We start from the raw sequence: 288358 nt of genomic DNA, 5'->3' as shown, positions 1-288358 counted from the left end.
AATGAGGTGAAGCATCGGAATCTATAACTAGCGTCACAGGAATGGTTCAAAACATAGACAGTAAGATGAGTCAGTTTTCTTGTACTTAAGTCTGCATTGTGATTTTTGTATTTAATTACGGTGCAATTTCTGTGATTCATTGTCAATAAGAAGGTCAGAGGGATACAATAAACCTGAAGTGAAGCATCGGAATCTATAACTAGTGTCAGAGGAATGGTTCAAAACATAGACAGTACGGAGAGCCAGATTTCATGTACCTAAGTCGGCATTGTGCCTTTTGTATAGAATTCCGATTCAATTTCTGTGTTTCATCGTCAATACGAAGATCAGAGGAATACAGTAAACCTGAAGTGAAGCATCGGAATCTATAACTAGTGTCACAGGAAAGGTTCGAAACATAGACAGTAAGAAGAGTCAGTTTTCTTGTACTTAAGTCGGCATTGTACCTTTTGTATAGAATTCCGATGCAATTTCTGTGTTTCATCGTCAATAAGAAGGTCAGAGGGATACAGTAAACCTGAAGTGAAGCATCGGAATCTATAACTAGTGTCACAGGAATGGTTCAAACATAGACAGTAAGAAGAGTCGGTTATCTTGTACTTAGGTCGGCATTGTGCCCTTTGTATTTAATTCCGATGCAATTTCTGTGTTTCATCGTCAATAAGAAGGTCGGAGGGATACAGTAAACCTGAAGTGAAGCATCGGAATCTATAACTAGTGTCACAGGAATGGTTCAAAACATAGACAGTAGGAAGAATCAGTTTTCTTGTACTTAAGTAGGCATTGTGCTTTTTCTATTGAATTCCGATGCAATTTCTGTGTTTCGTCGTCAATAAGAAGGTCAGAGGGATACAGTAAACCTGAAGTGAAGCATCGGAATCTATAACTAGTGCCACAGGAATGGTTCAAATCATAGACAGTAAGAAGTGTCAGTTTTCTTGTACTTAAGTCAGCATTGTGCGTTTTCTATTTAATTTCGATGCAATTTCTTTGTTTCATCGTCAATAAGAAGGTCAGAGGGATGCAGTAAACCTGTAGCGAAGCATCGGAATCAATAACTAGTGTCACAGGAATGGTTCAAAACATAGACAGTAAGAAGAGTCAGTTTACTTGTACTTAAGTCGGCATTGTGCCTTTTGTATTTAATTCCGATGCAATTTCTGTGTTTCATCGTCAATATGAAAGTCAGAGGGATACAGTAAAAATGAGGTGAAGCATCGGAATCTATAACTAGCGTCACAGGAATGGTTCAAAACATAGACAGTAAGATGAGTCAGTTTTCTTGTACTTAAGTCTGCATTGTGATTTTTGTATTTAATTACGGTGCAATTTCTGTGATTCATTGTCAATAAGAAGGTCAGAGGGATACAATAAACCTGAAGTGAAGCATCGGAATCTATAACTAGTGTCAGAGGAATGGTTCAAAACATAGACAGTACGGAGAGCCAGATTTCATGTACCTAAGTCGGCATTGTGCCTTTTGTATAGAATTCCGATTCAATTTCTGTGTTTCATCGTCAATACGAAGATCAGAGGGATACAGTAAACCTGAAGTGAAGCATCGGAATCTATAACTAGTGTCACAGGAAAGGTTCGAAACATAGACAGTAAGAAGAGTCAGTTTTCTTGTACTTAAGTCGGCATTGTACCTTTTGTATAGAATTCCGATGCAATTTCTGTGTTTCATCGTCAATAAGAAGGTCAGAGGGATACAGTAAACCTGAAGTGAAGCATCGAAATCTATAACTAGTGTCACAGGAATGGTTCAAAACATAGAAAGTAAGAAGAGTCAGTTTTCTTGTACCTAAGTCGGCGTTGTGCCTTTTGTATTTAATTGCGATGGAATTTCTGTGTTTCATCGTCAATAAGAAGGTCAGGGGGATACAGTAAACCTGAAGTGAAGCATCGGAATCTATAACTAGTGTCACAGGAATGGTTCAAACATAGACAGTAAGAAGAGTCGGTTTTCTTGTACTTAGGTCGGCATTGTGCCATTTGTATTTAATTCCGATGCAATTTCTGTGTTTCATCGTCAATATGAAAGTCAGAGGGATACAGTAAAAATGAGGTGAAGCATCGGAATCTATAACTAGTGTCACAGGAATGGTTCAAAACATAGCCAGTAAGATGAGGCAGTTTTCTTGTACTTAAGTCGGCATTGTGATTTTTGTATTTAATTACGATGCAATTTCTGTGATTCATTGTCAATAAGTAGGTCAGAGGGATACAATAAACCTGAAGTGAAGCATCGGAATCTATAACTAGTGTCAGAGGAATGGTTCAAAACATAAACAGTAAGAAGTGCCAGATTTCTCGTACCTAAGTCGGCATTGTGCCTTTTGTATAGAATTCCGATGCAATCTCTGTGTTTCATCGTCAATAAGAAGATCAGAGGGATACAGTAAACCTGAAGTGAAGCATCGGAATCTATAACTAGTGACACAGGAATGGTTCAAAACATAGACAGTAAGAAGAGTCGGTTTTCTTGTACTTAGGTCGGCATTGTGCCATTTGTATTTAATTCCGATGCAATTTCTGTGTTTCATCGTCAATATGAAGGTCAGAGGGATACAGTAAACCTGAGGTGAAGCATCGGAATCTATAACTAGTGTCACAGGAATGGTTCAATACGTAGACAGTAAGATGGGTCAGTTTTCTTGTACTTAAGTCGGCATTGTGATTTTTGTATTTAATTCCGATGCAATTTCTGTGTTTCATTATCAATAAGAAGGTCAGAGCGATACAATAAACCTGAAATGAAGCATCGGAATCTTTAACTAGTGTCAGAGGAATGGTTCAAAACATAGACAGTAAGAAGAGCCAGTTTTCTTGTACCTAAGTCGGCATTGTGCCTTTTGTATAGAATTCCGATGCAATTTCTCTGTTTCATCGTCAATAAGAAGATCCGAGGGATACAGTAAACCTGAAGTGAAGTATCGGAATCTATAACTAGTGTCACAGGAATGGTTCAAAACATAGACAGTAAGAAGAGTCAGTTTTCTTGTACTTAAGTCGGCATTGTGCCTTTTGTATAGAATTCCGATGCAATTTCTGTGTTTCATCGTCAATAAGAAGGTCAGAAGGATACAGTAAACCTGAAGTGAAGCATCGAAATCTATAACTAGTGTCACAGGAATGGTTCAAAACATAGAAAGTAAGAAGAGTCAGTTTTCTTGTACCTAAGTCGGCATTGTGCGTTTTCTATTGAATTCCGATGCAATTTCTGTGTTTCGTCGTCAATAAGAAGGTCAGAGGGATACAGTAAACCTGAAGTGAAGCATCGGAATCTATAATTAGTGTCACAGGAATGGTTCAAACATAGACAGTAAGAAGAGTCGGTTTTCTTGTACTTAGGTCGGCATTGTGCCCTTTGTATTTAATTCCGATGCAATTTCTGTGTTTCATCGTCAATAAGAAGGTCGGAGGGATACAGTAAACCTGAAGTGAAGCATCGGAATCTATAACTAGTGTCACAGGAATGGTTCAAAACATAGACAGTAGGAAGAATCAGTTTTCTTGTACTTAAGTAGGCATTGTGCTTTTTCTATTGAATTCCGATGCAATTTCTGTGTTTCGTCGTCAATAAGAAGGTCAGAGGGATACAGTAAACCTGAAGTGAAGCATCGGAATCTGTAACTAGTGCCACAGGAATGGTTCAAATCATAGACAGTAAGAAGAGTCAGTTTTCTTGTACTTAAGTCAGCATTGTGCGTTTTCTATTTAATTTCGATGCAATTTCTTTGTTTCATCGTCAATAAGAAGGTCAGAGGGATACAGTAAACCTGTAGCGAAGCATCGGAATCTATAACTAGTGTCACAGGAATGGTTCAAAACATAGACAGTAAGAAGAGTCAGTTTACTTGTACTTAAGTCGGCATTGTGCCTTTTGTATTTAATTCCGATGCAATTTCTGTGTTTCATCGTCAATATGAAAGTCAGAGGGATACAGTAAAAATGAGGTGAAGCACCGGAATCTATAACTAGCGTCACAGGAATGGTTCAAAACATAGACAGTAAGATGAGTCAGTTTTCTTGTACTTAAGTCTGCATTGTGATTTTTGTATTTAATTACGGTGCAATTTCTGTGATTCATTGTCAATAAGAAGGTCAGAGGGATACAATAAACCTGAAGTGAATCATCGGAATCTATAACTAGTGTCAGAGGAATGGTTCAAAACATAGACAGTACGAAGAGCCAGATTTCTTGTACCTAAGTCGGCATTGTGCCTTTTGTATAGAATTCCGATTCAATTTCTGTGTGTCATCGTCAATACGAAGATCAGAGGGATACAGTAAACCTGAAGTGAAGCATCGGAATCTATAACTAGTGTCACAGGAATGGTTCGAAACATAGACAGTAAGAAGAGTCAGTTTTCTTGTACTTAAGTCGGCATTGTACCTTTTGTATAGAATTCCGATGCAATTTCTGTGTTTCATCGTCAATAAGAAGGTCAGAGGGATACAGTAAACCTGAAGTGAAGCATCGAAATCTATAACTAGTGTCACAGGAATGGTTCAAAACATAGAAAGTAAGAAGAGTCAGTTTTCTTGTACCTAAGTCGGCATTGTGCCTTTTGTATTTAATTCCGATGGAATTTCTGTGTTTCATCGTCAATAAGAAGGTCAGGGGGATACAGTAAACCTGAAGTGAAGCATCGGAATCTATAACTAGTGTCACAGGAATGGTTCAAACATAGACAGTAAGAAGAGTCGGTTTTCTTGTACTTAGGTCGGCATTGTGCCATTTGTATTTAATTCCGATGCAATTTCTGTGTTTCATCGTCAATATGAAAGTCAGAGGGATACAGTAAAAATGAGGTGAAGCATCGGAATCTATAACTAGTGTCACAGGAATGGTTCAAAACATAGACAGTAAGATGAGTCAGTTTTCTTGTACTTAAGTCGGCATTGTGATTTTTGTATTTAATTACGATGCAATTTCTGTGATTCATTGTCAATAAGAAGGTCAGAGGGATACAATAAACCTGAAGTGAAGCATCGGAATCTATAACTAGTGTCAGAGGAATGGTTCAAAACATAAACAGTAAGAAGTGCCAGATTTCTCGTACCTAAGTCGGCATTGTGCCTTTTGTATAGAATTCCGATGCAATCTCTGTGTTTCATCGTCAATAAGAAGATCAGAGGGATACAGTAAACCTGAAGTGAAGCATCGGAATCTATAACTAGTGACACAGGAATGGTTCACAACATAGACAGTAAGAAGAGTCGGTTTTCTTGTACTTAGGTCGGCATTGTGCCATTTGTATTTAATTCCGATGCAATTTCTGTGTTTCATCGTCAATATGAAGGTCAGAGGGATACAGTAAACCTGAGGTGAAGCATCGGAATCTATAACTAGTGTCACAGGAATGGTTCAATACGTAGACAGTAAGATGGGTCAGTTTTCTTGTACTTAAGTCGGCATTGTGATTTTTGTATTTAATTCCGATGCAATTTCTGTGTTTCATTATCAATAAGAAGGTCAGAGGGATACAATAAACCTGAAATGAAGCATCGGAATCTTTAACTAGTGTCAGAGGAATGGTTCAAAACATAGACAGTAAGAAGAGCCAGTTTTCTTGTACCTAAGTCAGCATTGTGACTTTTGTATAGAATTCCGATGCAATTTCTGTGTTTCATCGTCAATAAGAAGATCCGAGGGATACAGTAAACCTGAAGTGAAGCATCGGAAGCTATAACTAGTGTCACAGGAATGGTTCAAAACATAGACAGTAAGAAGAGTCAGTTTTCTTGTACTTAAGTCGGCATTGTGCCTTTTGTATAGAATTCCGATGCAATTTCTGTGTTTCATCGTCAATAAGAAGGTCAGAAGGATACATTAAACCTGAAGTGAAGCATCGAAATCTATAACTAGTGTCACAGGAATGGTTCAAAACATAGAAAGTAAGAAGAGTCAGTTTTCTTGTACCTAAGTCGGCATTGTGCCTTTTCTATTGAATTCCGATGCAATTTCTGTGTTTCGTCGTCAATAAGAAGGTCAGAGGGATACAGTAAACCCGAAGTGAAGCATCGGAATCTATAACTAGTGTCACAGGAATGGTTCAAACATAGACAGTAAGAAGAGTCGGTTTTCTTGTACTTAGGTCGGCATTGTGCCCTTTGTATTTAATTCCGATGCAATTTCTGTGTTTCATCGTCAATAAGAAGGTCGGAGGGATACAGTAAACCTGAAGTGAAGCATCGGAATCTATAACTAGTGTCACAGGAATGGTTCAAAACATAGACAGTAAGAAGAATAAGTTTTCTTGTACTTAAGTAGGCATTGTGCCTTTTCTATTGAATTCCGATGCAATTTCTGTGTTTCGTCGTCAATAAGAAGGTCAGAGGGATACAGTAAAGCTGAAGTGAAGCATCGGAATCTATAACTAGTGCCATAGGAATGGTTCAAATCATAGACAGTAAGAAGAGTCAGTTTTCATGTACTTAAGTCGGCATTGTGCCTTTTCTATTTAATTCCGATGCAATTTCTGTGTTTCATCGTCAATAAGAAGGTCAGAGGGATACAGTAAACCTGTAGTGAAGCATCGGAATCTATAACTAGTGTCACAGGAATGGTTCAAAACATAGACAGTAAGAAGAGTCAGTTTACTTGTACTTAAGTCGGCATTGTGCCTTTTGTATTGAATTCCGATGCAATTTCTGTGTTTCGTCGTCAATAAGAAGGTCAGAGGGATACAGTAAAGCTGAAGTGAAGCATCGAAATTTATAACTAGTGTCACAGGAATGGTTCAAAACATAGAAAGTAAGAAGACTCAGTTTTCTTGTACCTAAGTCGGCATTGTGCCTTTTGTATTTAATTCCGATGGAATTTCTTTGTTGCATCGTCAATAAGAAGGTCAGAGGGATACAGTAAACCTGAAGTGAAGCATCGGAATCTATAACTAGTGTCACAGGAATGGTACAAACATAGACAGTAAGAAAAGTCGGTTTTCTTGTACTTAGGTCGGCATTGTGCCATTTGTATTTAATTCCGATGCAATTTCTGTGTTTCATCGTCAATAAGAAGGTCGGAGGGATACAGAAAACTTGAAGTGAAGCATCGGAATCTGTAACTAGTGTCACAGGAATGGTTCTAAACATAGACAGTAAGAAGAATCAGTTTTCTTGTACTTAAATAGGCATTGTGCCTTTTCTATTGAATTCCGATGCATATTCTGTGTTTCGTCGTCAATAAGAAGGTCATTGGGGTACAGTAAACCTGAAGTGAAGCATCGGAATCTATAACTAGTGTCACAGGAATGGTTCAAATCATAGACAGTAAGAAGAGTCAGTTTTGTTGTACTTAAGTCGGCATTGTGCCTTTTCTATTTAATTCCGATGCAATTTCTGTGTTTCATCGTCAATAAGAAGGTCAATGGGATACAGTAAACCTGAAATGAAGCATCGGAATCTATACCTTGTGTCACAGGAGTGGTTCAAAACATAGACAGTAAGAAGAGTCAGTTTTCCTGTTCTTAAGTCGGCATTGTGCGTTTTGTATTTAATTCCGATGCAATTTCTGTGTTTCATCGTCAATAAGAAACTCAGAGGGATACAGTAAACCTGAAGTGAAGCATCGGAATCTATAACTAGTGTCACAGGAATGGTTCAAAAGATAGACAGTAAGAAGAGTCAGTTTTCTTGTACTTAAGTCGGCATTGTGCCTTTTGTATAGAATTCCGATGCAATTTCTGTGTTTCATCGTCAATAAGAAGGTCAGAGGGATACAGTAAACCTGAAGCGAAGCATCGAAATCTATAAGTAGTGTCACAGGAATGGTTCATAACATAGAAAGTAAGAAGAGTCAGTTTTCTTGTACCTAAGTCGGCATTGTGCCTTTTGTATTTAATTCCGATGGAATTTCTGTGTTTCATCGTCAATAAGAAGGTCAGAGGGATACAGTAAACCTGAAGTGAAGCATCGGAATCTATTACTAGTGTCACAGGAATGGTTCAAAACAAAGACAGTAAGAAGAGTCAGTTTTCATGTACTTATGTCGGCATTGTGCCTTTTGTATTTAATTCCGATGCAATTTCTGTGTTTCATCGTCAATAAGAAGGTCAGAGGGATACAGTAAACCTGAAGTGAAGCATCGAAATCTATAACTAGTGTCACAGGAATGGTTCAAAACATAGAAAGTAAGAAGAGTCAGTTTTCTTGTACCTAAGTCGGCATTGTGCCTTTTGTATTTAATTTCGATGGAATTTCTGTGTTTCATCGTCAATAAGAATGTCAGAGGGATACAGTAAACCTGATGTGAAGCATCGGAATCTATAACTAGTGTCACAGGAATGGTTCAAACATAGACAGTAAGAAGAGTCGGTTTTCTTGTACTTAGGTCGGCATTGTGCCCGTTGTATTTAATTCCGATGCAATTTCTGTGTTTCATCGTCAATAAGAAGGTCGGAGGGATACAGTAAACCTGAAGTGAAGCATCGGAATCTATAACTAGTGTCACAGGAATGGTTCAAAACATAGACAGTAAGAAAAAGCACTTTTCTTGTAATTAAGTAGGCATTGTGCCTTTTCAATTGAATTCCGATGCAATTTCTGTGTTACGTCGTCAATAAGAATGTCAGAGGGATACAGTAAACCTGAAGTGAAGCATCGGAATCTATAACTAGTGTCAGAGGAATGGTTCAAAACATAGACAGTAAGAAGAATCAGTTTTCTTGTACTTAAGTAGGCATTGTGAATTTTCAATTGAATTCCGATGCAATTTCTGTGTTTCGTCGTCAATAAGAAGGTCAGAGGGATACAGGAAACCTGAAGTGAAGCATCGGAATCTATAACTGGTGTCACAGGAATGGTTCAATACATAGACAGTAAGATGAGTCAGTTTTCTTGTACTTAAGTCAGCATTGTGATTTTTGTATTTAATTCCAATGCAATTTCTTTGTTTCATTGTCAATAAGAACGTCAGAGGGATACAATAAACCTGAAGTGAAGCATCGGAATCTATAACTAGTGTCAGAGGAATGGTTCAAAACATAGACAGTAAGAAGAGCCAGGTTTCTTGTACCTAAGTCGGCATTGTGCCTTTTGTATAGAATTCCGATGCAATTTCTGTGTTTCATCGTCAATAAGAAGATCAGAAAGATACAGTAAACCTGAAGTGAAGCATCGGAATCTATAACTAGTGTCACAGGAATGGTTCAAAGCATAGACAGTAAGAAGAGTCAGTTTTCTTGTACTTAAGTCGGCATTGTGCCTTTTGTATAGAATTCCGATGCAATTTCTGTGTTTCATCGTCAATAAGAAGGTCAGAGGGATACAGTAAACCTGAAGTGAAGCATGGAAATCTATATCTAGTGTCACAGAAATGGTTCAAAACATAGAAAGTAAGGAGAGTCAGTTTTCTTGTACCTAAGTCGGCACTGTGCCTTTCGTATTTAATACCGATGGAATTTCTGTGTTTCATCGTCAATAAGAAGGTCAGAGGGATACAGTAAACCTGAAGTGAAGCATCGGAATCTATAACTAGTGTCACAGGAATGGTTCAAACATAGACAGTGAGAAGAGACGGTTTTCTTGTACTTAGGTCGGCATTGTGCCCTTTGTATTTAATTCCGATGCAATTTCTGTGTTTCATCGCCAATAAGAAGGTCGGAGGGATACAGTAAACTTGAAGTGAAGCATCGGAATCTATAACTAGTGACACAGGAATGGTTCAAAACATAGACAGAAAGAAGAATCAGTTTTCTTGTACTTAAGTAGGCATTGTGCCTTTTCTATTGAATTCCGATGCAATTTCTGTGTTTCGTCGTCAATAAGAAGGTCAGAGGGATACAGTAAACCTGAAGTGAAGCATCGGAATCTATAACTAGTGTCACAGGAATGGTTCAAATCATAGAGAGTAAGAATAGTCAGTTTTCTTGTACTTAAGTCGGCATTGTGCCTTTTTTATTTAATTCCGATGCAATTTCTGTGTTTCATCGTCAATAAGAAGGTCAATGGGATACAGTAAACCTGAAGTGAAGCATCGGAATCTACAACTTGTGTCACAGGAGTGGTTCAAAACATAGACAGTAAGGAGAGTCAGTTTTCCTGTTCTTAAGTCGGCATTGTGCGTTTTGTTTTTAATTCCGATGCAATTTCTGTTTTTCATCGTCAATAAGGAGGTCAGAGGGATACAGTGAACCTGAAGTGCAGCATCGGAATCTATAACTAGTGTCACAGGAATGGTTCAAAACATAGACAGTAAGATGAGCCAGCCTTCTTGTACTTGAGTCGGCATTGTGCTTTTTGTATTTAATTCCGATGCAATTTCTGTGTTTCATTGTCAATAAAAAGGTCAGAGGGATACAGTGAACCTGAAGTGAAGCATCGGAATCTATAACTAGTGTCACAGGAATGGTTCAAAGCATAGACAGTAAGAAGAGCCAGTTATCTTGTACTTAAGTCGGCATTGTGCCTTTTGTATAGAATTCCGATGCAATTTCTGTGTTTCATCGTCAATAAGAAGGTCTGAGGGATACAGTAAACCTGAAGTGAAGCATGGAAATCTATAACTAGTGTCACAGGAATGGTTCAAAACATAGAAAGTAAGGAGAGTCAGTTTTCTTGTACCTAAGTCGGCATTGTGCCTTTTGTATTTAATACCGATGGAATTTCTGTGTTTCATCGTCAATAAGAAGGTCAGAGGGTTACAGTAAACCTGAAGTGAAGCATCGGAATCTATAACTAGTGTCACAGGAATGGTTCAAACATAGACAGTAAGAAGAGTCGGTTTTCTTGTACTTAGGTCGGCATTGTGCCCTTTGTATTTAATTCCGATGCAATTTCTGTGATTCATCGCCAATAAGGAGGTCAGAGGGATACAGTGAACCTGAAGTGCAGCATCGGAATCTATAACTAGTGTCACAGGAATGGTTCAAAGCATAGACAGTAAGATGAGCCAGCCTTCTTGTACTTGAGTCGGCATTGTGCCTTTTGTATTCAATTCCGATGCAATTTCTGTGTTTCATTGTCAATAAAAAGGTCAGAGGGATACAGTGAACCGGAAGTGAAGCATCGGAATCTATAACTAGAGTCACAGGAATGGTTCAAAACATAGACTGTAAGAAGAGCCAGTCTTCTTGTACTTGAGTCGGCATTGAGCCTTTTGTATTTAATTCCGATGCAATTCTGTGTTTCATCGTCAATAAGAAGGTCAGAGGGATACAGTAAACCTGAAGTGAAGCTTCGGAATCTATAACTAGTGTCACAGGAATGGTTCAAAACATAGACAGTAAGAAGAGTCAGTTTGCTTGAACTCAAGTCGGCATTGTGCCTTTTGTATTTAATTCCGAAGCAATTTCTGTGTTTCATCGTCAATATGAAGGTCAGAGGAATACTGTAAATCTGAAGTGAAGCAACGGAATCTATAACTAGTGCCACAGGAATGGTTCAAAACATAGACAGTAAGAAGAGTCAGTTTACTTGTACTTAAGTCGGCATTGTGCCTTTCGTATTTAATTCCGATGCAATTTCTGTGTTTCATCGTCAATAAGAAGGTCACAGGGATACAGTAAACCTGAAGTGAAGCATCGGAATCTATTACTAGTGTCACAAGAATGGTTCAAAACAAAGACAGTAAGAAGAGTCAGTTTTCATGTACTTATGTCGGCATTGTGCCTTTTGTATTAAATTCCGATGAAATTTCTGTGTTTCATCGCGAATAAGAAGGTCATAGGAATAGAGTAAACCTGATGTGAAGCATCGGAATCTATAACTAGTGTCACAGGAATGGTTCAAAACATAGACAGTAAGAAGGGTCAGTTTTCTTGTACTTCAGTTGGCATTGTGCCTTTTCTATTTAATTCCGATGAAATTTATGCGTTTCATCGTCAATAAGAAAGTCAGAGGGATACAGTAAACCTGAAGTGAAGCATCGGAATCTATAACTAGTGTCACAGGAATGGTTCAAAACATAGACAGTAAGAAGAGTCAGTTTTCTTGTACTTAAGTCGGCATTGTGATTTTTGTATTTAATTCCGTTGCAATTTCTGTGTTTCATTATCAATAAGAAGGTCAGAGGGACACAATAAACCTGAAATGAAGCATCGGAATCTGTAACTAGTGTCAGAGGAATGTTTCAAACATAGACAGGAAGAAGAGTCGGTTTTCTTGTACTTAGGTCGGCATTGTGCCCGTTGTATTTAATTCCGATGCAATTTCTGTGTTTCATCGTCAATAAGAAGGTCGGAGGGATACAGTAAACCTGAAGTGAAGCATCGGAATCTATAACTAGTGTCACAGGAATGGTTCAAAACATAGACAGTAAGAAGAAGCACTTTTCTTGTAATTAAGTAGGCATTGTGCCTTTTCAATTGAATTCCGATGCAATTATTGTGTTACGTCGTCAATAAGAAGGTCAGAGGGATACAGTAAACCTGAAGTGAAGCATCGGAATCTATAACTAGTGTCAGAGGAATGGTTCAAAACATAGACAGTAAGAAGAATCAGTTTTCTTGTACATAAGTAGGCATTGTGAATTTTCAATTGAATTCCGATGCAATTCCTGTGTTTCGTCGTCAATAAGAAGGTCAGAGGGATACAGTAAACCTGAAGTGAAGCATCGGAATCTATAACTAGTGTCACAGGAATGGTTCAATACATAGACAGTAAGAAGAGCCAGGTTTCTTGTACCTAAGTCGGCATTGTGCCTTTTGTATAGAATTCCGATGCAATTTCTGTGTTTCATCGTCAATAAGAAGATCACAGGGATACAGTAAACCTGAAGTGAAGCATCGGAATCTATAACTAGTGTCACAGGAATGGTTCAAAGCATAGACAGTAAGAAGAGTCAGTTTTCTTGTACTTAAGTCGGCATTGTGCCTTTTGTATAGAATTCCGATGCAATTTCTGTGTTTCATCGTCAATAAGAAGGTCAGAGGGATACAGTAAACCTGAAGTGAAGCATGGAAATCTATAACTAGTGTCACAGAAATGGTTCAAAACATAGAAAGTAAGGAGAGTCAGTTTTCTTGTACCTAAGTCGGCACTGTGCCTTTTGTATTTAATACCGATGGAATTTCTGTGTTTCATCGTCAATAAGAAGGTCAGAGGGATACAGTAAACCTGAAGTGAAGCATCGGAATCTATAACTAGTGTCACAGGCATGGTTCAAACATAGACAGTAAGAAGAGACGGTTTTCTTGTACTTAGGTCGGCATTGTGCCCTTTGTATTTAATTCCGATGCAATTTCTGTGTTTCATCGCCAATAAGAAGGTCGGAGGGGTACAGTAAACTTGAAGTGAAGCATCGGAATCTATAACTAGTGTCACAGGAATGGTTCAAAGCATAGACAGAAAGAAGAATCAGTTTTCTTGTACTTAAGTAGGCATTGTGCCTTTTCTATTGAATTCCGATGCAATTTCTGTGTTTCGTTGTCAATAAGAAGGTCAGAGGGATACAGTAAACCTGAAGAGAAGCATCCGAATCTATAACTAGTGTCACAGGAATGGTTCAAATCATAGAGAGTAAGAAGAGTCAGTTTTCTTGTACTTAAGTCGGCATTGTGCCTTTTTTATTTAATTCCGATGCAATTTCTGTGTTTCATCGTCAATAAGAAGGTCAATGGGATACAGTAAACCTGAAGTGAAGCATCGGAATCTATAACCTTTGTCACAGGAGTGGTTCAAAACATAGACAGTAAGAAGAGTCAGTTTGCTTGAACTCAAGTCGCCATTGTGCCTTTTGTATTTAATTCCGAAGCAATTTCTGTGTTTCATCGTCAATATGAAGGTCAGAGGAATACTGTAAATCTGAAGTGAAGCAACGGAATCTATAACTAGTGCCACAGGAATGGTTCAAAACATAGACAGTAAGAAGAGTCAGATTACTTGTACTTAAGTCGGCATTGTGCCTTTCGTATTTAATTCCGATGCAATTTCTGTGTTTCATCGTCAATAAGAAGGTCACAGGGATACAGTAAACCTGAAGTGAAGCATCGGAATCTATTACTAGTGTCACAAGAATGGTTCAAAACAAAGACAGTAAGAAGAGTCTGTTTTCATGTACTTATGTCGGCATCGTGCCTTTTGTATTAAATTCCGATGAAATTTCTGTGTTTCATCGCGAATAAGAAGGTCATAGGAATACAGTAAACCTGATGTGAAGCATCGGAATCTATAACTAGTGTCACAGGAATGGTTCAAAACATAGACAGTAAGAAGGGTCAGTTTTCTTGTACTTCAGTTGGCATTGTGCCTTTACTATTTAATTCCGATGAAATTTATGCGTTTCATCGTCAATAAGAAAGTCAGAGGGATACAGTAAACCTGAAGTGAAGCATCGGAATCTATAACTAGTGTCACAGGAATGGTTCAAAACATAGACAGTAAGAAGAGTCAGTTTTCTTGTACTTAAGTCGGCATTGTGATTTTTGTATTTAATTCCGATGCAATTTCTGTGTTTCATTATCAATAAGAAGGTCAGAGGGACACAATAAACCTGAAATGAAGCATCGGAATCTTTAACTAGTGTCAGAGGAATGGTTCAAACATAGACAGTAAGAAGAGTCGGTTTTCTTGTACTTAGGTCGGCATTGTGCCCGTTGTATTTAATTCCGATGCAATTTCTGTGTTTCATCGTCAATAAGAAGGTCGGAGGGATACAGTAAACCTGAAGTGAAGCATCGGAATCTATAACTAGTGTCACAGGAATGGTTCAAAACATAGACAGTAAGAAGAAGCACTTTTCTTGTAATTAAGTAGGCATTGTGCCTTTTCAATTGAATTCCGATGCAATTTCTGTGTTACGTCGTCAATAAGAAGGTCAGAGGGATACAGTAAACCTGAAGTGAAGCATCGGAATCTATAACTAGTGTCAGAGGAATGGTTCAAAACATAGACAGTAAGAAGAATCAGTTTTCTTGTACATAAGTAGGCATTGTGAATTTTCAATTGAATTCCGATGCAATTTCTGTGTTTCGTCGTCAATAAGAAGGTCAGAGGGATACAGTAAACCTGAAGTGAAGCATCGGAATCTATAACTAGTGTCACAGGAATGGTTCAATACATAGACAGTAAGATGAGTCAGTTTTCTTGTACTTAAGTCGGCATTGTGATTTTTGTATTTAATTCCGATGCAATTTCTGTGTTTCATTGTCAATAAGAAGGTCAGAGGGATACAATAAACCTGAAGTGAAGCATCGGAATCTATAACTAGTGTCAGAGGAATGGTTCAAAACATAGACAGTAAGAAGAGCCAGGTTTCTTGTACCTAAGTCGGCATTGTGCCTTTTGTATAGAATTCCGATGCAATTTCTGTGTTTCATCGTCAATAAGAAGATCAGAGGGATACAGTAAACCTGAAGTGAAGCATCGGAATCTATAACTAGTGTCACAGGAATGGTTCAAAGCATAGACAGTAAGAAGAGTCAGTTTTCTTGTACTTAAGTCGGCATTGTGCTTTTTGTATAGAATTCCGATGCAATTTCTGTGTTTCATCGTCAATAAGAAGGTCAGAGGGATACAGTAAACCTGAAGTGAAGCATGGAAATCTATAACTAGTGTCACAGAAATGGTTCAAAACATAGAAAGTAAGGAGAGTCAGTTTTCTTGTACCTAAGTCGGCACTGTGCCTTTTGTATTTAATACCGATGGAATTTCTGTGTTTCATCGTCAATAAGAAGGTCAGAGGGATACAGTAAACCTGAAGTGAAGCATCGGAATCTATAACTAGTGTCACAGGCATGGTTCAAACATAGACAGTAAGAAGAGACGGTTTTCTTGTACTTAGGTCGGCATTGTGCCCTTTGTATTTAATTCCGATGCAATTTCTGTGTTACATCGCCAATAAGAAGGTCGGAGGGATACAGTAAACTTGAAGCGAAGCATCGGAATCTATAACTAGTGTCACAGGAATGGTTCAAAACATAGACAGAAAGAAGAATCAGTTTTCTTGTACTTAAGTAGGCATTGTGCCTTTTCTATTGAATTCCGATGCAATTTCTGTGTTTCGTTGTCAATAAGAAGGTCAGAGGGATACAGTAACCCTGAAGTGAAGCATCGGAATCTATAACTAGTGTCACAGGAATGGTTCAAATCATAGAGAGTAAGAAGAGTCAGTTTTCTTGTACTTAAGTCGGCATTGTGCCTTTTTTATTTAATTCCGATGCAATTTCTGTGTTTCATCGTCAATAAGAAGGTCAATGGGATACAGTAAACCTGAAGTGAAGCATCGGAATCTATAACTTGTGTCACAGGAGTGGTTCAAAACATAGACAGTAAGAAGAGTCAGTTTGCTTGAACTCAAGTCGGCATTGTGCCTTTTGTATTTAATTCCGAAGCAATTTCTGTGTTTCATCGTCAATATGAAGGTCAGAGGAATACTGTAAATCTGAAGTGAAGCAACGGAATCTATAACTAGTGCCACAGGAATGGTTCAAAACATAGACAGTAAGAAGAGTCAGTTTACTTGTACTTAAGTCGGCATTGTGCCTTTCGTATTTAATTCCGATGCAATTTCTGTGTTTCATCGTCAATAAGAAGGTCACAGGGATACAGTAAACCTGAAGTGAAGCATCGGAATCTATTACTAGTGTCACAAGAATGGTTCAAAACAAAGACAGTAAGAAGAGTCAGTTTTCATGTACTTATGTCGGCATTGTGCCTTTTGTATTTAATTCCGATGAAATTTCTGTGTTTCATCGCGAATAAGAAGGTCATAGGAATACAGTAAACCTGATGTGAAGCATCGGAATCTATAACTAGTGTCACAGGAATGGTTCAAAACATAGACAGTAAGAAGGGTCAGTTTTCTTGTACTTCAGTTGGCATTGTGCCTTTTCTATTTAATTCCGATGAAATTTATGCGTTTCATCGTCAATAAGAAAGTCAGAGGGATACAGTAAACCTGAAGTGAAGCATCGGAATCTATAACTAGTGTCACAGGAATGGTTCAAAACATAGACAGTAAGAAGAGTCAGTTTTCTTGTACTTAAGTCGGCATTGTGATTTTTGTATTTAATTCCGATGCAATTTCTGTGTTTCATTATCAATAAGAAGGTCAGAGGGACACAATAAACCTGAAATGAAGCATCGGAATCTTTAACTAGTGTCAGAGGAATGGTTCAAACATAGACAGTAAGAAGGGTCGGTTTTCTTGTACTTAGGTCGGCATTGTGCCCGTTGTATTTAATTCCGATGCAATTTCTGTGTTTCATCGTCAATAAGAAGGTCGGAGGGATACAGTAAACCTGAAGTGAAGCATCGGAATCTATAACTAGTGTCACAGGAATGGTTCAAAACATAGACAGTAAGAAGAAGCACTTTTCTTGTAATTAAGTAGGCATTGTGCCTTTTCAATTGAATTCCGATGCAATTTCTGTGTTACGTCGTCAATAAGAAGGTCAGAGGGATACAGTAAACCTGAAGTGAAGCATCGGAATCTATAACTAGTGTCAGAGGAATGGTTCAAAACATAGACAGTAAGAAGAATCAGTTTTCTTGTACATAAGTAGGCATTGTGAATTTTCAATTGAATTCCGATGCAATTTCTGTGTTTCGTCGTCAATAAGAAGGTCAGAGGGATACAGTAAACCTGAAGTGAAGCATCGGAATCTATAACTAGTGTCACAGGAATGGTTCAATACATAGACAGTAAGATGAGTCAGTTTTCTTGTACTTAAGTCGGCATTGTGATTTTTTTATTTAATTCCAATGCAATTTCTGTGTTTCATTGTCAATAAGAAGGTCAGAGGGATACAATAAACCTGAAGTGAAGCATCGGAATCTATAACTAGTGTCAGAGGAATGGTTCAAAACATAGACAGTAAGAAGAGCCAGGTTTCTTGTACCTAAGTCGGCATTGTGCCTTTTGTATAGAATTCCGATGCAATTTCTGTGTTTCATCGTCAATAAGAAGATCAGAGGGATACAGTAAACCTGAAGTGAAGCATCGGAATCTATAACTAGTGTCACAGGAATGGTTCAAAGCATAGACAGTACGAAGAGTCAGTTTTCTTGTACTTAAGTCGGCATTGTGCCTTTTGTATAGAATTCCGATGCAATTTCTGTGTTTCATCGTCAATAAGAAGGTCAGAGGGATACAGTAAACCTGAAGTGAAGCATGGAAATCTATAACTAGTGTCACAGAAATGGTACAAAACATAGAAAGTAAGGAGAGTCAGTTTTCTTGTACCTAAGTCGGCACTGTGCCTTTTGTATTTAATACCGATGGAATTTCTGTGTTTCATCGTCAATAAGAAGGTCAGAGGGATACAGTAAACCTGAAGTGAAGCATCGGAATCTATAACTAGTGTCACAGGCATGGTTCAAACATAGACAGTAAGAAGAGACGGTTTTCTTGTACTTAGATCGGCATTGTGCCCTTTGTATTTAATTCCGATGCAATTTCTGTGTTTCATCGCCAATAAGATGGTCGGAGGGATACAGTAAACTTGAAGTGAAGCATCGGAATCTATAACTAGTGTCACAGGAATGGTTCAAAACATAGACAGAAAGAAGAATCAGTTTTCTTGTACTTAAGTATCCATTGTGCCTTTTCTATTGAATTCCGATGCAATTTCTGTGTTTCGTTGTCAATAAGAAGGTCAGAGGGATACAGTAAACCTGAAGTGAAGCATCGGAATCTATAACTAGTGTCACAGGAATGGTTCAAATCATAGATCGTAAGAAGAGTTAGTTTTCTTGTACTTAAGTCGGCATTGTGCCTTTTTTATTTAATTCCGATGCAATTTCTGTGTTTCATCGTCAATAAGAAGGTCAATGGGATACAGTAAACCTGAAGTGAAGCATCGGAATCTATAACTTGTGTCACAGGAGTGGTTCAAAACGTAGACAGTAAGAAGAGTCAGTTTTCCTGTTCTTAAGTCGGCATTGTGCGTTTTGTATTAATTCCGATGCAATTTCTGTTTTTCATCGTCAATAAGGAGGTCAGAGGGATACAGTGAACCTGAAGTGCAGCATCGGAATCTATAACTAGTGTCACAGGAATGGTTCAAAACATAGACAGTAAGATGAGCCAGCCTTCTTGTACTTGAGTCGGCATTGTGCCTTTTGTATTTAATTCCGATGCAATTTCTGTGTATCATTGTCAATAAAAAGGTCAGAGGGATACAGTGAACCTGAAGTGAACCATCTGAATCTATAACTAGTGTCACAGGAATGGTTCAAAGCATAGACAGTAAGAAGAGTCAGTTTTCCTGTACTTAAGCCGGCATTGTGCCTTTTGTATAGAATCCCGATGCAATTTCTGTGTTTCATCGTCAATAAGAAGGTGAGAGGGATACAGTAAACCTGAAGTGAAGCATGGAAATCTATAACTAGTGTCACAGGAATGGTTCAAAACATAGAAAGTAAGGAGAGTCAGTTTTCTTGTACCTAAGTCGGCATTGTGCCTTTTGTATTTAATACCGATGGAATTTCTGTGTTTCATCGTCAATAACAAGGTCAGAGGGATACAGTAAACCTGAAGTGAAGCATCGGAATCTATAACTAGTGTCACAGGAATGGTTCAAACATAGACAGTAAGAAGAGTCGGTTTTCTTGTACTTAGGTCGGCATTGTGCCCTTTGTATTTAATTCCGATGCAATTTCTGTGATTCATCGCCAATAAGAAGGTCGGAGGGATACAGTAAACTTGAAGTGAAGCATCGGAATATATAACTAGTGTCACAGGAATGGTTCAAAACATAGACAGAAAGAAGAATCAGTTTTCTTGTACTTAAGTAGGCATTGTGCTTTTTGTATTTAATTCCGATGGAATTTCTGTGTTTCGTCGTCAATAAGAAGGTCAGAGGGATACAGTAAACTTGAAGTGAAGCATCGGAATCTATAACTAGTGTCACAGGAATGGTTCAAATCATAGAGAGTAAGAAGAGTCAGTTTTCTTGTACTTAAGTCGGCATTGTGCCTTTTCTATTTAATTCCGATGCAATTTCTGTGTTTCTTCGTCAATAAGAAGGACAATGGGATACAGTAAACCTTAAGTGAAGCATCGGAATCTATAACTTGTGTCACAAGAGTGGTTCAAAACATAGACAGTAAGAAGAGTCAGTTTTCCTGTTCTTAATTCGGCATTGTGCGTTTTGTATTTAATTCCGATGCAATTTCTGTGTTTCATCGTCAATAAGGAGGTCAGAGGGATACAGTGAACCTGAAGTGCAGCATCGGAATCTATAACTAGTGTCACAGGAATGGTTCAAAACATAGACAGTAAGATGAGCCAGCCTTCTTGTACTTGAGTCGGCATTGTGCCTTTTGTATTTAATTCCGATGCAATTTCTGTGTTTCATTGTCAATAAAAAGGTCAGAGGGATACGGTGAACCGGAAGTGAAGCATCGGAATCTATAACTAGAGTCACAGGAATGGTTCAAAACATAGACTGTAAGAAGAGCGAGTCTTCTTGTACTTGAGTCGGCATTGTACCTTTTGTATTTAATTCCGATGCAATTTCTGTGTTTCATCGTCAATAAGAAGGTCAGAGGGATACAGTAAACCTGAAGTGAAGCTTCGGAATCTATAACTAGTGTCACAGGAATGGTTCAAAACATAGACAGTAAGAAGAGTCAGTTTGCTTGAACTTAGGTCGGCATTGTGCCTTTTGTATTTAATTCCGAAGCAATTTCTGTGTTTCATCGTCAATATGAAGGTCAGAGGAATACAGTAAACCTGAAGTGAAGCAACGGAATCTATAACTAGTGCCACAGGAATGGTTCAAAACATAGGCAGTAAGAAGAGTCAGTTTACTTGTACTTAAGTCGGCATTGTGCCTTTCGTATTTAATTCCGATGCAATTTCTGTGTTTCATCGTCAATAAGAAGGTCACAGGGATACAGTAAACCTGTAGTGAAGCATCAGAATCTGTAACTAATGTCACAGGACTGGTTCAAAACATAGACAGTAAGAAGAGCCAGTTTTCTTGAACTTAATTCGGCATTGTGCCTTTTGTATTTAATTCCGATGCAATTTCTGTGTTTCATCGTCAATAAGAAGGTCAGAGGGATACAGTAAACCTGAAGTGAAGCATCGGAATCTATAACTAGTGTCACAGGAATGGTTCAAAACATAGACAGTAAGAAGAGACAGTTTACTTGTACTTATGTCGGCATTGTGCCTTTTGTATTTAATTCCTATGCAATTTCTGTGTTTCATCGTCAATATGAAGGTCAGAGTGATACAGTAAACCTGAAGTGAAGCATCGGAATCTATAACTAATGTCCCAGGAATAGTTCAAAACAGTCACTAAGAAGAGTCAGACTTCTTGTACTTCAGTCGGAATTGTGCCTTTTGTATTTAATTCCGATGCAATTTCTGTGTTTCATCCTCAATGAGAAGGTCCAAGGGGTACAGTAAATCTGAAGTGAGGCACCGGAATCTATGACTAGTGTCACAGGAATGGTTCAAGACATAGACAGTGAGAAGAGTCAGTCTTCTTGTACTTAAGTCGGCATTGTGCATTTTCTATTTATTCCCGATGCTATTTCTGTGTTTCATCGTCAAAAAGAAGGTCAGAGGGATACAGTAAACCTGAAGTGAAGCATCGGAATCTATAACTAGTGTCACAGGAATGGTTCAAAACATAGACAGTAGGAAGAGTCAGTCTTCTTGTTTTTAGGTCGGTTTTGTGCCTATTGTATTTAACTCCGATGCACTATCTGTGATTAATCGTCAATAAGAAAATCCAAGGGATACAGTAAACCTAAAATGAAGCATCGGAATCTATAACTAGTGTCACAGGAATCTTCTAAACATAGACAGTAGGAAGAGTCAGTCTACATATACATAAGTCGGCATTGTGCCTTTTGTATTTAATTCCGAAGCGATTTCTATGTTTCATCGTCAATAAGAAGGTCAGAGGGATACAGTAAACCTGAAGTGAAGCATCGGAATCTGTCACTAGCGTCACAGGAGTGGTTCAAATCATAGTCAGTAAGAAGAGTCAGTCTGCTTGTACTTAAGTCGGCATTGTGCCTTTTCTATTTAATTCCGATGCAATTTCTGTGTTTCATAGTCAATAAGAACGTCCACGGGATACAGTAAATCTGAAGTGAAGCATCGGAATCTATAACTAGTGTCACAGGAATGGTTCAAAACATAGACAGTAGGAAGAGTCAGTCTTCTTGTACTTAAGTCGGCATTGTGCCTATTGCATTTAACTCCGATGCACTATCTGTGATTCATCGTCAATATGAAGATCCAAGGGATACAGTAAACCTGATATGAAGCATCGGAATCTATAACTAGTGTCACAGGAATCTTCTAAACATAGACAGTAGGAAGAGTCATTCTACAAGTACATAGGTCGGCATTGTGCATTTTGTATTTCATTCCGATGCGATTTCTGTGTTTCATCGTCAATAAGAAGGTCAGAGGGATACAGTAAACCTGAAGTGAAGCATCGGAATCTATAACTAGTGTCACACGAATGGTTCAAAACATAGTCAGTAAGAAGAGTCAGTCTTCTTGTCCTTAAGTCGGTATTGTGCCTTTTGTATTTATTTCCGATGCAAATTCTGTATTTCAACTTCAATAAGAAGGTCCAAGGGATACAGTAAACCTGAGGTGATTCATCGGAATCTATAACTAGTGTCACAGGAATGGTTCAAAACATAGTCAGTAATAAGAGTCAGTCTTCTTGTACTTAAGTCGGCATTGTGCGTTTTGTAATTAATTCCGATGCAATATCTGTGTTTCATCGTCAATAAGAAGGTCCAAGGGATACAGTAAACCTGAAGTGAAGCATCGGAATCCATAACTAGTGTCACAGGAAAGGTTCAAAACAGTCAGTAGGAAGAGCCAGTCGTCTTGTACTTAAGTCGGCGTTGTGCCTTTTGTATTTAATTCCGATGCAATTTCTGTGTTTCATCGTCAATAAGAAAGTCAGAGGGATACAGTATACCTGAAGTGTAGCATCGGAATCTATAACTAGTGTCACAGGAATGGTTCAAAACATAGACAGTAGGAAGAGTCAGTCTTCTTGTACTTAGGTCGGCATTGTGCCTTTTGTATTTAATTCCGATGCAATTTCTGTGTTTCATCGTCAATAAGAAGGTCCAAGGGATACAGTAACCCTAAAGTGATTCATCTGAATCTACAACTACTGACACAGGAATGGTTCAAAACTTAGTCAGAAAGGAGAGTCAGTCTTCTTGTATTTAAGTCGGCATTGTGCCTTTTCTATCTAATTCCGATGCAATATCTGTGTTTCATCGCCAATACGAAGGTCAGAGGGATACAGTAAACCTGAAGTGAAGCATCGGAATCTGTAACTTGCATCATAGGATTGGTTCAAAACATAGACAGTGCGAAGAGTCAGTCTACTTGTACTTAAGTTGGCATTGTGCCTTTTGTATTTAATTCCAAAGCAATTTCTGTGTTTCAACGTCAATAAGAGGGTCAGAGGGATACAGCAAACATGAAGTGATGCATCGGAATCTATAACTAGTGTCACAGGAATGGTTCAAAACACAGACAGTGGGAAGAGTCAGTCTTCTTGTACTTAAGTTGGCATTGTGCCTTTTGTATTTAATTCCGAAGCAATTTCTTTGTTTCATCGTCAATAACAAGGTCCAAGGGATACAGTCAACCTGGAGTGAAGCATCGGAATCTATGACTAGTGTCACAGGAATGGTTCAAACATAGACAGTAAGAAGAGTCAGTCTTCTTGTACTTAAGTCAGCATTGTGCCTTTTCTATTTAATTCCGATGCAATTTCTGTGTTTCATCGTCAAGAAGAAGGTCCAAGGGATACAGTAAACCTGAAGTGAAGCATTGGAATCTATAACTAGTGTCACAGGAATGGTTCAAAACATAAACAAAATAAGAGTCAGCCTTCTTGTTCTTAAGTCGGCAATGTGCCTATTGTATTTAATTCCGATGCAATTTCTGTGATTCATCGTCAATAAGAATGTCAGATGGTTACAGTAAACCTGAAGTGAAGCATCGGAATCTATAACTAATGGCCCAGGAATAGTTCAAAACAGTCAGAAGAGTCAGACTTCTTGTACTTAAGTCGGAATTGTGCCTTTTGTATTTAATTCCGATGCAATTTCTGTGTTTCATCGTCAATGAGAAGGTCCAAGGGGTACAGTAAATCTGAAGTGAGGCATCGGAATCTATGACTAGTGTCACAGGAATGGTTCAAGACATAGACAGTGAGAAGAGTCAGTCTTCTTGTACTTAAGTCGGCATTGTGCCTTTTCTATTTATTTCCGATGCTATTTCTGTGTTTCATCGTCAAAAAGAAGGTCAGAGGGATACAGTAAACCTGAAGTGAAGCATCGGAATCTATACCTAGTGTCACAGGAATGGTTAAAACATAGACAGTAGGAAGAGTCAGTCTTCTTGTACTTAGGTCGGTTTTGTGCCTATTGTATTTAACTCCGATGCACTATCTGTGATTAATCGTCAATAAGAAAATCCAAGGGATACAGTAAACCTAAAATGAAGCATCGGAATCTATAACTAGTGTCACAGGAATCTTCTAAACATAGACAGTAGGAAGAGTCAGTCTACATGTACATAAGTCGGCATTGTGCCTTTTGTATTTAATTCCGATGCGATTTCTATGTTTCATCGTCAATAAGAAGGTCAGAGGGATACAGTAAACCTGAAGTGAAGCATCGGAATCTGTCACTAGCGTCACAGGAGTGGTTCAAATCATAGTCAGTAAGAAGAGTCAGTCTGCTTGTACTTAAGTCGGCATTGTGCCTTTTCTATTTAATTCCGATGCAATTTCTGTGTTTCATAGTCAATAAGAACGTCCACGGGATACAGTAAATCTGAAGTGAAGCATCGGAATCTATAACTAGTGTCACAGGAATGGTTCAAAACATAGACAGTAGGAAGAGTCAGTCTTCTTGTACTTAAGTCGGCATTGTGCCTATTGCATTTAACTCCGATGCACTATCTGTGATTCATCGTCAATATGAAGATCCAAGGGATACAGTAAACCTGATATGAAGCATCGGAATCTATAACTAGTGTCACAGGAATCTTCTAAACATAGACAGTAGGAAGAGTCAGTCTACAAGTACATAGGTCGGCATTGTGCCTTTTGTATTTCATTCCGATGCGATTTCTGTGTTTCATCGTCAATAAGAAGGTCAGAGGGATACAGTAAACCTGAAGTGAAGCATCGGAATCTATAGCTAGTGTCACACGAATGGTTCAAAACATAGTCAGTAAGAAGAGTCAGTCTTCTTGTCCTTAAGTCGGTATTGTGCCTTTTGTATTTATTTCCGATGCAAATTCTGTATTTCAACTTCAATAAGAAGGTCCAAGGGATACAGTAAACCTGAGGTGATTCATCGGAATCTATAACTAGTGTCACAGGAATGGTTCAAAACATTGTCAGTAATAAGAGTCAGTCTTCTTGTACTTAAGTCGGCATTGTGCGTTTTGTAATTAATTCCGATGCAATATCTGCGTTTCATCGTCAATAAGAAGGTCCAAGGGATACAGTAAACCTGAAGTGAAGCATCGGAATCCATAACTAGTGTCACAGGAAAGGTTCAAAACAGTCAGTAGGAAGAGCCAGTCGTCTTGTACTTAAGTCGGCGTTGTGCCTTTTGTATTTAATTCCGATGCAATTTCTGTGTTTCATCGTCAATAAGAAAGTCAGAGGGATACAGTAAACCTGAAGTGTAGCATCGGAATCTATAACTAGTGTCACAGGAATGGTTCAAAACATAGACAGTAGGAAGAGTCAGTCTTCTTGTACTTAGGTCGGCATTGTGCCTTTTGTATTTAATTCCGATGCAATTTCTGTGTTTCATCGTCAATAAGAAGGTCCAAGGGATACAGTAACCCTAAAGTGATTCATCTGAATCTACAACTACTGACACAGGAATGGTTCAAAACTTAGTCAGAAAGGAGAGTCAGTCTTCTTGTATTTAAGTCGGCATTGTGCCTTTTCTATTTAATTCCGATGCAATATCTGTGTTTCATCGCCAATACGAAGGTCAGAGGGAGACAGTAAACCTGAAGTGAAGCATCGGAATCTGTAACTTGCATCACAGGATTGGTTCAAAACATAGACAGTGCGAAGAGTCAGTCTACTTGTACTTAAGTTGGCATTGTGATTTTTGTATTTAATTCCAAAGCAATTTCTGTGTTTCAACGTCAAAAAGAGTGTCAGAGGGATACAGCAAACATGAAGTGATGCATCGGAATCTATGACTAGTGTCACAGGAATGGTTCAAGACATAGACAGTGAGAAGAGTCAGTCTTCTTGTACTTAGGTCGGTTTTGTGCCTATTGTATTTAACTTCGATGCACTATCTGTGATTAATCGTCAATAAGAAAATCCAAGGGATACAGTAAACCTAAAATGAAGCATCGGAATCTATAACTAGTGTCACAGGAATCTTCTAAACATAGACAGTAGGAAGAGTCAGTGTACATGTACATAAGTCGGCATTGTGCCTTTTGTATTTAATTCCGATGCGATTTCTATGTTTCATCGTCAATAAGAAGGTCAGAGGGATACAGTAAACCTGAAGTGAAGCATCGGAATCTATAACTAGTCTCACACGAATGGTTCAAAACATAGTCAGTAAGAAGAGTCAGTGTTCTTGTACTTAAGTCGGTATTGTGCCTTTTCTATTTAATTCCGATGCAAATTCTGTGTTTCATCGTCAATAAGAAGGTCCAAGGGATACAGTAAACCAGAAGTGAAGCATCGGAATCTATATCTAGTGTCACAGGAATGGCTCAAAACATAGACAGTAAGGAGAGTCAGTCTTCTTGTGCTTAAGTCAGCATTGTGCCATTTGTATTTAATTCCGATACAATTTCTGTGTTTCATCGTCAATAAGAAGGTCAGAGGGATACAGTAAACCTGAAGTGAAGCATCGGAATCTATAACTAGTGTCACAGAAATGGTTCAAAACAGTCAGTAAGAAGAGCCAGTCTTCTTGTACTTAAGTCGGCGTTGTGCCTTTTGTATTTAATTCCGATGCAATTTCTGTGTTTCATCGTCAATAAGAACGTCAGAGGGGTACAGTAAACCTGAAGTGAAGCATCGGAATCTGTAACTAGCGTCACAGGAATGGTTCAAATCATAGGCAGTAGGAAGAGACAGTCTTCTTGTACTTAGGTCGGAATTGTGCCTTTTCTATTTAATTCCGATGCAATTTCTGTGTTTCATCGTCAATACGAAGGTCCAAGGGATACTGTAAACCTGAAGTGAATCATCGGAATCAATAACTAGTGTCACAGAAGTTGTTCAAAACATAGACAGTAGGAAGATTCAGTCTACATGTACTTAAGTCGGCATCGTGCCTTTTGTATTTTTTTCCGATGCAATTTCTGTGTTTCATCGTCAATAAGAAGGTCCAAGGGATACAGTAAACCTGAAGTGAAGCATCGGAATCTGAAACTAGCGTCACAGGAATGGTTCAAAGCATAGACACTATGAAGAGTCAGTCTGCTTGTACCTAAGACGGCATTGTGCATTTTCTATTTAATTCCGATGCAATTTCTGTGTTTCATGGTCAATGAGAAGGTCCAAGGGATACAGTAAACCTGAAGTGAAGCATCGGAATCAATAACTAGTGTCACAGGAATGGTTCAAAACATAGACAGTAAGAAGAGTCAGTCTTCTTGTACTTAAGTCGGTATTGTGCCTATTGTATTTAACTCCTATGCACTATCTGTGTTTCATCGTCAATAAGTAGATCAAAGGGATACAGTAAACCTGAAATGAAGCATCGGAATCTATAACTAGTGTCACGGGAATGGTTCAAAACATAGACAGTAGGAAGATTCAGTCTACATGTACTTAAGTCGGCATCGTGCCTTTTGTATTTATTTTACGATGCAATTTCTGTGTTTCATCGTCAATAAGATGGTCAGAGGGATTCAGTAAACCTCAAGTGAACTATCGGAATCTGTAACTAGTGTCACAGGAATGGCTCAAAACATAGTCAGTGAGAAGAGCCAGTCGTCTTGTACTTAAGTCGGCATTTTTCCTTTTGTATTTAATTCCGATGCAAATTCTGTGTTTCATCGTCAATAAGAAGTTCCAAGGGATACTGCAAACCTGAAGTGAAGCATCGGAATCTCTAACTAGCGTCACAGGAATGGTTAAAACATAGTCAGTAAGAAGAGTCATTCTTATTGTACTTAAGTCGGCATTGTGCCTTTTCTATTTATTCCGTTGCAATTTCTGTGTTTCATCGTCAATAAGAAGGTCAGAGGGATACAGTAAACCTGAAGTGAAGCATCGGAATCTGTAACTAGCGTCACAGGAATGGTTCAAAACATAGGCAGTAGGAAGAGACAGTCTTCTTGTACTTAGGTCGGATTTGTGCCTTTTCTATTTAATTCCGATGCAATTTCTGTGGTTCATCGTCAATAAGAAGGTCAAAGGGATACAATAAACCTGAAGTGAAGCATCGGAATCAATAACTAGTGTCACAGAAATGGTTCAAAACATAGACAGTAAGAAGAGTCAGTCTTCATGTACTTAAGTCGGCATTGTGATTTTTCTATTTAATTCCGATGCAATGTCTGTGTTTCATCGTCAATAAGAGGGTCAGAGGGATACAGTAAACCTGAAGTGAAGCATCGGAATCTATAACTAGTGACACAGGAATGGTTTAAAACATAGTCAGTAAGAAGAGTCAGTCTTCTTGTACTTAAGTCGGCATTGTGCCTTTTCTATTTAATTCCGATGCAATATCTGTGTTTCATCGTCAATAAGAAGGTCAGAGGGATACAGTAAACCTGAAGTGAAGCATCGGAATCTATAACTAGTGACACAGGCATGGTTGCAAACATAGTCAGGAAGAAGAGTCAGTCTTCTTGTACTGAAGTTGGCATTGAGCCTTTTCTTTTTAATTCCGATGCAATTTCTGTGTTTCATCGTCAATAAGAAGGTCCAAGGGATACAGTAAACCTGAAGTGAATCATCGTAATCTATTAGTGGTGTCACAGGAATGGTTCAAAACATAGTCAGTACAAAGAGTCAGTCTTCTTGTACTTATGTCGGCATTGTGCATTTTTTTTAATTCCGACGCAATTTCTGTGATTCATCGTCAATAAGAAGGTCAGAGGGATATAGTAAACCTTAAGTGAAGCATCGGAATCTATAACTAGTGTCACAGGAATGGTTGAAAGCATTGACAGTAAGAAGCGTCAGTCTTCTAGTAATTAAGTCGGCATTGTGCCTTTTGTATTTATTTCCGATGCAATTTCTGTGTTTCATGGTCAATGAGAAGGTCCAAGGGATACAGTAAACCTAAAGTGAAGCATCGGAATCTATAACTAGTTACACAGGCATGGTTACAAACATAGTCAGGAAGAAGAGTCAGTCTTCTTGTATTGAAGTTGGCATTGAGCCTTTTCTTTTTAATTCCGATGCAATTTCTGTGTTTCATCGTCAATAAGAAGGTCCAAGGGATACAGTAAACCTGAAGTGAATCATCGGAATCTATTAGTGGTGTCACAGGAATGGTTCAAAACATAGTCAGTACAAAGAGTCAGTCTTCTTGTACTTATGTCGGGGCATTGTGCCTTTTGTATTTAATTCCTATGCAATTTCTGTGATTCATCATCAAAAAGAAGGTCAGAGGGATACATTAAGCCTCAAGTGAAGCATCGGAATCTATAACTAGTGTCACAGGAATGGTTCAAAACATAGACAGTAGGAAGAGTCAGTCTTCTTGTACGTAAGTCGGTATTGTGCCTATTGTATTTAATTCCGATGCAATTTCTGTTTTTCATCGTGAATAAGAACGTCCAAGGGATACAGTAAACCTGAAGTGAAGCATCGGAATCTATAACTATTGTCACAGGAATGGTTCAAACATAGACAGTAGGAAAAGTCAGTCTTTTTGTACTCAAGTCGGCACTGAGCCTTTTCTATTTATTCCGTTGCAATTTCTGTGTTTCATCGTCAATAAGAAGGTCAGAGGGATACAGTAAACCTGAAGTAAAGCATCGGAATCTGTAACTAGCGTCACAGGAATGGTTCAAAACATAGGCAGTAGGAAGAGTCAGTCTTCTTGTACTTAGGTCGGATTTGTGCCTTTTCTATTTAATTCCGATGCAATATCTGTGTTTCATCGTCAATAAGAAGGTCCAAGGGATACAGTAAACCTGAAGTGAAGCATCGGAATCAATAATTAGTGTCACAGAAATGGTTCAAAGCATAGACAGTAAGAAGAGTCAGTCTTCATGTACTTAAGTCGGCATTGTGCCTTTTCTATTTAATTCCGATGCAATGTCTGTGTTTCATCGTCAATAAGAAGGTCAGAGGGATACAGTAAACCTGAAGGGAAGCATCAGAATCTCTAACTAGTGTCACAGGAATGGTTCAAAACATAGTCCGTACGAAGAGTCAGTCTTCTTGTACTTAAGTCGCCATTATGGCCTTTTCAATTTAATTCCGATGCAATTACTGTGTTTCATCGTCAATAATAAGGTCAGAGGGATACAGTAAACCTGAAGTGAAGCATCGGTATCTCTAACTAGTGTCACAGGAACGTTTCAAAACACAGTCAGTAAGAAGAGTCTGTCTTCTTGACATAAGTCGGCATTGTGCTTTTTGTATTTAATTCCGATGCAATATCTGTGTTTCATCGTCAATAAGAAGTTCCAAGGGATACTGTATACCTGAAGTGAAGCATCGGAATCTCTAACTAGCGTCACAGGAATGGTTAAAACATAGTCAGTAAGAAGAGTCATTCTTATTGTACTTAAGTCGGCATTGTGCCTTTTCTATTTATTCCGTTGCAATTTCTGTGTTTCATCGTCAATAAGAAGGTCAGAGGGATACAGTAAACCTGAAGTGAAGCATCGGAATCTGTAACTAGCGTCACTGGAATGGTTCAAAACATAGGCAGTAGGAAGAGACAGTCTTCTTGTACTTAGGTCGGATTTGTGCCTTTTCTATTTAATTCCGATGCAATTTCTGTGGTTCATCGTCAATAAGACGGTCCAAGGGATACAGTAAACCTGAATTGAAGCATCGGAATCAATAACTAGTGTCACAGAAATGGTTCAAAACATAGACAGTAAGAAGAGTCAGTCTTCATGTACTTAAGTCGGCATTGTGCCTTTTCTATTTAATTCCGATGCAATGTCTGTGTTTCATCGTCAATAAGAAGGTCAGAGGGATACAGTAAACCTGAAGTGAAGCATCGGAATCTATAACTAGTGTCACAGGAATGGTTTAAAACATAGTCAGTAAGAAGAGTCAGTCTTCTTGTACTTAAGTCGGCATTGTGCATTTTCTATTTAATTCCGATGCAATATCTGTGTTTCATCTTCAATAAGAAGGTCAGAGGGATACAGTAAACCTGAAGTGAAGCATCGGAATCTATAACTAGTGACACAGGCATGGTTACAAACATAGTCAGGAAGAAGAGTCAGTCTTCTTGTACTGAAGTTGGCATTGAGCCTTTTCTTTTTAATTCCGATGCAATTTCTGTGTTTCATCGTCAATAAGAAGGTCCAAGCGATACAGTAAACCTGAAGTGAATCATCGGAATCTATTAGTGGTGTCACAGGAATGATTCAAAACATAGTCAGTACAAAGAGTCAGTCTTCTTGTACTTATGTCGGCATTGTGCATTTTGTATTTAATTCCGATGCAATTTCTGTGATTCATCGCCAATAAGAAGGTCAGAGGGATACAGTAAACCTTAAGTGAAGCATCGGAATCTATAACTAGTGTCACAGGAATGGTTCAAAGCATTGACAGTAAGAAGCGTCAGTCTTCTTGTACTTAAGTCGGCATTGTGCCTTTTGTGTTTATCTCCGATGCAATTTCTGTGTTTCATGGTCAATGAGAAGGTCCAAGGGATACAGTAAACCTGAAGTGAAGCATCGGAAATAATAACTAGTGTCACAGGAATGGTTCAAAACATGGACAAAAAGAAGAGTCAGTCTTCTTGTACCTAAGTCGGCATTGTGCCTTTTGTATTTAATTCCTATACAATTTCTGTGATTCATCATCAAAAAGAAGGTCAGAGGGATACATTAAACCTCAAGTGAAGCATCGGAATCTATAACTAGTGTCACAGGAATGGTTCAAAACATAGACAGTAGGAAGAGTCAGTCTTCTTGTACTTAAGTCGGTATTGTGCCTATTGTATTTAATTCCGATGCAATTTCTGTTTTGCATCGTCAATAAGAAGGTCCAAGGGATACAGTAAACCTGAAGTGAAGCATCGGAATCAATAACTAGTGTCTCAGAAATGGTTCAAAACATAGACAGTAAGAAGAGTCAGTCTTCATGTACTTAAGTCGGCATTGTGCCTTTTCTATTTAATTCCGATGCAATGTCTGTGTTTCATCGTCAATAAGAAGGTCAGAGGGATACAGTAAACCTGAAGTGAAGCATCGGAATCTATAACTAGTGTCACAGGAATGGTTCAAAGCATTGACAGTAAGAAGCGTCAGTCTTCTTGTACTTAAGTCGGCATTGTGCCTTTTGTATTTAATTCCGATGCAATTTCTGTGTTTCATGGTCAATGAGAAGGTCCAAGGGATACAGTAAACCTGAAGTGAAGCATCGGAAATAATAACTAGTGTCACAGGAATGGTTCAAAACATAGACAAAAAGAAGTGTCAGTCTTCTTGTGCCTAAGTCGGCATTGTGCCTTTTGTATTTAATTCCTATGCAATTTCTGTGTTTCATCGTCAATAAGATGGTCAGAGGGATACAGTAAACCTGAAGTGAAGCATCGGAATCTATAACTAGTGTCACAGGAATGGTTCAAAACATAGTCAGTAGGAAGAGTCAGTCTTCATGTACTTATGTCGGCATTGTGCCTTTTGTATTTAATTCCGATGCAATTTCTGTGTTTCATCGTCAATACGAAGGTCCAAGGGATACAGTAAACCTGAAGTGAAGCATCGGAATCTGAAACTAGCGTCACAGGAATGGTTCAAAGCATAGACACTATGAAGAGTCAGTCTGCTTGTACCTAAGACGGCATTGTGCATTTTCTATTTAATTCCGATGCAATTTCTGTGTTTCATGGTCAATAAGAAGGTCAGAGGGATACAGTGAACCTGAGGTGAAGCATCGGAATCTATAACTAGTGTCACAGGAATGGTTCAAAACATAGACAGTAGGAAGATTCAGTCTACATGTACTTAAGTCGGCATCGTGCCTTTTGTATTTATATCCGATGCAATTTCTGTGTCTCATCGTCAATAAGATGATCAGAGGGATACAGTAAACCTCAAGTGAAGTATAGGAATCTAGAACTAGTGTCACAGGAATGGTTCAAAACATAGTCAGTAAGAAGAGCCAGTCGTCTTGTACTTAAGTCGGCATTGTTCCTTTTGTATTTAATTCCGATGCAAATTCTGTGTTTCATCGTCAATAAGAAGGTCAGAAGGATACAGTAAACCTGAAGGAAAGCATCGGAATCTCTAACTAGTGTCACAGGAATGGTTCAAAACATAGTCCGTACGAAGATTCAGTCTTCTTGTACATAAGTCGGCATTATGGCCTTTTCAATTTAATTCCGATGCAATTAGTGTGTTTCATCGTCAATAATAAGGTCAGAGGGATACAGTAAACCTTAAGTGAAGCATCGGTATCTCTAACTAGTGTAACAGGAATGTTTCAAATCATAGTCAGTAAGAAGAGTCTGTCTTCTTGTACTTAAGTCGGCATTGTGCTTTTTGTATTTAATTCCGATGCAATATCTGTGTTTCATCGTCAATAAGAAGTTCCAAGGGATACTGTAAACCTGAAGTGAAGCATCGGAATCTCTAACTAGCGTCACAGGAATGGTTAAAACATAGTCAGTAAGAAGAGTCATTCTTATTGTACTTAAGTCGGCATTGTGCCTTTTCTATTTAATTTCGATGCAATTTCTGTTTTTCATCGTGAATAAGAACGTCCAAGGGATACAGTAAACCTGAAGTGAAGCATCGGAATCTATAACTAGTGTCACAGGAATGGTTCAAAACATAAACAGTAGGTAAAGTCAGTCTTTTTGTACTTAAGTCGGCATTGTGCATTTTCTATTTAATTCCGATGCAATGTCTGTGTTTCATCGTCAATAAGAAGGTCAGAGGGATACAGTGAACCTGAAGTGAAGCATCGGAATCTATAACTAGTGTCACAGAAATGGTTCAAAACATAGTCAGTAAGAAGGGTCAGTCTTCTTGTACTTAAGTCGGCATTGTGCCTTTTCTATTTAATTCCGATGCAATATCTGTAATTCATCGTCAATAAGAAGGTCAGAGGGATACAGTAAACCTGAAGTGAAGCATCGGAATCTATAACTAGTGACACAGGCATGGTTCCAAACATAGTCAGGAAGAAGAGTCAGTCTTCTTGTACTGAAGTTGGCATTGAGCCTTTTCTATTTAATTCCGATGCAATTTCTGTGTTTCATCGTCAATGAGAAGGTCCAAGGGATACAGTAAACCTGAAGTGATTCATCGGAATCTATGAGTGGTGTCACAGGAATGGTTCAAAGCATAGTCGGTACAAAGAGTCAGTCTTCTTGTACTTATGTCGGCATTGTGCGTTTTGTATTTAATTCCGATGCAATTTCTGTGATTAATCGTCAGTAAGAAGGTCAGAGGGATACAGTAAACCTTAAGTGAAGCATCGGAATCTATAACTAGTGTCACAGGAATGGTTCAAAGCATAGACAGTAAGAAGCGTCAGTCTTCTTGTACTTAAGTCGGCATTGTGCCTTTTGTATTTAATTCCGATGCCATTTCTGTGCTTCATGGTCAATGAGAAGGTCCAAGGGATACAGTAAACCTGAAGTGAAGCATCGGAATCAATAACTAGTGTCACAGGAATGGTTCAAAACATAGACAAAAAGAAGAGTCAGTATTCTTGTACCTAAGTCGGCATTGTGCCTTTTGTATTTAATTCCTACGCAATTTCTGTGATTCATCCTCAAAAAGAATGTCAGAGGGATACATTAAACCTCAAGTGAAGCATCGGAATCTATAACTAGTGTCACAGGAATGGTTCAAAACATAGACAGTAAGAAGAGTCAGTCTTCTTGTACTTAAGTCGGTATTGTGCCTATTGTATTTAACTCCTATGCACTATCTGTGTTTCATCGTCAATAAGTAAATCAAAGGGATACAGTAAACCTGAAATGAAGCATCGGAATCTATAACTAGTGTCACAGGAATGGTTCAAAACATAGACAGTACGAAGATTCAGTCTACATGTACTTAAGTCGGCATCGTGCCTTTTGTATTTATTTTACGATGCAATTTCTGTGTTTCATCGTCAATGAGATGGTCAGAGGGATTCAGTAAACCTCAAGTGAAGTATCGGAATCTATAACTAGTGTCACAGGAATGGTTCAAAACATAGTCAGTAAGAAGAGCCAGTCGTCTTGAACTTAAGTCGGCATTGTTCCTTTTGTATTTAATTCCGATGCAAATTCTGTGTTTCATCGTCAATAAGAAGTTCCAAGGGATTCTGTAAACCTGAAGTGAAGCATCGGAATCTCTAACTAGCGTCACAGGAATGGTTAAAACATAGTCAGTAAGAAGAGTCATTCTTATTGTACTTAAGTCGGCATTGTGCCTTTTCTATTTATTCCGTTGCAATTTTTGTGTCTCTTCGTCAATAAGAAGGTCAGAGGGATACAGTAAACCTGAAGTAAAGCATCGGAATCTGTAACTAGCGTCTCAGGAATGGTTCAAAACATAGGCAGTAGGAAGAGACAGTCATCTTGTACTTAGGTCGGTTTTGTGCCTTTTCTATTTCATTCCGATGCAATTTCTGTGGTTCATCGTCAATAAGAAGGTCCAGGGGATACAGTAAACCTGAAGTGAAGCATCGGAATCAATAACTAGTGTCACAGAAATGGTTCAAAACATAGACAGTAAGAAGAGTTAGTCTTCATGTACTTAAGTCGGCATTGTGCCTTTTCTATTTAATTCCGATGCAATGTCTGTGTTTCATCGTCAATAAGAAGGTCAGAGGGATACAGTAAACCTGAAGTGAAGCATCGGAATCCATAACTAGTGTCACAGGAATGGTTTAAAACATAGTCAGTAAGAAGAGTCAGTCTTCTTGTACTTAAGTCGGCATTGTGCCTTTTCTATTTAATTCCGATGCAATATCTGTGTTTCATCGTCAATAAGAAGGTCAGTGGGATACGGTAAACCTGAAGTGAAGCATCGGAATCTATAACTAGTGACACAGGCATGTTTACAAACATAGTCAGGAAGAAGAGTCAGTCTTCTTGTACTGAAGTTGGCATTGAGCCTTTTCAATTTAATTCCGATGCAATTTCTGTGTTTCATCGTCAATAAGAAGGGCCAAGGGATACAGTAAACCTGAAGTGTATCATCGGAATCTATTAGTGGTGTCACAGGAATGGTTCAAAACATAGTCAGTACAAAGAGTCAGTCTTCTTGTACTTATGTCGGCATTGTGCATTTTGTATTTAATTCCGATGCAATTTCTGTGATTCATCGTCAATACGAAGGTCAGAGGGATACAGTAAAACTTAAGTGAAGCATCGGAATCTATAACTAGTGTCACAGGAATGGTTCAAAGCATTGACAGTAAGAAGCGTCAGTCTTCTTGTACTTATGTCGGCATTCTGCATTTTGTATTTAATTCCGATGCAATTTCTGTGTTTCATGGTCAATGAGAAGGTCCAAGGGATACAGTAAACCTGAAGTGAAGCATCGGAAATAATAACTAGTGTCACAGGAATGGTTCAAAACATAGACAAAAAGAAGAGTCAGTCTTCTTGTACCTAAGTCGGCATTGTGCATTTTGTATTTAATTCCTATGCAATTTCTGTGATTCATCATCAAAAAGAAGGTCAGAGGGATACATTAAACCTCAAGTGAAGCATCGGAATCTATAACTAGTGTCACAGGAATGGTTCAAAACATAGACAGTAGGAAGAGTCAGTCTTCTTGTACTTAAGTCGGTATTGTGCCTATTGTATTTAATTCCGATGCAATTTCTGTTTTTCATCGTGAATAAGAACGTCCAAGGGATACAGTAAACCTGAAGTGAAGCATCGGAATCTATAACTAGTGTCACAGGAATGGTTCAAAGCATTGACAGTAAGAAGCGTCAGTCTTTTTATACTTAAGTCGGCATTGTGCCTTTTCTATTTATTCCGTTGCAATCTCTGTGTTTCATCGTCAATAAGAAAGTCAGAGGGATACAGTAAACCTGAAGTGAAGCATTGGAATCTGTAACTAGCGTCACAGGAATGGTTCAAAACATAGGCAGTAGGAAGAGACAGTCTTCTTGTACTTAGGTCGGATTTGTGCCTTTTCTATTTAATTCCGATGCAATTTCTGTGTTTCATCGTCAATAAGACGGTCCAAGGGATACAGTAAACCTGAAGTGAAGCATCGGAACCAAAAACTAGTGTCACAGAAATGGTTCAAAACATAGACTGTAAGAAGAGTCAGTCTTAGTGTACTTAAGTCGGCATTGTGCCTTTTCTATTAATTTCCGATGCAATGTCTGTGTTTCATCGTCAATAAGAAGGTCAGAGGGATACAGTAAACCTGAAGTGAAGCATTGGAATCTATAACTAGTGTCACAGGAATGGTTCAAAACATAGTCAGTAAGAAGAGTCAGTCTTCTTGTACTTAAGTCGGCATTGTGCCTTTTCTATTTAATTCCGATGCAATATCTGTGTTTCATCGTCAATGAGAAGGTCAGAGGGATACTGTAAACCTGAAGTGCAGCATCGGAATATATAACTAGTGACACAGGCATGGTTACAAACGTAGTCAGGAAGAAGAGTCACTCTTCTTGTGTTGAAGATGGCATTGAGCCTTTTCTATTTAATTCCGATGCAATTTCTGTGTTTCATCGTCAATAAGAAGGTCCAAGGGATACAGTAAACCTGAAATGAAGCATCGGAATCTATAACTAGTGTCACAGGAATGGTTCAAATCATAGACAGTAGGAAGATTCGGTCTACATGTACTTAAGTCAGCATCGTGCCTTTTGTATTTTTCTACGATGCAATTTCTGTGTTTCATCGTCAATAAGATGGTCAGAGGGATACAGTAAACCTGAAGGGAAGCATCGGAATCTCTAACTAGGGGCACAGGAATGGTTCAAAACATAGTCAGTAGGAAGAGTCAGTCTTCTTGTACTTATGTCGGCATTGTGCCTTTTGTATTTAATTCCGATGCAATCTCTGTGTTTCATCGTCAATAAGAAGGTGCAAGGGATACAGTAAACCTGAAGTGAAGCATCGGAATCTGAAACTATCGTCACAGGAATGGTTCAGTGCATAGACACTATGAAGAGTCAGTCTGCTTGTATCTAAGACGGCATTGTGCCTTTTCTATTTAATTCCGATGCAATTTCTGTGTTTCATAGTCAATAAGAAGGTCAAAGGGATACAGTGAACCTGAGGTGAAGCATCGGAATCTATAACTAGTGTCACAGGAATGGTTCAAAACATAGACAGTAGGAAGATTCAGTCTACATGTACTTAAGTCGGCATCGTCCCTTTTGTATTTATTTCCGATGCATTTTCTGTGTTTCATCGTCAATAAGATGGTCAGAGGGATATAGTAAACCTGAAGTGAAGTATCGGAATCTATAACTAGTGTCACAGGAATGGTTCAAAACATAGTCAGTAAGAAGAGCCAGTCTTCTTGTACTTAAGTCGGCATTGTTCCTTTTGTATTTAATTCCGATGCAAATTCTTGTTTCATCGTCAATAAGAATTTCAGAGGGATACAGTAAACCTGAAGGGAAGCATCGGAATCTATAACTAGTGTCACAGGAATGGTTCAAAACATAGTCAGTACGAAGAGTCAGTCTTCTTGTACTTAAGTCGGAATTATGCCTTTTCTATTTAATTCCGATGCAATTTCTGTGTTTCGTCGTCAATAAGAAGGTCCAAGTTATACAGTAAACCTGAAGTGAAGCATCGGAATCTATAACTAGTGTCACAGAAATGGTTCAAAACATAGACAGTAAGAAGAGTCAGTCTTCTTATACTTAAGTCGGCATTGTGCCTTTTCTATTTAATTCCGATGCAAAGTCTGAGTTTCATCGTCAATAAGAAGGTCAGAGGGATACAGTAAACCTGAAGTGAAGCATCGGAATCTATAACTAGTGTCATAGGAATGGTTCAAAACATAGTCAGTAAGAAGAGTCAGTCTCCTTGTACATAAGTCGGCATTGTGCCTTTTCTATTTAATTCCGATGCAATATCTGTGTTTCATCGTCAATAAGAAGGTCAGAGGGAAACAGTAAACCTGAAGTGAAGCATCGGAAACTACAACTAGTGACACAGGAATGATTCCAAACATAGTCAGTAAGAAGTGTCAGTCTTCCTGTACTTATGTTGGCATTGTGCCTTTTCTATTTAATTCCGATGCAATATCTGTGTTTCATCGTAAATATGAAGGTCCAAGGGATACAGTAAACCTGAAGTGAATCATCGGAATCTATAACTAGTGTCACAGGAATGGTTCAAAACATAGTCGGTACGAAGAGTCAGTCTTCTTGTACTTAAGTCGGCATTGTGCATTTTGTATTTAATTCCGATTCAATTTCTGTGTTTCATCGTCAATAAGAAGGTCAGAGGGATACAGTAAAACTTAAGTGAAGCATCGGAATCTATAACTAGTGTCACAGGAATGGTTCATAGCACAGACTGTAAGAAGGGTCAGTGTTCTTGTACTTAAGTCGGCATTGTGCTTTTTGTATTTAATTCCGATGCAATTTCTGTGTTTCATCGACAATAAGAAGGTCCATGGGATACAGTAAACCTGAAGTGAAGCATCGGAATCAATAACTAGTGTCACAGGAATGGTTCAAAACATAGACAAAAAGAAGAGTCAGTCTTCTTGTACCTAAGTCGGCATTGTGCCTTTTGTATTTAATTCCGATGCAATTTCTGTGGTTCATCGTCAAAAAGAAGGTGAGAGGGATTCATTAAACCTGATGAGAAGCACCGGAATATATAACTAGTGTCACAGGAATGGTTCACAACTTAGACAGTAGGAAGAGTCAGTCTTCTTGTACTTAAGTCGGTATTGTGCCTATTGTATTTAACTCCTATGCACTATCTGTATTTCATCGTCAATACGAAGATCCAAGGGATACAGTAAACCTGAAATTAGGCATCGGAATCTATAACTAGTGTCACAGGAATGGTTCAAATCATAGACAGTAGGAGGATTCAGACTACATGTACTTAAGTCGGCATCGTGCCTTTTGTATTTATTTCCGATGCAATTTCTGTGTTTCATCGTCAAAAAGAAGGTCGGAAGGATACTGTAAACCTGAAGTGAGGCATCGGAATCTATAACTAGTGTCACAGGAATGGTTCAAAACATAGACAGTAAGAAGAGTCAGTCTTCTTGCACTTAAGTCGTCATTGTGCCTTATGTATTTAATTCAGATGCAATTTCTGTGTGTCATTGTCAATAAGAAGGTCCGAAAGATACAGTAATCCTGAAGTGAAGCATCGGAATCTGTAACTAGCGTCACATGAATGGTTCATAACATAGATAATAAGAAGAGTCAGTTTTCTTGTACTTAAGTCGGCATTGTGCTTTTTCTATTTAATTCCAATTCAATTTCTGTGTTATATCGTCAATACGAAGGTCCAAGGGATATAGTAAACCTGAAGTGAAGCATCGGAATCTATAACTAGTGTCACAGGAATGGTTCAAAACATAGACAGTAGGAGGAGTCTGTGCTCTTGTACATAAGTCGGCATTGTGCCTTTTCTATTTAATTCCGATGCAATTTCTGTGTTTCATCGTCAATAAGAAGGTCCAAGGGATACAGTAAACCTGAAGTGAATCATCGAAATCTATAATTAGTGTCACAGGAATGGTTCAAAACATAGTCAGTACGAAGAGTCAGTCTTCTTGTACTTAAGTCGGCATTGTGCCCTTTCTATTTAATTCCGATTTAATGTCTGTGTTTCATCGTCAATAAGAAGGTCAGAGGGATACAGTAAACCTGAAGTGAAGCATCGGAATCTATAACTAGTGTCACAGGAATGGTTTAAAGCATAGTCAGTAAGAAGAGTCAGTCTTCTTGTACTTAAGTCGGCATTGTGCCTTTTCTATTTAATTCCGATACAATATCTGTATTTCATCGTCAATAAGAAGGTTAGAGGGACACAGTAAACCTGAAGTGAAGCATCGGAATCTATAACTAGTGACACAGGCATGGTTCCAAACATAGTCAGTAAGAAGAGTCAGTCTTCTTGTACTTAAGTTGGCATTGAGCCTTTTCTATTTAATTCCGATGCAATTTCCGTGTTTCATCGTCGATAAGAAGGTCCAAGGGATACAGTAAACCTGAAGTGAATCATCGGAATCTATAACTAGTGTCACAGGAGTGGTTCAAAACATAGTCAGTACGAAGAGTCAGTCTTCTTGTACTTAAGTCGGCATTGTGCATTTTGAATTTAATTCCGATGCAATTTCTGTGTTTCATCGTCAATAAGAAGGTCAGAGGGATACAGTAAACCTTAAGTGAAGCATCGGAATCTATAACTAGTGTCACAGGAATGGTTTAAAGCATAGACAGTAAGAAGCGTCAGTCTTCTTGTACTTAAGTCGGCATTGTGCCTTTTGTATTTAATTCCGATGCAATTTCTGTGTTTCATGGCTATCAGAAGGTCCAAGGGATACAGTAAACCTGAAGTGAATAATCGGAATCAATAACTAGTGTCACAGGAATGGTTCAAAACGTAGACAAAAAGAAGAGTCAGTCTTCTTGTACCTAAGTCGGCATTGTGCCTTTTGTATTTAATTCCGATGCAATTTCTGTGATTCATCCACAAAAAGAAGGTCAGAGGGATACATTAAACCTGAAGTGAAGCATCGGAATCTATAACTAGTGTCACAGGAATGGTTAAAAGCATAGACAATAGGAAGAGTCAGTCTTCTTGTACTTAAGTCGGTATTGTGCCTATTGTATTTAGCTCCTATGCACTATCTTTGTTTCGTCGTCAATAAGTAGATCCAAGGGATACAGTAAACCTGAAATGAAGCATCGGAATCTATAACTAGTGTCACAGGAATGGTTCAAAACATAGACAGTAGGAAGATTCAGTCTACATGTACTTAAGTCGGCATCGTTCCCTTTGTATTTATTTCCGATGGTATTTCTGTGTTTCATCGTCAATAAGATGGTCAGAGGGATACAGTAAACCTGAAGTGAAGCATCGGAATCTATTACTAGTGTCACAGGAATGGTTAAAAACATAGTCAGTAAGAAGAGTCAGTCTTCTTGTACTTAAGTCGGCATTGTGCCTTTTGCATTTAATTCCGATGCAATTTCTGTGTTTCATCGTCAATAAGAAAGTCAGAGGGATACAGTAAACCTTAAGGGAAGCACCGGAACCTCTAACTAGTGTCACAGGAATGGTTAAAACATAGTCAGTAAGAAGAGTCAGTCTTCTTGTACTTAAGTCGGCATTGTGCCATTTGTATTTAATTCCGATGCAATTTCTGTTTTTCATCGTCAATAAGAAGGTCCAAGGGATACAGTAAACCTGAAGTGAAGCATCGGAATCTGAAACTAGCGTCACAGGAATGGTTCAAAACATAGACACTATGAAGAGTCAGTCTGCTTGTACCTAAGACGGCATAGTGCCTTTTCTATCTAATTCCGATGCAATTTCTGTGTTTCATCGTCAATAAGAAGGTCAGAGGGACACAGTAAACCTGAAGGGAAGCATCGGAATCTCTGACTAGTGTCACTGGAATGGTTCAAAACATAGTCAGTACGAAGAGTCAGTCTTCTTGTACTTAAGTCGGCTTCATGCGCTTTTCAATTTAATTCCGATGCAATTACTGTGTTTCATCGTCAATAATAAGGTCAGAGGGATACAGTAAACCTGAAGTGAAGTATCGGTATCTCTAACTAGTGTCACTGGAATGTTTCAAAACATAGTCAGTAAGAAGAGTCAGTCTTCTTGTACTTAAGTCGGCATTGTGCCTTTTGAATTTAATTCCGATGCAATATCTGTGTTTCATCGTCAATAAGAAGTTCCAAGGGATACAGTAAACCTGATGTGAAGCATCGGAAACTGTAACTAGCGTCACAGGAGTGGTTAAAAACATAGTCAGTAAGATGAGTCAGTCTTATTGTACTTAGGTCGGCATTGTGCCTTTTCTATTTAATTCCGATGCAATTTCTGTGTTTATCCGCCAATACGAATGTCCAAGGGATATAGTAAACCTGAAATGAACCATCGGAATCTATAACTAGTGACACAGAAGTGGTTCAAAACATAGACAGTAAGAAGCGTCAGTATTCTTGTACTTAAGTCGGTATTGTGCCTTTTCTATTTAATTCCGATGCAATGTCTGAGTTTCATCGTCAATAAGAAGGTCAGAGGGATACAGTAAACCTGAAGTGAAGCATCGGAATCTATAACTAGTGTCACAGGAATGGGTCAAAACATAGTCAGTAAGAAGAGTCAGTCTCCTTGTACATAAGTCGGCATTGTGCCTTTTCTATTTAATTCCGATGCAATATCTGTGTTTCATCGTCAATAAGAAGGTCAGAGGGAAACAGCAAACCTGAAGTGAAGCATCGGAATCTATAACTAGTGACACAGGAATGGTTCCAAACATAGTCAGTAAGAAGAGTCAGTCTTCTTGTACCTAAGTTGGCATTGTGCTTTTCTATTTAATTCCGATGCAAAATCTGTGTTTCATCGTCAATAAGAAGGTCCAAGGGATACAGTAAACCTGAAGTAAATCATCGGAATCTATAACTAGTGTCACAGGAATGGTTCAAAACATAGTCGGTACGAAGGGTCAGTCTTCTTGTACTTAAGTCGGCATTGTGCCTTTTCTATTTAATTCCGATGCAATATCTGTGTTTCATCGTCAATAAGAAGGTCAGAGGGATACAGTAAACCTGAATTGAAGCATCGGAATCAATAACTAGTGCCACAGGAATGGTTCAAAACAAAGACAAAAAGAAGAGTCAGTCTTCTTGTACCTAAGTCGGCATTGTGCCTTTTCTATTTAATTCCGATGCAATTTCTGTGGTTCATCGTCAAAAAGAAGGTCAGAGGGATTCATTAAAACTGAAGAGAAGCATCGGAATGTATAACTAGTGTCACAGAAATGGTTCAAAACATAGACAGTAGGAAGAGTCAGTCTTCTTGTACTTAAGTCGGGATTGTGCCTATTGTATTTAACTCCTATGCACTATCTGTGTTTCATCGTCAATAAGAAGATCCAAGGGATACAGTAAACCTGAAACGAAGCATCGGAATCTATAACTAGTGTCACAGGAATGGTTCAAATAATAGACAGTAGGAAGATTCAGTCTACATGTACTTATGTCAGCATCATGCCTTTTGTATTTTTTTCCGATGAAATTTCTGTGTATCGTCGTCAATAAGATGGTCAGAGGGATACAGTAAACCTGAAGTGAAGCATCGCAAGCGGAAACTAGCGTCACAGGAATGGTTCAAAGCATAGACACTAGGAAGAGCCAGTCTGCTTGTACCTAAGACGGCATTGTGCCTTTTATATTTAATTCCGATGCAATTTCTGTGTTACATCGTCAATAAGAAGGTCAGAGCGATACAGTGAACCTGAGGTGAGGCATCGGAATCTATAGCTAGTGTCACAGGAATGGTTCAAAAGATAGACAGTAGGAAGAGTCAGTCTTCTTGTACCTAAGTCGGCATTGTGCCTTTTCCATTTAATTCCGATGCAATGACTGTATTTCGTCACCAATTTGAAGGTCCAAAGGATACAGTAAACCTGAAGTGAAGCATCGGAATCTATAACTAATGTTACAGGAATCGTTCAAAAACATAGACAGTAGGAAGAGTCTCTCCTCTTGCACATAGGTCGGCATTGTGCCTTTTCTATTTAATTCGGATGCAATTTCTGTGTTTCATCGTCAATAAGAAGGTCCAAGGGATACAGTAAACCTAAAGTGAATCATCGTAATCTATAACTAGTGTCACAGGAATGGTTCAGAACATAGACAGTAAGAAGGGTCGGTCTTCTTGTACTTAAGTCGGCATTGTGCCTTTTGTATTTAATTCCGATGCAATTTCAGTATTCATCGTCAATAAGAAGGTTTAAGGGATACAGTAAACCTGAAATGAAGCATCGGAATCTATAATTAGTGTCACAGGAGTGGTTCAAAGCATAGACAGTAAGAAGAGTCAGTATTCTTGTACTTAAGTCTACATTGTGCCTTTTGATTTTAAGTCCGACGAAATTTCTGTGTTTCATCGTCAATAAGAAGGTCAGAGGGATACAGTAAACCTGAAGTGAAGCATCGGAATTTATAACTAGTGTCACAGGAATGGTTCAAAACCGTCAGTAAGAAGAGTCACTCTTCTTGTACTTAAGTCGGCATTGTGCCTTTTGTATTTAATTCCGATGCAATTTCTGTGTTTCATCGTTAATAAGAAGGTCCAAGGGATACAGTAAACCTGAAGTGAAGCTTCGGAATCTATAACTAGTGTCACAGGAATGGTTCAAATCATAGACAGTAGGAAGATTCAGTCTACATGTACTTATGTCGGCATGGTGCCTTTTGTATTTATTTCCGATGCAATTTCTATGTTTCATCGTCAATAAGATGGTCAGAGGGATACAGTAAACCTGAAGTGAAGCATCGGAATCTATAACTAGTGTCACAGAAATGGTTCAAATTATAGTCAGTAAGAAGAGTCAGTCTTCTTGTACTTAAGTCGGCATTGTGCCTTTTGTATTTAATTCCGATGCAATTTCTGTGTTTCATCGCCAATAAGAAGGTCAGAGGGATACAGTAAACGTGAAGGGAAGCATCGGAATCTCTAACTACTGTCACAGGAATGGTTCAAAACATAGTCAGTAAGATGAGTCAGTCTTCTTGTGCTTAAGTCGGCATTGTGCCTTTTGTATTTAATTCCGATGCAATTTCTGTGTTTCATCGTCAATAAGAAGGTCCAAGGGATACAGTAAACCTGAAGTGAAGCATCGGAATCTGAAACTAGCGTCACAGGAATGGTTCAAAGCATAGACACTAGGAAGAGCCAGTCTGCTTGTACCTAAGACGGCATTGTGCCTTTTCTATTTAATTCCGTTGCAATTTCTGTGTTTCATCGTCAATAAGAAGGTCAGAAGGATAAAGTGAACCTGAGGTGAGGCATCGGAATCTATAACTAGTGTCACAGGAATAGTTCAAAAGATAGTCAGTAGGAAGAGTCAGTCCTCTTGTACTTAAGTCGGCATTGTGCCTTTTCCATTTAATTCCGTTGCAATTACTGTATTTCGTCGCCAATATGAAGTTCCAAAGGATACAGTAAACCTGAAGTGAAGCATCGGTATCTATAACTCATGTTACAGGAATCGTTCAAAAACATAGACAGTCGGAAGAGTCAGTCATTTGTACTTAAGTCGGCATTGTGCCTTTTGTATTTAATTCCGATGCAATTTCTGTGTTTCATCGTCAAAAAGAAGGTCGGAGGGATACTGTAAACCTGAAGCGAGCCATCGGAATCTATAACTAGTGTCACAGGAATGGTTCAAAACATAGACAGTAGAAAGAGTTAGTCTTCTTGTACGTAAGTCTCCATTGTGCCTTTTGTATTTATTTCCGATGCAATTTCTGTGTTTCATCGTCAATTAGAAGGTCAGAGGAATGCAGTAAACCAGAAGTGAAGCATCCGAATCTATAAATGGTGTCACAGGAATGGTTCAAAACATAGACAGTAAGAAGAGTCAGTGTTCTTGTACTTAAGTCGACATTGTGCCTTTTGTATTTAAGTCCGATGCAATTTCTATGTTACATCGTCAATAAGATGGTCAGAGGTATACAGTAAACCTAAAGTGGAGCATCGGAATCTATAACTAGTGTCACAGGAATGGTTCAAAACAGTCAGCAAGAAGAGTCGGTCTTCTTGTACTTAAGTCGGCATTGTGCCTTTTGTATTTAATTCCGATGCAATTTCTGTGTTTCATCGTCAATAAGAATGTCCAAGGGATACAGTAAACCTGAAGTGAAGCATTGGAATCTATAACTAGTGTCAAAGGAATGGTTCAAAACATAGACAGTAAGAAGAGTCAGTCATCTTGTACTTAAGTCTGCATTGTGCCTTTTCTATTTAATTCCGATGCAATTTCTGTATTTCATCGCCAATATGAAGGTCCTAAGGATACAGTGAACCTGAAGTGAAACATCGGAATCTATAACTAATGTCACAGAAATCGTTCAAAGCATAGACAGTAGCATGAGTCAGTCTTCTTGTACTTAAGACGGCATTGTGCCATTTGTATTTAATTCCGATGCAATTTCTGTGTTTCATCGTCAAAAAGGAGGTCGGAGGGATACAGTAAAACTGAAGTGAGGCATCGGAATCTATAACTAGTGTCACAGGAATGGTTCAAAACATAGACAGTAGGAAGAGTCAGTCTTCTTGTACTTAAGTCGGCATTGTGCCTTTTGTATTTAATTCCGATGCAATTTCTGTGTTTCATCGTCAATAAGAAGGTCCAAGGGATTTAGTAAACCTGAAGTGAAGCATCGGAATCTGTAACTAGCGTCACAGGAGTGGTTCAAAACATAGTCAGTGAGAAGAGTCAGTCTTCTTGTACTAAAGTCGGCATTGTGCCTTTTCTATTTAATTCCCATGCAATTTCTGTGTTTCATCGTCAATAAGAACGTCCAAGGGATACAGTAAACCTGAAGTGAAGCATCGGAATCTATAACTAGTGTCACAGGATTGGCTCAAAACATAGACAGTAGGAAGAGTCTGTCTTCTTGTACTTAAGTCGGCATTGTGCCTTTTCTATTTAATTCCGATGCAATTTCTGTGTTTCATCGTTTATAAGAAGGTCGGAGGGATACAGCAACCCTGAAGTGAAGCATCGGAATCTGTAACTAGCGTCACAGGAATGGTTCATAACATAGACAGTAAGAAGAGTCAGTCCTCTTGTATTTAAGTCGGCATTGTGCCTTTTCTATTTAATTCCGATGCAATTTCTGTGTTTCATCGTCAATAAGAAGGTGCAAGGGATATAGTAAACCTGAAGTGAAGCATCGGAATCTATAACTAGTGTCACAGGAATGGTTCAAAACATAGACAGTGGGAGGAGTCAGTCTTCTTGTACTTAATTCGGCATTGTGCCTTTTGTATTTAATTCCGATGCAATTTCTGTGTTTCATCATCAATAAGAAAGTCAGAGGGATACAGTAAAACCTGAAGTGAAGCATCCGAATCTATAACTAGTGTCACAGGAATGGTTCAAAAGATAGACAGTAAGAAGAGACAGTATTCTTGTACTTCAGTCGACATTGTGCCTTTTGTATTTAAGTCCGATGCAATTTCTGTGTTTCATCGTCAATAAGAAGGTCCAAGGGATACAGTAAACCTGAAGTGAAGCATCGGAATCTGAAACTAGCCTCACAGGAATGGTTCAAAGCATAGACACTAAGAAGAGCCAGTCTGCTTGTACCTAAGAGGGCATTGTGCCTTTTCTTTTTTATTCCGATGCAATTTCTGTGTTTCATCGTCAATAAGAAGGTCAGAAGGATACAGTGAACCTGAGGTGAGGCATCGGAATCTATAACTAGTGTCACAGGAATAGTTCAAAAGATAGTTAGTAGGAAGAGTCAGTCCTCTTGTACTTAAGTCGGCATTGTGCCTTTTTCATTTAAATCCGATGCAATTACTGTATTTCGTCGCCAATATGAAGGTCCAAAGGATACAGTAAACCTGAAGTGAAGCGTCGGAATCTATAACTCATGTTACAGGAATCGTTCAAAAACATAGACAGTCGGAAGAGTCAGTCATTGGTACTTAAGTCGGCATTGTGCCTTTTGTATTTAATTCCGATGCAATTTCTGTGTTTCATCGTCAAAAAGAAGGTCGGAGGGATACTGTAAACCTGAAGTGAGGCATCGGAATCTATAACTAGAGTCACAGGAATGGTTCAAAACATAGACAGTAGCAAAAGTCCGTCTACGTGTACGTAAGTCGGCATTGTGCCTTTTGTATTTAATTCCGATGCAATTTCTGTGTTTCATCGTCAATAAGAAGGTCAGAGGAATACAGTAAACCTGAAGTGAAGCATCCGAATCTATAACTGGTGTCACAGGAATGGTTCAAAACATAGACAGTAAGAAGGGTCAGTCTTCTTGTACTTAAGCCGGCATTGTGCCTTTTGCATTTAATTCCGATGCAATTTCTGTGTTTCATCGTCAAAAACTAGGTCCAAGGGATACAGTAAACCTGAAGTGAAGCGTCGTAATCTAAACCTAGTGTCACAGGAATGGTTCAAAACATAGTCAATAAGAAGAGTCAGTCTTCTTGTACTTATGTTGGCATTGTGCCTTTTGTATTTAATTCTGATGCAATTTCTGTGTTTCATCGTCAATAAGATGGTCAGAGGGATACAGTAAACCTGAAGTGAAGCATCGGAATCTATAACTAGTGTCACAGGAATGGTTCAAAACAGTCAGTAAGAAGAGTCAGTCTCCTTGTACTTAAGTGGCATTGTGCATTTTGTATTTAATATCGATGCAATTTCTGGTTTTCATCGTCAATAAGGAGGTCCAAGGGACACAGTAAACCTAAAGTGAAGCATCGGAATCTATAACTAGTATCACAGGAATGGTTCAAAAGATAGTCAGTAGGAAGAGTCAGTCCTCTTGTACTTAAGTCGGCATTGTGCCTTTTCCATTTAATTCCGATGCAATTACTGTATTTCGTCGCCAATAAGAAGGTCCAAAGGATACAGTGAACCTGAAGTGAAACATCGGAATCTATAACTAATGTCACAGGAATCGTTCAAAGCATAGACAGTAGGATGAGTCAGTGTTCTTGTACTTAAGACGGCATTGTGCCATTTGTATTTAATTCCGATGCAATTTCTGTGTTTCATCGTCAAAAAGGAGGTCGGAGGGATACAGTAAACCTGAAGTGAGGCATCGGAATCTATAACTAGTGTCACAGGAATGGTTCAAAGCATAGACAGTAGGAAGAGTCAGTCTTCTTGTACTTAAGTCGGCATTGTGCCTTTTGTATTTAATTCCGATACAATTTCTGTGTTTCATCGTCAATAAGAAGGTCCAAGGGATTTAGTAAACCTGAAGTGAAGCATCGGAATCTGTAACTAGCGTCACAGGAGTGGTTCAAAACATAGTCAGTAAGAAGTGTCAGTCTTCTTGTACTAAAGTCGGCATTGTGCCTTTTCTATTTAATTCCCATGCAATTTCTGTGTTTCATCGTCAATAAGAACGTCCAAGGGATACAGTAAACCTGAAGTGAAGCATCGGAATCTATAACTAGTGTCACAGAATTGGCTCAAAACATAGACAGTAGGAAGAGTCAGTCTTCTTGTACTTAAGTCGGCATTGTGCCTTTTCTATTTAATTCCGATGCAATTTCTGTGTTTCATCGTCAATAAGAAGGTCGGAGGGATACAGTAACCCTGAAGTGAAGCGTCGGAATCTGTAACTAGCGTCACAGGAATGGTTCATAACATAGACAGTAAGAAGAGTCAGTCCTCTTGTACTTAAGTCGGCATTGTGCCTTTTCTATTTATTTCCGATGCAATTTCTGTGTTTCATCGTCAATAAGAAGGTCCAAGGGATGTAGTAAACCTGAAGTGAAGCATTCGAATCTATAACTAGTGTCACAGGAATGGTTCAAAACATAGACAATGGGAGGAGTCAGTCTTCTTGTACTTAAGTCGGTATTGTGCCTTTTGTATTTAAATCCGATGCAGTTTCTGTGTTTCATCGTCAATAAGAGGGTCAGAGGGATACAGTAAACCTGAAGTGAAGCATCCGAATCTATAACTAGTGTCACAGGAAAGGTTCAATACATAGACAGTAAGTAGAGTCAGTATTACTGTTCTTAAGTCGACATTGTGCCTTTTGTATTTAAGTCCGATGCAATTTCTGTGTTTCATCGTCAATTAGAAGGCCAAAGGGATACAGTAAACCTGAAGTGAAGCATCGGAATCTATAACTAGTGTCACAGGAATGGTTCAAAACAGTCAGTAAGAAGAGTCAGTCTTCATGTACTTAAGTCGGCATTGTGCTTTTGTATTTAATTCCGATGCAATTTCTGTGTTTTATCGTCAATAAGACGGTCCAAGGGATACAGTAAACCTGAAGTGAAGCATCAGAATCTACAACTAGTGTCACAGGAATGGTTCAAAACATAGACAGTAAGAAGAGTCAGTTTTCTTGTACTTAAGTCGGCGTTGTGCCTTTTCTATTTAATTCCGATGCAATTTCTGTATTTCATCGCCAACAAGAAGCTCCTAGGGATAGAGTAAACCTGAAGTGAAGCATCGGAAACTATAACTAGTGTCACAGGAATGGTTCGAAACTTAGTCAGTAAGAAGAGTCAGTCTTCTTGTACTTAAGTCGGCATTGTGCCGTTTGTATTTAATTCCGTTGCAATTTCTGTGTTTCATCGTCAATACGAAGGTCCAAGGGATACAGTAAACCTGCAGTGAAGCATCGTAATCTATAACTAGTGTCACAGGAATGGTTCAAAACATAGTCAATAAGAAGAGTCAGTCTTCTTGTACTTATGTTGGCATTGTGCCTTTTGTATTTAATTCTGATGCAATTTCTGTGTTTCATCGTCAATAAGATGGTCAGAGGGATACAGTAAACCTGAAGTGAAGCATCGGAATCTATAACTAGTGTCACAGGAATGGTTCAAAACAGTCAGTAAGATGAGTCAGTCTTCTTGTACTTAAGTCGGCATTGTGCATTTTGTATATAATCCCGATGCAATTTCTGGTTTTCATCGTCAATAAGGAGGTCCAAGGGACACAGTAAACCTAAAGCGAAGCATCGGAATCTATAACTAGTTTCACAGGAATGGTTCAAAACATAGACAATAAGAAGAGTAAGTCTTCTTGTACTTAAGTCGGCATTGTGCTTTTTGTATTTAATTCCGATGCAATTTCTGTGTTTCATCAACAATAAGAAGGTCAGAGGGATACAGTAAACCTGAAGTGAAGCATTGGAATCTATAACTAGTGTCACGGGAATTTTTCAAAACATAGACAGTAGGAAGAATCAATCTTCTTGTACTTAAGTCGGCATTGTGCCTTTTCTATTTAATTCCGATGCAATTTCTGTGTTTCATCGACATAAAGAAGGTCAGAGGGATACAGTAAACCGGATGTGAAGCATCGGAATCTATAACTAGTGTCACTGGAATGGTTCAAAACATAGACAGTGGGAAGAGTCAGTCGTCTTGTACTTAAGACGGCATTGTGGCTTTTCTATTTAATTCCGATGCAATTTCTGTGTTTCATCGTCAGTAAGAGGGTCCAAGGGATACAGTAAACCGGAAGTGAAGCATCGGAATCTATAACTAGTGTCACAGGAATGGTTCAAAACTTAGACAGTAGGAAGAGTCAGTCTACTTGTACTTAAGTCGACATAGTGCCTTTTCTATTAAATTCCGATGCAATTTCTGTGTTTCATCGTCAATAAGTAGGTCAGAGGGATACAGTAAACCTGACGTGAAGCATCGGAATCTATAACTAGTGTCACAGGAATGGTTCTAAACAGTCAGTAAGAAGAGTCAGTCTTCTTGTACTTAAATCGGCATTGTGCCTTTTGTATTTCATTCCCATGCACATTCTGTGTTTCATCGTCAATAAGAAGGTCCAAGGGATACAGTATACGTCAATTGAAGCATCGGAATCTATTACTAGTGTCACTGGAATGGTTCAAAACATAGATAGTAAGAAGAGTCAGTCTTCTTGTACTTTAGTCGGCATTGTGGCTTTTCTATTTAATTCCGATGCAATTTCTGTGTTTCATCGTCAATAAGAAGGTCCAAGGGATACAGTAAACCTGAAGTGAAGCAACGGCATCTATAAGTAGTGTCACAGGAATGGTTTAAAACATAGACAGTAGGAAGAGTCAGTCTTCTTGTACTTAAGTCGGCATTGTGCCTTTTCTATTTAATTCCGATGCAATTTCGGTGTTTCATCGTCAATAAGAAGGTCCAATGGATACAGTAAACCTGGAGTGAAGCATCGGAATCTATAACTAGTGTCACAGTAATGGTTCAAAACGTAGACAGTAAGAAGAGTCAGTCATCTTGTACGTAAGTCGGCATTGTGCCTTTTCTATTTAATTCCGATGCAATTTCTGTGTTTCATCGTCAATAAGAAGGTCCAAGGGATATAGTAAACCTGAAGTGAAGCATCGGTATTTATAACTAGTGTCACAGGAATGGTTCAAAACATAGACTGTAAGAGGAGTCAGTCTTCTTGTACTTAAGTCGGCATTGTACCTTTTCTATTTAATTCTGATGCAATTTCTGTGTTTCATCGTCAATAAGAAGGTCCAAGGGATACAGTAAACCTGAAGTGAATCATCGTAATCTATAACTAGTGTCACAGGAATGGTTCAAGACATAGTCAGTACGAAGAGTCAGTCTTCTTGTACTCAAGTCGGCATTGTGCCTTTTGTATTTAATTCCGATGCAATTTCTCTGTTTCATCGTCAATGAGAAGGTCAGAGGGATACAGTAAACCTTAAGTGAAGCATCCGAATCCATAACTTGTGTCACAGGAATGGTTCAAAACATAGACAGTAAGATGTGTCAGTCTTCTTGTACTTAAGTCAATATTGTGCATTTTGTATTTAATTCCGATGCAATTTCAGTGTTTCATCGTCAATAAGAAGATGTAAGGGATACAGTAAACCTGAAGTGAAGCATCGGAATCTATAACTAGTGTCACGGGAATGGTTCAAAACATAGACAGTAGGAAGAGTCAGTCTTCTTGTACTTAAGTCGGCATTGTGCCTTTTCTATTTAATTCCGATGCAATTTCTGTTTTTCATCGTCAATAAGAGGGTCAGAGGGATACAGTGAACCTGAGGTGAAGCATCGGAATCTATAACTAGTGTCACAGGAATGGTTCAAAACATAGACAGCAGAAAGAGTCAGTCTTTTTTTCCTTAAGTCGGCTTTGTGCATTTTGTATTTAATTCCGATGCAATTTCTGTGTTTCATCGTCAATACGAAGGTGTAAGGGATACAGTAAACCTGGAGTGAAGCATCGGAATCTTTAACTAGTGTCACAGGAATGGTTCAAAACATTGACAGTAAGAAGAGTCAGTCTTCTTGTTCTTAAGTCGACGTTGTGCCTTTTGTATTTAATTCCGATGCAATTTCTGTGTTTCATCGTCAATAAGAACGTCAGAGGGATACAGTAAACCTGAAGTGAAGCATTGTAATCTATAACTAGTGTCACAGGAATGGTTCAAAACAGTTATTAAGAAGAGACAGTTTTCTTGTACTTAAGTCGGCATTATGAATTTTGTATTTAATTCCCATGCAATTTCTGTGTTTCATCGTCAATAAGAAGGTCCAAAGGATACAGTAAACCTGAAGTGAAGCGTCGGAATCTATAACTAGTGTCACAGGAATGGTTCAAAACATAGACTGCAAGAAGAGTCAGTCTTCTTGTACTTAAGTTGGGATTGTGCCTTTTGTATTTAATTCCGATGCAATTTCTGTGTTTCATCGTCAATAAGAAGGTTAGAGGGATACAGTAAACCTGAAGTGAAGCATCGGAATCTATTACTAGTGTCACGGGAATGGTTCAAAACATAGACAGTAGGTAGGGTCAGTCTTCTTGTACTTAAGTCGGCATTGTGCCTTTTCTATTTAATTCCGATGCAATTTCTGTGTTTCATCGTCATAAAGAATGTCAAAGGGATACAGTAAACCGGATATGAAGCATCGGAATCTGTAACTAGTGTCACAGGAATGGTTCAAAACATAGACAGTAGGAAGAGTCAGTCTTCTTGTACTTAAGACGGCATTGTGGCTTTTCTATTTACTTCCGATGCAATTTCTGTGTTTCATCGTCAACAAGAAGGTCCAAGGGATACAGTAAACCTGAAGTGAAGCATCGGAATCTATAACTAGTGTCACAGGAATGGTTCAAAACGTAGACAGTAGGAAGAGTCAGTCTACTTGTACTTAAGTCGGCATAGTGCCTTTTCTATTTAATTCCGATGCAATTTCTGTGTTTCATCGTCAATACGAAGGTCCACGTGATACAGTAAGCCTGAAGTGAAGCATCAGAATCGATAACTAGTGTTACAGGACTGGTTCAAAACATAGACTGTAAGAAGAGTCAGTCTTCTTGTACTTAAGTCGGCATTGTGCCTTTTGTATTTAATTCCCATGCAATTTCTGTGTTTCATCGTCAATAAGAACGTCCAAGGGATACAGTAAACCTGAAGTGAAGCATCGGAATCTATAACTAGTGTCACAGAATTGGCTCAAAACATAGACAGTAGGAAGAGTCAGTCTTCTTGTACTTAAGTCGGCATTGTGCCTTTTCTATTTAATTCCGATGCAATTTCTGTGTTTCATCGTCAATAAGAAGGTCGGAGGGATACAGTAACCCTGAAGTGAAGCGTCGGAATCTGTAACTAGCGTAACAGGAATGGTTCATAACATAGACAGTAAGAAGAGTCAGTCCTCTTGTACTTAAGTCGGCATTGTGCCTTTTCTATTTAATTCCGATGCAATTTCGGTGTTTCATCGTCAATAAGAAGGTCCAATGGATACAGTCAACCTGGAGTGAAGCATCGGAATCTATAACTAGTGTCACAGTAATGGTTCAAAACGTAGACAGTAAGAAGAGTCAGTCATCTTGTACTTAAGTCGGCATTGTGCTTTTTCTATTTAATTCCGATGCAATTTCTGTGTTTCATCGTCAATAAGAAGGTCCAAGTTATATAGTAAACCTGAAGTAAAGCATCGGTATTTATAACTAGTGTCACAGGAATGGTTCAAAGCATAGACTGTAAGAGGAGTCAGTCTTCTTGTACTTAAGTCGGCATTGTACCTTTTCTATTTAATTCTGATGCAATTTCTGTGTTTCATCGTCAATAAGAAGGTCCAAGGGATACAGTAAACCTGAAGTGAATCATCGTAATCTATAACTAGTGTCACAGGAATGGTTCAAGACATAGTCAGTACGAAGAGTCAGTCTTCTTGTACTCAAGTCGGCATTGTGCCTTTTGTATTTAATTCCGATGCAATTTCTCTGTTTCATCGTCAATGAGAAGGTCAGAGAGATACAGTAAACCTTAAGTGAAGCATCCGAATCCATAACTTGTGTCACAGGAATGGGTCAAAACATAGACAGTAGGATGTGTCAGTCTTCTTGTACTTAAGTCAATATTATGCATTTTGTATTTAATTCCGATGCAATTTCAGTGTTTCATCGTCAATAAGAAGGTGTAAGGGATACAGTAAACCTGAAGTGAAGCATCGGAATCTATAACTAGTGTCACGGGAATGGTTCAAAACATAGACAGTAGGAAGTGTCAGTCTTCTTGTACTTAAGTCGGCATTGTGCCTTTTCTATTTAATTCCGAAGCAATTTCTGTGTTTCATCGTCAAAAAGAAGGTCAGAGGGATACAGTAAACCAGATGTGAAGCATCGGAATATATAACTAGTGTCACAGGAATGGTTCAAAACATAGACAGTAGGAAGAGTCAGTCTTCTTGTACTTAAGTCGGCATTGTAGCTTTTCTTTCTGATTCCGATGCAATTTCTGTGTTTCATCGTCAATAAGAAGTCCAAGGGATACAGTAAACCTGAAGTGAAGCATCGGAATCTATAACTAGTGTCACAGGAATGGTTCAAGACATAGACAGTGGGAAGAGTCAGTCTTCTTGTACTTAAGTCGGCATTGTGCCTTTTCTATTTAATTCCGATGCAACCTCTGTGTTTCATCGTCAATAAGAGGGTCAGAGGGATACAGTGAACCTGAGGTGAAGCATCGGAATCTATAACTAGTGTCACAGGAATGGTTCAAAACATAGACAGCAGAAAGAGTCAGTCTTTTTTTCCTTAAGTCGGCTTTGTGCATTTTGTATTTAATTCCGATGCAATTTCTGTGTTTCATCGTCAATAAGAAGGTGTAAGGGATACAGTAAACCTGAAGTGAAGCATCGGAATCTATAACTAGTGTCACAGGAATGGTTCAAAACATTGGCAGTAAGAAGAGTCTGTCTTCTTGTACTTAAGTCGACGTTGTGCTTTTTGTATTTAATTCCGATGCAATTTCTGTGTTTCATCGTCAATAAGAACGTCAGAGGGATACAGTAAACCTGAAGTGAAGCATTGGAATCTATAACTAGTGTCACAGGAATGGTTCAAAACAGTTATTAAGAAGAGTCAGTTTTCTTGTACTTAAGTCGGCATTATGCCTTTTGTATTTAATTCCGATGCAATTTCTGTGTTTCATCGTCAATAAGAAGGTCAGAGGGATACAGTAAACCGGATATGAAGCATCGGAATCTATAACTAGTGTCACAGGAATGGTTCAAAACATAGACAGTAGGAAGCGTCAGTCTTCTTGTACTTAAGACGGCATTGTGGCTTTTCTATATACTTCCGATGCAATTTCTGTGTTTCATCGTCAACAAGAAGGTCCAAGGGATACAGTAAACCTGAAGTGAAGCATCGGAATCTGTAACTAGTGTCACAGGAATGGTTCAAAACGTAGACAATAGGAAGAGTCAGTCTACTTGTACTTAAGTCGGCATAGTGCATTTTCTATTTAATTCCGATACAATTTCTGTGTTTCATCGTCAATACGAAGGTCCACGTGATACAGTAAACCTGAAGTGAAGCATCAGAATCTATAACTAGTGTTACAGGACTGGTTCAAAACATAGACTGTAAGAAGAGTCAGTCTTCTTGTACTTAAGTCGGCATTGTGCCTTTTGTATTTAATTCCGATCCAATTTCTGTGTTTCATCGTCAATAAGAAGGTCAGAGGGATACAGTAAACCTGCCGTGAAGCATCGGAATCTATAACTAGTGTCACAGGAATGGTTCTATACAGTCAGTAAGAAGAGTCAGTCTTCTTGTACTTAAGTCGGCATTGTGCCTTTTGTATTTAATTCCGATGCAATTTCTGTGTTTCATCGGCAATAAGAAGGTCCAAGGGATACAGTAAACGTGAATTGAAGCATCGGAATCTATAACTAGTTTCACTGGAATTGTTCAAAACATAGATAGTAAGAAGAGTCAGTCTTCTTGTATTTTAGTCGGCATTGTGGCTTTTCTATTTGATTCCGTTGCAAAAATCTGTGTTTCATCGTCAATAAGAAGGTCCAAGGGATACAGTAAACCTGAAGTGAAGCATCGGAATCTATAACTAGTGTCACAGGAATGTTTCAAAATATAGACAGTAGGAAGAGTCAGTCTTCTTGTACTTAAGTCGGCATTGTGCCTTTTCTATTTAATTCCGATGCAATTTCTGTGTTTCATCGTCATTAAGAAGGTCCAAGGGATACAGTAAACCTGAAGTGAAGCATCGGAATCTATAACTAGTGTCACAGGAATGGTTCAAAACATAGACAGTAAGAAGAGTCAGTCTTCTTGTACCTAAGTCGGCAGTGTGCCTTTTGTATTTAATTCCGATCCATTTTTTGTGTTTCATCGTCGATAAGAAGGTCCAATGGATACAGTAAACCTGGAGTGAAGCATCGGAATCTATAACTCATGTTACAGGAATCGTTCAAAAACATAGACAGTCGGAAGAGTCAGTCATTTGTACTTAAGTCGGCATTGTTCCTTTTGTATTTAATTCCGATGCAATTTCTGTGTTTCATCGTCAAAAAGAAGGTCTGAGGGATACTGTAAACCTGATGTGAGGCATCGGAATCTATAATTAGTGTCACAGGAATGGTTCAAAACATAGACAGTAGCAGGAGTCAGTCTTCTTGTACGTAAGTCGGCATTGTGCCTTTTGTATTTAATTCCGATGCAATTTCTCTGTTTCATCGTCAATAAGAAGGTCAGAGGAATACAGTAAACCTGAAGTGAAGCATCCGAAACTATAACTGGTGTCACAGGAATGGATCAAATCATAGACAGTAAGAAGGGTCAGTCTTCTTGTACTTAAGTCGGCATTGTGCCTCTTGTATTTAATTCCGATGCAATTTCAGTGATTCATCGTCAATAAGAAGGTGTAAGGCATACAGTAAACCTGAAGTGAAGCATCGGATTCTATAACTAGTGTCACTGGAATGGTTCAAAACATAGATATTAAGAAGAGTCAGTCTTCTTGTACTTTAGTCGGCATTGTGGCTTTTCTATTTAATTCCGATGCAATTTCTGTGTTTCATCGTCAATAAGAAGGTCCAAGGGATACAGTAAACCTGAAGTGAAGCATCGGTATTTATAACTAGTGTCACAGGAATGGTTCAAAACACAGACTGTAAGAGGAGTCAGTATTCTTGTACTTAAGTCGGCATTGTACCTTTTCTATTTAATTCTGATGCAATTTCTGTGTTTCATCGTCAATAAGAAGCTCCAAGGGATACAGTAAATCTGAAGTGAATCATCGTAATCTATAACTAGTGTCACAGGAATGGTTCAAGACATAGTCAGTACGAAGAGTCAGTCTTCTTGTACTCAAGTCGGCATTGTGCCTTTTGTATTTAATTCCGATGCAATTTCTCTGTTTCATCGTCAATGAGAAGGTCAGAGGGATACAGTAAACCTAAAGTGAAGCATCCGAATCCATAACTTGTGTCACAGGAATGGTTCAAAACATAGACAGTAAGATGTGTCAGTCTTCTTGTACTTAAGTCAATATTATGCATTTTGTATTTAATTCCGATGCAATTTCAGTGTTTCATCGTCAATAAGAAGGTGTAAGGGATACAGTAAACCTGAAGTGAAGCATCGGAATCTATAACTAGTGTCACGAGAATGGTTCAAAACATAGACAGTAGGAAGAGTCAGTCTTCTTGTACTTAAGTCGGCATTGTGCCTTTTCTATTTAATTCCGAAGCAATTTCTGTGTTTCATCGTCAAAAAGAAGGTCAGAGGGATACAGTAAACCAGATGTGAAGCATCGGAATCTATAACTAGTGTCACAGGAATGGTTCAAAACATTGACAGTAAGAAGAGCCAGTCTTCTTGTTCTTAAGTCGACGTTGTGCCTTTTGTATTTAATTCCGATGCAATTTCTGTGTTTCATCGTCAATAAGAACGTCAGAGGGATACAGTAAACCTGAAGTGAAGCATTGTAATCTATAACTAGTGTCACAGAAATGGTTCAAAACAGTTATTAAGAAGAGTCAGTTTTCTTGTACTTAAGTCGGCATTATGCCTTTTGTATTTAATTCCGATGCAATTTCTGTGTTTCATCGTCAATAAGAAGGTCCAAGGGATACAGTAAACCTGAAGTGAAGCATCGGAATCTATAACTAGTGTCACAGGAATGGTTCAAAACATAGACTGCAAGAAGAGTCAGTCTTCTTGTACTTAAGTCGGCATTGTGCCTTTTGTATTTAATTCCGATGCAATTTCTGTGTTTCATCGTCAATAAGAAGGTCAGAGGGATACAGTAAACCTTCCGTGAAGCATCGGAATCTATAACTAGTGTCACAGCAATGGTTCTATACAGTCAGTAAGAAGAGTCAGTCTTCTTGTACTTAAGTCGGCATTGTGCCTTTTGTATTTAATTCCGATGAAATTTCTGTGTTTCATCGGCAATAAGAAGGTCCAAGGGATACAGTAAACGTGAATTGAAGCATCGGAATCTATAACTAGTTTCACTGGAATTGTTCAAAACATAGATAGTAAGAAGAGTCAGTCTTCTTGTATTTTAGTCGGCATTGTGCCTTTTCTATTTAATTCCGATGCAATTTCTGTGTTTCATCGTCAATAAGAAGGTCGGAGGGATACAGTAACCCTGAAGTGAAGCGTCGGAATCTGTAACTAGCGTCACAGGAATGGTTCATAACATAGACAGTAAGAAGAGTCAGTCCTCTTGTACTTAAGTCGGCATTGTGCCTTTTCTATTTATTTCCGATGCAATTTCTGTATTTCATCGTCAATAAGAAGGTCCAAGGGATATAGTAAACCTGAAGTGAAGCATTCGAATCTATAACTAGTGTCACAGGAATGGTTCAAAACATAGACAATGGGAGGAGTCAGTCTTCTTGTACTTAAGTCGGCATTGTGCCTTTTCTATTTAATTCCGATGCAATTTCTGTGTTTCATCGTCAATAAGAAGGTCCAAGGGATACAAAAAACGTGAAATGAAGCATCGGAATCTATAACTAGTGTCACTGGAATGGTTCTAAATATAGATAGTAAGAAGAGTCAGTCTTCTTGTACTTAAGTCGGCATTGTGCCTTTTCTATTTAATTCCGATGCAATTTCTGTGTTTCATCGTCAATAAGAGGGTCAGAGGGATACAGTGAACCTGAGGTGAAGCATCGGAATCTGTAACTAGTGTCACAGGAATGGTTCAAAACATAGACAGCAGAAAGAGTCAGTCTTTTTTTCCTTAAGTCGGCTTTGTGCATTTTGTATTTAATTCCGATGCAATTTCTGTGTTTCATCGTCAATAAGAAGGTGTAAGGGATACAGTAAACCTGAAGTGAAGCATCGGAATCTATAACTAGTGTCACAGGAATGGTTCAAAACATTGACAGTAAGAAGAGTCAGTCTTCTTGTTCTTAAGTCGACGTTGTGCCTTTTGTATTTAATTCCGACGCAATTTCTGTGTTTCATCGTCAATAAGAACGTCAGAGGGATACAGTATACCTGAAGTGAAGCATTGTAAACTATAACTAGTGTCACAGGAATGGTTGAAAACAGTTATTAAGAAGTGTCAGTTTTCTTGTACTTAAGTCGGCATTATGCCTTTTGTATTTAATTCCGATGCAATTTCTGTGTTTCATCGTCAATAAGAAGGTCCAAGGGATACAGTAAACCTGAAGTGAAGCATCGGAATCTATAACTAGTGTCACAGAAATGGTTCAAAACATAGACTGTAAGAAGAGTCAGTCTTCTTGTACTTAAGTCGGCATTGTGCCTTTTGTATTTAATTCCGATGCAATTTCTGTGTTTCATCGTCAATAAGAAGGTCAGAGGGATACAGTAAACCTGATGTGAAGCATCGGAATCTATTACTAGTGTCACGGGAATGGTTCAAAACATAGACAGTAGGTAGGGTCAGTCTTCTTGTACTTAAGTCGGCATTGTGCCTTTTCTATTTAATTCCGATGCAATTTCTGTGTTTCATCGTCATAAAGAATGTCAGAGGGATACAGTAAACCGGATATGAAGCATCGGAATCTATAACTAGTGTCACAGGAATGGTTCAAAACATAGACAGTAGGAAGAGTCAGTCTTCTTGTACTTAAGACGGCATTGTGGCTTTTCTATTTACTTCCGATGCAATTTCTGTGTTTCATCGTCAACAAGAAGGTCCAAGGGATACAGTAAACCTGAAGTGAAGCATCGGAATCTATAACTAGTGTCACAGGAATGGTTCAAAACGTAGACAGTTGGAAGAGTCAGTCTACTTGTACTTAAGTCGGCATAAAGCCTTTTCTATTTAATTCCGATGCAATTTCTGTGTTACATCGTCAATACGAATGTCCACGTGATACAGTAAGCCTGAAGTGAAGCATCAGAATCGATAACTAGTGTTACAGGACTGGTTCAAAACATAGACTGTAAGAAGAGTCAGTCTTCTTGTACTTAAGTCGGCGTTGTGCCTTTTGTATTTAATTCCGATCCAATTTCTGTGTTTCATCGTAAATAAGAAGGTCAGAGGGATACAGTAAACCTGCCGTGAAGCATCGGAATCTATAACTAGTGTCACAGGAATGGTTCAAAACATAGACAATGGGAGGAGTCAGTCTTCTTGTACTTAAGTCGGTATTGTGCCTTTTGTATTTAAATCCGATGCAGTTTCTGTGTTTCATCGTCAATAAGAAGTCCAAGGGATACAGTAAACCTGAAGTGAAGCATCGGAATCTATAACTAGTGTCACAGGAATGGTTCAAGACATAGACAGTGGGAAGAGTCAGTCTTCTTGTACTTAAGTCGGCATTGTGCCTTTTCTATTTAATTCCGATGCAATTTCTGTGTTTCATCGTCAATAAGAAGGTCCAAGGGATACAAAAAACGTGAAATGAAGCATCGGAATCTATAACTAGTGTCACTGGAATGGTTCTAAATATAGATAGTAAGAAGAGTCAGTCTTCTTGTACTTAAGTCGGCATTGTGCCTTTTCTATTTAATTCCGATGCAATTTCTGTGTTTCATCGTCAATAAGAGGGTCAGAGGGATACAGTGAACCTGAGGTGAAGCATCGGAATCTATAACTAGTGTCACAGGAATGGTTCAAAACATAGACAGCAGAAAGAGTCAGTCTTTTTTTCCTTAAGTCGGCTTTGTGCATTTTGTATTTAATTCCGATGCAATTTCTGTGTTTCATCGTCAATAAGAAGGTGTAAGGGATACAGTAAACCTGAAGTGAAGCATCGGAATCTATAACTAGTGTCACAGGAATGGTTCAAAACATTGACAGTAAGAAGAGTCAGTCTTCTTGTTCTTAAGTCGACGTTGTGCCTTTTGTATTTAATTCCGATGCAATTTCTGTGTTTCATCGTCAATAAGAACGTCAGAGGGATACAGTAAACCTGAAGTGAAGCATTGTAAACTATAACTAGTGTCACAGGAATGGTTCAAAACAGTTATTAAGAAGTGTCAGTTTTCATGTACTTAAGTCGGCATTATGCCTTTTGTATTTAATTCCGATGCAATTTCTGTGTTTCATCGTCAATAAGAAGGTCCAAGGGATACAGTAAACCTGAAGTGAAGCATCGGAATCTATAACTAGTGTCACAGGAATGGTTCAAAACATAGACTGTAAGAAGAGTCAGTCTTCTTGTACTTAAGTCGGCATTGTGCCTTTTGTATTTAATTCCGATGCAATTTCTGTGTTTCATCGTCAATAAGAAGGTCAGAGGGATACAGTAAACCTGAAGTGAAGCATCGGAATCTATTACTAGTGTCACGGGAATGGTTCAAAGCATAGACAGTAGGTAGGGTCAGTCTTCTTGTACTTAAGTCGGCATTGTGCCTTTTCTATTTAATTCCGATGCAATTTCTGTGCTTCATCGTCATAAAGAATGTCAGAGGGATACAGTAAACCGGATATGAAGCATCGGAATCTATAACTAGTGTCACAGGAATGGTTCAAAACATAGACAGTAGGAAGAGTCAGTCTTCTTGTACTTAAGACGGCATTGTGGCTTTTCTATTTACTTCCGATGCAATTTCTGTGTTTCATCGTCAACAAGAAGGTCCAAGGGATACAGTAAACCTGAAGTGAAGCATCGGAATCTATAACTAGTGTCACAGGAATGGTTCAAAACGTAGACAGTTGGAAGAGTCAGTCTACTTGTACTTAAGTCGGCATAGTGCCTTTTCTATTTAATTCCGATGCAATTTCTGTGTTACATCGTCAATACGAAGGTCCACGTGATACAGTAAGCCTGAAGTGAAGCATCAGAATCGATAACTAGTGTTACAGGACTGGTTCAAATCATAGACTGTAAGAAGAGTCAGTCTTCTTGTACTTAAGTCGGCATTGTGCCTTTTGTATTTAATTCCGATCCAATTTCTGTGTTTCATCGTAAATAAGAAGGTCAGAGGGATACAGTAAACCTGCCGTGAAGCATCGGAATCTATAACTAGTGTCACAGGAATGGTTCTAAACAGTCAGTAAGAAGAGTCAGTCTTCTTGTACTTAAGTCGGCATTGTGCCTTTTGTATTTAATTCCGATGCAATTTCTGTGTTTCATCGGCAATAAGAAGGTCCAAGGGATACAGTAAACGTGAATTGAAGCATCGGAATCTATAACTAGTTTCACTGGAATTGTTCAAAACATAGATAGTAAGAGGAGTCAGTCTTCTTGTATTTTAGTCGGCCTTGTGGCTTTACTATTTAATTCCGATGCAATTTCTGTGTTTCATCGTCAATAAGAAGGTCCAAGGGATACAGTAAACCTGAAGTGAAGCATCGGAATCTATAACTAGTGTCACAGGAATGTTTCAAAACATAGACAGTAGGAAGAGTCAGTCTTCTTGTACTTACGTCGGCATTGTGCCTTTTCTATTTAATTCCGATGCAATTTCTGTGTTTCATCGTCATTAAGAAGGTCCAAGGGATACAGTAAACCTGAAGTGAAGCATCGGAATCTATAACTAGTGTCACAGGAATGGTTCAAAACATAGACAGTAAGAGGAGTCAGTCTTCTTGTACCTAAGTCGGCTGTGTGCCTTTTGTATTTAATTCCGATCCATTTTTTGTGTTTCATCGTCGATAAGAAGGTCCAATGGATACAGTAAACCTGGAGTGAAGCATCGGAATCTATAACTCATGTTACAGGAATCGTTCAAAAACATAGACAGTCGGAAGAGTCAGTCATTTGTACTTAAGTCGGCATTGTTCCTTTTGTATTTAATTCCGATGCAATTTCTGTGTTTCATCGTCAAAAAGAAGGTCGGAGGGATACTGTAAACCTGATGTGTGGCATCGGAATCTATAACTAGTGTCACAGGAATGGTTCAAAACATAGACAGTAGCAAGAGTCAGTCTTCTTGTACGTAAGTCGGCATTGTGCCTTTTGTATTTCATTCCGATGCAATTTCTGTGTTTCATTGTCAATAAGAAGGTCAGAGGAATACAGTAAACCTGAAGTGAAGCATCCGAAACTATAACTGGTGTCACAGGAATGGATCGAATCATAGACAGTAAGAAGGGTCAGTCTTCTTGTACTTAAGTCGGCATTGTGTCTCTTGTATTTAATTCCGATGCAATTTCAGTGATTCATCGTCAATAAGAAGGTGTAAGGCATACAGTAAACCTGAAGTGAAGCATCGGATTCTATAACTAGTGCCACTGGAATGGTTCAAAACATAGATAGTAAGAAGAGTCAGTCTTCTTGTACTTAAGTCGGCATTGTACCTTTTCTATTTAATTCTGATGCAATTTCTGTGTTTCATCGTCAATAAGAAGGTCCAAGGGATACAGTAAACCTGAAGTGAATCATCGTAATCTATAACTAGTGTCACAGGAATGGTTCAAGACATAGTCAGTACGAAGAGTCAGTCTTCTTGTACTCAAGTCGGCATTGTGCCTTTTGTATTTAATTCCGATGCAATTTCTCTGTTTCATCGTCAATGAGAAGGTCAGAGGGATACAGTAAACTTTAAGTGAAGCATCCGAATCCATAACTTGTGTCACAGGAATGGTTCAAAACATAGACAGTAAGATGTGTCAGTCTTCTTGTACTTAAGTCAATATTATGCATTTTGTATTTAATTCCGATGCAATTTCAGTGTTTCATCGTCAATAAGAAGGTGTAAGGGATACAGTAAACCTGAAGTGAAGCATCGGAATCTATAACTAGTGTCACGGGAATGGTTCAAAACATAGACAGTAGGAAGTGTCAGTCTTCTTGTACTTAAGTCGGCATTGTGCCTTTTCTATTTAATTCCGAAGCAATTTCTGTGTTTCATCGTCAAAAAGAAGGTCAGAGGGATACAGTAAACCAGATGTGAAGCATCGGAATATATAACTAGTGTCACAGGAATGGTTCAAAACATAGACAGTAGGGAGAGTCAGTCTTCTTGTACTTAAGTCGGCATTGTAGCTTTTCTTTCTAATTCCGATGCAATTTCTGTGTTTCAACGTCAATAAGAAGTCCAAGGGATACAGTAAACCTGAAGTGAAGCATCGGAATCTATAACTAGTGTCACTGGAATGGTTCTAAATATAGATAGTAAGAAGAGTCAGTCTTCTTGTACTTAAGTCGGCATTGTGCCTTTTCTATTTAATTCCGATGCAACCTCTGTGTTTCATCGTCAATAAGAGGGTCAGAGGGATACAGTGAACCTGAGGTGAAGCATCGGAATCTATAACTAGTGTCACAGGAATGGTTCAAAACATAGACAGCAGAAAGAGTCAGTCTTTTTTTCCTTAAGTCGGCTTTGTGCATTTTGTATTTAATTCCGATGCAATTTCTGTGTTTCATCGTCAATAAGAAGGTGTAAGGGATACAGTAAACCTGAAGTGAAGCATTGGAATCTATAACTAGTGTCACAGGAATGGTTCAAAACAGGTATTAAGAAGAGTCAGTTTTCTTGTACTTAAGTCGGCATTATGCCTTTTGTATTTAATTCCGATGCAATTTCTGTGTTTCATCGTCAATAAGAAGGTCCAAGGGATACAGTAAACCTGAAGTGAAGCATCGGAATCTATAACTAGTGTCACAGGAATGGTTCAAAACATAGACTGTAAGAAGAGTCAATCTTCTTGTACTTAAGTCGGCATTGTGCCTTTTGTATTTAATTCCGATGCAATTTCTGTGTTTCATCGTCAATAAGAAGGTCAGAGGGATACAGTAAACCTGAAGTGAAGCATCGGAATCTATTACTAGTGTCACGGGAATGGTTCAAAGCATAGACAGTAGGTAGGGTCGGTCTTCTTGTACTTAAGTCGGCATTGTGCCTTTTCTATTTAATTCCGATGCAATTTCTGTGTTTCATCGTCATAAAGAATGTCAGAGGGATACAGTAAACCGGATATGAAGCATCGGAATCTATAACTAGTGTCACAGGAATGGTTCAAAACATAGACAGTAGGAAGCGTCAGTCTTCTTGTACTTAAGACGGCATTGTGGCTTTTATATATACTTCCGATGCAATTTCTGTGTTTCAACGTCAACAAGAAGGTCCAAGGGATACAGTAAACGTGAATTGAAGCATCGGAATCTATAACTAGTTTCACTGGAATTGTTCAAAACATAGATAGTAAGAAGAGTCAGTCTTCTTGTATTTTAGTCGGCATTGTGGCTTTTCTATTTGATTCCGTTGCAAAAATCTGTGTTTCATCGTCAATAAGAAGGTCCAAGGGATACAGTAAACCTGAAGTGAAGCATCGGAATCTATAACTAGTGTCACAGGAATGTTTCAAAACATAGACAGTAGGAAGAGTCAGTCTTCTTGTACTTAAGTCGGCATTGTGCCTTTTCTATTTAATTCCGATGCAATTTCTGTGTTTCATCGTCATTAAGAAGGTCCAAGAGATACAGTAAACCTGAAGTGAAGCATCGGAATCTATAACTAGTGTCACGGGAATGGTTCAAAACATAGACAGTAAGAAGAGTCAGTCTTCTTGTACCTAAGTCGGCAGTGTGCCTTTTGTATTTAATTCCGATCCATTTTTTGTGTTTCATCGTCGATAAGAAGGTCCAATGGATACAGTAAACCTGGAGTGAAGCATCGGAATCTATAACTCATGTTACAGGAATCGTTCAAAAACATAGACAGTCGGAAGAGTCAGTCATTTGTACTTAAGTCGGCATTGTTCCTTTTGTATTTAATTCCGATGCAATTTCTGTGTTTCATCGTCAAAAAGAAGGTCTGAGGGATACTGTAAACCTGATGTGAGGCATCGGAATCTATAATTAGTGCCACAGGAATGGTTCAAAACATAGACAGTAGCAAGAGTCAGTCTTCTTGTACGTAAGTCGGCATTGTGCCTTTTGTATTTAATTCCGATGCAATTTCTCTGTTTCATCGTCAATAAGAAGGTCAGAGGAATACAGTAAACCTGAAGTGAAGCATCCGAAACTATAACTGGTGTCACAGGAATGGATCAAATCATAGACAGTAAGAAGGGTCAGTCTTCTTGTACTTAAGTCGGCATTGTGCCTCTTGTATTTAATTCCGATGCAATTTCAGTGATTCATCGTCAATAAGAAGGTGTAAGGCATACAGTAAACCTGAAGTGAAGCATCGGATTCTATAACTAGTGTCACTGGAATGGTTCAAAACATAGATATTAAGAAGAGTCAGTCTTCTTGTACTTTGGTCGGCATTGTGGCTTTTCTATTTAATTCCGATGCAATTTCTGTGTTTCATCGTCAATAAGAAGGTCCAAGGGATACAGTAAACCTGAAGTGAAGCATCGGTATTTATAACTAGTGTCACAGGAATGGTTCAAAACATAGACTGTAAGAGGAGTCAGTCTTCTTGTACTTAAGTCGGCATTGTACCTTTTCTATTTTATTCTGATGCAATTTCTGTGTTTCATCGTCAATAAGAAGGTCCAAGAGATACAGTAAATCTGAAGCGAATCATCGTAATCTATAACTAGTGTCACAGGAATGGTTCAAGACATAGTCAGTAAGAAGAGTCAGTCTTCTTGTACATAAGTCGGCATTGTGCCTTTTCTATTTAATTCCGATGCAATTTCTGCGTTTCATCGTCATAAAGAATGTCAAAGGGATACAGTAAACCGGATATGAAGCATCGGAATCTGTAACTAGTGTCACAGGAATGGTTCAAAACATAGACAGTAGGAAGAGTCAGTCTTCTTGTACTTAAGACGGCATTGTGGCTTTTCTATTTACTTCCGATGCAATTTCTGTGTTTCATCGTCAACAAGAAGGTCCAAGGAATACAGTAAACCTGAAGTGAAGCATCGGAATCTATAACTAGTGTCACAGGAATGGTTCAAAACGTAGACAGTAGGAAGAGTCAGTCTACTTGTACTTAAGTCGGCATAGTGCCTTTTCTATTTAATTCCGATGCAATTTCTGTGTTTCATCGTCAATACGAAGGTCCACGTGATACAGTAAGCCTGAAGTGAAGCATCAGAATCGATAACTAGTGTTACAGGACTGGTTCAAAACATAGACTGTAAGAAGAGTCAGTCTTCTTGTACTTAAGTCGGCATTGTGCTTTTTGTATTTAATTCCCATGCAATTTCTGTGTTTCATCGTCAATAAGAACGTCCAAGGGATACAGTAAACCTGAAGTGAAGCATCGGAATCTATAACTAGTGTCACAGAATTGGCTCAAAACATAGACAGTAGGAAGAGTCAGTCTTCTTGTACTTAAGTCGGCATTGTGCCTTTTCTATTTAATTCCGATGCAATTTCTGTGTTTCATCGTCAATAAGAAGGTCGGAGGGATACAGTAACCCTGAAGTGAAGCGTCGGAATCTGTAACTAGCGTCACAGGAATGGTTCATAACATAGACAGTAAGAAGAGTCAGTCCTCTTGTACTTAAGTCGGCATTGTGCCTTTTCTATTTATTTCCGATGCAATTTCTGTGTTTCATCGTCAATAAGAAGGTCCAAGGGATATAGTAAACCTGAAGTGAAGCATTCGAATCTATAACTAGTGTCACAGGAATGGTTCAAAACATAGACAATGGGAGGAGTCAGTCTTCTTGTACTTAAGTCGGTATTGTGCCTTTTGTATTTAAATCCGATGCAGTTTCTGTGTTTCATCGTCAATAAGAAGGTCAGAGGGATACAGTAAACCTGAAGTGAAGCATCCGAATCTATAACTAGTGTCACAGGAAAGGTTCAAAACATTGACAGTAAGTAGAGTCAGTATTACTGTTCTTAAGTCGACATTGTGCCTTTTGTATTTAAGTCCGATGCAATTTCTGTGTTTCATCGTCAATTAGAAGGCCAAAGGGATACAGTAAACCTGAAGTGAAGCATCGGAATCTATAACTAGTGTCACAGGAATGGTTCAAAACAGTCAGTAAGAAGAGTCAGTCTTCATGTACTTAAGTCGGCATTGTGCCTCTTGTATTTAATTCCGATGCAATTTCTGTGTTTCATCGTCAATAAGAAGGTGTAAGGGATACAGTAAACCTGAAGTGAAGCATTGGAATCTATAACTAGTGTCACAGGAATGGTTCAAAACAGGTATTAAGAAGAGTCAGTTTTCTTGTACTTAAGTCGGCATTATGCCTTTTGTATTTAATTCCGATGCAATTTCTGTGTTTCATCGTCAATAAGAAGGTCCAAGGGATACAGTAAACCTGAAGCGAAGCATCGGAATCTATAACTAGTGTCACAGGAATGGTTCAAAACATAGACTGTAAGAAGAGTCAATCTTCTTGTACTTAAGTCGGCATTGTGCCTTTTGTATTTAATTCCGATGCAATTTCTGTGTTTCATCGTCAATAAGAAGGTCAGAGGGATACAGTAAACCTGAAGTGAAGCATCGGAATCTATTACTAGTGTCACGGGAATGGTTCAAAGCATAGACAGTAGGTAGGGTCGGTCTTCTTGTACTTAAGTCGGCATTGTGCCTTTTCTATTTAATTCCGATGCAATTTCTGTGTTTCATCGTCATAAAGAATGTCAGAGGGATACAGTAAACCGGATATGAAGCATCGGAATCTATAACTAGTGTCACAGGAATGGTTCAAAACATAGACAGTAGGAAGCGTCAGTCTTCTTGTACTTAAGACGGCATTGTGGCTTTTATATATACTTCCGATGCAATTTCTGTGTTTCAACGTCAACAAGAAGGTCCAAGGGATACAGTAAACCTGAAGTGAAGCATCGGAATCTATAACTAGTGTCACAGGAATGGTTCAAAACGTAGACAGTAGGAAGAGTCAGTCTACTTGTACTTAAGTCGGCATAGTGCATTTTCTATTTAATTCCGATACAATTTCTGTGTTTCATCGTCAATACGAAGGTCCACGTGATACAGTAAACCTGAAGTGAAGCATCAGAATCTATAACTAGTGTTACAGGACTGGTTCAAAACATAGACTGTAAGAAGAGTCAGTCTTCTTGTACTTAAGTCGGCATTGTGCCTTTTGTATTTAATTCCGATCCAATTTCTGTGTTTCATCGTCAATAAGAAGGTCAGAGGGATACAGTAAACCTGCCGTGAAGCATCGGAATCTTTATCTAGTGTCACAGGAATGGTTCTATACAGTCAGTAAGAAGAGTCAGTCTTCTTGTACTTAAGTCGGCATTGTGCCTTTTGTATTTAATTCCGATGCAATTTCTGTGTTTCATCGGCTATAAGAAGGTCCAAGGGATACAGTAAACGTGAATTGAAGCATCGGAATCTATAACTAGTTTCACTGGAATTGTTCAAAACATAGATAGTAAGAAGAGTCAGTCTTCTTGTATTTTAGTCGGCATTGTGGCTTTTCTATTTGATTCCGTTGCAAAAATCTGTGTTTCATCGTCAATAAGAAGGTCCAAGGGATACAGTAAACCTGAAGTGAAGCATCGGAATCTATAACTAGTGTCACAGGAATGTTTCAAAACATAGACAGTAGCAAGAGTCAGTCTTCTTGTACGTAAGTCGGCATTGTGCCTTTTGTATTTAATTCCGATCCATTTTTTGTGTTTCATCGTCGATAAGAAGGTCCAATGGATACAGTAAACCTGGAGTGAAGCATCGGAATCTATAACTCATGTTACAGGAATCGTTCAAAAACATAGACAGTCGGAAGAGTCAGTCATTTGTACTTAAGTCGGCATTGTTCCTTTTGTATTTAATTCCGATGCAATTTCTGTGTTTCATCGTCAAAAAGAAGGTCTGAGGGATACTGTAAACCTGATGTGAGGCATCGGAATCTATAATTAGTGTCACAGGAATGGTTCAAAACATAGACAGTAGCAAGAGTCAGTCTTCTTGTACGTAAGTCGGCATTGTGCCTTTTGTATTTAATTCCGATGCAATTTCTCTGTTTCATCGTCAATAAGAAGGTCAGAGGAATACAGTAAACCTGAAGTGAAGCATCCGAAACTATAACTGGTGTCACAGGAATGGATCAAATCATAGACAGTAAGAAGGGTCAGTCTTCTTGTACTTAAGTCGGCATTGTGCCTCTTGTATTTAATTCCGATGCAATTTCAGTGATTCATCGTCAATAGGAAGGTGTAAGGCATACAGTAAACCTGAAGTGAAGCATCGGATTCTATAACTAGTGTCACTGGAATGGTTCAAAACATAGATATTAAGAAGAGTCAGTCTTCTTGTACTTTGGTCGGCATTATGGCTTTTCTATTTAATTCCGATGCAATTTCTGTGTTTCATCGTCAATAAGAAGGTCCAAGGGAAACAGTAAACCTGAAGTGAAGCATCGGTATTTATAACTAGTGTCACAGGAATGGTTCAAAACATAGACTGTAAGAGGAGTCAGTCTTCCTGTACTTAAGTCGGCATTGTACCTTTTCTATTTTATTCTGATGCAATTTCTGTGTTTCATCGTCAATAAGAAGGTCCAAGAGATACAGTAAATCTGAAGCGAATCATCGTAATCTATAACTAGTGTCACAGGAATGGTTCAAGACATAGTCAGTACGAAGAGTCAGTCTTCTTGTACATAAGTCGGCATTGTGCCTTTTCTATTTAATTCCGATGCAATTTCTGTGTTTCATCGTCATAAAGAATGTCAAAGGGATACAGTAAACCGGATATGAAGCATCGGAATCTGTAACTAGTGTCACAGGAATGGTTCAAAACATAGACAGTTGGAAGAGTCAGTCTTCTTGTACTTAAGACGGCATTGTGGCTTTTCTATTTACTTCCGATGCAATTTCTGTGTTTCATCGTCAACAAGAAGGTCCAAGGGATACAGTAAACCTGAAGTGAAGCATCGGAATCTATAACTAGTGTCACAGGAATGGTTCAAAACGTAGACAGTAGGAAGAGTCAGTCTACTTGTACTTAAGTCGGCATAGTGCCTTTTCTATTTAATTCCGATGCAATTTCTGTGTTTCATCGTCAATACGAAGGTCCACGTGATACAGTAAGCCTGAAGTGAAGCATCAGAATCGATAACTAGTGTTACAGGACTGGTTCAAAACATAGACTGTAAGAAGAGTCAGTCTTCTTGTACTTAAGTCGGCATTGTGCTTTTTGTATTTAATTCCCATGCAATTTCTGTGTTTCATCGTCAATAAGAACGTCCAAGGGATACAGTAAACCTGAAGTGAAGCATCGGAATCTATAACTAGTGTCACAGAATTGGCTCAAAACATAGACAGTAGGAAGAGTCAGTCTTCTTGTACTTAAGTCGGCATTGTGCCTTTTCTATTTAATTCCGATGCAATTTCTGTGTTTCATCGTCAATAAGAAGGTCGGAGGGATACAGTAACCCTGAAGTGAAGCGTCGGAATCTGTAACTAGCGTCACAGGAATGGTTCATAACATAGACAGTAAGAAGAGTCAGTCCTCTTGTACTTAAGTCGGCATTGTGCCTTTTCTATTTATTTCCGATGCAATTTCTGTGTTTCATCGTCAATAAGAAGGTCCAAGGGATATAGTAAACCTGAAGTGAAGCATTCGAATCTATAACTAGTGTCACAGGAATGGGTCAAAACATAGACAATGGGAGGAGTCAGTCTTCTTGTACTTAAGTCGGTATTGTGCCTTTTGTATTTAAATCCGATGCAGTTTCTGTGTTTCATCGTCAATAAGAAGGTCAGAGGGATACAGTAAACCTGAAGTGAAGCATCCGAATCTATAACTAGTGTCACAGGAAAGGTTCAAAACATTGACAGTAAGTAGAGTCAGTATTACTGTTCTTAAGTCGACATTGTGCCTTTTGTATTTAAGTCCGATGCAATTTCTGTGTTTCATCGTCAATTAGAAGGCCAAAGGGATACAGTAAACCTGAAGTGAAGCATCGGAATCTATAACTAGTGTCACAGGAATGGTTCAAAACAGTCAGTAAGAAGAGTCAGTCTTCATGTACTTAAGTCGGCATTGTGCTTTTGTATTTAATTCCGATGCAATTTCTGTGTTTTATCGTCAATAAGACGGTCCAAGGGATACAGTAAACCTGAAGTGAAGCATCAGAATCTACAACTAGTGTCACAGGAATGGTTCAAAACATAGACAGTAAGAAGAGTCAGTTTTCTTGTACTTAAGTCGGCATTGTGCCTTTTCTATTTAATTCCGATGCAATTTCTGTATTTCATCGCCAACAAGAAGGTCCTAGGGATAGAGTAAACCTGAAGTGAAGCATCGGAAACTATAACTAGTGTCACAGGAATGGTTCGAAACTTAGTCAGTAAGAAGAGTCAGTCTTCTTGTACTTAAGTCGGCATTCTGTCGTTTGTATTTAATTCCGTTGCAATTTCTGTGTTTCATCGTCAATACGAAGGTCCAAGGGATACAGTTAACCTGCAGTGAAGCATCGTAATCTATAACTAGTGTCACAGGAATGGTTCAAAACATAGTCAATAAGAAGAGTCAGTCTTCTTGTACTTATGTTTGCATTGTGCCTTTTGTATTTAATTCTGATGCAATTTCTGTGTTTCATCGTCAATAAGATGGTCAGAGGGATACAGTAAACCTGAAGTGAAGCATCGGAATCTATAACTAGTGTCACAGGAATGGTTCAAAACAGTCAGTAAGAAGAGTCAGTCTTCTTGTACTTAAGTCGGCATTGTGCATTTTGTATATAATCCCGATGCAATATCTGGTTTTCATCGTCAATAAGGAGGTCCAAGGAACACAGTAAACCTAAAGTGAAGCATCGGAATCTATAACTAGTTTCACAGGAATGGTTCAAAACATAGACAGTAAGAAGAGTAAGTCTTCTTGTACTTAAGTCTGCATTGTGCTTTTTGTATTTAATTCCGATGCAATTTCTGTGTTTCATCATCAATAAGAAGGTCAGAGGGATACAGTAAACCTGAAGTGAAGCATTGGAATCTATAACTAGTGTCACGGGAATTTTTCAAAACATAGACAGTAGGAAGAATCAATCTTCTTGTACTTAAGTCGGCATTGTGCCTTTTCTATTTAATTCCGATGCAATTTCTGTGTTTCATCGGCATAAAGAAGGTCAGAGGGATACAGTAAACCGGATGTGAAGCATCGGAATCTATAACTAGTGTCACTGGAATGGTTCAAAACATAGACAGTGGGAAGAGTCAGTCGTCTTGTACTTAAGACGGCATTGTGGCTTTTCTATTTAATTCCGATGCAATTTCTGTGTTTCATCGTCAATAAGAGGGTCCAAGGGATACAGTAAACCGGAAGTGAAGCATCGGAATCTATAACTAGTGTCACAGGAATGGTTCAAAACTTAGACGGTAGGAAGAGTCAGTCTACTTGTACTTAAGTCGACATAGTGCCTTTTCTATTAAATTCCGATGCAATTTCTGTGTTTCATCGTCAATAAGTAGGTCAGAGGGATACAGTAAACCTGACGTGAAGCATCAGAATCTATAACTAGTGTCACAGGAATGGTTCTAAACAGTCAGTAAGAAGAGTCAGTCTTCTTGTACTTAAATCGGCATTGTGCCTTTTGTATTTCATTCCCATGCACATTCTGTGTTTCATCGTCAATAAGAAGGTCCAAGGGATACAGTATACGTCAATTGAAGCATCGGAATCTATTACTAGTGTCACTGGAATGGTTCAAAACATAGATAGTAAGAAGAGTCAGTCTTCTTGTACTTTAGTCGGCATTGTGGCTTTTCTATTTGATTCCGTTGCAAAAATCTGTGTTTCATCGTCAATAAGAAGGTCCAAGGGATACAGTAAACCTGAAGTGAAGCATCGGAATCTATAACTAGTGTCACAGGAATGTTTCAAAACATAGACAGTAGGAAGAGTCAGTCTTCTTGTACTTAAGTCGGCATTGTGCCTTTTCTATTTAATTCCGATGCAATTTCTGTGTTTCATCGTCAATAAGAAGGTCAGAGGGATACAGTAAACCTGAAGTGAAGCATAGGAATCTGTAACTAGTGTCACAGGAATGGTTCAAAACATGGACAGTAAGAAGAGTCAGTTTTCTTGTACTTAAGTCAGCTTTGTGCCTTTTCTATTTAATTCCGATGCAATTTCTGTGTTTCATCGTCAATAAGAAGGTCCAAGGGATACAGTAAACCTGAAGTGAAGCAACGGCATCTATAAGTAGTGTCACAGGAATGGTTTAAAACATAGACAGTAGGAAGAGTCAGTCTTCTTGTACTTAAGTCGGCATTGTGCCTTTTCTATTTAATTCCGATGCAATTTCGGTGTTTCATCGTCAATAAGAAGGTCCAATGGATACAGTAAACCTGGAGTGAAGCATCGGAATCTATAACTAGTGTCACAGTAATGGTTCAAAACGTAGACAGTAAGAAGAGTCAGTCATCTTGTACGTAAGTCGGCATTGTGCCTTTTCTATTTAATTCCGATGCAATTTCTGTGTTTCATCGTCAATAAGAAGGTCCAAGGGATATAGTAAACCTGAAGTGAAGCATCGGTATTTATAACTAGTGTCACAGGAATGGTTCAAAACATAGACTGTAAGAGGAGTCAGTCTTCTTGTACTTAAGTCGGCATTGTACCTTTTCTATTTAATTCTGATGCAATTTCTGTGTTTCATCGTCAATAAGAAGGTCCAAGGGATACAGTAAACCTGAAGTGAATCATCGTAATCTATAACTAGTGTCACGGGAATGGTTCAAAACATAGACAGTAGGAAGAGTCAGTCTTCTTGTACTTAAGTCGGCATTGTGCCTTTTCTATTTAATTCCGAAGCAATTTCTGTGTTTCATCGTCAAAAAGAAGGTCAGAGGGATACAGTAAACCAGATGTGAAGCATCGGAATCTATAACTAGTGTCACAGGAATGGTTCAAAGCATAGACAGTAGGAAGAGTCAGTCTTCTTGTACTTAAGTCGGCATTGTAGCTTTTCTTTCTAATTCCGATGCAATTTCTGTGTTTCATCGTCAATAAGTAGTCCAAGGGATACAGTAAACCTGAAGTGAAGCATCGGAATCTATAACTAATGTCACAGGAATGGTTCAAGACATAGACAGTGGGAAGAGTCAGTCTTCTTGTACTTAAGTCGGCATTGTGCCTTTTCTATTTAATTCCGATGCAATTTCTGTGTTTCATCGTCAATAAGAAGGTCCAAGGGATACAAAAAACGTGAAATGAAGCATCGGAATCTATAACTAGTGTCACTGGAATGGTTCTAAATATAGATAGTAAGAAGAGTCAGTCTTCTTGTACTTAAGTCGGCATTGTGCCTTTTCTATTTAATTCCGATGCAATTTCTGTGTTTCATCGTCAATAAGAGGGTCAGAGGGATACAGTGAACCTGAGGTGAAGCATCGGAATCTATAACTAGTGTCACAGGAATGGTTCAAAACATATACAGCAGCAAGAGTCAGTCTTTTTTTCCTTAAGTCGGCTTTGTGCATTTTGTATTTAATTCCGATGCAATTTCTGTGTTTCATCGTCAATAAGAAGGTGTAAGGGATACAGTAAACCTGAAGTGAAGCATCGGAATCTATAACTAGTGTCACAGGAATGGTTCAAAACATTGACAGTAAGAAGAGTCAGTCTTCGTGTTCTTAAGTCGACGTTGTGCCTTTTGTATTTAATTCCGATGCAATTTCTGTGTTTCATCGTCAATAAGAACGTCAGAGGGATACAGTAAACCTGAAGTGAAGCATTGTAATCTATAACTAGTGTCACAGGAATGGTTCAAACAGTTATTAAGAAGAGTCAGTTTTCTTGTACTTAAGTCGGCATTATGCCTTTTGTATTTAATTCCGATGCAATTTCTGTGTTTCATCGTCAATAAGAAGGTCCAAGGGATACAGTAAACCTGAAGTGAAGCATCGGAATCTATAACTAGTGTCACAGGAATGGTTCAAAACATAGACTGTAAGAGGAGTCAGTCTTCTTGTACTTAAGTCGGCATTGTGCCTTTTGTATTTAATTCCGATGCAATTTCTGTGTTTCATCGGCTATAAGAAGGTGTAAGGGATACAGTAAACCTGAAGTGAAGCATCGGAATCTATAACTAGTGTCACAGGAATGGTTCAAAACATTGACAGTAAGAAGAGTCAGTCTTCTTGTTCTTAAGTCGACGTTGTGCCTTTTGTATTTAATTCCGATGCAATTTCTGTGTTTCATCGTCAATAAGAACGTCAGAGGGATACAGTAAACCTGAAGTGAAGCATTGTAATCTATAACTAGTGTCACAGGAATGGTTCAAACAGTTATTAAGAAGAGTCAGTTTTCTTGTACTTAAGTCGGCATTATGCCTTTTGTATTTAATTCCGATGCAATTTCTGTGTTTCATCGTCAAAAAGAAGGTCAGAGGGATACAGTAAACCAGATGTGAAGCATCGGAATCTATAACTAGTGTCACAGGAATGGTTCAAAGCATAGACAGTAGGAAGAGTCAGTCTTCTTGTACTTAAGTCGGCATTGTAGCTTTTCTTTCTAATTCCGATGCAATTTCTGTGTTTCATCGTCAATAAGTAGTCCAAGGGATACAGTAAACCTGAAGTGAAGCATCGGAATCTATAACTAATGTCACAGGAATGGTTCAAGACATAGACAGTGGGAAGAGTCAGTCTTCTTGTACTTAAGTCGGCATTGTGCCTTTTCTATTTAATTCCGATGCAATTTCTGTGTTTCATCGTCAATAAGAAGGTCCAAGGGATACAAAAAACGTGAAATGAAGCATCGGAATCTATAACTAGTGTCACTGGAATGGTTCTAAATATAGATAGTAAGAAGAGTCAGTCTTCTTGTACTTAAGTCGGCATTGTGCCTTTTCTATTTAATTCCGATGCAATTTCTGTGTTTCATCGTCAATAAGAGGGTCAGAGGGATACAGTGAACCTGAGGTGAAGCATCGGAATCTATAACTAGTGTCACAGGAATGGTTCAAAACATATACAGCAGCAAGAGTCAGTCTTTTTTTCCTTAAGTCGGCTTTGTGCATTTTGTATTTAATTCCGATGCAATTTCTGTGTTTCATCGTCAATAAGAAGGTGTAAGGGATACAGTAAACCTGAAGTGAAGCATCGGAATCTATAACTAGTGTCACAGGAATGGTTCAAAACATTGACAGTAAGAAGAGTCAGTCTTCTTGTTCTTAAGTCGACGTTGTGATTTTGTATTTAATTCCGATGCAATTTCTGTGTTTCATCGTCAATAAGAACGTCAGAGGGATACAGTAAACCTGAAGTGAAGCATTGTAATCTATAACTAGTGTCACAGGAATGGTTCAAACAGTTATTAAGAAGAGTCAGTCTTCTTGTACTTAAGTCGGCATTGTGCCTTTTCTATTTAATTCCGATGCAATTTCTGTTTTTCATCGTCAATAAGAAGGTCCAATGGATACAGTAAACCTGGAGTGAAGCATCGGAATCTATAACTAGTTTCACTGGAATTGTTCAAAACATAGATAGTAAGAAGAGTCAGTCTTCTTGTATTTTAGTCGGCCTTGTGGCTTTTCTATTTAATTCCGTTGCAATTTCTGTGTTTCATCGTCAATAAGAAGGTCCAAGGGATACAGTAAACCTGAAGTGAAGCATCGGAATCTATAACTAGTGTCACAGGAATGTTTCAAAACATAGACAGTAGGAAGAGTCAGTCTTCTTGTACTTAAGTCGGCATTGTGCCTTTTCTATTTAATTCCGATGCAATTTCTGTGTTTCATCGTCATTAAGAAGGTCCAAGGGATACAGTAAACCTGAAGTGAAGCATCGGAATCTATAACTAGTGTCACAGGAATGGTTCAAAACATAGACAGTAAGGAGAGTCAGTCTTCTTGTACCTAAGTCGGCAGTGTGCCTTTTGTATTTAATTCCGATCCATTTTTTGTGTTTCATCGTCGATAAGAAGGTCCAATGGATACAGTAAACCTGGAGTGAAGCATCGGAATCTATAACTCATGTTACAGGAATCGTTCAAAGACATAGACAGTCGGAAGAGTCAGTCATTTGTACTTAAGTCGGCATTGTTCCTTTTGTATTTAATTCCGATGCAATTTCTGTGTTTCATCGTCAAAAAGAAGGTCGGAGGGATACTGTAAACCTGATGTGAGGCATCGGAATCTATAACTAGTGTCACAGGAATGGTTCAAAACATAGACAGTAGCAAGAGTCAGTCTTCTTGTACGTAAGTCGGCATTGTGCCTTTTGTATTTCATTCCGATGCAATTTCTGTGTTTCATCGTCAATAAGAAGGTCAGAGGAATACAGTAAACCTGAAGTGAAGCATCCGAAACTATAACTGGTGTCACAGGAATGGATCAAATCATAGACAGTAAGAAGGGTCAGTCTTCTTGTACTAAAGTCGGCATCGTGCCTCTTGTATTTAATTCCGATGCAATTTCAGTGATTCATCGTCAATAAGAAGGTGTAAGGCATACAGTAAACCTGAAGTGAAGCGTCGGATTCTATAACTAGTGCCACTGGAATGGTTCAAAACATAGATAGTAAGAAGAGTCAGTCTTCTTGTACTTTAGTCGGCATTGTGGCTTTTCTATTTAATTCCGATGCAATTTCTGTGTTTCATCGTCAATAAGAAGGTCCAAGGGATACAGTAAACCTGAAGTGAAGCAACGGCATCTATAAGTAGTGTCACAGGAATGGTTTAAATCATAGACAGTAGGAAGAGTCAGTCTTCTTGTACTTAAGTCGGCATTGTGCCTTTTCTATTTAATTCCGGTGCAATTTCGGTGTTTCATCGTCAATAAGAAGGTCCAATGGATACAGTCAACCTGGAGTGAAGCATCGGAATCTATAACTAGTGTCACAGTAATGGTTCAAAACGTAGACAGTAAGAAGAGTCAGTCATCTTGTACTTAAGTCGGCATTGTGCCTTTTCTATTTAATTCCGATGCAATATCTGTGTTTCATCGTCAATAAGAAGGTCCAAGTTATATAGTAAACCTGAAGTGAAGCATCGGTATTTATAACTAGTGTCACAGGAATGGTTCAAAACATAGACTGTAAGAGGAGTCAGTCTTCTTGTACTTAAGTCGGCATTGTACCTTTTCTATTTAATTCTGATGCAATTTCTGTGTTTCATCGTCAATAAGAAGGTCCAAGGGATACAGTAAACCTGAAGTGAATCATCGTAATCTATAACTAGTGTCACAGGAATGGTTCAAGACATAGTCAGTACGAAGAGTCAGTCTTCTTGTACTCAAGTCGGCATTGTGCCTTTTGTATTTAATTCCGATGCAATTTCTCTGTTTCATCGTCAATGAGAAGGTCAGAGGGATACAGTAAACCTTAAGTGAAGCATCCGAATCCATAACTTGTGTCACAGGAATGGTTCAAAACATAGACAGTAAGATGTGTCAGTCTTCTTGTACTTAAGTCAATATTATGCATTTTGTATTTAATTCCGATGCAATTTCAGTGTTTCATCGTCAATAAGAAGGTGTAAGGGATACAGTAAACCTGAAGTGAAGCATCGGAATCTATAACTAGTGTCACGGGAATGGTTCAAAACATAGACAGTAGGAAGTGTCAGTCTTCTTGTACTTAAGTCGGCATTGTGCCTTTTCTATTTAATTCCGAAGCAATTTCTGTGTTTCATCGTCAAAAAGAAGGTCAGAGGGATACAGTAAATCAGATGTGAAGCATCGGAATATATAACTAGTGTCACAGGAATGGTTCAAAACATAGACAGTAGGAAGAGTCAGTCTTCTTGTACTTAAGTCGGCATTGTAGCTTTTCTTTCTAATTCCGATGCAATTTCTGTGTTTCATCGTCAATAAGAAGTGCAAGGGATACAGTAAACCCGAAGTGAAGCATCGGAATCTATAACTAGTGTCACAGGAATGGTTCAAGACATAGACAGTGGGAAGAGTCAGTCTTCTTGTACTTAAGTCGGCATTGTGCCTCTTCTATTTAATTCCGATGCAATTTCTGTGTTTCATCGTCAATAAGAAGGTCCAAGGGATACAAAAAACGTGAAATGAAGCATCGGAATCTATAACTAGTGTCACTGGAATGGTTCTAAATATAGATAGTAAGAAGAGTCAGTCTTCTTGTACTTAAGTCGGCATTGTGCCTTTTCTATTTAATTCCGATGCAACCTCTGTGTTTCATCGTCAATAAGAGGGTCAGAGGGATACAGTGAACCTGAGGTGAAGCATCGGAATCTATAACTAGTGTCACAGGAATGGTTCAAAACATAGACAGCAGAAAGAGTCAGTCTTTTTTTCCTTAAGTCGGCTTTTTGCATTTTGTATTTAATTCCGATGCAATTTCTGTGTTTCATCGTCAATAAGAAGGTGTAAGGGATACAGTAAACCTGAAGTGAAGCATCGGAATCTATAACTAGTGTCACAGGAATGGTTCAAAACATTGGCAGTAAGAAGAGTCAGTCTTCTTGTACTTAAGTCGACGTTGTGCCGTTTGTATTTAATTCCGATGCAATTTCTGTGTTTCATCGTCAATAAGAACGTCAGAGGGATACAGTAAACCTGAAGTGAAGCATTGGAATCTATAACTAGTGTCACAGGAATGGTTCAAAACAGTTATTAAGAAGAGTCAGTTTTCTTGTACTTAAGTCGGCATTATGCCTTTTGTATTTAATTCCGATGCAATTTCTGTGTTTCATCGTCAATAAGAAGGTCCAAGGGATACAGTAAACCTGAAGTGAAGCATCGGAATCTATAACTAGTGTCACAGGAATGGTTCAAAACATAGACTGTAAGAAGAGTCAGTCTTCTTGTACTTAAGTCGGCATTGTGCCTTTTGTATTTAATTCCGATGCAATTTCTGTGTTTCATCGTCAATAAGAAGGTCAGAGGGATACAGTAAACCTGAAGTGAAGCATCGGAATCTATTACTAGTGTCACGGGAATGGTTCAAAGCATAGACAGTAGGTAGGGTCAGTCTTCTTGTACTTAAGTCGGCATTGTGCCTTTTCTATTTAATTCCGATGCAATATCTGTGTTTCATCGTCATAAAGAATGTCAAAGGGATACAGTAAACCGGATATGAAGCATCGGAATCTATAACTAGTGTCACAGGAATGGTTCAAAACATAGACAGTAGGAAGCGTCAGTCTTCTTGTACTTAAGACGGCATTGTGGCTTTTCTATATACTTCCGATGCAATTTCTGTGTTTCATCGTCAACAAGAAGGTCCAAGGGATACAGTAAACCTGAAGTGAAGCATCGGAATCTATAACTAGTGTCACAGGAATGGTTCAAAACGTAGACAGTAGGAAGAGTCAGTCTACTTGTACTTAAGTCGGCATAGTGCATTTTCTATTTAATTCCGATACAATATCTGTGTTTCATCGTAAATACGAAGGTCCACGTGATACAGTAAACCAGAAGTGAAGCATCAGAATCTATAACTAGTGTTACAGGACTGGTTCAAAACATAGACTGTAAGAAGAGTCAGTCTTCTTGTACTTAAGTCGGCATTGTGCCTTTTGTATTTAATTCCGATCCAATTTCTGTGTTTCATCGTCAATAAGAAGGTCAGAGGGATACAGTAAACCTGCCGTGAAGCATCGGAATCTATAACTAGTGTCACAGGAATGGTTCTATACAGTCAGTAAGAAGAGTCAGTCTGCTTGTACTTAAGTCGGCATTGTGCCTTTTGTATTTAATTCCGATGCAATTTCTGTGTTTCATCGGCAATAAGAAGGTCCAAGGGATACAGTAAACGTGAATTGAAGCATCGGAATCTATAACTAGTTTCACTGGAATTGTTCAAAACATAGATAGTAAGAAGAGTCAGTCTTCTTGTATTTTAGTCGGCATTGTGGCTTTTCTATTTGATTCCGTTGCAAAAATCTGTGTTTCATCGTCAATAAGAAGGTCCAAGGGATACAGTAAACCTGAAGTGAAGCATCGGAATCTATAACTAGTGTCACAGGAATGTTTCAAAACATAGACAGTAGGAAGAGTCAGTCTTCTTGTACTTAAGTCGGCATTGTGCCTTTTCTATTTAATTCCGATGCAATTTCTGTGTTTCATCGTCATTAAGAAGGTCCAAGGGATACAGTAAACCTGAAGTGAAGCATCGGAATCTATAACTAGTGTCACAGGAATGGTTCAAAACATAGACAGTAAGAAGAGTCAGTCTTCTTGTACCTAAGTCGGCAGTGTGCCTTTTGTATTTAATTCCGATCCATTTTTTGTGTTTCATCGTCGATAAGAAGGTCCAATGGATACAGTAAACCTGGAGTGAAGCATCGGAATCTATAACTCATGTTACAGGAATCGTTCAAAAACATAGACAGTCGGAAGAGTCAGTCATTTGTACTTAAGTCGGCATTGTTCCTTTTGTATTTAATTCCGATGCAATTTCTGTGTTTCATCGTCAAAAAGAAAGTCTGAGGGATACTGTAAACCTGATGTGAGGCATCGGAATCTATAATTAGTGTCACAGGAATGGTTCAAAACATAGACAGTAGCAAGAGTCAGTCTTCTTGTACGTAAGTCGGCATTGTGTCTTTTGTATTTAATTCCGATGCAATTTCTCTGTTTCATCGTCAATAAGAAGGTCAGAGGAATACAGTAAACCTGAAGTGAAGCATCCGAAACTATAACTGGTGTCACAGGAATGGATCAAATCATAGACAGTAAGAAGGGTCAGTCTTCTTGTACTTAAGTCGGCATTGTGCCTCTTGTATTTAATTCCGATGCAATTTCAGTGATTCATCGTCAATAAGAAGGTGTAAGGCATACAGTAAACCTGAAGTGAAGCATCGGATTCTATAACTAGTGTCACTGGAATGGTTCAAAACATAGATATTAAGAAGAGTCAGTCTTCTTGTACTTTAGTCGGCATTGTGGCTTTTCTATTTAATTCCGATGCAATTTCTGTGTTTCATCGTCAATAAGAAGGTCCAAGGGATACAGTAAACCTGAAGTGAAGCATCGGTATTTATAACTAGTGTCACAGGAATGGTTCAAAACATAGACTGTAAGAGGAGTCAGTCTTCTTGTACTTAAGTCGGCATTGTACCTTTTCTATTTAATTCTGATGCAATTTCTGTGTTTCATCGTCAATAAGAAGGTCCAAGGGATACAGTAAATCTGAAGTGAATCATCGTAATCTATAACTAGTGTCACAGGAATGGTTCAAGACATAGTCAGTACGAAGAGTCAGTCTTCTTGTACTCAAGTCGGCATTGTGCCTTTTGTATTTAATTCCGATGCAATTTCTCTGCTTCATCGTCAATGAGAAGGTCAGAGGGATACAGTAAACCTTAAGTGAAGCATCCGAATCCATAACTTGTGTCACAGGAATGGTTCAAAACATAGACAGTAAGATGTGTCAGTCTTCTTGTACTTAAGTCAATATTATGCATTTTGTATTTAATTCCGATGCAATTTCAGTGTTTCATCGTCAATAAGAAGGTGTAAGGGATACAGTAAACCTGAAGTGAAGCATCGGAATCTATTACTAGTGTCACGGGAATGGTTCAAAGCATAGACAGTAGGTAGGGTCAGTCTTTTTGTACTTAAGTCGGCATTGTGCCTTTTGTATTTAATTCCGATGCAATTTCTGTGTTTCATCGTCAATAAGAAGGTCAGAGGGATACAGTAAACCTGAAGTGAAGCATCGGAATCTATTACTAGTGTCACGGGAATGGTTCAAAACATAGACAGTAGGTAGGGTCAGTCTTCTTGTACTTAAGACTTCTATTTAATTCCGATGCAATTTCTGTGTTTCATCGTCATAAAGAATGTCAGAGGGATACAGTAAACCGGATATGAAGCATCGGAATCTATAACTAGTGTCACAGGAATGGTTCAAAACATAGACAGTAGGAAGAGTCAGTCTTCTTGTACTTAAGACGGCATTGTGGCTTTTCTATTTACTTCCGATGCAATTTCTGTGTTTCATCGTCAACAAGAAGGTCCAAGGGATACAGTAAACCTGAAGTGAAGCATCTGAATCGATAACTAGTGTTACAGGACTGGTTCAAAACATAGACTGTAAGAAGAGTCAGTCTTCTTGTACCTAAGTCGGCATTGTGCCTTTTGTATTTAATTCCGATCCAATTTCTGTGTTTCATCGTAAATAAGAAAGTCAGAGGGATACAGTAAACCTGCCGTGAAGCATCGGAATCTATAACTAGTGTCACAGGAATGGTTCTAAACAGTCAGTAAGAAGAGTCAGTCTTCTTGTACTTAAGTCGGCATTGTACCTTTTGTATTTAATTCCGATGCAATTTCTGTGTTTCATCGGCTATAAGAAGGTCCAAGGGATACAGTAAACGTGAATTGAAGCATCGGAATCTATAACTAGTTTCAGTGGAATTGTTCAAAACATAGATAGTAAGAAGAGTCAGTCTTCTTGTATTTTAGTCAGCCTTGTGGCTTTTCTATTTAATTCCGTTGCAATTTCTGTGTTTCATCGTCAATAAGAAGGTCCAAGGGATACAGTAAACCTGAAGTGAAGCATCGGAATCTATAACTAGTGTCACAGGAATGTTTCAAAACATATACAGTAGGAAGAGTCAGTCTTCTTGTACTTAAGTCGGCATTGTGCCTTTTCTATTTAATTCCGATGCAATTTCTGTGTTTCATCGTCATTAAGAAGGTCCAAGGGATACAGTAAACCTGAAGTGAAGCATCGGAATCTATAACTAGTGTCACAGGAATGGTTCAAAACATAGACAGTAAGAAGAGTCAGTCTTCTTGTACCTAAGTCGGCAGTGTGCCTTTTGTATTTAATTCCGATCCATTTTTTGTGTTTCATCGTCGATAAGAAGGTCCAATGGATACAGTAAACCTGGAGTGAAGCATCGGAATCTATAACTCATGTTACAGGAATCGTTCAAAGACATAGACAGTCGGAAGAGTCAGTCATTTGTACTTAAGTCGGCATTGTTCCTTTTGTATTTAATTCCGATGCAATTTCTGTGTTTCATCGTCAAAAAGAAGGTCGGAGGGATACTGTAAACCTGATGTGAGGGATCGGAATCTATAACTAGTGTCACAGGAATGGTTCAAAACATAGACAGTAGCAAGAGTCAGTCTTCTTGTACGTAAGTCGGCATTGTGCCTTTTGTATTTCATTCCGATGCAATTTCTGTGTTTCATCGTCAATAAGAAGGTCAGAGGAATACAGTAAACCTGAAGTGAAGCATCCGAAACTATAACTGGTGTCACAGGAATGGATCAAATCATAGACAGTAAGAAGGGTCAGTCTTCTTGTACTTAAGTCGGCATTGTGCCTTTTCTATTTAATTCCGATGCAATATCTGTGTTTCATCGTCAATAAGAAGGTCCAAGTTATATAGTAAACCTGAAGTGAAGCATCGGTATTTATAACTAGTGTCACAGGAATGGCTCAAAACATAGACTGTAAGAGGAGTCAGTCTTCTTGTACTTAAGTCGGCATTGTGCCTTTTCTATTTAATTCCGATGCAATTTCGGTGTTTCATCGTCAATAAGAAGGTCCAATGGATACAGTCAACCTGGAGTGAAGCATCGGAATCTATAACTAGTGTCACAGTAATGGTTCAAAACGTAGACAGTAAGAAGAGTCAGTCATCTTGTACTTAAGTCGGCATTGTGCCTTTTCTATTTAATTCCGATGCAATATCTGTGTTTCATCGTCAATAAGAAGGTCCAAGTTAGATAGTAAACCTGAAGTGAAGCATCGGTATTTATAACTAGTGTCACAGGAATGGCTCAAAACATAGACTGTAAGAGGAGTCAGTCTTCTTGTACTTAAGTCGGCATTGTCCCTTTTCTATTTAATTCTGATGCAATTTCTGTGTTTCATCGTCAATAAGAAGGTCCAAGGGATACAGTAAACCTGAAGTGAATCATCGTAATCTATAACTAGTGTCACAGGAATGGTTCAAGACATAGTCAGTACGAAGAGTCAGTCTTCTTGTACTCAAGTCGGCATTGTGCCTTTTGTATTTAATTCCGATGCAATTTCTCTGTTTCATCGTCAATGAGAAGGTCAGAGGGATACAGTAAACCTTAAGTGAAGCATCCGAATCCATAACTTGTGTCACAGGAATGGTTCAAAACATAGACAGTAAGATGTGTCAGTCTTCTTGTACTTAAGTCAATATTATGCATTTTGTATTTAATTCCGATGCAATTTCAGTGTTTCATCGTCAATAAGAAGGTGTAAGGGATACAGTAAACCTGAAGTGAAGCATCGGAATCTATAACTAGTGTCACGGGAATGGTTCAAAACATAGACAGTAGGAAGTGTCAGTCTTCTTGTACTTAAGTCGGCATTGTGCCTTTTCTATTTAATTCCGAAGCAATTTCTGTGTTTCATCGTCAAAAAGAAGGTCAGAGGGATACAGTAAATCAGATGTGAAGCATCGGAATATATAACTAGTGTCACAGGAATGGTTCAAAACATAGACAGTAGGAAGAGTCAGTCTTCTTGTACTTAAGTCGGCATTGTAGCTTTTCTTTCTAATTCCGATGCAATTTCTGTGTTTCATCGTCAATAAGAAGTCCAAGGGATACAGTAAACCCGAAGTGAAGCATCGGAATCTATAACTAGTGTCACAGGAATGGTTCAAGACATAGACAGTGGGAAGAGTCAGTCTTCTTGTACTTAAGTCGGCATTGTGCCTCTTCTATTTAATTCCGATGCAATTTCTGTGTTTCATCGTCAATAAGAAGGTCCAAGGGATACAAAAAACGTGAAATGAAGCATCGGAATCTATAACTAGTGTCACTGGAATGGTTCTAAATATAGATAGTAAGAAGAGTCAGTCTTCTTGTACTTAAGTCGGCATTGTGCCTTTTCTATTTAATTCCGATGCAACCTCTGTGTTTCATCGTCAATAAGAGGGTCAGAGGGATACAGTGAACCTGAGGTGAAGCATCGGAATCTATAACTAGTGTCACAGGAATGGTTCAAAACATAGACAGCAGAAAGAGTCAGTCTTTTTTTCCTTAAGTCGGCTTTGTGCATTTTGTATTTAATTCCGATGCAATTTCTGTGTCTCATCGTCAATAAGAAGGTGTAAGGGATACAGTAAACCTGAAGTGAAGCATCGGAATCTATAACTAGTGTCACAGGAATGGTTCAAAACATTGGCAGTAAGAAGAGTCAGTCTTCTTGTACTTAAGTCGACGTTGTGCCTTTTGTATTTAATTCCGATGCAATTTCTGTGTTTCATCGTCAATAAGAACGTCAGAGGGATACAGTAAACCTGATGTGAAGCATTGGAATCTATAACTAGTGTCACAGGAATGGTTCAAAACAGTTATTAAGAAGAGTCAGTTTTCTTGTACTTAAGTCGGCATTATGCCTTTTGTATTTGATTCCGATGCAATTTCTGTGTTTCATCGTCAATAAGAAGGTCCAAGGGATACAGTAAACCTGAAGTGAAGCATCGGAATCTATAACTAGTGTCACAGGAATGGTTCAAAACATAGACTGTAAGAAGAGTCAGTCTTCTTGTACTTAAGTCGGCATTGTGCCTTTTGTATTTAATTCCGATGCAATTTCTGTGTTTCATCGTCAATAAGAAGGTCAGAGGGATACAGTAAACCTGAAGTGAAGCATCGGAATCTATTACTAGTGTCACGGGAATGGTTCAAAGCATAGACAGTAGGTAGGGTCAGTCTTCTTGTACTTAAGTCGGCATTGTGCCTTTTCTATTTAATTCCGATGCAATTTCTGTGTTTCATCGTCATAAAGAATGTCAGAGGGATACAGTAAACCGGATATGAAGCATCGGAATCTATAACTAGTGTCACAGGAATGGTTCAAAACATGGACAGTAGGAAGCGTCAGTCTTCTTGTACTTAAGACGGCATTGTGGCTTTTCTATATACTTCCGATGCAATTTCTGTGTTTCATCGTCAACAAGAAGGTCCAAGGGATACAGTAAACCTGAAGTGAAGCATCGGAATCTATAACTAGTGTCACAGGAATGGTTCAAAACGTAGACAGTAGGAAGAGTCAGTCTACTTGTACTTAAGTCGGCATAGTGCATTTTCTATTTAATTCCGATACAATTTCTGTGTTTCATCGTAAATACGAAGGTCCACGTGATACAGTAAACCTGAAGTGAAGCATCAGAATCTATAACTAGTGTTACAGGACTGGTTCAAAACATAGACTGGAAGAAGAGTCAGTCTTCTTGTACTTAAGTCGGCATTGTGCCTTTTGTATTTAATTCCGATCCAATTTCTGTGTTTCATCGTCAATAAGAAGGTCAGAGGGATACAGTAAACCTGCCGTGAAGCATCGGAATCTATAACTAGTGTCACAGGAATGGTTCTATACAGTCAGTAAGAAGAGTCAGTCTTCTTGTACTTAAGTCGGCATTGTGCCTTTTGTATTTAATTCCGATGCAATTTCTGTGTTTCATCGGCAATAAGAAGGTCCAAGGGATACAGTAAACGTGAATTGAAGCATCGGAATCTATAACTAGTTTCACTGGAATTGTTCAAAACATAGATAGTAAGAAGAGTCAGTCTTCTTGTATTTTAGTCGGCATTGTGGCTTTTCTATTTGATTCCGTTGCAAAAATCTGTGTTTCATTGTCAATAAGAAGGTCCAAGGGATACAGTAAACCTGAAGTGAAGCATCGGAATCTATAACTAGTGTCACAGGAATGTTTCAAAACATAGACAGTAGGAAGAGTCAGTCTTCTTGTACTTAAGTCGGCATTGTGCCTTTTCTATTTAATTCCGATGCAATTTCTGTGTTTCATCGTCATTAAGAAGGTCCAAGGGATACAGTAAACCTGAAGTGAAGCATCGGAATCTATAACTAGTGTCACAGGAATGGTTCAAAACATAGACAGTAAGAAGAGTCAGTCTTCTTGTACCTAAGTCGGCAGTGTGCCTTTTGTATTTAATTCCGATCCATTTTTTGTGTTTCATCGTCGATAAGAAGGTCCAATGGATACAGTAAACCTGGAGTGAAGCATCGGAATCTATAACTCATGTTACAGGAATCGTTCAAAAACATAGACAGTCGGAAGAGTCAGTCATTTGTACTTAAGTCGGCATTGTTCCTTTTGTATTTAATTCCGATGCAATTTCTGTGTTTCATCGTCAAAAAGAAGGTCTGAGGGATACTGTAAACCTGATTTGAGGCATCGGAATCTATAATTAGTGTCACAGGAATGGTTCAAAACATAGACAGTAGCAAGAGTCAGTCTTCTTGTACGTAAGTCGGCATTGTGTCTTTTGTATTTAATTCCGATGCAATTTCTCTGTTTCATCGTCAATAAGAAGGTCAGAGGAATACAGTAAACCTGAAGTGAAGCATCCGAAACTATAACTGGTGTCACAGGAATGGATCAAATCATAGACAGTAAGAAGGGTCAGTCTTCTTGTACTTAAGTCGGCATTGTACCTTTTCTATTTAATTCTGATGCAATTTCTGTGTTTCATCGTCAATAAGAAGGTCCAAGGGATACAGTAAATCTGAAGTGAATCATCGTAATCTATAACTAGTGTCACAGGAATGGTTCAAGACATAGTCAGTACGAAGAGTCAGTCTTCTTGTACTCAAGTCGGCATTGTGCCTTTTGTATTTAATTCCGATGCAATTTCTCTGTTTCATCGTCAATGAGAAGGTCAGAGGGATACAGTAAACCTTAAGTGAAGCATCCGAATCCATAACTTGTGTCACAGGAATGGTTCAAAACATAGACAGTAAGATGTGTCAGTCTTCTTGTCCTTAAGTCAATATTATGCATTTTGTATTTAATTCCGATGCAATTTCAGTGTTTCATCGTCAATAAGAAGGTGTAAGGGATACAGTAAACCTGAAGTGAAGCATCGGAATCTATAACTAGTGTCACGAGAATGGTTCAAAACATAGACAGTAGGAAGAGTCAGTCTTCTTGTACTTAAGTCGGCATTGTGCCTTTTCTATTTAATTCCGAAGCAATTTCTGTGTTTCATCGTCAAAAAGAATGTCAGAGGGATACAGTAAACCAGATGTGAAGCATCGGAATCTATAACTAGTGTCACAGGAATGGTTCAAAACATAGACAGTAGGTAGAGTCAGTCTTCTTGTACTTAAGTCGGCATTGTAGCTTTTCTTTCTAATTCCGATGCAATTTCTGTGTTTCATCGTCAATAAGAAGGTCCAAGGGATACAAAAAACGTGAAATGAAGCATCGGAATCTATAACTAGTGTCACTGGAATGGTTCTAAATATAGATAGTGAGAAGAGTCAGTCTTCTTGTACTTAAGTCGGCATTGTGCCTTTTCTTTTTAATTCCGATGCAATCTCTGTGTTTCATCGTCAATAAGAGGGTCAGAGGGATACAGTGAACCTGAGGTGAAGCATCGGAATCTATAACTAGTGTCACAGGAATGGTTCAAAACATAGACAGCAGAAAGAGTCAGTCTTTTTTTCCTTAAGTCGGCTTTGTGCATTTTGTATTTAATTCCGATGCAATTTCTGTGTTTCATCGTCAATAAGAAGGTGTAAGGGATACAGTAAACCTGAAGTGAAGCATCGGAATCTATAACGAGTGTCACAGGAATGGTTCAAAACATTGGCAGTAAGAAGAGTCAGTCTTCTTGTACTTAAGTCGACGTTGTGCCTTTTGTATTTAATTCCGATGCAATTTCTGTGTTTCATCGTCAATAAGAACGTCAGAGGGATACAGTAAATCTGAAGTGAAGCATTGGAATCTATAACTAGTGTCACAGGAATGGTTCAAAACAGTTATTAAGAAGAGTCAGTTTTCTTGTACTTAAGTCGGCATTATGCCTTTTGTATTTAATTCCGATGCAATTTCTGTGTTTCATCGTCAATAAGAAGGTCCAAGGGATACAGTAAACCTGAAGCGAAGCATCGGAATCTATAACTAGTGTCACAGGAATGGTTCAAAACATAGACTGTAAGAAGAGTCAGTCTTCTTGTACTTAAGTCGGCATTGTGCCTTTTGTATTTAATTCCGATGCAATTTCTGTGTTTCATCGTCATTAAGAAGGTCAGAGGGATACAGTAAACCTGAAGTGAAGCATCGGAATCTATTACTAGTATCACGGGAATGGTTCAAAGCATAGACAGTAGGTAGGGTCAGTCTTCTTGTACTTAAGTCGGCATTGTGCCTTTACTATTTAATTCCGATGCAATTTCTGTGTTTCATCGTCATAAAGAATGTCAGAGGGATACAGTAAACCGGATATGAAGCATCGGAATCTATAACTAGTGTCACAGGAGTGGTTCAAGACATAGACAGTAGGAAGAGTCAGTCTTCTTGTACTTAAGACGGCATTGTGGCTTTTCTATTTACTTCCGATGCAATTTCTGTGTTTCATCGTCAACAAGAAGGTCCAAGGGATACAGTAAACCTGAAGTGAAGCATCGGAATCTATAACTAGTGTCACAGGAATGGTTCAAAACGTAGACAGTAGGAAGAGTCAGTCTACTTGTACTTAAGTCGGCATAGTGCCTTTTCTATTTAATTCCGATGCAATTTCTGTGTTTCATCGTCAATACGAAGGTCCACGTGATACAGTAAACCTGAAGTGAAGCATCAGAATCTATAACTAGTGTTACAGGACTGGTTCAAAACATAGACTGTAAGAAGAGTCAGTCTTCTTGTACCTAAGTCGGCAGTGTGCCTTTTGTATTTAATTCCGATCCATTTTTTGTGTTTCATCGTCGATAAGAAGGTCCAATGGATACAGTAAACCTGGAGTGAAGCATCGGAATCTATAACTCATGTTACAGGAATCGTTCAAAGACATAGACAGTCGGAAGAGTCAGTCATTTGTACTTAAGTCGGCATTGTTCCTTTTGTATTTAATTCCGATGCAATTTCTGTGTTTCATCGTCAAAAAGAAGGTCAGAGGGATACTGTAAACCTGATGTGAGGCATCGGAATCTATAACTAGTGTCACAGGTATGGTTCAAAACATAGACAGTAGCAAGAGTCAGTCTTCTTGTACGTAAGTCGGCATTGTGCCTTTTGTATTTAATTCCGATGCAATTTCAGTGATTCGTCGTCAATAAGAAGGTGTAAGGCATACAGTAAACCTGAAGTGAAGCATCGGATTCTATAACTAGTGTCACTGGAATGGTTCAAAACATAGATATTAAGAAGAGTCAGTCTTCTTGTACTTTAGTCGGCATTGTGGCTTTTCTATTTAATTCCGATGCAATTTCTGTGTTTCATCGTTAATAAGAAGGTCCAAGGGATACAGTAAACCTGAAGTGAAGCAACGGCATCTATAAGTAGTGTCACAGGAATGGTTTAAAACATAGACAGTAGGAAGAGTCAGTCTTCTTGTACTTAAGTCGGCATTGTGCCTTTTCTATTTAATTCCGATGCAATTTCGGTGTTTCATCGTCAATAAGAAGGTCCAATGGATACAGTAAACCTGGAGTGAAGCATCGGAATCTATAACTAGTGTCACAGTAATGGTTCAAAACGTAGACAGTAAGAAGAGTCAGTCATCTTGTACTTAAGTCGGCATTTTGCCTTTTCTATTTAATTCCGATGCAATTTCTGTGTTTCATCGTCAATAAGAAGGTCCAAGGGATATAGTAAACCTGAAGTGAAGCATCGGTATTTACAACTAGTGTCACAGGAATGGTTCAAAACATAGACTGTAAGAGGAGTCAGTCTTCTTGTACTTAAGTCGGCATTGTACCTTTTCTATTTAATTCTGATGCAATTTCTGTGTTTCATCGTCAATAAGAAGGTCCAAGGGATACAGTAAACCTGAAGTGAATCATCGTAATCTATAACTAGTGTCAAAGGAATGGTTCAAGACATAGTCAGTACGAAGAGTCAGTCTTCTTGTACTCAAGTCGGCATTGTGCCTTTTGTATTTAATTCCGATGCAATTTCTCTGTTTCATCGTCAATGAGAAGGTCAGAGGGATACAGTAAACCTTAAGTGAAGCATCCGAATCCATAACTTGTGTCACAGGAATGGTTCAAAACATAGACAGTAAGATGTGTCAGTCTTCTTGTACTTAAGTCAATATTATGCATTTTGTATTTAATTCCGATGCAATTTCAGTGTTTCATCGTCAATAAGAAGGTGTAAGGGATACAGTAAACCTGAAGTGAAGCATCGGAATCTATAACTAGTGTCACGAGAATGGTTCAAAACATAGACAGTAGGAAGAGTCAGTCTTCTTGTACTTAAGTCGGCATTGTGCCTTTTCTATTTAATTCCGAAGCAATTTCTGTGTTTCATCGTCAAAAAGAAGGTCAGAGGGATACAGTAAACCAGATGTGAAGCATCGGAATCTATAACTAGTGTCACAGGAATGGTTCAAAACATAGACAGTAGGAAGAGTCAGTCTTCTTGTACTTAAGTCGGCATTGTAGCTTTTCTTTCTAATTCCGATGCAATTTCTGTGTTTCATCGTCAATAAGAAGTCCAAGGGATACAGTAAACCTGAAGTGAAGCATCGGAATCTATAACTAGTGTCACAGGAATGGTTCAAGACATAGACAGTGGGAAGAGTCAGTCTTCTTGTACTTAAGTCGGCATTGTGCCTTTTCTTTTTAATTCCGATGTAATTTCTGTGTTTCATCGTCAATAAGAAGGTCCAAGGGATACAAAAAACGTGAAATGAAGCATCGGAATCTATAACTAGTGTCACTGGAATGGTTCGAAAGATAGATAGTAAGAAGAGTCAGTCTTCTTGTACTTAAGTCAGCATTGTGCCTTTTCTATTTAATTCCGATGCAATCTCTGTGCTTCATCGTCAATAAGAGGGTCAGAGGGATACAGTGAACCTGAGGTGCAGCATCGGAATCTATAACTAGTGTCACAGGAATGGTTCAAAACATAGACAGCAGAAACAGTCAGTCTTTTTTTCCTTAAGTCGGCTTTGTGCATTTTGTATTTAATTCCGATGCAATTTCTGTGTTTCATCGACAATAAGAAGGTGTAAGGGATACAGTAAACCTGAAGTGAAGCATCGGAATCTATAACTAGTGTCACAGGAATGTTTCAAAACATTGGCAGTAAGAAGAGTCAGTCTTCTTGTACTTAAGTCGACGTTGTGCCTTTTGTATTTAATTCCGATGCAATTTCTGTGTTTCATCGTCAATAAGAACGTCAGAGGGATACAGTAAACCTGAAGTGAAGCATTGGAATCTATTACTAGTGTCACAGGAATGGTTCAAAACAGTTATTAAGAAGAGTCAGTTTTCTTGTACTTAAGGCGGCATTATGCCTTTTGTATTTAATTCCGATGCAATTTCTGTGTTTCATCGTCAATAAGAAGGTCCAAGGGATACAGTAAACCTGAAGTGAAGCATCGGAATCTATAACTAGTGTCACAGGAATGGTTCAAAACATAGACTGTAAGAAGAGTCAGTCTTCTTGTACTTAAGTCGGCATTGTGCCTTTTGTATTTAATTCCGATGCAATTTCTGTGTTTCATCGTCAATAAGAAGGTCAGAGGGATACAGTAAACCCGAAGTGAAGCATCGGAATCTATTACTAGTGTCACGGGCGAGGTTCAAAGCATAGACAGTAGGTAGGGTCAGTCTTCTTGTACTTAAGTCGGCATTGTGCCTTTTCTATTTAATTCCGATGCAATTTCTGTGTTTCATCGTCATAAAGAATGTCAGAGGGATACAGTAAACCGGATATGAAGCATCGGAATCTATAACTAGTGTCACAGGAATGGTTCAAAACATAGACAGTAGGAAGAGTCAGTCTTCTTGTACTTAAGACGGCATTGTGGCTTTTCTATTTACTTCCGATGCAATTTCTGTGTTTCATCGTCAACAAGAAGGTCCAAGGGATACAGTAATCCTGAAGTGAAGCATCGGAATCTATAACTAGTGTCACAGGAATGGTTCAAAACGTAGACAGTAGGAAGAGTCAGCCTACTTGTACTTAAGTCGGCATAGTGCCTTTTCTATTTAATTCCGATGCAATTTCTGTGTTTCATCGTCAATACGAAGGTCCACGTGATACAGTAAACCTGAAGTGAAGCATCAGAATCTATAACTAGTGTTACAGGACTGGTTCAAAACATAGACTGTAAGAAGAGTCAGTCTTCTTGTACTTAAGTCGGCATTGTGCCTTTTGTATTTAATTCCGATCCAATTTCTGTGTTTCATCGTCAATAAGAAGGTCAGAGGGATACAGTAAACCTGCCGTGAAGCATCGGAATCTATAACTAGTGTCACAGGAATGGTTCTAAACAGTCAGTAAGAAGAGTCCGTCTTCTTGTACTTAAGTCGGCATTGTGCCTTATGTATTTAATTCCGATGCAATTTCTGTGTTTCATCGGCAATAAGAAGTCCAAGGGATACAGTAAACCTGAAGTGAAGCATCGGAATCTATAACTAGTGTCACAGGAATGGTTCAAGACATAGACAGTGGGAAGAGTCAGTCTTCTTGTACTTAAGTCGGCATTGTGCCTTTTCTATTTAATTCCGATGCAATTTCTGTGTTTCATCGTCAATAAGAAGGTCCAAGGGATACAAAAAACGTGAAATGAAGCATCGGAATCTATAACTAGTGTCACTGGAATGGTTCTAAATATAGATAGTAAGAAGAGTCAGTCTTCTTGTACTTAAGTCGGCATTGTGCCTTTTCTATTTAATTCCGATGCAATCTCTGTGTTTCATCGTCAATAAGAGGGTCAGAGGGATACAGTGAACCTGAGGTGCAGCATCGGAATCTATAACTAGTGTCACAGGAATGGTTCAAAACATAGACAGCAGAAAGGGTCAGTCTTTTTATCCTTAAGTCGGCTTTGTGCATTTTGTATTTAATTCCGATGCAATTTCTGTATTTCATCGACAATAAGAAGGTGTAAGGGATACAGTAAACCTGAAGTGAAGCATCGGAATCTATAACTAGTGTCACAGGAATGGTTCAAAACATTGGCAGTAAGAAGAGTCAGTCTTCTTGTACTTAAGTCGACGTTGTGCCTTTTGTATTTAATTCCGATGCAATTTCTGTGTTTCATCGTCAGTAAGAACGTCAGAGGGATACAGTAAACCTGAAGTGAAGCATTGGAATTAATAACTAGTGTCACAGGAATGGTTCAAAACAGTTATTAAGAAGAGTCAGTTTTCTTGTACTTAAGTCGGCATTATGCCTTTTGTATTTAATTCCGATGCAATTTCTGTGTTTCATCGTCAATAAGAAGGTCCAAGGGATACAGTAAACCTGAAGTGAAGCATCGGAATCTATAACTAGTGTCACAGGAATGGTTCAAAACATAGACTGTAAGAAGAGTCAGTCTTCTTGTACTTAAGTCGGCATTGTGCCTTTTGTATTTAATTCCGATGCAATTTCTGTGTTTCATCGTCAATAAGATGGTCAGAGGGATACAGTAAACCTGAAGTGAAGCATCGGAATCTATTACTAGTGTCACGGGAATGGTTCAAAGCATAGACAGTAGGTAGGGTCAGTCTTCTTGTACTTAAGTCGGCATTGTGCCTTTTCTATTTAATTCCGATGCAATTTCTGTGTTTCATCGTCATAAAGAATGTCAGAGGGATACAGTAAACGGGATATGAAGCATAGGAATCTATAACTAGTGTCACAGGAATGGTTCAAAGCATAGACAGTAGGAAGAGTCAGTCTTCTTGTACTTAAGACGGCATTGTGGCTTTTCTATTTACTTCCGATGCAATTTCTGTGTTTCATCGTCAACAAGAAGGTCCAAGGGATACAGTAAACCTGAAGTGAAGCATCGGAATCTATAACTAGTGTCACAGGAATGGTTCAAAACGTAGACAGTAGGAAGAGTCAGTCTACTTGTACTTAAGTCGGCATAGTGCCTTTTCTATTTAATTCCGATGCAATTTCTGTGTTTCATCGTCAATACGAAGGTCCACGTGATACAGTAAACCTGAAGTGAAGCATCAGAATCTATAACTAGTGTTACAGGACTGGTTCAAAACATAGACTGTAAGAAGAGTCAGTCTTCTTGTACTTAAGTCGGCATTGTGCCTTTTGTATTTAATTCCGATCCAATTTCTGTGTTTCATCGTCAATAAGAAGGTCAGAGAGATACAGTAAACCTGCCGTGAAGCATCGGAATCTATAACTAGTGTCACAGGAATGGTTCTAAACAGTCAGTAAGAAGAGTCAGTCTTCTTGTACTTAAGTCGGCATTGTGCCTTTTGTATTTAATTCCGATGCAATTTCTGTGTTTCATCGGCAATAAGGAGGTCCAAGGGATACAGTAAACGTGAATTGTAGCATCGGAATCTATAACTAGTTTCACTGGAATTGTTCAAAACATAGATAGTAAGAAGAGTCAGTCTTCTTGTATTTTAGTAGGCATTGTGGCTTTTCTATTTAATTCCGATGCAATTTCTGTGTTTCAACGTCAATAAGAAGGTCCAAGGGATACAGTAAACCTGAAGTGAAGCATCGGAATCTATAACTAGTGTCACAGGAATGTTTCAAAACATAGACAGTAGGAAGAGTCAGTCTTCTTGTACTTAAGTCGGCATTGTGCCTTTTCTATTTAATTCCGATGCAATTTCTGTGTTTCATCGTCATTAAGAAGGTCCAAGGGATACAGTAAACCTGAAGTGAAGCATCGGAATCTATAACTAGTGTCACAGGAATGGTTCAAAACATAGACTGTAAGAAGAGTCAGTCTTCTTGTACTTAAGTCGGCATTGTGCCTTTTGTATTTAATTCCGATGCAATTTCTGTGTTTCGTCGTCAATAAGAAGGTCAGAGGGATACAGTAAACCTGAAGTGAAGCATCGGAATCTATTACTAGTGTCACGGGCGAGGTTCAAAGCATAGACAGTAGGTAGGGTCAGTCTTCTTGTACTTAAGTCGGCATTGTGCCTTTTCTATTTAATTCCGATGCAATTTCAGTGTTTCATCGTCATAAAGAATGTCAGAGGGATACAGTAAACCGGATATGAAGCATCGGAATCTATAACTAGTGTCACAGGAATGGTTCAAAACATAGACAGTAGGAAGAGTCAGTCTTCTTGTACTTAAGACGGCATTGTGGCTTTTCTATTTACTTCCGATGCAAATTCTGTGTTTCATCGTCAACAAGAAGGTCCAAGGGATACAGTAAACCTGAAGTGAAGCATCGGAATCTATAACTAGTGTCACAGGAATGGTTCAAAACGTAGACAGTAGGAAGAGTCAGTCTACTTGTACTTAAGTCGGCATAGTGCCTTTTCTATTTAATTCCGATGCAATTTCTGTGTTTCATCGTCAATACGAAGGTCCACGTGATACAGTAAACCTGAAGTGAAGCATCAGAATCTATAACTAGTGTTACAGGACTGGTTCAAAACATAGACTGTAAGAAGAGTCAGTCTTCTTGTACTTAAGTCGGCATTGTGCCTTTTGTAGTTAATTCCGATCCAATTTCTGTGTTTCATCGTAAATAAGAAGGTCAGAGGGATACAGTAAACCTGCCGTGAAGCATCGGAATCTATAACTAGTGTCACAGGAATGGTTCTAAGCAGTCAGTAAGAAGAGTCAGTCTTCTTGTACTTAAGTCGTCATTGTGCCTTATGTATTTAATTCCGATGCAATTTCTGTGTTTCATCGGCAATAAGAAGTCCAAGGGATACAGTAAACCTGAAGTGAAGCATCGGAATCTATAACTAGTGTCACAGGAATGGTTCAAGACATAGACAGTGGGAAGAGTCAGTCTACTTGTACTTAAGTCGGCATTGTGCCTTTTCTATTTAATTCCGATGCAATTTCTGTGTTTCATCGTGAATAAGAAGGTCCAAGGGATACAAAAAACGTGAAATGAAGCATCGGAATCTATAACTAGTGTCACTGGAATGGTTCTAAATATAGATAGTAAGAAGAGTCAGTCTTCTTGTACTTAAGTCGGCATTGTGCCTTTTCTATTTAATTCCGATGCAATCTCTGTGTTTCATCGTCAATAAGAGGGTCAGAGGGATACAGTGAACCTGAGGTGCAGCATCGGAATCTATAACTAGTGTCACAGGAATGGTTCAAAACATAGACAGCAGAAAGAGTCAGTCTTTTTATCCTTAAGTCGGCTTTGTGCATTTTGTATTTAATTCCGATGCAATTTCTGTATTTCATCGACAATAAGAAGGTGTAAGGGATACAGTAAGCCTGAAGTGAAGCATCGGAATCTATAACTAGTGTCGCAGGAATGGTTCAAAACATTGGCAGTAAGAAGAGTCAGTCTTCTTGTACTTAAGTCGACGTTGTGCCTTTTGTATTTAATTCCGATGCAATTTCTGTGTTTCATCGTCAGTAAGAACGTCAGAGGGATACAGTAAACCTGAAGTGAAGCATTGGAATCTATAACTAGTGTCACAGGAATGGTTCAAAACAGTTATTAAGAAGAGTCAGTTTTCTTGTACTTAAGTCGGCATTATGCATTTTGTATTTAATTCCGATGCAATTTCTGTGTTTCATCGTCAATAAGAAGGTCCAAGGGATACAGTAAACCTGAAGTGAAGCATCGGAATCTATAACTAGTGTCACAGGAATGGTTCAAAACATAGACTGTAAGAAGAGTCAGTCTTCTTGTACTTAAGTCGGCATTGTGCCTTTTGTATTTAATTCCGATGCAATTTCTGTGTTTCATCGTCAATAAGAAGGTCAGAGGGATACAGTAAACCTGAAGTGAAGCATCGGAATCTATTACTAGTGTCACGGGAATGGTTCAAAGCATAGACAGTAGGAAGGTTCAGTCTTCTTGTACTTAAGTCGGCATTGTGCCTTTTCTATTTAATTCCGATGCAATTTCTGTGTTTCATCGTCATAAAGAATGTCAGAGGGATACAGTAAACCGGATATGAAGCATCGGAATTTATAACTAGTGTCACAGGAATGGTTCAAAGCATAGACAGTAGGAAGAGTCAGTCTTCTTGTACTTAAGGCGGCATTGTGGCTTTTCTATTTACTTCCGATGCAATTTCTGTGTTTCATCGTCAACAAGAAGGTCCAAGGGATACAGTAAACCTGAAGTGAAGCATCGGAATCTATAACTAGTGTCACAGGAATGGTTCAAAACGTAGACAGTAGGAAGAGTCAGTCTACTTGTACTTAAGTCCTCATAGTGCCTTTTCTATTTAATTCCGATGCAATTTCTGTGTTTCATCGTCAATACGAAGGTCCACGTGATACAGTAAACCTGAAGTGAAGCATCAGAATCTATAACTAGTGTTACAGGACTGGTTCAAACCATAGACTGTAAGAAGAGTCAGTCTTCTTGTACTTAAGTCGGCATTGTGCCTTTTGTATTTAATTCCGATCCAATTTCTGTGTTTCATCGTCAATAAGAAGGTCAGAGAGATACAGTAAACCTGCCGTGAAGCATCGGAATCTATAACTAGTGTCACAGGAATGGTTCTAAACAGTCAGTAAGAAGAGTCAGTCTTCTTGTACTTAAGTCGGCATTGTGCCTTTTGTATTTAATTCCGATGCAATTTCTGTGTTTCATCGGCAATACGAAGGTCCAAGGGATACAGTAAACGTGAATTGAAGCATCGGAATCTATAACTAGTTTCACTGGAATTGTTCAAAACATAGATAGTAAGAAGAGTCAGTCTTCTTGTATTTTAGTAGGCATTGTGGCTTTTCTATTTAATTCCGATGCAATTTCTGTGTTTCATCGTCAATAAGAAGGTCCAAGGGATACAGTAAACCTGAAGTAGCGCATCGGAATCTATAACTAGTGTCACAGGAATGTTTCAAAACATAGACAGTAGGAAGAGTCAGTCTTCTTGTACTTAAGTCGGCATTGTTCCTTTTCTATTTAATTCCGATGCAATTTCTGTGTTTCATCGTCATTAAGAAGGTCCAAGGGATACAGTAAACCTGAAGTGAAGCATCGGAATCTATAACTAGTGTCACAGGAATGGTTCAAAACATAGACAGTAAGAAGAGTCAGTCTTCTTGTACCTAAGTCGGCAGTGTGCCTTTTGTATTTAATTCCGATCCATTTTTTGTGTTTCATCGTCGATAAGAAGGTCCAATGGATACAGTAAACCTGGAGTGAAGCATCGGAATCTATAACTCATGTTACAGGAATCATTCAAAAACATAGACAGTCGGAAGAGTCAGTCATTTGTACTTAAGTCGGCATTGTTCCTTTTGTATTTAATTCCGATGCAATTTCTGTGTTTCATCGTCAAAAAGGAGGTCGGAGGGATACTGTAAACCTGATGTGAGGCATCGGAATCTATAACTAGTGTCACAGGAATGGTTCAAAACATAGACAGTAGCAAGAGTCAGTCTTCTTGTACGTAAGTCGGCATTGTGCCTTTTGTATTTAATTCCGATGCAATTTCTGTGTTTCATCGTCAATAAGATGGTCAGAGGAATACAGTAAACATGAAGTGAAGCATCCGAAACTATAACTGGTGTCACAGGAATGGATCAAATCATAGACAGTAAGAAGGGTCAGACTTCTTGTACTTAAGTCGGCATTGTGCCTCTTGTATTTAATTCCGATGCAATTTCAGTGATTCATCGTCAATAAGAAGGTGTAAGGCATACAGTAAACCTGAAGTGAAGCATCGGATTCCATAACTAGTGTCACTGGAATGGTTCAAAACATAGATAGTAAGAAGAGTCAGTCATCTTGTACTTAAGTCGGCATTGTGCCTTTTCTATTTAATTCCGATGCAATTTCTGTGTTTCATCGGCAATAAGAAGGTCCAAGGGATATAGTAAACCTGAAGTGAAGCATCGGTATTTATAACTAGTGTCACAGGAATGGTTCAAAACATAGACTGTAGGAGGAGTCAGTCTTCTTGTACTTAGGTCGGCATTGTACCTTTTCTATTTAATTCTGATGCAATTTCTGTGTTTCATCGTCAATAAGAAGGTCCAAGGGATACAGTAAACCTGAAGTGAATCATCGTAATCTATAACTAGTGTCACAGGAATGGTTCAAGACATAGTCAGTACGAAGAGTCAGTCTTCTTGTACTCAAGTCGGCATTGTGCCTTTTGTATTTAATTCCGATGCAATTTCTCTGTTTCATCGTCAATGAGAAGGTCAGAGGGATACAGTAAACCTTAAGTGAAGCATCCGAATCCATAACTTGTGTCACAGGAATGGTTCAAAACATAGACAGTAGGAAGAGTCAGTCTTCTTGTACTTAAGTCGGCATTGTAGCTTTTCTTTCTAATTCCGATGCAATTTCTGTGTTTCATCGTCAATAAGAAGTCCAAGGGATACAGTAAACCTGAAGTGAAGCATCGGAATCTATAACTAGTGTCACAGGAATGGTTCAAGACATAGACAGTGGGAAGAGTCAGTCTTCTTGTACTTAAGTCGGCATTGTGCCTTTTCTATTTAATTCCGATGCAATTTCTGTGTTTCATCGTCAATAGGAAGGTCCAAGGGATACAAAAAACGTGAAATGAAGCATCGGAATCGATAACTAGTGTCACTGGAATGGTTCTAAATATAGATAGTAAGAAGAGTCAGTCTTCTTGTACTTAAGTCGGCATTGTGCATTTTCTATTTAATTCCGATGCAATTTCTGTGTTTCATCGTCAATAAGAGGGTCAGAGGGATACAGTGAACCTGAGGTGAAGCATCGGAATCTATAACTAGAGTCACAGGAATGGTTCAAAACATAGACAGCAGAAAGAGTCAGTCTTTTTTTCCTTAAGTCGGCTTTGTGCATTTTGTATTTAATTCCGATGCAATTTCTGTGTTTCATCGTCAATAAGAAGGTGTAAGGGATACAGTAAACCTAAAGTGAAGCATCGGAATCTATAACTAGTGTCACAGGAATGGTTCAAACCATTGGCAGTAAGAAGAGTCAGTCTTCTTGTACTTAAGTCGACGTTGTGCCTTTTGTATTTAATTCCGATGCAATTTCTGTGTTTCATCGTCAATAAGAACGTCAGAGGGATACAGCAAACCTGAAGTGAAGCATCGGAATCTATTACTAGTGTCACGGGAATGGTTCAAAACATAGACAGTAGGTAGGGTCAGTCTTCTTGTACTTAAGTCGGCATTGTGCCTTTTCTATTTAATTCCGATGCAATTTCTGTGTTTCATCGTCATAAAGAAAGTCAGAGGGATACAGTAAACCGGATATGAAGCATCGGAATCTATAACTAGTGTCACAGGAATGGTTCAAAACATAGACAGTAGGAAGAGTCAGTCTTCTTGTACTTAAGACGGCATTGTGGCTTTTGTATTTAATTCCAATCCAATTTCTGTGTTTCATCGTCAATAAGAAGGTCCACGTGATACAGTAAACCTGAAGTGAAGCATCAGAATCTATAACTAGTGTCACAGGACTGGTTCAAAACATAGACTGTAAGAAGAGTCAGTCTTCTTGTTCTTAAGTCGGCATTGTGCCTTTTGTATTTAATTCCAATCCAATTTCTGTGTTTCATCGTCAATAAGAAGGTCAGAGGGATACAGTAAAACTGCCGTGAAGCATCGGAATCTATAACTAGTGTCACAGGAATGGTTCTAAACAGTCAGTAAGAAGAGTCAGTCTTCATGTACTTAAGTCGGCATTGTGCCTTTTGTATTTAATTCCGATGCTATTTCTGTGTTTCATCGGCAATAAGAAGGTCCAAGGGATACAGTAAACGTGAATTGAAGCATCGGAATCTATAACTAGTTTCACTGGAATTGTTCAAAACATAGATAGTAAGAAGAGTCAGTCTTCTTGTATTTTAGTCGGCATTGTGGCTTTTCTATTTAATTCCGATGCAATTTCTGTGTTTCATCGTCAATAAGAAGGTCCAAGGGATACAGTAAACCTGAAGTGAAGCATCGGAATCTATAACTAGTGTCACAGGAATGTTTCAAAACATAGACAGTAGGAAGAGTCAGTCATTTGTACTTAAGTCGGCATTGATCCTTTTGAATTTAATTCCGATGCAATTTCTGTGTTTCATCGTCAAAAAGAAGGTCGGAGGGATACTGTAAACCTGATGTGAGGCATCGGAATCTATATCTAGTGTCACAGGAATGGTTCAAAACATAGACAGTAGCAAGAGTCAGTCTTCTTGTACGTAAGTCGGAATTGTGCCTTTTCTATTTAATTCCGATGCAATTTCTGTGTTTCATCGTCAATAAGAAGGTCAGAGGAATACAGTAAACCTGAAGTGAAGCATCCGAATCTATAACTGGTGTCACAGGAATGGATCAAATCATAGACAGAGAGAAGGGTCAGTCTTCTTGTACTTAAGTCGACATTGTGCCTTTTGTATTTAAGTCCGATGCAATTTCCATGTTACATCGTCAATAAGAAGGTCAGAGGGATACAGTAAACCTAAAGTGAAGCATCGGAATCTATAACTAGTGTCACAGGAATGGTTCAAAACAGTCAGCAAGAAGAGTCAGTCTTCTTGTACTTAAGTCGGCATTGTGCCTTTTGTATTTAATTCCAATGCAATTTCTGTGTTTCATCGTTAATAAGAAGGTCCAAGGGATACAGTAAACCTGAAGTGAAGCATCGGAATCTATAACTAGTGTCAAAGGAATGGTTCAAAACATAGACAGTAAGAAGAGTCAGTCATCTTGTACTTAAGTCTGCATTGTGCCTTTTCTATTTAATTCCGATGCAATTTCTGTATTTCATCGCCAATAAGAAGGTCCAAAGGAAACAGTGAACCTGAAGTGAAGCATCGGAATCTGTAACTAGCGTCAAAGGAGTGGTTCAAAACATAGTCAGTAAGAAGAGTCAGTCTTCTTGTACTAAAGTCGGCATTGTGCCTTTTCTATTTATTTCCCATGCAATTTCTGTGTTTCATCGTCAATAAGAACGTCCAAGGGATACAGTAAACCTGAAGTGAAGCATCGGAATCTATAACTAGTGTCACAGGAATGGTTCAAAACTTTGACAGTAGGAAGAGTCAGTCTACTTGTACTTAAGTCGGCATAGTGACTTTTCTATTAAATTCCGATGCAATTTCTGTGTTTCATCGTCAATAAGAAGGTCAGAGGGATACAGTAAACCTGACGTGAAGCATCGGAATCTATAACTAGTGTCACAGGAATGGTTCTAAACAGTCAGTAAGAAGAGTCAGTCTTCTTGTACTTAAATCGGCATTGTGCCTTTTGTATTTCATTCCCATGCACATTCTGTGTTTCATCGTCAATAAGAAGGTCCAAGGGATACAGTATACGTCAATTGAAGCATCGGAATCTATTACTAGTGTCACTGGAACGGTTCAAAAACATAGATAGTAAGAAGAGTCAGTCTTCTTGTTCTTTAGTCGGCATTGTTGCTTTTCCATTTTATTCCGATGCAATTTCTGTGTTTCATCGTCAATAAGAAGGTCCAAGGGATACAGTAAACCTGAAGTGAAGCAACGGCATCTATAACTAGTGTCACAGGAATGGTTTGAGACATAGACAGTAGGAAGAGTCAGTCTTCTTGTACTTAAGTCGGCATTGTGCCTTTTCTATTTAATTCCGATGCAATTTCTGTTTTTCATCGTCAATAAGAAGGTCCAATGGATACAGTAAACCTGGAGTGAAGCATCGGAATCTATAACCAGTGTCACAGTAATGGTTCAAAACGTAGACAGTAAGAAGAGTCAGTCATCTTGTACTTATGTTGGCATTGTGCCTTTTCTATTTAATTCCGATGCAATTTCTGAGTTTCATCGTCAGCAAGAAGGTCCAAGCGATATAGTCAACCTGAAGTGAAGCATCGGTATTTATAACTAGTGTCACAGGAATGGTTCAAAACATAGACTGTAAGAGGAGTCAGTCTTCTTGTACTTAAGTCGGCATTGTACTTTTTCTATTTAATTCTGATGCAATTTCTGTGTTTCATCGTCAATAAGAAGGTCCAAGGGATACAGTAAACCTGAAGTGAATCATCGTAATCTATAACTAGTGTCACAGGAATGATTCAAGACATAGTCAGTACGAAGAGTCAGTCTTCTTGTACTCAAGTCGGCATTGTGCCTTTTGTATTTAATTCCGATGCAATTTCTCTGTTTCATCGTCAATGAGAAGGTCAGAGGGATACAGTAAACCTTAAGTGAAGCATCCGAATCCATAACTAGTGTCACAGGAATGGTTCAAAACATAGACAGTAAGATGTGTCAGTCTTCTTGTACTTAAGTCGGCATTGTGCCTTTTCTATTTAATTCCGAAGCAATTTCTGTGTTACATCGTCAAAAAGAAGGTCAGAGGGATACAGTAAACCAGATGTGAAGCATCGGAATCTGTAACTAGTGTCACAGGAATGGTTCAAAACATAGACAGTAGGAAGAGTCAGTCTTCTTGTACTTAAGTCGGCATTGTGGCTTTTCCTGCTAATTCCGATGCAATTTCTGTGTTTCATCGTCAATAAGAAGTCCAAGGGAAACAGTGAACCTGAAGTGAAGCATCGGAATCTATAACTAGTGTCACAGGAATGGTTCAAGACATAGACAGTGGGAAGAGTCAGTCTTCTTGTACATAAGTCGCATTGTGCCTTTTCTATTTAATTCCGATGCAATTTCTGTGTTTCATCGTCAATAAGAAGGTCCAAGGGATACAAAAAACGTGAAATGAAGCATCGGAATCTATAACTAGTGTCACTGGAATGGTTCAAAATATAGATAGTAAGAAGAGTCAGTCTTCTTGTACTTAAGTCGGCATTGTGCCTTTTCTATTTAATTCCGATGCAATTTCTGTGTTTCATCGTCAATAAGAGGGTCAGAGGGATACAGTGAACCTGAGGTGAAGCATCGGAATCTATAACTATTGTCACAGGAATGGTTCAAAACATAGACAGCAGATAGAGTCAGTCTTTTTTTCCTTAAGTCGGCTTTGTGCCTTTTGTATTTAATTCTGATGCAATTTCTGTGTTTCATCGTCATAAAGAATGTCAGAGGGATACAGTAAACCGGATATGAAGCATCGGAATCTATAACTAGTGTCACAGGAATGGTTCAAAACATAGACAGTAGGAAGAGTCAGTCTTCTTGTACTTAAGACGGCATTGTGGCTTTTCTATTTACTTCCGATGCAATTTCTGTGTTTCATCGTCAACAAGAAGGTCCAAGGGATACAGTAAACCTGAAGTGAAGCATCGGAATCTATAACTAGTGTCACAGGAATGGTTCAAAACATAGACTGTAAGAAGAGTCAGTCTTCTTGTACTTAAGTCGGCATTGTGCCTTTTGTATTTAATTCCGATGCAATTTCTGTGTTTCGTCGTCAATAAGAAGGTCAGAGGGATACAGTAAACCTGAAGTGAAGCATCGGAATCTATTACTAGTGTCACGGGCGAGGTTCAAAGCATAGACAGTAGGTAGGGTCAGTCTTCTTGTACTTAAGTCGGCATTGTGCCTTTTGTATTTAATTCCGATGCAATTTCTGTGTTTCATCGGCAATAAGAAGGTCCAAGGGATACAGTAAACGTGAATTGAAGCATCGGAATCTATAACTAGTTTCACTGGAATTGTTCAAAACATAGATAGTAAGAAGAGTCAGTCTTCTTGTATTTTAGTAGGCATTGTGGCTTTTCTATTTAATTCCGATGCAATTTCTGTGTTTCATCGTCAATAAGAAGGTCCAAGGGATACAGTAAACCTGAAGTAGCGCATCCGAATCTATAACTAGTGTCACAGGAATGTTTCAAAACATAGACAGTAGGAAGAGTCAGTCTTCTTGTACTTAAGTCGGCATTGTGCCTTTTCTATTTAATTCCGATGCAATTTCTGTGTTTCATCGTCATTAAGAAGGTCCAAGGGATACAGTAAACCTGAAGTGAAGCATCGGAATCTATAACTAGTGTCACAGGAATGGTTCAAAACATAGACAGTAAGAAGAGTCAGTCTTCTTGTACCTAAGTCGGCAGTGTGCCTTTTGTATTTAATTCCGATCCATTTTTTGTGTTTCATCGTCGATAAGAAGGTCCAATGGATACAGTAAACCTGGAGTGAAGCATCGGAATCTATAACTCATGTTACAGGAATCGTTCAAAAACATAGACAGTCGGAAGAGTCAGTCATTTGTACTTAAGTCGGCATTGTTCCTTTTGTATTTAATTCCGATGCAATTTCTGTGTTTCATCGTCAAAAAGGAGGTCGGAGGGATACTGTAAACCTGATGTGAGGCATCGGAATCTATAACTAGTGTCACAGGAATGGTTCAAAACATAGACAGTAGCAAGAGTCAGTCTTATTGTACGTAAGTCGGCATTGTGCCTTTTGTATTTAATTCCGATGCAATTTCTGTGTTTCATCGTCAATAAGATGGTCAGAGGAATACAGTAAACCTGAAGTGAAGCATCCGAAACTATAACTGGTGTCACAGGAATGGATCAAATCATAGACAGTAAGAAGGGTCAGTCTTCTTGTACTTAAGTCGGCATTGTGCCTCTTGTATTTAATTCCGATGCAATTTCAGTGATTCATCGTCAATAAGAAGGTGTAAGGCATACAGTAAACCTGAAGTGAAGCATCGGATTCCATAACTAGTGTCACTGGAATGGTTCAAAACATAGATAGTAAGAAGAGTCAGTCATCTTGTACTTAAGTCGGCATTGTGCCTTTTCTATTTAATTCCGATGCAATTTCTGTGTTTCATCGGCAATAAGAAGGTCCAAGGGATATAGTAAACCTGAAGTGAAGCATCGGTATTTATAACTAGTGTCACAGGAATGGTTCAAAACATAGACTGTAGGAATAGTCAGTCTTCTTGTACTTAAGTCGGCATTGTACCTTTTCTGTTTAATTCTGATGCAATTTCTGTGTTTCATCGTCAATAAGAAGGTCCAAATGATACAGTAAACCTGAAGTGAATCATCGTAATCTATAACTAGTGTCACAGGAATGGTTCAAGACATAGTCAGTACGAAGAGTCAGTCTTCTTGTACTCAAGTCGGCATTGTGCCTTTTGTATTTAATTCCGATGCAATTTCTCTGTTTCATCGTCAATGAGAAGGTCAGAGGGATACAGTAAACCTTAAGTGAAGCATCCGAATCCATAACTTGTGTCACAGGAATGGTTCAAAACATAGACAGTAAGATGTGTCAGTCTTCTTGTACTTAAGTCAATATTATGCATTTTGTATTTAATTCCGATGCAATTTCAGTGTTTCATCGTCAATAAGAAGGTGTAAGGGATACAGTAAACTTGAAGTGAAGCTTCGGAATCTATAACTAGTGTCACGGGAATGGTTCAAAACATAGACAGTAGGAAGAGTCAGTCTTCTTGTACTTAAGTCGGCATTGTGCCTTTTCTATTTAATTCCGAAGCAATTTCTGTGTTTCATCGTCAAAAAGAAGGTCAGAGGGATACAGTAAACCAGATGTGAAGCATCGGAATCTATAACTAGTGTCACAGGAATGGTTCAAAACATAGACAGTAGGAAGAGTCAGTCTTCTTGTACTTAAGTCGGCATTGTAGCTTTTCTTTCTAATTCCGATGCAATTTCTGTGTTTCATCGTCAATAAGAAGTCCAAGGGATACAGTAAACCTGAAGTGAAGCATCGGAATCTATAACTAGTGTCACAGGAATGGTTCAAGACATAGACAGTGGGAAGAGTCAGTCTTCTTGTACTTAAGTCGGCATTGTGCCTTTTCTATTTAATTCCGATGCAATTTCTGTGTTTCATCGTCAATAGGAAGGTCCAAGGGATACAAAAAACTTGAAATGAAGCATCGGAATCTATAACTAGTGTCACTGGAATGGTTCTAAATATAGATAGTAAGAAGAGTCAGTCTTCTTGTACTTAAGTCGGCATTGTGCATTTTCTATTTAATTCCGATGCAATCTCTGTGTTTCATCGTCAATAAGAGGGTCAGAGGGATACAGTGAACCTGAGGTGAAGCATCGGAATCTATAACTAGAGTCACAGGAATGGTTCAAAACATAGACAGCAGAAAGAGTAAGTCTTTTTTTCCTTAAGTCGGCTTTGTGCATTTTGTATTTAATTCCGATGCAATTTCTGTGTTTCATCGTCAATAAGAAGGTGTAAGGGATACAGTAAACCTAAAGTGAAGCATCGGAATCTATAACTAGTGTCACAGGAATGGTTCAAACCATTGGCAGTAAGAAGAGTCAGTCTTCTTGTACTTAAGTCGACGTTGTGCCTTTTGTATTTAATTCCGATGCAATTTCTGTGTTTCATCGTCAATAAGAACGTCAGAGGGATACAGCAAACCTGAAGTGAAGCATCGGAATCTATTACTAGTGTCACGGGAATGGTTCAAAACATAGACAGTAGGTAGGGTCAGTCTTCTTGTACTTAAGTCGGCATTGTGCCTTTTCTATTTAATTCCGATGCAATTTCTGTGTTTCATCGTCATAAAGAAAGTCAGAGGGATACAGTAAACCGGATATGAAGCATCGGAATCTATAACTAGTGTCACAGGAATGGTTCAAAACATAGACAGTAGGAAGAGTCAGTCTTCTTGTACTTAAGACGGCATTGTGGCTTTTGTATTTAATTCCAATCCAATTTCTGTGTTTCATCGTCAATAAGAAGGTCCACGTGATACAGTAAACCTGAAGTGAAGCATAAGAATCTATAACTAGTGTCACAGGACTGGTTCAAAACATAGACTGTAAGAAGAGTCAGTCTTCTTGTTCTTAAGTCGGCATTGTGCCTTTTGTATTTAATTCCAATCCAATTTCTGTGTTTCATCGTCAATAAGAAGGTCAGAGGGATACAGTAAACCTGCCGTGAAGCATCGGAATCTATAACTAGTGTCACAGGAATGGTTCTAAACAGTCAGTAAGAAGAGTCAGTCTTCTTGTACTTAAGTCGGCATTGTGCCTTTTGTATTTAATTCCGATGCAATTTCTGTGTTTCATCGGCAATAAGAAGGTCCAAGGGATACAGTAAACGTGAATTGAAGCATCGGAATCTATAACTAGTTTCACTGGAATTGTTCAAAACATAGATAGTAAGAAGAGTCAGTCTTCTTGTATTTTAGTCGGCATTGTGGCTTTTCTATTTAATTCCGATGCAATTTCTGTGTTTCATCGTCAATAAGAAGGTCCAAGGGATACAGTAAACCTGAAGTGAAGCATCGGAATCTATAACTAGTGTCACAGGAATGGTTCAAAACATAGACAGTAAGAAGAGTCAGTCTTCTTGTACTTAAGTCGACGTTGTGCCCATTGTATTTAATTCCGATGCAATTTCTGTGTTTCATCGTCATAAAGAATGTCAGAGGGATACAGTAAACCGGATATGAAGCATCGGAATCTATAACTAGTGTCACAGGAATGGTTCAAAACATAGACAGTAGGAAGTGTCAGTCTTCATGTACTTAAGACGGCATTGTGGCTTTTCTATTTACTTCCGATGCAATTTCTGTGTTTCATCGTCAACAAGAAGGGCCAAGGGATACAGTAAACCTGAAGTGAAGCATCGGAATCTATAACTAGTGTCACAGGAATGGTTCAAAACATAGACAGTAGGAAGAGTCAGTCTACTTGTACTTAAGTCGGCATGGTGCCTTTTCTATTTAATTCCGATGCAATTTCTGTGTTTCATCGTCAATACGAAGGTCCACGTGATACAGTAAACCTGAAGTGAAGCATCAGAATCTATAACTAGTGTCACAGGACTGGTTCAAAACATAGACTGTAAGAAGAGTCAGTCTTCTTGTACTTAAGTCGGCATTGTGCCTTTTGTATTTAATTCCGATCCAATTTCTGTGTTTCATCGTCAATAAGAAGGTCAGAGGGATACAGTAAACCTGCCGTGAAGCATCGGAATCTATAACTAGTGTCACAGGAATGGTTCTAAACAGTCAGTAAGAAGAGTCAGTCTCTTGTACTTAAGTCGGCATTGTGCCTTTTGTATTTAATTCCGATGCAATTTCTGTGTTTCATCGTCATTAAGAAGGTCCAAGGGATACAGTAAACCTGAAGTGAAGCATCGGAATCTATAACTAGAGTCACAGGAATGGTTCAAAACATAGACAGTAAGAAGAGTCAGTCTTCTTGTACCTAAGTCGGCAGTGTGCCTTTTGTATTTAATTCCGATGCAATTTCTGTGTTTCACTGTCAAAAAGAAGGTCAGAGGGATACAGTAAACCAGACGTCAAGCATCGGAATCTATAACTAGTGTCACAGGAATGGTTCAAAACATAGACAGTAGGAAGAGTCAGTCTTCTTGTACTTAAGTCGGCATTGTTGCTTTCTACTTAATTCCGATGCAATTTCTGTGTTTCTACGTCAATAAGAAGGTCCAAGGGATACAGTAAACCTGAAGTGAAGCATCGGAATCTATAACTAGTGTCACAGGAATGGTTCAAAGCAGTCAGTAAGAAGAGTCAGTCTTCTTGTACTAAAGTCGGCATTGTGCCTTTTGTATTTAATTACGATGATATTTATGTGTTTCATTGTCAATAAGAAGGTCAGAGGGATACAGTAAACCTGAAGTGAAGCATCCGAATCTATAACTAGTGTCACAGGAATGGTTCAAAACATAGACAGTAAGAAGAGTCAGTCTTCTTGTTCTTAAGTCGGCATTGTGCCTTTTGTATTTAATTCCGATGCAATTTCTGTGTTTCATCGTCAATAAGAAGGTCAGAGGGATACAGTAAACCTGAAGTGAAGCATCGGAATCTATAACTAGTGTCACGGGAATGGTTCAAAACATAGACAGTAGGAAGAGTAAGTCTTCTTGTACTTAAGTCGGCATTGTGCCTTTACTATTTAATTCCGATGCAATTTCTGTGTTTCATCGTCTTACAGAAGGTCAGAGGGATACGGTAAACCGGATGTGAAGCATCGGAATCCATAACTAGTGTCACAGGAATGGTTCAAAACATAGACAGTAGGAAGAGTCAGTCTACTTGTACTTAAGTCGGCATAGTGCCTTTTCTATTTAATTCCGATGCAATTTCTGTGTTTCATCGTCAATACGAAGGTCCACGTGATACAGTAAACCTGAAGTGAAGCATCAGAATCTATAACTAGTGTCACAGGACTGGTTCAAAACATAGACTGTAAGAAGAGTCAGTCTTCTTGTACTTAAGTCGGCATTGTACCATCTGTATTTAATTACTATCCAATTTCTGTGTTTCATCGGCAATAAGAAGGTCCAAGGGATACAGTAAACGTGAATTGAAGCATTGGAATCTATAACTAGTTTCACTGGAATTGTTCAAAACATAGATAGTAAGAAGAGTCAGTCTTCTTGTATTTTAGTCGGCATTGTGTCTTTTCTATTTAATTCCGATGCAATTTCTGTGTTTCATCGTCAATAAGAAGGTCCAAGGGATACAGTAAACCTGAAGTGAAGCATCGGAATCTATAACTAGTGTCACAGGAATGTTTCAAAACATAGACAGTAGGAAGAGTCAGTCTTCTTGTACTTAAGTCGGCATTGTGCCTTTTCTATTTAATTCCGATGCAATTTCTGTGTTTCATCGTCATTAAGAAGGTCCAAGGGATACAGTAAACCTGAAGTGAAGCATCGGAATCTATAACTAGTGTCACAGGAATGTTTCAAAACATAGACAGTAAGAAGAGTCAGTCTTCTTGTACCTAAGTCGGCAGTGTGCCTTTTGTATTTAATTCCGATCCAATTTTTGTGTTTCATGGTCAATAAGAAGGTCCAATGGATACAGTAAACCTGGAGTGAAGCATCGTAATCTATATCTAGTGTCACAGGAATGGTTCAAAACATAGACAATAAGAAGAGTCAGTCATCTTGTACATATGTCGGCATTGTGCCTTTTCTATTTAATTCCGATGCAATTTCTGTGTTTCATCGTCAAAAAGAAGGTCAGAGGGATACAGTAAACCAGACGTGAAGCATCGGAATCTATAACTAGTGTCACAGGAATGGTTCAAAACATAGACAGTAGGAAGAGTCAGTCTTCTTGTACTTAAGTCGGCATTGTGGCTTTCTATTTAATTCCGATGCAATTTCTGTGTTTCTACGTCAATAAGAAGGTCCAAGGGATGCAGTAAACCTGAAGTGAAGCATCGGAATCTATAACTAGTGTCACAGGAATGGTTCAAAGCATAGACAGTAGGAAGAGTCGGCCTTCTTGTACTTAAGTCGGCATTGTGCTTTTCTATTTAATTCCGATGCAATTTCTGTGTTTCATCGTCAATAAGAAGATCAGAGGGATACAGTAAAAATGAAGTGAAGCATCGGAATCTATAACTAGTGTCACAGGAATGGTTCAAAGCAGTCAGTAAGTAGAGTCAGTCTTCTTGTACTAAAGTCGGCATTGTGCCTTTTGTATTTAATTACGATGCAATTTATGTCTTTCATCGTCAATAAGAAGGTCAGAGGGATACAGTTAACCTGCAGTGAAGCATCCGAATCTATAACTAGTGTCACAGGAATGGTTCAAAACATAGACAGTAAGAAGGGTCAGGCTTCTTGTATTTAAGTCGGCATTGTGCCTTTTGTATTTAATTCCCATGCAATTTCAGGGTTTCATCGTCAATAAGAAGGTGTAAGGGATACAGTAAACCTGAAGTGAAGCATCGGAATCTATAACTAGTGCCACAGGAAATTGTTCAAAACATAGACAGTAAGAAGAGTCAGTCTTCTTGTTCTTAAGTCGACATTGTGCCTTTTGTATTTAATTCCGATGCAATTTCTATTTTTCATCGTCAATAAGAAGGTCAGAGGGATACAGTAAACCTGAAGTGAAGCATCGGAATCTATAACTAGTGTCACAGGAATGGTTCAAAACAGTTAGTAAGAAGAGACAGTTTACTCGTACTTAAGTCGGCATTATGCCTTTTGTTTTTAATTCCGATGCAATTTCTGTGTTTCATCGTCAATAAGAAGGTCAGAGGGATACAGTAAACCTGAAGTGAAGCATTGGAATCTATAACTAGTGTCACGGGAATGGTTCAAAACATAGACAGTAGGAAGAGTCAGTCTTCTTGTACTTAAGTCGGCATTGTGCCTTTACTATTTAATTCCGATGCAGTTTCTGTGTTTCATCGTCTTAAAGAAGGTCAGAGGGATACAGTAAACCGGATCTGAAGCATCGGAATCCATAACTAGTGTCACAGGAATGGTTCAAAACATAGACAGTAGGAAGAGTCAGTCTTCTTGTACTTAAGACGGCATTGTGGCTTTTCTATTTCATTCCGATGCAATTTCTGTGTTTCATCGTCAATAAGAAGGTCCAAGGGATACAGCAAACCTGAAGTGCAGCATCGGAATCTATAACTAGTGTCACAGGAATGGGTCAAAGCATAGACAGTAGGAAGAGTCAGTCTACTTGTACTTAAGTCGGCATAGTGCCTTTTGTATTTAATTCCGATCCAAATTCTGTGTTTCATCGTCAATAAGAAGGTCAGAGGGATACAGTAAACCTGAAGTGAAGCATCGGAATCTATAACTAGTGTCACGGGAATGGTTCAAAACATAGACAGTAGGAAGAGTCAGTCTTCTTGTACTTAAGTCGGCATTGTGCCTTTACTATTTAATTCCGATGCAGTTTCTGTGTTTCATCGTCTTAAAGAAGGTCAGAGGGATACAGTAAACCGGATGTGAAGCATCGGAATCCATAACTAGTGTCACAGGAATGGTTCAAAACATAGACAGTAGGAAGAGTCAGTCTTCTTGTACTTAAGACGGCATTGTGGCTTTTCTATTTAATTCCGATGCAATTTCTGTGTTTCATCGTCAATAAGAAGGTCCAAGGGAGACAGTAAACGTGAATTGAAGCATCGGAATCTATAACTAGTGTCACTAGAATGGTTCAAAGCATAGATAGTAAGAAGAGTCTGTCTTCTTGTACTTTAGTCGGCATTGTGGCTTTTCTATTTAATTCCGATGCAATTTCTGTGTTTCATCGTCAATAAGTAGGTCCAAGGGATACAGTAAACCTGGAGTGAAGCATCGGAATCTATAACTAGTGTCACAGGAATGGTTCAAACATAGACAGTAAGAAAAGTCAGTCATATTGTACTTAAGTCGGCATTGTGCCTTTTCTATTTAATTCCGATGCAATTTCTGTGTTTCATCGTCAATAAGAAGGTCCAAGGGATACAGTAAACCTGAAGTGAAGCATCGGGATCTATAACTAGTGTCACAGGAATGGTTCAAAACATAGACAGTAAGAAGAGTCAGTCTTCTTGTACTTAAGTCGGCATTGTACCTTTTCTATTTAATTCTGATGCAATTTCTGTGTTTCATCGTCAATAAGAAGGTCCAAAGGATATAGTAAATCTGAAGTGAAGCATCGGTATTTATAACTAGTGTCACAGGAATGGTTCAAAACATAGACAGTAAGAGGAGTCAGTCTTCTTGTACTTAAGTCGGCATTGTGCCATTTCTATTGAATTCCGATGCAATTTTTGTGTTTCATCGTCAATAAGAAGGTCCAAGGGATACAGTAAACGTGAAGCATCGGAATCTGTAACTAGTGTCACTGGAATGGTTCAAAATATAGATAGTAAGAAGAGTCAGTCTTCATGTACTTAAGTCGGTATTGTGCCTTTTCTATTTAATTCCGATGCAATTTCTGTGTTTCTTCGTCAATAAGAAGGTCAGAGGGATACAGTGAACCTGAGGTGAAGCATCGGAATCTATAACTAGTGTCACAGAAATGGTTCAAAACATAGACAGTAGAAAGAGTCAGTCTTCTTTTACTTAAGTCGGCTTTGTGCCTTTTGTATTTAATTCCGATGCAATTTCCGTGTTTCATCATCAATAAGAAGGTCCAACGGATACAGTAAACCTGAAGTGAAGCATCGGAATCTATAACTAGTGTCACAGGAATGGTTCAAAACATAGACAGTAAGAAGGGTCAGTCTTCTTGTACTTAAGTCGGCATTGTGCCTTTTCTATTTAATTCCGCAGCAATTTCTGTATTTTATCGCCAATACGAAGGACCAAAGGATACAGTAAACCAGAAGTGAAGCATCGGAATCTATAACTAATGTCACAGGAATCGTTCAAAACATAGACAGTAGGATGAGTCAGTCTACTTGTACTTAAGTCGGCATTGTGCCTTTTGTATTTAATTCCGATGCAAATCTGTGTTTCATCGTCATAAAGAAGGTCACAGGGATACAGTAAACCTGAAGTGAAGCATCAAAATCTATAACTAGTGTCACGGGAATGGTTCAAAACATAGACAGTAGGAAGAGTCAGTCTTCTTGTACTTAAGTCGGCATTGTGCCTTTTCTATTTAATTCCGATGCAATTTCTGAATTCAGCGTCTAAAAGAAGGTCAGAGGGATACAGTAAACCAGATGCGAAGCATCGGAATCTATAACTAGTGCCACAGGAATGGTTCAAAACATAGACAGTAGGAAGAGTCTGTCTTCTTGTACTTAAGTCGGCATTGTGGCTTTTCTATTTAATTCCGATGCAATTTCTGTGTTTCATCGTCAATAAGAAGGTTAGAGGGATACAGGAAACCTGATGTGAAGCATCGGAATCTGTAACTAGTGTCACAGGAATGGTTCAAAACATAGACAGTAGGAAGGGTCAGTCTTCTTGTACTTAAGCCGGCATTGTGCCTTTTGTATTTAATTCCGATGCAACTTCTGTGTTTCATCGTCAATAAGAAGGTCCAAGGGATACAGTAAACCTGAAGTGAGGCAATGGAATCTGTTACTACTGCCACAGGAATGGTTCAAAACATAGACAGTAAGAAGAGTCAGTCTTCTTGTACATGATTTAGCATTGTGCCTTTTGTATTTAATTCCGATGCAACTTCTGTGTTTCATCTTCAATAAGAAGGTCCAAGGGATACAGTAAACCTGAAGTGAGGCATCGGAATCTATAACTAGTGTCACAGGAATGGTACAAAACATAGACAGTAGGAAGAGTCAGTCTTCTTGTACTGAAGTCGGCATTGTGCCTTTTCTATTTAATTCCGATGCAATTTCTGTGTTTTATCGTCAATAAGAACGTCCAAGGGATACGGTAAACCTGAAGTGAGGCATCGGAATCTATAACTAGTGTCACAGGAATGGTTCAAACATAGACAGTATTAAGAGACAGTCTTCTTGTACTTAAGTCGGCATTGTGCCTATTGTATTTTATTCCGATGCAATTTCTGTGTTTCATCATCAATACAAAGGTCCGTGGGATACAGTAAAACTGAAGTGAAGCATCAGAATCTATAACTAGTGTTACTGGAATGGTTCAAAACGTAGACAGAAAGAAGAGTCAGTCTACTTGTACTTAAGTCGGCATTGTGCCTTTTGTATTTAATTCCGATGCAATTTCTGTGTTTCATCATCAATACAAAGGTCCGTGGGATACAGTAAACCTGAAGTGAGGCATCGGAATCTATAACTAGTGTCACAGGAATGGTTCAAAACACAGTCAGTAAGAAGAGTCAGTCTTCTTGTACTTAAGTCGGCAAGGTGCCTTTTGTATTTAATTCCGATGAAATTTCTGTGTTTCGTCGTCAATAAGAAGGTCCAAGGGATACAGTAAACCAGAAGTGAAGCATCGGAATCTAATACCGGTATCACAGGAAAGGTTCAAAGCATAGTGAGTAAGAAGAGCCAGTCATTTTGTATTTGAGTCGGCATTGTGCTTTTTGTATTTAATTCCGATGCAATTTCTAAGTTTCATCGCCAATAAGAAGGTCAGGGGGATACAGTAAACCGGAAGTGAAGCATCGGAATCTATAACTAGTGTCACAGGAATGGTTCAATACATAGACAGTAGGAAGAGACAATCTTCTTGTACTTAAGTCGGCAATGTGCCTTTTGTATTTAATTCCGATGCAATTTCTGTGTTTCATCGTCAATAAGAAGGTCCAAGGGATACAGTAAACATACAGTGAAGCATCGGAATCTAAAACTGGTCTCACGGGAAATGTTCAAAGCATAGTAAGTAAAAAGAGTCAGTCTTCTTGTACTTAAGTCGGCAATGTGCCTTTTCTATTTAATTCCGATGCAATATCTTTGTTTCGTCGTCAATAAGAAGGTCCAAGGGATACAGTAAACCTGAAGTGAAGCATCGGAATCTAAATCCGGTCTCACAGGAAAGATTCAAAACATAGAGAGTAAGAAGAGCCAGTCTTCTTGTACTTAAGTCAGCATTGTGCCATTTCTATTTAATTCCGATGCAATTTCTGTGTTTTATCGTCAATAAGAAGGTCAGAGGGATACAGTAAACTTGAAGTGAAGCATCGGAATCTATAACTAGTGTCACAGGAATGGTTCAAATCATAGACAGTAAGAAGAGTCAGTCTTCTTGTACCTATGTCGGCATTGTGCCTTTTCTATTTAATTCCGATACAATTTCTGTGTTTCATCGTCAATAAGAAGGTTAGAGGGATACAGTAATCATGAAGTGAATCATCAGAATCTATAATTAGTGTCACAGGAATGGTTCTAAACATAGACAGTAGGAAGAGTCAGTCTTCTCGTACTTAATTCTGCATTGTGCCTTTTCTATTTAATTCCGATGCAATTTCTATGTTTCATCGTCAATAAGAAGGTCAGAGGGATACAGTAAACCTGATGTGAAGCATCGGAATGTATAACTAGTGTCACAGGAATGTTTCAAACATAGACAGTAGGAAGAGTCAGTCTTCTTGTACTTGTGTCGGCATTGTGCCATTTGTATTTAATTCCGATGCAATTTTTGGGTTTCATCGTCAATAAGAGGGTCAGAGGGATACAGTAAACCTGAAGTGAGGCATCGGAATCTATAACTACTGTCGCAGGAATGGTTCAAATCATAGACAGTAAGAAGAGTCAGTCTACGTGTACGTAAGTCGGCATTGTGCCTTTTGTATTTAATTCCGATGCAATTTTTGTGTTTCATCATCAATAAGAAGGTCCAAGGGATACAGCACACCTGAAGTGAAGAATCGGAATCTATAACTAGTGTCACAGGAATGGTTTAAATCATAGACAGTGAGAAGAGTCAGTCTTCTTGTACTTATGTCGGCATTGTGCCTTTTCTATTTAAATCCGATTCAATTTCTGTGTTTCATCGTCAATAAGAAGGTCAGAGGGATACAGAAAACCGGCCGTGAATCATCGGAATCTATAACTAGTGTCACAGGATTGGTTCAAAACATAGACAGTAGGAAGAGTCAGTCTTCTTGTACTTGAGTCGGCATTGTGATTTTTGTATTTAATTCCGATGCAATTTCTGTGTTTCATCGTCAATAAGAGGGTCAGAGGGATACAGTAAACCTGATGTGAAGCATCGGAATCTATAACTAGTGTCACAGGAATGGTTCAAAGCGTAGACAGTAGGAAGATTCAGTCTTCTTGTACTTAAGCCGGCATTGTGCCTTTTGTATTCAATTCCGATGCAACTTCTGTGTTTCATCGTCAATAAGAATGTCCAAGGGATACAGTAAACCTGAAGTGAGTCATCGGAATCTGTTACTACTGTCACAGGAATGGTTCAAACATAGACAGTAAGAAGAGTAAGTCTTCTTGTACATACGTCAGCATTGTGCCTTTTCTATTAATCTCCGATGCAATTTCTGTGTTTCATCGTCAATAAGAGGGTCAGAGGGTTACAGTAAACCTGAAGTGAGGCATCGGAATCTATAACTAGTGTCACAGGAATGGTTCAAAACATAGACAGTAAGAAGGGTCAGTCTTCTTGTACATGATTTAGCATTGTGCCTTTTGTATTTAATTCCGATGCAACTTCTGTGTTTCATCTTCAATAAGAAGGTCCAAGGGATACAGTAAACCTGAAGTGAGGCATCGGAATCTATAACCAGTGTCACAGGAATGGTGCAAAACATAGACAGTAGGAAGAGACAATCTTCTTGTACTTAAGTCGGCAATGTGCCTTTTGTATTTAATTCCGATGCAATTTCTGTGTTTCATCGTCAATAAGAAGGTCCAAGGGATACAGTAAACATACAGTGAAGCATCGGAATCTAAAACTGGTCTCACGGGAAATGTTCAAAGCATAGTAAGTAAAAAGAGTCAGTCTTCTTGTACTTAAGTCGGCAATGTGCCTTTTCTATTTAATTCCGATGCAATATCTGTGTTTCGTCGTCAATAAGAAGGTCCAAGGGATACAGTAAACCTGAACTGAAGCATCGGAATCTAAAACCGGTCTCACAGGAAAGATTCAAAACATAGAGAGTAAGAAGAGCCAGTCTTCTTGTACTTAAGTCAGCATTGTGCCATTTCTATTTAATTCCGATGCAATTTCTGTGTTTTATCGTCAATAAGAAGGTCAGAGGGATACAGTAAACTTGAAGTGAAGCATCGGAATCTATAACTAGTGTCACAGGAATGGTTCAAAACATAGACAGTAAGAAGAGGCAGTCTTCTTGTACATGATTTAGCATTGTGCCTTTTGTATTTAATTCCGATGCAACTTCTGTGTTTCATCTTCAATAAGAAGGTCCAAGGGATACAGTAAACCTGAAGTGAGGCATCGGAATCTATAACCAGTGTCACAGGAATGGTGCAAAACATAGACAGTAGGAAGAGTCAGTCTTCTTGTACTGAAGTCGGCATTGTGCCTTTTCTATTTAATTCCGATGCAATTTCTGTGTTTTATCGTCAATAAGAACGTCCAAGGGATACGGTAAACCTGAAGTGAGGCATCGGAATCTATAACTAGTGTCACAGGAATGGTTCAAACATAGACAGTATTAAGAGACAGTCTTCTTGTACTTAAGTCGGCATTGTGCCTATTGTATTTTATTCCGATGCAATTTCTGTGTTTCATCATCAATACAAAGGTCCGTGGGATACAGTAAAACTGAAGTGAAGCATCAGAATCTATAACTAGTGTTACTGGAATGGTTCAAAACGTAGACAGAAAGAAGAGTCAGTCTACTTGTACTTAAGTCGGCATTGTGCCTTTTGTATTTAATTCCGATGCAATTTCTGTGTTTCATCATCAATACAAAGGTCCGTGGGATACAGTAAACCTGAAGTGAGGCATCGGAATCTATAACTAGTGTCACAGGAATGGTTCAAAACACAGTCAGTAAGAAGAGTCAGTCTTCTTGTACTTAAGTCGGCAAGGTGCCTTTTGTATTTAATTCCGATGAAATTTCTGTGTTTCGTCGTCAATAAGAAGGTCCAAGGGATACAGTAAACCAGAAGTGAAGCATCGGAATCTAATACCGGTATCACAGGAAAGGTTCAAAGCATAGTGAGTAAGAAGAGCCAGTCATTTTGTATTTGAGTCGGCATTGTGCTTTTTGTATTTAATTCCGATGCAATTTCTAAGTTTCATCGCCAATAAGAAGGTCAGGGGGATACAGTAAACCGGAAGTGAAGCATCGGAATCTATAACTAGTGTCACAGGAATGGTTCAATACATAGACAGTAGGAAGAGACAATCTTCTTGTACTTAAGTCGGCAATGTGCCTTTTGTATTTAATTCCGATGCAATTTCTGTGTTTCATCGTCAATAAGAAGGTCCAAGGGATACAGTAAACATACAGTGAAGCATCGGAATCTAAAACTGGTCTCACGGGAAATGTTCAAAGCATAGTAAGTAAAAAGAGTCAGTCTTCTTGTACTTAAGTCGGCAATGTGCCTTTTCTATTTAATTCCGATGCAATATCTTTGTTTCGTCGTCAATAAGAAGGTCCAAGGGATACAGTAAACCTGAAGTGAAGCATCGGAATCTAAAACCGGTCTCACAGGAAAGATTCAAAACATAGAGAGTAAGAAGAGCCAGTCTTCTTGTACTTAAGTCAGCATTGTGCCATTTCTATTTAATTCCGATGCAATTTCTGTGTTTTATCGTCAATAAGAAGGTCAGAGGGATACAGTAAACTTGAAGTGAAGCATCGGAATCTATAACTAGTGTCACAGGAATGGTTCAAATCATAGACAGTAAGAAGAGTCAGTCTTCTTGTACCTATGTCGGCATTGTGCCTTTTCTATTTAATTCCGATACAATTTCTGTGTTTCATCGTCAATAAGAAGGTTAGAGGGATACAGTAATCATGAAGTGAATCATCAGAATCTATAATTAGTGTCACAGGAATGGTTCTAAACATAGACAGTAGGAAGAGTCAGTCTTCTCGTACTTAATTCGGCATTGTGCCTTTTCTATTTAATTCCGATGCAATTTCTATGTTTCATCGTCAATAAGAAGGTCAGAGGGATACAGTAAACCTGATGTGAAGCATCGGAATGTATAACTAGTGTCACAGGAATGTTTCAAACATAGACAGTAGGAAGAGTCAGTCTTCTTGTACTTGTGTCGGCATTGTGCCATTTGTATTTAATTCCGATGCAATTTTTGGGTTTCATCGTCAATAAGAGGGTCAGAGGGATACAGTAAACCTGAAGTGAGGCATCGGAATCTATAACTACTGTCGCAGGAATGGTTCAAATCATAGACAGTAAGAAGAGTCAGTCTACGTGTACGTAAGTCGGCATTGTGCCTTTTGTATTTAATTCCGATGCATTTTTTGTGTTTCATCATCAATAAGAAGGTCCAAGGGATACAGCACACCTGAAGTGAAGAATCGGAATCTATAACTAGTGTCACAGGAATGGTTTAAATCATAGACAGTGAGAAGAGTCAGTCTTCTTGTACTTATGTCGGCATTGTGCCTTTTCTATTTAAATCCGATTCAATTTCTGTGTTTCATCGTCAATAAGAAGGTCTGAGGGATACGGTAAACCTCAAATGAAGCATCGGAATCTATAACTCGTGTCACAGGAATGGTTCAAAACAGTCAGTGAGAAGAGTAAGTCTTCTTGTACTTAAGTCGGCATTGTGCATTTTCTTATTATTTCCGATGCAATTTCTGTGTTTCATCGTCAATAAGAAGGTCCAAGGGATACAGTAAACGTGAAGTGAAGCATCGTATTCTATAACTAGTGTCACAGGAATGTTTCAAAACATAGACAGTAGGAAGAATCAGTCTCCATGTACTTAAGTCGGCATTGTGCCTTTTGTATTTATTTCTGATGCAATTTCTGTGTTTCATCGTCAATAAGAAGGTCAGAGGGATACAGTAAACCTGAAGTTAAGCATCGGAATTTATAACTAGTGTCACAGAAATGGTTCAAAACATAGTCAGTAAGAAGAGTCAGTCTTCTTGTACTTAAGTCGGCATTGTGCCTTTTGTATTTATTTCCAATGCAATTTCTGTGATTCATCGTCAATAAGAAGGTCAGAGAGATACAGTGAACCTGAGGTGAAGCATCGGAATCTATAACTAGTGTCACAGGAATGGTTCAAAACATAGACAGTAGAAAGAGTCAGTCTTCCTTTACTGAAGTTGGCTTTGAGCCTTTTCTATTTAATTCCGATGAAATTTCTGTATTTAGTCGCCAATAAGAATGTCCAAAGGATATAGTAAACCTGAAGTGAAGCATCGGAATCTATAACTAATGTCACAGGAATCGTTCAAAACATAGACAGTCGGAAGAGTCAGTCTTCTTGTACTTAAATCGGCATTGTGCATTTTGTATTTAATTCCGATTCAATTTCTGTGTTTCATCGCCAAAAAGAAGGTCAGAGGGATGCAGTAAACCTGAAGTGAAGCATCGGAATCTATAACTAGTGTCACAGGAATGGTTCAAGACATAGACAGTAAGAAGAGGCAGTCTTCTTGTACTTAGGTCGGCATTGTGGTATTTGTATTTAATTGCGATGCAATATCTGTGTTTCATCGTCAATAAGTAGGTCCAAGGGATACAGTAAACCTGAAGTGAAGCATTGGAATCTGTAACTAGCGTCACAGGAACGGTTCAAAACATAGTCAGTAAGAAGAGTCGGCCTTCTTATGCTTAAGTCGGCATTGTGCCTTTTCTATTTAATTCCGATGCAATTTCTGTGTTTCATCGTCAATAAGAACGTCCAAGGGATACAGTAAACCCGAAGTGAAGCATCGGAATCTATAACTAGTGTCACAGGAATAGTTCAAAACAGAGACAGTAGGAAGAGTCAGTCTTCTTGTACTTAAGTCGGCATTGTGCCTTCTGTATTTAATTCCGATGCATTTTCTGTGTTTCATCGTCAATAAGAAGGTCCAAGGGATACAGTAAACCTGAAGTGAAGCATCGGAATCTATAACTAGTGTCACAGGAATGGTTCATATCATAGAGATTAAGAAGAGTCAGTCTTCTTGTACTTAAGTCGGCATTGTGCCTTTTGTATTTAATTCCGATCCAACTTCTGTGTTTCATCGTCAATAAGAAGGTCAGAGGGATACAGTAAATCTGAAGTGAAGCATCGGAATCTATAACTAGTGTCACAGGAATGGTTCAAAACAGTCAGTAAGAAGAGTCAGTCTTCTTGTAATTAAGTCGGAATTGTGCCTTTTGTATTTAATTCCGATGCAATATCTGTGTTTCATCGTCAATAAGAAGGTCCAAGGGATACAGTAAACGTGAAGTGAAGCATCGGAATCCATAACTAGTGTCACAGGAATGGTTTAAAACATAGACAGTAAGAGAAGTCAGTTTTCTTGTACTTAAGTCGGCATTGTGTCTTTTCTATTTAATTCCGATGCAATTTCTGTGTTTCATCGTCAAAAAGAAGGTCAGAGGGATAGAGTAAACCTGAAGTGAGTAATCGGAATCTTTAACTAGTGTCACAGGAACGGTTTAAAACATAGACAGTTGGAAGAGTGAGTCTTCTTGTACTTAAGTCGGCATTGTGCCTTTTCTATTTAATTCCGATGCAATTTCTGTGTTTCATCGTCAATAAGAAGGTCAGAGGGATACAGTTAACCTGAAGTGAAGCATCGGATTCTATAACTAGTCACACAGGAATGGTTCAAATCATTGACAGTAGGAAGAGTCAGTCTGCTTGTACTTAAGTCGACATTGTGCTTTTTCTATTTAATTAAGATGCAATTTCTGTGTTTCATCGTCAAAAAGAAGGTCAGAGGGATACAGGAAACCTGAAGTGAAGCATCGGTATCTATAACTAGTGTCACAGGAATGGTTCAAAACATAGACAGTAGGAAGAGTCAGTCGTCTTGTACTTAAGTCGGCATTGTGCCTTTTCTATTTAATTCCGATGCAATTTCTGTGTTTCATCGTCAATAAGTATGTCCAAGGGATACAGTAAACCTGAGGTGAAGCATCGGAATCTATAACTAGTGTCACAGGAATGGTTCAAAACATAGACAGTTGGAAGAACCAGTCTTCTTGTTCTTAAGTCGGCATTGTGCTTTTTCTACTTAATTCCGATGCAATTTCTGTGTTTCATCGTCAAAAAGAAGGTCAGAGGGATAGAGTAAACTTGAAGTGAATTATCGGAATCTATAACTAGTGTCACAGGAACGGTTCAAAACATTGACAGTAGGAAGAGTCAGCCTTCTTGTACTTCAGTCGGCATTGTCCCTTTGTATTTAATTCCGATGCACTATCTGTGTATCATCGTCATTAAGAAGATCCAAGGGATACAGTTAACCAGAAATGAAGCATCGGTATCTATAACGTGTCACAGGAATAATTCAAAACATAGCCAGTAAGAAGAGTCAGTCTTCTTGTATTTAAGTCTGCATTGTGCCTCTTCTATTTAATTCCGATGCAATTTCTGTGTTTCATCGTCAATAAGAAGGTCCTAGGGATAGAGTAAACCTGAAGTGAAAAATCAGAATCTATAACTAGTGTCTCAGGAATGGTTCAAATCATAGTCAGTAATAAGTGTCAGTCTTCTTGTACTTAAGTCGGCATTGTGCCTTTTGTATTTAATTCCGATGCAATTTCTGTGTTTCATCGTCAATACGAAGGTCCAAGGGATACAGTAAACCTGAAGTGAAGCATCGGAATCTATAACTAGTGTCACAGGAATGGTTCAAAACATAGACAGTAGGAAGAGTCAGTCTTCTTGTACTTATGTCGGCATTGTGCCTTTTCTATTTATTTCCGATGCAATTTCTGTGTTTCATCGTCAAAAAGAAGGTCAGAGGGATACAGTTAACCTGAAGTGAAGCATCGGAATCTATAACTAGTGTCACAGGAATGGTTCAAAAAATAGTCAGTAAGAAGAGTCAGTCTTCTTGTACTTATGTTGGCATTGTGCCTTTTGTATTTTTATTCCGATGCAATTTCTGTGTTTCATCGTCAATAAGATGGTCAGAGGGATACCGTAAACCTGAAGTGAAGCATCGGAATCTATAACTAGTGTCACAGGAATGGTTCAAATCATCAACAGTAAGAAGAGTCAGTCTCCTTGTACTTAAGTCAGCATTGTGCCTTTTCTATTTAATTCCGATGCAATTTCTGTGTTTCATCGTCAATAAGAAGGTCAGAGGGATACAGTAAACCTGAAGTGAAGCATTGGAATCTGTAACTAGCGTCACAGGAACGGTTCAAAACATAGTCAGTAAGAAGAGTCGGCCTTCTTGTACATAAGTCGGCATTGTGCCTTTTCTATTGAATTCCGATGCAATTTTTGTGTTTCATGGTCAATAAGAAGGTCCAAGGGATACAGTAAACGTGAAGCATCGGAATCTGTAACTAGTGTCACTGGAATGGTTCAAAATATAGATAGTAAGAAGAGTCAGTCTTCATGTACTTAAGTCGGTATTGTGCCTTTTCTATTTATTCCGATGCAATTTCTGTGTTTCTTCGTCAATAAGAAGGTCAGAGGGATACAGTGAACCTGAGGTGAAGCATCGGAATCTATAATTAGTGTCACAGGAATGGTTCAAAACATAGACAGTAGAAAGAGTCAGTCTTCTTTTACTTAAGTCGGCTTTGTGCCTTTTGTATTTAATTCCGATGCAATTTCCGTGTTTCATCATCAATAAGAAGGTCCAAGGGATACAGTAAACCTGAAGTGAAGCATCGGAATCTATAACTAGTGTCATAGGAATGGTTCAAAACATAGACAGTAAGAAGGGTCAGTCTTCTTGTACTTAAGTCGGCATTGTGCCTTTTCTAATTAATTCCGCAGCAATTTCTGTATTTCATCGCCAATACGTAGGTCCAAAGGATACAGTAAACCTGAAGTGAAGCATCGGAATCTATAACTAATGTCACAGGAATCGTTCAAAACATAGACAGTAGGATGAGTCAGTCTTCTTGTACTTAAGTCGGCATTGTGCCTTTTGTATTTAATTCCGCTGCAATTTCTGTATTTCATCGCCAATACGAAGGTCCAAAGGATACAGTAAACCTGAAGTGAAGCATCGGAATCTATAACTAATGTCACAGGAATCGTTCAAAACATAGACAGTAGGATGAGTCAGTCTTCTTGTCCTTAAGTCGGCATTGTGCCTTTTGTATTTGATTCCGATGCAAATCTGTGTTTCATCGTCATAAAGAAGGTCAGAGGGATACAGTAAACCTGAAGTGAAGCATCAAAATCTATAACTAGTGTCACGGGAATGGTTCAAAACATTGACAGTAGGAAGTGTCAGTCTTCTTGTACTTAAGTCGGCATTGTGCCTTTTCTATTTAATTCCGATGCAATTTCTGAATTCAGCGTCTAAAAGAAGGTCACAGTGATATAGTAAACCAGATGCGAAGCATCGGAATATATAACTAGGGTCACAGGAATGGTTCAAAACATAGACAGTAGGAAGAGTCTGTCTTCTTGTACTTAAGTCGGCATTGTGGCTTTTCTATTTAATTCCGATGCAATTTCTGTGTTTCATCGTCAATAAGAAGGTCCAAGGGATACAGTAAACCTAAAGTAAAGCATCGGAATCTAGTACTAGTGTCACAGGAACGGTTCAAATCATAGACAGTAGGAAGAGTCAGTCCTCTTGTACTTAAGTCGGCATTGTGCCTTTTCTATTTAATTCCGATGCAATTTCTGTGTTTCATCGTCAATAAGAAGGTCTGAGCGATACGGTAAACCTCAAATGAAGCATCGGAATCTATAACTCGTGTCACAGGAATGGTTCAAAACAGTCAGTAAGAAGAGTAAGTCTTCTTGTACTTAAGTCGGCATTGTGCCTTTTCTATTTATTTCCGATGCAATTTCTGTGTTTCATCGTTAATAAGAAGTTCCAAGGGATACAGTAAACGTGAAGTGAAGCATCGTATTCTATAACTAGTGTCACAGGAATGTTTCAAAACATAGACAGTAGGAAGAATCAGTCTCCATGTACTTAAGTCGGCATTGTGCCTTTTGTATTTATTTCTGATGCAATTTCTGTGTTTCATCGTCAATAAGAAGGTCAGAGGGATATAGTAAACCTGAAGTGAAGCATCGGAATCTATAACTCGTGTCACAGGAATGGTTCAAAACATAGTCAGTAAGAAGAGTCAGTCTTCTTGTACTTAAGTCGGCATTGTGCCTTTTGTATTTATTTCCAATGCAATTTCTGTGATTCATCGTCAATAAGAAGGTCAGAGAGATACAGTGAACCTGAGGTGATGCATCGGAATCTATAACTAGTGTCACAGGAATGGTTCAAAACATAGACAGTAGAAGGAGTCAGTCTTCCTTTACTGAAGTTGGCTTTGCGCCTTTTCTATTTAATTCCGATGCAATTTCTGTATTTAGTCGCCAATAAGAATGTCCAAAGGATATAGTAAACCTGAAGTGAAGCATCGGAATCTCTAACTAATGTCACAGGAATCGTTCAAAACATAGACAGTCGGAAGAGTCAGTCTTCTTGTACTTAAATCGGCATTGTGCATTTTGTATTTAATTCCGATTCAATTTCTGTGTTTCATCGCCAAAAAGAAGGTCAGAGGGATGCAGTAAACCTGAAGTGAAGCATCGGAATCTATAACTAGTGTCACAGGAATGGTTCAATACATAGACAGTAAGAAGAGGCAGTCTTCTTGTACTTAGGTCGGCATTGTGCCATTTGTATTTAATTGCGATGCAATATCTGTGTTTCATCGTCAATAAGTAGGTCCAAGGGATACAGTAAACCTGAAGTGAAGCATCGGAATCTATAACTAGTGTCACAGGAATGGTTCAAAACAGAGACAGTAGGAAGGGTCAGTCTTCTTGTACTTAAGTCGGCATTGTCCCTTTTGTAATTAATTCCGATGCAATTTCTGTGTTTCATCGTCAATAAGAGTGTCAGAAGGATACAGTAACCCTGACGTGAAGCATCGGAATCTGTAACTAGCGTCACAGGAATGGTTCAAAACGTAGACAGTAAGAAGAGTCAGTCTTCTTGTAATTAAGTCGGCATTGTGCCTTTTCTATTTAATTCCGATGCAATTTCTGTGTTTCATCGTCAATAAGAAGGTCCAAGGGATACAGTAAACCTGAAGTGAATCATCGTAATCTATTACTAGTGTCACAGGAATGGTTCAAAGCATAGTCAGTAAGAAGAGTCAGTCTTCTTGTACTTACGTCGGCATTGTGCCTTTTGTATTTAATTCCGATGCATTTTCTGTGTTTCATCGTCAATAAGAAGGTCCAAGGGATACAGTAAACCTGAAGTGAAGCATCGGAATCTATAACTAGTGTCACAGGAATGGTTCATAACATAGAGATTAAGAAGAGTCAGTCTTCTTGTACTTAAGTCGGCATTGTGCTTTTTCTATTTAATTAAGATGCAATTTCTGTGTTTCATCGTCAAAAAGAAGGTCAGAGGGATACAGTAAACCTGAAGTGAAGCATCGGAATCTATAACTAGTGTCACAGGAATGGTTCAAAACATAGACAGTAGGAAGAGTCAGTCGTCTTGTACTTAAGTCGGCATTGTGCCTTTTCTATTTAATTCCGATGCAATTTCTGTGTTTCATCGTCAATAAGTATGTCCAAGGGATACAGTAAACCTGAGGTGAAGTATCGGAATCTATAACTAGTGTCACAGGAATGGTTCAAAACATAGACAGTTGGAAGAACCAGTCTTGTTGTACTTAAGTCGGCATTGTGCTTTTTCTATTTAATTCCGATGCAATTTCTGTGTTTCATCGTCTATAAGAAGGTTAGAGGGATACAGTAAACCTGAAGTGAAGCATCGGAATCTATAACTAGTGTCACAGGAATGGTTCAAAACAGTCAGTTAGAAGAGTCAGTCTTCCTGTAATTAAGTCAGATTTTTGCATTTTGTATCTAATTCCGATGCAATATCTGTGTTTCATCGTCAATAAGAAGGTCCAAGGGATACAGTAAACGTGAAGTGAAGCATCGGAATCCATAACTAGTGTCACAGGAATGGTTTAAAACATAGGCAGTAAGAAGAGTCAGTCTTCTTGTACTCAAGTCGGCATTGTGCCTTTTCTATTAATTTCCGATGCAATTTCTGTGGTTCATCGTCAAAAAGGAGGTCAGAGGAATAGAGTAAACCTGAAGTGAATTATCGGAATCTATAACTAGTGTCACAGGAACGGTTCAAAACATTGACAGTAGGAAGAGTCAGCCTTCTTGTACTTCAGTCGGCATTGTGCCTTTTGTATTTAATTCCGATGCAATTTCTGTGTTTCATCGTCAGTACGAAGGTCCAAAGGTATACAGTAAACCTGAAGTGAAGCATCGGAATCTATAACTAGTGTCACAGGAATGGTTCAAAACATAGACAGTAGGAGGAGTCAGTCTTCTTGTACTTATGTCGGCATTGTGCCTTTTCTATTTATTTCCGATGCAATTTCTGTGTTTCATCGTCAAAAAGAAAATCAGAGGGATACAGTTAACCTGAAGTGAAGCATCGGAATCTATAACTAGTGTCACAGGAATGGTTCAAAACATAGTCAGTAAGAAGAGTCAGTCTTCTTGTACTTATGTTGGCATTGTGCCTTTTGTATTTTTATTCCGATGCAATTTCTGTGTTTCATCGTCAATAAGAAGGTCCTAGGGATAGAGTAAACCTGAAGTGAAAAATCAGAATCTATAACTAGTGTCTCAGGAATGGTTCAAATCATAGTCAGTAATAAGTGTCAGTCTTCTTGTACTTAAGTCGGCATTGTGCCTTTTGTATTTAATTCCGATGCAATTTCTGTGTTTCATCGTCAATACGAAGGTCCAAAGGTATACAGTAAACCTGAAGTGAAGCATCGGAATCTATAACTAGTGTCACAGGAATGGTTCAAAACATAGACAGTAGGAGGAGTCAGTCTTCTTGTACTTATGTCGGCATTGTGCCTTTTCTATTTATTTCCGATGCAATTTCTGTGTTTCATCGTCAAAAAGAAAATCAGAGGGATACAGTTAACCTGAAGTGAAGCATCGGAATCTATAACTAGTGTCACAGGAATGGTTCAAAACATAGTCAGTAAGAAGAGTCAGTCTTCTTGTACTTATGTTGGCATTGTGCCTTTTGTATTTTTATTCCGATGCAATTTCTGTGTTTCATCGTCAATACGATGGTCAGAGGGATACCGTAAACCTGAAGTGAAGCATCGGAATCTATAACTAGTGTCACAGGAATAGTTCAAAACAGTCAGTAAGAAGAGTCAGTCTTCTTGTACTTATGTCGGCATTGTGCCTTTTGTATTTAATTCCGATGCAATTTCTGTGTTTCATCGTCAATACGAAGGTCCAAAGGTATACAGTAAACCTGAAGTGAAGCATCGGAATCTATAACTAGTGTCACAGGAATGGTTCAAAACATAGACAGTAGGAGGAGTCAGTCTTCTTGTACTTATGTCGGCATTGTGCCTTTTCTATTTATTTCCGATGCAATTTCTGTGTTTCATCGTCAAAAAGAAAATCAGAGGGATACAGTTAACCTGAAGTGAAGCATCGGAATCTATAACTAGTGTCACAGGAATGGTTCAAAACATAGTCAGTAAGAAGAGTCAGTCTTCTTGTACTTATGTTGGCATTGTGCCTTTTGTATTTTTATTCCGATGCAATTTCTGTGTTTCATCGTCAATAAGATGGTCAGAGGGATACCGTAAACCTGAAGTGAAGCATCGGAATCTATAACTAGTGTCACAGGAATAGTTCAAAACAGTCAGTAAGAAGAGTCAGTCTTCTTGTACTTATGTCGGCATTGTGCATTTTGTATTTAATTCCGATGCAATTTCTGTGTTTCATCGTCAATAAGAAGGTCCAAGGGATACAGTAAACCTGAAGTGATGCATTGGAATCTATAACTAGTGTCACAGGAATGTGTCAAAACATAGACAGTAAGAAGAGTCAGTCTTCTTGTACTTAAGTCGGCATTGTGCCTTTTGTATTTAATTCCGATGCAATTTCTGTGTTTCATCGTCAAAAAGAAGGTCAGAGGGATACAGAAAACCTTAAGTGAAGCATCGGAATCTATAACTAGTGTCACAGGAATGGTTCAAAACATAGACAGTAGGAACAGTCAGTCTTCTTGTACTTAAGTCGGCATTGCGCATTTTCTATTTAGTTCCGATGCAATTTCTGTGTTTCATCGTCAATAAGTAGGTCCAAGGAATACACTAAACCTGAGGTGGAGCATCGGAATCTAAAACTAGTGTCACAGGAATGGATCAAAACAAAGAACAGTAGGAAGAACCAGTCTTCTTGTACTTAAGTCGGCATTGTTCTTTTTCTATTCAATTCCGATGCAATGTCTGTGTTTCATCGTCTATATGAAAGTCAGAGGGATACAGTAAACCTGAAGTGAAGCATCGGAATCTATAACTAGTGTCACTGGATTGGTTCTAACATAGACAGTAAGAAGGGTCAGTCTTCTTGTACTTAAGTCGGCATTGTGCCTTTTGTATTTATTTCGGATGCAATTTCTGTGTTTCATCGTCAATAAGAAGGTCCTAGGGATACAGTAAACCTGAAGTGAACCATCGGAATCTATAACTAGTGTCACAGGAATGGTTCAAAACATAGACAGTAAGAAGAGTCAGTCTTCTTGTACTTAAGTCGGCAATGTGCCTTTTGTATTTAATTCCGATACTACTTCTGTGTTTCATCGTCAATAAGAAGGTCAGAGGGATACAGTAAATCCGACGAGAAGCATCGGAATCTATAACTAGTGTCACAGGATTTGTTCAAACATAGACAGTAGGAAGAGTCAGCCTTCTTGTACTTAAGTCGACATTGTGCCTTTTCTATTTAATTCCGATGCAATCTCTGTGTTTCATCGTCAATAAGTAGGTCCAAGGGATACAGTGAACCTCAAGTGAAGCATCGGAAACTATAACTAGTGTCACAGGAATGGTTCAAAACATAGACAGTAGGAAGAGTCAGTCTTCTTGTACTTATGTTGGCATTGTGCCTTTTGTATTTTTATTCCGATACAATTTCTGTGTTTCATCGTCAATAAGAAGGTCAGAGGGATAGAGTAAACCCGAAGTGAATAATCGGAATCTATAACTAGTGTCACAGGAATGGTTTAAAACATAGAGATTAAGATGAGTCAGTCTTCTTGTACTTAAGTCGGCATTGTGCCTATTCTATCAAATTCCAATGCAATTTCTGTATTTCGTCGCAAATAAGAAGGTCCAAAGGATACAGTAAACCTGAAGTGAAGCATCGGAATCTATAACTAATGTCACAGGAATCGTTCAAAACATAGACAGTAGGAAGTGTCAGTCTTCTTGTACTTAAGTCGGCATTGTGCCGTTTGTATTTAGTTCCGATGCAATTTCTGTGTTTCATCGTCAATAAGAAGGTCCTAGAGATATAGTAAACCTGAAGTGAAGCATCGGAATCTATAACTAGTGTCACAGGAATGGTTCAAAACATAGTCAGTAAGAAGTGTCAATCTTCTTGTACTTAAGTCGGCATTCTGCCTTTTGTATTTAATTCCGATGCAATTTCTGTGTTTCATCGTCAATACGAAGATCCAAGAGATACAGTAAACCTGAAGTGAAGCATCGGAATCTGTAACTAGTGTCACAGGAATGGTTCAAAACATAGTCAGTAAGAAGAGTCAGTCTTCTTGTACTTATGTTGGCATTGTGCCTTTTGTGTTTAATTCCGATGCAATTTCTGTGTTTCAACGTCAATATGAAGGTCAGAGGGATACAGTAAACCTGAAGTGAAGCATCGGAATCTATAACTAGTGTCACAGGAATGGTTCAAAACAGTCAGTAAGAAGAGTCAGTCTTCTTGTACTTAAGTCGGCATTTTGCATTTTGTATTTAATTCCGATGCATTTTCTGTGTTTCATCGTCAATAAGATGGTCCAAGGGATACAGTAAACCTGAAGTGAAGCATCGAAATCTATAACTAGTGTCACAGGAATGGTTCAAAACATAGACAGTAGGAAGAGTCAGTCTTCTAGTACTTAAGTCGGCATTGTGCCTTTTCTATTTACTTCCGATGCAATTTCTGTGTTTCATCGTCAAAAAGAAGGGCAGAGGGATACAGTAAACCTGAAGTGAAGCATCGGAATGTATAACTAGTGTCACAGGAATGGTTCAAAACATAGTCAGTAAGAAGAGTCAGTCTTCTTGTACTTATGTTGGCATTGTGCCTTTTTTATTTAATTCCGATGCAATTTGTGTGTTTCATCGTCAATAAGTAGGTCCAAGGGATACGGTAAACCTGAAGTTAAGCATCGGAATCTATAACTAGTGTCACTGGAATGGTTCTAACATAGACAGTAAGAAGGGTCAGACTTCTTGTTCTTAAGTCGGCATTGTGCCTTTTATATTTTTATTCCGATGCAATTTATTTGTTTCATCGTCAATTAGAAGGTCCAAGGGATACAGTAAAAATGAAGTAAAGCATCGGAATCTATAACTAGTGTCACAGGAATGGTTCAATACTTAGACAGTAGGAAGAGTCAGTCTTCTTGTACTTAAGTCGGCATTGTGCCATTTCTATTTAATTCCGATGCAATTTCTGTATTTCATCGTCAAAAAGAGGGTCAGAGGGATACAGTAAACCTGAAGTGAAGCATCGGAATCTATAACTAGTGTCACAGGATTGGTTCAAATCATAGACAGTAGGAAGAGTCAGTCTTCTTGTACTTAAGTCGGCATTGTGCCTTTTCTATTTATTTCCGATGCAATTTCTGTGTTTCATCGTCAATAAGTAGGTCCAACGGATACAGTAAACCTGAGTTGAAGCATCGGAATCTATAACTAGTGTCACAGGAATTGGTCAAAACATAGACAGTAGGAAGAACCAGTCTTTTTGTACTTAAGACGCCATTGTGCTTTTTCTATTTAATTCCGATGCAACTTCTGTGTTTCATCGTCTATAAGAAGGTCAGAGGGATATAGTAAACCTGAAGTGAAGCATCGGAATCTATAACTAGTGTCACTGGATTGGTTCTAACATAGACAGTAAGAAGGGTCAGTCTTCTTGTACTTATGAAGGCATTGTCCGTTTTGTATTTAATTCCGATGCAATTTCTGTGTTTCATCGTCAATAAGAAGGTCCAAGGGACACAGTAAACCTGAAGTGAAGCATTGGAATCTATAAATAGTGTCACAGGAATGGTTCAAAACATAGGCAGTAAGAAAAGTCAGTCTTCTTGTACTTAAGTCGGCATTGTGCCTTTTGTATTTAATTCCGCTCCAACTTCTGTGCTTCATCGTCAATAAGAAGGTCGGAGGAATACAGTAAATCTGAAGTGAAGCATCGGAATCTATAACTTGTCTCACAGGAATGGTTGAAAACAGTCCGTAAGAGGAGTCAGTCTTCTTGTAATTAAGTCGGCATTGTGCCTTTTGTATTTAATTCCGATGCAATTTTTGTTTTTCATCGTGAACAAGAAGGTCCAAGGGATACAGTAAACGTGAAGTGAAGCATCGGAATCCATAACTAGTGTCACAGGAATGGTTCAAAACATAGACAGTAAGAAGAGTCAGTCTTCTTGTACTTAAGTCTGCATTGTGCCTCTTCTATTTAATTCCGATGCAACATCTGTGTTTCATCGCCAAAAAGAAGGTCAGAGGGATAGAGTAAACCCGAAGTGAATAATCGGAACATATAACTAGTGTCACAGGAATGGTTCAAAACATAGACAGTAGGAAGAGTCAGCCTTCTTGTACTTGAGTCGGCATTGTGACTTTTGTATTTAATTCCGATGCACTATCTGTGTTCCATCGTCAATAAGAAGATCCAAGGGATACAGTAAACCTGAAATGAAGCATCGGAATCAATAACTGGTGTCACAGGTTTAGTTCAAAACATATACAGTAGGAAGATTCAGTCTACATGTACTTAAGTCATCATTGTGCCTTTTGTATTTATTTCCGATGCAATTTCTGTGTTTCATCGTCAATAAGAAGGTCCAAGGGATACAGTAAACCTGAAGTGAAGCATCGGAATCTATAACTAGTGTCACACGAATGGTTCATAACATAGAGATTAAGAAGAGTCAGTCTTCTTGTACTTAAGTCGGCATTGTGCTTTTTCTATTTAATTAAGATGCAATTTCTGTGTTTCATCGTCAAAAAGAAGGTCAGAGGGATACAGTAAACCTGAAGTGAAGCATCGGAATCTATAACTAGTGTCACAGGAATGGTTCAAAACATAGACAGTAGGAAGAGTCAGTCGTCTTGTACTTAAGTCGGCATTGTGCCTTTTCTATTTAATTCCGATGCAATTTCTGTGTTTCATCGTCAATAAGTATGTCCAAGGGATACAGTAAACCTGAGGTGAAGTATCGGAATCTATAACTAGTGTCACAGGAATGGTTCAAAACATAGACAGTTGGAAGAACCAGTCTTGTTGTACTTAAGTCGGCATTGTGCTTTTTCTATTTAATTCCGATGCAATTTCTGTGTTTCATCGTCTATAAGAAGGTTAGAGGGATACAGTAAACCTGAAGTGAAGCATCGGAATCTATAACTAGTGTCACTGGAATGGTTCTAACATAGACAGAAAGAACGGTCAGTCTTCTTGTACTTAAGTCAGCATTGTGCCTTTTGCATTTAATTCCGATGCAATTTCTGTGTTTCATCGTTAATAAGAAGGTCCAAGGGATACAGTAAACCTGAAGTGAAGCATCGTAATCTATAACTAGTGTCACAGAAATGGTTCAAAACATAGACAGTAAGAAGAGTCAGTCTTCTTGTACTTAAGTCGGCATTGTGCCTTTTGTATTTAATTCCGATACAACGTCTGTGTTTCATCGTCAATAAGAAGGTCAGAGGGATACAGTAAATCTGAAGTGAAGCATCGGAATCTATAACTAGTGTCACAGGAATGGTTCAAAACAGTCAGTTAGAAGAGTCAGTCTTCCTGTAATTAAGTCGGATTTTTGCATTTTGTATCTAATTCCGATGCAATATCTGTGTTTCATCGTCAATAAGAAGGTCCAAGGGATACAGTAAACGTGAAGTGAAGCATCGGAATCCATAACTAGTGTCACAGGAATGGTTTAAAACATAGGCAGTAAGAAGAGTCAGTCTTCTTGTACTCAAGTCGGCATTGTGCCTTTTCTATTAATTTCCGATGCAATTTCTGTGGTTCATCGTCAAAAAGAAGGTCAGAGGAATAGAGTAAACCTGAAGTGAATTATCGGAATCTATAACTAGTGTCACAGGAACGGTTCAAAACATTGACAGTAGGAAGAGTCAGCCTTCTTGTACTTCAGTCGGCATTGTGCCTTTTGTATTTAATTCCGATGCACTATCTGTGTTCCATCGTCATTAAGAAGATCCAAGGGATACAGTTAACCTGAAATGAAGCATCGGAATCTATAACGTGTCACAGGAATCATTCAAAACATAGCCAGTAAGAAGAGTCAGTCTTCTTGTATTTAAGTCTGCATTGTGCCTCTTCTATTTAATTCCGATGCAATTTCTGTGTTTCATCGTCAATAAGAAGGTCCTAGGGATAGAGTAAACCTGAAGTGAAAAATCAGAATCTATAACTAGTGTCTCAGGAATGGTTCAAATCATAGTCAGTAATAAGTGTCAGTCTTCTTGTACTTAAGTCGGCATTGTGCCTTTTGTATTTAATTCCGATGCAATTTCTGTGTTTCATCGTCAATACGAAGGTCCAAGGTATACAGTAAACCTGAAGTGAAGCATCGGAATCTATAACTAGTGTCACAGGAATGGTTCAAAACATAGACAGTAGGAGGAGTCAGTCTTCTTGTACTTATGTCGGCATTGTGCCTTTTCTATTTATTTCCGATGCAATTTCTGTGTTTCATCGTCAAAAAGAAAATCAGAGGGATACAGTTAACCTGAAGTGAAGCATCGGAATCTATAACTAGTGTCACAGGAATGGTTCAAAATATAGTCAGTAAGAAGAGTCAGTCTTCTTGTACTTATGTTGGCATTGTGCCTTTTGTGTTTTTATTCCGATGCAATTTCTGTGTTTCATCGTCAATAAGATGGTCAGAGGGATACCGTAAACCTGAAGTGAAGCATCGGAATTTATAACTAGTGTCACAGGAATAGTTCAAAACAGTCAGTAAGAAGAGTCAGTCTTCTTGTACTTATGTCGGCATTGTGCATTTTGTATTTAATTCCGATGCAATTTCTGTGTTTCATCGTCAATAAGAAGGTCCAAGGGATACAGTAAACCTGAAGTGATGCATTGGAATCTATAACTAGTGTCACAGGAATGTGTCAAAACATAGACAGTAAGAAGAGTCAGTCTTCTTGTACTTAAGTCGGCATTGTGCCTTTTGTATTTAATTCCGATGCAATTTCTGTGTTTCATCGTCAAAAAGAAGGTCAGAGGGATACAGAAAACCTTAAGTGAAGCATCGGAATCTATAACTAGTGTCACAGGAATGGTTCAAAACATAGACAGTAGGAACAGTCAGTCTTCTTGTACTTAAGTCGGCATTGCGCATTTTCTATTTAGTTCCGATGCAATTTCTGTGTTTCATCGTCAATAAGTAGGTCCAAGGAATACACTAAACCTGAGGTGGAGCATCGGAATCTAAAACTAGTGTCACAGGAATGGATCAAAACAAAGAACAGTAGGAAGAACCAGTCTTCTTGTACTTAAGTCGGCATTGTTCTTTTTCTATTCAATTCCGATGCAATGTCTGTGTTTCATCGTCTATATGAAAGTCAGAGGGATACAGTAAACCTGAAGTGAAGCATCGGAATCTATAACTAGTGTCACTGGATTGGTTCTAACATAGACAGTAAGAAGGGTCAGTCTTCTTGTACTTAAGTCGGCATTGTGCCTTTTGTATTTATTTCGGATGCAATTTCTGTGTTTCATCGTCAATAAGAAGGTCCTAGGGATACAGTAAACCTGAAGTGAACCATCGGAATCTATAACTAGTGTCACAGGAATGGTTCAAAACATAGACAGTAAGAAGAGTCAGTCTTCTTGTACTTAAGTCGGCATTGTGCCTTTTGTATTTAAATCCGATACTACTTCTGTGTTTCGTCGTCAATAAGAAGGTCAGAGGGATACAGTAAATCCGACGTGAAGCATCGGAATCTATAACTAGTGTCACAGGATTTGTTCAAACATAGACAGTAGGAAGAGTCAGCCTTCTTGAAATTAAGTCGACATTGTGCCTTTTCTATTTAATTCCGATGCAATCTCTGTGTTTCATCGTCAATAAGTAGGTCCAAGGGATACAGTAAACTTGAGGTGAAGCATCGGAATCTACAACTAGTGTCACAGGAATGGTTCAAAACATAGACAGTAGGAAGAACCAGTCTTCTTGTACTTAAGTCGGAGTTGTGCTTTTTCTATTTAATTCCGATGCAATTTCTGTGTTTCATCGTCTATAAGAAGGTCAGAGGGATACAGTAAACCTGAAGTGAAGCATCGGAATCTATAACTAGTGTCACTGGATTGGTTCTAACATAGGCAGTAAGAAGGGTCAGTCTTCTTGTACTTAAGTCGTCATTGTGCCTTTTGTATTTAATTCCGATGCAATTTCTGTGTTTCATCGTCAATAAGACGGTCCAAGGGATACAGTGAACCTCAAGTGAAGCATCGGAAACTATAACTAGTGTCACAGAAATGGTTCAAAACATAGACAGTAGGAAGAGTCAGTCTTCTTGTACTTATGTTGGCATTGTGCCTTTTGTATTTTTATTCCGATACAATTTCTGTGTTTCATCGTCAATAAGAAGGTCAGAGGGATAGAGTAAACCCGAAGTGAATAATCGGAATCTATAACTAGTGTCACAGGAATGGTTTAAATCATAGAGATTATGATGAGTCAGTCTTCTTGTACTTAAGTCGGCATTGTGCCTATTCTATCAAATTCCAATGCAATTTCTGTATTTCGTCGCAAATAAGAAGGTCCAAAGGATACAGTAAACCTGAAGTGAAGCATCGGAATCTATAACTAATGTCACAGGAATCGTTCAAAACATAGACAGTAGGAAGTGTCAGTCTTCTTGTACTTAAGTCGGCATTGTGCCGTTTGTATTTAGTTCCGATGCAATTTCTGTGTTTCATCGTCAATAAGAAGGTCCTAGAGATATAGTAAACCTGAAGTGAAGCATCGGAATCTATAACTAGTGTCACAGGAATGGTTCAAAACATAGTCAGTAAGAAGTGTCAATCTTCTTGTACTTAAGTCGGCATTCTGCCTTTTGTATTTAATTCCGATGCAATTTCTGTGTTTCATCGTCAATACGAAGATCCAAGAGATACAGTAAACCTGAAGTGAAGCATCGGAATCTGTAACTAGTGTCACAGGAATGGTTCAAAACATAGTCAGTAAGAAGAGTCAGTCTTCTTGTACTTATGTTGGCATTGTGCCTTTTGTGTTTAATTCCGATGCAATTTCTGTGTTTCAACGTCAATATGAAGGTCAGAGGGATACAGTAAACCTGAAGTGAAGCATCGGAATCTATAACTAGTGTCACAGGAATGGTTCAAAACAGTCAGTAAGAAGAGTCAGTCTTCTTGTACTTAAGTCGGCATTTTGCATTTTGTATTTAATTCCGATGCATTTTCTGTGTTTCATCGTCAATAAGATGGTCCAAGGGATACAGTAAACCTGAAGTGAAGCATCGAAATCTATAACTAGTGTCACAGGAATGGTTCAAAACATAGACAGTAGGAAGAGTCAGTCTTCTAGTACTTAAGTCGGCATTGTGCCTTTTCTATTTACTTCCGATGCAATTTCTGTGTTTCATCGTCAAAAAGAAGGGCAGAGGGATACAGTAAACCTGAAGTGAAGCATCGGAATGTATAACTAGTGTCACAGGAATGGTTCAAAACATAGTCAGTAAGAAGAGTCAGTCTTCTTGTACTTATGTTGGCATTGTGCCTTTTTTATTTAATTCCGATGCAATTTGTGTGTTTCATCGTCAATAAGTAGGTCCAAGGGATACGGTAAACCTGAAGTTAAGCATCGGAATCTATAACTAGTGTCACTGGAATGGTTCTAACATAGACAGTAAGAAGGGTCAGACTTCTTGTTCTTAAGTCGGCATTGTGCCTTTTATATTTTTATTCCGATGCAATTTCTTTGTTTCATCGTCAATTAGAAGGTCCGAGGGATACAGTAAAAATGAAGTAAAGCATCGGAATCTATAACTAGTGTCACAGGAATGGTTCAATACTTAGACAGTAGGAAGAGTCAGTCTTCTTGTACTTTAGTCGGCATTGTGCCATTTCTATTTAATTCCGATGCAATTTCTGTATTTCATCGTCAAAAAGAGGGTCAGAGGGATACAGTAAACCTGAAGTGAAGCATCGGAATCTATAACTAGTGTCACAGGATTGGTTCAAATCATAGACAGTAGGAAGAGTCAGTCTTCTTGTACTTAAGTCGGCATTGTGCCTTTTCTATTTATTTCCGATGCAATTTCTGTGTTTCATCGTCAATAAGTAGGTCCAAGGGATACAGTAAACCTGAGGTGAAGCATCGGAATCTATAACTAGTGTCACAGGAATTGGTCAAAACATAGACAGTAGGAAGAACCAGTCTTTTGTACTTAAGACGGCATTGTGCTTTTTCTATTTAATTCCGATGCAACTTCTGTGTTTCATCGTCTATAAGAAGGTCAGAGGGATATAGTAAACCTGAAGTGAAGCATCGGAATCTATAACTAGTGTCACTGGATTGGTTCTAACATAGACAGTAAGAAGGGTCAGTCTTCTTGTACTTACGAAGGCATTGTCCGTTTTGTATTTAATTCCGATGCAATTTCTGTGTTTCATCGTCAATAAGAAGGTCCAAGGGACACAGTAAACCTGAAGTGAAGCATTGGAATCTATAAATAGTGTCACAGGAATGGTTCAAAACATAGGCAGTAAGAAAAGTCAGTCTTCTTGTACTTAAGTCGGCATTGTGCCTTTTGTATTTAATTCCGCTCCAACTTCTGTGCTTCATCGTCAATAAGAAGGTCGGAGGAATACAGTAAATCTGAAGTGAAGCATCGGAATCTATAACTTGTGTCACAGGAATGGTTGAAAACAGTCCGTAAGAGGAGTCAGTCTTCTTGTAATTAAGTCGGCATTGTGCCTTTTGTATTTAATTCCGATGCAATATTTGTTTTTCATCGTGAACAAGAAGGTCCAAGGGATACAGTAAACGTGAAGTGAAGCATCGGAATCCATAACTAGTGTCACAGGAATGGTTCAAAACATAGACAGTAAGAAGAGTCAGTCTTCTTGTACTTAAGTCTGCATTGTGCCTCTTCTATTTAATTCCGATGCAACATCTGTGTTTCATCGCCAAAAAGAAGGTCAGAGGGATAGAGTAAACCCGAAGTGAATAATCGGAACATATAACTAGTGTCACAGGAATGGTTCAAAACATAGACAGTAGGAAGAGTCAGCCTTCTTGTACTTGAGTCGGCATTGTGACTTTTGTATTTAATTCCGATGCACTATCTGTGTTCCATCGTCAATAAGAAGATCCAAGGGATACAGTAAACCTGAAATGAAGCATCGGAATCAATAACTGGTGTCACAGGTTTAGTTCAAAACATATACAGTAGGAAGATTCAGTCTACATGTACTTAAGTCATCATTGTGCCTTTTGTATTTATTTCCGATGCAATTTCTGTGTTTCATCGTCAATAAATAGGTCAGAGGGATACAGTAAACCTGAAGTGAAGCATCGGAATCTATAACTAGTGTCACAGGAATGGTTCAAAACATAGTCAGTAAGAAGAGTCAGTCCTCCTGTACTTAAGTCGGCATTGGGCCTTTTGTATTTAATTCCGATGCAATTTCTGTGTCTCATCGTCAATAAGAAGGTCAGAGGGATACAGTGAACCAGCGGTGAAGCAGTGGAATCTATAACAAGTGTCACAGGAATGGTTCAAAGCATAGCCAGTAGGAAGTGTCAGTCTTCCTTTACTTAAATCGGCATTGTGCCAATTCTATTTAAATCCGATGCAATTTCCGTGTTTCGTCGCCAATAAGAATGTCCAAAGGATACAGTGGACCTGAAGTGAAGCATCCGAATCCATAACTAATGTCACAGGAATCGTTCAAAATCATAGACAGTTGGAAGAGTCAGTCTTCTTGTACGTAAGTCGGCATTGTGCCTTTTGTATTTAGTTCCGATGCAATTTCTGTGTTTCATCATCAATACGAAGGTCCTAGGGATACAGTAAACCTGAAGTGAAGGATCGGAATATACAACTAGAGTCACAGGAATGGTTCAAAACATAGTCAGTAAGAATAGTCAGTCTTCTTGTACTTAAGTCGGCATTGTGCCTTTTGTATTTAATTCCGATGCAATTTCTGTGTTTCATCGTATATAAGAAGGTAGAGGGATACAGCAAACCTGAAGTGAAGCATCGGAATCTATAACTAATGTCACAGGAAACGTTCAAAACATAGACAGTAGGAAGAGTCAGTCTTCTTGTACTTAAGCCGGCATTGTGCCTTTTGTATTTAGTTCCGATGCAATTTCTGTGTTTCATCGTCAATAAGAAGGTCCTAGAGATATAGTAAACCTGAAGTGAAGCATCGGAATCTATAACTAGTGTCACAGGAATGGTTCAAAACATAGTCAGTAAGAAGTGTCAATCTTCTTGTACTTAAGTCGGCATTCTGCCTTTTGTATTTAATTCCGATGCAATTTCTGTGTTTCATCGTCAATACGAAGATCCAAGAGATACAGTAAACCTGAAGTGAAGCATCGGAATCTGTAACTAGTGTCACAGGAATGGTTCAAAACATAGTCAGTAAGAAGAGTCAGTCTTCTTGTACTTATGTTGGCATTGTGGCTTTTGTATTTAATTCCGATGCAATTTCTGTGTTTCAACGTCAATATGAATGTCAGAGGGATACAGCAAACCTGAAGTGAAGCATCGGAATCTATAACTAGTGTCACAGGAATGGTTCAAAACAGTCAGTAAGAAGAGTCAGTCTTCTTGTACTTATGTTGGCATTGTGCCTTTTGTATTTAATTCCGATGCAATTTCTGTGTTTCATCGTCAATACGAAGGTCATAGGGATACAGTAAACCTGAAGTGAAGCATCGGAATCTATAACTAGTGTCACAGGAATGGTTCAAAACAGTCAGTAAGAAGAGACAGTCTTCTTGTACTTAAGTCGGCATTGTGCATTTTGTATTTAATTCCGATGCATTTTCTGTGTTTCATCGTCAATAAGATGGTCCAGGGGATACAGTAAACCTGAAGTGAAGCATCGAAATCTATAACTAGTGTCACAGGAATGGTTCAAAACATAGACAGTAGGAAGAGTCAGTCTTCTAGTACTTAAGTCGGCATTGTGCCTTTTCCATTTACTTCCGATGCATTTTCTGTGTTTCATCGTCAAAAAGAAGGTCAGAGGGATACAGTAACCCTGAAGTGAGGCATCGGAATGTATAAGTAGTGTCACAGGAATGGTTCAAAACATAGTCAGAAAGAAGAGTCAGTCTTCTTGTACTTATGTTGTCATTGTGCCTTTTGTATTTACTTCCGATGCAATCCTGTGTTTCATCGTCAATACGAAGGTCATTGGGATACAGTAAACCTGAAGTGAAGCATCGGAATCTATAACTAGTGTCACAGGAATGGTTCAAAATAGTCAGTAAGAAGAGACAGTCTTCTTGTACTTAAGTCGGCATTGTGCATTTTGTATTTAATTCCAATGCAATTTCTGTGTTTCATCGTCAATAAGAAGGTCCAAGGGATACAGTAAACCTGAAGTGAAGCATCGGAATCTATTACTAGTGTCACAGGAATGGTTCAAAACATAGACAGTAAGAAGAGTCAGTCTTCTTGTACTTATGTTGGCATTGTGCCTTTTGTATTTACTTCCGATGCAATTTCTGTGTTTCATCGTCAAAATGAAGGTACGAGGGATACAGTAAACATAAAGTGAAGCATCGGAATCTATAACTAGTGTCACAGGAATGGTTCAAAACATAGACAGTAGGAAGAGTCAGTCTTCTTGTAATTAAGTCGGCAGTGTGCCTTTTTTATTTAATTCCGATGCAATTTCTGTGTTTCATCGTCAATAAGTAGGTCCAAGGGATACGGTAAACCTGAAGTGAAGTTTCGGAATCTATAACTAGTGTCACTGGAATGGTTCCAACATAGACAGTAAGAAGGGTTAGTCTTCTTGTTCTTAAGTCGGCATTGTGCCTTTTGTATTTAATTCCGATGCAATTTCTGTGTTTCACCGTCAATAAGAAGGTCCAAGGGATACAGTAAAAATGAAGTAAAGCATCGGAATCCATAACTAGTGTCACAGGAATGGTTCACAACATAGACAGTATGAAGAACCAGTCTTCTTGTACTTAAGTCGGCATTGTGCTTATTCTATTTAATTCCGATGCAATTTCTGTGTTTCATCGTCTATAGGAAGGTCAGAGGGATACAATAAACCAGAAGTGTAGCATCGGAATCTATAACTAGTGACTCTGGAATGGTTCTAACATAGACAGTAAGAAGGGTCAGTCTTCTAGTACTTAAGTCGGCATTGTGCCTTTTGTATTTAATTCCGATGCAATTGCTGTGTTTCATCGTCAATAGGAAGGTCCAAGGGATACAGTAAACCTGAAGTGAAGCGTCGGAATCTATAACTAGTGTCACAGGAATGGTTCAAAACATAGACAGTAAGAAGAGTCAGCCTTCTTGTACTTAAGTCGGCATTGTGCCTTTTGTATTTAATTCCGATCCAACTTCTGTGTTTCATCGTCAATAAGAAGGTCAGAGGGATACAGTAAATCTGAAGTGAAGCATCGGAATCTATAACTAGTGTCACAGGAATGGTTCAAAACAGTCAGTAAGGAGAGTCAGTCTCCTTGTAATTAAGTCGGCATTGTGCCTTTTGTATTTAATTCCGATGCAATATCTGTGTTTCATCGTCAATAAGAAGGTCCAAGGGATACAGTAAACGTGAAGTGAAGCATCGGAATCCATAACTAGTGTCACAGGAATGGTTCAAAACATAGATAGTAAGAAGAGTCAGTCTTCTTGTACTTAAGTCGGCATTGTGCATTTTCTATTTAATTCCGATGCAATTTCTGTGTTTCATCGTCAAAATGAAGGTCAGTGGGATAGAGTAAAGCTGAAGTGAATAATCGGAATCCATAACTAGTGTCTCAGGAACGGTTCAAACCATAGACAGTAGTAACACTCAGCCTTCTTGTACTTGAGTCGGCATTGTGCCTTTTCTATTAAATTCCGATGCAATTTCTGTGTTTCGTCGTCAAAAAGGAGGTCAGAGGGGTACAGTAAACCTGAAGTGAAGCATCGGAATCTATAACTAGTGTCACAGGAATGGTTCAAAACATAGACAGTAGAAAGAGTCATTCTTCTTGTACTGAAGTCGGCATTGTGCCTTTTCTATTTAATTCCGATGGAATTTCTGTGTTTCATCGTCAAAAAAAAGGTCAGAGGGATACAGTAAACCTGAAGTGAAGCATCGGAATCTATAACTAGTGTCACAGGAATGGTTCAAAGCATAGACAGTAGGAAGAGTCAGTCTTCTTGTACTTAAGTCGGCATTGTGCCTCTTCTATTTAATTCCGATGCAATTTCTGTGTTTCATCGTCAATAAGTAGGTCCAAGGGATACGGTAAACCTGAGGTGAAGCATCGGAATCTATAACTAGTGTCACAGGAATGGTTCAAAACATAGACAGTAGGAAGAGTCATTCTTCTTGTACTTAAGTCGGCATTGTGCCTTTTGTATTTAATTCCGATGCAATTTCTGTGTTTCATCGTCAATAAGAAGGTCCAAGGGATACAGTAATAAGGAAGTGAAGCATCGGAATCTATAACTAGTGTCACAGGAATGGTTCAAAGCATAGACAGTATGAAGAACCAGTCTTCTTGTACTTAAGTCGGCATTGTGCTTATTCTATTTAATTCCGATGCAATTTCGGTGTTTCATCTTCTATAAGAGGGTCAGAGGGATACAGTAAACCAGAAGTGAAGCATCAGAATCTATAACTAGTGTCACTGGAATTGTTCTAACGTAGTCAGTAAGAAGGGTCAGTCTTCTTGTACTTAAGTCAGCATTGTGCCTTTTGTATTTAATTCCGATGCAATTTCTGTGTTTCATCGTCAATAAGAAGGTCAGAGGGATACAGTAAATCTGAAGTGAAGCATCGGAATCTATAACTAGTGTCACAGGAATGGTTCAAAACAGTCAGTAAGGAGAGTCAGTCTTCTTATAATTAAGTCGGCATTGTGCCTTTTGTATTTAATTCCGATGCAATATCTGTGTTTCATCGTCAATAAGAAGGTATAAGGGATACAGTAAACGTGAAGTGAAGCATCGGAATCTATAACTAGTGTCACAGGAATGGTTCAAAACATAGACAGTAAGGAGAGTCAGTCTTCTTGTACTTAAGTCGGCATTGGGCCTTTTCTATTTAATTCCGATGCAATTTCTGTGTCTCATCGTCAAAAAGAAGGTCAGTGGGATAGAGTAAACCTGAAGTGCATAATCGGAATCTATAACTAGTGTCACAGGAACGGTTCAAACCATAGACAGTAGAAAGAGTCAGCCTTCTTGTACTTGAGTCGCATTGTGATTTTTCTATTTAATTCCGATGCAATTTCTGTGTTTCATCGTCAATAAGAAGGACAGAGGGATACAGTAAACCTGAAGTGAAGCATCGGAATCTATAACTAGTGTCACTGGAATGGTTCTAACATAGACAGTAAGTAGCTTCAGTCTTCTTGTACTTAAGTCGGCATTGTGCCCTTTGTATTTAATTCCGATGCAATTTCTGTGTTTCATCGTCAATAAGAAGGTCCAAGGGATACAGTAAAAATGAAGTGAAGCATCGGAATCTATAACTAGTGTCACAGGAATGGTTCAAAACATAGACAGTATGAAGAACCAGTTTTCTTGTACTTAAGTCGTTATTGTGCCTATTCTATTCAATTACGATGCAATTTCTGTGTTTCATCGTCTATAAGATGGTCAGAGGGATACAGTGAACCAGACGTGAGGCATCGGAATCTATAACTATTGTCACTGGAATGGTTCTAACATAGACAGTAAGAAGGGTCAGTCTTCTAGTACTTAAGTCGGCATTGTGCCTTTTGTATTTAATTCCGATGCAATTTCTGTGTTCCATCGTCAATAAGAAAGTCCAAGGGATACAGTAAACCTGAAGTGAAGCATCGGATTCTATAACTAGTGTCACAGGAATGGTTCAAAACATAGACAGTAAGAAGAGTCAGTCTTCTTGTACTTAAGTCGGCATTGTGCCTTTTGTATTTAATTCCGATCCAACTTCTGTGTTTCATCGTCAATAAGAAGGTCAGAGGGATACAGTAAATCTGAAGTGAAGCATCGGAATCTATAACTAGTGTCACAGGAATGGTTCAAAACAGTCAGTAAGGAGAGTCAGTCTCCTTGTAATTAAGTCGGCATTGTGCCTTTTGTATTTAATTCCGATGCAATATCTGTGTTTCATCGTCAATAAGAAGGTCCAAGGGATACAGTAAACGTGAAGTGAAGCATCGGAATCCATAACTAGTGTCACAGGAATGGTTCAAAACATAGACAGTAAGAAGAGTCAGTCTTCTTGTACTTAAGTCGGCATTGTGCATTTTCTATTTAATTCCGATGCAATTTCTGTGTTTCATCGTCAATAAGTAAATCAGAGGGATACAGTAAACCTGAAGTGAAGCATCCGAATCTACAACTAGTGTCACAGGAATGGTTCAAAACATAGTCAGTAAGAATAGTCAGTCTTCTTGTACTTAAGTCGGCATTGTGCCTTTTCTATTTAATTCCGATGCAATTTTCTGTGTTTCATCGTCAAAAAGAAGGTCAGAGGGATACAGTAAACCTGAAGTGAAGCATCGGAATCTATAACTAGTGTCACGGGAATGGTTCAAAACAGTCAGTAAGAAGTGTCAGTCTTCTTGTACTTAAGTCGGCATTGTGCATTTTGTATTTAATTCCGATGCTATTTCTGTGTTTCATCGTCAAAAAGATGGTCCAAGGGATACAGTAAACCTGAAGTGAAGCATCGGAATCTATAACTAGTGTCACAGGAACGGTTCAAAACATAGACAGTAAGAAGAGTCAGTCTTCTTGTACTTAAGTCGGCATTGTGCCTTTTCTATTTAATTCCGATGCAATTTCTGTGTTTCATCGTCAATATGTAGGTCCAAGGGATACAGTAAACCTCAAGTAAAGCATAGGAATCTATAACTAGTGTCACAGGAATGGTTCAAAACATAGACAGTAGGAAGAGTCAGTCTTCTTGTACTTAAGTCGGCATTGTGCCTTTTCTATTAAATTCCGATGCAATTTCTGTGTTTCGTCGTCAAAAGAAGGTCAGAGGGGTACAGTAAACCTGAAGTGAAGCATCGGAATCTATAACTAGTGTCACAGGAATGGTTCAAAACATAGACAGTAGAAAGAGTCATTCTTCTTGTACTGAAGTCGGCATTGTGCCTTTTCTATTTAATTCCGATGGAATTTCTGTGTTTCATCGTCAAAAACAAAGGTCAGAGGGATACAGTAAACCTGAAGTGAAGCATCGGAATCTATAACTAGTGTCACAGGAATGGTTCAAAACATAGACAGTAGGAAGAGTCACTCTTCTTGTACTTAAGTCGGCATTGTGCCTCTTCTATTTAATTCCGATGCAATTTCTGTGTTTCATCGTCAATAAGTAGGTCCAAGGGATACGGTAAACCTGAGGTGAAGCATCGGAATCTATAACTAGTGTCACAGGAATGGTTCAAAACATAGACAGTAGGAAGCATCACTCCTCTTGTACTTAAGTCGGCATTGTGCCTTTTGTATTTAATTCCGATGCAATTTCTGTGTTTCATCGTCAATAAGAAGGTCAAAGGGATACAGTAAAAATGAAGTGAAGCATCGGAATCTATAACTAGTGTCACAGGAATGGTTCAAAACATAGACAGTATGAAGAACCAGTCTTCTTGTAATTAAGTCGGCATTGTGCTTATTCTATTTAATTCCGATGCAATTTCGGTGTTTCATCTTCTATAAGAAGGTCAGAGGGATACAGTAAACCAGAAGTGAAGCATCAGAATCTATAACTAGTGTCACTGGAATTGTTCTAACGTAGTCAGTAAGAAGGGTCAGTCTTCTTGTACTTAAGTCAGCATTGTGCCTTTTGTATTTAATTCCGATGCAATTTCTGTGTTTCATCGTCAATAAGGAGGTCCAAATAATACAGTAAACCTGAAGTGAAGCATCGGAATCTATAACTAGTGTCACAGGAATGGTTCAAGACATAGACAGCAAGAAGAGTCAGTCTTCTTGTACTTAAGTCAGCATTGTGCCTTTTGTATTTAATTCCGATCCAACTTCTGTGCTTCATCGTCAATAAGTAGGTCAGAGGGATACAGTAAATCTGAAGTGAAGCATCGGAATCTATAACTAGTGTCACAGGAATGGTTCAAAACAGTCAGTAAGGAGAGTCAGTCTCCTTGTAATTAAGTCGGCATTGTGCCTTTTGTATTTAATTCCGATGCAATATCTGTGTTTCATCGTCAATAAGAAGGTCCAAGGGATACAGTAAACGTGAAGTGAAGCATCGGAATCCATAACTAGTGTCACAGGAATGGTTCAAAACATAGACAGTAAGAAGAGTCAGTCTTCTTGTACTTAAGTCGGCAATGTGCATTTTCTATTTAATTCCGATGCAATTTCTGTGTTTCATCGTCAATAAGGAAATCAGAGGGATACAGTAAACCTGAAGTGAAGCATCCGAATCTACAACTAGTGTCACAGGAATGGTTCAAAACATAGTCAGTAAGAATAGTCAGTCTTCTTGTACTTAAGTCGGCATTGTGCCTTTTCTATTTAATTCCGATGCAAATTTCTGTGTTTCATCGTCAAAAAGAAGGTCAGAGGGATACAGTAAACCTGAAGTGAAGCATCGGAATCTATAACTAGTGTCACGGGAATTGTTCAAAACAGTCAGTAAGAAGTGTCAGTCTTCTTGTACTTAAGACGGCATTGTGCATTTTGTATTTAATTCCGATGCTATTTCTGTGTTTCATCGTCAAAAAGATGGTCCAAGGGATACAGTAAACCTCAAGTAAAGCATAGGAATCTATAACTAGTGTCACAGGAATGGTTCAAAACGTAGACAGTATGAAGAACCAGTCTTCTTGTACTTAAGTCGGCATTGTGCTTATTCTATTTAGTTCCGATGCAATTTCGGTGTTTCATCTTCTATAAGAAGGTCAGAGGGATACAGTAAACCAGAAGTGAAGCATCAGAATCTATAACTAGTGTCACTGGAATTGTTCTAACGTAGTCAGTAAGAAGGGTCAGTCTTCTTGTACTTAAGTCAGCATTGTGCCTTTTGTATTTAATTCCGATGCAATTTCTGTGTTTCATCGTCAATAAGGAGGTCCAAGGAATACAGTAAACCTGAAGTGAAGCATCGGAATCTATAACTAGTGTCACAGGAATGGTTCAAGACATAGACAGCAAGAAGAGTCAGTCTTCTTGTACTTAAGTCAGCATTGTGCCTTTTGTATTTAATTCCGATCCAACTTCTGTGCTTCATCGTCAATAAGAAGGTCAGAGGGATACAGTAAATCTGAAGTGAAGCATCGGAATCTATAACTAGTGTCACAGGAATGGTTCAAATCAGTCAGTAAGGAGAGTCAGTCTTCTTGTAATTAAGTCGGCATTGTGCCTTTTGTATTTAATTCCGATGCAATATATGTGTTTCATCGTCAATAAGAAGGTCCAAGGGATACAGTAAACGTGAAGTGAAGCATCGGAATCTATAACTAGTGTCACAGGAATGGTTCAAAACATAGGCAGTAAGGAGGGTCAGTCTTCTTGTACTTAAGTCGGCATTGTGCCTTTTCTATTTAATTCCGATGCGATTTCTGTGTTTCATCATCGAAAAGGAGGTCAGTGGGATAGAGTAAACCTGAAGTGCATAATCGGAATCTATAACTAGTGTCACAGGAACGGTTCAAACCATAGACAGTAGGAAGAGTCAGCCTTCTGGTACTTGAGTCGGCATTGTGCCTTTTCTATTTAATTCCGATGCAATTTCTGTGTTTCATCGTCAATAAGAAGGACAGAGGGATACAAAAACCTGAAGTGAAGCATCGGAATCTATAACTAGTGTCACTGGAATGGTTTCAACATAGACAGTAAGTAGCTTCGGTCTTCTTGTACTTAAGTCGGCATTGTGCCCTTTGTATTTAATTCCGATGCAATTTCTGTGTTTCATCGTCAATAAGAAGGTCCAAGGGATACAGTAAAAATGAAGTGAAGCATCGGAATCTATAACTAGTGTCACAGGAATGGTTCAAAACATAGACAGTATGAAGAACCAGTTTTCTTGTACTTAAGTCGTTATTGTGCTTATTCTATTTAATTACGATGCAATTTCTGTGTTTCATCGTCTATAAGATGGTCAGAGGGATACAGTAAACCAGAAGTGAAGCATCGGAATCTATAACTATTGTCACTGGAATGGTTCTAACATAGACAGTAAGAAGGGTCAGTCTTCTAGTACTTAAGTCGGCATTGTGCCTTTTGTATTTAATTCCGATGCAATTTCTGTGTTTCATCGTCAATAAGAAAGTCCAAGGGATACAGTAAACCTGAAGTGAAGCATCGGATTCTATAACTAGTGTCACAGGAATGGTTCAAAATATAGACAGTATGAAGAACCAGTCTTCTTGTACTTAAGTCGGCATTGTGCTTATTCTATTTCATTCCCATGCAATTTCTGTGTTTCATCTTCTATAAGAAGGTCAGAGGGATACAGTAAACCAGAAGTGAAGCGTCAGAATCTATAACTAGTGTCACTGGAATTGTTCTAACGTAGTCAGTAAGAAGGGTCAGTCTTCTTGTACTTAAGTCAGCATTGTGCCTTTTGTATTTAATTCCGATGCAATTTCTGTGTTTCATCGTCAATAAGGAGGTCCAAGGAATACAGTAAACCTGAAGTGAAGCATCGTAATCTATAACTAGTGTCACAGGAATGGTTCAAGACATAGACAATAAGAAGAGTCAGTCTTCTTGTACTTAAGTCAGCATTGTGCCTTTTGTATTTAATTCCGATCCAACTTCTGTGTTTCATCGTCAATAAGGAGGTCAGAGGGATACAGTAAATCTGAAGTGAAGCATCGGAATCTATAACTAGTGTCACAGGAATGGTTCAAAACAGTCAGTAAGGAGAGTCAGTCTTCTTGTAATTAAGTCGGCATTGTGCCTTTTGTATTTAATTCCGATGCAATATCTGTGTTTCATCGTCAATAAGAAGGTCCAAGGGATACAGTAAACGTGAAGTGAAGCATCGGAATCTATAACTAGTGTCACAGGAATGGTTCAAAACATAGACAGTAAGGAGAGTCAGTCTTCTTGTACTTAAGTCGGCATTGTGCCTTTTCTATTTAATTCCGATGCAATTTCTGTGTCTCATCGTCAAAAAGAAGGTCAGTGGGATAGAGTAAACCTGAAGTGCATAATCGGAATCTATAACTAGTGTCACAGGAACGGTTCAAACCATAGACAGTAGAAAGAGTCAGCCTTCTTGTACTTGAGTCGCATTGTGATTTTTCTATTTAATTCCGATGCAATTTCTGTGTTTCATCGTCAATAAGAAGGACAGAGGGATACAGTAAACCTGAAGTGAAGCATCGGAATCTATAACTAGTGTCACTGGAATGGTTCTAACATAGACAGTAAGTAGCTTCAGTCTTCTTGTACTTAAGTCGGCATTGTGCCCTTTGTATTTAATTCCGATGCAATTTGTGTGTTTCATCGTCAATAAGAAGGTCCAAGGGATACAGTAAAAATGAAGTGAAGCATCGGAATCTATAACTAGTGTCACAGGAATGGTTCAAAACATAGACAGTATGAAGAACCAGTTTTCTTGTACTTAAGTCGTTATTGTGCCTATTCTATTTAATTACGATGCAATTTCTGTGTTTCATCGTCTATAAGATGGTCAGAGGGATACAGTGAACCAGAAGTGAAGCATCGGAATCTATAACTATTGTCACTGGAATGGTTCTAACATAGACAGTAAGAAGGGTCAGTCTTCTAGTACTTAAGTCGGCATTGTGCCTTTTGTATTTAATTCCGATGCAATTTCTGTGTTCCATCGTCAATAAGAAAGTCCAAGAAATACAGTAAACCTGAAGTGAAGCATCGGATTCTATAACTAGTGTCACAGGAATGGTTCAAAACATAGACAGTAAGAAGAGTCAGTCTTCTTGTACTTAAGTCGGCATTGTGCCTTTTGTATTTAATTCCGATCCAACTTCTGTGTTTCATCGTCAATAAGAAGGTCAGAGGGATACAGTAAATCTGAAGTGAAGCATCGGAATCTATAACTAGTGTCACAGGAATGGTTCAAAACAGTCAGTAAGGAGAGTCAGTCTCCTTGTAATTAAGTCGGCATTGTGCCTTTTGTATTTAATTCCGATGCAATATCTGTGTTTCATCGTCAATAAGAAGGTCCGAGGGATACAGTAAACGTGAAGTGAAGCATCGGAATCCATAACTAGTGTCACAGGAAGGGTTCAAAACATAGACAGTAAGAAGAGTCAGTCTTCTTGTACTTAAGTCGGCATTGTGCATTTTCTATTTAATTCCGATGCAATTTCTGTGTTTCATCGTCAATAAGGAAATCAGAGGGATACAGTAAACCTGAAGTGAAGCATCCGAATCTACAACTAGTGTCACAGGAATGGTTCAAAACATAGTCAGTAAGAATAGTCAGTCTTCTTGTACTTAAGTCGGCATTGTGCCTTTTCTATTTAATTCCGATGCAATTTTCTGTGTTTCATCGTCAAAAAGAAGGTCAGAGGGATACAGTAAACCTGAAGTGAAGCATCGGAATCTATAACTAGTGTCACGGGAATGGTTCAAAACAGTCAGTAAGAAGTGTCAGTCTTCTTGTACTTAAGTCGGCATTGTGCATTTTGTATTTAATTCCGATGCTATTTCTGTGTTTCATCGTCAAAAAGATGGTCCAAGGGATACAGTAAACCTGAAGTGAAGCATCGGAATCTATAACTAGTGTCACAGGAACGGTTCAAAACATAGACAGTAAGAAGAGTCAGTCTTCTTGTACTTAAGTCGGCATTGTGCCTTTTCTATTTAATTCCGATGCAATTTCTGTGTTTCATCGTCAATATGTGGGTCCAAGGGATACAGTAAACCTCAAGTAAAGCATAGGAATCTATAACTAGTGTCACAGGAATGGTTCAAAACATAGACAGTAGGAAGAGTCAGTCTTCTTGTACTTAAGTCGGCATTGTGCCTTTTCTATTAAATTCCGATGCAATTTCTGTGTTTCGTCGTCAAAAAGAAGGTCAGAGGGGTACAGTAAACCTGAAGTGAAGCATCGGAATCTATAACTAGTGTCACAGGAATGGTTCAAAACATAGACAGTAGAAAGAGTCATTCTTCTTGTACTGAAATCGGCATTGTGCCTTTTCTATTTAATTCCGATGGAATTTCTGTGTTTCATCGTCAAAAACAAAGGTCAGAGGGATACAGTAAACCTGAAGTGAAGCATCGGAATCTATAACTAGTGTCACAGGAATGGTTCAAAACATAGACAGTAGGAAGAGTCAGTCTTCTTGTACTTAAGTCGGCATTGTGCCTCTTCTATTTAATTCCGATGCAATTTCTGTGTTTCATCGTCAATAAGTAGGTCCAAGGGATACGGTAAACCTGAGGTGAAGCATCGGAATCTATAACTAGTGTCACAGGAATGGTTCAAAACATAGACAGTATGAAGAACCAGTCTTCTTGTACTTAAGTCGGCATTGTGCTTATTCTATTTAATTCCGATGCAATTTCGGTGTTTCATCTTCTATAAGAAGGTCAGAGGGATACAGTAAACCAGAAGTGAAGCATCAGAATCTATAACTAGTGTCACTGGAATTGTTCTAACGTAGTCAGTAAGAAGGGTCAGTCTTCTTGTACTTAAGTCAGCATTGTGCCTTTTGTATTTAATTCCGATGCAATTTCTGTGTTTCATCGTCAATAAGGAGGTCCAAGGAATACAGTAAACCTGAAGTGAAGCATCGGAATCTATAACTAGTGTCACAGGAATGGTTCAAGACATAGACAGCAAGAAGAGTCAGTCTTCTTGTACTTAAGTCAGCATTGTGCCTTTTGTATTTAATTCCGATCCAACTTCTGTGTTTCATCGTCAATAAGAAGGTCAGAGGGATACAGTAAATCTGAAGTGAAGCATCGGAATCTATAACTAGTGTCACAGGAATGGTTCAAAACAGTCAGTAAGGAGAGTCAGTCTCCTTGTAATTAAGTCGGCATTGTGCCTTTTGTATTTAATTCCGATACAATATCTGTGTTTCATCGTCAATAAGAAGGTCCAAGGGATACAGTAAACGTGAAGTGAAGCATCGGAATCCATAACTAGTGTCACAGGAATGGTTCAAAACATAGACAGTAAGAAGAGTCAGTCTTCTTGTACTTAAGTCGGCATTGTGCATTTTCTATTTAATTCCGATGCAATTTCTGTGTTTCATCGTCAATAAGGAAATCAGAGGGATACAGTAAACCTGAAGTGAAGCATCCGAATCTACAACTAGTTGTCACAGGAATGGTTCAAAACATAGTCAGTAAGAATAGTCAGTCTTCTTGTACTTAAGTCGGCATTGTGCCTTTTCTATTTAATTCCGATGCAATTTTCTGTGTTTCATCGTCAAAAAGAAGGTCAGAGGGATACAGTAAACCTGAAGTGAAGCATCGGAATCTATAACTAGTGTCACGGGAATTGTTCAAAACAGTCAGTAAGAAGTGTCAGTCTTCTTGTACTTAAGTCGGCATTGTGCATTTTGTATTTAATTCCGATGCTATTTCTGTGTTTCATCGTCAAAAAGATGGTCCAAGGGATACAGTAAACCTCAAGTAAAGCATAGGAATCTATAACTAGTGTCACAGGAATGGTTCAAAACATAGACAGTATGAAGAACCAGTCTTCTTGTACTTAAGTCGGCATTGTGCTTATTCTATTTAATTCCGATGCAATTTCGGTGTTTCATCTTCTATAAGAAGGTCAGAGGGATACAGTAAACCAGAAGTGAAGCATCAGAATCTATAACTAGTGTCACTGGAATTGTTCTAACGTAGTCAGTAAGAAGGGTCAGTCTTCTTGTACTTAAGTCAGCATTGTGCCTTTTGTATTTAATTCCGATGCAATTTCTGTGTTTCATCGTCAATAAGGAGGTCCAAGGAATACAGTAAACCTGAAGTGAAGCATCGGAATCTATAACTAGTGTCACAGGAATGGTTCAAGACATAGACAGCAAGAAGAGTCAGTCTTCTTGTACTTAAGTCAGCATTGTGCCTTTTGTATTTAATTCCGATCCAACTTCTGTGCTTCATCGTCAATAAGAAGGTCAGAGGGATACAGTAAATCTGAAGTGAAGCATCGGAATCTATAACTAGTGTCACAGGAATGGTTCAAATCAGTCAGTAAGGAGAGTCAGTCTTCTTGTAATTAAGTCGGCATTGTGCCTTTTGTATTTAATTCCGATGCAATATCTGTGTTTCATCGTCAATAAGAAGGTCCAAGGGATACAGTAAACGTGAAGTGAAGCATCGGAATCTATAACTAGTGTCACAGGAATGGTTCAAAACATAGGCAGTAAGGAGGGTCAGGCTTCTTGTACTTAAGTCGGCATTGTGCCTTTTCTATTTAATTCCGATGCGATTTCTGTGTTTCATCATCGAAAAGGAGGTCAGTGGGATAGAGTAAACCTGAAGTGCATAATCGGAATCTATAACTAGTGTCACAGGAACGGTTCAAACCATAGACAGTAGGAAGAGTCAGCCTTCTGGTACTTGAGTCGGCATTGTGCCTTTTCTATTTAATTCCGATGCAATTTCTGTGTTTCATCGTCAATAAGAAGGACAGAGGGATACAAAAACCTGAAGTGAAGCATCGGAATCTATAACTAGTGTCACTGGAATGGTTTCAACATAGACAGTAAGTAGCTTCGGTCTTCTTGTACTTAAGTCGGCATTGTGCCCTTTGTATTTAATTCCGATGCAATTTCTGTGTTTCATCGTCAATAAGAAGGTCCAAGGGATACAGTAAAAATGAAGTGAAGCATCGGAATCTATAACTAGTGTCACAGGAATGGTTCAAAACATAGACAGTATGAATAACCAGTTTTCTTGTACTTAAGTCGTTATTGTGCTTATTCTATTTAATTACGATGCAATTTCTGTGTTTCATCGTCTATAAGATGGTCAGAGGGATACAGTAAACCAGAAGTGAAGCATCGGAATCTATAACTATTGTCACTGGAATGGTTCTAACATAGACAGTAAGAAGGGTCAGTCTTCTAGTACTTAAGTCGGCATTGTGCCTTTTGTATTTAATTCCGATGCAATTTCTGTGTTTCATCGTCAATAAGAAAGTCCAAGGGATACAGTAAACCTGAAGTGAAGCATCGGATTCTATAACTAGTGTCACAGGAATGGTTCAAACATAGACAGTAAGAAGAGTCAGTCTTCTTGTACTTAAGTCGGCATTGTGCCTTTTGTATTTAATTCCGATGCAACTTCTGTGTTTCATCGTCAATAAGAAGGTCAGAGGGATACAGTAAACCTGAAGTGAAGCATCGGAATCTATTTCTAATGTCACAGGAATTGTTCAAAACATAGACAGTAGGAAGAGTCAGTCTTCTTGTACTTAAGTCGGCACTGTGCTTTTTCTATTTAATTCCGATGCAATTTCTGTGTTTCATCGTCAATAAGAAGGTCAGAGGGATACAGTAAACCTGAAGTGTAGCATCGGAATCTATAACTAGTGTCACTGGAATGGTTCTAACATAGACAGTAAGAAGGGTCAGTATTCTTGTACTTAAGTCGGCATTGTGAATTTTGTATTTAATTCCGATGCAATTTCTGTGTTTCATCGTCAATAAGAAGTTCCAAGGGATACAATAAAAATGAAGTGAAGCATCGGAATCTATAACTAGTGTCACAGGAATGGTTCAAAACATAGACAGTATGAAGAACCAGTCTTCTTGTACTTAAGTCGGCATTGTGCTTATTCTATTTAATTCCTATGCAATTTCTGTGTTTCATCTTCTATAAGAAGGTCAGAGGGATACAGTAAACCAGAAGTGAAGCATCAGAATCTATAACTAGTGTCACTGGATTGGTTCAAACGTAGTCAGTAAGAAGGGTCAGTCTTCTTGTACTTAAGTCAGCATTGTGCCTTTTGTATTTAATTCCGTTGCAATTTCTGTGTTTCATCGTCAAAAAGAAGGTCAGAGGGATACAGTATCCCTGAATTGAAGCATCGGAATCTGTAACTAGTGTCACAGGAACGGTTCAAAGCATAGATAGTAGGAAGAGTCAGTCTTCTTGTACTTAAGTCGGCATTGTGCTTTTTCCATTTAATTCCGATGCAATTTCTGTGTTTCGTCGTCTATAAGAAGGTCAGAGGGATACAGTAAACCAGATGTGAAGCATCAGAATCTATAACTAGTGTCACTGGATTGGTTCAAACGTAGTCAGTAAGAAGGGTCAGTCTTCTTGTACTTAAGTCGGCATTGTGCCTTTTGTATTAATTCCGATCCAACTTCTGTGTTTCATCGTCAATAAGAAGGACAGAGGGATACAGTAAATCTGAAGTGAAGCATCGGAATCTATAACTAGTGTCACAGGAATGGCTCAAAACAGTTAATAAGAAGAGTCAGTCTTCTTGTAATTAAGTCGGCATTGTGCCTTTTGTATTTAATTCCGACGCAATATCTGTGTTTCATCGTCAATAAGAAGGTCCAAGGGATACAGTAAACGTGAAGTGAAGTATCGGAATCCATAACTAGTGTCACAGGAATGGTTCAAAACATAGACAGTAAGAAGAGTCAGTCTTCTTGTACTTAAGTCGGCATTGTGCCTTTTTTATTTAATTCCGATGCAATTTCTGTGTTTCATCGTCAAAAAGAAGGTCAGAGGGATAGAGTAAACCTGAAGTGAATAATCGGAATCTATAACAAGTGTCACAGGAACGGTTCAAACCATAGACAGTAGGAAGAGTCAGCCTTCTTGTACTTGAGTCGGCATTGTGCCTTTTGTATTTAATTCCGATGCACTATCTGTGTTCCATCGTCAATAAGAAGATCCAAGGGATACACTAAACCTGAAATGATGCATCGGAATCTATAACTGGTGTCACAGGAATGGTTCAAAACATATACAGTAGGAAGATTCAGTCTACATGTACTTAAGTCGGCATTGTGCCTTTTGTATTGATTTCCGATGTAATATCTGTGTTACATCGTCAATAAGGAGGTCAGAGGGATACAGTAAACCTGAAGTGAAGCATCGGAATCTATAACTAGTGTCACAGGAATGGTTCAAAGCATAGTCAGTAAAAAGAGTCAGTCTTCTTGTACTTATGTTGGCATTGTGCCTTTTGTGTTTATTTCCGATGCAATTTCTTTGTTTCAACGTCAATAAGAAGGTCAGAGGGATACAGTAAACCTGAAGTGAAGCGTCGGAATCTATAACTAGTGTCACAGGAATGGTTCAAAACAGTCAGTAAGAAGAGTCAGCCTTCTTGTACTTCATTCGGCATTGTGCATTTTGTATTTAATTCCGATGCAATTTCTGTGTTTCATCGTCAATAAGATGGTCCAAGGGATACAGTAAACCTGAAGTGAATCATCGGAATCTAAAACTAGTGTCACAGGAATGGTTCAAATCTTAGACAGTAAGAAGAGTCAGTCTTCTTGTACTTAAGTCGGCAATGTGCCTTTTGTATTTAATTCCGATGTAAGTTCTGTGTTTCATCGTCAAAAAGAAGGTCAGAGGGATACAGTAAACCTGAAGTGAAGCATCGGAATCAATAACTAGTGTCACAGGAATGGTTCAAAACAGAGGCAGTAGGAAGAGTCAGTCTTTTTGTACTTAAGTCGGCATTGTGCCTTTCTATTTAATTCCGATGCAATTTCTGTGTTTCATCGTCAAAATGAAGGTCAGAGGGAAACAGTAAAACTGAAGTGAAGCATTGTAATCTATAACTAGTGTCACAGGAATGGTTCAAAACATAGACAGTAGGAAGAGTCAGTCTTCTTGTAATTAAGTCGGCATTGTGCCTTTTCTATTTAATTCCGATGCAATTTCTGTTTTTCATCGTCAATAAGTAGGTCCAAGGGATACAGTAAACCGGAAGTGAAGCATCGCAATCTATAACTAGTGTCACAGGAACGGTTCAAACCATAGGCAGTAGGAAGAGTCAGCCTTCTTGTACTTGAGTCGGCATTGTGCCTTTTCTATTTAATTCCGACGCAATTTCTGTGTTTCATCGTCAAAAAGAAGGTCAGAGGGATACAGTATCCCTTAATTGAAGCATCGGAATCTAAAACTAGTGTCACAGGAACGGTTCAAAGCATAGATAGTAGGAAGAGTCAGTCTTCTTGTACTTAAGTCGGCATTGTGATTTTTCATTTAATTCCGATGCAATTTCTGTGTTTCATCGTCAATAAGATGGACAGAGGGATACAGTAAACCTGAAGTGAAGCATCGGAATCTATAACTAGTTTCACTGGAATGGTTCTAACATAGACAGTAAGTAGGGTCAGTCTTCTTGTACTTAAGTCGGCATTGTGCCCTTTGTATTTAATTCCGATGCAATTTCTGTGTTTCATCGTCAATAAGAAGGTCCAAGGGATACAGTAAAAATGAAGTGAAGCATCGGAATCTATAACTAGTGTCACAGGAATGGTTCAAAACATAGGCAGTATGAAAAACCAGTTTTCTTGGACTTAAGTCGGCATTGTGCTTATTCTATTTAATTACGATGCAATTTCTGTGTTTCATCGTCTATAAGATGGTCAGAGGGATACAGTAAACCAGAAGTGAAGCATCGGAATCTATAACTATTGTCACTGGAATGGTTCGAACATAGACAGTAAGAAGGGTCAGTCTTCTAGTACTAAGTCGGCATTGTGCCTTTTGTATTTAATTCCGATCCAACTTCTGTGTTTCATCGTCAATAAGAAGGTCAGAGGGATACAGTAAATCTGAAGTGAAGCATCGGAATCTATAACTAGTGTCACAGGAATGGCTCAAAACAGTCAGTAAGAAGAGTCAGTCTTTTTGTAATTAAGTCGGCATTGTGCCTTTTGTATTTAATTCCGATGCACTATCTGTGTTCCATCGTCAATAAGAAGATCCAAGGGATACACTAAACCTGAAATGATGCGTCGGAATCTATAACTGGTGTCACAGGAATGGTTCAAATCTTAGACAGTAAGAAGAGTCAGTCTTCTTGTACTTATGTCGGCATTGTGCTTTTTCCATTTAATTCCGATGCAATTTCTGTGTTTCATCGTCAATAAGAAGGACAGAGGGATACAGTAAACCTGAAGTGAAGCATCGGAATCTATAACTAGTTTCACTGGAATGGTTCTAACATAGACAGTAAGTAGGGTCAGTCTTCTTGTACTTAAGTCGGCATTGTGCCCTTTGTATTTAATTCCGATGCAATTTCTGTGTTTCATCGTCAATAAGAAGGTCCAAGGGATACAGTAAAAATGAAGTGAAGCATCGGAATCTATAACTAGTGTCACAGGAATGGTTCAAAACATAGGCAGTATGAAAAACCAGTTTTCTTGTACTTAAGTCGGCATTGTGCTTATTCTATTTAATTACGATGCAATTTCTGTGTTTCATCGTCGATAAGATGGTCAGAGGGATACAGTAAACCTGAAGTGAAGCGTCGGAATCTATAACTAGTGTCACAGGAATGGTTCTAAACAGTCAGTAAGAAGAGTCAGCCTTCTTGTACTTCATTCGGCATTGTGCATTTTGTATTTAATTCCGATGCAATTTCTGTGTTTCATCGTCAATAAGATGGTCCAAGGGATACAGTAAACCTGAAGTGAATCATCGGAATCTATAACTAGTGTCACAGGAATGGTTCAAATCTTAGACAGTAAGAAGAGTCAGTCTTCTTGTACTTAAGTCGGCAATGTGCCTTTTGTATTTAATTCCGATGTAAGTTCTGTGTTTCATCGTCAAAAAGAAGGTCAGAGGGATACAGTAAACCTGAAGTGAAGCATCGGAATCAATAACTAGTGTCACAGGAATGGTTCAAAACATAGGCAGTAGGAAGAGTCAGTCTTTTTGTACTTAAGTCGGCATTGTGCCTTTCTATTTAATTCCGATGCAATTTCTGTGTTTCATCGTCAAAATGAAGGTCAGAGGGATACAGTAAAACTGAAGTGAAGCATCGTAATCTATAACTAGTGTCACAGGAATGGTTCAAAACATAGACAGTAGGAAGAGTCAGTCTTCTTGTAATTAAGTCGGCATGTGCCTTTTCTATTTAATTCCGATGCAATTTCTGTGTTTCATCGTCAATAAGTAGGTCCAAGGGATACAGTAAACCGGAAGTGAAGCATCGCAATCTATAACTAGTGTCACAGGAACGGTTCAAACCATAGGCAGTAGGAAGAGTCAGCCTTCTTGTACTTGAGTCGGCATTGTGCCTTTTCTATTTAATTCCGATGCAATTTCTGTGTTTCATCGTCAAAAAGAAGGTCAGAGGGACACAGTATCCCTGAAATGAAGCATCGGAATCTGTAACTAGTGTCACAGGAACGGTTCAAAGCATAGATAGTAGGAAGAGTCAGTCTTCTTGTACTTAAGTCGGCATTGTGCTTTTCCATTTAATTCCGATGCAATTTCTGTGTTTCATCGTCAATAAGAAGGACAGAGGGATACAGTAAACCTGAAGTGAAGCATCGGAATCTATAACTAGTTTCACTGGAATGGTTCTAACATAGACAGTAAGTAGGGTCAGTCTTCTTGTACTTAAGTCGGCATTGTGCCCTTTGTATTTAATTCCGATGCAATTTCTGTGTTTCATCGTCAATAAGAAGGTCCAAGGGATACAGTAAAAATGAAGTGAAGCATCGGAATCTATAACTAGTGTCACAGGAATGGTTCAAAACATAGGCAGTATGAAAAACCAGTTTTCTTGTACTTAAGTCGGCATTGTGCTTATTCTATTTAATTACGATGCAATTTCTGTGTTTCATCGTCTATAAGATGGTCAGAGGGATACAGTAAACCAGAAGTGAAGCATCGGAATCTATAACTATTGTCACTGGAATGGTTCTAACATAGACAGTAAGAAGGGTCAGTCTTCTAGTACTTAAGTCGGCATTGTGCCTTTTGTATTTAATTCCGATCCAACTTCTGTGATTCATCGTCAATAAGAAGGTCAGAGGGATACAGTAAATCTGAAGTGAAGCATCGGAATCTATAACTAGTGTCACAGGAATGGCTCAAAACAGTCAGTAAGAAGAGTCAGTCTTTTTGTAATTAAGTCGGCATTGTGCCTTTTGTATTTAATTCCGATGCACTATCTGTGTTCCATCGTCAATAAGAAGATCCAAGGGATACACTAAACCTGAAATGATGCGTCGGAATCTATAACTGGTGTCACAGGAATGGTTCAAATCTTAGACAGTAAGAAGAGTCAGTCTTCTTGTACTTATGTCGGCATTGTGCTTTTTCCATTTAATTCCGATGCAATTTCTGTGTTTCATCGTCAATAAGAAGGACAGAGGGATACAGTAAACCTGAAGTGAAGCATCGGAATCTATAACTAGTTTCACTGGAATGGTTCTAACATAGACAGTAAGTAGGGTCAGTCTTCTTGTACTTAAGTCGGCATTGTGCCCTTTGTATTTAATTCCGATGCAATTTCTGTGTTTCATCGTCAATAAGAAGGTCCAAGGGATACAGTAAAAATGAAGTGAAGCATCGGAATCTATAACTAGTGTCACAGGAATGGTTCAAAACATAGGCAGTATGAAAAACCAGTTTTCTTGTACTTAAGTCGGCATTGTGCTTATTCTATTTAATTACGATGCAATTTCTGTGTTTCATCGTCGATAAGATGGTCAGGGAGATACAGTAAACCTGAAGTGAAGCGTCGGAATCTATAACTAGTGTCACAGGAATGGTTCAAAACAGTCAGTAAGAAGAGTCAGCCTTCTTGTACTTCATTCGGCATTGTGCATTTTGTATTTAATTCCGATGCAATTTCTGTGTTTCATCGTCAATAAGATGGTCCACGGGATACAGTAATCCTGAAGTGAATCATCGGAATCTATAACTAGTGTCACAGGAATGGTTCAAATCTTAGACAGTAAGAAGAGTCAGTCTTCTTGTACTTAAGTCGGCAATGTGCCTTTTGTATTTAATTCCGATGTAAGTTCTGTGTTTCATCGTCAAAAAGAAGGTCAGAGGGATACAGTAAACCTGAAGTGAAGCATCGGAATCAATAACTAGTGTCACAGGAATGGTTCAAAACATAGGCAGTAGGAAGAGTCAGTCTTTTTGTACTTAAGTCGGCATTGTGCCTTTCTATTTAATTCCGATGCAATTTCTGTGTTTCATCGTCAAAATGAAGGTCAGAGGGATACAGTAAAACTGAAGTGAAGCATCGTAATCTATAACTAGTGTCACAGGAATGGTTCAAAACATAGACAGTAGGAAGAGTCAGTCTTCTTGTAATTAAGTCGGCATGTGCCTTTTCTATTTAATTCCGATGCAATTTCTGTTTTTCAACTTCAATAAGTAGGTCCAAGGGATACAGTAAACCGGAAGTGAAGCATCGCAATCTATAACTAGTGTCACAGGAACGGTTCAAACCATAGGCAGTAGGAAGAGTCAGCCTTCTTGTACTTGAGTCGGCATTGTGCCATTTCTATTTAATTCCGATGCAATTTCTGTGTTTCATCGTCAAAAAGAAGGTCAGAGGGATACAGTATCCCTGAAATGAAGCATCGGAATCTGTAACTAGTGTCACAGGAACGGTTCAAAGCATAGATAGTAGGAAGAGTCAGTCTTCTTGTACTTAAGTCGGCATTGTGCTTTTCCATTTAATTCCGATGCAATTTCTGTGTTTCATCGTCAATAAGAAGGACAGAGGGATACAGTAAACCTGAAGTGAAGCATCGGAATCTATAACTAGTTTCACTGGAATGGTTCTAACATAGACAGTAAGTAGGGTCAGTCTTCTTATACTTAAGTCGGCATTGTGCCCTTTGTATTTAATTCCGATGCAATTTCTGTGTTTCATCGTCAATAAGAAGGTCCAAGGGATACAGTAAAAATGAAGTGAAGCATCGGAATCTATAACTAGTGTCTCAGGAATGGTTCAAAACATAGGCAGTATGAAAAACCAGTTTTCTTGTACTTAAGTCGGCATTGTGCTTATTCTATTTAATTACGATGCGATTTCTGTGTTTCATCGTCTATAAGATGGTCAGAGGGATACAGTAAACCAGAAGTGAAGCATCGGAATCTATAACTATTGTCACTGGAATGGTTCTAACATAGACAGTAAGAAGGGTCAGTCTTCTAGTACCTAAGTCGGCATTGTGCCTTTTGTATTTAATTCCGATCCAACTTCTGTGTTTCATCGTCAATAAGAAGGTCAGAGGGATACAGTAAATCTGAAGTGAAGCATCGGAATCTATAACTAGTGTCACAGGAATGGCTCAAAACAGTCAGTAAGAAGAGTCAGTCTTTTTGTAATTAAGTCGGCATTGTGCCTTTTGTAGTTAATTCCGATGCACTATCTCTGTTCCATCGTCAAAAAGACGGTCAGAGGGATACAGTAAACCTGAAGTGAAGCATCGGAATCAATAACTAGTGTCACAGGAATGGTTCAAAACATAGGCAGTAGGAAGAGTCAGTCTTTTTGTACTTAAGTCGGCATTGTGCCATTCTATTTAATTCCGATGCAATTTCTGTGTTTCATCATCAAAATGAATGTCAGAGGGATACAGTAAAACTGAAGTGAAGCATCGGAATCTATAACTAGTGTCACAGGAATGGTTCAAAACATAGGCAGTAGGAAGAGTCAGTCTTCTTGTACTTAAGTCTGCATTGTGCCTTTTCTATTTAGTTCCGATGCAATTTCTGTTTTTCATCGTCAATAAGTAGGTCCAAGGGATACAGTAAACCGGAAGTGAAGCATCGCAATCTGTAACTAGTGTCACAGGAACGGTTCAAACCATAGACAGTAGGAAGAGTCAGCCTTCTTGTACTTGAGTCGGCATTGTGCCTTTTCTATTTAATTCCGATGCAATTTCTGTGTTTCATCGTCAAAAAGAAGGTCAGAGGGATACAGTATCCCTGAATTGAAGCATCGGAATCTGTAACTAGTGTCACAGGAACGGTTCAAAGCATAGATAGTAGGATGAGTCAGTCTTCTTGTACTTAAGTCGGCATTGTGCTTTTTCCATTTAATTCCGATGCAATTTCTGTGTTTCATCGTCAATAAGAAGGAAAGAGGGATACAGTAAACCTGAAGTGAAGCATCGGAATCTATAACTAGTGTCACTGGAATGGTTCTAACATAGACAGTAAGTAGGGTCAGTCTTCTTGTACTTAAGTCGGCATTGTGCCCTTTCTATTTAATTCCGATGCAATTTCTGTGTTTCATCGTCAATAAGAAGGTCCAAGGGATACAGTAAAAATGAAGTGAAGCATCGGAATCTATAACTAGTGTCACAGGAATGGTTCAAAACATAGGCAGTATGAAGAACCAGTTTTCTTGTACTTAAGTCGGCATTGTGCTTATTCTATTTAATTACGATGCACCTTCTGTGTTTCATCGTCTATAAGATGGTCAGAGGGATACAGTAAACCAGAAGTGAAGCATCGGAATCTATAACTATTGTCACTGGAATGGTTCTAATATAGACAGTAAGAAGGGTCAGTCTTCTAGTACTTAAGTCGGCATTGTGCCTTTTGTATTTAATTCCGATCCAACTTCTGTGTTTCATCGGCAATAAGAAGGTCAGAGGGATACAGTAAATCTGAAGTGAAGCATCGGAATCTATAACTAGTGTCACAGGAATGGCTCAAAACAGTCAGTAAGAAGAGTCAGTCTTCTTGTAATTAAGTCGGCATTGTGCCTTTTGTATTTAATTCCGATGCAATATCTGTGTTTCATCGTCAATAAGAAGGTCCAAGGGATACAGTAAACGTGAAGTGAAGTATCGGAATCCATAACTAGTGTCACAGGAATGGTTCAAAACAGTCAGTAAGAAGAGTCAGCCTTCTTGTACTTCTTTCGGCATTGTGCATTTTGTATTTAATTCCGATGCAATTTCTGTGTTTCATCGTCAATAAGATGGTCCAAGGGATACAGTAAACCTGAAGTGAATCATCGGAATCTATAACTAGTGTCACAGGAATGGTTCAAATCTTAGACAGTAAGAAGAGTCAGTCTTCTTGTACTTAAGTCGGCAATGTGCCTTTTGTATTTAATTCCGATGTAAGTTCTGTGTTTCATCGTCAAAAAGAAGGTCAGAGGGATACAGTAAACCTGAAGTGAAGCATCGGAATCTATAACTAGTGTCACAGGAAAGGTCCAAAGCATAGGCAGTAGGAAGAGTCAGTCTTCTTGTACTTATGTTGGCATTGTGCCTTTTGTATTTAATTCCGATGCAATTTCTTTGTTTCAACGTCAATAAGAAGGTCAGAGGGATACAGTAAACCTGAAGTGAAGCATCGGAATCTATAACTAGTGTCACAGGAAAGGTTGAAAACAGTCAGTAAGAAGAGTCAGTCTTCTTGTACTTAAGTCGGCATTGTGCATTTTGTATTTAATTCCGATGCAATTTCTGTGTTTCATCGTCAATAAGATTGTCCAAGGGATACAGTAAACCTGAAGTGAAGCATCGGAATCTATAACTAGTGTCACAGGAATGGTTCAAATCATAGACAGTAAGTAGAGTCAGTCTTCTTGTACTTAAGTCGGCATTCTGATTTTGTATTTAATTCCGATGTAATTTCTGTGTTTCATCGTCAAAAAGAAGGTCAGAAGGATACAGTAAACCTGAAGTGAAGCATCGGAATCTATAACTAGTGTCACAGGAATGGTTCAAAACATAGACAGTAGAAAGAGTCAGTCTTCTTGTACTTAAGTCGGCATTGTGCCTTTTCTATTTAATTCCGATGCAATTTCTGTGTTTCATCGTCAATAAGTAGGTCCAAGGGATACAGTAAACCTGAAGTGAGGCATCGGAGTCTATAACTAGTGTAACTGGAATGGTTCAAAACAGAGACAGTAAGAAGAGTAGGTCTTCTTGTACTTAAGTCGGCATTGTGCCTTTTGTATTTAATTCCGATCCAACTTCTGTGTTTCATCGTCAATAAGAAGGTCAGAGGGATACAGTAAATCTGCAGTGAAGCATCGGAAACTATAACTAGTGTCACAGGAATGGTTCAAAACAGTCAGTTAGAAGAGTCAGTCTTCTTGTAATTAAGTCGGCATTGTGCCTTTTGTATTAAATTCCGATGCAATATCTGTGTTTCATCGTCAATAAGAAGGTCCAAGGGATACAGTAAACGTGAAGTGAAGCATCGGAATCCATAACTAGAGTCACAGGAATGGTTCAAAACATAGACAGTAAGAAGAGTCAGTCTTCCTGTACTTAAGTCGGCATTGTGCCTTTTCTATTTAATTCCGATTCAATTTCTGTGTTTCATCGTCAAAAAGAAGGTCAGAGGGATAGAGTAAGCACGAAGTGAATAATCGGAATCTATAACTAGTGTCACAGGAACGGTTCAAAACATAGACAGTAGGAAGAGTCAGCCTTCTTGTACTTGAGTCGGCATTGTGCCTTTTGTATTTAATTCCGATGCAATTTCTGTGTTTCATCGTCAATAAGAAGGTCCAAGGGATACAGTAAACCTGAAGGGAAGCATCGGAATCTATAACTAGTGTCACAGGAATGGTTCAAAACATAGTCAGTAAGAAGAGTCAGTTTTCTTGTACTTATATTGGCATTGTGCTTTTTGTACTTAATTCCGATGCAATTTCTTTGTTTCAACGTCAATAAGAACGTCAGAGGGATACAGTAAACCTGAAGTGAAGCATCGGAATTTATAACTAGTGTCACAGGAATGGTTCAAAACAGTCAGTAAGAAGAGTCAGTCTTCTTGTACTTAAGTCGGCATTGTGCATTTTGTATTTACCTCCGATGCAATTTCTGTGTTTCATCGTCAATACGATGGTCCAAAGGATACAGTAAACCTGAAGTGAAGCATCGGAATCTATAACTAGTATCACAGGAATGGTTCAAATCATAGACAGTAAGAAGAGTCAGGCTTCTTGTACTTAAGTCGGCATTGTGCCTTTTGTATTTAATTCTGATGTAATTTCTGTGTTTCATCGTCAAAATGAAGGTCAGAGGGATACAGTAAACCTGAAGTGAAGCATCAGAAACTATAACTAGTGTCACAGGAATGGTTCAAAACATAGACAGTAGGAAGAATCAGTCTTCTGGTACTTAAGTCGGCATTGTGCCTTTTCTATTTAATTCCGATGCAATTTCTGTTTTACATCGTCAATAAGTAGGTCCAAGGGATACAGTAAACCTGAAGTGAAGAATCGAAATCTATAACTAGTGTCACAGGAATGCTTCAAAGCATAGGCAGTAGGAAGAGTCAGTCTTCTTGTACTTAAATCGTCATTCTGCCTTTTCTATTTAATTTCGAAGCAATTTCTGTGTTTCATCGTCAAAAAGAAGGTCAGAAGGATACAGTAAACCTGAAGTGAAGCATCGGAATCTATAACTAGTGTCACAGGAATGGTTCAAAACATAGACAGTAGGAAGAGTCAGTCTTCTTGTACTTAAGTCGGCATTGTGCCCTTTCTATTTAATTCCGATGCAATATCTGTGTTCCATCGTCAATACGAAGATCCAAGGGATACAGTAAACCTGAAATGAAGCATCGGAACCTATAACTGGTGTCACAGGAATTATTCAAATTAAATACAGTAGGAAGATTCAGTCTACATGTAGTTAAGTCGGCATTGTGCCTTTTGTATTTATTTCCGATGCAATTTCTGTGTTTCTTCATCAATAAGAAGGTCAGAGGGATACAGTAAACCTGAAGTGAAGAATCGGAATCAATAACTAGTGTCACAGGAATGGTTCAAAACATAGTCAGTAAGAAGAGTCAGTCTTCTTGTACTTAAGTCGGCATTGTGCATTTTGTATTTAATTCCGATGCAATTTCTGTGTCTCATCGTCAATAAGAAGGTCAGAGGGATACAATGAACCTGAGGTGAAACATTGGAATCTATAACTAGTGTCACAGGAATGGAACGAAGCACAGACAGTAGGAAGAGTCAGTCTTCTTTTACTTAAGTCGGCATTGTGCCTTTTCTATTTAATTCCGATGCAATTTCCGTGTTTCGTCTCCAATAAGAATGTCCAAAGGATACAGTGAACCTGAAGTGAAGCATCGGAGTCCATAACTAATGTCACAGGAATCGTTCAAAACATAGACAGTATTAAGAGTCAGTCTTCTTGTACTTAAGTCGGCATTATGCCTTTTGTATTCAGTTCCGATGAAATTTTTGTGTTGCATCGTCAATAAGAAGGTCCAAGGGATACAGTAAACCTGAAGTGACGCATCGGAATTTATAAATAGTGTCACAGGAATGGTTCAAACTATAGAGATTAAGAAGAGTCAGTCTTTTTGTACTTAAGTCGGCTTTGTGCCTATTCTATTTGATTCCGATGCAATTTCTGTATTTCGTCGCCAATATGAAGGTCCAAAGGATACAGTAAACCTGAAGTGAAGCATCGGAATCTATAACTAGTGTCACAGGAATGGTTCAAAACATAGTCAGTAAGAAGAGTCAGTCTTCTTGTACTTATGTTGGCATTGTGCCTTTTGTATTTATTTCCGATGCAAATTCTGTGTTTCATCGTCAATAAGAAGGTCAGAAGGATACAGTAAACCTGAAGTGAAGCATCGGAATCTATAACTAGTGTCACAGGAATGGTTCAAAACAGTCAGTAAGATGAGTCAGTCTTCTTGTACTTATGTCAGCATTGTGCGTTTTGTGTTTAATTCCGATTCAACTTCTCTGTTTCACCGTCAATAAGAAGGTCCAAGGGATACAGTAAACCTGAAGGGAAGTTTCGGAATCTATAACTAGTGTCACAGGAATGGTTCAAAACATAGACAGTAGGAAGAGTCAGTCTTCTTGTACTTAAGTCGGCATTGTGCTTTTTCTATCTAATTCAGATGCAATTTCTGTGTTTCATCGTCAATAAGAAGGTCAGAGGAATACAGTAAACGTGAAGTGAAGCATCGGAATCAGTAACTAGTGTCACTGGAATGGTTCTAACATAGACTGTAAGGAGGGTCAGTCTTCTAGTACTTAAGTCGGCATTGTGCCTTTTGTATTTAATTCCCATCCAACTTCTGTGTTTCATCGGCAATAAGAAGGTCAGAGGGATACAGTAAATCTGAAGTGAAGCATCGGAATCTGTAACTAGTGTCACAGGAACGGTTCAAATCATAGACAGTAGGAAGAGTCAGCCTTCTTGTACTTGAGTCGGCATTGTGCCTTTTCTATTTAATTCCGATGCAATTTCTGTGTTTCGTCGTCAAAAAGAAGGTCAGAGGGATACAGTATCCCTGAATTGAAGCATCGGAATCTGTAACTAGTGTCACAGGAACGGTTCAAAGCATGGATAGTAGGAAGAGTCAGTCTTCTTGTACTTAAGTCGGCATTGTGCTTTTTCCATTTAATTCCGATGCAATTTCTGTGTTTCATCGTCAATAAGAAGGACAGAGGGATACAGTAAACCTGAAGTGAAGCATCGGAATCTATATCTAGTGTCACTGGAATGGTTCTAACATAGACAGTAAGTAGGGTCATTCTTCTTGTACTTAAGTCGGCATTGTGCCCTTTGTATTTAATACCGATGCAATTTCTGTGTTTCATCGTCAATAAGAAGGTCCAAGGGATACAGTAAAAATGAAGTGAAGCATCGGAATCTATAACTAGTGTCACAGGAATGGTTCAAAACATAGGCAGTATGAAGAACCAGTTTTCTTGCACTTAAGTCGGCATTGTGCCTTTTTTATTTAATTCCGATGCAATTTCTGTGTTTCAACGTCAATAGGAAGGTCAGAGGGATACAGTAAACCTGAAGTGAAGCATCGGAATCTATAACTAGTGTCACAGGAATGGTTCAAAACAGTCAGTAAGAAGAGTCAGCCTTCTTGTACTTCTTTCGGCATTGTGCATTTTGTATTTAATTCCGATGCAATTTCTGTGTTTCATCGTCAATAAGATGGTCCAAGGGATACAGTAAAAATGAAGTGAATCATCGGAATCTATAACTAGTGTCACAGGAATGGTCCAAAGCATAGGCAGTAGGAAGAGTCAGTCTTCTTGTACTTAAGTCGGCATTGTGCCTTTTTTATTTAATTCCGATGCAATTTCTGTGTTTCAACGTCAATAGGAAGGTCAGAGGGATACAGTAAACCTGAAGTGAAGCATCGGAATCTATAACTAGTGTCACAGGAATGGTTCAAAACAGTCAGTAAGAAGAGTCAGCCTTCTTGTACTTCTTTCGGCATTGTGCATTTTGTATTTAATTCCGATGCAATTTCTGTGTTTCATCGTCAATAAGATGGTCCAAGGGATACAGTAAAAATGAAGTGAATCATCGGAATCTATAACTAGTGTCACAGGAATGGTTCAAATCTTAGACAGTAAGAAGAGTCAGTCTTCTTGTACTTAAGTCGGCAATGTGCCTTTTGTATTTAATTCCGATGTAAGTTCTGTGTTTCATCGTCAAAAAGAAGGTCAGATGGATACAGTAAACCTGAAGTGAAGCATCGGAATCAACAACTAGTGTCACAGGAATGGTTCAAAACATAGGCAGTAGGAAGAGTCAGTCTTTTTGTACTTAAGTCGGCATTGTGCCTTTCTATTTAATTCCGATGCAATTTCTGTGTTTCATCGACAAAATGAAGGTCAGAGGGATACAGTAAAACTGAAGTGAAGCATCGGAATCTATAACTAGTGTCACAGGAATGGTTCAAAACATAGACAGTAGGAAGAGTCAGTCTTCTTGTACATAAGTCGGCATTGTGCCTTTTCTATTTAATTCCGATGCAATTTCTGTTTTTCATCGTCAATAAGTAGGTCCAAGGGATACAGTAAACCTGAAGTGAAGCATCGCAATCTATAACTAGTGTCACAGGAATGGTCCAAAGCATAGGCAGTAGGAAGAGTCAGTCTTCTTGTACTTATGTTGGCATTGTGCCTTTTGTATTTAATTCCGATGCAATTTCTTTGTTTCAACGTCAATAAGAAGGTCAGAGGGATACAGTAAACCTGAAGTGAAGCATCGGAATCTATAACTAGTGTCACAGGAAAGGTTGAAAACAGTCAGTAAGAAGAGTCAGTCTTCTTGTACTTAAGTCGGCATTGTGCATTTTGTATTTAATTCCGATGCAATTTCTGTGTTTCATCGTCAATAAGATTGTCCAAGGGATACAGTAAACCTGAAGTGAAGCATCGGAATCTATAACTAGTGTCACAGGAATGGTTCAAATCATAGACAGTAAGTAGAGTCAGTCTTCTTGTACTTAAGTCGGCATTGTGATTTTGTATTTAATTCCGATGTAATTTCTGTGTTTCATCGTCAAAAAGAAGGTCAGAAGGATACAGTAAACCTGAAGTGAAGCATCGGAATCTATAACTAGTGTCACAGGAATGGCTCAAAACATAGACAGTAGAAAGAGTCAGTCTTCTTGTACTTAAGTCGGCATTGTACCTTTTCTATTTAATTCCGATGCAATTTCAGTGTTTCATCGTCAATAAGTAGGTCCAAGGGATACAGTAAACCTGAGGTGAAGCATCGGAATCTATAACTAGTGTCACAGGAACGGTTCAAAACATAGACAGTAGGAAGAGTCAGTCTTCTTGTACTTAAGTCGGCATTGTGCATTTTCTATTAAATTCCGATGCAATTTCTGGGTTTCATCGTCAATAAGAAGGTCAGAGGGATACAGTCAACCTGAAGTGAAGCATCGGAGTCTATAACTAGTGTAACTGGAATGGTTCAAAACAGAGACAGTAAGAAGAGTAGGTCTTCTTGTACTTAAGTCGGCATTGTGCCTTTTGTATTTAATTCCGATCCAACTTCTGTGTTTCATCGTCAATAAGAAGGTCAAAGGGATACAGTAAATCTGCAGTGAAGCATCGGAATCTATAACTAGTGTCACAGGAATGGTTCAAAACAGTCAGTAAGAAGAGTCAGTCTTCTTGTAATTAAGTCGGCATTGTGCCTTTTGTATTAAATTCCGATGCAATATCTGTGTTTCATCGTCAATAAGAAGGTCCAAGGGATACAGTAAACGTGAAGTGAAGCATCGGAATCCATAACTAGAGTCACAGGAATGGTTCAAAACATAGACAGTAAGAAGAGTCAGTCTTCCTGTACTTAAGTCGGCATTGTGCCTTTTCTATTTAATTCCGATGCAATTTCTGTGTTTCATCGTCAAAAAGAAGGTCAGAGGGATAGAGTAAGCACGAAGTGAATAATCGGAATCTATAACTAGTGTCACAGGAACGGTTCAAAACATAGACAGTAGGAAGAGTCAGCCTTCTTGTACTTGAGTCGGCATTGTGACTTTTGTATTTAATTCCGATGCAATTTCTGTGTTTCATCGTCAATAAGAAGGTCCAAGGGATACAGTAATCCTGAAGGGAAGCATCGGAATCTATAACTAGTGTGACAGGAATGGTTCAAAACATAGTCAGTAAGAAGAGTCAGTTTTCTTGTACTTATATTGGCATTGTGCCTTTTGTATTTAATTCGGATGCAATTTCTTTGTTTCATCGTCAATAAGAAGGTCAGAGGGATACAGTAAACCTGAAGTGAAGCATCGGAATTTATAACTAGTGTCACAGGAATGGTTCAAAACAGTCAGTAAGAAGAGTCAGTCTTCTTGTACTTAAGTCGGCATTGTGCATTTTGTATTTACCTCCGATGCAATTTCTGTGTTTCATCGTCAATACGATGGTCCAAGGGATACAGTAAACCTGAAGTTAAGCATCGGAATCTATAACTAGTGTCACAGGAATGGTTCAAATCATAGACAGTAAGAAGAGTCAGTCTTCTTGTACTTAAGTCGGCATTGTGCCTTTTGTATTTAATTCTGATGTAATTTCTGTGTTTCATCGTCAAAATGAAGGTCAGAGGGATACAGTAAACCTGAAGTGAAGCATCAGAAACTATAACTACTGTCACAGGAATGGTTCAAAACATAGACAGTAGGAAGAATCAGTCTTCTTGTACTTAAGTCGGCATTGTGCCTTTTCTATTTAATTCCGATGCAATTTCTGTTTTACATTGTCAATAAGTAGGTCCAAGGGATACAGTAAACCTGAAGTGAAGAATCGAAATCTATAACTAGTGTCACAGGAATGCTTCAAAGCATAGGCAGTAGGAAGAGTCAGTCTTCTTGTACTTAAGTCGTCATTTTGCCTTTTCTATTTAATTTCGAAGCAATTTCTGTGTTTCATCGTCAAAAAGAAGGTCAGAAGGATACAGTAAACCTGAAGTGAAGCATCGGAATCTATAACTAGTGTCACAGGAATGGTTCAAAACATAGACAGTAGGAAGAGTCAGTCTTCTTGTACTTAAGTCGGCATTGTGCCCTTTCTATTTATTTCCGATGCAATTTCTGTGTTCCATCGTCAATACGAAGATCCAAGGGATACAGTAAACCTGAAATGAAGTATCGGAACCTATAACTGGTGTCACAGGAATGGTTCAAATTATATACAGAAGGAAGATTCAGTCTACATGTAGTTAAGTCGGCATTGTGCCTTTTGTATTTATTTCCGATGCAATTTCTGTGTTTCTTCGTCAATAAGAAGGTCAGAGGGATACAGTAAACCAGAAGTGAAGAATCGGAATCTATAACTAGTGTCACAGGAATGGTACGAAGCACAGACAGTAGGAAGAGTCAGTCTTCTTTTACTTAAGTCGGCATTGTGCCTTTTCTATTTAATTCCGATGCAATTTCCGTGTTTCGTCTCCAATAAGAATGTCCAAAGGATACAGTGAACCTGAAGTGAAGCATCGGAGTCCATAACTAATGTCACAGGAATCGTTCAAAACATAGACAGAATTAAGAGTCAGTCTTCTTGTACTTAAGTCGGCATTATGCCTTTTGTATTCAGTTCCGATGAAATTTCTGTGTTGCATCGTCAATAAGAAGGTCCAAGGGATACAGTAAACCTGAAGTGACGCATCGGAATTTATAAATAGTGTCACAGGAATGGTTCAAACTATAGAGATTAAGAAGAGTCAGTCTTCTTGTACTTAAGTCGGCTTTGTGCCTATTCTATTTGATTCCGATGCAATTTCTGTATTTCGTCGCCAATATGAAGGTCCAAAGGATACAGTAAACCTGAAGTGAAGCATCGGAATCTATAACTAGTGTCACAGGAATGGTTCAAAACATAGTCAGTAAGAAGAGTCAGTCTTCTTGTACTTATGTTGGCATTGTGCCTTTTGTATTTAATTCCGATGCAAATTCTGTGTTTCATCGTCAATAAGAAGGTCAGAAGGATACAGTAAACCTGAAGTGATGCATCGGAATCTATAACTAGTGTCACAGGAATGGTTCAAATCATGGACAGTAAGTAGAGTCAGTCTTCTTGTACTTAAGTCGGCATTGTGATTTTGTATTTAATTCCGATGTAATTTCTGTGTTTCATCGTCAAAAAGAAGGTCAGAAGGATACAGTAAACCTGAAGTGAAGCATCGGAATCTATAACAAGTGTCACAGGAATGGTTCAAAACATAGACAGTAGAAAGAGTCAGTCTTCTTGTACTTAAGTCGGCATTGTGCCTTTTCTCTTTAATTCCGATGCAATTTCTGTGTTTCCTCGTCAATAAGTAGGTCCAAGGGATACAGTAAACCTGAGGTGAAGCATCGGAATCTATAACTAGTGGCACAGGAACGGTTCAAAACATAGACAGTAGGAAGAGTCAGTCTTCTTGTACTTAAGTCGGCATTGTGCTTTTTCTATTAAATTCCGATGCAATTTCTGGGTTTCATCGTCAATAAGAAGGTCAGAGGGATACAGTCAACCTGAAGTGAAGCATCGGAGTCTATAACTAGTGTAACTGGAATGGTTCAAAACAGAGACAGTAAGAAGAGTAGGTCTTCTTGTACTTAAGTCGGCATTGTGCCTTTTGTATTTAATTCCGATCCAACTTCTGTGTTTCATCGTCAATAAGAAGGTCAGAGGGATACAGTAAATCTGCAGTGAAGCATCGGAATCTATAACTAGTGTCACAGGAATGGTTCAAAACAGTCAGTAAGAAGAGTCAGTCTTCTTGTAATTATGTCGGCATTGTGCCTTTTGTATTAAATTCCGATGCAATATCTGTGTTTCATCGTCAATAAGAAGGTCCAAGGGATACAGTAAACGTGAAGTGAAGCATCGGAATCCATAACTAGAGTCACAGGAATGGTTCAAAACATAGACAGTAAGAAGAGTCAGTCTTCCTGTACTTAAGTCGGCATTGTGCCTTTCCTATTTAATTCCGATGCAATTTCTGTGTTTCATCGTCAAAAAGAAGGTCAGAGGGATAGAGTAAGCACGAAGTGAATAATCGGAATCTATAACTAGTGTCACAGGAACGGTTCAAAACATAGACAGTAGGAAGAGTCAGCCTTCTTGTACTTGAGTCGGCATTGTGCCTTTTGTATTTAATTCCGATGCAATTTCTGTGTTTCATCGTCAATAAGAAGGTCCAAGGGATACAGTAAACCTGAAGGGAAGCATCGGAATCTATAACTAGTGTGACAAGAATGGTTCAAAACATAGTCAGTAAGAAGAGTCAGTTTTCTTGTACTTATATTGGCATTGTGCCTTTTGTATTTAATTCCGATGCAATTTCTTTGTTTCATCGTCAATAAGAAGGTCAGAGGGATACAGTAAACCTGAAGTGAAGAATCGGAATTTATAACTAGTGTCACAGGAATGGTTTAAAACAGTCAGTAAGAAGAGTCAGTCTTCTTGTACTTAAGTCGGCATTGTGCATTTTGTATTTACCTCCGATGCAATTTCTGTGTTTCATCGTCAATACGATGGTCCAAGGGATACAGTAAACCTGAAGTGAAGCATCGGAATCTATAACTAGTGTCACAGGAATGGTTCAAATCATAGACAGTAAGAAGAGTCAGTCTTCTTGTACTTAAGTCGGCATTGTGCCTTTTGTATTTAATTCTGATGTAATTTCTGTGTTTCATCGTCAAAATGAAGGTCAGAGGGATACAGTAAACCTGAAGTGAAGCATCAGAAACTATATCTACTGTCACAGGAATGGTTCAAAACATAGACAGTAGGAAGAATCAGTCTTCTTGTACTTAAGTCGGCATTGTGCCTTTTCTATTTAATTCCGATGCAATTTCTGTTTTACATCGTCAATAAGTAGGTCCAAGGGATACAGTAAACCTGAAATGAAGCATCGGAACCTATAACTGGTGTCACAGGAATGGTTCAAATTATATACAGTAGGAAGATTCAGTCTACATGTAGTTAAGTCGGCATTGTGCCTTTTGTATTTATTTCCGATGCAATTTCTGTGTTTCTTCGTCAATAAGAAGGTCAGAGGGATACAGTAAACCTGAAGTGAAGAATCGGAATCTATAACTAGTGTCACAGGAATGGTTCAAAACATAGTCAGCAAGAAGAGTCAGTCTTCTTGTACTTAAGTCGGCAGTGTGCATTTTGTATTTAATTCCGATGCAATTTCTGTGTCTCATCGTCAATAAGAAGGTCAGAGGGATACAATGAACCTGAGGTGAAACATTGGAATCTATAACTAGTGTCACAGGAATGGTACGAAATACAGACAGTAGGAAGAGTCAGTCTTCTTTTACTTAAGTAGGCATTGTGCCTTTTCTATTTAATTCCGATGCAATTTCCGTGTTTCGTCTCCAATAAGAATGTCCAAAATATACAGTGAACCTGAAGTGAAGCATCGGAGTCCATAACTAATGTCACAGGAATCGTTCAAAACATAGACAGAATTAAGAGTCAGTCTTCTTGTACTTATGTCGCCATTATGCCTTTTGTATTCAGTTCCGATGAAATTTCTGTGTTGCATCGTCAATAAGAAGGTCCAAGGGATACAGTAAACCTGAAGTGAAGCATCGGAATCTATAACTAGTGTCACAGGAATGGTTCAAAACATAGTCAGTAAGAAGAGTCAGTCTTCTTGTACTTATGTTGGCATTGTGCCTTTTGTATTTAATTCCGATGCAAATTCTGTGTTTCATCGTCAATAAGAAGGTCAGAAGGATACAGTAAACCTGAAGTGAAGCATCGGAATCTATAACTAGTGTCACAGGAATGGTTCAAAACAGTCAGTAAGATGAGTCAGTCTTCTTGTACTTATGTCGGCATTGTGCGTTTTGTGTTTGATTCCGATTCAACTTCTGTGTTTCACCGTCAATAAGAAGGTCCAAGGGATACAGTAAACCTGAAGGGAAGTTTCGGAATCTATAACTAGTGTCACAGGAATGGTTCAAAACATAGACAGTAGGAAGAGTCAGTCTTCTTGTACTTAAGTCGGCATTGTGCTTTTTCTATTTATTTCAGATGCAATTTCTGTGTTTCATCGTCAATAAGAAGGTCAGAGGAATACAGTAAACCTGAAGTGATGCATCGGAATCTGTAACTAGTGTCACTGGAATGGTTCTAACATAGACAGTATGAAGGGTCAGTCTTCTTGTACTTAAGTCGGCATTGTGCCTTTTGTATTTAATTGCGATCCAATTTCTGTGTTTCATCGTCAATAAGAAGGTCAGAGGGCTACAGTAAATCTGAAGTGAGGCATCGGAATCTATAACTAGTGTCACAGGAATGGTTCAAAACAGGCAGTAAGTAGAGTCAGTCTTCTTTTAATTAAGTCGGCATTGTGCCTTTTGTATTTAATTCCGATGCAATTTCTGTGTTTCATCGTCAATACGAAGGTGCAAGGGATACAGTAAACGTAAAGTGAAGCATCGGAATCCTTAAGTAGTGTCACAGGAATGGTTCAAAACATGGACGGTAAGAAGAGGCCGTCTTCTTGTACTTAAGTCGGGATTGTGCCTTTTCTATTTAATTCCGATGCAATTTCTGTGTTTCATCGTCAAAAAGAAGGTCAGAGGGATAGAGTGAACCTGAAGTGAATAATCGGAATCTATAACTAGTGTCCCAGGAACGGTTCAAAACAGAGACAGTAGGAAGTGTCAGCCTTCTTGTACTTGAGTCGGCTTTGTGCCTTTTGTATTAAATTCCGATGCACTATCTGTGTTCCATCGTCAATAAGAAGATCCAAGGGATACAGTAAACCTGAAATGAAGTATCGGAATCTATAACTAGTGTCACAGGAATGGTTCAAAACATATACAGTAGGAAGATTCAGTCTACATGTACTTAAGTCGGCATTGTGCCTTTTGTATTTTTTTCCGATGCAATTTCTGTGTTTCATCGTCAATAAGAAGGTCAGAGGGATACAGTAAATCTGAAGTGAAGCATCGGAATCTCTAAATAGTGTCACAGGAACGGTTTAAAACATATTCAGTAAGAAGAGTCAGTCTTCTTGTACTTAGGTCGGCATTGTGCCTTATGTATTTAATTCCGATGCAATTTCTGTGTTTCATCGTCAATACGAAGGTCAGAGGGATACATTAAACCTGAAGTGAAGCATCGGAATCTGTAACTAGTGTCACAGGAATGGTTCAAAACAGTCAGTAAGAAGAGTCAATCTTCTTGTACTTAAGTCGGCATTGTGCCTTTTGTATTTAATTCCGATCCAATTTCTGTGTTTCATCGTCAATAAGAAGGTCCAAGGGATACAGTAAACCTGAAGTGAAGCATCGCAATTTATGAATAGTGTCACAGGAATGGTTCAAAACATAGAGACTAAGAAGCGTCAGTCTTTTTGTACTTAAGTCGGCTTTGTGCCTATTCTATTTAATTCCGATGCAATTTCTGTATTTCGTCGCCAATACGAAGGTCCAAAGGATACAGTAAACCTGAAGTGAAGCATCGGAATCTATAAGTAATGTCACAGGAATCGTTCAAAGCATAGACAGTAGGAAGAGTCAGTCTTCTTGTACTTAAGTCGGCATTGTGCATTTTGTGTTTAATTCCGATGCAATTTCTGTGTTTCATCGTCAATAAGAAGGTCCCAGGGATACAGTAAACCTGAAGGGAAGCATCGGAATCTATTACCATTGTCACAGGAATGGTTCAAAACATAGACAGTAGGAAGAGTCAGTCTTCTTGTACTTAAGTCGTTATTGTGCAATTTCTATTTAATTCAGATGCAATTTCTGTGTTTCATCGTCAATAAGAAGGTCAGAGGGATACTGTAAACCTGAAGTGAAGCATCGGAATCCATAACTAGTGTCACAGGAATGGTTCAAAACATAGACACTAAGAAGAGGCAGTCTTCTTGTAGTTAAGTCGGGATTGTGCCTTTTCTATTTAATTCCGATGCAATTTCTGTGTCTCAGCGTCAAGAAGAAGGTCAGAGGGATAGAGTGAACCTGAAGTGAATAATCGGAATCCATAACTAGTGTCCCAGGAACGGTTCAAAACAGAGACAGTAGGAAGAGTCTGCCTTCTTGTACTTGAGTCGGCATTGTGCCTTTTGTATTAAATTCCGATGCACTATCTGTGTTCCATCGTCAATAAGAAGATCCAAGGTATACAGTAAACCTGAAATGACGCATCGGAATCTATAACTAGTGTCACAGGAATGGTTCAAAACATATACAGTAGGAAGATTCAGTCTACATGTACTTAAGTCGGCATTGTGCCTTTTGTATTTATATCCGATGCAATTTCTGTGTTTCATCGTCAATAAGAAGGTCAGAGGGCTACAGTAAACCTGAAGTGAAGCATCGGAATCAATAACTAGTGTCACAGGAATGGTTCAAAACATAGTCAGTAAGAAGAGTCAGTCTTCTTGTACTTAAGTCGGCATTGTACCTTTTGTATTTAATTCCGATGCAATTTCTGTGTCTCATCGTCAATATGAAGGTCCAAGGGATACAGTAAACCAGAAGAGGAGCATCGGAATCAATAACTAGTGTCACAGGAATGGTTCAAAGCATAGACAGTAAGAAGTGTCAGTCTTTTTGTACTTAAGGCGGCATTGTGCCATTTTCAATTTAATTCCGATGCAATTAGTGTGTTTCATCGTCAATAAGAAAGTCAGAGGGATACTGTAAACCTGAAGTAAAGCATCGGAATCTCTACAGTGTGTCACAGGAATGGTTCAAAACATAGTCAGTAGGAAGAGTCAGTCTTCTTGTACTTAAGTCGCATTGTGCCTTTTGTATTTAATTCCGATGCAATTTCTGTGTTTCATCGTCAATACGAAGGTCCGAGGGATACAGTAAACCTGAAGTGAAGCATCGGAATCTATAACTAGTGTCACAGGAATGGTTCAAAACAGTCAGTAAGAAGAGTCAGTCTTCTTGTACTTAAGTCGGCATTGTGCATTTTGTATTTAATTCCGATGCAGTATCTGTGTTTCATCGTCAAAAAGAAGGTCCAAGGGATACAGTAAACCTGAAGTGAAGCATCGGAATCTACAACTAATGTCACAGGACTGGTTCAAATCATAGACAGTAAGAAGAGTCAGTCTTCTTGTACTTATGTCGGCATTGTGCCGTTTGTATTTAATTCCGATGCAATTTCTGTGTTTCGTCGTCAAAAAGAAGGTCAGTGGGATACAGTAAACCTAAAGTGAAGCATCGGAATCTATAACTAGTGTCACAGGAATGGTTCAAAACATAGACAGTAGGAAGAGTCAGTCTTCTTGTACTTAAGTCGGCATTGTGCCTTTTCTATTTAATTCCGATGCAATTTCTGTGTTTCATCGTCAGAAAGAAGGTCAGAGGGATACAGTAAACCTGATGTGAAGCATCGGAATCTATAAATAGTGTCACAGGAATGGTTCAAAACATAGCCAGTAGGAAGAGTCAGTCTTCTTGAACTTAAGTCGGCTTTGTGCCTTTTCTATTTAATTACGATGCAATTTCTGTGTTTCATCGTCAATAAGTAGGTCCAAGGGGTACAGTAAACCTGAGGTGAAGCATCGGAATCTGTAATTAGTGTCACAGGAATGGTTCATAATATAGACAGTAGCAAGAGTAGGTCTTCTGGTTCTTAAGTCGGTATTGTGCTTTCTCTTTTTAATTCCGATGCAATTTCTGTGTTTCATCGTCAATAAGAATATCCAAGGGATACAATAAACGTGAAGTCAAGCATCGGAATCTATAACTAGTGTCACAGGAATGGTTCAAAACATAGACAGTAAGAAGAGTCAGTATTCTTGTACTTAAGTCGGCATTGTGCCTATTCTATTTAATTCCGATGCAATCTCTGTGTTTCATCGTCAAAAAGAAGGTCAGAGGGATAGAGTAAACCTGAAGTGAATAATCGGAATCTATAACTAGTGTCACAGGACCGGTTCAAAACAGAGACAGTAGGAAGAGTCAGCCTTCTTGTACTTGAGTCGGCTTTGTGCCTTTTGTATTAAATTCCGATGCACTATCTGTGTTCCATCGTCAATAAGAAGATCCAAGGGATACAGTAAACCTGAAATGAAGCATCGGAATCTATAACTGGTGTCACAGGAATGGTTCAAAGCATGTACAGTAGGAAGATTCAGTCTACATGTACTTAAGTCGGCATTGTGCCTTTTGTAATTATTTCCGATGCAATTTCTGTGTTTCATCGTTAATAAGAAGGTCAGAGGGATACAGTAAACCTGAAGTGAAGCATCGGAATCTATAACTAGTATCACAGGAATGGTTCAAAACATAGTCAGGAAGAAGAGTCAGTCTTCCTGCACGTAAGTCGGCATTGTGCCTTTTGTATTTAATTCCGATGCAATTCCTGTGTCTCATCGTCAATAAGGAGGTCCAAGGGATACAGTAAACCTGAAGTGGAGCATCGGAATCAATGAGTAGTGTCACAGGGGTGGTTCAAAAACATAAACAGTAAGAAGAGTCAGTCTTTTTGTACTTAAGTCGGCATTGCGCCATTATCAATTTAATTCCGATGCAATTAGTGTGCCTCATCGTCAATAAGTAGGTCAGAGGGATACAGTAAACCTGAAGTGAAGCATCGGAATCTCTAACTAGTGTCACAGGAATGTTTCAAAACAAAGTCAGTAAGAAGTGTCAGTCTTCTTGTACTTAAGTCGGCATTGTGCCTTTTGTATTTAATTCCGACGCAATTTCTGTGTTTCATCGTCTATGAGAAGGTCCAAGGGATACAGTAAACCTGAAGTGTAGAATCGGAATCAGTAACTAGTGTCACAGGAATGGATCAATATATAGTCAGTAAGAAGAGTCAGTCTTCTTGTACTTAAGTCGGCATTGTGCCTTTTCTATTTAATTCCGATGCAATTTCTGTGTTTCATCGTCTATAAGAAGGTCCAAGGGATACAGTAAACCTGAAGTGAAGCATCGGAATCTATAACTAGTGTCACAGGAATGGTTCAAAATATAGACAGTAGCAAAAGTCAGTCTTCTTGTTCTTAAGTCGGGATTGTGCTTTTTCTCTTTAATTCTGATGCAATTTCTGTGTTTCATCGTCATTAAGAAGGTCAGAGGGATTCAGTAAACCTGAAGAGAAGCATCGGAATCTATAACTAGTGTCACTGTAATGTTTCTAACATAGACAGTAAGAAGAGTCAGTCTTATTGTACTTTGTCGGCATTGTGCCTTTTGTATTTAATTCCGATGCAATTTCTGTGTTTCATCGTCAATAAGAAGGTCCAAGGGTTACAGTGAACCTGAAGTGAAGCATCGGAATGTGTAACTAGTGTCACAGGAATGGTTCAAGACAGTCAGTAAGAAGAGTCAGTCTTCTTGTAATTAAGTCGGCATTGTGCCTTTTGTATTTAATTCCGAAGCAATTTCTGTGTTTCATCGTCAATAAGAAGGTCCAAGGGATACAGTAAACGTGAAGTGAAGTATCGGAATCTATAACTAGTGTCACAGGAATGGTTCAAAACATAGACAGTAAGAAGAGTCAGACTTCTTGTACTAAAGTCGGCATTGTGCCTATTCTATTTAATTCCGATGCAATTTCTGTGTTTCATCGTCAAAAAGAAGGTCAGAGGGATAGAGTAAACCTGAAGTGAGTAATCGGAATTTATAACTAGTGTCACAGTACCGGTTCGAAACAGAGACAGTAGGAAGGGTCAGCCTTCTTGTACTTGAGTCGGCTTTGTGCCTTTTGTATTAAATTCCGATGCACTATCTGTGTTCCATCGTCAATAAGAAGATCCAAGGGATACAGTAAACCTGAAATGGAGCATCGGAATCTATAACTGGTGTCACAGGAATGGTTCAAAACATAGTCAGTAAGAAGAGTCAGTCTTCCTGTACGTAAGTCGGCATTGTGCCTTTTGTATTTAATTCCGATGCAATTCCTGTGTCTCATCGTCAATAAGGAGGTCCAAGGGATACAGTAAACCTGAAGTGAAGCATCGGAATCTCTAACTAGTGTCACAGGAATGGTTGAAAACATGGTCAGTAAGAAGTGTCAGTCTTCTTGTACTTAAGTCGGCATTGTGCCTTTTGTATTTAATACCGATGCAATTTCTGTGTTTCATCGTCTATGAGAAGGTCCAAGGGATACAGTAAACCTGAAGCATCGGAATCTGTAACTAGCGTCACAGGAATGGTTCAAAACATTGACACTAAAAAGTGTCAGTCTGCTTGTACATAAGATGGCATTGTGCCTTTTCTATTTAATTCCGATGCAATTTCTGTATCTCATCGTCAATAAGAAGGTCCAAGGGATACAGTAAACCTGAAGTGAAGCATCGGAATCTGTAACTAGTGTCACAGGAATGGGTCAAGATATAGTCAGTAAGAAGAGTCAGTCTTCTTGTACTTAAGTCGGCATTGTGCAATTTCTATTTAATCCCGATGCAATTTCTGTGTTTCATCGTCAATAAGACGGTCCAAGGGATACACTAAACCTGAAGTGGAGCATCGGAATCTGTAACTAGTGTCACAGGAATGGTTCACAAATTAGACAGTAAGAAGAGCCAGTCTTCTTGCATTTAAGTCGGCATTGTGTTTTTCTACTTTATTCCGATGCAATTTCTGTGTTTCATCGTCAATAATAAGGTCAGAGGGATACAGTAAACCTGAAGTGAAGCATCTGAATCTATAACTAGTGTCATCGGAATGGTTCTAACATAGACAGTAAGAAGGGTCAGTCTTCTTGTACAAAGTCGGCATTGTGCCTTTTGTATTTAATTCCGATCCAATTTCTGTGTTTCATCGTCAATAAGAAGGTCAGAGGGATACAGTAAATCTGAAGTGAAGCATTGGAATCTATAACTAGTGTCACAGGAATGGCTCAAAACAGTCAGTAAGAAGAGTCAGTCTTCTTGTAATTAAGTCGGCATTGTGCCTTTTGTATTTAATTACGATGCAATTTCTGTATTTCATCGTCAATAAGAAGGTCCAAGGGATACAGTAAACGTGAAGTGAAGCATCGGAATCTATAACTAGTGTCAGAGGAATGGTTCAAAGCATATAGATTAAGAAGAGTCAGTCTTCTTGTACTTAAGTCGGCATTGTGCCTATTCAATTTAATTCCGATGCAATATCTGTGTTTCATCGTCAAAAAGAAGGTCAGAGGGATAGAGTAAACCTGAAGTGAATAATCGGAATCTATAACTAGTGTCACAGGAACGGTTCAAACCATAGACAGTAGGAAGAGTCAGCCTTCTTGTACTTGAGTCGGCATTGTGCCTTTTGTATTTAATTCCGATACGCTATCTGTGTTCCATCGTCAATAAGAAGATCCAAAGGTTACAGTAAACCTGAAATGAAGCATCGGAATCTATAACTAGTGTCAAAGGAATGGTTAAAAACATAGTCAGTAAGAAGAGTAAGTCTTCCTCTACTTAAGTCGGCATTGTGCCTATTGTATTTAATTCCGATGCAATTTCTGTGTTTCATCGTCAATAAGTAGGTCCAAGGGATACAGTAAACCTGAAGTGAAGCATCGTAGTCTGTAACTAGTGTCACAGGAATGGATCAAGATATAGTCAGTAAGAAGAGTCAGTCTTCTTCTACTTGAGTCGGCATTGTGCCTTTTGTATTTAATTCCGATGCACTATCTGTGTTGCATCGTCAATAAGAAGATCCAAAGGATACAGTAAACCTGAAATGAAGCATCGGAATCTATAACTAGTGTCACTGGAATGGTTCAATACATATACAGAAGGAAGATTCAGTCTACATGTACTTAAGTCGGCATTGTGCCTTTTGTATTTATTTCCGATGCAATTTCTGTGTTTCATCGTCAATAAGGAGGTCCTAGGGATACAGTAAACCTGAAGTGAAGGATCGGAATCTACAACTAGTGTCACAGGAATGGTTCAAAACATAGTCAGTAAGAAGAGTCAGTCTCCTTGTACTTAAGTCGGCATTGTGCCTTTTGTATTTAATTCCGATATAATTTCTGTGTTTCATCGTCAATAAGTAGGTCCAAGGGATACAGTAATCCTGAAGTGAAGCATCGGAATCTGTAACTAGTGTCACAGGAATGGGTCAAGATATAGTCAGTAAGAAGAGTCAGTCTTCTTGTACTTAAGTCGGCATTGTGCATTTTCTACACTCCTGGAAATTGAAATAAGAACACCGTGAATTCTTTGTCCCAGGAAGGGGAAACTTTAGTGACACATTCCTGGGGTCAGATACACCACATGATCACACTGACAGAACCACAGGCACATAGACACAGGCAACAGAGCATGCACAATGTTGGCACTAGTACAGTGTATATCCACCTTTCGCAGCAATGCAGGCTGCTATTCTCCCATGGAGACGATCGTAGAGATGCTGGATGTAGTCCTGTGGAACGGCTTGCCATGCCATTTCCACCTGGCGCCTCAGTTGGACCAGCGTTCGTGCTGGACGTGCAGACCGCGTGAGACGACGCTTCATCCAGTCCCAAACATGCTCAATGGGGGACAGATCCGGAGATCTTGCTGGCCAGGGTAGTTGACTTACACCTTCTAGAGCACGTTGGGTGGCACGGGATACATGCGGACGTGCATTGTCCTGTTGGAACAGCAACTTCTCTTGCCGGTCTAGGAATGGTAGAACGATGGGTTCGATGACGGTTTGGATGTACCGTGCACTATTCAGTGTCCCCTCGACGATCACCAGTGGTGTACGGACAGTGTAGGAGATCGCTCCCCACACCATGATGCCGGGTGTTGGCCCTGTGTGCCTCGGTCGTATGCAGTCCTGATTGTGGCGCTCACCTGCACGGCGCCAAACACGCTTACGACCATCATTGGCGCCAAGGCAGAAGCGACTCTCATCGCTGAAGACGACACGTCTCCATTCGTCCCTCCATTCACGCCTGTCGCGACACCACTGGAGGCGGGCTGCACGATGTTGGGGCGTGAGCGGAAGACGGCCTAACGGTGTGCGGGACCGTAGCCCAGCTTCATGGAGACGGTTGCGAATGGTCCTCGCCAATACCCCAGGAGCAACAGTGTCCCTAATTTGCTGGGAAGTGGCGGTGCGGTCCCCTACGGCACTGCGTCGGATCCTACGGTCTTGGCGTGCATCCGTGCGTCGCTGCGGTCCGGTCCCAGGTCGACGGGCACGTGCACCTTCCGCCGACCACTGGCGACAACATCGATGTACTGTGGAGACCTCACTCCCCACGTGTTGAGCAATTCGGCGGTACGTCCACCCGGCCTCCCGCATGCCCACTATACGCCCTCGCTCAAAGTCCGTCAACTGCACATACGGTTCACGTCCACGCTATCGCGGCACGCTACCAGTGTTAAAGACTGCGATGGAGCTCCGTATGCCACGGCAAACGGGCTGACACTGACGGCGGCGGTGCACAAATGCTGCGCAGCTAGCGCCATTCGACGGCCAACACCGCGGTTCCTGGTGTGTCCGCTGTGCCGTGCGTGTGATCATTGCTTGTACAGCCCTCTCGCAGTGTCCGGAGCAAGTATGGTGGGTCTGACACACCGGTGTCAATGTGTTCTTTTTTCCATTTCCAGGAGTGTATTTAATCCCGATGCAATTTCTGTGTTTCATCGTCAATAAGAAGGTCCAAGGGATACACTAAACCTGAAGTGGAGCATCGGAATCTGTAACTAGTGTCACAGGAATGGTTCACAAATTAGACAGTAAGAAGAGCCACTCTTCTTGTACTTAAGTCGGCATTGTGTTTTTCTACTTTATTCCGATGTAATTTCTGTGTTTCATCGTCAATAATAAGGTCAGAGGGATACAGTAAACCTGAAGTGAAGCATCGGAATCTATAACTAGTGTCATCGGAATGGTTCTAACATAGACCGTAAGAAGGGTCAGTCTTCTTGTACAAAGTCGGCATTGTGCCTTTTGTATTTAATTCCGATGCAATTTCTGTGTTTCATCGTCAATAAGAAGGTCCAAGGGATACAGTAAACCTGAAGTGAAGCATCGGAATCTATAACTAGTGTCACAGGAATGGTTCAAAACATAGACAGTAAGAAGAGTCAGTCATCTTGTACTTAAGTCAGCCTCGTGCCTTTTGTATTTAATTCCGATCCAATTTCTGTGTTTCATCGTCAATAAGAAGGTCAGAGGGACACAGTAAATCTGAAGTGAAGCATCGGAATCTATAACTAGTGTCACAAGAATGGTTCAAAACAGTCAGTAAGAAGAGTCAGTCTTCTTGTAATTAAGTCGGCATTGTGCCTTTTGTATTTAATTCCGATGCAATTTCTGTGTTTCATCGTCAATAAGAAGGTCCAAGGGATACAGTAAACGTGAAGTGAAGCATCGGAATCTATAACTAGTGTCACAGAAATGGTTCAAAACATAGAGATTAAGAAGAGTCAGTCTTCTTGTACTTAAGTCGGCATTGTGCCTATTCTATTTAATTCCGATGCAATTTCTGTGTCTCATCGTCAAAAAGAAGGTCAGAGGGATAGAGTAAACCTGAAGTGAATAATCGGAATCTATAACCAGTGTCACAGGAACGGTTCAAAACATAGACAGTAGGAAGAGTCAGCCTTCTTGTACTTGAGTCGGCATTGTGCCTTTTGTATTTAATTCCGATGCACTATCTGTGTTCCATCGTCAATAAGAAGATCCAAAGGATACAGTAAACCTGAAATGAAGCATCGGAATCTCTAACTAGTGTCACAGGAATGGTTCAAAACATATACAGTAGGAAGATTCTGTCTACATGTACTTAAGTCGGCATTGTGCCTTTTGTATTTATTTCCGATGCAATTTCTGCGTTTCATCGTCAATAAGAAGGTCAGAGGGATACAGTAAACCTGAAATGAAGCATCGGAATCTCTAACTAGTGTCACAGGAATGGTTCAAAACATATACAGTAGGAAGATTCTGTCTACATATACTTAAGTCGGCATTGTGCCTATTGTATTTAATTCCGATGCAATTTCTGTGTTTCATCGTCAATAAGAAGGTCCAAGGGATACAGTAAACCTGAAGCATCGGAATCTGTAACTAGCGTCACAGGAATGGTTCAAAACATTGACAGTAAGAAGGGTCAGTCTTCTTGTACCTAAGTCGGCATTGTGCCTTTTCTATTTAATTCCGATGCAATTTCTGTGTTTCATCATCAATAAGAAGGTCACAGGGATGCACTAAACCTGAAGTGAAGCATCGAAAGCTATGACTAGTGTCACAGGAATGGTTCAAAGCATAGACAGTAAGAAGAGTCAGTCTTCTTTTACTTAAGTCGGCATTGTGCCTTTTGTATTTAATTCGGATGCAATTTCTGTGTTTCATCGTCAATAAAAAGGTCCGAGGGATACAGGAAACCTGTGGTGGAGCTTCGGAATCTATAACTAGTGTCACAGGAATGGTTCAAAAATTAGTCAGTAAGAAGAGTCAGACTTCTTGTACTTAAGTCGGCATTGTGCCCTTTTCAATTTAATTTCGATGCAATTACTGTGTATCATCGTCAACAAGAAGGTCAGAGGGATACAGTAAACCTGAAGTGAAGCAACGGAATCTCTAACTAGTGTGACAGGAATGGTTCAACACATAGTCAGTAAGAAGAGTAAGTCTTCTTGTACTTAAGTCGCCATTCTGCCTTTTTGTATTTGATTCCGATGCAATTTCTGTGTTTCATCGTCAATAAGAAGGTCCAAGGGATACAATAAACCTGAAGTATAGCATCGGAATGTGTAACTAGCGTCACAGGAATAGTTCAGAAAATAGACACTAATAAGAGTTAGTCTGCTTGTACTTAAGTCGGCATTGTGCCTTTTCTATTTATTCCGATGCAATTTCTGTGTTTCATCGTCAATAAGAAGGTCAGAGGGATACAGTGAACCTTAGGTGAAGCATCGCAATATATAACTAGTGTCACAGGAATGGTTCAAAACATAGACAGTAGGAAGAGTCAGTCTTCTTGTACTTAAGTCAGCATTGAGCCTTTTCTATTTAATTACGATGCAATTTCTGTGTTCCGTCGCCAATAAGAAGGTCCAAAGGATACAGTAAACCTGAAGTGAAGCATCGGAATCCATAACTAATGTCACAGGAATCATTCAAAACATAGACAGTAGGAAGAGCCAGTCTTCCTGTACTTAAGTCGGCATTGTGCCTTTTGTATTTAGATCCCATGTAATTTCTGGGTTTCATCGTCAATAAGATGGTCCTAGGGTTGCAGTAAACCTGAAGTGAAGCATCGGAATCTGTAACTAGTTTCACAGGAATGGTTCACATCATAGTCAGCAAGAAGAGTCAGTCTTCTTGTACTTAGGTTGGCATTGTGCCTTTTGTATTTAATTCCGATTCAATTTCTGTGTTACATCGTCAATAAGAAGGTCAGAGGGATACAGTAAACCTGAAGTGAAGCATCGGAATCTATAACTAGCGTCACAGGAATGCTTCAAAACATAGACCGTAGGAAGAGTCAGTCTTCTTGTACTTAAGTCGGCATTGTGCCTCTACTATTTAATTCCGATGCAATTTCTGTGTTTCAACGACAATAAGAAGGTCCAATGGATACAGTAAACCTGAAGTGAAGCATCGGAATCTATAACTGGTGTCACAGGAATGGTTCAAAACATAGACAGTAAGAAGGGTCAGTCTTCTTGCACTTAACTCGGCATTGCGCCTTTTGTATTTAATTCCGATCGAATTTATGTGTTTCATCGTCAATAATAAGGTCAGAGGGATACAGTAAACCTGAAGTGAAGCATCGGAATCTATAACTAGTGTCATCGGAATGGTTCTAACATAGACAGTAAGAAGGGTCAGTCTTCTTGTACAAAGTCGGCATTGTGCCTTTTGTATTTAATTCCGATGCAATTTCTTAGTTTCATCGTCAATAAAAAGGTCCAAGGGATACAGTAAACCTGAAGTGAAGCATCGGAATCTATAACTAGTGTCACAGGAATGGTTCAAAACATAGACAGTAGGAAGAGTCAGTCATCTAGTACTTAAGTCAGCCTTGTGCCTTTTGTATTTAATTCCGATCCAATTTCTGTGTTTCATCGTCAATAAGAAGTTCAGAGGGACACAGTAAATCTGAGGTGAAGCATCGGAATCTATAACTAGTGTCACAGGAATGGTTCAAAACAGTCAGTAAGAAGAGTCAGTCTTCTTGTAATCAAGTCGGCATTGTGCCTTTTGTATTTAATTCCGATGCAATTTCTGTATTTCATCGTCAATACGAAGGTCCAAGGGATACAGAAAACGTGAAGTGAAGCATCGGAATCTATAACTAGTGTCACAGGAATGGTTCAAAACATAGAGATTAAGAAGAGTCAGTCTTCTTGTACTTAAGTCGGCATTGTGCCTATTCTATTTAATTCCGATGCAATTTCTGTGTCTCATCGTCAAAAAGAAGGTCAGAGGGATAGAGTAAACCTGAAGTGAATAATCGGAATCTATAACTAGTGTCACAGGAACGGTTCAAAACATAGACAGTAGGAAGAGTCAGCCTTCTTGTACTTGAGTCGGCATTGTGCCTTTTGTATTTAATTCCGATGCACTATCTGTGTTCCATCGTCAATAAGAAGATCCAATGGATACAGTAAACCTGAAATGAAGCATCGGAATCTCTAACTAGTGTCACAGGAATGGTTCAAAACATATACAGTAGGAAGAGTCTGTCTACATGTACTTAAGTCGGCATTGTGCCTTTTGTATTTATTTCCGATGCAATTTCTGTGTTTCATCGTCAATAAGAAGGTCAGAGGGATACAGTAAACCTGAAATGAAGCATCGGAATCTGTAACTAGTGTCACAGGAATGGTTCAAAACATATATAGTAGGAAGATTCTGTCTACATGTACTTAAGTCGGCATTGTGCCTATTGTATTTCATTTCGATGCAATTTCTGTGTTTCATCGTCAATAAGAAGGTCCAAGGGATACAGGAAACCTGAAGCATCGGAATCTGTAACTAGCGTCACAGGGATGGTTCAAAACATTGACAGTAAGAAGGGTCAGTCTTCTTGTACCTAAGTCGGCATTGTGCCTTTTCTATTTAATTCCGATGCAATTTCTGTGTTTCATCATCAATAAGAAGGTCACAGGGATACAGTAAACCTGAAGTGAAGCATCGAAATCTATGACTAGTGTCACAGGAATGGTTCAAAGCATAGACAGTAAGAAGAGTCAGTCTTCTTGTACTTAAGTCGGCATTGTGCCTTTTGTATTTAATTCCGATGCAATTTCTGTGTTTCATCGTCAATAAAAAGGTCCGAGGGATACAGGAAACCTGTGGTGGAGCATCGGAATCTATAACTAGTGTCACAGGAATGGTTTAAAAATTGGTCAGTAAGAAGAGTCAGACTTCTTGTACTTAAGTCGGCATTGTGCCCTTTTAAATTTAATTTCGATGCAATTACTGTGTATCATCGTCAACAAGAAGGTCAGAGGGATACAGTAAACCTGAAGTGAAGCAACGGAATCTCTAACTAGTGTCACAGGAATGGTTCAACACATAGTCAGTAAGAAGAGTAAGTCTTCTTGTACTTAAGTCGCCATTCTGCCTTTTTGTATTTGATTCCGATGCAATTTCTGTGTTTCATCGTCAATAAGAAGGTCAGAGGGATACAGTGAACCTTAGGTGAAGCATCGGAATATATAACTAGTGTCACAGGAATGGTTCAAAACATAGACATTAGGAAGAGTCAGTCTTGTTGTACTTAAGTCGGCATTGAGCCTTTTCTATTTAATTCCGATGCAATTTCTGTGTTCTGTCGCCAATAAGAAGGTCCAAAGGATACAGTAAACCTGAAGTGAAGCATCGGAATCCATAACTAATGTCACAGGAATCATTCAAAACATAGACAGTAGGAAGAAACAGTCTTCCTGTACTTAAGTCGGCATTGTGCCTTTTGTATTTAGTTCCCATGCACTTTCTAGGTTTCATCGTCAATAAGATGGTCCTAGGGTTGCAGTAAACCTGAAGTGAAGCATCGGAATCTATAACTAGTGTCACAGGAATGGTTCAAATCATAGTCAGCAAGAAGAGTCAGTCTTCTTGTACTTAGGTTGGCATTGTGCCTTTTGTATTTAATTCCGATTCAATTTCTGTTTTTCGTCGCCAATAAGAAGGTCCAAAGGATACAGTAAACCTGATGTGTAGCATCGGGATCTATAACTAGTGTCACAGGAATGGTTCAAAACATAGACAGTAGGAAGAGTCAGTCTTCTTGTACTTAAGTCGGCATTGTGCATCTTCTATTTAATTCCGATGCAATTTCTGTGTTTCATCGTCAATAAGAAGGTCAGAGGGATACAGTAAACCTGAAGTGAAGCATCGGAATCTATAACTAGTGTCACGGGAATGGTTCAAAACATAGACAGTAAGAAGAGTCAGTCTTCTTGTACTTAAGTCGGCATTGTGCCTTTTGTATTTAATTCCGATGCAATTTCTGTGTATCAACGACAATAAGAAGGTCCAAGGGATACACTAACCTGAAGTGAAGCATCGGAATCTATAACTAGTGTCACAGGAATGGTTCAAAACATAGACAGTAAGAACAGTCAGTCTTCTTGTACTTAACTCGGCATTGCGCCTTTTGTATTTAATTCCGATCCAATTTATGTGTTTCATCGTCAATAAGAAGGTCAGAGGGATAGAGTAAACCTGAAGTGAAGCATCGGAATCTATAACTAGTGTCACAGGAACGGTTCAAAACGTAGACAGTAAGAAGTGTCAGTCTTCTTGTACTTAAGTCGGCATTGTACCTTTTGTATTTAATTTCGATGTAATTTCTGTTTTTCATCGTCAATAAGAAGGTCCAAGGGATACAGTAAACGTGAAGCGAATAATCGTAATCTATAACAAGTGTCACAGGAGTGGTTCAAAACATAGGCAGTAGGAAGAATCAGTCTACATGTACTTAAGTCGGCATTGTGCCTTTCGTATTTATTTCTGATGCAATTTCTGTGTTTCATCGTCAATAAGATGGTCAGACGGATTCAGTAAACCTGAAGTGACGTATCGGAATCTATAACTAGTGTCACAGGAATGGTTCAAAACATAGTCAGTAAGAAGAGTGAGTCTTCTTGTACTTAAGACGGCATTGTGCCTTTTGTATTTAATTCAAATGCAATTTCTTTGTTTCATCGTCAATAAGAAGGTCCAAGGGACACAGTAAACCTGAAGTGGAGCATCGGAATCTATAACTAGTGTCACAGGAATGGTTCAAAACATAGACAGTAAGAAGAGTCAGTCTTTTTGTAATTAAGTCGGCATTGTGCCATTTTCAATTTAATTCCGATGCAATTTCTGTGTTTCATCGTCAATAAGAAGGTCAGAGCTATACAGTAAACCTGAAGTGAAGCATCGGAATCTCTAACTAGTGTCACAGGAATGGTTCAAACATAGACATTAAGAAGAATCAGTCCTCTTGTACTTAAGTCGGCATTGTGCCTTTCCTATTTAATTCCGATGTAATTTCTGTGTTTCATCGTCAAAAAGAAGGTCAGAGGGATAGAATAAACCTGAAGTGAATAATCGGAATCTATAACTAGTGTCACAGGAATGGTTCAAAACATAGCCAGTAAGAAGAGTCAGTCTTCTTGTACTTTAGTTGGCATTGTGCCTTTTGAATTTAATTCCGATGCACTATCTGTGTTTCATCGTCAATAAGAAGGTCCAAGGGATACAGTAAACCTGAAATGAAGCATCGGAATCTATAACTAGTGTCACACTAATGGTTCAAAACATAGACAGTAGGGAGATTCAGTCTACATGTACTTAAGTCGGCATTGAGCCTTTTGTATTTATTTCCGATGCAATTTCTGTGTTTCATCGTCAATAAGAAGGTCAGTGGGATACAGAAAACCTGAAGTGAAGCATCGGAATCTCCAACTAGTGTCACAGGAATGGTTCAACACATAGTCAGTAAGAAGAGTCAGTCCTCTAGTACTTAAGACGGCATTGTCCGTTTTGTATTGATTTCCGATGCAATTTCTGTGTTTCATCGTCAATAAGAAGGTCAGTGGGATACAGTAAACCTGAAGTGAAGCATCGGAATCTCCAACTAGTGTCACAGGAATGGTTCAACACATAGTCAGTAAGAAGAGTCAGTCCTCTTGTACTTAAGACGGCATTGTCCCTTTTGTATATATTTCCGATGCAATTTCTGTGTTTCATCGTCAAAAAGAAGGTCAGAGGGATACAGTAAACCTGAAGGGAGGCATCGGAATCTATAACTAGCGTCACAGGAGCGGTTCAAACCATAGACAGTAAGAGGAGTCAGTCTTCTTGTACTTCAGTCGGCATTGTGCCTTTTCTATTTAATTCCGATGCAATTTCTGCATTTCGTCGCCAATGAGAAGCTCCAAAGTACACAGTAAACCTGAATTGAAGCATCGTAATCTAAAACTAGTGTCACAGGAATGGTTCAATTCATAGACAGTAGGAGAAGTCAGTCTTCTTGTACTTAAGTTGGCTTTGTGCCTTTTGTATTTAATTTCGATGCACTATCTGTGTTTAAAAGTCAGTAAGAAGGTCCAAGGGATACAGTAAACCGGAAATGAAGCATCGGAATCTATAACTAGTGTCACACTAATGGTTCAAAACATAGACAGTAGGAAGATTCAGTCTACATGTACTTAAGTCGGCATTGAGCCTTTTGTATTTATTTCCGATGCAATTTCTGTGTTTCATCGTCAATACGAAGGTCAGAGGGATACAGTAAACCTGAAGTGAAGCAGCGGAATCTATAACTAGTGTCACAGGAATGGTTCAGAACATAGTCAAGAAGAAGAGCCAGCCTTCATGTACTTAAGTCAGCATTGTGCCTTTTCTATTTAATTCCGATGCTATTTCTGTGTTTCATCGTCAATAAGATGGTCAGAGGGATACAGTGAACCTGCGGTGAAGCATCGGAATCTATAACTAGTGTCACAGGCATGGTTTCATAGCATAGACACTAAGAAGAGTCAGACTGCTTGTACTTAAGACGGCATTGTGCATTTTCTATTTAATTCCGATGCAATTTCTGTGTTTCATAGTCAATAAGATGGTCAGAGGGATACAGTGAACCCGCGGTGAAGCATCGGAATCTATAACTAGTGTCACAGGAATGGTTGAAAACATAGACAGTAAGAAGAGTCAGTCTTCTTGTACTTAAGTCGGCATTGTGCCTTTTCTATTTAATTCCGATGAATTTCTGTGTTTCATCGTCAATAAGATGGTCCAAGGGATACAGTAAACCTGAAATGTAGCATCGGAACCTAAAACTAGTGTCACAGGAATGGTTCAAAACATAGACAGTAGGGAGATTCAGTCTACATGTCCTTAAGTCGGCATTGTGAAGTTTGTATTTATATCCGATGCAATTTCTGTGTTTCATCGTCAATAAGAAGGTCAGAGGGATACAGTAAACCTGAAGTGAAGCATCGGAATCTAAAACTAGTGACACAGGAGTGGTTCAATACATAGACAGTAGGATGAGACAGTCTTCTTGTACTTAAGTAGGCATTGTGCCTTTTGTATTTAATTTCGATGCACTATCTGTGTTTAATCATCAATAAGAAGGTCCAAGGGATACAGTAAACTGGAAATGAAGCATCGGAATCAATAACTAGTGTCACACTACTGGTTCAAAACATAGACAGTAGGAAGATTCAGTCTACATGTACATAAGCCGGCATTGTGCCTTTTGTATATAATTCCGATGCAATTTCAGTGTTTCATCGTCAATATGAAGGTCCAAGCGATACAGTAAACCTGAAGTGGAGCATCGGAATCTATAACTAGTGTCACATTAATGGTTCAAAGCATAGACAGTAAGAAGAGTCAGTCTTCTTGTACTTAAGTCGGCATTGTGCCCTTTTCAATTTTATTCCGATGCAATTACTGTGTTTCATCGTCAATAAGAAGGTCAGAGGGATACAGTAAACCTGAAGTGAAGCAACGGAATCTCTAACTAGTGTCACAGGAAAGGTTCAGCGCATAGTCAGTAAGAAGAGTCAGTCTTCTTGTACTTAAGTCGGCATTGTGCCTTTGGTATTTAATTCCGATGCAATTACTGCGTTTCATCGTCAATAAGAAGGTCCAAGGGATACAGTAAACCTGAAGTGAAGCGTCGGTATCTGTAACTAGCGTCACAGGAATGGTTCAAAACATAGACACTAAGAAGAGTCAGTCTGCTTGAACTTAAGACGTCATTGTGCCTTTTCTATTTAATTCCGATGCAGTTTCTGTGTTCCATCGTCAATAAGAAGGTCAGAGGGATACAGCGAACCTGCGGTGTAGCATCGCAATCTATAACTAGAGTCACAGGAATGGTTCAAAACATAGACAGTAGGAAGAGTCAGTCTTCTTGAACTTAAGTCGGCATTGTGCCTTTTCTATTTAATTCCGATGCAATTTCTGTGTTTCGTCGCTAATACGAAGTTCCAAAGGATACAGTATACCTGAAGTGAAGCATCGGATTCTATAACTAGTGTCACAGGAATGGTTCAAATCATAGACAGTAGGAAGATTCAGTGTAGATGTACTTAAGTCGGCATTGTGCCGTTTGTATTTATATCCGATGCAATTTCTGTGTTTCATCGTCAATAAGAAGGTCAAAGGGATACAGTAAACCTGAAGTGAAGCATCGCAATCTATAACTAGTGTCACAGGAATGGATCAAAACATAGTCAGTAAGAACAGTCAGTCTTCTTGTACTTAATTCGGCACTGTGCATTTTGTATTCAATTCCGATGCAATTTCTGTGTATCATCGTCAATAAGAAAGTCCAAGGGATACAGTAAACCTGACGTGGAGCATCGGAATCTATAACTAGTGTCACAGGAATGGTTCAAAGCATAGACAAGAAGAAGAGTCAGTCTTCTTGTACTTAAGTCGGCATTGTGCCCTTTTCAATTTAATTCCGATGCAATTACTGTGTTTCATCGTCAATAGGAAGGTCAGAGGGATACAGTAAACCAGAAGTGAAGCATCGGAATCTCTAACTATTGTCACAGGAATGGTTCAACACATAGTCAGTAAGAAGAGTCAGCCTTCTTGTACTTAAGTCGCCATTGTGCCTTTTGTATTTAATTCCGATGCAATTACTGTGTTTCATCGTCAATAAGAAGGTCCAAGGGATACAGTACACCTGAAGTGAAGCATCGGAAACTGTAACTAGAGTCACAGGAATGGTTCAAAACATAGACACTAAGAAGAGTCAGTCTGCTTGTACCTAAGAAGGCATTGTGCCTTTTCTATTTAATTCCGATGCAATTTCTGTGTTTCATCGTCAATGAGAAGGTCAGAGGGATACTGTGAACCTGAGGTGAAGCATCGGAATCTATAACTAGTGTCACAGGATTGGTTTAAAACATAGACAGTGGGATGAGTCAGTCTTCTTGCACTGAAGTCGGCATTGTGCCTTTTCTATTTAATTCCGATGCAATTTCTGTGTTTCGTCGCCAATAAGAAGTTCCAAAGGATACAGTAAACCTGAAGTTAAGCATGGGAATCTATAACCAATGTCACAGGATTCGTTCAAATCATAGACAGTAGGAAAAGTCAGTCTTGTGGTACTTAAGTCGGCATTGTGCCTTTTGTATTTAGTTCCGAAGCAATTTCTGTGTTTCATCGTCAATATGAAGGTCCTAGGGATACAGTAAATCTGAAGTGAAGCATCGGAATCTGTAACTAGTGTCACAGGAATGGTTCATAACATAGTCAGTAAGAAGAGTCAGTCTTCTTTTACTTAAGTCGGCATTGTGCCTTTTGTATTTAATTCCGATGCAATTTCTGTGTTTCATCGTCAGTACGAAGGTCCGAGGTATACAGTAAACCAGAAGTGAAGCATCGGACTCTATAACTACTGTCACAGGAATGGTTCAAAACATAGACAGTAAGAAGAGTCAGTCTTCTTGTGCTTAAGCCGATATTGTGCCTTTTCTATTTAATTCCGATGCAATCTCTGTGTTTCGTCGTCAATAAGAAGGGCCAAGGGATACAGTAAACCTAAAGTGAAGCATCGGAATCTATACCTAGTGTCACAGTAATGGTTCAAAGCATAGACGGTAGGAAGAGTCAGTTTTCTTGTACTTTAGTTGGCATTGTGCCCTTTGTATTTAATTCCGATTAACTATTTGTGTTTCATCGTCAATAAGATGTTCCAAGGGATACAGTAAACCTGAAATGAAGCATCGGAACCTATAACTAGTGTCACAGGAATGGTTCAAAACATAGACAGTAGGAAGATTCAGTCTACATGTACTTAAGTCGGCATTGTGCCGTTTGTATTTATATCCGATGCATTTTCTGTGTTTCATCGTCAATAAGAAGGTCCAAGGGATACCGTAAACCTAATGTGAAGCATCGGAATCTATAAGTAGTGTCACAGGAATGTTTCAAAACATAGTCAGTAAGAAGAGTCAGTCTTTTTGTACTAAAGTCGGCATTGTGCCTTTCGTATTTAATTCCGATGCTATTTCTGTGTTTCATCGTCCATAGGATGGTCCAAGGGATACAGTAAACCTGAAGTGGAGCATCGGAATCTATAACTAGTGTCACAGGAATGGTTCAAAACATAGACAGTAAGAAGAGTCAGTCTTCTTGTACTTAAGTCGGCATTGTGCCCTTTTCAAATTAATTCCGATGCAATTACTGTGTTTCATCGTCAATAAGAAGGTCAGAGGGATACAGTAAATCTAAAGTGAAGCATCGCAACCTCTAACTAGTGTCACAGGAATGGTTCAACACATAGTCAGTAAGAAGAGACAGTCTTCTTGTACTTAAGTCGGCATTGTGCCTCTTGTATTTAATTCCGGAGCAATTTCTGCGTTTCATCGTCAATAACAAGGTCCAAGGGATACAGTAAACCTGAAGTAAAGCATCGGAATCTATAACTAGTGTAACAGGAATGGTTCAAAACATAGACAGTAGGAAGAGTCAGTCTTCTTGTACTTAAGTCGGCATTGTGCCTTTTGTATTTAGTTCAGATGCAATTTCTGTGTTTCATCGTCAATAAAAAGGTCCTAGGGTTAGAGTAAAGCAGACGTGAAGCATCGGATTCTACAACTAGTGTCACAGGAATGGTTCAAAGCATAGTCAGGAAGTAGAGTCAGTCTTCTTGCACTTAAGTCGGCATTGTGCATTTTGTATTTAATTCAGATGCTATTTCTGTGTTTCATCGTCAATAAGACGGTCCAAGGGATACAGTAAACCTAAAGTGAAGCATCGGAATCCATGACTAGTGTCACAGGAATTGTTCAAATCATAGGCAGTAGGAAGAGTCAGTCTTCTTGTACTTAAGTCGGCATTGTGCCTTTTGTATTTAGTTCATATGCAATTTCTGTGTTTCATCGTCAATAAGAAGAACCAAGGGATACAGTAAACCTGAAATGAAGCATCGGAATCTATAACTAGTGTCACACTAATGATTCAAAACATAGACAGTAGGAAGATTTAGTCTACACGTACTTAAGTCGGCATTGTCCGTTTGCATTAATATCCGATGCAATTTCTGTGTTTCATCGTCAATAAGAAGGTCTAAGGGATTCAGTAAACCTGAAGTGAAGCATCGGAATCTATAACTAGTGTCACAGGAATGGTTCAAAGCATAGTCAGTAAGTAGAGTCAGTCTACTTGCACTTAAGTCGGCATTGTGCATTTTGTATTTAATTCCGATGCAATTTCTGTGTTTCATCGTCAATAAGAAGGTCCAAGGGATACAGTAAACCTAAAGTGGAAAATCGGAATCTATAACTAGTGTCACAGGAATGGTTCAAAGCATAGACTGTAAGAAGAGTCAGTCTTCTTGTACTTATGTCGGCATTGTGCCTTTTGTATTTAATTCCGATGCAATTACTGTGTTTCATCGTCAATTAGAAGGTCCAAGGGATACAGTAAACCTGAAGCGAAGCATCGGAATCTGTAACTAGCGTCACAGGAATGGTTCCAAACATAGACACTAAGAAGAGTCAGTCTGCTTGTACTTAAGACGGCATTGTGCCTTTTCTATTTAATTCCGATGAAATTTCTGTGTTTCATCGTCAATAACAAGGTCAGAGGGATACAGTGAACCTGAGGTGAAGCATCGGAATCTATAACTAGTGACACAGTAATGGTTCAAAACATAGACAGTAGGAAGAGTAAGTCTTCTTGTACTTAAGTCGGCATTGTGCCTTTTCTATTTAATTCCGATGCAATTTCTGCGTTTCGTCGCCAATAAGAAGTTCCAAAGGATACAGTAAACCTTAAGTGAAGCATCAAAATCTATAACTAATGTCACAGGATTCGTTCAAAACATAGACAGTAGGAAGAGTCAGTCTTGTGGCACTTATGTCAGCAATGTGCATTTGGATTTAGTTAAGATGCAATTTCTGTGTTTCATCGTCAATATGAAGGTCCAAGGGATACAGTAGATCTGAAGTGAAGCAACGGAATCTATAACTAGTGTCACAGGAATGGTTCAAACATAGTCAGTAAGAAGAGTCAGTCTTCTTGTACTTAAGTCGGATTGTGCCTTTTGTATTTAATTCCGATGCAATTTCTGTCTTTCATCGTCAATACGAAGGTCCGAGGGATACAGTAAACCAGAAGTGAAGCATCGGGATTTATAACTAGTGTCACAGGAATGGTTCAAAACATAGTAAGTAAGAATAGTCAGTCTTTTTGTACTTAAGTCGTCATTGTGCCTTTTGTATTTAATTCCGATGCAATATCTGTGTTTCATCGTCAATAAGAAGGTCAGAGAGATACAGTAAACCTGATGTGAAGCATCGGGATCTATAACTAGTGTCACAGGAATGGTTCAAAACATAGACAGTAGGAAGAGTCAGTCTTCTTGTACTTAAGTCGGCATTGTGCCTCTTATATTTAATTCCGATGCAATTTCTGTGTTTCATCGTCAATGAGAAGGTCAGAGGGATACAGTAAACCTGAAGTGAAGCATCGGAATCTATAACTAGTGTCACAGGAATGGTTCAAAACATAGACAGTAGGAAGATTCAGTGTAGATGTACTTAAGTCGGCATTGTGCCGTTTGTATTTATATCCGATGCAATTTCTGTGTTTCATCGTCAATAAGAAGGTCAAAGGGATACAGTAAACCTGAAGTGAAGCATCGCAATCTATAACTAGTGTCACAGGAATGGATCAAAACATAGTCAGTAAGAACAGTCAGTCTTCTTGTACTTAATTCGGCACTGTGCATTTTGTATTCAATTCCGATGCAATTTCTGTGTATCATCGTCAATAAGAAAGTCCAGGGGATACAGTAAACCTGACGTGGAGCATCGGAATCTATAACTAGTGTCACAGGAATGGTTCAAAGCATAGACAAGAAGAAGAGTCAGTCTTCTTGTACTTAAGTCGGCATTGTGCCCTTTTCAATTTAATTCCGATGCAATTACTGTGTTTCATCGTCAATAGGAAGGTCAGAGGGATACAGTAAACCAGAAGTGAAGCATCGGAATCTCTAACTATTGTCACAGGAATGGTTCAACACATAGTCAGTAAGAAGAGTCAGCCTTCTTGTACTTAAGTCGGCATTGTGCCTTTTGTATTTAATTCCGATGCAATTACTGTGTTTCATCGTCAATAAGAAGGTCCAAGGGATACAGTACACCTGAAGTGAAGCATCGGAATCTGTAACTAGAGTCACAGGAATGGTTCAAAACATAGACACTAAGAAGAGTCAGTCTGCTTGTACCTAAGAAGGCATTGTGCCTTTTCTATTTAATTCCGATGCAATTTCTGTGTTTCATCGTCAATGAGAAGGTCAGAGGGATACTGTGAACCTGAGGTGAAGCATCGGAATCTATAACTAGTGTCACAGGATTGGTTTAAAACATAGACAGTGGGATGTGTGAGTCTTCTTGCACTGAAGTCGGCATTGTGCCTTTTCTATTTAATTCCGATGCAATTTCTGTGTTTCGTCGCCAATAAGAAGTTCCAAAGGATACAGTAAACCTGAAGTTAAGCATGGGAAACTATAACCAATGTCACAGGATTCGTTCAAATCATAGACAGTAGGAAAAGTCAGTCTTGTGGTACTTAAGTCGGCATTGTGCCTTTTGTATTTAGTTCCGATGCAATTTCTGTGTTTCATCGTCAATATGAAGGTCCTAGGGATACAGTAAATCTGAAGTGAAGCATCGGAATCTGTAACTAGTGTCACAGGAATGGTTCATAACATAGTCAGTAAGAAGAGTCAGTCTTCTTTTACTTAAGTCGGCATTGTGCCTTTTGTATTTAATTCCGATGCAATTTCTGTGTTTCATCGTCAGTACGAAGGTCCGAGGTATACAGTAAACCAGAAGTGAAGCATCGGACTCTATAACTACTGTCACAGGAATGGTTCAAAACATAGACAGTAAGAAGAGTCAGTCTTCTTGTGCTTAAGCCGATATTGTGCCTTTTCTATTTAATTCCGATGCAATCTCTGTGTTTCGTCGTCAATAAGAAGGGCCAAGGGATACAGTAAACCTAAAGTGAAGCATCGGAATCTATACCTAGTGTCACAGTGATGGTTCAAAACATAGACGGTAGGAAGAGTCAGTTTTCTTGTACTTTAGTTGGCATTGTGCCCTTTGTATTTAATTCCGATTAACTATTTGTGTTTCATCGTCAATAAGATGTTCCAAGGGATACAGTAAACCTGAAATGAAGCATCGGAACCTATAACTAGTGTCACAGGAATGGTTCAAAACATAGACAGTAGGAAGATTCAGTCTACATGTACTTAAGTCGGCATTGTGCCGTTTGTATTTATATCCGATGCAATTTCTGTGTTTCATCGTCAATAAGAAGGTCCAAGGGATACCGTAAACCTAATGTGAAGCATCGGAATCTATAAGTAGTGTCACAGGAATGTTTCAAAACATAGTCAGTAAGAAGAGTCAGTCTTTTTGTACTAAAGTCGGCATTGTGCCTTTCGTATTTAATTCCGATGCTATTTCTGTGTTTCATCGTCCATAGGATGGTCCAAGGGATACAGTAAACCTGAAGTGGAGCATCGGAATCTGTAACTAGTGTCACAGGAATGGTTCAAAACATGGACAGGAAGAAGAGTCAGTCTTCTTGTACTTAAGTCGGCATTGTGCCCTTTTCAAATTAATTCCGATGCAATTACTGTGTTTCATCGTCAATAAGAAGGTCAGAGGGATACAGTAAATCTAAAGTGAAGCATCGCAACCTCTAACTAGTGTCACAGGAATGGTTCAACACATAGTCAGTAAGAAGAGACAGTCTTCTTGTACTTAAGTCGGCATTGTGCCTCTTGTATTTAATTCCGATGCAATTTCTGCGTTTCATCGTCAATAACAAGGTCCAAGGGATACAGTAAACCTGAAGTAAAGCATCGGAATCTATAACTAGTGTAACAGGAATGGTTCAAAACATAGACAGTAGGAAGAGTCAGTCTTCTTGTACTTAAGTCGGCATTGTGCCTTTTGTATTTAGTTCAGATGCAATTTCTGTGTTTCATCGTCAATAAAAAGGTCCTAGGGTTAGAGTAAAGCTGACGTGAAGCATCGGATTCTACAACTAGTGTCACAGGAATGGTTCAAAGCATAGTCAGGAAGTAGAGTCAGTCTTCTTGCACTTAAGTCGGCATTGTGCATTTTGTATTTAATTCAGATGCTATTTCTGTGTTTCATCGTCAATAAGATGGTCCAAGGGATACAGTAAACCTAAAGTGAAGCATCGGAATCCATGACTAGTGTCACAGGAATTGTTCAAATCATAGGCAGTAGGAAGAGTCAGTCTTCTTGTACTTAAGTCGGCATTGTGCCTTTTGTATTTAGTTCATATGCAATTTCTGTGTTTCATCGTCAATAAGAAGAACCAAGGGATACAGTAAACCTGAAATGAAGCATCGGAATCTATAACTAGTGTCACACTAATGATTCAAAACATAGACAGTAGGAAGATTCAGTCTACACGTACTTAAGTCGGCATTGTCCGTTTGCATTAATATCCGATGCAATTTCTGTGTTTCATCGTCAATAAGAAGGTCTAAGGGATTCAGTAAACCTGAAGTGAAGCATCGGAATCTATAACTAGTGTCACAGGAATGGTTCAAAGCATAGTCAGTAAGTAGAGTCAGTCTACTTGCACTTAAGTCGGCATTGTGCATTTTGTATTTAATTCCGATGCAATTTCTGTGTTTCATCGTCAATAAGAAGGTCCAAGGGATACAGTAAACCTAAAGTGGAACATCGGAATCTATAACTAGTGTCACAGGAATGGTTCAAAGCATAGACTGTAAGAAGAGTCAGTCTTCTTGTACTTATGTCGGCATTGTGCCTTTTGTATTTAATTCCGATGCAATTACTGTGTTTCATCGTCAATTAGAAGGTCCAAGGGATACAGTAAACCTGAAGCGAAGCATCGGAATCTGTAACTAGCGTCACAGGAATGGTTCCAAACATAGACACTAAGAAGAGTCAGTCTGCTTGTACTTAAGACGGCATTGTGCCTTTTCTATTTAATTCCGATGAAATTTCTGTGTTTCATCGTCAATAACAAGGTCAGAGGGATACAGTGAACCTGAGGTGAAGCATTTGAATCTATAACTAGTGACACAGTAATGGTTCAAAACATAGACAGTAGGAAGAGTAAGTCTTCTTGTACTTAAGTCGGCATTGTGCCTTTTCTATTTAATTCCGATGCAATTTCTGCGTTTCGTCGCCAATAAGAAGTTCCAAAGGATACAGTAAACCTTAAGTGAAGCATCAAAATCTATAACTAATGTCACAGGATTCGTTCAAAACATAGACAGTAGGAAGAGTCAGTCTTGTGGCACTTATGTCAGCAATGTGCCTTTTGTATTTAGTTAAGATGCAATTTCTGTGTTTCATCGTCAATATGAAGGTCCAAGGGATACAGTAAATCTGAAGTGAAGCAACGGAATCTATAACTAGTGTCACAGGAATGGTTCAAACATAGTCAGTAAGAAGAGTCAGTCTTCTTGTACTTAAGTCGGATTGTGCCTTTTGTATTTAATTCCGATGCAATTTCTGTCTTTCATCGTCAATACGAAGGTCCGAGGGATACAGTAAACCAGAAGTGAAGCATCGGGATTTATAACTAGTGTCACAGGAATGGTTCAAAACATAGTAAGTAAGAATAGTCAGTCTTTTTGTACTTAAGTCGTCATTGTGCCTTTTGTATTTAATTCCGATGCAATATCTGTGTTTCATCGTCAATAAGAAGGTCAGAGAGATACAGTAAACCTGATGTGAAGCATCGGGATCTATAACTAGTGTCACAGGAATGGTTCAAAACATAGACAGTAGGAAGAGTCAGTCTTATTGTACTTAAGTCGGCATTGTGCCTCTTATATTTAATTCCGATGCAATTTCTGTGTTTCATCGTCAATGAGAAGGTCAGAGGGATACAGTAAACCTGAAGTGAAGCATCGGAATCTATAACTAGTGTCACAGGAATGGTTCAAAACATAGACAGTAAGAAGGGTCAGTCTTCTTGTACTTAAGTCGGCATTGTGCCTCTTCTATTTAATTCCGATGCAATTTCTGTGTTTCATCGTCAATAAGAAGGTCAGAGGGATACAGTAAACCTGAAGTGAAGCATCGGAATCTAAAACTAGTGACACAGGAATGGTTCAATACATAGACAGTAGGAAGAGTCAGTCTTCTTGTACTTAAGTTGGCAATGTGCCTTTTGTATGTAATTTCGATGCACTATCTGTGTTTCATCGTCAATAAGAAGGTCCAAGGGATACAGTAAACTGGAAATGAAGCATCGGAATCAATAACTAGTGTCACAGGATTCGTTCAAAACGTAGACAGTAGGAAGAGTCAGTCTTCTTGTACTTAAGTCGGCATTGTGCCTTTGGTATTTAATTCCGATGCAATTAGTGTGTTTCATCGTCAATAAGAAGGTCCAAGGGATACAGTAAACCTGACGTGAAGCATCGGAATCTGTAATTAGCGTCACAGGAATGGTTAAAACCATAGACACTAAGAAGAGTAAGTCTGCTAGTACTTAAGACGTCATTGTGCTTTTTCTATTTAATTCCGATGCAATTTCTGTGTTTCATCGTCAATAAGAAGGTCAGAGGGATACACTGAACCTGCGGTAAAGCATCGGAATCTATAACTAGAGTCACAGGAATGGTTCAAAGCATAGACAGTAGGAAGAGTCAGTCTTCTTGAACATAAGTCGGCATTGTGCCTTTTCTATTTAATTCCGATGCAATTTCTGTGTTTCGTCGCCAATAAGAAGTTCCAAAGGATACAGTAAACCTGAAGTGAAGCATCGGAATCTATAACTAATGTCACAGGATTCGTTCAAAACGTAGACAGTAGGAAGAGTCAGTCTTGTGGTACTTAAGTCGGCATTGTGCCTTTTGTATTTAGTTCCGATGCAATTTCTGTGTTTCATCGTCAATAAGATGGTCCTAGGGATACAGTAAACCTGAAGTGAAGCATCGTAATCTGTAACTAGTGTCAGAGGAATGGTTCAAAACATAGGCAGTAACAAGTGTCGGTCTTCTTGTACTTAAGTCGGCTTTGTGGCTTTTGTACTTAATTCCGATGCAATATCTGTGTTTCATCGTTAATTAGAAGGTCAGAGGGATACAGTAAACCTGAAGTGAAGCATCGGAATCTACAACTAGTCACACAGGAATGGTTCAAATCATAGTCAGTAAGAAGAGTCAGTCCACATGTACTTAAGTCGGCATTGTGGCTTTTGTACTTAATTCCGATGCAATATCTGTGTTTCATCGTTAATTAGAAGGTCAGAGGGATACAGTAAACCTGAAGTGAAGCATCGGAATCTCCAACTAGTGTCACAGCAATTGTTCAACACATAGTCAGTAAGAAGAGTCAGTCTTTTTGTACTTAAGTCGGCATTGTGCCTTTTGTATTTTATTTCGATGCAATTACTGTGTTTCATCGTCAATAAGAAGGTCCAAGGGATACAGTAAACCTGTAGTGAAGCATCGGAATCTGTAACTAGCGTCACAGGAATGGTTCAAAACATAGACACTAAGAAGAGTCAGTCTGCTTGTACTTAAGACGGCATTGTGTCCTTTCTATTTAATTCCAATGCAATTTCTGTGTTTCATCGTCAATAAGAAGGTCAGAGGGATACAGTGAACCTGAGGTGAAGCATCGGAATCTGTAACTAGTGTCAGAGGAATGGTTCAAAACATAGACAGTAGGAAGAGTCAGTCTTCTTGTACTTAAGCCGGCATTGTGCCTTTTCCATTTTATTACGATGCAATTTCTGTGTTTCATCAACAATACGAAGGTCCTAGGGATACAGTAAACCTGAAGTGAAGCATCGGAATCCATAACTAATGTCACAGAATTCATTCAAATCATTGACAGTAGGAAGAGTCAGTCTTGTGGTACTTAAGTCGGCATTGTGCCTTTTGTATTTAGTTCCGATGCAATTTCTGTGTTTCATCGTCAATAAGAAGGTCCAAGGGATACAGTAAACCTGATGTGAAGCATCGGAATCTATACGTAGTGTCACAGGAAAGGTTCAAAACATAGACGGTAGGAAGAGTCAGTTTTCTTGTCCTTTTGTTGGCATTGTGCCTTTTGTACTTAATTCCGTTGGGATTTCTGTGTTTCATCGTCGAAAAGATGGTCCTAGGGATACAGTAAACCTGAAGTGAAGCATCGGAATATGTAACTAGTGTCACAGGAATGGTTCATAACATAGTCAGTAAGAAGAGTCAGTCTTCTTGTACTTAAGTCGGCATTGTGCTTTTGTATTTAATTTCGATGCAATTTCTGTGTTTCATCGTAAATACGAAGGTCCGAAGGATACAAAAAACCAGACGTGAAGCATCGGAAACTATAACTAGTGTCACAGGAATGGTTCAAAACATAGTCAGTAAGAAGAGTCAGTCTTCTTGTACTTAAGTCAGCATTGTGCCTTTTGTATTTAAATCCGATGCAATATCTGCGTTTCATCTTTAATAAGAAGGTCAGAGGGATACAGTAAACCTGAAGTGAAGCATCGGAATCTACAACTAGTCACACAGGCACGTTTCAAATCGAAGTCAGTAAGAAGAGTCAGTCTGCTTGTGCTTAAGCCGGCATTGTGCCTTTTCTATTTAATTCCGATGCAATCTCTGTGTTTCATCGTCAATAATAAGGTCCAAGGGATACAGTAAACCTGAAGTGAAGCATCGGAATCTATACCTAGTGTCACAGGAATGGTTCAAAACATAGACGGTAGGAAGAGTCAGTTTTCTTGTCCTTTTGTTGGCATTGTGCCTTTTGTAATTAATTCCGATGCACTATCTGTATTTCAGCGTCAATATGAAGGTCAGAGGGATACAGTAAACCTGAAGTGAAGCATCGGAATGTGTAACTAGCGTCAGAGGATTGGCTCAAAACGTAGACACTGAGAAGAGTCAGACTAGCTGGTACTTAAGACGGCATTGTGCCTTTTCTATCTAATTCCAATGCAATTTCTGTGTTTCATCGTCAATACAAAGGTCAGAGAGATACAGTAAACCTGAAGTGAAGCATCGGAATCTATTACTAGTGTCACAGGAAAGGTTCAAAATATAGTCAGTAATAAGAGTCAGTCTTCTTGTACTTAAGTCGGCATTGTGCCTTTTGTATTTAATTCCGATGCAATTTCTGTATTTCATCGACAATAAGAAAGTCCAAGGTATACAGTAAACCTGAAGTGGAGCATCGGAATCTATAACCAGTGTCAGAGGAATGGTTCAAAGCATAGACAGTAAGAAGAGGCAATCTCCTTGTACTTATGTCGGCAGTGCGACCTTTTCAATTTAATTCCGATGCAATTCCTATGTTTCATCGTCAATAAGGTGGTCAGAGGGAAACAGTAAACCTGAAGTGAAGCATCGGAATCTATAACTAGTGTCACAGGAATGGTTCAAAACATAGACAGTAGGAAGAGTCAGTCTACATGTACTTAAGTCGGCATTGTGCCTTTTGTATTTAGTTCAGATGCATTTTCTGTGTTTCATCGTTAATAAGAAGGTCCTAGGGTTACAGTAAAGCTGAAGTGAAGCATCGGAATCTACAATTAGTGTCAAAGGAATGGTTCAAAACATAGTCAGTAAGAAGAGTCAGTCTTCTTGTACTTAAGTCGGCATTGTGCCTTTTGTGTTTAGTTCAGATGCAATTTCTGGGTTTCATCGTCAATAGGAAGGTCCAAGGGATACAAAAACCTGAAGCGAAGCATCGGAATCTACAACTAGTGTCACAGGAATGGATCAAGATATAGTCAGTAAGAAGAGTCAGTCTTCTTGTACTTAAGTCGGTATTGTGTCTTTTCTATTTAATTCCGATGCAATTTCTGTGTTTCGTCGTCATTAAGAAGGTCCAAGGGATACAGTAAACCTGAAATGAAGCATCGGAATCCATAACTAATGTCACAGGAATCGTTCAAACATAGACAATACGAAGAGTCAGTCATCTTGTACTTATTCGGTTTTGTGCCTTTTCTATTTAGTTCAGATGCAATTTCTGTGTTTCATCGTCAATAAGAAGGTTCTAGGGTTACAGTAAAACTGAAGTGAAGCATCGGAATCTACAACTAGTGTCACAGGAATGGTTCAAAACATAGTCAGTAAGAAGAGTCAGTCTTCTTGTACTTAAGTCGGCATTGTGCCTTTTCTATTTAATTCCGATGCAATTTCTGTGTTTCATCGTCATTAAGAAGGTCCAAGGGATACAGTAAACCTGAAATGAAGCATCGGAATCTATAACTAGAGTCACACTAATGGTTCAAAACATAGACAGTAGGAAGATTCAGTCTACATTTACTTAAGTCGGCTTTGTGCCTTTTGAATTTATTTCCGACGCAATTTCTGTGTTTCATCCTCAATAATAAGGTCAGAGGGATACACTGAACCTGAGGTGAAGCATCGGAATCTATAACTAATGTCACAGGATTCGTTCAAATCATAGACAGTAGGAAGACTCAGACTTGTGGTACTTAAGTCGGCATTGTGCCTTTTGTATTAAGTTCCGATGCAATTTCTGTGTTTCATCGTCAATAAGAAGGTCCGAGGGATACAGTAAACCTGAAGTGAAGCATCGGAATCTATAACCAGTGTCACAGGAATGGTTCAAAACATAGTCAGTAAGAAGAGTCAGTCTTCTTGTACTTAAGTCGGCATTGTGCCTTTTGTATTTAATTCCGATGCAATTTCTGTGTTTCATCGTCAATACGAAGTTCCGAGGGATACAGTAAATCAGAAGTGAAGCATCGGAATCTATAACAAGAGTCACAGGAATGGTTCAAACATAGTCAGTAAGAAGTGTCAGTCTTCTTGTACTTAAGTCGGCATTGTGCATTTTGTATTAAGTTCCGATGCAATTTCTGTGTTTCATCGTCAATAAGAAGGTCAGAGGGATACAGTAAACCTGAAGTCAAGCATCGGAATCTACAACTAGTCACACAGGAATGGTTCAAATCATAGTCAGTAAGATGAGTCAGTCTTCTTGTACTTAAGCCGGCATTGTGCCTTTTCTATTTAATACCGATGCAATTTCTGTGTTTCATCGTCAATTAGAAGGTCCAAGGGATACAGTAAACCTGAAGTGAAGCAACGGAATCTATAACTAGTGTCACAGGAATGGATCAAGATATAGTCAGTAAGAAGAGTCAGTCTTCTTGTACATAAGTCGGCATTGTGCTTTTTGTATTTAATTCCGATGCAATTTCTGTGTTTCATCGTCAATAAGAAGGTCCAAGGGATACAGTAAACCTGAAGTGAAGCATCGGAATCTAAAACTAGTGACACAGGAATGGTTCAAAACATAGTCAGTAAGGAGAGTCAGTCGTCTTGTACTTAAGTCGGCATTGTGCTTTTTCTATTTGATTCCGATGCAATTTCTGTGTTTCATCGTCAATAGGAAGGTCCAAGGGATACAGTAAACTTGAAGTGTAGCATCGGAATCTGTAACTAGCGTCACAGGAATGGTTCGAAGCATAGACAGCAAGAAGAGTCAGTCTCCTTGTACTTAAGTGGGCATTGTGCCTTTTCTATTTAATTCCGATGCAATTTCTGTGTTTCATCGTTAATAAGAAGGTGAGAGGGATAATGGAAACCGGAGGTGAAGCATCGGAATCAATAACTGGTGTCACAGGAATGGTTCAAATCATAGACAGTAGGAAGAGTCAGTCTTCTTGTACTTAAGTCGGCATTGTGCCTTTTGTATTTAATTGCGTTGCAATATCTGTGTTTCATCGTCAATAAGAAGGTCCAAGGGATACAGTAAACCTGAAGTGAAGCATCGGATTCTATAATTAGTATCACAGGGACGGTTTAAAATATAGTCAGTTAGAAGTGTCAGTCTTCTTGTACTTCAGTAGGCATTGTGCCTTTTGTATTTAATTCCGATGCAATTTCTGTGTTACATCGTCAATAAGAAGGTGCAAGGGATACAGTAAACCTGAAGTGAAGCATCGGAATCTACAACTAGTGTCACAGGAATGGTTCAAAACATAGTCAGTAAGAAGAGTCAGTTTTCTTGTACTTAAGTCGGCACTATGCTTTTTCTAATTAATTCCGACGCTAATTCTGTGTTTCGTCGTCAATAAGAAGGTGCAAGTGATACAGTAAACCTGAAGTGAAGCATCGTAATCTATAACTAATGTCACAGGATTCGCTCAAAACATAGACAGTAGGATGAGTCCGTCTTGTGGTACTTAAGTCGGCATTGTGCCTTTTGTATTTAGTTCCGATGCAATTTCAGTGTTTCATCGTCAATAAGAAGGTCCTAGGGATACAGTAAACCTGAAGTGAAGCATCGTTATCTATAACTAGTGTCACAGGAATGGTTCAAAACATTGTCAGTAAGCAGAGACAGTCTTCTTGTACTTAAGTCGGCTTTGTGCCTTTTGTATTTAATTCCGATGAAATTTCTGTGTTTCATCGTCAATACGAAGTTCCGAGGGTTACAGTAAATCAGAAGTGAAGCATCGGAATCTATAACTAGTGTCACAGGAATGGTTCAAAACATAGTCAGTAAGAAGAGTCAGTCTTCTTGTACTTAAGTCTGCATTGTGCCTTTTGTATTTAATTCCAATGCAATATCTGGGTTTCATCGTTAATAAGAAGGTCAGGGGGATACAGTAAATCTGAAGTGAAGCATCGGAATCTACAACTAGTCACCCAGGAATGGTTCAAATCATAGTCAGTAAGAAGAGTCAGTCTTCTTGTACTTAAGCCGGCATGGTGCCTTTTCTATTTAATTCCGATGCAATCTCTGTGTTTCATCGTCAATAAGAAGGTCAAAGGGATACAGTAAACCTGAAGTGAAGCATCGGAATCTATAACTAGTGTCACAGGAATGGATCAAAATATAGTCAGTAAGAAGAGTCGGTCCTCTTGTACTTAAGTCGGCATTGTGCCTTTTGTATTTAATTCCGATGCAATTTCTGTGTTTCATCGTCAATTAGAAGGTCCAAGGGATACAGTAAACCTGAAGTGAAGCATCGGAATCTGTAACTAGTGTCTCAGGAATGGATTAAGATATAGTCAGTAAGAAGTGTCAGTCTTCTTTTTCTTAAGTCGGTATTGTGCATTTTCTATTTAATTCCGATGCAATTCTTGTGTTTCATCGTCAATAAGAAGGTCCAAGGGATACAGTAAACCTGAAGTGAAGCATCGGAATCCATAACTAGTGTCACAGGAATGGTTCAAAACATAGACAGTAGGAAGTAACAGTCTTCTTGTACATAAGTCGGCATTGTGCCTTTTCTATTTAATTCCGATGCAATTTCTGTCTTTCGTCGACAATAAGATGGTCCAAGGGATACAGTTATCCTAAAGTGAAGCATCGGAATCTATAACTAACGTCACAGGAATGGTTCAAAACATAGACAGTAAGAAGAGTCAGTATTCTTGTACATAAGTCGGCATTTTGCCTTTCGTATTTAATTCCGATGCAATTGCTGTGTTTCATCGTCAATAAGAAGGTCCAAGGGATACAGTGAATCTGAAGTGAAGCATCGGAATCCATATCTAGTGTCACAGGAATGGTTCAAAACAATGTCAGTAAGAGGAGTCAGTCTTCTTGTACTTAAGTCGACATTGCGCCATTTGTATTTAATTCCGATTCAATTTCTGTGTTTCATCGTCAATAATATAGTCAGAGGGAAACAGTAAACCTGAAGTGAATCATCGGAATCTAGAACTTTTGTCACAGGAATGGTTCAAAACATAGACAGTAAGATGGGTCCGTCTTCGTGTACTTAAGTCTTTATTGTGCCTTTTGTATTTAATTCCGATGCAATATATGTGTTTCATCGTCAATAAGAAGATCCAAGGGATACAGTAAACCTGAAGTGAAGCATCGGAATCTATAACTAGTGTCACAGAAACGGTTCAAACATAGTCAGTAATGAGAGTCAGTCTACTGGTACTTAAGTCGGCATAGTGCTTTTAGTATTTCATTCCGATGCAATTTCTGTGTTTCAACGTCAATAAGATGGTCCAAGGGATACAGTAAACCTGAAGTGAAGCATCGGAATCTAAAAGTAGTGTCACAGGAATGGTTCAAACATAGTCAGTAAGAAGAGTCAGACTTCTTGTACTTAAGTCGGAATTGTGCCTTTTCTATTTAATTCCGATGCAATTTCTGTGTTTCATCGTCAATAAGAAGGTCAGAGGGATACAGTAAACCTGAGGTGAAGCATCGGAATCTATAACTAGTGTCATAGGAATGGTTCAAAACATAGTCAGTGAGGAGACTCAGTCGTCTTGTACTTAAGTCGGCATTGTGCCTTTTCTATTTGATTCCGATGCAATTTCTGTGTTTCATCGTCAATAAGAAGGTCCAAGGGATACAGTAAACCTGAAGTGTAGCATCTGAATCTGTAAGTAGCGCCACAGGAATGGTTCAAAACATAGACAGCAAGAAGAATCAGTCTTCTTGTACTAAAGTGGGCATTGTGCCTTTTCTATTTAATTCCGATGCAATTTCTGTGTTTCATCGTTAATAAGAAGGTGAGAGGGATACAGTAAACCTGAAGTGAAGCATCGGAATCTACAACTAGTGTCACAGGAATGGTTCAAAACATAGTCAGTAAGAAGAGTCAGTTTTCTTGTACTTAAGTCGGCATTATGCTTTTTCTAATTAATTCCGACGCTATTTCTGTGTTTCGTCGTCAATAAGAAGGTCCAAGTGATACAGTAAACGTGAAGTGAAGCATCGGAATCTATAAGTAGCGTCACAGGAATGGTTCAAAACATAGACAGTAAAAAGAGTCAGTCTTCTTGTACTTAAGTCGCCATTGTGACTTTTGTATTTATTTTCGATGCAAATTCGGTGTTTCATCGTCATTAAGAAGGTCCAAGGGATTCAGCAAACCTGAAGTGAAGCATCGGAATCTATAACTAGTGTCACAGGAATGGTTCAAACATAGCCAGTAAGAAGAGTCAGTCTTCTTGTACTTAAGTCGGCATTGTGCCTTTTGTATTTATTTCCGATGCAATTTATGTGTTTCATCGTCAATAAGAAGGTCCAAGGGATTCAGTAAACCTGAAGTGAAGCATCGGAATCTATAACTAGTGTCACAGGAATGGTTCAAAATATAGTCAGTGAGGAGACTCAGTCGTCTTGTACTTAAGTCGGCATTGTGCCTTTTCTATTTGATTCCGATGCAATTTCTGTGTTTCATCGTCAATAAGATAGTCAGAGGGAAACAGTAAACCTGAAGTGAAGCATCGGAATCTAGAGCTTTTGTCACAGGAATGGTTCAAAACATAGACAGTAAGATGGGTCCGTCTTCTTGTACTTAAGTCGCCATTGTGACTTTTGTATTTATTTTCGATGCAAATTCGGTGTTTCATCGTCATTAAGAAGGTCCAAGGGATTCAGCAAACCTGAAGTGAAGCATCGGAATCTATAACTAGTGTCACAGAAACGGTTCAAACGTAGTCAGTAATAAGAGTCAGTCTACTGGTACTTAAGTCGGCATTCTGCTTTTTGTATTTCATTCCGATGCAATTTCTGTGTTTCAACGTCAATAAGAAGGCCCAAGGGATACAGTAAACCTGAAGTGAAGCTTCGGAATCTAAAACTAGTGTCACAGGAATGGTTCAAACATAGTCAGTAAGAAGAGACAGACTTCTTGTACTTAAGTCGGCATTGGCCTTTTCTATTTAATTCCGATGCAATTTCTGTGTTTCATCGTCAATAAGAAGGTCAGAGGGATACAGTAAACCTGAGGTGAAGCATCGGAATCTATAACTAGTGTCATAGGAATGGTTCAAAACATAGTCAGTGAGGAGACTCAGTCGTCTTGTACTTAAGTCGGCATTGTGCATTTTGTATTTCATTCCGATGCAATCTCTGTGTTTCATCGTCAATAAGAAGGTCAGAGGGATACAGTAAACCTGAAGTGAAGCATCGGAATCTAAAACTAGTGTCACAGGAATGGTTCAAACATAGTCAGTAAGAAGAGTCAGACTTCTTGTACTTAAGTCGGCATTGTGCCTTTTCTATTTAATTCCGATGCAATTTCTGTGTTTCATCGTCAATAAGAAGGTCAGAGGGATACAGTAAACCTGAGGTGAAGCATCGGAATCTATAACTAGTGTCATAGGAATGGTTCAAACATAGTCAGTGAGGAGACTCAGTCGTCTTGTACTTAAGTCGGCATTGTGCCTTTCCTATTTGTTTCCGATGCAATTTCTGTGTTTCATCGTCAATAAGAAGGTCCGAGGGATACAGTAAACCTGAAGTGTAGCATCTAAATCTGTAAGTAGCGTCACAGGAATGGTTCAAAACATAGACAGCAAGGAGAATCAGTCTTCTTGTACTTAAGTGGGCATTGTGCCTTTTCTATTTTATTCCGATGCAATTTCTGTGTTTCATCGTTAATAAGAAGGTGAGAGGGATACAGTAAACCTGAAGTGAAGCATCGGAATCTATAATTAGTATCACAGGAACGGTACAAAACATAGTCAGTAAGTAGAGTCAGTCTTCTTGTACTTATGTAGGCATTGTGCCTTTTGTATTTAATTCCGATGCAATTTCTATTTTACATCGTCAATAAGATGGTCCAAGGGATACAGTAAACCTGAAGTGAAGCATCGGAATCTACAACTAGTGTCACAGGAATGGTTCAAAACATAGTCAGTAAGAAGAGTCAGTTTTCTTGTACTTAAGTCGGCATTATGCTTTTTCTAATTAATGCCGACGCTATTTCTGTGTTTCGTAGTCAATAAGAAGGTCCAAGTGATACAGTAAACGTGAAGTGAAGCATCGCAATCTATAACTAGCGTCACAGGAATGGTTCAAAACATAGACAGTAAGAAGAGTCAGTCTTCTTGTACTTAAGTCGCCATTGTGACTTTTGCATTTATTTTCGATGCAAATTCGGTGTTTCATCGTCATTAAGAAGGTCCAAGGGATTCAGCAAATTTGAAGTGAAGCATCGGAATCTATAACTAGTGTCACAGGAATGGTTCAAAACATAGCCAGTAAGAAGAGTCAGTCTTCTTGTACTTAAGTCAGCATTGTGCCTTTTGTATTTATTTCCGTTGCAATTTATGTGTTTCATCGTCAATAAGAAGGTCCAAGGGATTCAGTAAACCTGAAGTGAAGCATCGGAATCTAAAACTAGTGTCACAGGAATGGTTCAAACATAGTCAGTAAGAAGAGTCAGACTTCTTATACTTAAGTCGGCATTGTGCCTTTTCTATTTAATTCCGATGCAATTTCTGTGTTTCATCGTCAATAAGAAGGTCAGAGGGATACAGTAAACCTGAGGTGAAGCATCGGAATCCATAACTAGTGTCATAGGAATGGTTCAAAACATAGTCAGTGAGGAGACTCAGTCGTCTTGTACTTAAGTCGGCATTGTGCTTTTTGTATTTCATTCCGATGCAATTTCTGTGTTTCATCGTCAATAAGAAGGTCAGAGGGATACAGTAAACCTGAGGTGAAGCATCGGAATCTGTAACTAGTGTCATAGGAATGGTTCAAAACATAGTCAGTGAGGAGACTCAGTCGTCTTGTACTTAAGTCGGCATTGCGCTTTTTGTATTTCATTCCGATGCAATTTCTGTGTTTCAACGTCAATAAGAAGGTCCATGGGATACAGTAAACCTGAAGTGAAGCATCGGAATCTAAAACTAGTGTCACAGGAATGGTTCAAACATAGTCAGTAAGAAGAGTCAGACTTCTTGTACTTAAGTCGGCATTGTGCCTTTTCTATTTAATTCCGATGCAATTTCTATGTTTCATCGTCAATAAGAAGGTCAGAGGGATACAGTAAACCTGAGGTGAAGCATCGGAATCTATAACTAGTGTCATAGGAATGGTTCAAAACATAGTCAGTGAGGAGACTCAGTCGTCTTGTACTTAAGTCGGCATTGTGCCTTTTCTATTTGATTCCGATGCAATTTCTGTGTTTCATCGTCAATAAGAAGGTCCAAGGGATACAGTAAACCTGAAGTGTAGCATCTGAATCTGTAAGTAGCGACACAGGAATGGTTCAAAACATAGACAGCAAGAAGAATCAGTCTTCTTGTACTTAAGTGGGCATTGTGCTTTTTCTATTTAATTCCGATGCAATTTCTGTGTTTCATCGTTAATAAGAAGGTGAGAGGGATACAGTAAACCTGAAATGAAGCATCGGAAGCTATAATTAGTATCACAGGAACGGTACAAAACATAGTCAGTAAGAAGAGTCAGTCTTCTTGTACTTATGTAGGCATTGTGCCTTTTGTATTTAATTCCGATGCAATTTCTGTGTTACATCGTCAATAAGAAGGTCCAAGGGATACAATAAACCTGAAGTGAAGCATCGGAATCTACAACTAGTGTCACAGGAATGGCTCAAAACATAGTTAGTAAGAAGAGTCAGTTTTCTTGTACTTAAGTTGGCATTATGCTTTTTCTTCGTAATTCCGACGCTATTTCTGTGTTTCGTCGTCAATAAGAAGGTCCAAGTGATACAGTAAACGTGAAGTGATGCATCGGAATCTATAACTAGCGTCACAGGAATGGTTCAAAACATAGACAGTAAGAAGAGTCAGTCTTCTTGTACTTAAGTCGCCATTGTGACTTTTGTATTGATTTTCGATGCAAATTCGGTGTTTCATCGTCATTAAGAAGGTCCAAGGGATTCAGCAAACCTGAAGTGAAGCCACGGAATCTATAACTAGTGTCACAGGAATGGTTCAAAACATAGCCAGTAAGAAGAGTCAGTCATCTTGTACTTAAGTCGGCATTGTGCCTTTTCTATTTGATTCCGATGCAATTTCTGTGTTTCATCGTCAATAAGATAGCCAGAGGGAAACAGTAAACCTGAAGTGAAGCATCGGAATCTAGAACTTTTGTCACAGGAATGGTTCAAAACATAGACAGTAAGATGGGTCCGTCTTCGTGTACTTAAGTCTTTATTGTGCCTTTTGTATTTAATTCCGATGCAATATATGTGTTTCATCGTCAATAAGAAGATCCAAGGGATACAGTAAACCTGAAGTGAAGCATCGGAATCTATAACTAGTGTCACAGAAACGGTTCAAACATAGTCAGTAATAAGAGTCAGTCTACTGGTACTTAAGTCGGCATTGAGCTTGTTGTATTTAATTCCGATGCAATTTCTGTGTTTCAACGTCAATAAGAAGGTCCAAGGGATACAGTAAACCTGAAGTGAAGCATCGGAATCTATAACTAGTGTCACAGGAATGGTTCAAACATAGTCAGTAAGAAGAGTCAGACTTCTTGTACTTAAGTCGGCATTGTGCCTTTTCTATTTAATTCCGATGCAATTTCTGTGTTTCATCGTCAATAAGAAGGTCAGAGGGATACAGTAAACCTGAGGTGAAGCATCGGAATCTATAACTAGTGTCATAGTAATGGTTCAAAACATAGTCAGTGAGGAGACTCAGTCGTCTTGTACTTAAGTCGGCATTGTGCATTTTGTATTTCATTCCGATGCAATCTCTGTGTTTCATCGTCAATAAGAAGGTCAGAGGGATACAGTAAACCTGAGGTGAAGCATCGGAATCTATAACTAGTGTCATAGGAATTGTTCAAAACATAGTCAGTGAGGAGACTCAGTCGTCTTGTACTTAAGTCGGCATTGTGCTTTTTGTATTTCATTCCGATGCAAATTCTGTGTTTCAACGTCAATAAGAAGGTCCAAGGGATACAGTAAACCTGAAGTGAAGCATCGGAATCTAAAACTAGTGTCACAGGAATGGTTCAAACATAGTCAGTAAGAAGAGTCAGACTTCTTGTACTTAAGTCGGCATTGTGCCTTTTCTATTTAATTCCGATGCAATTTCTGTGTTTCATCGTCAATACGAAGGTCAGAGGGATACAGTAAACCTGAGGTGAAGCATCGGAATCTATAACTAGTGTCATAGGAATGGTTCAAACATAGTCAGTGAGGAGACTCAGTCGTCTTGTACTTAAGTCGGCATTGTGCCTTTCCTATTTGTTTCCGATGCAATTTCTGTGTCTCATCGTCAATAAGAAGGTCCAAGGGATACAGTAAACCTGAAGTGTAGCATCTAAATCTGTAAGTAGCGTCACAGGAATGGTTCAAAACATAGACAGCAAGAAGAATCAGTCTTCTTGTACTTAAGTGGGCATTGTGCCTTTTCTATTTTATTCCGATGCAATTTCTGTGTTTCATCGTTAATAAGAAGGTGAGAGGGATACAGTAAACCTGAAGTGAAGCATCGGAATCTATAATTAGTATCACAGGAACGGTACAAAACATAGTCAGTAAGTAGAGTCAGTCTTCTTGTACTTATGTAGGCATTGTGCCTTTTGTATTTAATTCCGATGCAATTTCTATTTTACATCGTCAATAAGAAGGTCCAAGGGATACAGTAAACCTGAAGTGAAGCATCGGAATCTACAACTAGTGTCACAGGAATGGTTCAAAACATAGTCAGTAAGAAGAGTCAGTTTTCTTGTACTTAAGTCGGCATTATGCTTTTTCTAATTAATGCCGATGCTATTTCTGTGTTTCGTAGTCAATAAGAAGGTCCAAGTGATACAGTAAACGTGAAGTGAAGCATCGGAATCTATAACTAGCGTCACAGGAATCGTTCAAAACATAGACAGTAAGAAGAGTCAGTCTTCTTGTACTTAAGTCGCCATTGTGACTTTTGCATTTATTTTCGAAGCAAATTCGGTGTTTCATCGTCATTAAGAAGGTCCAAGGGATTCAGCAAATTTGAAGTGAAGCATCGGAATCTATAACTAGTGTCACAGGAATGGTTCAAAACATAGCCAGTAAGAAGAGTCAGTCTTCTTGTACTTAAGTCGGCATTGTGCCTTTTGTATTTATTTCCGTTGCAATTTATGTGTTTCATCGTCAATAAGAAGGTCCAAGGGATTCAGTAAACCTGAAGTGAAGCATCGGAATCTAAAACTAGTGTCACAGGAATGGTTCAAACATAGTCAGTAAGAAGAGCCAGACTTCTTGTACTTAAGTCGGCATTGTGCCTTTTCTATTTAATTCCGATGCAATTTCTGTGTTTCATCGTCAATAAGAAGGTCAGAGGGATACAGTAAACCTGAGGTGAAGCATCGGAATCCATAACTAGTGTCATAGGAATGGTTCAAAACATAGTCAGTGAGGAGACTCAGTCGTCTTGTACTTAAGTCGGCATTGTGCTTTTTGTATTTCATTCCGATGCAATTTCTGTGTTTCATCGTCAATAAGAAGGTCAGAGGGATACAGTAAACCTGAGGTGAAGCATCGGAATCTGTAACTAGTGTCATAGGAATGGTTCAAAACATAGTCAGTGAGGAGACTCAGTCGTCTTGTACTTAAGTCGGCATTGTGCTTTTTGTATTTCATTCCGATGCAATTTCTGTGTTTCAACGTCAATAAGAAGGTCCAAGGGATACAGTAAACCTGAAGTGAAGCATCGGAATCTAAAACTAGTGTCACAGGAATGGTTCAAACATAGTCAATAAGAAGAGTCAGACTTCTTGTACTTAAGTCGGCATTGTGCCTTTTCTACTTAATTCCGATGCAATTTTTGTGTTTCATCGTCAATAAGAAGGTCAGAGGGATACAGTAAACCTGAGGTGAAGCATCGGAATCTATAACTAGTGTCATAGGAATGGTTCAAAACATAGTCAGTGAGGAGACTCAGTCGTCTTGTACTTAAGTCGGCATTGTGCCTTTTCTATTTGATTCCGATGCAATTTCTGTGTTTCGTCGTCAATAAGAAGGTCCAAGGGATACAGTAAACCTGAAGTGTAGCATCTGAATCTGTAAGTAGCGACACAGGAATGGTTCAAAACATAGACAGCAAGAAGAATCAGTCTTCTTGTACTTAAGTGGGCATTGTGCCTTTTCTATTTAATTCCGATGCAATTTCTGTGTTTCATCGTTAATAAGAAGGTGAGAGGGATACAGTATACCTGAAGTGAAGCATCGGAAGCTATAATTAGTATCACAGGAACGGTACAAAACATAGTCAGTATGAAGAGTCAGTCTTCTTGTACTTATGTAGGCATTGTGCCTTTTGTATTTAATTCCGATGCAATTTCTGTGTTACATCGTCAATAAGAAGGTCCAAGGGATACAGTAAACCTGAAGTGAAGCATCGGAATCTACAACTAGTGTCACAGGAATGGTTCAAAACATAGTCAGTAAGAAGAGTCAGTTTTCTTGAACTTAAGTTGGCATTATGCTTTTTCTAATTAATTCCGACGCTATTTCTGTGTTTCGTCGTCAATAAGAAGGTCCAAGTGATACAGTAAACGTGAAGTGATGCATCGGAATCTATAACTAGCGTCACAGGAATGGTTCAAAATATAGACAGTTAGAAGAGTCAGTCTTCTTGTACTTAAGTCGCCATTGTGACTTTTGTATTTATTTTCGATGCAAATTCGGTGTTTCATCGTCATTGAGAAGGTCCAAGGGATTCAGCAAACCTGAAGTGAAGCCACGGAATCTATAACTAGTGTCACAGGAATGGTTCAAAACATAGCCAGTAAGAAGAGTCAGTCATCTTGTACTTAAGTCGGCATTGTGCCTTTTGTATTTATTTCCGATGCAATTTATGTGTTTCGTCGTCAATAAGAAGGTCCAAGGGATTCAGTAAACCTGAAGTGAAGCATCGGAATCTAAAACTAGTGTCACAGTAATGGTTCAAACATAGTCAGTAAGAAGAGTCAGACTTCTTGTACTTAAGTCGGCATTGTGCCTTTTCTACTTAATTGCGATGCAATTTCTGTGTTTCGTCGCCAATAAGACGTTCCAAAGGATACAGTAAACCTGAAGTGAAGCATCGTAATCTATAACTAATGTCACAGGATTCGTTCAAAACATAGACAGTAGGATGAGTCAGTCTTGTGGTACCTAAGTCGGCATTGTGCCTTTTGTATTTAGTTCCGATGCAATTTCAGTGTTTCATCGTCAATAAGAAGGTCCTAGGGATACAGTAAACCTGAAGTGAAGCATCGTAATCTATAACTAGTGTCACAGGAATGGTTCAAAACATAGTCAGTAAGAAGAGTCAGTCTTCTTGTACTTAAGTCGGCATTGTGCCTTTTGTATTTAATTCCGATGCAATTTCTGTGTTTCATCGTCAATAAGGAGGTCAGAGGGATACAGTAAATCTGAAGTGAAGCATCGAAAAGTGTAACTAGCGTCAGAGGAATGGTTCAAAACATAGACAATTGGAAGAGTCATTCTTATTGTACTTATTCGGCATTGTGCCTTTTGTATTTAGTTCAGATGCAATTTCTGTGTTTCATCGTCAATAGGAAGGTCCAAGGGATACAGTAAACCTGAAGTGGAGCGTCGGAATCTATAACTAGTGTCACAGAAATGGTTCTAAGCATAGACAGTAAGAGGAGTCAGTCCTCTTGTACTGAAGTCGGCATTGTGCCCTATTCAATTTAATTCCGATGCAATTACTGTGTTTCATCGTCAATAAGACGGTCAGAGCGATACAGTGAACCTGAGGTGAAGCATCGGAATCTATAACTAGTGTCACAGGAATGGTTCAACACATAGTCAGTAAGAAGAGTCAGACTTCTGGTACTTAAGTCGGCATTGTGCCTTTTGTATTTAATTCCGATGTTATTTCTGTGTTTCATCGTCAATAAGAAGGTCAGAGGGACACAGTAAACCTGAAGTGAAGCATCGGAATCTATAACTAGTGTCACAGGAATGGTTCCAAACATAGTCAGTAAGAACAGTCAATCTTCTTGTACTTATGTCGGCATTGTGCCTTTTCTATTTAATTCCGCTGCAATTTCAGTATTCCGTCGTCAATAGGAAGCTCCAAGGGATATAGTAAAGCTGAAGTGAATCATCTGAATCTGTAACTGGTGTCACAGGAATGGTTCGAAACATAGTCAGTAAGAAGAGTCAGTCTTCTTGTATTTAAGTCAGCATTGTGCCTTTTGTATTTAATTCCGATGCAATATCTGTGTTTCATCGTTAATAAGAGGGTCAGAGGGATACAGTAAATCTGAAGTGAAGCATCGGAATCCACAACTAGTCACACAGGATTGGTTCAAATCATAGTCAGTAAGAAGAGTCAGTCTTCTTGTACTTAAGCCGGCATTGTGCCCTTTCTATTTAATTCCGATGCAATTTCTGTGTTTCATCGTCAATAAGAAAGTCAGAGGGATACTGTAAACCTGAGGTGAAGCATCGGAATCTGTAACTAGCGTCACAGGAATGGTTCAAATCATAGACAGTAAGAAGAGTCAGTCTTCTTGTACTTAAGTGGGCATTGTGCCTTTTCTATTTAATTCCGATGCAATTTCTGTGTTTCATCGTCAATAAGAAGGTCAGAGGGATACAGTAAACCGGAGGTGAAGCATCGGAATCAATAACTAGTGTCATAGGAATGGTTCAAATCATAGACAGTAGGAAGAGTCAGTCTTCTTGTACTTAAGTCGGCATTGTGCCTTTTCTATTTAATTCCGATGCAATTTCTGTGTGTCGTCGCCAATAAGAAGCTCCAAAGGATACAGTAAACCTGAAGTGAAGCATCGGAATCTATAACTAATGTCACAGGATTCGTTCAAAACATAGACATTAGGAAGAGTCAGTCTTGTGGTACTTAAGTCGGCATTGTGTCCTTTTGTATTTAGTTCCGATGCAATTTCTGTGTTTCATCGTCAATAAGAAGGTCCTAGGGATACAGTAAACCTGAAGTGAAGCATCGGAAACTATAACTAGTGTCACAGGAATGGTTCAAAACATAGTCAGTAAGAAGAGTCAGTCTTGTTGTACTTAAGTCGGCATTGTGCCTTTTGTATTTAATTCCGATGCAATATCTGTGTTTCATCGTTAATAAGAAGGTCAGAGGGATACAGTAAACCTGAAATGAAGCATCGGAATCTACAACTAGTCACACAGGGATGGTTCAAATCATAGTCAGTAAGAAGAGTCAGTCTTCTTCTACTTAAGTCGGCATTGTGCCTTTTCTATTTAATTCCGAAACAATTTCTGTGTTTCATCGTCAATAAGAAGGTCCAAGGGATACAGTAAACCTGAAGTGAAGCATCGGAATCTATAACTAGTATCACAGGAATGGATCAAGTTATAGTCAGTAAGAAGAGTCAGTCTTCTTGTACTTAAGTCGGCATTGTGCCTTTTCTATTTAATTAAGACGCAATATCTGTGTTTCATCGTCAATAAGAAGGTCAGAGGGATACAGTAAACCTGAAGTGAAGCATCGCAATGTGTAACTAGCGTCAGAGGAATGGTTCAAAACATAGACACTAAGAAGAGTCAGACTGCTTGTACTTAAGACGGCATTGTGCATTTTCTATTTAATTCCGTTGCAATTTCTGTGTTTCATCGTCAACAAAAAGGTCAGGGGGATACAGTGAACCTGAGGTGATGAATCGGAATCTATAACTAGTGTCAAAGGAATGGGTCAAAACATAGACAGTATTAAGAGTAAGTCTTCTTGTACTTAAGTCGTCATTGTGCCTTTTCTATTTAATTCCGATGCAATTTCTGTGTTTCGTCGCCAATACGAAGGTCCAAAGGATACAGCAAAGCAGAAGTGAAGCATCGGAATCCATAACTAATGTCACAGGAATGGTTCAAGATATAGTCAGTAAGAAGAGTCAGTCTTCTTGTACTTAAATCGGCATTGTGCCTTTTCTATTTAATTCTGATGCAATTTCTGTGTTTCATCGTCATAAACAAGGTCAGAGGTTACAGTAAACCTGAAGTGAAGCATCGGAATCTATAACTAGTGTCACAGGAATGGATCAAGATATAGTCAGTAAGAAGAGTCAGTCTTCTTGTACTTAAGTCGGCATTGTGTCTTTTCTATTTAATTCTGATGCAGTTTCTGTGTTTCATCGTCATAAACAAGGTCAGAGGGTACAGTAAACCTGAAGTGAAGCATCGGAATCTATAACTAGTGTCACAGGAATGGATCAAGGTATAGTCCGTAAGAAGAGTCAGTCTTCTTGTACTTAAGTCGGCATTGTGCCTTTTCTATTTAATTCCGATGCAATTTCTGTGTTTCGTCGCCAATAAGATGGTGCAAAGGATACAGTAAACCTGAAGTGAAGCATCGGGATCTATAACTAGTGTCACAGGAATGGTTCAATACATAGCCAGTAAGAAGATTCAGTCTTCTTGTACTTAAGTCGGCATTGTGCCTTCTGTATGTAATTCCGATGCAATTTATGTGTTTCATCGTCAATATGAAGGACCAAGGGATGCAGTAAACCTGAAGTGAAGCATCAGAATCAATAACTAGTGTCACAGGAATGGTTCAAATCATAGACAGTAGGAAGAGTCAGTCTTCTTGTACTTGTGTCGGCATTGTGCCTTTTCTATTTAATTCCGATGCAATTTCTGTGTTTCATCGTCAATAAGAAGGTCAGAGGGATACAGTGAACCTGAGGTGAAGCATAGGAATCAATAACTAGTGTCACAGGAATGGTTCAAATCATAGACAGTAAGAAGAGTCAGTCTTCTTGTACTTAAGTCGGCATTGTGCCTTTTCTATTTAATTCCGATGCAATTTCTGTGTTTCGTCGCCAATAAGAAGTTCCAAAGGATACAGTAAACCTGATGTGAAGCATCGGAATCTATAACTAATGTCACAGGATTCGTTCAAAACATGGACAGTAGGAAGAGTCAGTCTTGTGGTACTTAAGTCGTCATTGTGTCCTTTTGTATTTAGTTCCGATGCAATTTCTGTGTTTCATCGTCAATAAGAAGGTCCTAGGGATACAGTAAACCTTAAGTGAAACATCGGAATCTATAACTAGTGTCACAGGAATGGTTCAAAACATAGTCAGTAAGAAGAGTCAGTCTTGTTGTACTTAAGTCGGCATTGTGCCTTTTGTATTTAATTCCGATGCAATATCTGTGTTTCATCGTCAATAAGAAGGTCCAAGGGATACAGTAAACCTGAAGTGAAGCATCGGAATCTATAACTAGTGTCACAGGAATGGATCAAGTTATAGTCAGTAAGAAGAGTCAGTCTTCTTGTACTTAAGTCGGCATTGTGCCTTTTCTATTTAATTCTGACGCAATATCTGTGTTACATCGTCAATAAGAAGGTCAGAGGGATACAGTAAACGTGAAGTGAAGCATCGGAATGTGTAACTAGCGTCAGAGGAATGGTTCAAAACATAGACACTAAGAAGAGTCAGACTGCTTGTACTTAAGACGGAACTGTGCATTTTCTATTTAATTCCGATGCAATTTCTGTGTTTCATCGTCAATAAAAAGGTCAGAGGGATACAGTGAACCTGAGGTGAAGAATCGGAATCTATAACTAGTGTCACAGGAATGGTTCAAAACATAGACAGTATTAAGAGTCAGTCTTCCTGTACATAAGTCGGCATTGTGCCTTTTCTATCTGATTCCGATGCAATTTCTGTGTTTCGTCGCCAATACGAAGGTCCAAAGGATACAGCAAAGCAGAAGTGAAGCATCGGAATCCATAACTAATGTCACAGGAATGGATCAAGATATAGTCAGTAAGAAGATATCAGTCTACTTGCACTTAAATCGGCATTGTGCCTTTTCTATTTAATTCTGATGCAATTTCTGTGTTTCATTGTCAAAATCAAGGTCAGATGGTACAGTAAACCTTAAGTGAAGCATCGGAATCTAAAACTAGTGTCACAGGAATGGTTCAAAACATAGACAGTATGAAGAGTCAGTCTTCTTGTACTTAAGTTGGCATTGTGTATTTTGTATTTAATTACGATGCACTATCTGTGTTTCATCGTCAATGAGATGGTCCAAGGGATACAGTAAACCTGAAATGAAGCATCGGAATCTATAACTAGTGTCACACTAATGGTTCAAAACATAGACAGTAGGGAGATACTGTCTACATGTACTTATGTCGGCTTTGTGCCTTTTGTATTTATTTCCGTTGCAATTTCTGTGTTTCATCGTCAATACGAAGGTCCGAGAGATACAGTAAAGCTGAAGTGAAGCATCGGAATCTATAACTAGTGTCACAGGAATGGTTCAAATTATAGTCAGTAAGATGAGTCTGTCTTCTTGTACTTAAGTCGGCATTTGGCCCTTTGTATTTAATTCCGATGCAATTTCTGTGTTTCATCGTCAATAAGAAGGTCCAAGGGATACAGTAAACCTGAAGTGGAGCAGCGGAATCTATAACTAGTGTCACAGGAATGGTTCAAAGCATAGGCAGTAAGAAGAGTCAGTCTTCTTGTACTTAAGTCGGCATTGTGCCCTTTTTAATTTAATTCCGATGCAATTACTGTGATTCATCGTCAATAAGAAGGTCAGAGGGATACAGTAAACCTGAAGTGAAGCATCGGAATCTCTAACTAGTGTCACAAGAATGGTTCATTACATAGTCAGTAAGAAGAGTCAGTCTTCTGGTACTTAAGTCGGCATTGTGCCTTTTGTATATAATTCCGACGCAATTACTGTGTCTCATCGTCAATAAGAAGGTCCAAGGGATACAGTGAACCTGAAGTGAAGCATCGGAATCTATAACTAATGTCACAGCATTCGTTCAAAACATAGACAGTAGGAAGAGTCAGTCTTGTGGTACTTAAGTCGGCATTGTGCCTTTTGTATTTAGTTCCGTTGCAATTTCTGTGTTTCATCGTCAATAAGAAGGTCCTAGGGATACAGTAAACCTGAAGTGAAGCATCGGAATCCATAACTAATGTCACAGGAATCGTTCAGAACATAGACAATAGGAAGAGTCAGTCTTCTTGTACTTATTCATCATTGTGCCTTTGTATTTAGTTCAGATGTAATTTCTGTGTTTCATCGTCAGTAAGAAGGTCAGAGGGATACAGTGAACCTGAGGTGAAGCATCGGAATCTATAACTAGTGTCACAGGAATGGTTGAAAGCATAGACAGTAGGAAGAGTCAGTCGTCTTGTACTTAAGAGGACATTGTGCCTTTTCTATATAATTCCGATGCAATTTCTGTGTTTCGTCGCCAATAAGAAGTTCCAAAGGATACAGTAAACCAGAAGTGTAGCATCGGAAACTATAACTAATGTCACAGGATTCGTTCAAAACATAGACAGTAGGAAGAGTCAGTCTAGTGGTACTTAAGTCGGCATTGTGCCTTTTGTATTTAGTTCCGTTGCAATTTCTGTGTTTCATCGTCAATAAGAAGGTCCTAGGGATACAGTAAACCTGAAGTGAAGCATCGGAAACTATAACTAGTGTCACAGGAATGGTTCAAAACATAGTCAGTAAGAAGAGTCAGTCTTGTTGTACTTAAGTCGGCATTGTGCCTTTTGTATTTAATTCCGATGCAATATCTGTGTTTCATCGTTAATAAGAAGGTCAGAGGGATACAGTAAACCTGAAATGAAGCATCGGAATCTACAACTAGTCACACAGGGATGGTTCAAATCATAGTCAGTAAGAAGAGTCAGTCTTCTTCTACTTAAGTCGGCATTGTGCCTTTTCTATTTAATTCCGAAACAATTTCTGTGTTTCATCGTCAATAAGAAGGTCCAAGGGATACAGTAAACCTGAAGTGAAGCATCGGAATCTGTAACTAGTATCACAGGAATGGATCAAGTTATAGTCAGTAAGAAGAGTCAGTCTTCTTGTACTTAAGTCGGCATTGTGCCTTTTCTATTTAATTAAGACGCAATATCTGTGTTTCATCGTCAATAAGAAGGTCAGAGGGATACAGTAAACCTGAAGTGAAGCATCGCAATGTGTAACTAGCGTCAGAGGAATGGTTCAAAACATAGACACTAAGAAGAGTCAGACTGCTTGTACTTAAGACGGCATTGTGCATTTTCTATTTAATTCCGTTGCAATTTCTGTGTTTCATCGTCAACAAAAAGGTCAGGGGGATACAGTGAACCTGAGGTGATGAATCGGAATCTATAACTAGTGTCAAAGGAATGGGTCAAAACATAGACAGTATTAAGAGTAAGTCTTCTTGTACTTAAGTCGTCATTGTGCCTTTTCTATTTAATTCCGATGCAATTTCTGTGTTTCGTCGCCAATACGAAGGTCCAAAGGATACAGCAAAGCAGAAGTGAAGCATCGGAATCCATAACTAATGTCACAGGAATGGTTCAAGATATAGTCAGTAAGAAGAGTCAGTCTTCTTGTACTTAAATCGGCATTGTGCCTTTTCTATTTAATTCTGATGCAATTTCTGTGTTTCATCGTCATAAACAAGGTCAGAGGTTACAGTAAACCTGAAGTGAAGCATCGGAATCTATAACTAGTGTCACAGGAATGGATCAAGATATAGTCAGTAAGAAGAGTCAGTCTTCTTGTACTTAAGTCGGCATTGTGTCTTTTCTATTTAATTCTGATGCAGTTTCTGTGTTTCATCGTCATAAACAAGGTCAGAGGGTACAGTAAACCTGAAGTGAAGCATCGGAATCTATAACTAGTGTCACAGGAATGGATCAAGGTATAGTCAGTAAGAAGAGTCAGTCTTCTTGTACTTAAGTCGGCATTGTGCCTTTTCTATTTAATTCCGATGCAATTTCTGTGTTTCGTCGCCAATAAGATGGTGCAAAGGATACAGTAAACCTGAAGTGAAGCATCGGGATCTATAACTAGTGTCACAGGAATGGTTCAATACATAGCCAGTGAGAAGATTCAGTCTTCTTGTACTTAAGTCGGCATTGTGCCTTCTGTATGTAATTCCGATGCAATTTATGTGTTTCATCGTCAATATGAAGGACCAAGGGATGCAGTAAACCTGAAGTGAAGCATCAGAATCAATAACTAGTGTCACAGGAATGGTTCAAATCATAGACAGTAGGAAGAGTCAGTCTTCTTGTACTTATGTCGGCATTGTGCCTTTTCTATTTAATTCCGATGCAATTTCTGTGTTTCATCGTCAATAAGAAGGTCAGAGGGATACAGTGAACCTGAGGTGAAGCATAGGAATCAATAACTAGTGTCACAGGAATGGTTCAAATCATAGACAGTAAGAAGAGTCAGTCTTCTTGTACTTAAGTCGGCATTGTGCCTTTTCTATTTAATTCCGATGCAATTTCTGTGTTTCGTCGCCAATAAGAAGTTCCAAAGGATACAGTAAACCTGAAGTGAAGCATCGGAATCTATAACTAATGTCACAGGATTCGTTCAAAACATGGACAGTAGGAAGAGTCAGTCTTGTGGTACTTAAGTCGTCATTGTGTCCTTTTGTATTTAGTTCCGATGCAATTTCTGTGTTTCATCGTCAATAAGAAGGTCCTAGGGATACAGTAAACCTTAAGTGAAACATCGGAATCTATAACTAGTGTCACAGGAATGGTTCAAAACATAGTCAGTAAGAAGAGTCAGTCTTGTTGTACTTAAGTCGGCATTGTGCCTTTTGTATTTAATTCCGATGCAATATCTGTGTTTCATCGTCAATAAGAAGGTCCAAGGGATACAGTAAACCTCAAGTGAAGCATCGGAATCTATAACTAGTGTCACAGGAATGGATCAAGTTATAGTCAGTAAGAAGAGTCAGTCTTCTTGTACTTAAGTCGGCATTGTGCCTTTTCTATTTAATTCCGACGCAATATCTGTGTTTCATCGTCAATAAGAAGGTCAGAGGGATACAGTAAACCTGAAGTGAAGCATCGGAATGTGTAACTAGCGTCAGAGGAATGGTTCAAAACATAGACACTAAGAAGAGTCAGACTGCTTGTACTTAAGACGGAACTGTGCATTTTCTATTTAATTCCGATGCAATTTCTGTGTTTCATCGTCAATAAAAAGGTCAGAGGGATACAGTGAACCTGAGGTGAAGAATCGGAATCTATAACTAGTGTCACAGGAATGGTTCAAAACATAGACAGTATTAAGAGTCAGTCTTCCTGTACATAAGTCGGCATTGTGCCTTTTCTATCTGATTCCGATGCAATTTCTGTGTTTCGTCGCCAATACGAAGGTCCAAAGGATACAGCAAAACAGAAGTGAAGCATCGGAATCCATAACTAATGTCACAGGAATGGATCAAGATATAGTCAGTAAGAAGATATCAGTCTACTTGCACTTAAATCGGCATTGTGCCTTTTCTATTTAATTCTGATGCAATTTCTGTGTTTCATTGTCAAAATCAAGGTCAGATGGTACAGTAAACCTTAAGTGAAGCATCGGAATCTAAAACTAGTGTCACAGGAATGGTTCAAAACATAGACAGTATGAAGAGTCAGTCTTCTTGTACTTAAGTTGGCATTGTGCCTTTTGTATTTAATTACGATGCACTATCTGTGTTTCATCGTCAATGAGATGGTCCAAGGGATACAGTAAACCTGAAATGAAGCATCGGAATCTATAACTAGTGTCACACTAATGGTTCAAAACATAGACAGTAGGAAGATACTGTCTACATGTACTTAAGTCGGCTTTGTGCCTTTTGTATTTATTTCCGTTGCAATTTCTGTGTTTCATCGTCAATACGAAGGTCCGAGAGATACAGTAAAGCTGAAGTGAAGCATCGGAATCTATAACTAGTGTCACAGGAATGGTTCAAATTATAGTCAGTAAGATGAGTCTGTCTTCTTGTACTTAAGTCGGCATTTGGCCCTTTGTATTTAATTCCGATGCAATTTCTGTGTTTCATCGTCAATAAGAAGGTCCAAGGGATACAGTAAACCTGAAGTGGAGCAGCGGAATCTATAACTAGTGTCACAGGAATGGTTCAAAGCATAGGCAGTAAGAAGAGTCAGTCTTCTTGTACTTAAGTCGGCATTGTGCCCTTTTTAATTTAATTCCGATGCAATTACTGTGATTCATCGTCAATAAGAAGGTCAGAGGGATACAGTAAACCTGAAGTGAAGCATCGGAATCTCTAACTAGTGTCACAAGAATGGTTCATTACATAGTCAGTAAGAAGAGTCAGTCTTCTGGTACTTAAGTCGGCATTGTGCCTTTTGTATATAATTCCGACGCAATTACTGTGTCTCATCGTCAATAAGAAGGTCCAAGGGATACAGTGAACCTGAAGTGAAGCATCGGAATCTATAACTAATGTCACAGGATTCGTTCAAAACATAGACAGTAGGAAGAGTCAGTCTTGTGGTACTTAAGTCGGCATTGTGCCTTTTGTATTTAGTTCCGTTGCAATTTCTGTGTTTCATCGTCAATAAGAAGGTCCTAGGGATACAGTAAACCTGAAGTGAAGCATCGGAATCCATAACTAATGTCACAGGAATCGTTCAAAACATAGACAATAGGAAGAGTCAGTCTTCTTGTACTTATTCATCATTGTGCCTTTGTATTTAGTTCAGATGTAATATCTGTGTTTCATCGTCAGTAAGAAGGTCAGAGGGATACAGTGAACCTGAGGTGAAGCATCGGAATCTATAACTAGTGTCACAGGAATGGTTGAAAGCATAGACAGTAGGAAGAGTCAGTCGTCTTGTACTTAAGAGGACATTGTGCCTTTTCTATATAATTCCGATGCAATTTCTGTGTTTCGTCGCCAATAAGAAGTTCCAAAGGATACAGTAAACCAGAAGTGTAGCATCGGAAACTATAACTAATGTCACAGGATTCGTTCAAAACATAGACAGTAGGAAGAGTCAGTCTTGTGGTACTTAAGTCGGCATTGTGCCTTTTGTATTTAGTTCCGTTGCAATTTCTGTGTTTCATCGTCAATAAGAAGGTCCTAGGGATACAGTAAACCTGAAGTGAAGCATCGGAAACTATAACTAGTGTCACAGGAATGGTTCAAAACATAGTCAGTAAGAAGAGTCAGTCTTGTTGTACTTAAGTCGGCATTGTGCCTTTTGTATTTAATTCCGATGCAATATCTGTGTTTCATCGTTAATAAGAAGGTCAGAGGGATACAGTAAACCTGAAATGAAGCATCGGAATCTACAACTAGTCACACAGGGATGGTTCAAATCATAGTCAGTAAGAAGAGTCAGTCTTCTTCTACTTAAGTCGGCATTGTGCCTTTTCTATTTAATTCCGAAACAATTTCTGTGTTTCATCGTCAATAAGAAGGTCCAAGGGATACAGTAAACCTGAAGTGAAGCATCGGAATCTATAACTAGTATCACAGGAATGGATCAAGTTATAGTCAGTAAGAAGAGTCAGTCTTCTTGTACTTAAGTCGGCATTGTGCCTTTTCTATTTAATTAAGACGCAATATCTGTGTTTCATCGTCAATAAGAAGGTCAGAGGGATACAGTAAACCTGAAGTGAAGCATCGCAATGTGTAACTAGCGTCAGAGGAATGGTTCAAAACATAGACACTAAGAAGAGTCAGACTGCTTGTACTTAAGACGGCATTGTGCATTTTCTATTTAATTCCGTTGCAATTTCTGTGTTTCATCGTCAACAAAAAGGTCAGGGGGATACAGTGAACCTGAGGTGATGAATCGGAATCTATAACTAGTGTCAAAGGAATGGGTCAAAACATAGACAGTATTAAGAGTAAGTCTTCTTGTACTTAAGTCGTCATTGTGCCTTTTCTATTTAATTCCGATGCAATTTCTGTGTTTCGTCGCCAATACGAAGGTCCAAAGGATACAGCAAAGCAGAAGTGAAGCATCGGAATCCATAACTAATGTCACAGGAATGGTTCAAGATATAGTCAGTAAGAAGAGTCAGTCTTCTTGTACTTAAATCGGCATTGTGCCTTTTCTATTTAATTCTGATGCAATTTCTGTGTTTCATCGTCATAAACAAGGTCAGAGGTTACAGTAAACCTGAAGTGAAGCATCGGAATCTATAACTAGTGTCACAGGAATGGATCAAGATATAGTCAGTAAGAAGAGTCAGTCTTCTTGTACTTAAGTCGGCATTGTGTCTTTTCTATTTAATTCTGATGCAGTTTCTGTGTTTCATCGTCATAAACAAGGTCAGAGGGTACAGTAAACCTGAAGTGAAGCATCGGAATCTATAACTAGTGTCACAGGAATGGATCAAGGTATAGTCAGTAAGAAGAGTCAGTCTTCTTGTACTTAAGTCGGCATTGTGCCTTTTCTATTTAATTCCGATGCAATTTCTGTGTTTCGTCGCCAATAAGATGGTGCAAAGGATACAGTAAACCTGAAGTGAAGCATCGGGATCTATAACTAGTGTCACAGGAATGGTTCAATACATAGCCAGTAAGAAGATTCAGTCTTCTTGTACTTAAGTCGGCATTGTGCCTTCTGTATGTAATTCCGATGCAATTTATGTGTTTCATCGTCAATATGAAGGACCAAGGGATGCAGTAAACCTGAAGTGAAGCATCAGAATCAATAACTAGTGTCACAGGAATGGTTCAAATCATAGACAGTAGGAAGAGTCAGTCTTCTTGTACTTATGTCGGCATTGTGCCTTTTCTATTTAATTCCGATGCAATTTCTGTGTTTCATCGTCAATAAGAAGGTCAGAGGGATACAGTGAACCTGAGGTGAAGCATAGGAATCAATAACTAGTGTCACAGGAATGGTTCAAATCATAGACAGTAAGAAGAGTCAGTCTTCTTGTACTTAAGTCGGCATTGTGCCTTTTCTATTTACTTCCGATGCAATTTCTGTGTTTCGTCGCCAATAAGAAGTTCCAAAGGATACAGTAAACCTGAAGTGAAGCATCGGAATCTATAACTAATGTCACAGGATTCGTTCAAAACATGGACAGTAGGAAGAGTCAGTCTTGTGGTACTTAAGTCGTCATTGTGTCCTTTTGTATTTAGTTCCGATGCAATTTCTGTGTTTCATCGTCAATAAGAAGGTCCTAGGGATACAGTAAACCTTAAGTGAAACATCGGAATCTATAACTAGTGTCACAGGAATGGTTCAAAACATAGTCAGTAAGAAGAGTCAGTCTTGTTGTACTTAAGTCGGCATTGTGCCTTTTGTATTTAATTCCGATGCAATATCTGTGTTTCATCGTCAATAAGAAGGTCCAAGGGATACAGTAAACCTGAAGTGAAGCATCGGAATCTATAACTAGTGTCACAGGAATGGATCAAGTTATAGTCAGTAAGAAGAGTCAGTCTTCTTGTACTTAAGTCGGCATTGTGCCTTTTCTATTTAATTCCGACGCAATATCTGTGTTTCATCGTCAATAAGAAGGTCAGAGGGATACAGTAAACCTGAAGTGAAGCATCGGAATGTGTAACTAGCGTCAGAGGAATGGTTCAAAACATAGACACTAAGAAGAGTCAGACTGCTTGTACTTAAGACGGAACTGTGCATTTTCTATTTAATTCCGATGCAATTTCTGTGTTTCATCGTCAATAAAAAGGTCAGAGGGATACAGTGAACCTGAGGTGAAGAATCGGAATCTATAACTAGTGTCACAGGAATGGTTCAAAACATAGACAGTATTAAGAGTCAGTCTTCCTGTACATGAGTCGGCATTGTGCCTTTTCTATCTGATTCCGATGCAATTTCTGTGTTTCGTCGCCAATACGAAGGTCCAAAGGATACAGCAAAACGGAAGTGAAGCATCGGAATCCATAACTAATGTCACAGGAATGGATCAAGATATAGTCAGTAAGAAGATATCAGTCTACTTGCACTTAAATCGGCATTGTGCCTTTTCTATTTAATTCTGATGCAATTTCTGTGTTTCATTGTCAAAATCAAGGTCAGATGGTACAGTAAACCTTAAGTGAAGCATCGGAATCTAAAACTAGTGTCACAGGAATGGTTCAAAACATAGACAGTATGAAGAGTCAGTCTTCTTGTACTTAAGTTGGCATTGTGCCTTTTGTATTTAATTACGATGCACTATCTGTGTTTCATCGTCAATGAGATGGTCCAAGGGATACAGTAAACCTGAAATGAAGCATCGGAATCTATAACTAGTGTGACACTAATGGTTCAAAACATAGACAGTAGGAAGATACTGTCTACATGTACTTAAGTCGGCTTTGTGCCTTTTGTATTTATTTCCGTTGCAATTTCTGTGTTTCATCGTCAATACGAAGGTCCGAGAGATACAGTAAAGCTGAAGTGAAGCATCGGAATCTATAACTAGTGTCACAGGAATGGTTCAAATTATAGTCAGTAAGATGAGTCTGTCTTCTTGTACTTAAGTCGGCATTTGGCCCTTTGTATTTAAATCCGATGCAATTTCTGTGTTTCATCGTCAATAAGAAGGTCCAAGGGATACAGTAAACCTGAAGTGGAGCAGCGGAATCTATAACTAGTGTCACAGGAATGGTTCAAAGCATAGGCAGTAAGAAGAGTCAGTCTTCTTGTACTTAAGTCGGCATTGTGCCCTTTTTAATTTAATTCCGATGCAATTACTGTGATTCATCGTCAATAAGAAGGTCAGAGGGATACAGTAAACCTGAAGTGAAGCATCGGAATCTCTAACTAGTGTCACAAGAATGGTTCATTACATAGTCAGTAAGAAGAGTCAGTCTTCTGGTACTTAAGTCGGCATTGTGCCTTTTGTATATAATTCCGACGCAATTACTGTGTCTCATCGTCAATAAGAAGGTCCAAGGGATACAGTGAACCTGAAGTGAAGCATCGGAATCTATAACTAATGTCACAGGATTCGTTCAAAACATAGACAGTAGGAAGAGTCAGTCTTGTGGTACTTAAGTCGGCATTGTGCCTTTTGTATTTAGTTCCGTTGCAATTTCTGTGTTTCATCGTCAATAAGAAGGTCCTAGGGATACAGTAAACCTGAAGTGAAGCATCGGAATCCATAACTAATGTCACAGGAATCGTTCAAAACATAGACAATAGGAAGAGTCAGTCTTCTTGTACTTATTCATCATTGTGCCTTTGTATTTAGTTCAGATGTAATTTCTGTGTTTCATCGTCAGTAAGAAGGTCAGAGGGATACAGTGAACCTGAGGTGAAGCATCGGAATCTATAACTAGTGTCACAGGAATGGTTGAAAGCATAGACAGTAGGAAGAGTCAGTCGTCTTGTACTTAAGAGGACATTGTGCCTTTTCTATATAATTCCGATGCAATTTCTGTGTTTCGTCGCCAATAAGAAGTTCCAAAGGATACAGTAAACCAGAAGTGTAGCATCGGAAACTATAACTAATGTCACAGGATTCGTTCAAAACATAGACAGTAGGAAGAGTCAGTCTTGTGGTACTTAAGTTGGCATTGTGCCTTTTGTATTTAGTTCCGATGAAATTTCTGTGTTTCATCGTCAATAAGAAGGTCCTAGGGGTACAGTAAACCTGAAGTGAAGCATCGGAATCTGTAACTAGTGTCACAGGAATGGTTCAAAACATAGTCAGTAAGCAGAGTCAGTCTTCTTGTACTTAAGTCGGCATTGTGCCTCTTGTATTTAATTCCGATGCAATTTCTGTGTTTCATCGTCAATACGAAGGTACGAGGGATACAGTAAATCAGAAGTGAAGCATCGGAATCTATAACTAATGTCACAGGAATGGTTCAAACATAGTCAGTAAGAAGAGTCAGTCTTCTTGTACTTAAGTCGGCATTGTGCATTTTGTATTTAATTAAGATGCAATATCTGTGTTTCATCGTTAATAAGAAGGTCCAAGGGATACAGTAAATCAGAAGTGAAGCATCGGAATCTATAACTAATGTCACAGGAATGGTTCAAACATAGTCAGTAAGAAGAGTCAGTCTTGTTGTACTTAAGTCGGCATTCTGCCTTTTCTATTTAATTCCGATGCAATTACTGTGTTTCATTGTCAATAAGATGGTCCAAGGGATACAGTAAACCTGAAGTAAAGCATGGGAATCTGTAACTAGCGTCAAAGGAATGGTTCAAAACATAGACACTAAGAAGAGTCAGTCTGCTTGTACTTAAGACGGCATTGTGCCTTTTCTATTTAATTCCGGTGCAATTTCTGTGTTTCATTGTCAATAAGAAGGTCAGAGGGATAAAAGTGAACCAGAGGTGAAGCATCGGAATCTATAACTAGTGTCACAGGAATGGTTCAAAACATAGACAGTAGGAAGAGTCATTCTTCTTGTACTTAAATCGGCATTGTGCCTTTTCTACTTAATTCCGATGCAATTTCTGTGTTTCGTCGCCAATAAGACGTTCCAAAGCATACAGTAAACCTGAAGTGAAGCATCGTAATCTATAACTAATGTCACAGGATTCGTTCAAAACATAGACAGTAGGATGAGTCAGTCTTGTGGTACCTAAAACGGCATTGTGCCTTTTGTATTTCGTTCCGATGCAATTTCAGTGTTTCATCGTCAATAAGAAGGTCCTAGGGATACAGTAAACCTGAAGTGAAGCATCGTAATCTATGACTAGTGACACAGGAATGGTTCAAAACATAGTCAGTAAGAAGAGTCAGTCTTCTTGTACTTAAGTCGGAATTGTGCCTTTTGTATTTAATTCCGATGCAATATCTGTGTTTCATCGTCAATAAGGAGGTCATAGGGATACAGTAAATCTGAAGTGAAGCATCGAAAAGTGTAACTAGCGTCAGAGGAATGGTTCAAAACATAGACAATAGGTAGAGTCATTCTTATTGTACTTATTCGGCATTGTTCCTTTTGTATTTAGTTCAGATGCAATTTCTGTGTTTCATCGTCAGTAAGAAGGTCCCAGGGTTACAGTAAAGCTGAAGTGAAGCATCGGAATCTATGACTAGTGTCACAGGAATGGTTCAAAACATAGTCAGTAAGCAGAGTCAGTCTTCTTGTACTTAAGTCGGCATTGTGCCTCTTGTTTTTAATTCCGATGCAGTTTTAGTGTTTCATCGTCAATACGAAGGTCCAAGGGATACAGTAAACCTGAAGTGAAGCATTGGATTCTATAACTAGTGTCACAGGAATGGATCAAGATATAGTCATTAAGAAGAGTCAGTCTTCTTGTACTTAAGTCGGCATTGTGCCTTTTCTATTTAATTCTGATGCAATTTCTGTGTTTCATCGTCAAAAACAAGGTCAGAGGGTACAGTAAACCTGAAGTGAAGCATCGGAATCTAAAAGTAGTGTCACAGGAATGGTTCAAAACATAGTCAGTAAGAAGAGTCAGTCTTCTTGTACTTAAGTCGGCATTGTGCCTTTTGTATATAATTCCGATGCAATTTCTGTGTTTCATCGTCAATAGGAAGGTCCAAGGGATACAGTAAACCTGAAGTGGAGCGTCGGAATCTATAACTAGTGTCACAGAAATGGTTCTAAGCATAGACAGTAAGAAGAGTCAGTCCTCTTGTACTGAAGTCGGCATTGTGCCCTTTTCATTTTAATTCCGATGCAATTACTGTGTTTCATCGTCAATAAGACGGTCAGAGCGATACAGTGAACCTGAGGTGAAGCATTGGAATCTATTACTAGTGTCACTGGAATGGTTCAACACATAGTCAGTAAGAAGAGTCAGTCTTCTGGTACTTAAGTCGGCATTGTGCCTTTTGTATTTAATTCCGATGTTATTTCTGTGTTTCATCGTCAATAAGAAGGTCAGAGGGACACAGTAAACCTGAAGTGAAGCATCGGAATCTATAACTAGTGTCACAGGAATGGTTCCAAACATAGTCAGTAAGAACAGTCAATCTTCTTGTACTTAAGTCGGCATTGTGCCTTTTCTATTTAATTCCGTTGCAATTTCAGTGTTCCGTCGTCAATAGGAAGGTCCAAGGGATATAGTAAAGCTGAAGTGAATCATCTGAATCTGTAACAGGTGTCACAGGAATGCTTCAAAACATAGTCAGTAAGAAGAGTCAGTCTTCTTGTATTGAAGTCGGCATTGTGCCTTTTGTATTTAATTCCGATGCAATATCTGTGTTTCATCGTTAATAAGAGGGTCAGAGGGATACAGTAAATCTGAAGTGAAGCATCGGAATCTACAACTAGTCACACAGGATTGGTTCAAATCATAGTCAGTAAGAAGAGTCAGTCTTCTTGTACTTAAGCCGGCATTGTGCCCTTTCTATTTAATTCCGATGCAATTTCTGTGTTTCATCGTCAATAAGAAAGTCAGAGGGATACTGTAAACCTGAGGTGAAGCATCGGAATCTGTAACTAGCGTCACAGGAATGGTTCAAATCATAGACAGTAAGAAGAGTCAGTCTTCTTGTACTTAAGTGGGCATTGTGCCTTTTCTATTTAATTCCGATGCAATTTCTGTGTTTCATCGTCAATAAGAAGGTCAGAGGGATACAGTAAACCGGAGGTGAAGCATCGGAATCAATAACTAGTGTCATAGGAATGATTCAAATCATAGACAGTAGGAAGAGTCAGTCTTCTTGTACTTAAGTCGGCATTGTGCCTTTTCTATTTAATTCCGATGCAATTTCTGTGTGTCGTCGCCAATAAGAAGTTCCAAAGGATACAGTAAACCTGAAGTGAAGCATCGGAATCTATAACTAATGTCACAGGATTCGTTCAAAACATAGACAGTAGGAAGAGTCAGTCTTGTGGTACTTAAGTCGGCATTGTGTCCTTTTGTATTTAGTTCCGATGCAATTTCTGTGTTTCATCGTCAATAAGAAGGTCCTAGGGTTACAGTAAACCTGAAGTGAAGCATCGGAAACTATAACTAGTGTCACAGGAATGGTTCAAAACATAGTCAGTAAGAAGAGTCAGTCTTGTTGTACTTAAGTCGGCATTGTGCCTTTTGTATTCAATTCCGATGCAATATCTGTGTTTCATCGTTAATAAGAAGGTCAGAGGGATACAGTAAACCTGAAATGAAGCATCGGAATCTACAACTAGTCACACAGGGATGGTTCAAATCACAGTCAGGAAGAAGAGTCAGTCTTCTTCTACTTAAGTCGGCATTGTGCCTTTTCTATTTAATTCCGAAACAATTTCTGTGTTTCATCGTCAATAAGAAGGTCCAAGGGATACAGTAAACCTGAAGTGAAGCATCGGAATCTATAACTAGTATCACAGGAATGGATCAAGTTATAGTCAGTAAGAAGAGTCAGTCTTCTTGTACTTAAGTCGGCATTGTGCCTTTTCTATTTAATTAAGACGCAATATCTGTGTTTCATCGTCAATAAGAAGGTCAGAGGGATACAGTAAACCTGAAGTGAAGCATCGGAATGTGTAACTGGCGTCAGAGGAATGGTTCAAAACATAGACACTAAGAAGAGTCAGACTGCTTGTACTTAAGACGGCATTGTGCATTTTCTATTTAATTCCGTTGCAATTTCTGTGTTTCATCGTCAACAAAAAGGTCAGAAGGATACAGTGAACCTGAGGTGAAGAATCGGAATCTATAACTAGTGTCACAGGAATGGGTCAAAACACAGACAGTATTAAGAGTCAGTCTTCTTGTACTTAAGTCGTCATTGTGCCTTTTCTTTTTAATTCCGATGCAATTTCTGTGTTTCGTCGCCAATACGAAGGTCCAAAGGATACAGCAAAGCAGAAGTGAAGCATCGGAATCCATAACTAATGTCACAGGAATGGTTCAAGATATAGTCAGTAAGAAGAGTCAGTCTTCTTGTACTTAAATCGGCATTGTGCCTTTTCTATTTAATTCTGATGCAATTTCTGTGTTTCATCGTCATAAACAAGGTCAGAGGGTACAGTAAACCTGAAGTGAAGCGTCGGAATCTATAACTAGTGTCACAGGAATGGATCAAGATATAGTCAGTAAGAAGAGTCAGTCTTCTTGTACTTAAGTCGGCATTGTGCCTTTTCTATTTAATTCTGATGCAATTTCTGTGTTTCATCGTCAATAAGAAGGTCAGAGGGATACAGTAAACCAGAGGTGAAGCATCGGAATCTATAACTGGTGTCACAGGAATGGTTCAAAACATAGACAGTAGGAAGAGTCAGCCTCCTTGTACTTAAGTCGGCATTGTGCCTTTTCTATTTAATTCAGATGCAATTTCTGTGTTTCGTCGCCAATAAGATGGTGCAAAGGATACAGTAAACCTGAAGTGAAACATCGGGATCTATAACTAGTGTCACAGGAATGGTTCAATACATAGCCAGTAAGAAGATTCAGTCTTCTTGTACTTAAGTCGGCATTGTGCCTTTTGTATTTAATTCCGATGCAATTTATGTGTTTCATCGTCAATATGAAGGACCAAGGGATGCAGTAAACCTGAAGTGAAGCATCGGAATCAATAACTAGTGTCACAGGAATGGTTCAAATCATAGACAGCAGGAAGAGTCAGTCTTCTTGTACTTATGTCGGCATTGTGCCTTTTCTATTTAATTCCGATGCAATTTCTGTGTTTCATCGTCAATAAGAAGGTCAGAGGGATACAGTAAACCTGAGGTGAAGCATCGGAATCAATAACTAGTGTCACAGGAATGGTTCAAATCATAGACAGTAGGAAGAGTCAGTCTTCTTGTACTTATGTCGGCATTGTGCCTTTTCTATTTAATTCCGATGCAATTTCTGTGTTTCGTCGCCAATAAGAAGTTCCAAAGGATACAGTAAACCTGAAGTGAAGCATCGGAATCTATAACTAATGTCACAGGATTCGTTCAAAACATAGACAGTACGAAGAGTCAGTCTTGTGGTACTTAAGTCGTCATTGTGTCCTTTTGTATTTAGTTCCGATGCAATTTCTGAGTTTCATCGTCAATAAGAAGGTCCTAGGGATACAGTAAACCTGAAGTGAAACATCGGAATCTATAACTAGTGTCACAGGAATGGTTCAAAACATAGTCAGTAAGAAGAGTCAGTCTTGTTGTACTTAAGTCGGCATTGTGCCTTTTGTATTTAATTCCGATGCAATATCTGTGTTTCATCGTCAATAAGAAGGTCCAAGGGATACAGTAAACCTGAAGTGAAGCATCGGAATCTATAACTAGTGTCACAGGAATGGATCAAGTTATAGTCAGTCTTCTTGTACTTAAGTCGGCATTGTGCCTTTTCTATTTAATTCTGATGCAATTTCTGTGTTTCATCGTCAAAATCAAGGTCAGATGGTACAGTAAACCTGAAGTGAAGCATCGGAATCTAAAACTAGTGTCACAGGAATGGTTCAAAACATAGACAGTATGAAGAGTCAGTCTTCTTGTTCTTAAGTTGGCATTGTGCCTTTTGTATTTAATTTCGATGCACTATCTGTGTTTCATCGTCAATGAGATGGTCCAAGGGATACAGTAAACCTGAAATGAAGCATCGGAATCTATAACTAGTGTCACACTAATGGTTCAAAACATAGACAGTAGGAAGATACAGATGTACTTAAGTCGGCTTTGTGCCTTTTGTATTTAATTCCGATGCAATTTCTGTGTTTCATCGTCAATACGAAGGTCCAAGAGATACAGTAAAGCTGTAGTGAAGCATCGGAATCTATAACTAGTGTCACAGGAATGGTTCAAAGCATAGGCAGTAAGAAGAGTCAGTCTTCTTGTACTTAAGTCGGCATTGTGCCCTTTTTAATTTAATTCCGATGCAATTACTGTGATTCATCGTCAATAAGAAGGTCAGAGGGATACAGTAAACCTGAAGTGAAGCATCGGAATCTCTAACTAGTGTCACAAGAATGGTTCATTACATAGTCAGTAAGAAGAGTCAGACTTCTGGTACTTAAGTCGGCATTGTGCTTTTTGTATTTAATTCCGATGCAATTACTGTGTCTCATCGTCAATAAGAAGGTCCAAGGGATACAGTGAACCTGAAGTGAAGCATCGGAATCTGTAACTAGCGCCACAGGAATGGTTCAAAACATAGACACTAAGAAGAGTCAGTCTGCATGTACTTAAGACGGCATTGTGCCTTTTCTATTTAACTCCGATGCAACTTCTGTGTTTCATCGTCAATAAGAAGGTCAGAGGGATACAGTGAACCTGAGGTGAAGCATCGGAATCTATAACTAGTGTCACAGGAATGGTTGAAAGCATTGACAGTAGGAAGAGTCAGTCGTCTTGTACTTAAGAGGGCATTGTGCCTTTTCTATATAATTCCGATGCAATTTCTGTGTTTCGTCGCCAATAAGAAGTTCCGAAGGATACAGTCAACCAGAAGTGTAGCATCGGAAACTATAACTAATGTCACAGGATTCGTTCAAAACATAGACAGTAGGAAGAGTCAGTCTTGTGGTACTTAAGTCGGCATTGTGCCTTTTGTATTTAGTTCCGTTGCAATTTCTGTGTTTCATCGTCAATAAGAAGGTCCTAGGGATACAGTAAACCTGAATAGAAGCATTGGAATCCATAACTAATGTCACAGGAATCGTTCAAAACATAGACAATAGGAAGAGTCAGTCTTCTTGTACATATTCATCATTGTGCCTTTGTATTTAGTTCAGATGTAATTTCTGTGTTTCATCGTCAGTAAGAAGGTCCTAGGGTAACAGTAAAGCTGAAGTGAAGCATCGGAATCTACAACTAGTGTCACAGGAATGGTTCAAAACATAGTCAGTAAGAAGAGTCCGTCTTCTTGTACTTAAGTCGGTATTGTGCCTTTTGTATTTAATTCCGATGCAATTTCTGTGTTTCATCGTCAATAAGGTCAGAGGGATACAGTAAACCTGAAGTGAAGCATCGGAATCTATAACTAGTGTCACAGGAATCGTTCAAAACGTAGACAGTAGGAAGAGTCATTCTTCTTGTACAGAAGTCGGCATTTTGCCTTCTGTATTTAATTCCGATGCAACTTCTGTGTTTGATCGTCAATAAGAAGGTCCAAGGGATACAGTAACCCTGAAGTGAAGCATCGGAATCTGTAACTAGCGTCACAGGAATGGTTCAAACCATAGACACTAAGAAGAGTCAGTCAGCTTGTACTTAAGACGGCATTGCGCCTTTTCTATTTAATTCCGATGCGATTTCTGTGTTTCATCGTCAATAAGAAGGTCAGAGCGATACAGTGAACCTGAGGTGAAGCATCGGAATCTATAACTAGTGTCACAGGAATGGTTCAAAACATTGACAGTAGGAAGAGTCAGTCTTCTTGTACTTAAGTCGGCATTGTGCCTTGTCTATTTAATTCCAATGCAATTTCTGTGTTTCGTCGCCAATAAGAAGTTCCAAAGGATACAGTAAACCTGAAGTGAAGCATCGGAATCTATAACTAATGTCACAGGATTCGTTTAAAACATAGACAGTAGGAAGAGTCAGTCTTGTGGTACTTAAGTTGGCATTGTGCCTTTTGTATTTAGTTCCGATGAAATTTCTGTGTTTCATCGTCAATAAGAAGGTCCTAGGGGTACAGTAAACCTGAAGTGAAGCATCGGAATCTGTAACTAGTGTCACAGGAATGGTTCAAAACATAGTCAGTAAGCAGAGTCAGTCTTCTTGTACTTAAGTCGGCATTGTGCCTCTTGTATTTAATTCCGATGCAACTTCTGTGTTTCATCGTCAATACGAAGGTACGAGGGATACAGTAAATCAGAAGTGAAGCATCGGAATCTATAACTAGTGTCACAGGAATGGATCAAGATATAGTCAGTAAGAAGAGTCAGTCTTCTTGTACTTAAGTCGGCATTGTGCCTTTTCTATTTAATTCTGATGCAATTTCTGTGTTTCATCGTCAATAAGAAGGTCAGAGGGATACAGTAAACCAGAGGTGAAGCATCGGAATCTATAACTGGTGTCACAGGAATGGTTCAAAACATAGACAGTAGGAAGAGTCAGCCTCCTTGTACTTAAGTCGGCATTGTGCCTTTTCTATTTAATTCCGATGCAATTTCTGTGTTTCGTCGCCAATAAGATGGTGCAAAGGATACAGTAAACCTGAAGTGAAGCATCGGGATCTATAACTAGTGTCACAGGAATGGTTCAATACATAGCCAGTAAGAAGATTCAGTCTTCTTGTACTTAAGTCGGCATTGTGCCTTTTGTATTTAATTCCGATGCAATTTATGTGTTTCATCGTCAATATGAAGGACCAAGGGATGCAGTAAACCTGAAGTGAAGCATCGGAATCAATAACTACTGTCACAGGAATGGTTCAAATCATAGACAGTAGGAAGAGTCAGTCTTCTTGTACTTATGTCGGCATTGTGCCTTTTCTATTTAATTCCGATGCAATTTCTGTGTTTCATCGTCAATAAGAAGGTCAGAGGGATACAGTGAACCTGAGGTGAAGCATCGGAATCAATAACTAGTGTCACAGGAATGGTTCAAATCATAGACAGTAGGAAGAGTCAGTCTTCTTGTACTTAAGTCGGCATTGTGCCTTTTCTATTTAATTCCAATGCAATTTCTGTGTTTCGTCGCCAATAAGAAGTTCCAAAGGATACAGTAAACCTGAAGTGAAGCATCGGAATCTATAACTAATGTCACAGGATTCGTTCAAAACATAGACAGTAGGAAGAGTCAGTCTTGTGGTACTTAAGTCGTCATTGTGTCCTTTTGTATTTAGTTCCGATGCAATTTCTGTGTTTCATCGTCAATAAGAAGGTCCTAGGGATACAGTAAACCTGAAGTGAAACATCGGAATCTATTACTAGTGTCACAGGAATGGTTCAAAACATACTCAGTAAGAAGAGTCAGTCTTGTTGTACTTAAGTCGGCATTGTGCCTTTTGTATTTAATTCCAAAGCAATATCTGTGTTTCATCGTCAATAAGAAGGTCCAAGGGATACAGTAAACCTGAAGTGAAGCATCGGAATCTATAACTAGTGTCACAGGAATGGATCAAGTTATAGTCAGTAAGAAGAGTCAGTCTTCTTGTACTTAAGACGGAACTGTGCATTTTCTATTTAATTCCGATGCAATTTCTGTGTTTCATCGTCAATAAAAAGGTCAGAGGGATACAGTGAACCTGAGGTGACGAATCGGAATCTATAACTAGTGTCACAGGAATGGTTCAAAACATAGACAGTATTAAGAGTCAGTCTTCCTGTACATAAGTCGGCATTGTGCCTTTTCTATCTGATTCCGATGCAATTTCTGTGTTTCGTCGCCAATACGAAGGTCCAAAGGATACAGCAAAGCAGAAGTGAAGCATCGGAATCCATAACTAATGTCACAGGAATGGATCAAGGTATAGTCAGTAAGAAGATATCAGTCTTCTTGCACTTAAATCGGCATTGTGCCTTTTCTATTTAATTCTGATGCAATTTCTGTGTTTCATTGTCAAAAACAAGGTCAGAGGGTACAGTAAACCTGAAGTGAAGCATCGGAATCTATAACTAGTGTCACAGGAATGGATCAAGATATAGTCAGTAAGAAGAGTCAGTCTTCTTGTACTTAAGTCGGCATTGTGCCTTTTCTATTTAATTCTGATGCAATTTCTGTGTTTCATCGTCAAAATCAAGGTCAGATGGTACAGTAAACCTGAAGTGAAGCATCGGAATCTAAAACTAGTGTCACAGGAATGGTTCAAAACATAGACAGTATGAAGAGTCACTCTTCTTGTACTTAAGTTGGCATTGTGCCTTTTGTATTTAATTTCGATGCACTATCTGTGTTTCATCGTCAATGAGATGGTCCAAGGGATACAGTAAACCTGAAATGAAGCATCGGAATCTATAACTAGTGTCACACTAATGGTTCAAAACATAGACAGTAGGAAGATACAGTCTACATGTACTTAAGTCGGCTTTGTGCCTTTTGTATTTATTTCCGTTGCAATTTCTGTGTTTCATCGTCAATACGAAGGTCCGAGAGATACAGTAAAGCTGAAGTGAAGCATCGGAATCTATAACTAGTGTCACAGGAATGGTTCAAATTATAGTCAGTAAGAAGAGTCTGTCTTCTTGTACTTAAGTCGGCATTTGGCCTTTTGTATTTAATTCCGATGCAATTTCTGTGTTTCATCGTCAATAAGAAGGTCCAAGGGATACAGTAAACCTGAAGTGGAGCAGCGGAATCTATAACTAGTGTCACAGGAATGGTTCAAGGCATAGGCAGTAAGAAGAGTCAGTCTTCTTGTACTTAAGTCGGCATTGTGCCCTTTTTAATTTAATTCCGATGCAATTACTGTGATTCATCGTCAATAAGAAGGTCAGAGGGATACAGTAAACCTGAAGTGAAGCATCGGAATCTCTAACTAGTGTCACAAGAATGGTTCATTACATAGTCAGTAAGAAGAGTCAATCTTCTGGTACTTAAGTTGGCATTGTGCCTTTTGTATTTAATTCCGATGCAATTACTGTGTCTCATCGTCAATAAGAAGGTCCAAGGGATACAGTGAACCTGAAGTGAAGCATCGGAATCTGTAACTAGCGCCACAGGAATGGTTCAAAACATAGACACTAAGAAGAGTCAGTCTGCATGTACTTAAGACGGCATTGTGCCTTTTCTATTTAACTCCGATGCAACTTTTGTGTTTCATCGTCAATAAGAAGGTCAGAGGGATACAGTGAACCTGAGGTGAAGCATCGGAATCTATAACTAGTGTCACAGGAATGGTTGAAAGCATAGACAGTAGGAAGAGTCAGTCGTCTTGTACTTAAGAGGGCATTGTGCCTTTTCTACATAATTCCGATGCAATTTCTGTGTTTCGTCGCCAATAAGGAGTTCCAAAGGATACAGTAAACCAGAAGTGTAGCATCGGAAACTATAACTAATGTCACAGGATTCGTTCAAAACATAGTCAGTAGGAAGAGTCAGTCTTGTGGTACTTAAGTCGGCATTGTGCCTTTTGTATTTAGTTCCGTTGCAATTTCTGTGTTTCATCGTCAATAAGAAGGTCCTAGGGATACAGTAAACCTGAAGTGAAGCATCGGAATCCATAACTAATGTCACAGGAATCGTTCAAAACATAGACAATAGGAAGAGTCAGTCTTCTGTTACTTATTCATCATTGTGCCTTTGTATTTAGTTCAGATGTAATTTCTGTGTTTCATCGTCAGTTAGAAGGTCCTAGGGTTACAGTAAAGCTGAAGTGAAGCATCGGAATCTACAACTAGTGTCACAGGAATGGTTCAAAACATAGTCAGTAAGAAGAGTCCGTCTTCTTGTACTTAAGTCGGTATTGTGCCTTTTGTATTTAATTCCGATGCAATTTCTGTGTTTCATCGTCAATAAGGTCAGAGGGATACAGTAAACCTGAAGTGAAGCATCGGAATCTATAACTAGTGTCACAGGAATCGTTCAAAACGTAGACAGTAGGAAGAGTCAGTCTTCTTGTACAGAAGTCGGCATTGTGCCTTCTGTATTTAATTCCGATGCAATTTCTATGTTTGATCGTCAATAAGAAGGCCCAAGGGATACAGTAACCCTGAAGTGAAGCATCGGAATCTGTAACTAGCGTCACAGGAATGGTTCAAACCATAGACACTAAGAAGAGTCAGTCTGCTTGTACTTAAGACGGCATTGCGCCTTTTCTATTTAATTCCGATACGATTTCTGTGTTTCATCGTCAATAAAAAGGTCAGAGCGATACAGTGAACCTGAGGTGAAGCATCGGAATCTGTAACTAGTGTCACAGGAATGGTTCAAAACATAGACAGTAGGAAGAGTCAGTCTTCTTGTACTTAAGTCGGCATTGTGCCTTGTCTATTTAATTCCGATGCAATTTCTGTGTTTCGTCGCCAATAAGAAGTTCCAAAGGATACAGTAAACCTGAAGTGAAGCATCGGAATCTATAACTAATGTCACAGGATTCGTTTAAAACATAGACAGTAGGAAGAGTCAGTCTTGTGGTACTTAGGTTGGCATTGTGCCTTTTGTATTTAGTTCCGATGAAATTTCTGTGTTTCATCGTCAATAAGAAGGTCCTAGGGGTACAGTAAACCTGAAGTGAAGCATCGGAATCTGTAACTAGTGTCACAGGAATGGTTCAAAACATAGTCAGTAAGCAGAGTCAGTCGTCTTGTACTTAAGTCGGCATTGTGCCTCTTGTATTTAATTCCGATGCAATTTCTGTGTTTCATCGTCAATACGAAGGTACGAGGGATACAGTAAATCAGAAGTGAAGCATCGGAATCTATAACTAACGTCACAGGAATGGTTCAAACATAGTCAGTAAGAAGAGTCAGTCTTCTTGTACTTAAGTCGGCATTGTGCCTTTTGTATTTAATTCCGATGCAATATCTGTGTTTCATCGTTAATAAGAAGGTCAGAGGGATACAGTAAATCTGAAGTGAAGCATCAGAATCTACAACTAGTCCCACAGGAATGTTTCAAATCATAGTCAGTAAGAAGAGTCAGTCTTCTTGTACTTAAGCCGGCATTGTGCCTTTTCTATTTAATTCCGATGCTATCTCTGTATTTCATCGTCAATAAGAAGGTCCAAGGGATACAGTAAAACTGAAGTGAAGCATCGGAGTCTATAACTAGTGTCACAGGAATGGATCAAAATTTAGTCAGTAAGAAGAGTCAGTCTTCTTGTACATAAGTCGGCATTGTGCCTTTTGTATTTACTTCCGATGCATTATCTGTGTTTCAACGTCAATAAGAAGGTCAGAGGGATATAGTAAACATAAAGTGAAGCATCGGAATCTATAACTAGTGTCACAGGAATGGTACAAAGCCTAGTCAGTAAGAAGAGTCAGTCTTCTTGTCCTTAGGTCGGCATTGTGCCTTTTGTATTTAATTCCGATGAAATTTATGTGTTTCGTCGTCACTATGAAGGTCCAAGTGATGCAGTAAACCTGAAGTGAAGCATCGGAATCTATAACTAGTGTCACAGGAGTGGTTCAAATCACAGACAGTAGGAAGAGTCAGTCTTCTTGTACTTAAGTCGGCATTGTGCCTTTTGTATTTAATTCCGATGCAATTTATGTGTTTCATCGTCAATATGAAGGTCCAAGGGATGCAGTAAACCTGAAGTGAAGCATCGGAATCTATAACTAGTGTCACAGGAATGGTTCCAAACATAGTCAGTAAGAACAGTCAGTCTTCTTGTATTTAAGTCGGCATTATGCCTTTTGTATTTAATTCCGATTCAATTTCTGTGTTTCATCGTCAATAAGATGGTCAGAGGGATACAGTAAACCTGAAGTGAAGCATCGTAATCTAGAACTATCGTCACAGGAATGCTTCAAAACATAGTCAGTAAGAAGAATCAGTCTTCTTGTACTTAAGTCGGCATTGTGCCATTTGTATTTAATTCCGATGCAATATCTGTGTTTCATCGTTAATAAAAAGGTCAGAGGGATACAGTACATCAGAAGTGAAGCATCGGAATCTACAACTAGTCACACAGGAATGGTTCAAATCACAGTCAGTAAAAAGAGTCAGTCTTCTTTTACTTAAGCCGGCATTGTGCCTTTTCTATTTAATTCCGATGCAATTTCTGTGTTTCATCGTCAATAAGAAAGTCAGAGGGATACAGTAAACCTGAGGTGAAGCATCGGTATCTGTAACTAGCGTCACAGGAATGGTTCAAAACATAGACAGTAAGAAGAGTCAGTCTTCTTGTACTTAAGTGGGCATTGTGCCTTTTTTATGTAATTCCGATGCAATTTCTGTGTTTCATCGTTAATAAGAAGGTGAGAGGAATACAGTAATCCGGAGGTGAGGCATCGGAATCTATAACTGGTGTCACAGGAATATTTCAAAACATTGACAATAGGAAGAGTCAGTCTTCTTGTACTTAAGTCGGAATTGTGCCTTTTCTATTTAATTCCGATGCAATTTCTGTGTTTCGTCGCCAATAAGAAGGTGCAAAGGATACAGTAACCCTGACGTGAAGCATCGGGATCTACAACTAGTGTCATAGGAATGGATCGTTACATAGCCAGTAAGACGAGTCAGTCTTCTTGTACTTAAGTCGGCATTATGCCTTTTGTGTTTAATTCCGATGCAATTTTTGTGTTTCATCGTCAATATGAAGGTCCAAGGGATGCAGTAAAGCTGAAGTGAAGCAACGGAATCTATAACTAGTGTCACAGGAATGGTTCAAAGCATAGACAGTAAGAAGAGTCAGTCTTCTTGTACTTAAGTCGGCATTGTGCCCTTTTCAATTTAATTCCGATGCAATTACTGTGTTTCATCGTCAATAAAAAGGTCAGAGGGATACAGTAAACCTGAAGTGATGTATCGGAATCTCTAACTAGTGTCACAGGAATGGTTCAACACATAGTCAGTAAGAAGAGTCAGTCTTCTGGTACTTAAGTCGGCATTGTGCATTTTGTATTTAATTCCGATGCAATTACTGTGTTTCATCGTCAATAAGAAGGTCCAAGGGATACATAAACGTGAAGTGAAGCATCGGAATCTGTAACTAGCGTCACAGGAATGGTTCAAACCATAGACACTAAGAAGAGTCAGTCTGCTTGTACTTAAGACGGCATTGCGCCTTTTCTATTTAATTCCGTTGCGATTTCTGTGTTTCATCGTCAATAAGAAGGTCAGAGCGATACAGTGAACCTGAGGTGAAGCATCGGAATCAATAACTAATGTCACAGGATTCGTTCAAAACATAGACAGTAGGAAGAGTTAGTCTTGTGGTACTTAAATTGGCATGGGCCTTTTGTATTTAGTTCCGATGCAATTTATATGTTTCATCGTCAATATGAAGGTCCAAGGGATGCAGTAAACCTAAAGAGAAGCATCGGGATCTATAACTAGTGTCATAGGAATGGATCACTACATAGCCAGTAAGAAGAGTCAGTTTTCTTGTACTTAAGCCGGCATTATGCCTTTTGTGTTTAATTCCGATGCAATTTGTATGTTTCATCGTCAATATGAAGGTCCAAGGGATGCAGTAAACCTAAAGTGAAGCATCGGAATCTATAACTAGTGTCACAGGAATGGTTCAAAGCATAGACAGTAAGAAGAGTCAGTCTTCTTGTACTTAAGTCGGCATTGTGCCTTTTGTATTTAATTCCGATGCAATATCTGTGTTTCATCGTTAATAAGAAGGTCAGAGGAATACAGTAAATCTGAAGTGAAGCATCGGAATCTACAACTAGTCCCACAGGAATGTTTCAAATCATAGTCAGTAAGAAGAGTCAGTCTTCTTGTACTTAAGCCGGCATTGTGCCTTTTCTAGTTAATTCCGATGCTATCTCTGTATTTCATCGTCAATAAGAAGGTCAAAGGGATACAGTAAAACTGAAGTGAAGCATCGGAATCTATAACTAGTGTCACAGGAATGGATCAAAATTTAGTCAGTAAGAAAAGTCAATCTTCTTGTACATAAGTCGGCATTGTGCCTTTTGTATTTAATTCCGATGCAATATCTGTGTTTCATCGTCAATAAGAAGGTCAGAGGGATACAGTAAACCTGAAGTGAATCATCGGTATCTAAAACTAGTGTCACAGGAATGGTTCAAAACATAGACAGTAAGAAGGGTCAGTCATTTTGCACATAAGTCGGCATTCTGCCTTTTCTATTTAATTCCGATGCAATTACTATGTTTCATCGTCAATAAGAAGGTCCAAGGGATACAGTAAACCTGAAGTGAAGCATCGGAATCTCTAACTAGCGTCACAGGAATGGTTTAAAACATAGACACTAAGAAGAGTCAGTCTGCTTGTACTTAAGACGACATTGGCCTTTTCTATTTAATTCCGATGCAATTTCTGTGTTTCATCGTCAATAAGAAGGTCAGAGGGATACAGTGAACCTGAGGTGAAGCATCGGAATCAATAACCAGTGTCACAGGAATGGTTCAAGTCATAGACAGTAGGAGGAGTCAGTCTTCTTGTACTTAAGTCGGCATTGTGCCTTTTCTATTTAATTCCTGTGTTTCGTCGCCAATAAGAAGTTCTAAAGGATACAGTAAACCTGAAGTGAAGCATCGGAATCTATAACTAATGTCACAGGATTCGTTCAAAACATAGACAGTAGGAAGAGTCAGTCTTGTAGAACTTAAGTCGGCATTGTGCCTTTTGTAATTAGTTCCGATGCAATTTCTGTGTTTCATCGTCAATATGAAGGTCCTAGGGAGACAGTAAACCTGAAGTGAAGCATCGGAATCTGTAACTAGCGTCACAGGAATGGTTCATAGCATAGACAGTAAGAAGAGTCAGTCTTCTTGTACTTAAGTGGGCATTGTGCCTTTTCTATTTAATTCCGATGCAATTTCTGTGTTTCATCGTTAATAGGAATGTGGGAGGGATACAGTAAACCGGAGGTGAAGCATCGGAATCTATAACTGGTGTCACAGGAATGATTCAAAACATTGACAGTAGGAAGAGTCAGTCGTCTTGTACTTAAGTCGGCATTGTGCCTTTTCTATTTAATTCCGATGCAATTTCTGTGTTTCGTCGCCAATAAGAAGTTCTAAAGGAAACAGTAAACCTGAAGTGAAGCATCGGAATCTATAACTAATGTCACAGGATTCGTTAAAAACATAGACAGTAGGATGAGTCAGTCTTGTAGTACTTAAGTCGGCATTGTGCCTTTTGTATTTAGTTCCGATGCAATTTCTGTGTTTCATCGTCAATATGAAGGTCCAAGGGATACAGTATACCTGAAGTGAAGCATCGGAATCTATAACTAGTGTCACAGAAATGGTTCAATACATAGTCACTGAGAAGAGTGAGTCTTATTGTACTTAAGTGGGCATTGTGCCTTTTCTATTTAATTCCGATGCAATTTCTGCGTTTCGTCGCCAATAAGTAGTTCCAAAGGATACTGTAAACCTGAAGTATAGCATCGGAAACTATAACTAATGTCACAGGATTCGTTCGAAACATAGACAGTTGAAAGAGTCAGTCTTGTGGTACTTACGTCGGCATTGTGCCTTTTGTATTTAGTTCCGATGCAATTTCTGTGTTTCATCGTCAATAAGAAGGTCCTAGGGATGCAGTAAACCTGAAGTGAAGCATCGGAATCTGTAGCTAGTGTCGAGGGAATGGTTCAAAGCATAGTCAGGAAGAAGAGTCAGTCTTCTTGTACTTAAGTCGGCATTGTGCCTTTTGTATTTAATTCCGATGCAATTTCTGTGTTTTATCGTCAATACGAAGGTCCGAGAGATACAGTAAATCAGAAGTGAGGCATGGGAATCTATAACTAGAGTCACAGGAATGGTACAAAAACATAGTCAGTAAGAAGAGTCAGTCTATTTGTACTTAAGCCGGCATTGTGATTTTTGTATTTAATTCAGATGCAATATCTGTGTTTCATCGTTAATAAGAAGGTCAGAGGGATACAGTAAACCTGAAGTGAAGCATCGGAATCTACAACTAGTCACACAGGAATGGTTCAAATCATAGTCAGTAAGAAGAGTCAGTCTTCTTGTTCTTAAGCCAGCATTGTGCCTTTTCTATTTAATTCCGATGCAATCTCTGTGTTTCATCGTCAATAAGAAGGTCCAAGGGATACAGTAAACCTGAAGTGAAGCATCGGAATCTATTACTAGTGTCGCAGGAATGGATCAAAATATAGTCAGTAAGATGAGTCAGTCTTCTTGTACTTAAGTCGGCATTCTGCCTTTTCTATTTAATTCCGATGCAATTTCTGTGTTTCATCGTCAATAAGAAGGTCCAAGGAATACAGTAAACCTGAAGTGAAGCATCGGAATCTATAACTACTGTCACAGGAATGGATCAAGATATAGTCAGTAAGAATAGTCAGTCTTCTTGTACTTCAGTCGGCATTGTGCCATTTCTATTTAATTCTGACGCAATTTCCGTGTTTCATCGTCAAAAACAAGGTCTGAGGGTACAGTAAACCTGAAGTGAAGCATCGGAATCTAAAACTAGTGTCACAGGAATGGTTCAAGACATAGACAGTAGGAAGAGTCAGTCTTCTTGTACTTACGTTGGCATTGTGCCTTATGTATTTATTTTCGATGCATTATCTGTGTTTCATCGTCAATGAGAAGGTCCAAGGGATACAGTAAACTTGAAATGAAGCATCGGAATCTATAACTAGTGTCACACTAATGGTTCAAAACATAGACAGTAGGAAGATACGGTCTACATGTACTTAAGTCGGCATTGTGCCTTTTATATTTATTTCCGATGCAATTTCTGTGTTTCACCGTCAAAACGGAGGTCCGAGGGATACAGTAAACCTGAAATGAAGCATCGGAATCTATAACTTGTGTCACAGGAATGGATCAAGATATAATCATTAAGAAGAGTCAGTCTTCTTGCACTTAAGTCAGCATTCTGCCTTTTCTATTTAATTCCGATGCAATTTCTGTGTTTCATCGTCAATAAGAAGGTCCAAGGGATACAGTAAACCTGAAGTGGAGCATCGTAATCTATAACTAGTGTCACAGGAATGGTTCAAAGCTTAGACAGTAAGAAGAGTCAGTCTTCTTCTTCTTAAGTCCGCATTGTGCCCTTTTCAATTTAATTCCGATGCAATTACTGTGTTTCATCGTCTATAAGAAGGTCAGAGGGATACAGTAAACCTGAAGTGATGCATCGGAATCTCTAACTAGTGTCACAGGAATGGTTCATCACATAGTCAATAAGAAGAGTCAGACTTCTGGTACTTAAGTCGGCATTGTGCCTTTTGTATTTATTTCCAATGCAATTACTGTGTTTCATCGTCAATAAGAATGTCCAAGGGATACAGTAAACCTGAAGTGTAGCATCGGAATCTGTAACAAGCGTCACAGGAATGGTTCAAAACATAGACACTAAGAAGAGTCAGTCTGCATGTACTTAAGACGGCATTGTGCCTTTTCTATTTAATTCCGATGCAATTTCTGTGTTTCATCGTCAATAAGAAGGTCAGAGGGATACAGTGAACCTGAGGTGAAGCATCGGAAGCTATAACTAGTGTCACAGGAATGGTTGAAAGCATAGACAGTAGGAAGAGTCAGTCTTATTGTACTTAAGTGGGCATTGTGCCTTTTCTATTTAATTCCGATGCAATTTCTGCATTTCGTCGCCATTAAGAAATTCCAAAGGATACAGTAAACCTGAAGTTTGGCATCGGAAACTATAACTAATGTCACAGGATTCGTTCAAAACATAGACAGTAGGCAGAGTCAGTCTTGTGGTACTTAAGTCGGCATTGTGCCTTTTGTATTTAGTTCCGATGCAATTTCTGTGTTTCATCGTCAACAAGAAGGTCCTAGGGATACAGTAAACCCGAAGTGAAGCATCGGAATCTGTAAGTAGTGTCGCAGGAATGGTTCAAAACATAGTCAGTAAGAAGAGTCAGTCTTCTTTTACTTAAGTTGGCATTGTACCTTTTGTATTTAATTCCGATGCAATTTCTGTGTTTCATCGTCAATAGGAAGGTCCAAGGGATACAGTAAACCTGAAGTGAAGCATCGGGATCTATTACTAGTGTCACAGGAATGGTTCAATCATAGTCAGTAAGAAGAGTCAGTCTACCTGTACTTAAGTCGGCACTGTGCTTTTTGTATTTAATTCCGATGCAATTTCTGTGTTTCATCGTTAATAAGAAGGTGAGAGGGATACAGTAAACCGGAGGTGAACCATCGGAATCTATAACTAGCGTCACAGGAATGGTTCAAACATAGACAGTAAGAAGAGTCAGTCTTCTTGCACTTAAGTCGGCATTGTGCCTTTTGTATTTATTTCCGATGCAATTTCTGTGTTTCATCGTCAATAAGAAGGTCCTAGGAATTCAGCAAACCTGAAGTGAAGCATCGGAATCTATAACCAGTGTCACACAAATGGTTCAAAACATAGCCAGTAAGAAGAGACAGACTTCTTGTAGTTAAGTCGGCATTGTGCCTTTTGTATTTAATTCCGATGCAATTTATGTGTTTCATCGTCAATAAGAAGGTCCAAGGGATTCAGTACACCTGAACTGAAGCATCGGAATCTATAACTAGTGTCACAGGAATGGTTCAAATCATAGACGGTAGGAAGAGTCAGTCTTCTTGTACTTAGGTCGGCATTCTGCCTTTTGTATTTAATTCCGATTCAATTTCTGTGTTTCATCGTCAATAGGAAGGTCAGAGGGATACAGTAAACCTGAAGTGAAGCATCGGAATATAAAACTAGAGTCACAAGAATGGTTCAAAACATAGACAGTAATAAGAGTCAGTATTCTTGTACTTAAGTCGGCACTGTGCCCTTTGTATTTAATTCCGATGCAATTTCTGTGTTTCATCGTCACTAAGAAGGTCCAAGGGATATAGTAAACCTGAAGTGAAGCATCGGAATCTGTAACTAGCGTCACAGGAATCGTTCAAATCATAGACAGTAAGAAGAGTCAGTCTTCTTGTACTTAAGTGAGCATTGTGCCTTTTCTATTTAATTCCGATGCAATTTCTGTGTTTCATCGTTAATAAGAAGTTGAGAGGGATACAGTAAACCGGAGGTGAAGCATCGGAATCTATAACTGGTGTCACAGGAATTGTTCAAAGCATAGACAGTAGGAAGAGTCAGTCTTCTTGTACTTAAGTCGGCATTGTGCCCTTTGTATTTAATTACGGTGCAATTTCTGTGTTTCATCGTCAATAAGAAGGTCCAAGGGATAGAGAAAACCTGGAGTTAAGCATCGGAATCTATAACTAGTGTCACAGGAATGGTTCAAATCATAGACAGTAGGAAGAGTCAGTCTTCTTGTACTTAAGTCGGCATTGTGCCTTTTGAATTTAATTCCGACTCAATTTCTGTGTTTCATCGTCAATAAGAACGTCGGAGGGATACAGTAAACCTGAAGTGAAGCATCGGAATATAAAACTAGTGTCACAGGAATGGTTCAAAACATAGACAGTAGGAAGAGTCAGTCTTCTTGTACTTAAGTCGGCATTGTGCCCTTTGTATTTAATTACGATGCAATTTCTGTGTTTCATCGTCAATAAGAAGGTCCAAGGGATAGAGAAAACCTGGAGTTAAGCATCGGAATCTATAACTAGTGTCACAGGAATGGTTCAAAATATAGACCGTAAGAAGAGTCAGTCTTCTTGTACTTAAGTCGGCATTATGCCTTTTCTATTTAATTCCGATGATATTTGTGTGTTTCATCGTCAATAAAAAGTTCAGAGGGATACAGTAGACATGAAGTGAAGCATCGGAAACTATAACTAGTGTCACAGGAATGGTTCAAAACATAGTCAGTAAGAAGAGTCAGCCTTCTAGTCCTTAAGTGCGCATTGTGCCTTTTGTATTTAATTCCGATGCAATTTCTGTGTATTATCGTCAATAAGAAGATCCAAGGGATACAGTAAACCTGAAGTGAAGCATCGGAATCTATAACTAGTGTCACAGGAATGGTTCAAAACATAGTCAGTAAGAAGAGTCAGTCTTCATGTACTTATGTCGGCAATGTGCCTTTTGTATTTAAACCCGATGCAATATCAGTGTTTCATCGTCAATAAGAAGGTCCAAGGGATACAGTAAACCTGAAGTGAAGCAACGGAATCTATAACTAGTGTGACAGGAATGGTTCAAAACATAGTCAGTAAAAAGAGTCAGTCTTCTTGTACCTAAGTCGACATTGTGCCTTTTCTATTTAATTCCGATGCAATTTCGGTGTTTCACCGTCATTAAGAAGGTCACAGGGATACAGTAAACCATACGTGAAGCATCGGAATCTAAAACTAGTGTCACAGGAATGGTTCAAAACATAGATGGTAAGAAGAGTCAGTCTTCTTGCACTTAAGTCGGCATTCTGCCTTTTCTATTTAATTCCGATGCAATTTCTGTGTTTCATCGCCAATAAGAATGTCAGAGAGATACAGTAAACCTGAAGTGAAGCATCGGAATCTATAACTAGTGTCACAGGAATGGTTCAAAGCATTGGCAGTAAGAAGGGTCAGTCTTCTTGTCCTTAAGTCGGCATTGTGCCTTTTGTATTTAATTCCGATGCAATTTCTGTGTTTCATCGTCAATAAGAAGGTCCAAGGGATACAGTAAACCTGGAGTGAAGCATCATAATCTTCAACTAGTGTCACAGGAATGGTTCTAAACATAGTCAGTAAGAAGAGTCAGTCTTCATGTACTTATGTCGGCAATGTGCCATTTGTATTTAAACCCGATGCAATTTCAGTGTTTCATCGTCAATAAGAAGGTCCAAGGGATACAGTAAACCTGAAGTGAAGCAACGGAATCTATAACTAGTGTGACAGGAATGGTTCAAAACATAGTCAGTAAAAAGAGTCAGTCTTCTTGTACCTAAGTCGGCATTGTGCCTTTTCTATTTAATTCCGATGCAATTTCGCTGTTTCACCGTCAATAAGAAGGTCAGAGGGATACAGTAAACCATAAGTGAAGCATCGGAATCTACAACTAGTGTCACAGGAATGGTTCAAAACATAGACGGTAAGAAGAGTCAGTCTTCTTGCACTTAAGTCGGCATTCTGCCTTTTCTATTTAATTCCGATGCAATTTCTGTGTTTCATCGTCAATAAGAATGTCAGAGGGATACAGTAAACCTGAAGTGAAGCATCGGAATCTATAACTAGTGTCACAGGAATGGTTCAAAGCATTGGCAGTAACAAGAGTCAGTCTTCTTGTCGTTAAGTCGGCATTGTGCCTTTTGTATTTAATTCCGATGCAATTTCTGTGTTTCATCGTCAATAAGAAGGTCCAAGGGATACAGTAAACCTGGAGTGAAGCATCATAATCTTCAACTAGTGTCGCAGGAATTGTTCTAAACATAGACAGTAAGAAGAGTCAGCCTTCTTGCACTTAAGTCGGCATTGTGCCTTTTGTATTTAATTCCGATGCAATTTCTGTGTTTCATCGCCAATAAGAAGGTCCAAGGGATACAGTAAACCTGAAGTGAAGCATCGGAATCTATAACTAGTGTCACATTAATGTTTCAAAACATAGTCAGTAAGAAGAGTCAGTCTTCATGTACTTATGTCGGCAATGTGCCTTTTGTATTTAAACCCGATGCAATTTCAGTGTTTCATCGTCAATAAGAAGGTCCAAGGGATACAGTAAACGTGAAGTGAAGCAACGGAATCTATAACTAGTGTGACAGGAATGGTTCAAAACATAGTCAGTAAAAAGAGTCAGTCTTCTTGTACCTAAGTCGACATTGTGCCTTTTCTATTTAATTCCGATGCAATTTCGGTGTTTCACCGTCAATAAGAAGGTCGGAGGGTTACAGTAACCCTGAAGTGAAGCATCGGAATCTGTAACTAGTGTCACAGAAATGGTTCAAAACATATACAGTAAGAAGAGTCACTCTCCTTGTACTTAAGTCTGCATTGTGCCTTTTGTATCAAATTCCGATGCAATTTCTGTGTTTCATCGCCAATAAGAAGGTCCAAGGGATACAGTAAACCTGAAGTGAAGCATCGGAATCTATAACTAGTGTCACAGGAATGGTTCAAAACATAGTCAGTAAGAAGAGTCTGTCTTCATGTACTTAAGTCGGCATTGTGCCTATTGTATTTTATTCCGATGCAATTGCGTTGTTTCATCGTCAATAAGAAGTTCCAAGGGAAACAGTAAACCTGAAGGGAAGCATCGGAATCTACAACTAGTGTTAATGGAATGGTTCAAACATAGACAGTAGGAAGAGTCAGTCTTCTTGTACTGAAGTCGGCATTGTGCCTTTTGTATTTAATTCCCAGGCAATTCCTGTGTTTCATCGTCAATAAGAAGGTCCAAGGGATACAGTAAACCTGAAGTGAAGCATCGGAATCTATAACTAGTGTCACAGGAATGGTTCAAAACATAGAAAGGAAGAAGAGTCAGTCTTCTTGTACTTAAGTCAGCACTGTGCCTTTTGTATTCAATTCCGATGCAATTTCAGTGTTTCATGGTCAAAAAGAAAGTCAGAGGGTTACAGTAACCCTGAAGTGGGGCATCGGAATCTGTAACAAGTGTTACAGAAATGGTTCAAAACATAGACAGTAAGAAGAGTCAGTCTTCTTGTACTTACGTCATCATTGTGCATTTTGTATTTAATTCCGATGCAATTTCTGTGTTTCATCGTCAATAAGAAGGTCAGAGGGATACAGTAAACCTGAAGTGAGGCATCGGAATCTATAACTAGTGTCACAGGAATGGTTCAAATCATAGACAGTAAGATGGGTCCGTCTTCGTGTACTTAATTCTTCATTGTGCCTTTTGTATTTAATTCCGATGCAACTTCTGTGTTTCATCGTCAATAAGAAGGTCCAAGGGATACAGTAAACCTGAAATGAAGCATCGGAATCCATAACTAGTATCACAATAATGGTTCAAACATTGTCAGTAAGAAGAGTCCGTCTACTTGTACTTAAGTCGGCATTGTTCTTTTTGTATTTCATTCCGATACAATTTCTGTGTTTCAACGTCAATAAGAAGGTCCAAGGGATAGAGTAAACCTAAAGTGAAGCATCGGAATCTATAACTAGCGTCACAGGAATGTTTCAAAACATAGTCATTAAGGTGTGTCAGTCTTCTTGTACTTAAGTCGGCATTGTGCCTTTTATATTTGATTCTGATGCAATTTCTATGTTTCATCGTCAATACGAAGGTATAAGGGATACTGTAAACCTGAAGTGTAGCATCGGAATCTGTAACTATCGACACAGGAATGAATTCAAATCATAGACAGTAAGAAGAGTCAGTCTTCTTGTACTTAAGTGAGCATTGTGCCTTACCTATTTAATTCCAAATCAATTTCTGTGTTTCGTCGCTAATACGAAGGTGAGAGGGATACAGTAAACCGGAGGTGAAGCATCGGAATCTATAACTGTTGTCACAGGAATGGTTCAAATCATAGACAGTAGGAAGAGTCAGTCTTCTTGTACTTAAGTCGGCATTGTGCCTTTTCTATTTAAATCCGATGCAATTTCTGTGTTTCGTCGCCAATAAGAAGGTGCAAAGGATACAGTAAACCTGAAGTGAAGCATCAGAATCTATAATTAATGTCACAGGAATGGTTCAAAACATAGACAGTAGGAAGAGTCAGTCTTCTTGTACTTAAGTCGGCATTGTGCCTTTTGTATTTAATTCCGATGCAATTTCTGTGTTTCATCGTCAATAAGAAGGTCCAAGGGATACAGTAAACCTGAAGTGAAGCATCGGAATCTATAATTAGTGTCACAGGAACGGTTCAAATCATAGTCAGTAAGAAGTGTCAGTCTTCTTGTACTTAAGTCGGCATTGTGCCTTTTGTATTTATTTCCGATGCAATTTCTGTGTTTCCTCGTCAATAAGAAGTCCCAAGGGATTCAGAAAACCTAAAGTGAAGCATCGGAATCTAAAACTAGTGTCACAGGAATGGTTCAAAACATAGCCAGTAAGATGAGTCAGTCTTCTTGTACTTAAGTCGGCATTGTGCCTTTTGTATTCAATTCCGATGCAATATCAGTGTTTCACCGTCAATAAGAAGGTCAGAGGGATACAGTAAACCATAAGTGAAGCATCGGAATCTAAAACTAGTGTCACAGGAATGGTTCAAAACATAGGCGGTAAGAAGAGTCAGTCTTCTTGCACTTAAGTCGGCATTCGGCCTTTTCTATTTAATTCCGATGCAATTTCTGAGTTTCATCGTCAATAAGAATGTCAGAGGGATACAGTAAACCTGAAGTGAAACATCGGAATCTATAACTAGTGTCACAGGAATGGTTCAAAGCATTGGCAGTAACAAGAGTCAGTCTTCTTGGCCTTAAGTCGGCATTGTGCCTTTTGTATTTAATTCCGATGCAATTTCTGTGTTTCATCGTCAATAAGAAGGTCCAAGGGATACAGTAAACCTGGAGTGAAGCATCATAATCTTCAACTAGTGTCACAGGAATGGTTCTAAACATAGACAGTAAGAAGAGTCAGCCTTCTTGCACTTAAGTCGGCATTGTGCCTTTTGTATTTAATTCCGATGCAATTTCTGTGTTTCATCGCCAATAAGAAGGTCCAAGGGATACAGCAAACCTGAAGTGGAGCATCGGAATTTATAACTAGTGTCACAGGAATGGTTCAAAACATAGTCAGTAAGAAGAGTCAGTCTTCATGTACTTATGTCGGCATTGTGGTTTTGTATATTGTTCCGATGCAATTTCATTGTTTCATCGTCAATAAGAAGTTCCAAGGGAAACAGTAAACCTGAAGTGAAGCATCGGAATCTATAACTAGTGTCACAGGAATGGTTCAATACATAGTCAGTAAGAAGAGTCAGTCTTCATGTACTTATGTCGGCAATGTGCCTTTTGTATTTAAACCCGATGCAATTTCAGTGTTTCATCGTCAATAAGAAGGTCCAAGGGATACAGTAAACCTGAAGTGAAGCAACGGAATCTATAACTAGTGTGACAGGAATGGTTCAAAATATAGTCAGTAAAAAGAGTCAGTCTTCTTGTACCTAAGTCGACATTGTGTCTTTTCTATTTAATTCCGATGCAATTTCGGTGTTTCACCGTCAATAAGAAGGTCAGAGGGTTACAGTAACCCTGAAGTGAAGCATCGGAATCTGTAACTAGTGTCACAGAAATGGTTCAAAACATAGACAGTAAGAAGAGTCACTCTTCTTGTACTTAAGTCGGCATTGTGCCTTTTGTATTTATTTCCGATGCAATTTCTGTGTTTCCTCGTCAATAAGAAGTCCCAAGGGATTCAGAAAACCTGAAGTGAAGCATCGGAATCTATAACTAGTGTCACAGGAATGGTTTAAAACATAGCCAGTTAGAAGAGTCAGTCTTCTTGTACTTAAGTCGGCATTGTGCCTTTTGTATTCAATTCCGATGCAATTTATGTGTTTCATCGTCAATCAGAAGGTCCAAGGGATTCAGTAAACCTGAAGTGAAGCATCGGAATCTATAACTAGTGTCACAGGAATGGTCTCAAATCATAGACAGTAGGAAGAGTCAGTCTTCCTGTACTTAAGTCGGCATTGTGCCTTTTGTATTTAATTCCGATGCAATTTCTGTGTTTCATCGTCAATAAGAAGGTCAGTGGGATACAGTAAACCTGAAGTGAAGCATCGGAATCCAAAACTAGTGTCACAGGAATGGTTCAAAACATAGACAGTGGGAAGAGTCAGTCCTCTTGTCCTTAAGTCAGCATTGTGCCTTTTGTATTTAATTCCGACGCAATTTCTGTGTTTCATCGTCAATAAGAAGGTCCAAGGGATACAGTAAACCTGGAGTGAAGCATCATAATCTTCAACTAGTGTCACAGGAATGGTTCTAAACATAGTCAGTAAGAAGAGTCAGTCTTCATGTACTTATGTCGGCAATGTGCCATTTGTATTTAAACCCGATGCAATTTCAGTGTTTCATCGTCAACAAGAAGGTCCAAGGGATACAGTAAACCTGAAGTGAAGCAACGGAATCCATAACTAGTGTGACAGGAATGGTTCAAAACATAGTCAGTAAAAAGAGTCAGTCTTCTTGTACCTAAGTCGACATTGTGCCTTTTCTATTTAATTCCGATGCAATTTCGGTGTTTCACCGTCAATAAGAAGGTCAGAGGGATACAGTAAACCATAAGTGAAGCATCGGAATCTAAAACTAGTGTCACAGGAATGGTTCAAAACATAGGCGGTAAGAAGAGTCAGTCTTCTTGCACTTAAGTCGGCATTCTGCCTTTTCTATTTAATTCCGATGCAATTTCTGAGTTTCATCGTCAATAAGAATGTCAGAGCGATACAGTAAACCTCAAGTGAAACATCGGAATCTATAACTAGTGTCACAGGAATGGTTCAAAACATTGGCAGTAACAAGAGTCAGTCTTCTTGTCCTTAAGTCGGCATTGTGCCTTTTGTATTTAATTCCGATGCAATTTCTGTGTTTCATCGTCAATAAGAAGGTCAGAGGGATATGGTAAACCTGAAGTGAAGCATCGGAATCTATAACTAGTGTCACAGGAATGGTTCAAACATAGACAGTAGGAAGAGTCAGTCTTCTTGTACTTAAGTTGGCATTGTGCCTTTTGTATTTAATTCCGATGCAATTTCATTGTTTCATCGTCAATAAGAAGTTTCAAGGGAAACAGTAAACCTGAAGTGAAACATCGGAATCTACAACTAGTGTCAATGGAATGGTTCAAACATAGACGGTAGGAAGAATCAGTCTTCTTGTACTGAAGTCGGCATTGTGCCTCTTGTATTTAATTCCGAGGCAATTCCTCTGTTTCATCGTCAATAAGAAGGTCCAAGGCATACAGTAAACCTGAAGTGAAGCATCGGAATCTATAACTAGTGACACAGCAATGGTTCAAAACATAGTCAGTAAGAAGAGTCAGTCTTCATGTACTTATGTCGGCATTGTGGTTCTGTATATTGTTCCGATGCAATTTCATTGTTTCATCGTCAATAAGAAGTTTAAAGGGAAACAGTAAACCTGAAGTGAAGCATCGGAATCTATAAGTAGTGTCACAGGAATGTTTCAAAACATAGTCAGTAAGAAGAGTCAGTCTTCATGTACTTATGTCGGCAATGTGCCCTTTGTATTTAAACCCGATGCAATTTCAGTGTTTCATCGTCAATAAGAAGGTCCAAGGGATACAGTAAACCTGAAGTGAAGCAACGGAATCTATAACTAGTGTGACAGGAATGGTTCAAAACATAGTCAGTAAAAAGAGTCAGTCTTCTTGTACCTAAGTCGACATTGTGTCTTTTCTATTTAATTCCGATGCAATTTCGGTGTTTCACCGTCAATAAGAAGGTCAGAGGGATACAGTAACCCTGAAGTGAAGCATCGGAATCTGTAACTGGTGTCACAGAAATGGTTCAAAACATAGACAGTAAGAAGAGTCACTCTTCTTGTACGTAAGTCGGCATTGTGCCTTTTGTATCTAATTCCGATGCAATTTCTGTGTTTCATCGCCAATAAGAAGGTCCAAGGGATACAGTAAACCTGAAGTGAAGCATCGGAATCTATAACTAGTGTCACAGGAATGGTTCAAAACATAGTCAGTAAGAAGAGTCTGTCTTCATGTACTTACGTCGGCATTGTGCCTATTGTATTTTATTCCGATGCAATTTCGTTGTTTCATCGTCAATAAGAAGTTCCAAGGGAAACAGTAAACCTGAAGGGAAGCATCGGAATCTACAACTTGTGTCAATGGAATGGTTCAAACATAGACAGTAGGAAGAGTCAGTCTTCTTGTACTAAAGTCGGCATTGTGCCTTTTGTATTCAATTCCGATGCAATTTCTGTGTTTCATCGCCAGTAAGAAGGTCAGAGGGTTACAGTAAACCTGAAGTGAAGCATCGGAATCTATAACTAGTGTCACAGGAATGGTTCAAAACATAGTCAATAAGAATAGTCAGTCTTCTTGTACTTAAGTCGGAATTGTGCCTTTTGTATTTAATTCCGATGCAATTTCATTGTTTCATCGTCAATAAGAAGTTCCAAGGGAAACAGTAATCCTGAAGTGAAGCATCGGAATCTACAACTAGTGTCAATGGAATGGTTCAAACATAGACAGTAGGAAGAGTCAGTCTTCTTGTCCTGAAGTCGGCATTGTGCATTTTGTATTTAATTACGATGCAATTTCTGTGTTTCATCGTCAATAAGAAGGTCAGAGGGATATGGTAAACCTGAAGTGAAGCATCGGAATCTATAACTAGTGTCACAGGAATGGTTCAAACATAGACAGTAGGAAGAGTCAGTCTTCTTGTACTTAAGTTGGCATTGTGCCTTTTGTATTTAATTCCGATGCAATTTCATTGTTTCATCGTCAATAAGAAGTTTCAAGGGAAACAGTAAACCTGAAGTGAAGCATCGGAATCTGTAACTAGTGTCACAGAAATGGTTCAAAACATAGGCAGTTAGAAGAGTGAGTCTTCTTGTCCTTAAGTCGGCATTGTGCCTTTTGTATTTAATTCCGATGCAATTTCTGTGTTTCATCGTCAATAAGAAGGTCCAAGGGATACAGTAAACCTGAAGTGAAGCATCGGAATCTGTAACTAGTGTCACAGAAATGGTTCAAAACATAGACAGTAAGAAGAGTCAGTCTTCTTGTGCTTAAGTCGGCATTGGGCATTTTGTATTTAATTCCGATGCAATTTCTGTGTTTCATCGTCAATAAGAGGGTCAGAGGGATACGGTAAACCTGAAGTGAAGCATCGGAATCTATAACTAGTGTCACAGGAATGGTTCAACACATAGTCAGTAAGAAGAGTCTGTCTTCATGTACTTAAGTCAGCATTGTGCCTTTTGTATATAATTCCGATGCAATTTCATTGTTTCATCGTCAATAAGAAGTTTCAAGGGAAACAGTAAACCTGAAGTGAAACAGCGGAATCTACAACTAGTGTCAATGGAATGGTCCAAATATAGACAGTAGGAATAATCAGTCTTCTTGTACTTAAGTCGGCATTGTGCCTTTTGTATTTAATTCCGAGGCAATTCCTGTGTTTCATCGTCAATAAGAAGGTCCAAGGGATACAGTAAACCTGAAGTGAAGCATCGGAATCTATAACTAGTGTCACAGGAATGGTTCAAAACATAGAAAGGAAGAAGAGTCAGTCTTCTTGTACTTAAGTCAGCACTGTGCCTTTTGTATTCAATTCCAATGCAATTTCAGTGTTTCATGGTCAATAAGAAAGTCAGAGGGTTACAGTAACCCTGAAGTGAAGCATCGGAATCTGTAACAAGTGTTACAGAAATGGTTCAAAACATAGACAGTAAGAAGAGTCAGTCTTCTTGTACTTACGTCATCATTGTGCATTTTGTATTTAATTCCGATGCAATTTCTGTGTTTCATCGTCAATAAGAAGGTCAGAGGGATACAGTAAACCTGAAGTGAGGCATCGGAATCTATAACTAGTGTCACAGGAATGGTTCAAATCATAGACAGTAAGATGGGTCCGTCTTCGTGTACTTAATTCTTCATTGTGCCTTTTGTATTTAATTCCGATGCAATTTCTGTGTTTCATCGTCAATAAGAAGGCCCAAGGGATACAGTAAACCTCAAGTGAAGCATCGGAATCCATAACTAGTGTCACAGGAATGGTTCAAACATTGTCAGTAAGAGGAGTCCGTCTACTTGTACTTAAGTCGGCATTGTGCTTTTTGTATTTCATTCCGATGCAATTTCTGTGTTTCAACGTCAATAAGAAGGTCCAAGGGATACAGTAAACCTAAAGTGAAGCATCGGAATCTATAATTAGTGTCACAGGAATGTTTCAAAACATAGTCATTAAGGAGTGTCAGTCTTCTTGTACTTAAGTCGGCATTGTGCCTTTTCTATTTGATTCTGATGCAATTTCTATGTTTCATCGTCAATACGAAGGTATAAGGGATACTGTAAACCGGAGGTGAAGCATCGGAATCTATAACTGGTGTCACAGGAATGGTTCAAAACATAGACAGTAGGAAGAGTCAGTCTTCTTGTACTTAAGTCGGCATTGTGCCTTTTGTATTTCATTCCGATGCAATTTCTGTGTTTCATCGTCAATAAGAAGGTCCAAGGGATACAGTAAACCTGAAGTGAAGCATCGGAATCTATAATTAGTGTCACAGGAACGGTTCAAAACATAGTCAGTAAGAAGAGTCAGTCTTCTTGTACTTAAGTCGGCATTGTGCCTTTTGTTTTCAATTCCGATGCAATTTATGTGTTTCATCGTCAATCAGAAGGTCCAAGGGATTCAGTAAACCTGAAGTGAAGCATCGGAATCTATAACTAGTGTCACAGGAATGGTCTCAAATCATAGACAGTAGGAAGAGTCAGTCTTCTTGTACTTAAGTCGGCATTGTGCCTTTTGTATTTAATTCCGATGCAATTTCTGTGTTTCATCGTCAATAAGAAGGTCAGTGGGATACAGTAAACCTGAAGTGAAGCATCGGAATCCAAAACTAGTGTCACAGGAATGGTTCAAAACATAGACAGTAGGAAGAGTCAGTCTTCTTGCACTTAAGTCAGCATTGTGCCTTTTGTATTTAATTCTGACGCAATTTCTGTGTTTCATCGTCAATAAGAAGGTCTAAGGGATACAGTAAACCTGGAGTGAAGCATCATAATCTTCAACTAGTGTCACAGGAATGGTTCGAAACATAGTCAGTAAGAAGAGTCAGTCTTCATGTACTTATGTCGGCAATGTGCCATTTGTATTTAAACCCGATGCAATTTCAATGTTTCATCGTCAATAAGAAGATCCAAGGGATACAGTAAACCTGAAGTTAAGCAACGGAATCTATAACTAGTGTGACAGGAATGGTTCAAAACATAGTCAGTAAAAAGAGTCAGTCTTCTTGTACCTAAGTCGACATTGTGCCTTTTCTATTTAATTCCGATGCAATTTCGGTGTTTCACCGTCAATAAGAAGGTCAGAGGGATACAGTAAACCATAAGTGAAGCATCGGAATCTAAAACTAGTGTCACAGGAATTGTTCAAAACATAGACGGTAAGAAGAGTCAGTCTTCTTGCACTTAAGTCGGCATTCTGCCTTTTCCGTTTAATTCCGATGCAATTTCTGTGTTTCATCGTCAATAAGAATGTCAGAGGGATACAGTAAACCTGAAGTGAAGCATCAGAATCTAAGCCTAGTGTCAATGGAATGGTTCAAACATAGACAGTAGGAAGAGTCAGTCTTCTTGTACTTAAGTCGGCATTGTGCTTTTTGTATTTAATTCCGAGGCAATTCCTGTGTTTCATCGTCAATAAGAAGGTCCAAGGGATACAGTAAACCTGAAGTGAAGCATCGGAATCTGTAACTAGTGTCACAGAAATGGTTCAAAACATAGACAGTAAGAAGAGTCAGTCTTCTTGTGCTTAAGTCGGCATTGGGCATTTTGTATTTAATTCCGATGCAATTTCTGTGTTTCATCGTCAGTAAGAAGGTCAGAGGTATACGGTAAACCTGAAGTGAAGCATCGGAATCTATAACTAGTGTCACAGGAATGGTTCAAACATAGACAGTAGGAAGAGTCAGTCTTCTTGTACTTAAGTTGGCATTGTGCCTTTTGTATTCAATTCCGATGCAATTTCATTGTTTCATCGTCAATAAGAAGTTTCAAGGGAAACAGTAAACCTGAAGTGAAACATCGGAATCTACAACTAGTGTCAATGGAATGGTTCAAACATAGACGGTAGGAAGAATCAGTCTTCTTGTACTGAAGTCGGCATTGTGCCTCTTGTATTTAATTCCGAGGCAATTCCTGTGTTTCATCGTCAATAAGAAGGTCCAAGGCATACAGTAAACCTGAAGTGAAGCATCGGAATCCATAACTAGTGACACAGCAATGGTTCAAGACATAGACAGTAAGATGAGTCAGTCTTCTTGTACTTAAGTCGGCATTGTGCCTTTTGTATTCAATTCCGATGCAATTTCTGTGTTTCATCGTCAATAAGAAGGTCAGAGGGTTACAGTAACCCTGAAGTGAAGCATCGGAATCTGTAACTAGTGTCACAGAAATGGTTCAAAACATAGACAGTAAGAAGAGTCAGTCTTCTTGTACTTAAGTCGGCATTGTGCATTTTGTATTTAATTCCGATGCAATTTCTGTGTTTCATCGTCAATAGGAAGGTCAGAGGGATACGGTAAACCTGAAGTGAAGCATCGGAATCTATAACTAGTGTCACAGGAATGGTTCAAAACATAGACAGTAAGAAGAGTCAGTTTTCTTGTACTTGAGTCGGCAATGTGACTTTTGTATTATATTCCGATGCAATTTCTGTGTTTCATCGTCAACAAGAATGTCCAAGGGATACAGTAAACCTGAAGTCATGCATCGGAATCTATAACTAGTGTCACAGGAATGGTTCAAAACATAGGCAGTAAGAAGAGTCAGTCTTCTTGTCCTTAAGTCGGCATTGGGCCTTTTGTATTTAATTCCGATGCAATTTCTGTGTCTCATCGTCAATAAGAAGGTCCAAGGGATACAGTAAACCTGAAGTGAAGCATCGGAATCTGTAACTAGTGTCACAGAAATGGTTCAAAACATAGACAGTAAGAAGAGTCAGTCTTCTTGTGCTTAAGTCGGCATTGGGCATTTTGTATTTAATTCCGATGCAATTTCTGTGTTTCATCGTCAATAAGAAGGTCAGAGGGATACGGTAAACCTGAAGTGAAGCATCGGAATCTATAACTAGTGTCAATGGAATGGTTCAAACATAGACAGTAGGAAGAGTCAGTCTTCTTGTACTTAAGTCGGCATTGTGCCTTTTGTATTCAATTCCGATGCAATTTCTGTGTTTCATCGTCAGTAAGAAGGTCAGAGGGTCACAGTAAACCTGAAGTGAAGCATCGGAATCTATAATTAGTGTCACGGGAATGGTTCAAAACATAGGCAGTAAGAAGAGTCAGTCTTCGTGTCCTTAAGTCGGCATTGTGCCTTTTGTATTTAATTCCGATGCAATTTCTGTGTTTCATCGTCAATAAGAAGGTCCAAGGGATACAGTAAACCTGAAGTGAAGCATCGGAATCTGTAACTAGTGTCACAGAAATGGTTCAAAACATAGACAGTAGGAACAGTCAGTGTTGCATTGGGCATTTTGTATGTAATTCCGACGCAATATCTGTGTTTCATCGTCAATAAGAAGGTCAGAGGGATACGGTAAACCTGAAGTGAAGCATCGGAATCTATAACTAGTGTCACAGGAATGGTTCAAACATAGACAGTAGGAAGAGTCAGTCTTCTTGTACATAAGTTGTCATTGTGCCTTTTGTATTTAATTCCGATGCAATTTCATTGTTTCATCGTCAATAAGAAGTTTCAAGGGAAACAGTAAACCTGAAGTGAAACATTGGAATCTACAACTAGTGTCAATGGAATGGTTCAAACATAGACAGTAGGAAGAATCAGTCTTCTTGTACTGAAGTCGGCATTGTGCCTTTTGTACTTAAATCCGACACAATTCCTGTGTTTCATCGTCAATAAGAAGGTCCAAGGGATACAGTAAACCCGAAGTGAAGCATCGGAATCCATAACTAGTGTCACAGGAGTGGTTCAAAACATAGAAAGGAAGAAGAGTCATTCTTCTTGTACTTAAGTCAGCACTGTGCCTTTTGTATTCAATTCCGATGCAATTTCAGTGTTTCATGGACAATAAGAATGTCAGAGGGTTACAGTAACCCTGAAGTGAAGCATCGGAATCTGTAACAAGTGTTACAGAAATGGTTCAAAACATAGACAGTAAGAAGAGTCAGTCTTCTTGTACTTACGTCATCATTGTGCATTTTGTATTTAATTCCGATGCAATTTCTGTGTTTCATCGTCAATAAGAAGGTCCAAGGGATACAGTAAACCTCAAGTGAAGCATCGGAATCCATAACTAGTGTCACAGGAATGGTTCAGACATTGTCAGTAAGAAGAGTCCGTCTACTTGTACTTAAGTCGGCATTGTGCTTTTTGTATTTCGTTCCGAAGCAATTTCTGTGTTTCAACGTCAATAAGAAGGTCCAAGGGATACAGTAAACCTAAAGTGAAGCATCGGAATCTATAACTGGTGTCACAGGAATGGTTCAAAACATAGACAGTAGGAAGAGTCAGTCTTCTTGTACTTAAGTCGGCATTGTGCCTTTTGTATTTAATTCCGATGCAATTTCTGTGTTTCATCGTCAATAAGAAGGTCCAAGGGATACAGTAAACCTGAAGTGAAGCATCGGAATCTATAATTAGTGTCACAGGAACGGTTCAAAACATAGTCAGTAAGAAGTGTCAGTCTTCTTGTACTTAAGTCGGCATTGTGCCTTTTGTATTTATTTCCGATGCAATTTCTGTGTTTCATCGTCAATAAGAAGGCCCAAGGGATTAAGAAAACCTGAAGTGAAGCATCGGAATCTATAACTAGTGTCACAGGAATGGTTCAAAACATAGCCAGTAAGAAGAGTCAGTCTTCTTGTACTTAAGTCGGCATTGTGCCTTTTGTATTCAATTCCGATGCAATTTATGTGTTTCATCGTCAATCAGAAGGTCCAAGGGATTCAGTAAACCTGAAGTGAAGCATCGGAATCTATAACCAGTGTCACAGGAATGGTCTCAAATCATAGACAGTAGGAAGAGTCAGTCTTCTTGTACTTAAGTCGGCATTGTGCCTTTTGTATTTAATTCCGATGAAATTTCTGTGTTTCATCGTCTATAAGAAGGTCAGTGGGATACAGTAAACCTGAAGTGAAGCATCGGAATCCAAAACTAGTGTCACAGGAATGGTTCAAACATAGACAGTAGCAAGAGTCAGTCTTCTTGCACTTAAGTCAGCATTGTGCCTTTTGTATTTAATTCCGACGCAATTTCTGTGTTTCATCGCCAATAAGAAGGTCCAAGGGATACAGTAAACCTGAAGTGAAGCAACGGAATCTATAACTAGTGTGACAGGAATGGTTCAAAACATAGTCAGTAAAAAGAGTCAGTCTTCTTGTACCTAAGTCGACATTGTGCCTTTTCTATTTAATTCCGATGCAATTTCGGTGTTTCACCGTCAATAAGAAGGTCAGAGGGTTACAGTAACCCTGAAGTGAAGCATCGGAATCTGTAACTAGTGTCACAGGAATGGTTCAAAACATAGTCAGTAAGAAGAGTCTGTCTTCATGTACTTAAGTCGGCATTGTGCCTATTGTATTTTATTCCGATGCAATTTCGTTGTTTCATCGTCAATAAGAAGTTCCAAGGGAAACAGTAAACCTGAAGGGAAGCATCGGAATCTACAACTAGTGTCAATGGAATGGTTCAAACATAGACAGTAGGAAGAGTCAGTCTTCTTGTACTTAAGTCGGCATTGTGCCTTTTGTATTCAATTCCGATGCAATTTCTGTGTTTCATCGTCAGTAAGAAGGTCAGAGGGTTACAGTAAACCTAAAGTGAAGCATCGTAATCTATAACTAGTGTCACAGGAATGGTTCAAAACATAGTCAATAAGAAGAGTCAGTCTTCACGTACTTAAGTCGGAATTGTGCCTTTTGTATTTAATTCCGATGCAATTTCATTGTTTCATCGTCAATAAGAAGTTCCAAGGGAAACAGTAAACCTGAATGGAAGCATCGGAATCTACAACTAGTGTCAATGGAATGGTTCAAACATAGACAGTAGGAAGAGTCAGTCTTCTTGTACTTAAGTCGGCATTGTGCTTTTCGTATTTAATTCCGAGGCAATTCCTGTGTTTCATCATCAATTAGAAGGTCCAAGGGATACAGTAAACCTGAAGTGAAGCATCGGAATCTATTACTAGTGACACAGCAATGGTTCAAATCATAGACAGTAAGAAGAGTCAGTCTTCTTGTACTTAAGTGAGCATTGTGCCTTACCTATTTAATTCCAAAGCAATTTCTGTGTTTCGTCGCTAATACGAAGGTGAGAGGGATACAGTAAACCGGAGGTGAAGCATCGGAATCTATAACTGGTGAAACAGGAATGGTTCAAGACATAGACAGTAGGAAGAGTCAGTCTTCTTGTACTTAAGTTGGCATTGTGCCTTTTCTATTTAAATCCGATGCAATTTCTGTGTTTCGTCGACAATAAGAAGGTGCAAACGATACAGTAAACCTGAAGTGAAGCATCAGAATCCATAACTAATGTCACAGGAATGGTTCAAATTATAGACAGTAGGAAGAGTCAGTCTTCTTGTACTTAAGTCGGCATTGTGCCTTTTGTATTTAATTCCGATGCAATTTCTGTGTTTCATCGTCAATAAGAAGGTCCAAGGGATACAGTAAACCTGAAGTGAAGCATCGGAATCTATAATTAGTGTCACAGGAACTGTTCAAAACATAGTCAGTAAGAAGTGTCAGTCTTCTTGTACTTAAGTCGGCATTGTGCCTTTTCTATTTAATTCCGATGCAATTTCGGTGTTTCACCGTCAATAAGAAGGTCAGAGGGATACAGTAAACCATAAGTGAAGCATCGGAATCTAAAACTAGTGTCACAGGAATTGTTCAAAACATAGACGGTAAGAAGAGTCAGTCTTCTTGCACTTAAGTCGGCATTCTGCCTTTTCCGTTTAATTCCGATGCAATTTCTGTGTTTCATCGTCAATAAGAATGTCAGAGGGATACAGTAAACCTGAAGTGAAGCATCAGAATCTAAGCCTAGTGTCAATGGAATGGTTCAAACATAGACAGTAGGAAGAGTCAGTCTTCTTGTACTTAAGTCGGCATTGTGCTTTTTGTATTTAATTCCGAGGCAATTCCTGTGTTTCATCGTCAATAAGAAGGTCCAAGGGATACAGTAAACCTGAAGTAAAGCATCGGAATCTATAACTAGTGTCACAGCAATGGTTCAAAACATAGACAGTAAGATGAGTCAGTCTTCTTGTACTTAAGTCGGCATTGTGCCTTTTGTATTCAATTCCGATGCAATTTCAGTGTTTCACCGTCAATAAGAAGGTCAGATGGTTACAGTAACCCTGAAGTGAAGCATCGGAATCTGTAACTAGTGTCACAGAAATCGTTAAAAACATAGACAGTAAGAAGAGTCAGTCTTCTTGTACCTAAGTCGGCATTGTGCATTTTGTATTTAATTCCGATGCAATTTCTGTGTTTCATCGTCAATAAGAAGGTCAGAGGGATATGGTAAACCTGAAGTGAAGCATCGGAATCTATAACTGGTGTCACAGGAATGGTTCAAAACACAGACAGTAAGAAGTGTCAGTCTTCCTGTACTTGAGTCGGTAATGTGCCTTTTGTATTATATTCCGATGCAATTTCTGTGTTTCATCGTCAACAAGAATGTCCAAGGGATACAGTAAACCTGAAGTCAAGCATCGGAATCTATAACTAGTGTCACAGGAATGGTTCAAAACATAGGTAGTAAGAAGAGTCAGTCTTCTTGTCCTGAAGTCGGCATTGTGCCTTTTGTATTTAATTCCGATGAAATTTCTGTGTTTCATCGTCAATAAGAAGGTCCAAGGGATACAGTAAACCTGAAGTGAAGCATCGGAATCTGTAACTAGTGTCACAGAAATGGTTCAAAACATAGACAGTAAGAAGAGTCAGTCTTCTTGTGCTTAAGTCGGCATTGGGCATTTTGTATTTAATTCCGATGCAATTTCTGTGTTTCATCGTCATTAAGAAGGTCAGAGGTATACGGTAAACCTGAAGTGAAGCATCGGAATCTATAACTAGTGTCACAGGAATGGTTCAAACATAGACAGTAGGAAGAGTCAGTCTTCTTGTACTTAAGTTGGCATTGTGCCTTTTGTATTCAATTCCGATGCAATTTCATTGTTTCATCGTCAATAAGAAGTTTCAAGGGAAACAGTAAACCTGAAGTGAAACATCGGAATCTACAACTAGTGTCAATGGAATGGTTCAAACATAGACGGTAGGAAGAATCAGTCTTCTTGTACTGAAGTCGGCATTGTGCCTCTTGTATTTAATTCCGAGGCAATTCCTGTGTTTCATCGTCAATAAGAAGGTCCAAGGCATACAGTAAACCTGAAGTGAAGCATCGGAATCTATAACTAGTGACACAGCAATGGTTCAAGACATAGACAGTAAGATGAGTCAGTCTTCTTGTACTTAAGTCGGCATTGTGCCTTTTGTATTCAATTCCGATGCAATTTCTGTGTTTCATCGTCAATAAGAAGGTCAGAGGGTTACAGTAACCCTGAAGTGAAGCATCGGAATCTGTAACTAGTGTCACAGAAATGGTTCAAAACATAGACAGTAAGAAGAGTCAGTCTTCTTGTACTTAAGTCGGCATTGTGCATTTTGTATTTAATTCCGATGCAATTTCTGTGTTTCATCGTCAATAAGAAGGTCAGAGGGATACGGTAAACCTGAAGTGAAGCATCGGAATCTATAACTAGTGTCACAGGAATGGTTCAAAACATAGACAGTAAGAAGAGTCAGTTTTCTTGTACTTGACTCGGCAATGTGACTTTTGTATTATATTCCGATGCAATTTCTGTGTTTCATCGTCAACAAGAATGTCCAAGGGATACAGTAAACCTGAAGTCATGCATCGGAATCTATAACTAGTGTCACAGGAATGGTTCAAAACATAGGCAGTAAGAAGAGTCAGTCTTCTTGTCCTTAAGTCGGCATTGGGCCTTTTGTATTTAATTCCGATGCAATTTCTGTGTCTCATCGTCAATAAGAAGGTCCAAGGGATACAGTAAACCTGAAGTGAAGCATCGGAATCTGTAACTAGTGTCACAGAAATGGTTCAAAACATAGACAGTAAGAAGAGTCAGTCTTCTTGTGCTTAAGTCGGCATTGGGCATTTTGTATTTAATTCCGATGCAATTTCTGTGTTTCATCGTCAATAAGAAGGTCAGAGGGATACGGTAAACCTGAAGTGAAGCATCGGAATCTATAACTAGTGTCACAGGAATGGTTCAAAACATAGTCAGTAAGAAGAGTCTGTCTTCATGTACTTAAGTCGGCATTGTGCCTATTGTATTTTATTCCGATGCAATTTCGTTGTTTCATCGTCAATAAGAAGTTCCAAGGGAAACAGTAAACCTGAAGGGAAGCATCGGAATCTACAACTAGTGTCAATGGAATGGTTCAAACATAGACAGTAGGAAGAGTCAGTCTTCTTGTACTTAAGTCGGCATTGTGCCTTTTGTATTCAATTCCGATGCAATTTCTGTGTTTCATCGTCAGTAAGAAGGTCAGAGGGTCACAGTAAACCTGAAGTGAAGCATCGGAATCTGTAATTAGTGTCACGGGAATGGTTCAAAACATAGGCAGTAAGAAGAGTCAGTCTTCGTGTCCTTAAGTCGGCATTGTGCCTTTTGTATTTAATTCCGATGCAATTTCTGTGTTTCATCGTCAATAAGAAGGTCCAAGGGATACAGTAAACCTGAAGTGAAGCATCGGAATCTGTAACTAGTGTCACAGAAATGGTTCAAAACATAGACAGTAGGAAGAGTCAGTGTTGCATTGGGCATTTTGTATGTAATTCCGACGCAATATCTGTGTTTCATCGTCAATAAGAAGGTCAGAGGGATACGGTAAACCTGAAGTGAAGCATCGGAATCTAAAACTAGTGTCACAGGAATGGTTCAAACATAGACAGTAGGAAGAGTCAGTCTTCTTGTACTTAAGTTGTCATTGTGCCTTTTGTATTTAATTCCGATGCAATTTCATTGTTTCATCGTCAATAAGAAGTTTCAAGGGAAACAGTAAACCTGAAGTGAAACATTGGAATCTACAACTAGTGTCAATGGAATGGTTCAAACATAGACAGTAGGAAGAATCAGTCTTCTTGTACTGAAGTCGGCATTGTGCCTTTTGTACTTAAATCCGACACAATTCCTGTGTTTCATCGTCAATAAGAAGGTCCAAGGGATACAGTAAACCTGAAGTGAAGCATCGGAATCCATAACTAGTGTCACAGGAGTGGTTCAAAACATAGAAAGGAAGAAGAGTCAGTCTTCTTGTACTTAAGTCAGCACTGTGCCTTTTGTATTCAATTCCGATGCAATTTCAGTGTTTCATGGACAATAAGAATGTCAGAGGGTTACAGTAACCCTGAAGTGAAGCATCGGAATCTATAACTGGTGTCACAGGAATGGTTCAAAACATAGACAGTAAGAAGAGTCAGTCTTCTTGTACTTACGTCATCATTGTGCATTTTGTATTTAATTCCGATGCAATTTCTGTGTTTCATCGTCAATAAGAAGGTCCAAGGGATACAGTAAACCTCAAGTGAAGCATCGGAATCCATAACTAGTGTCACAGGAATGGTTCAAACATTGTCAGTAAGAAGAGTCCGTCTACTTGTACTTAAGTCGGCATTGTGCTTTTTGTATTTCGTTCCGATGCAATTTCTGTGTTTCAACGTCAATAAGAAGGTCCAAGGGATACAGTAAACCTAAAGTGAAGCATCGGAATCTATAACTGGTGTCACAGGAATGGTTCAAAACATAGACAGTAGGAAGAGTCAGTCTTCTTGTACTTAAGTCGGCATTGTGCCTTTTGTATTTAATTCCGATGCAATTTCTGTGTTTCATCGTCAATAAGAAGGTCCAAGGGATACAGTAAACCTGAAGTGAAGCATCGGAATCTATAATTAGTGTCACAGGAACGGTTCAAAACATAGTCAGTAAGAAGTGTCAGTCTTCTTGTACTTAAGTCGGCATTGTGCCTTTTGTATTTATTTCCGATGCAATTTCTGTGTTTCATCGTCAATAAGAAGGCCCAAGGGATTAAGAAAACCTGAAGTGAAGCATCGGAATCTATAACTAGTGTCACAGGAATGGTTCAAAACATAGCCAGTAAGAAGAGTCAGTCTTCTTGTACTTAAGTCGGCATTGTGCCTTTTGTATTCAATTCCGATGCAATTTATGTGTTTCATCGTCAATCAGAAGGTCCAAGGGATTCAGTAAACCTGAAGTGAAGCATCGGAATCTATAACTAGTGTCACAGGAATGGTCTCAAATCATAGACAGTAGGAAGAGTCAGTCTTCTTGTACTTAAGTCGGCATTGTGCCTTTTGTATTTAATTCCGATGCAATTTCTGTGTTTCATCGTCTATAAGAAGGTCAGTGGGATACAGTAAACCTGAAGTGAAGCATCGGAATCCAAAACTAGTGTCACAGGAATGGTTCAAACATAGACAGTAGCAAGAGTCAGTCTTCTTGCACTTAAGTCAGCATTGTGCCTTTTGTATTTAATTCCGACGCAATTTCTGTGTTTCATCGCCAATAAGAAGGTCCAAGGGATACAGTAAACCTGAAGTGAAGCAACGGAATCTATAACTAGTGTGACAGGAATGGTTCAAAACATAGTCAGTAAAAAGAGTCAGTCTTCTAGTACCTAAGTCGACATTGTGCCTTTTCTATTTAATTCCGATGCAATTTCGGTGTTTCACCGTCTATAAGAAGGTCAGAGGGTTACAGTAACCCTGAAGTGAAGCATCGGAATCTGTAACTAGTGTCACAGGAATGGTTCAAAACATAGTCAGTAAGAAGAGTCTGTCTTCATGTACTTAAGTCGGCATTGTGCCTATTGTATTTTATTCCGATGCAATTTCGTTGTTTCATCGTCAATAAGAAGTTCCAAGGGAAACAGTAAACCTGAAGGGAAGCATCGGTATCTACAACTAGTGTCAATGGAATGGTTCAAACATAGACAGTAGGAACAGTCAGTCTTCTTGTACTTAAGTCGGCATTGTGCCTTTTGTATTCAATTCCGATGCAATTTCTGTGTTTCATCGTCAGTAAGAAGGTCAGAGGGTTACAGTAAACCTAAAGTGAAGCATCGTAATCTATAACTAGTGTCACAGGAATGGTTCAAAACATAGTCAATAAGAAGAGTCAGTCTTCACGTACTTAAGTCGGAATTGTGCCTTTTGTATTTAATTCCGATGCAATTTCATTGTTTCATCGTCAATAAGAAGTTCCAAGGGAAACAGTAAACCTGAAGTGAAGCATCGGAATCTACAACTAGTGTCAATGGAATGGTTCAAACATAGACAGTAGGAAGAGTCAGTCTTCTTGTACTTAAGTTGGCATTGTGCCTTTTCTATTTAAATCCGATGCAATTTCTGTGTTTCGTCGACAATAAGAAGGTGCAAACGATACAGTAAACCTGAAGTGAAGCATCAGAATCCATAACTAATGTCACAGGAATGGTTCAAATTATAGACAGTAGGAAGAGTCAGTCTTCTTGTACTTAAGTCGGCATTGTGCCTTTTGTATTTAATTCCGATGCAATTTCTGTGTTTCATCGTCAATAAGAAGGTCCAAGGGATACAGTAAACCTGAAGTGAAGCATCGGAATCTATAATTAGTGTCACAGGAACTGTTCAAAACATAGTCAGTAAGAAGTGTCAGTCTTCTTGTACTTAAGTCGGCATTGTGCCTTTTGTATTTATTTCCGATGCAATTTCTGTGTTTCATCCTCAATAAGAAAGCCCAAGGGATTCAGAAAACCTGAAGTAAAGCATCGGAATCTATAACTAGTGTCACAGGAATGGTTCAAAACATAGCCAGTAAGAATAGTCAGTTTTCTTGTACTTAAGTCGGCATTGTGCCTTTTGTATTCAATTCCGATGCAATTTATGTGTTTCATCGTCAATCAGAAGGTCCAAGGGATTCAGTAAACCTGAAGTGAAGCATCGGAAT

Source organism: Schistocerca americana, chromosome 3, assembly GCF_021461395.2.
Source record: "Schistocerca americana isolate TAMUIC-IGC-003095 chromosome 3, iqSchAmer2.1, whole genome shotgun sequence".
NCBI classification, from domain to species: domain Eukaryota; kingdom Metazoa; phylum Arthropoda; class Insecta; order Orthoptera; family Acrididae; genus Schistocerca; species Schistocerca americana.
Note: the sequence above shows the minus strand (reverse complement) of the source record.